We start from the raw sequence: 288358 nt of genomic DNA, 5'->3' as shown, positions 1-288358 counted from the left end.
ATAACAGCTCACTGGTTAACAATTCTTTAGGTTCTTCAAATCAATAAACTACAGGAAATTAATCAAAAGGATCAACTGCTCTGCTCTAAGTCCTTGAAGCCTGAAAACTCAATTTCAAAACTTCAAGATTCCTTCTGTCCTGGTTCTTTGTTAATAACAGTAAAAAGGCTAGGATAGCTGTCTGTGACACGGTAGGGAAAATCAGAAAGGCTGTGAAGGCAGGAGTAAAGAGAAAGATCTGTTAGATCTGCATTGTATAAATATTGTGATAAGGCCTTATGCAGAACTTAAGCTTTTAGACATTATAAATCATTACATGGAGCAATTCATCAGAGGAGCTTGGAGAACTCCTGATTTGGACCAAGCAGGGCACCAGACCTTCAGAACTTCCTTATCAAAGAACTGTTTCAGAATTTTGATCATAATATATTCAAATTCAACACCTTTGTAGAAGTGAAAAGGCCAAATAAATTTACCATAGCAACAGTGAATGTTGAAAAGAGGACTATATAAAATCAAGGAAGTTTGTTAAAAGTAAATTAAAATGAATAGCCAAAGGGGTAAATGACCTGTATTAGAATTTCTGAGCAAGTATCTATCATCTATCAAAGCCAGTAGTAAGAGGACCTCCAAAAGACTAGCACAGCTCTACATGAGAATAAAGGATAGTATTAAACACAAAAAGGCAGTCTAAAAAAAAAAATTGTGTTCAGATGAGAAAAACAGAAAATAGCAAAACCTCTGGCAAGCTAAATGTAAAGCTGTAAAAGGCAGGCCAAAAGCATCTGAAGGAAAATGTTGGTAATAGTATAAAACTTAATTGTAAAACCTCTTCCAAACACATCAGAGGCAGGAAACCTGCTCTTGTAGTCTTTGCAAGGCCAATAAACAATTGTGATTTAAAGACAAGAGGATTCAACGAAGATAATGGTAGAAAAATTATTTGCTTATGGGGATACCATGAGAGATACCTACAGGGACTCCTTCATACCACACAAACCTGTGAGAGTTTTTTGAAAGGTATGTGGAAGCAGTGAGCTTGGATGATGTCAGATTCCTTTATTTCAAAAAAACTTATTGACAAGTCATCACTAAAGTTTCTTTAAGAAATTAAGCTGCCTTGCAATAAGAGGAAAGGACCAGTACTTAGCTAAGAACTGATTTCAGATAGGAAAAAAAGGTAGAAATAAATAATGCACTTCTACAAAGAGGGAGGTTTCTACTAGAATCCCACAGGGCTGTGTGCTGGGTCTTTTTTGAATAATAAAGAAAAGAGATAATAAGATGACCCAAGTTTGCCAGTGGTACAAAATTATGCAGGAGAGTAATTAAAAAAAAAAAGAAAAAAGAAAAAAAACCAGAAGCACTAGAACCAGATTACAGGAGGGATGAAAAGGAAAATTAATGGTAAGCAAAAACTTCTATAAGAGGAAGAATGTACAGAAAACTCTAGCTTAAATGTAAATGACTAAATGAGATGACTGAAGTGAGACAGAAAATGGATATTGCCAACTTATGAAAGGCATAAAGAAGATAATTGTGGTTGTTATTGTTTCATTGGTTAATATTGATACAGTAATAATTATTCCTTATCTGCCATAAGGAAATAATTAGGTGCCATACAATGAAATTAGCAGCTAAGTGTTTTAAATGGAACAGATGAAAGCATTTTTCTATACGATGACTACTTAAACTATGCAAGTGAGAAGTATGAGTGGATTAAGAAATTTCACAGAGAAGATAATTTAAAAAAAAACATTAAAATAACCATTTAACCTGTAATGAAAAAATTACAGGTATGACCACCAGCTTGAAATCTTTTTGGTTTTGAGACAACAAATACTGAGGAACAAGGTTGTTTTATACTTTTTCTAGAGGTGATTTTGTTCACCTCTTACAGAGATTAACTGTATTCTAGTGAAGATAGAAATACTCTTTTTCATATAAATACTGACGTTTTTAAATATTAAGGAGTTTGACCATGCAATTGTATATTTAAAACAGGGCTTCTAAACCTGAAGGCTGAGAGATCGGTTTCAAGGGACAGCAGAGAACCCTAAACCCTTAGCAATATCGCTGCACAGGAAGGTGCAGCTACATAGAAAAGTGAGAGAATGTTGAGCTTAAGGAACCTAAAACCTTTGCAAAATTACACCAAAAAAAAAAATTAATGCAATGTTTTCAGTGAACAAGTAGCTAACTGTGTCTTATTTTACACTACCAACAGTGATTATTTAAAAAGCTGATTGTTCTAAATGTTTAATTCATTTACTAAATATATATAGTGTGTGTGTATATATATATATAAAAAATACTAAATAATGTAAAATGTTAAAAAAAATATTTTTTTAAAGAGAAAGATTTTAGTCCTCCTTTCTTTTAGGGTCCCAAAAAGGTTATTAATACGATGTACTCTTTCTGATTCCCCCACAATTTTTGTCACGTGCAGGAAACTTTTGCCATTTATGAAGAACAGAGTATGGACACCAAAAGTGGGAGTAAACTGAAAATTATAGTCTACTTCCAGATTGAAAGCTAGCCAAAGATCACTGAAAAAAACCATAAAATAAGGCACAGGTATAGGAGATTCAAACAACAAAGGTTAAAAGAGGATTTTCACCAGTAGGCACTGGTGAGCATAGTAAACACACCCAGGCCTGGCAGGAAGCCTAAAAGGCACTGTTTGGATAGAAATTATTTTAGCTAATAATTATGACTTAAAACCTTTGTGATTTGTGGAGCCACATTCAGGATTTGGCACCAGGGTCATCAAAGTGGCACCTCAGCGCAGCTGGTAGTGGCTGTACCAAGTACCCATGCCAGGAGAGGGCTCCACGGGCACTGTTGCATTTCCCAGGCACTGCCCTTCCCAGTGCTCCCAGTGCACGCTTACTGGGAGGATGCCGTAGCAGCATTCCCAGGGAGCTGAGGGCAGTTTGTCTGCAGCGGCGGCACAGGCAGCGCACACTCCTGCAGCTGTGCACGACATGTAACTTTTGTACGATTAGCAGCCTGAAACCGTGGATCTGTTTCTAAACCTGCATGTTTCGGTTGGCAAGGCAATACCTGATGGTACAACTAGCCTCTTAATTTTGTTCTTAAAAAATGTGATTTAAAAAAAAGTCCTTTGTGCAATACCTTTTTGCAGTAAGCCCAACCTATCTTGCTCACTGGTAATAAAGAAAAACAAAGTCCATGGTAATTGACCGTGGGCTGCTGTCAGTGGTCATATTCTGCCCATCCACAGTTCCCCTCCATTGCAACTACATGAGCAGGCTTCAGGTTTGTTATACCCGGTTCCCTCCACATCTTCCCTCAGTACGTCCCAGCATTGCCCATGTTCCTTGAGGACAGGGCCACTCTCCCTCATTTTAGAAACTTTGGTAACAGACTACCCAGCTAGCAAGTTCAAATTCGGTTTAGAAGTAACATTATCAAGACACACATGATAGCAATGACTCTGTCACAGAATGCAGCAACAGACATCGTTGCCTGTGTTATATCTTACCTCAGTTGTTTCTATTTAACAAATATTTATCATAAACTCTTAGACATCAAGCTACTGTTCTTCTGAAGATTTTTTTTTTTTTTTTTTTTTTTTTTTTTGGCTAGGATATCCTCTATCTAAAGATCCAATCCATTTCGAACATTACAAATTTCTTGGTCACATTAACTCTGTGACAATGAATCTCTAATACAGTGACTGGAAAGTATCCCCTATATATATTTTTTAATTTTCCACCATGTAAGTTAATTGATTATCCTGCTCTGAATGCCAGAACCTGACTCCTAGCACACTTTTCCAATGGTAGAAATTATCTAACTTGTGTCTGGCAGTAACCCTTTGTGCATGAGGCACTTTCCTAGAAGAACAGAAATATATTTATATAAAAGAAACTCTTACAGAAGTGGGCAAGCCTTTCAACTTCCAAATAATTGTTCTGTCCGTCTGTCCGAGGCGGTAGTGTTCACAATATGACACAGTATTAGAAGCTGCCTTCAAGTCTATAAACATGTACTTGCCAATAAAACCTATAAACTGTATATTTGGTGTCACTGAGGTCCAGATTCTTAGCCAGTGTAAGTCAGTGGAGATGCTCTGACTTCAGTGGAGTCATGCTGATTTACACAGCTGAAGACCTGGCCCTTAGCTGTTGGATCTGTGAATTTTAGCCAAAAAAAAAGAGAAAATTCAGTGAGGTTTGTTCTTTCCTTCAGTAATTCATAGCTGCCAAAAATTGTGTTATGCTACAAACCAAAAATGCAGTAAATTGTTAAAAGAAAAAATCCACAGCTGTTACATTTTAAGACAAATAAAACAGATATCCATGTTTATAGATCCATATGCAGAATAACATTAGCTTCAGTAGTGTCTAGGAAATGAAAAAGTAGTGTCTAAAAAGGTTTAGTGAAACCTTAACCATAACTTTTATTTCCCCTTCCCACCTGACTAAATCCTTGGGTAGATCAGACATCCGCGTTGTTGTACTTAGCATGTTGAATCAAGGAATCCATAGAAGCAACTTATTATTTTACTAGTAACACAGGTAAATTTTAGAAGAAAGTTTGTCGAACATATTGTGCTTTTCCAATGGAAAGTGACAGATAAGAAAAAAAGCATTTCTTGGCTATTTAGCACACAAGCAAATCACAAAGCCACAGACCTCACGGAGGAGCATATCCAAATGTGTTACGCTATCCTCTGCTTCATACCAGCTGATGCAACTGGACAGCTATTCAAAATGCACAATTCAGATCTTCTTACCCAAATTCAACCAAAGGTACACGTTTGTAGAAAGGCAGCCTGAGGTTCATGATTACTTAAACACCATTTAGTGTTGACATTTCGTCCTGACAGAAGACCAAAAGGTAATACGTTGCACATAGGCTCATTGCCCAGAGACTAACACAAGTCTTTGCAAATGTTCTAAATTCCAGTGTTACTCGATATATTCCATTCAAACAGCTTTATTCAGTCTTTCCATATAAACTTGATGAAATTTCCTAATCTCTTGTTCCAGCCTTTCAGCTGGAAATAAAATTAAGATAAACCAGCATTTGTTCTCCTATCATCCTTCCTCTTAGCCTGTGTCACAACTGGTTAGAGTGCAACTCTTCCAAACAAGAATTGTCTCTTACCATGTCTTTGCACTTTGCCTGCTAGAATGGAGCCTGTGCCTGTGCTGCAATGCAAATGAATAATAATTTATGATGATGTTGGAAGGGTGTTGACAGAAACAGAGCTAACGGCACTAGCAGGGAATAACTGCATTTATAGTGAAAATAACTACTGTCAGTCAAAAAAAGCAAACTTAATTTCCAGTGTTTAATCTTTATTAGCTGGAACTCCCAGTAGAAAGAACATGATTTTCAGTGGCAATTTTGCTAGAATAAGGGCTACAGAATTTTTCTACTGACTTCAGGAGACTGGAGCCAGCTTTAGAGAAAAAAAAAAATCCACAGAACAAGTGAAATAAATATTGTTGGCATTTTACAATAAAATGGGAGTGCATTTTATAGGTGGCTAGCAGCTTGTAATTACCCTTAGTAAAACTAATCCTTTCCCTCTGCTTATTAAAATGTTTCATGTATCAGCAAGCCATGAAAAGGACTCACTACCAATCTCTTAACTTGCACTATAACTGAGAAACGTCCACTTGAGTCATAGTTCCCAGTGCCAGTCCTGTTTCTCTGCCTGCTATTGGAATTCAAAGCCTCTGAGGGAATTAAAACTAACACATTAGTTCCTAATTAAATCCAAAAGGGATGTGAAATGTAACCAAATAACTTTATAGTATTTCTTGGGAATATGGTCTCAGGGGGTTAAGGATGGAGCAGTGGCTCTCAGTTAATGGTATTCCCTCTTCTAATACACCAAAAATGTCTGCAATATTCTATTGACCCCTTTTAATTTCTTCAAGGAGAGCATTTGACTCTTCAAGCTTCCTCCTGCAAATATATTTCTAAAAGTTGCTGCAGGATTGTAATAATTTAGTAGGGTAAAGAAGTACAGTCATTACTATTGCAGTCCTTTTTTCTTCAATTAGTATTTCTAATCACATTAGACATGTTTTCAGTATCTAGAGAGGATGCCTGATCCCTACAGCTATCGTGAACCATTAACTTTAATTAAAATTTACAAGTCAAATGTTGTTACATCTGCTAAAAGCATTAACTGCCATGTTAATTACCAAAATGTTAATGTTGCGTTAAAATATGAATGTTCTCTTTTGACAGTTCATCTGTGGTTTAATTATTTATTTTTGGTAGAATATTTCCTAAAAAAAGAAAAAGGCATAAAAGCATAAATGCTGACTGAAATAATGAGACATGATGGGAAAACTTCATCTAAATAGAAAACGTAATGCTTTAGAATACCAATTGTTAACAGAAACTCATTTGTATTCTTTGCTGCATCTGAAATAAATACATGGCACTTGTGTCATGTCTAAGATGCTATTTATAATTGCAGCACATCCTTTTGCTATTACTTTGTAAGGATATCTAATCTGGGGGGGACAGTCTCAAATCCTCGTAGCTGAGCATTGTCATTGTTTTGATCCTACAATAGATACTCGCCACAAAACAATATTTCAGGACATCACATCAAAAACTTCTATTGAATTTCTGAAGGTTTACCCATATAACTAATTTCAAAATAGATTTACAGAAACATATGCCTAGAACTGAAGTTACTGTACTCCCTATCCCAATACTACAGGATCAAAGTGTAAGACTTTTTAAATCACTACAATTAACAAAAGGTATAGAAAAGTATTTGCAGTAGTTCACCAAAAGAACACACAATTCTCTGGTTAAAGTGAAGCCGTCATTGGCTATATTTCATGGTAAGGTACTCCTCTGTCATATTATTCTTAAAGGCATTGTCATTGAAATTAATGAGAAAGTCTTGACAAACCAATCTTAAACATAATTGTTACATGTTTCTCTTGCATGGAATAATTATTTTAATGGGTGAAGTTAACAGTCTGCCAAGTAATTTCTTAACGTGGTTGTAAATAGCTACTGTTAGATTTCATGCCATAATCTATTTTTTCTAACTTACATAAGGAAACCTTAATTTTGCCTGTAGATCTTCTGTTACGTGTCGGATGCGCATTCCTCTGTACCCTGCTGAATGTTGGAAGTATGCAGCTGTTCAGTGGCAAGTGCATAATCATTTTTGTAGGGTAGGGGGAAATATATTTTTAGAGATCAGATGTGCCGCTCATAAATTCAGACACTTTTTTAGAATAAAATTTTAAATATCTACAAGTCCCAGAGTTCAGGATACAACATTTCAGATTACTGTTCCAAGCTTATTTTAGCAGTTTTTAAAGAAACTAGATCTGTAAGTTCCTTCCTGTAATCTGAAAATGACAAATTCATGTAGACTGCTGCAAGTTATCAGTAAACTGACAGCTAGCAGTACAGCACATATAGCATAACACCGCTTGCTTCCCCACAGCCTGCCCTTTTCTGATGTCTTCTATATGGTGGAATTGGGTAGTCCCACTCATAAAACAGGAGTTATCATATAACATATTTAGAGCTGTTTTTCTTAGAGGTAGGCATTGTACCATTCTAATTGGATTCTCCTAGCAGAAAAGTTGCATTCAGTTGTCTTTTCAAGTTAACATTGTAGAAAAACACTGCAATAAAGCATCATTTGTCTTCCATGGAGTTTGGAGGACTCGTCTCCATATCCACTTTCAGGGTCTTTATAAAGGACCATCAGATGAACTGGTCTGAAGCAGAGAAAATCTCTGCCATCTCCCAGGGCTTCAGAATCAAAGTTGGACTGAGAGCTCATGGAATCTGTCCCCCTCCCAAAAAGAAAAAACAAAACAACCCAAACTTTTAAGCTCAGACAGTGTAAAACCCAAGCTACAGCTGGTTATATGCTTGTAGGTTTGAGCCATACTTCATTCACATTCAATAGGACGAGCAATAAGGCTTACTCTGCTGTGCTCTGATCCCAAGGCTTTTTAAAATGCTACTTCAAACATAAAATATTTCCATTTAAAAATAATACTTTTTATTATTTTGAAGAATGTTACAAGTTGCTAAAAAATGTTTTCTAATAGTCTGCCAGAAGGCAACCTATCTCCTGGGCTTTGTTTGCTTGCATAGATTTCATTGCCTGCAGCAGTACTACTTAAAGTCAAGTTTACAGAAACTTTTGTGTCTCCTGGGGAGATGAATACCTTCCAAAGCTCATTAGTTATTTGGGAATATTCAAACACTCTAGACAAGACAAGAAAATATTTCAAATTATTCATTTGCAATTAATCTGATATCAGTTTCTGAGTTGCAGAGCTCCAATTTACGTAACCTTGCAAAGTTCTGTATTACCACTAGTCTTGGAGCATGGAATTCACCCGTCCCTTTTGTAGTCTTCCAGTTCTTACAACATGGGGAAACTACTTTACTCCTTTCTTCCTAAGGGAAAATAGAAACATGGTTTTTATTTGGTTGCTTGTGGCTGCTTGCTTGACTGTGGTTCTAAAGCAGAGTGTGAAGGAGAGTGCTGGGCCACCACCGAGACACCGAGAGCTGTGGGGTTTAACCCAGCAGGCAGCGAAACACCACCCAGCCGCTCGCTCACCCCTCCACCAGCACCCCCAGTGGGATGGCAGAAGCGAATTGGGGAGAAAAAAAAAAGTAAAATTCATGAGTTGAGATAAAGACAGCTTAAAAGGACAGAAATGGAAGGGAAAAATAATAGTAATAGCAATAACAATAATAGTAAGAGGAATTAGAATATACAAAACAAGTGATGTGCTATGGAAATGCTCACCACTCGCCATCTGATGTCCAACCAGTTCCCAAGCAGCAGCCTCTGGCAGCTTCTCCCCAGTTTCTATGCTGAGCATGGTGTCATATGGTATGGGATATCCCTCTCACAGCTGGGGCCAGCTGTCCTGGCTGTGTCCCCTCCCAGCTCCTTGTGCCCCCCGGCCTTCTCGCTGGTGGGGTGGGGTGAGAAGCTGAAAGCTCCTTGTCTTGGTGAAAACACTGCTTAGCAACACCTAGAACATCAGTGTGTCATCAACACTATTCTCATCCTACACCCAAAACCACAGCACTGCACCAGCTCCTAGGAAGAAAATTAACTCTATCCCAGCCAAAACCAGGACAACAAGCAAGAAACTTCCCTTTTCATTTCTGCAGTTACCATAACCCCTGTTATTTTCTGAAATGTAAATTAATCCCACTGTACCATGCCCACAGAGCAGCTCCAACAGAAATGGTACCTTTTCTCTGTCATTCTGATTAAGGAATGAAGGATCTTACTCAGGGATGTGTCATTAAGGAAACAACAGCACACCTGTATTCAACAGATTCTGATTTCTCACAGAATGTATACCAGAAAACCCAAAAATAATGTGTGTTTAACAGCAACAGCAGCTTTAAAATTGCCTTTCATCCTTCTCTGCCTATTTTTAATCTTTTTTTTAGTCCATATACTGTTAAATGGGAACATTAAAAGATTTGTCGCATTCCCTTCACTGAACTTTTGGGTGGAAGATGCTTGTCTGAATAGACTGTAATAGCTGGCCTTCAGCCTGGCACACTGTCCGCTGAAAAATTCCGTTACTGAACTTTGAAATAATGGAGTTTTACTAATAACAATTAATTAAAAGGCCTTTGTAAGGGCATTATTTTATTATCTCTTTCAAGATATGTTCACAACAGTTTTATCAGACAAAACATCAAAGGGCAAGCTGCATGGTTTGGCTGTGCATAACTTATATGATGAGTGACAGACTCGGCTTCAGCAGTAAACCTTTTTTTGACCTTTCTTGTGACTACACTTGCGTTCTTGAATGAATATAGTGAAAAGCGCTGCACTCTTTGAATTGAAGTGGAGGCCTCTGTGGAGGATCCACAGAATCACACAGAATCACACTGTTGTTATAAACCTAGATTTGCTTTAAAGAGAACAACATTGATCACACATACCTGGTTTTGTCCACAGAGGAGCTCCAACGCATGAGAACATAAGACCATACCAAGCATCAAGGATCTGATTTGTATGGGACTACTCACATGTTTATTTGGGCACATGATTTATGCACCTTCCAGAACAATACAGGTTTCTGGTTCATTATATGTATGTATCTGTGTGTTTACATATGTATATTTGTGTTTGTCACATACACATGTAAATATGTATTTATATAAATTATTATATGTACAGTTGTAACTAGCATCTCAGAAATAAATACAGTTAAAGTGTTATATCAGGTCAAGAAATACTGAAAACAAAGCTTTAAATTTCAAAAATAAAATCCTGGCTCATTAAAGCTAATGAAAATTTTCTTTTATTTCTCTATGATCAGGATTTCCCTTCAAAGGCTTAATTTCCACCTAACATCATGCTTTCTTCTTCTAATTACTTGTTCTTGTGAAATTACTCAAAATATTATTTTAGCAGTGGAACAAACACTGTTTATTCATCATTTAGTAGAAATCTATCAATCATTTTTCAGATCTGAAATCTATGCAATCCTATTGTAATTTTAAACTGTTGAAAATACATAACACCAACTGCATAAGGCAGTCCTTTATTGTTTTGAAAACAAATCTTTTAGACTTTTAAACAAACCCTTGTTCTTCATTTCACATCGTAAACACTGAAATCTGTATATCATCTCATGTGCTTTAAACGTACTTTCACCTTTTCTGTATCGTTTCACTGAGGGACAGTATTAACCACTCTTCTGTAAGTATCTTATGCTCAGTGTACTCAAAAATACTCTTGGTTAGCTCAGGGCTCCTTATAAGCTACTTCATTCTCAAAGTCTGTACATTTTAAAAATAACATTAATGCCTTATATTCTTTTACAATGTACATTTATATTATTTTTTGTAACTTTTTGTATAGCTGATTATATGTTTACATACTATATGATTAATTTTCAGAGTTCACAGAGCAAGTGCTCATACAAGGCCTTCTGTTAAGCACCCATGTATTAGGGTTACTACCAGATCTGAGAGGAACTCAGTGCCCTGTTTAAAATCTGGATGTTGTATCATAAATTTTGCCATCTGTTGAAATACCTGCAGCAAGATGATAATGTAACCAAGTGTCTTACGAAAACAGTGGAACGCATAATTCATATATACAGCTCGTACAAAATTTTGGTAATTGATACAGTGAAGTTTAATGATTGCATTGAAAGTGGGTGCTGTTTTACTGTCTGCAAGCTGAACTTGCAAGTGCCTCCTAGAATTCACTAATGATAGGTTTAATGTAGCATAATGCTGCAACAGCTGCAATGTTATTAGATAAACCCACACATACAAACTTATGAAAAATCAAATATTTAGTTTTAGAACATGCATGTAAAAATGTGAACATATATGCTATTATTGAATATTCTAGTATCTAGAAATGTACCATTCTTTGTTGATAAACTTCACCCCTGTGGGTGGACAAACATATCAAAGACCCATCCCTAGTACCTTAGGTTTCTTTTATCTAACGAATCTCCCTCATCTCTCTGATTTGTTCTTTTAATCCTGCCTTATGCAATGGAAAACAGGAATCTCTGCTGGGCTTTCTTTTGTGAGTGAAAATGAAATACAGCATTTTGTTCCAGATACTTCTACAAACTGCTGCTTCATCTGGCATGACACTACAGCTGAAATTTAATTTGGAGGCTTCCTGGACTGGTCTCTCCAAAAAACCACAAGAAAATATGTATGAATGGAAACTTTGCTCCAGTGTATCCAATTCACATTACATTAGAGCAAACCAACAACAATTTTCCTACTCTTGTTGCTGCTCACTTTCTGCTTTTTTCCTAGTAAAAAGTAATTTCAATTACACACAAGCTGTCAAATGAAATCTATACAGGTACACTGGCTATCCCTTGCTGTTCACTAATGTTCAAAGGATGTTGTTGTCCTTTAACTCCTTATTCCATCTGATTTCCTAAAGGTTGACAATTAAATATTCCAAAAATGTTAGGTCACCAGAGGTAATGATTGCAGCCTATTAAAGTGCTGAAATATTACTTTAAATATATGGACTGATCCTTAATTAGACAAACATCAAAGAAAAAAAATCCAAAGAAATCAAATAAGGTACATTAATTCATCCAGAAAAGACTCTCCTATTGTCTCACACAAGTAAGAACAAGTAGTTATGAATTCAGAAAAAAGAAGTTGCACTTGTTCAGTTGTTTTTTCTTATGAAAACATGACTTAGAATTAGAATTATTGTTGGTTTAACCTTTTCTATACCTGTTCAATTCCATATCATTAATTTCTAACTGTGGCCAGACTGCATTATGAAAATCTTCCTACTTCCTCCTCCCTACTGAAAACAGGCAGTTTGTAGGGAAATACATAGGTAGGATTTTGTATTTAACCCATAAACTAAACAGAAGACACCCAGTTTCCCAGCACTACATTTTGCAAAACTTAAGGCGTGCAGGGAATTCAATAGCAACATTAAAAGTGTGGAGGAACCATCCTCATATTTAGCTTTTAGGTCTTCTGCAAGAAGAGAATGAAAGAAAGATACGATTTTGGACTGAAAATCTGATAATCCTAGGTAGATCCTTATTGCCAATGAAAAGGACAGTATATAGAGCCTTTAATAAAATAACACAGTTTTATAGAAGTGAGGGATACAGAAAATACTGTTTCTTCCCTCTAATGCTCTTCTAGATTCCCTTTTCATGCAAACTTCTGTTTGCTGTTTATATTCCTCACAAGAACATACGCTATGAATTTTTGTTCTGTTGAAGTTTTACACATGCTTAATCAAAAGGGGATAAACCTCAGCAGTGTTAAATGGAAGGTGATAAACCTCAGGAATAACAAAGTCTTCTGGTACTAGCTGGAAATTCCCATTTCTTGGAAAAATCAGAGGACAATCATCTGCCTCTTGACTACAGAATGACAATGACCCAACAAAATGTGATGTAATACAAAGATATTTTAGGCAATGATTAGGATACATTGAGTGCTGCATATTCAGAGGTTGTATCAATAACATTTTACAAAGCTAATCCAATCTCAGGCGCAATATTTCAAGTAATTTCTTGTCATCCATTTTTAGGGAAGATTCATCCACACTGAATCAGATTAAGAGACAAGCAAATAACATCATTAGATGTGCATTAATTTATCAGAGTACCATAACTTCTTCTTTTCAGTTTAAAAAAAAATGGGGAAAGACTCATCCAGTTTAGTTTAGTAAGCCAGCAACAGAACTGATATGAAAAGTGGTCTATTTGAACCCTATACCAGTCACCTTAGAGTCAATAAAAACAGCCCTTCATGGTTGTAGGCTTTCCTTGCAACATATGGCAGAATTCATAGAAGTACACAAAAAATTCACTGAACTGAGAGGATGATACTGAAGACAAAGAAATATTGAGAAGGTCTATGGGCAGAAGTAGTTATTAAATCAGCTACCTTAAGCTATATAACAAAGCAAAACAGAACAACTTTCTTCCTTTTGGACTGCTGCCTCCAAACCCCTAGTCCACTGCTCTTGAACCCTTGCCACAGCCTAAATAAATTCCAGAGACCACTGGGAGCAAGGTTTGGAAACACTTCAGCAGATGAACCATTTTCTGCAAACTGAAACCTTTGTTTCCAAAGCACATGCGAACACAAGCTGACTCACAGAGGGCCTGAAGTCAGGGCCTCATTCTCTCTTTTCTGGACTCAGTCCAAGCAGAGAAAACTTGAAGAGAGAAAAAGATTATTTTAGTGATCAGGATACAAGTAAACAAAATGTGCATGAAACATTGGTATGCATCTGCACAGATAGGAGAAAAAAAAATTAGCATTCATTCAAAGCTTCTTCTACTTTCTGACAGGTAATAATGATTGTTAATGGGACTGACATTTCCACTGTACAATCAAAACATATTCTTCAAAATCTATTGCATAATTAACATTACTTACACACAATTCACATCAAATAACATCAAATTAGAAAGACTTATGGAGCAAGAGAATAGCATCCTGAAAAGCATCTTGTCCAGGTATTAAGAGTGAGCCCTGGTGACACACTCAAGGCCATGCGGGGTTGCTTCCATCAGTCACAGACATCCTCGCCGCATTCTGCCGCTGCTAACAGTAAAAGGCTGCACACACAAATACAGGACTTTCAGGGACTCATTTCCTTTCTGTACATTTTCCCAACAAGAATAATAATTGATAAGCCATACAGGAGACATGTTGCTGCACCGGGTAATCTGTGTGAAGTGGCAGGAGAGGCAGGAGCACAGTCATGCCTTTGCCCACTGATTAGTGGGACGGTGGTGCCCGAGTACCCTGAGACTAGGCCAGACAATGAAGGAGTTTAAACTCTTGATACCATTATATCCTTATCAAATCAGATACATGATGCAAAATCTATTTGTCCTCTAAATAAGCTTCTCGCATGTTCTAGAGCAGAGGTGCAGATGTTTTCAGCAGCGCTGCAGTGTGTACAAACTCCTCAGCCATGTCCTGATTGTAGGCCGGAGGAAAGACTGACGGGCGGTAACCGTCGGGCCTCTCTGCGGAACTGAGACATGAAGGCCTGCAACAGCTTCCCTGTGAAACAATCAGGCAAGAAGCCTAAATGCTTTTAACGTGGACCTCAATCATGAGCTCAAACACGAACATCACTGTATGTGCTAGTGCCTGAACAATGACCTGGAAGGTGCCTTCCAAACCTGGTCTGTGAGGTGGGGGGAGCCTTGCAGACAACCCCCCAGTCCTTTGTGGTTCTTTGCAAACTCTAAGAAGGAACCTGACATGTCTTTGGGGTTTGCGGTGGGAGAGGGAGGGGCAAGGGAGGCTGCTATCAAATACTTGTTAGAAGCATGCTAAATAAAAGGTCCAGATATTAAAAAAAAAAAAAAATAGAACTTTCTTCTACAGACTTTGATGTTTCCAAACATTGATTGTGAATTGAACAAGAAAAAAATAAAGCAAGCTGAAAACGTGCTGTCAGGATTTTTATAACACCAAGGGGTTTTTATGATTTTTTAATGCTCTGATGACAGATATATGAAAATGAGTGCAAAATGCACAGAAGAAAATAAGACCTCACCGTAGAATTTGCATAGATAAAGAAGAAAGTATAATTTTCTAGCACTGACGACAGCATAAGCACAGAGTAACTTTCAGGAGAATTATTTTTGCAAAACACCAGTATGTTTCACATGCTTTGGTTTCTAATATGTCATTGTTAAATCAAAGAGTATTTTTTTTTTTCAGGCATGTAGAAGAGTTAAAAAACATGGAACAAATGGTAATACTACCAATAAGGCTTTTTAAAAAATGAAGTAACTTGCTTATATTATTCCTGTAGATGAAGCCAGCAGATAAAATAGCTTACAGTTTTCCAGCACAGTACATAAGCATGCAAAATATGGTAATTAAATCTTGCAGGAAAGTTTTATATAAAAGTGTAATTATATCTGACATTTCAGTTTATCACTTTCTGAGGATTTATGCAGGAGATAGGTGGTAGACAAGTCATATCTTCTTATTGTATCTGAGCAGGACTAAATTTCACTCTGTTTAATCTTTGTTTACTCTTCTCATTTTGCATACAAAACATTAAGTAGCTCAAGCTAAATTTTAGGGAAATTACATAGTTAAGCTTTCTTAGACCTGAGGGTTTGTCTACAGTACTCTATTCCAGACTACCTATAGCTGTGTGATCCATGCATGGATCTCTCAAGTACAAAGACACATTATTCTGTGTTAGGAAACAATTCAGGATTTTTGCTGATTTAAAATATTGCATTCATATCACACAGAAGAACTGAACATATGGTTTTATTTGGACATCTACAATTCAACTGCAATTGAATACTGAAATTAATATCACTGATGAAGATAATCATACTGTTGCACTAATCTTCACATACATGAAATGGCTCTAAATTTTAAGTTGCATGTTATCTTGCTAGCAGTTAATCCAACATATCGTTTCTGGCTATCATTTATCCCTACAGTGTTATAAGCACTATAATAAAAACAAAAATATAGTATTCCAAGAAATAGGAATTAAATTTCTATGAAAACAATTTGGTTTCATTGAGTGAAATTGGAGAGCAGCTTAAATTAGCAAGGTACCACACCACAAGTCTAGTTCCTAAAAGCAGTTAGCAATGATCATCAATCAAGCTATTGAGTTTTCATTTTGTGTAAAATAATCTTTGCATTTGTATGTATTCTATGTCAGAGTACTTCTCTGCTATGTTCCTCGGATACCATGTTTATACAGCTCCAATATCCCAATCCCACTATATTTTACATCTTTTATTAAGTCGTACCACATCCTAGATACTTTGGGCACTTCTATGGATACAGGTATAAAATTGCATTCCATGGTCTATAGCAGCAAATTTGCCATTCTACAAGGGAGTAAAGATACTTTAACCAGTCAAGGTGTGGGTTTTTTTTAATGTTAAGAAATTAAAAGTATCTAAGCTTGTGCAAAATTTCAGCTGAAAGCATGCAAAAAGATGAGGGGTTAATGAGACTAGATCAAGAAGATGTTATTTTAAGGAGTGTTAAAAAGACACCCAGAATTAGCCAGTACTGTGTCAGTGAGCTACAGTACTTGTCCCCAAGCATCCCCTTAGCCTATAGGAAAAGGATAATTCCAGGAGCATCTCTCCCAAACAAACAGAGAAAACTAAAGTTGCATGACTCTGCTATAAAGCAGGCACAAACACTTTCAGGGCCAACACATAGCAAAGTTTAAAGTCAGAGCAGCCTTACAGTGTCCCAGCCCAAATTCTGCAGAAAAATGGCTGTTTAATGACTACCTTACAAGGCTTCTGGAGACTTCAGACACCCTGTTGTCCCAGAAGAAATATCCCATCCACCCAAGCTCAAGCTACTCCTTGCAGAAACCTGCAAGTAGTTCACAAGCATGTTGCTAAACTTCACCTCCAGGAAGTTGGGGAGGAGTAGGAATAGCCAAAGTACATTCTGAGTGTACTGCTCAAGCGTTTCTAAAATTAGAAGTAATTATATGCCAAAATGATAGCAAATAGATTAGTAATAAGACAGAAACTTTGGGAAAGAGGTTCACACTACCAAACAGAGGAACAAATAAAGCCAACTTTCTTAATATTGGTTCTTGAGTTTTAAATTTTCAAGAAAAAAAAAAATCCTGAAATCTGTGACCCAGGTTTACCTCCTCTAAACTATAATTTGGGGTGTTACACCTAAAAAACTCTTAAAACTTTAAATAATTTTGATTTTTTACTTCCTGTAAAATCCAGTCTTATAACCCTGCCAGCACCCCAGTCTAGCTGAAAACTCCAGGTGTAATAGCCCTGCCATGTCACTTCATGTCGTGACTGGGTATTTCCGAAGCAATTGAAGAGGCTAAAATGTAGCCCAGCCCAGACTGAAGCTGGCACAGCGACACCAAAGATTAATTTGGTTCAGTTTTTTTCAGTTTCATTTTTGTTCTCCTGTATTTATGCTTTTAACATGAAAATAACTTCAAGGAAAAAATCTCCTAGAATACATTTGTTGGTTGCCAAGACTGTCATTCCAAGAATTCTGTAATGAAAAGAAAAAGGATATCAATTCCAGAAACAGTTTCTTATGGTAACTTTTATAGGTTTCAGTGCAGCAAAAATAAGCTTGGAAGCAATTGGATTACATGCTGTATCTTTTTCTTTCATCACATTTCTCCTGCTTTGGGGGCCTGGATAGATGGTCCGATAGAAGTTTGCAACAGATCTCAGTGCCCATGAGAGAAAGGTCAGTCCTGTCCCCCCAGGTCCCTACAAGTCTTTATGGCCAACAGCACTGCCCACACTTCACCACAAACCAGGTAAACAGGCACTTTGCTCTTCTGTTCCCTTCTGTTCCCTTCGGTGGGACGGGAACGTTGCACCGCCCCGGGGTCCGGAGCAAGCCTGCCTGCCAGGAACCATTTTTCAAAACAGAGGCAACTCCCCATAGCTTCCCAGAAGAATACAGGCAGGCTGGAATACAGCACAGAGGTATTCAGGCAAGGCTTAAACAAGCTGGATCAGCACTGGAATCAGGAAGGTATTTAATGCAGGCTAATTTACCTGGTTTCTCAAAGGGCACTGGAAAGATTTAGCAGTTAATTCTGTGTCGAGGCAGCGTGCCCGGGGCACTGTGCTGTGACAGGAGGCAGAAGGACCAACATGTTCTCTGCTCTGGAGCTGATCTGCTTCGTAAACATGAACCACTTCACCTGCCTTTCCTCCCCTTGTTAATCTGGCTTGCTCATTAAGCGTGTCAGGTTTTTCAGGCAGGGCATGCTTTTCCGTCACAGGTGATATCCCCGATGTGTTGCAGTCAACAGTAAAACTCTGAGCTCTAAGGACTCCAGGTTTTAATTCTATGCATTCATAAACTGTGAGGGCCCTGCTTCAGTTTCCAGGTGCTACAATGCAAGCAATTCTAGCTATAAAGCATCTTTGAAATTATGATTTTAAAGCAATAGAATCTTTCACAGCTAGGAGGGTAAGTTTATTTATCCAAATATTGATCCAAATTTCAAGCCTTCCATAGAGAAGAAAGTAATTTTTTTTAATCCTAAAAGAAATACATCAATAATAGATGTAACATTTTTTCCTTATTCCCTGACTAGGCCTGCTTCACATAGATCTACACCATATATCGGGACGCAGATGATGTGAGGCGTTTGGAAGAGGGAGGAGAGGGAAGAAGGGGAAAGGTTAGGAAAAAGTTAAAAAAACAGCAGACTGCAGGTTGGAAGACCATTTGAATAGTTTGGAATTCCTTTTGAATGCTCCACTCTGAGTTGTTGAGGTATGACCAAATTTGGGCGTTTTTTTTAAATTGGCATACTCTGCTGTTACTGAGAATGCATTTAATATTTCAACTTAAAGATATCCTTTAGGGTGACATATTGCAAACATGGTTTCTGTTTTGTTTTCACATTTTCCTTTGTTGTTGGAGTTGCAATGTAAATATACACCATATTTTCCTCTGCATCTTCCTCATTATATTCATTTTTTTAAAGTCTTCTCTATGAAGTATCTTCCTCCCAGCACCATAGCATATGGGAATATATGTCAGTAGCATGACTATATTCTGCCTTTGACAATGAAATTAGTCTCAGTACTTTAACTATACAAGGCAGAAATTGCGAAGGCAGGCAACAACTACGAAACCTGTTTGCAAACATTGAAGATGACTTCCTGAGGGGGCCACAGCAAAACATGACATAAGCAAACGATCAGGGGGGCGGGGGGGCAGAGAGGAAGAGCTCCCATGTATGATGAAGGCAAAGGAAAAAAATGCACATTTATTGATGCAAAGAGGAATTTCCTTTTGCATTCCTGATGCAGCAAGGAATTACTTTTTATATCCCTCTGTTGTTCCACTGTGGCGCTGGTTCCTTCCCTGCAAGTCTCTCCCCTTTTCTCTTTTACTTTAACATGAGAATTAAGAAACTCAGGTCTCCTTAACAGCCTGTTGCTCCATTTCACTCAGCAGCTGCTGCTGTCCATTTCAACAGGTTCAGTACCGTGACACATGCTTCCAGGAAAGTTTTGCTTTCCTTATTTTTCCTGAATTCACTCTTATTTCACACAGTCAGCACCATTCTGTGCCATCCTGTTTGAAATCCTATGATGACTTTATGTTTACTACATAAGCAGGTTGGTAGCTACCAGAAGCAAAAACAGAAGGGCGCTCACTAAGAAAGGAAACCTACATTATGTTGTTGCGACATGCTTTTGAATTGTATTTTTTAAACTGCAATATCTGAGATAGCTATTATGTTACCATAGCAACTACAAGTACTTGCTGTGGACCACCGTGCAAGGGACCGTGCAGAAGAGAAATGGTCCTTGCTGTAAGTTCTAAAAATTCTAAGAGGGAGGCTACAGATGCTTGGAAGAAAAGCACAGATTATGATCCAAAAGATAGTATGTGATATCACTGTATCAGCAAACTAATAACTGGCAAATTCTATGTAGATGTCACAGTAAAGGAGAGGTTTTAGGAAGAGTGGAGACTAAGGACAAAAGAATGAGTGTTTGAATATGCTACCTGGTATCTGAACACACATGTAGGGTTGTCAGAAAAGCAGGATTTGGCCACTTCTAGTAATGATAGGATTGACAGTATTCAACACTTTCCTAAAATTCCTGACTAATACTGAAAATGTGTGTTATTTCTGTTAAGATTTATCATCAGTTGTGGACTTTTTCACTTTCATACTTTCAACAATTTTACAAAACTTTGTATCACTACGACCAAAAATAGTATCAGAAATAATTACTCTACCATACACCTTATAATTTGTACTTAGACATTACCACTGACCTTGCGTGTTGAAATTAGTTGTGGTTATTTTTGTACTAAAGCAGTTGTCATGCTTCCTGAATTTAAATTGACTATAAAAAAATCTGTCATTAAATTTTTAAACATGCTTAAATTATTAAATTTCAAAACAAAGCAAGAAGCGAATTAAGGCTTGGGGAAAAAAAAAAAAAGCATTAACTCAATCTGTCAGAATCAGAATTGTCAAATGCATCACTAAGCAGCACTGGTTTTGCCATTTTCCTGTTTGTCTTTAATACCTTTTTTGAATAATGTTTCAGCTACATTTCTGCTTTGTTTTTCTAAGAGAGCCAAACTCATCTTTCATCTTGAATTTACGGGCACAAATCAAACAAATTTCATTGTTCAGCATGGTATAGGCAGAGAGGGGTTCTCAGCATCCCGCTACTAAATTCAGGAAATGACAAGGCATCACTTTTCTCATGCTGAAATACAATTTAGATACTTGTTTCTGTATTTTCTGGCCCAATTCTACTACTATGTAGAGAGTAACCACACTTTCAGTTTCTGAAGGCTTAATTAGAATAACCGCTTTACGAATTTGTAAACTCCATGCTATTTTTAGTATCTGAGTTCATGAAGGTAAATGAGATTTGTACTGGAGACGTGTCTGTTTCAAACAATTTTCTTGAGAGATTCTTATGTGTTGATCAAGCTTACTATTTTAATTTTTTGTTCTGAAGATAGAGACGCTAATCACCCACTGCTAGGGAGTAATTCATTTTTACTTATAAAATCATTGGTTACACCCAGGACCTTTTTGTGGGATTTTTTGTTATTGTGGGTTCGGTGGGGTGTTTCCAAATATGCACATTTCAATAACTGAAAACACAAAGTTTTATCTAGATTTTGATTGTGTCTTTTATCTAGATTTTGATTGTGTCGTACTTGAGCAACTGTTCACATGCATCAGTCAGTCTTTATGAGGAAAACTGGCCAGTTCTCCCACAGTTGTCATGTATTCATCATACTGACTCCAGCTAGAAAAACTGTCAAGTTGGAACCACTGTTTAGGAGATGTGAACATCCTTTGTAGCAATGCCATTTGCAACATCAGAGTAAGTCTGGTTTCATTTTCAAATGTGAATATTAATATTTCAAAAGGAACAAGAAAGGGAAAGTAGTCTTTTGTGGAAAATTAGCCCATTCATGAGTGCAGCGAGGAATACCCGGTCTGAGTTGCAAGGTAGATCAGATCGGATTTAGATCCTGTGACAGCTTCCACACACCTTCACCAAATCACTGCTGATAGACACAGTTTTCATGAACTGTCTTACATTCATCCAAAACACTACCTAGCAAAAAGGCACAAATAGAAGTCTATGATGAAGAATTACACAGTCCAGGACAGTTTCCATATTCACTGATTACATTTTTAAAGTGGCAATTACTGCTAAAAGTCTTCCCAATACTGGTCCTTTTAAACACTCATCCTCACAGACAATGTATATAGAAAACACACAATTTGTAAGCTGTTCATGCTTCCAGCACTTAAAGTTTGGGTTTTTTCCCTAATAAGAAAAAGGATGTATTTAAGAAATAGAAGAGATAAGTTGACACAAGAATAAGATAAAATGTAATTCTCTCAAACCAGATGATACGCTGAATCATTTAAGAAGTCTGCAGCAAAATCTGCGTCTTGGCGAACTGCTTAAGCATATTTCTACTGCATTGATTTGCCTTTTTATTTCCCCCCTGGCACTTTAAGATACGGATGGTAGATTCTAGCATTTTTAACTATCTGGTAGTTGTACCCCTTCATTGTCATAATATACACGCACTAAGAAGTGTGAAATACTTGCTTGGACTATTTTCCTTCCATTTCTTAAATTCACTTTTTCACTACAAGGCATTCTAATAATATATTCTCACACCTATTTATTTATTGTCCCATCTATTCTGCACATCATTCTACCTGCCCTGTTTGAAGATTACACAAACAAAGTACAAAGTACAAAGAGCACAGCAAAACACCCAGGTACCCTAAAATATGACACTGAATAACAACCTACAGAGAAATAGAAGTTCATACATTTATTTATGTGCAATAGTAGGCTGCTTTTTCATAGAAATTAATTTCATGATCTTGTTTGAAATTGAGAACTACTCAAAGATTGATCAGTGAAGGAATGTGGAAGTAATGGAAGTACTTTGTGTATGGTGTGAGGGGAAAAAAATTAAGTCAGATGGATTTAAAGAACTGAGACATGTGAACAAAATGGGAATAAAAAGATTTAACAGCACATTGAGCAGACATAAACAAGACGGAACTGAAAGGGATATTGACACAAGTAATTTAATTATAAGTTCCAGATGTGTGAATGAATAAGAAGAGAGAAATTTCAATTACTTATGAAAAGCTATGTAATCTTTGACTATGACCAAGATGTGGGGATCACAAGGAAAGGCTAATAAAATGACTGCTGCATAAATGAGAGACAAAGGCTAATTTTGTCACAGTGATTAAGAAGGAAGAAAGGAACAAAATGTTGAAAACACTAAGGACTTTGCATTAGCCATCTTACATATGAACTAAAATTCAACTGCAAGTTCATGCCAGAATATCTGATGCTTTCGTTTGTCTGTAGGGAAACAGGTGTGAAGGTGAAAGAGTGAGAAGATGGATCTGTATGTCGTCTGCACAGCAGCAATTCTTGAAGGACAGGTTCCCTGGCTAATGGAAAGGGCTTAGAAAGCACAAAATGCAGGAGGCCAGGCACAACAAGATGTGAAGGAAGGACACCTACCACTCCCAGAAGGATGACACCACCAGCCATAAGATTTTGCTTGGATGAAGTAGAGGCTTTGGCAAAGGTGTTTCAATTATGATTGAGGCATAAAAGTGTACAGGAGAAGAACTAGGATGAAGTAGATGTTGCCATCGTCTTTTCTAAAAGGAGAGAACACTTGTATCTTTCTGTATGAGAAGCTTACCATTATCACTGACCATCTCTCAGCTTCCCTGATCCCACAGCATTATAGTGGGAGTCTGAGAAGCCAGAGACTGTGTTCAGTCATACAATTGCAGAGTGCATTTATAGTGAACACCAAAGTCTGACTCTGAATTCGTCATTATTTTCTATGCGATCTGACTGTGTACAGGTGTGACAAACCATGCCCTAAGACTTTTACTGCAGGTTTTAATTTCTAATACCATTCATGCGCTCATTCGCAGGTCTAGACCTATAATGCTTTGTTAGCTTTAACAGCTGTGTTTTTATGGCTGGACTAGATTTGAATGAAAGTTTAAAGGCTTGTGTGTGCTTATTGTATATGTCCAATTAATCTTCACTCTGCAAGGATGAGGTTTTCCCCTTCTTTTTGCTACATCACAGTTCTTATGCTTGCTTTGGACTGCAAACCTGGCTCACACTTCCAGTTAACAAGCTGAGGTACTGCCCTAATAATCCCTAACATGTTTAAACAGATGTTTATAGCTGCTGGCATACCGAAGCTCTTGTTTTAATTCATGAAGTTACTTGTTAAACCTGAGTAAGACACAGGGCTTCTGGTGATAAAGTGTAATTTTGCTATTTGATTGCTGGTATATGAATGCCAACACCTGAAACATCGCGAACTGTTTCAAAAAATGACTAATACAGGTGTATCAGGTTTAAATCTCATAGCAACACAGCAGAATAATTTTATCTTATTCATACTATAATGTCTAGAAAAGCAATCAGGACTTTGTGCTGGCTACTACATGTATTAGAAAAGGCATTTTCTTCATCAGCAGACTAAACAGAAGGCAAAACTGACATCTCCTGTCCCATTTTATAGGCAAGTAACTGAAACACGTACAGGCTAAATGGTCTGCCCAGGACCCTGCAGCAGCCCGTAACCCAGCTCTTCGGGACACTGGCAGGACCTTAGTCTAGACCAGTCTGGTTTTCTGACAGTTTGCTACAGGCTTGCCATCACCTCTGATAGTGCAATCTAGGCCAGTAAACTTTAGGGTTTAGACTCGTGTCTTCGCTGCTGCCTGCTGCTTATAGGTATTCCCATAGTATAGACTGTGGTCAAAATGGACCACTGTATGTTGGTATGTAATACCGCCAGTTACCATAACTGACATGGGACAGAAGGCTGGCAGATCAGGACTCCTGTAAACATAACTTCACATGGGTATTTTTAAAATCTTATTTCAAATATTTTGTGTGTATACATGTACTTTAAATTAGGACAAAGCATTAAAAAGGAATATATAATCTGATCAAGATTGCAACTGTGTAACAAAGGATTTTCTGATAAATTTTGATGGAGGCATATTTAAAAATCCAGTTCTGGATTTATAAAATCCATATGAACCTGCTTATTCAAAAAGGGCCAACAGAAGATTTTCGTAACTCCTCGTTTAATTCATCAGATTGCTCTGCAGATGGCATTTTTCTATTTAAAGAGTGTCTCGCTTCATCATAATCAAGGAAATACAATTTCCAACTTAACCAAAAACTTGGCAAGGAGAAAATGCTGCACTAGCACCAAGTAATCCCATATAAAAAGCCCGTCTCCCATCTTACTTGTTTTGCTGTGCCAGAAATATTTTTAAAAGACCACAAAGTAGATTTTTCATCTTTTACTGTGAAATATTCACACTCGCTTTTAAACATACATGCTCTCGAGACTCCAGCAATTGGCTCAGCCTGACTCGCACCACATGAAATAAATGTTTCCCGTCCCCACAAACAGGTCTGTGGGAAGCTAGAGCATCTCTAGGCTGCCAGGAGAGGGGCAGGGCAGCATAGCTGGCTAATTGCCTGCTCAGGCCATGTGTTGTGAAGGGGAAACACCCCGGGGGGAAACCAAGGTCTTCCAGAGCACATCCTCAAAACTTTCAGATACAGCTGTTGAATCATTTTTCCACAAAGGAGAGAAAGGGAAGGGCTTTCCCAGAAGACTGGGAAATCAGAGGATCCAAGACAAAGGAGGGGAAGATAAAAGTGGAGAAAAGCTGCATTTAGCTCCAGGAGGAGCACAGAGCCACTAGGACAACATACCCTGTTTCCAAAAAAAACTGGCAGTAGACAGCAAATCTGAGACATTTCCCTGGAGCCCTGGGACAGGAGCAGGCTGCAGATGGGGTGAAAGTCTATGCAAATGGCGTGAAAGTGTATGCAAATGGCTTTATCAGAAAGGTAAGTTCTGTATCCTACCTCACTTCCACAGTAATATTTGACTGCATTTTGCTGGAGGCTCCTCTGGGAAGAAAATGGCAAACAAGGAATACAGAGCTGACACTGGGGCTCTGCGAGTTTGCTTCTTAGCTGTGTTATCAGTGCCGGCTGTTTTACAAAGTTGTACTTCCCTTTACTTGCACTTACATGCTATTCCTGTGACAGTGAATTCAGGACAATTATCATTCAAATATTTTAGCAGAGCTGCAACTTTAACTGGAGAATTGTCATCACCTGGAGCAAAAGAGAACTACCACCACTCTTATTTGTGCAGCTCTCACTTTCCAAAACCAACTTCTATACAAACATTTTCGCAGTAAAAATTAATGACACCTGCACATGCCTTCTCAAGATTGCAGATTTGCTAGCAACCTATGAAACAAAATCTTGGAAGACTCTGAAGCATTTCTGGTGACTCTCCAAAAGAATACTTAGCCATGTTAATTCATCTGCTCAGCAGATATATTTTCCTAATCAGGTCGTTCTTGGTTTTAAATGAATAAAATTTCCTTCAGTAAACAATAGAAAACATCTCAGAAATAATTTAGCAAGTCAGTCAAAAATACAGCTACAGATATTACAAATATTTCCTCACCATCAAAAATGGCTTAAAAGTATATTTACAATTGTAATATATACAGCAGAAAATCTTTGTAGTATAGAGTTTTCTAGCTCCAAACCTGCTGCTAGGAATGAAGCCCTCAAGGTAGAACCAAGGCAGAACTTTGGGGAGCTAATGGCATGAGCACAAACTGAACTGCTGGAAGGTATAGCATGAATATGCATAACTCGGCAAATGACAAACAATAGTCTATTGTGTGCAGCTAAAATGTGTGTGTACATTTAGGTTTTCTTCAAGGTGCAAAACAATTTAACAACAAATACTCAAAGCCTTTTATTAAAGTAAGCTTCATCTTGATTTTTCATATTTATTATATTTAGATTTGAGGGATCTTTCTAGATTTTGTTGCTGCAGTGTGGCAGCATCTCCTGTACTAATGGCAATGGGACTAATAGTTTCAAAGCAAACATAAATGTACATTTTAAATGAAATTTAGTAATTTTCACCATGGTAGAGGAGGGCAGGAACCTGAAGATAGCAGCATAGCTCATAAGCTACTTCAAAATCTAATTGCTAAATAATTTTATAAAGCAAAATCTTTACTTAACCTGAACACTGAGTAATTATTTGCCAATACCTGGCAGTTATTGGCAGGGCTTCTTTTACTCAGTTGCCAATCAAAATGCAAAATGATAACCCTTAAGACAAAATCAGCATTATAGATGAAACTACTCTTTTGTTAAAAGTCTATCTAATTGTAATTCTACTTTGTTTAAAATATCTTGAGAAATATAGATGCTTATGCCTGAGGCAGCAAAGAATAACAAAACTAAACACAAGTCCTTCCTGTAAGGGTACTACTGCAGTACACCAGCTATGCTTCAGTGGGATTGTTTATCATCAAATATACATGAAAAACCAAGCCCCCTACTTGACTAGACATGACAATTTAACATTGCCTCTTCCATTGCAGTGACACAATCATAAACATATTATCAAGTCCTGCAGTGTGATCAACAACAGATGTAAAATTAAGAGTTGACAAGTTTTAGCAGGTAGCTGAGCCTTACATATCTTCTGCCACATTTAATTTTGACTTCCAAAAATCTTCCAGGAAACTCTTTTTTTAAAAGACTTCAGAAAGTACTCTTGTTTTTCTTTATTCTTGCAGTTCGTACCAGTGTTCTGAAAAGTTAGTATTCAGATGTTGTTTCTTTCAGGACAATTTGCCTTAATTTTATTATTTTGCACAGAAAAGTGGATCCAGAAAACAAGTTGCCTTTATTTTTATTCACAAAGTGAATGACAACACACTGCATGAACTAAGGCAAAAAATTAAACTAGTAAATGATGTATTGCAACCCTAACTTTTAGGAAATACGTAAGAAACAAAGACATACTCTAAGGGAACATTACAACCAAAATCCAGCAGCACAAGAAAGTGCAAAGGAAAAACCAAATATAAACATATATAGCACTAAAGACATGTCACACTAACAGTCACCAGCCAGTAAGCAGGTAGTCTAACCCAGACTCTTACCAGAGAGACAAAAATGCTGCATGAAGCTCCTGTTATCTATTTGGAGTTGTTCATTTGGTTTTACAAAACCGAATGATCAGAAAAGATGTTAGGCTACACCTGAGCATGAATTCAAACAGCCTCAAACATATGGCTGTGCAAGAAAATATGTATCCATACCACAAAAGTGCCAGCACGATCTCCCTTGGTATGACATAATACCAAGCAGATCTTAAAGGCTTGTGCATTACAGTGCATTCATTCTTCCAAATTATTCTTTCTTCACTTGTAACAGATACTCATCATACTTAACTGGGTTCTTGACACTGTGATATAAAGGTACAGCTTTGTCTCCCAGGTTTAAAAGCACTGAAGTCTGCAGTGTTGTTTGAGTATAATTCCAATTCATATCAAATAGACAAGAATCTTACGAAGTTCAACAAGGACCTGGGAAAACATAATACAGGCGTGCAGCACAGGCTGGGGTCTACCCAGCTGGGGAAGCAGCTCTGAGGAAAGGGCCCTGGGGGTCCTGGTGGACAATCACCTCAATATGAGGGAACAGCGTGCGGCTGCTGTGGCAAAGAAAGCCAACAGGATGATGAGTTGCATCAACAAGGGCATCACCAGCCAAGATAAAGTCATTACCCCACTCTACTCAGCACTTGTCAGGCCACACCTGGAATACTGCGTTCAGCTTTGGTCAAAAACAAATGTGTGGACAGGCTGCAGAGGGTCCAGAGAAGGGTCACAGTGATGATCAAAGGCCTGGGAAGCTGCCGTACAAGGAGGAGCTGAGAGACCTGGGCTTGTTCAGCCTTGAAAAAAATAAGGCAGCTTAGGGGAGATCTTATCACCATGTTCCAGGATTTAAAGGGTGGCTACAAAGAAGACGGAGACTCAGTTTTTACAAGGAGTCCCATGGAAAAGATGAGGTGCAATGGGTACACATTAATCCTGGGCAGATTCAGATTAGACAGAAGAGGAAATTTTTTTGCAATGAGAACAACCAGCCACTGGAATAATCCATCCAGGGAAATGGTGGATTCCCCAATACTGGACACTTTTAAGATTCAGCTGGACAGGGTTCTGGGCCATCTTGTCTAGACCATGGTTTTGCCAAGAAAGGTTGGACCAGATGATCCTTGAGTTCCCTTCTAACCTGGTATTCTACGATAATAATTAAGCAATAAGCCATGACAGGTAATGCACCTATTATCTGACGGTGAACTCCCATGGCTTTATAAAGCATGAGGTGCCAATGAACATGTCTGTTCCCTTTGGATATAATTATATTTCAAAAGGCATTTCCTGGAGTTGCTGGTATAGTTTCCCCTTGGCTAAGGGTTTCTCTATCTTCCATGGATTACACTGGTATTTTTCTTAACCTGTATACTATGATTGACAAGCGTTGATGTGAGGATTTAGTTGTGCTATGTCAAGTTCAAAGTTTAACGTTCAGTCTATGATATGGCTTAACTATGACAGTATTACACTGAAACATGAACACCAATCTTCTAATTTTAATCTTAAGATAAGCATCATTCATACTTAATAGTTGAAACCTAAAAATAGATGTTTCTGATCATTAATTCCTCTATTGGGAGTTCACCCCAAAACCCATGTTCATATGGTAGGAACAATGGTGCTATAATGATCGCATTCATGTGATTTATTGAAGGTCTTTAATCTATCCAGTACCACTGTAAGCTGTCTCTTTTTTTCAGTCTAAAAAAGCCAAATCGGAAGGCAGCCATCTGCAGCATGGGGAAAAGAAAGGAGAAGGCTTACTCCAAAGTGTTGGGAGTATTTAGCCTAAGACATTATTAAGGCCTAAAACACAATGGAAGAGTGAAACATGAACTGTAGTGCCTGGATCACTTAAGTTAAAATGGGTGTTTACCTTAACAAAGGAAATAAACACCTATTGTGGTTGCTGAGAAATAGCATCTTTAATTAAGTCACATTCCCTCTCAATTATACTGAACTTCCATGTCATGGTATGGCCAAGAAACCCGTAACAGAGCCATGCTGACAGTGTATGGGCGCACATCAGCCATTGGAACCCACAATAGGACATGACTTTTTTAGAGCTTTTCACAGTCTTGCTCAGATTGCCCTAATATCTTTATAGATATTTTTTTTTACTGCTCTCAATTGCAAAATTGTTTAAAATGTTTTTAACTGTGACATTTCATTTAAGTGTTCCCCTTCTTTGAAATTTCTATTTGCAACCTTGTACAAGTCACTCCTCCTGTATACAGCTTTATAAATCTGATTTTGAAACTTGAAAATACCTTGGGTTTAACTACTTGGGTTTGTAAGATGGGCTGTAAATATGAGTTCAATGAGTGTTTAGGCCATTTAAATTGAAATTTTTCAGGAGCTTGAAAAAAACCCTGAATTTCTTCATAAGGAAAAATACTTATGGTTGTGTTATAAAGTACAAGTAGTGAAGTGCTGATGCAGATCAAAAGGTTATGAAATCAACCCTTATAAAAAGATAGTGATAACTATAGGCAACTAAGAGAGAATATTGGAATGAATAGGTGATAATCCAGTTTAAGAAGCTTGGAACAAAACCTGAGAATTGCAATTAATGAATTAAACAGAATTGAGGGGAAGGGGGAAGGGATAGCCATAAAAAAAAAAAAAATCACGTAAAATGAGTTTGTCATTTCCTCTAGTGAATGATGGGGACCCAGACAAAAAATGTTAGGTTTGATCTGTTTTGCTATACTTCTTCTGAAAAACAAAAACAGAAATCCTGCTGACAGATTCAGGGCACACTTCACAGCAGTTAAAAGTGGTGATTGCTCTACTACTATTCCTTCCCATTTTGTTCTATTTGGTTATGACTTCTATGACCTCTGTCTACACCTCCCAAAAAAGGATTCCAGGACACCTAACACAGGAAAGCAGTCCTAGCTAGACTTATTATTTCCAGTTATTGAATAGTAGATTCACTACAAATATCTCAAGATTTCTTTTCTTCTTTTTCATACATTTTTATGCTATATAATTTTGCTCCTTCTTACCTTTATTTTTTTAATTAATAACTTCCAACTGCCACTGGTTTGTTTTATCCATCATTTCTAAATCTGGTCTGATACCTCAGCCATTCACTTTGATATCAGTAGGCTACAACAGAAAGCTGCCAGTAATATTCTATTATTCTGAGATACTTCACTTCTTATATTCTAAATTAAATCTTGTAAGCTTCTTCATTCATTTGAAAGATATGGTACAAGGGAAATGTACCAACATCTTCATGATACTACAACATCTCTAACCATTCAGAGGCCTGAAAGCCACTCGCCCCCAAAAAAAGGAAAACCTTACCTCTGTTTTCATTAATATTAAACTATTCTGCTCTACCAAAAAAACCCTTTAATTTTTGCCACCTTTAATTGCCAGATGTTTACTACTTAAGAACATGCAATGTTACCTAAGTGACAGATTTGTCTCAGTTCACATTTCCTCCAAAACACCAAACTCAGATATGCCCATGTTTGGGAGAAGAGTGTTACCAAATGGAATGAATCACAGATGAAAATGAAGTCAACTAATTGAGTTACTATTTTACCCTTGTTATGTTTAGGTTTTCCCAATTGGCAGCAGTTATGGAAGAGAATATACTGATCCCAGATCTCATGATCTGCCAGTTTTTATTTGTAAGCTGCATAGAGATTGAGAATTAAAGAACCAGTACATTTTGTAGCTCATCTGCACGTAAGCAGTTCTGTGCCCTGAATCGGCGTAGGTGCAGATAGGTTCTTTCAAGAAGCTTGAACACATTTACCTGAACGTTTTTCTAAACTGTAGAAAGGCATCCATATAACACTTTCACACAGATGAAACTTTTGCCAAGATTTGCACAGAACACTTCAAAGACTTTTGGAAAAAGTCCTTTTCAATACGCTGCAATAGACTCCTCATTGAAACCATCCATTTGGTTACGTATTAGGGTATCAAAAAAAGCACTCTTTTCAGAGTTGCTGTCTGGCACTACCCTGGTCAAACAATTAGTTTCCTTCTCCAGTGACAGACAGCTACCATGTGTAGGTTTTGCTCCTTTCCCTGTTTGCCATGCCACAGACAGCAGCGTTCTACCACCCTCCATTCTTTTTCATTCCCTCTCTCCCTCCCACTCATTATCATAGCCCTTGCTACCTTCCCTGCAAGATGCACATGCAGATCACTGCTTTTTATGGAAAAATAGATCATGCTATCACCATATAAAGGCAAGAGCTAGCCTTAGCGCTTCGGAAAATCCAAGGCTAAACTGCATAACAATCTAGTACCATCTCTTGTTACAAAACCCATTAGGAATCGCAAAGGGTTAATGGAATTTTAATGTTTGTGATAAGTTCTCTAAGAAAGCAAGATTTATGTCACCTGCCTGCCCCATCCTAGTAAATTTTGCATCCATTACCCAGCAAAGAAGTAGAGCTTAATCCTGGTAATAATATGTAGAGTGTTGTAAAAATAGGTTGATGAGTAGATGGCCCTTCCATGGGGAAAGGAGCCACAGCACATCAGCTCTGATTAGAAACCAGTGCAATCCATGGGGGGGGGATGTGGAGAACAAATGCTCCAGAGGTTTGGAACAGCATTTATACTTTGTTGCATGTCACAAGACAAATTCATCAGAAAACAGAACTCACTGGTACTGTTCCTTGTTAAATTAATTGCAAGGTCAAGCCACCTGTTAATAAGTTCATTCAGAGAGATTAGAGTATGGAAGTCCTGCATTATTTTTAGGTATTATTAGTATTTTTTAACCAATGCAGTAAAGATCATGCAGTGAAAGTAATATTAACATTTTACAGTTTTTTAGGATTATGTTATAATCAACATTAAACCATTTATAGTTGAATGCATTGGCAAGAAACACACTGAACGTCTAAATGGGAAGATTCAGCTCCCAGTTACGAGCTTCAGTAAGCACCGTTAGATCTGTTGTTACTTTTGCAACCCCTTAGCACCACCACTGGATGCGGCTTTATGTTTCTCCCATTTATTAGCAAGTGAACTTCAGGTTAAGATGAAAGCATTCATAAGTAAATAGCCAATATTAATAGCAGGCAGTAGAACTAAATTTTCTCTGCAAGATCTGAGCCTAATTTCACCTAAAGATAGTGCACATATGGAAAGTTTCACAGAATCACCCCAATATATGCACAAAAATTGTTAAGTCAGTCGGTACAGCTTCACCTGTAGATGGGGGCTCGTTCTAACCTCTGCCATCCTCAACGTTTTTACTGCGCCTACGTATCTGGTATTTACAGTCTGCTTATCCATATTCCTAAACGTTTTATGTCTTTTCTTCATTCATACGCAATGACAGCACAAGACTTACTCAAATGCACCAGCAACATATCATCAGTAAACAATAACATTTCAGCCATAGTGTCCTAATTAGGTGCTGATTAGGTCCTAATTTGTTTCCAACAAAAACTCAGAAATGCTCAAATACTGCAGTTATAATTTATGTAACCCATTCAATTCAAAATAATATAATAGGTTATACAATATTTAATATGTAACTTTGATTAGTTATACTGTGACATTGCACGCTATTATGGACTTCAGTAACCTTAATGCAGAATCCTTAATATTCCATATGTTCTGTAACAACAGGACTCAGACATTAAATATACATCATGTGTCAAAGCTAGTATGACTTTATTTTAGTCTGTATTGTAGAAATGCTCTTTCTACTTACACTGCAATGTCTTACAACATAATGAAGAATTTTAGGGTTTCTTTTTTCCCCAAAGTGAGCAAACAGTGGAAATAAAGCTTGACAGTCTGCAATGGTAACATTTTTCAAGTTTCAGTTCAGGTTGCACAGTAGATAATTCTCCAAGCTACCATGCAGTATAAAACCAGCTCCTTACATGTATAAGGGTATCTAAAAAAAATTTACGAAGACATACTATTGTAGTATACAATATGAAGGGAATACATTTTGAGCAAAGTGCATTTTTTCTAGAACTTTCAGTAATAGTTTGTTGGTTTTTTTTAATTTAAAAATAACACCTTTCCCACAAAAGCAGATAAATGTGCTAGATTCATGGTAGATGGGTTTCCCTCCAGAAGCTTTCCTCCTACTAAACTGTCTTATTTAAACATTTCTTCTGCCTGAACCTGAATCTGGCTGGAAAAAGAAAACAGAATGAGAACCAAAAAAAATTGTGTTACTTACAAATAAGTAAAAATAGATTTTAAACTTCCAGTTACCAGTTCATCATGTACAAACATGGTTAGCATTTGATCCATTGTCTTGCCATCTATTTCCTTCTGGCACTTCCATAAGTCAAAGCCTGACAGATTTTCAGATTGAGTTTATAAGACAATCATGATCTTTTTGATGTTATAACATGATCCAAAAATATATGATAAAGTAAAAAATAGGGTTTCAGAGTTACCCACCCACCCCCATCTTGCCTGCTTCTACTGTTTGCATTCTGCTGTCCCAGTCATTATCTTTTGCTTCCTGAGGTTTTTCCATCTCTTCTGATTCTTTAGACATTTCATAGCTGCTAGTTGGATGCTATTACTATGTGACATGTTCAACCTTTAAAACAAACAATTTACTTTGAAAGTTGAAAACTGTTAGACTGATAATTCAAATGTTTATCACAGAGTTCTTCAAGCCTAAAAACACTGTCAAACTCTAAAACATAAAACTATAATAAAATATTTTCAAGGTCCCAAAATGGATGGTAGGGTTCTTTCTGGTTCCTTGCTTAGTCCTGTGTAGCCTGCCTGGACTGGAGGTGCTATTTGCAAAATACCGTTTTCAGCTTTTGTCTGACAGCCACATTTGAAATACACACCAGACAAGCACCATGGTGCTACCTGCCATTCCCATTCATGCTTCTGTGGGAAGAGTGTCATATAGCTGAAGCTGGCAGCCAAGCCAAAACCAGAAAAAGAAGGAGCTCAGACGGTAAGAAAAGTTCCCCAAATCCCAGAGCACTGAAGTGGCACCAAAGCAACAAGCACTTCTGTTGCAAGAGAGCATGAGGAACTGCCCTGCACAGTGGAGGACGCAGAAAGAAAAATGGTGCTTAAATGGTTGTTTTCTGTCTTAGCTAGCCTGAAAAAGTGCTGCAAGAAAACATATAAACAGTTTAAGTTTAGTTACTTCTGAAGGAAGCTGCTAAAAATGCAGAAGCTTACAGTTCCACCAGCCACACCACAAGGAAGAGATGAGTTTTCGGTCAGGCCTGGGCGTGGGGAGGTTATTCCCTCTACCATAGCCTCAAAGCCCCTCCATGACTTACTCCAGGTAGGAAGAGTTCTGTTGCAGCAATGTAACAAGTCTGCTCAGGTGCAAGTAGACACCACGTAAGCCGCACAACAGTGGACCAAAAATACCCGGATTAGATCATGGGAAGAGAACAAGTCATGCCCAAATTCTCTTCTCTTGCAAGAGTCCTTCAGTAACATGGGCATTTCTAGGAATTTAACTATTGTTTGTCTATTAATCAAGTTAAACAGCACTAACACCATTTTCAGGTGTCACAGATGTGCGGTTTTTAGCTCCTGGCATTTTGATTCTAGGGAGACATAGCAGCAATGCCGTAGAAACTGAAACAAGGACCAGGCTTTTTACCTCAAGTTTTTCCTTAAAATCAAATCACGTCTTTTACATCTCAGCTGAAAAGGCCTTTCTGCTGACAGTAGTTTGAGACTGATAGTGAGTGTGATTGAATTTAATAGTAAGTTTAGTCATTTAATTTGGCATCGGGTCTGGCTCTGAGCCTTAGAAACGAGTAGGCAGTTAACATCTAATGTTGTTGCTACAATGGAAGGAGATAAAAGCTGGACAGACTTCCATTTTTGCCAACTGTAACAATTCTGTTCTACTGTCCAGAAAAAAAAATAGTTTGGGATGAATTATTGTAAAGTGTTTGGATAGCTGCATATCCTATAGAAACTGCTAAGCAGAAAGATGCTGGAGACTATGTAGAATAAGGAACTGTGCTAAATATGCCAGTGTTGTAATATGCTTTTAACACTTCATGCTTTCCATGTGATATTCAGAACAGCAAAACAATATTCTAACTTATTTTTCTGCATGATTTTTTTTGTACCTCCCAGTGAAGCTTTTGGATAGGTTTGAGGGTTAAAATTTTTTTATAGAGTTCAAAAATCTCTTCTTCTGAACTGAAGAAAGCAATCATTGCCTCCAACTGTAAACGCTCTATTACTTCTATGGTATTTAGGACACTAAAAGAAAAGAGCCCATAGAAAGGGGCCAGGGATTTTTAATGTCAGCACAAGGGAATGTCATCATTTGTTTCCTTTCAGTTAAAATCTTCAAAAAAGAAAAGAAAAAAAAGAATAGCAAGCATTCTTTGCTGTAATAACACCTTTTTATATAAAAAGGGACAATAATTCTACAGGTTTTCTGAAGTTATGTAAATAGTATACAAGAACCACAAGTAAAACAACATAAACAGCAGTGTGAGTTTTTATTTAGCATTAGCTTAATATGTTTTTAAACCCTATTTATTTCAACTAGGTTCAATGAGGACTGGTTTTATGCTTCAAGTATGCAGCCAACATAATTTGGGCATGCAGCTAAGCCTGGGCATGAAACGTTTTCAGGCCAGAAAAATGTGAAATCCTACATGTAACTTCAGACTCAACAGTTAATTTCCCTAAAATGTAAATACTGTTGATAAATACAAAGAGCTTCCAACAAAATTCTGATCATTCTGTAGCATGCAATTGTAATTCCCTAAACAAAGATTAACGCTGCACTTTATTAGCTAAACTAGAACCTCAAAATTTCACTCTAATTCTTGCCATAATTGTCTTTCATTTAAGTTGGATAAGTTACCAAAATCTCCCAGGCAATAGTTTAGAACTGTCTATAATAGTTAATATTTTCTTCTCTTTTGCTTCTCTTTTTACTACAATTTTGTTTCTTCTGTCCCCATACGTGCCCCCCTTTGTAGCTTTTTTGGTTTGGTAGTTGTTTGGCTGGGGAGTGTTTTGGGGTGGGTTTTTTTTTGGGGGGGGGGGGCTTTTGTGGTTTTTTTATACAAACTCAATATCAGAGTCTTTCTTCAGGAAAAAAGGGAAGCTTGATTTGGACCTTCAGATTGCTGAAGCAACAGCAGAGTAACAAGGCAGCAGGCATTGTCAAAACACATTTAGAGACAGAATTCTTCAGAGAGCTTTGTATGAGCAAAAAAGGAAAAAAATTATTTGATGTTACAGTACCCTGTGGGTTCTGATTTTTTGTTATGTTTTGTTTTAAATCAGGAAATACTGTTCCTGAAGTAACAGCATATTGATTTATTAAATCTCTGATTTAAGAGTAGCTTTTTAAAATTGAAATGTAAACGGTCTATTTTCTTTGTGAGTTAGGGAAGTCTTCAGAAAAAGCTATCTTCTAAGAGACTCTGCAAACATCAAAACATGACACATTTGTAAAACATTTAGTCAAGAAACATTGGACATGTTAGCAGGAATTGATGCTTTCTGCCAGGACAAGATGCATAGCCATACTAAACTACACAAAATTACTAATTTACAGTTTTGAAAGACACACCAAGGCAACCGCACCAGACCATCTTGTAGTAAGAGGAAAGAAATACTGGAAGCCAGAGAACTACAAGAAAGCAAGTAAGAAAATCTTCAATATAGATGGTGTAGATCAAAAGCAAGCAGGAAATTAGACCTTTTTACAGTTTGTTTTTTTCACTAAAAGGGGGACATTTTAAGCCAAAATTAGTTCTTTCTTGAAGAACAGTTTGATTCGGTACTTGAATCAAGATCAGAACTTACTATTTGTAACTATGCCTCCCAAGGCCCAAAAATCTGTTGTCTAGGTAGTGAGTCTTCTCCCACTGTTGTTTGTTATCACAGATTGTTCCCGTATTTCTTTGCCGCTCTGGCTTTAAGCATGTGAGTACTTGCTATGCCGATGCTATGCATCGCTCTCTCCTAAATAAATGGGAATAACCAGGTCCTGTCTGCATCTTAACTTGCATTTGTCCCCTCGGCAGGAGTGACTAAGATCTATTTGATTTGTAGTTGTCCCACCCTCTAGTGGCAGAGAGGCCTTAGTTCTCACGGATGAAGAAATGGGAGATACATTTTTATTTCTGTCCTAGTCAGCTGTGCTGCCTATTTACAGCAAGCTGACAGAGAACTCAGATTGGGGTTTTGTTGGTTTTTGGGTTTTATAAAGCTGCAGATCATGGTGCTTAATAGGTATCCATCACTTGTAATGGAGCAATGCAAAATATGCTGACCTGCAGGCACTGAAGTGATTTAAAAGGTGCTAATGAAGGGTTACTGCGTGCTCAGATGCACTCCTTCAGTTATGAGAAATGACTGCTTTTAAAACCTTCCTATGCCACCACAATTAGTAGTATTATGCTTCTGCCTGAAGACTAACAGAGATAGAAAATATTTTCCTCTAAATTCAAATGAAATAATTAAACTCCCTATTAAATATTCATTTAAAAGCAGAAGACACACTATCTTAGTTTGATCTCCAAGAAAGACTTAAAATCATAAAACAAAGGTTTTATGAAAACAGAATGCTAGCCAGATATTAGGTGAAAATTTAATACATTTCCTATACTGCTTTTGAAAAAAAAAAAAAAAGTATTGAGTAATTTTGGCTCCCACATAAATTTTTCTGGTTCTTTACAGGATTAGACCCTTTGAAACAGAATTAATTCAACCCTGAGTCATTTAAGTTGGTGATAGTCTTGTTATTGCTATTTGGTATGTGCAGTTGGACCAAAAGAGAACAGAGAAGGCTTTACTCTTTGCAAAGAAAGTATGTGACATGGCCAGTACTTACTCATAGGTAGCCATTGACTGAATAGAGAACTCTGAAGATAGTAATCAGCTAGAAATTAGTTCCAAACAAATTGTTTTATTAAGAAGAAAGACCTTTGGCCATATTTTAGAGAAGGATGTATAAAGTACAAAACCACAAGGAGCAGTAGCTTACCTGCCCATATGCTAGTACATTTGTTAAAACAGTTCTTTTTAAAAATCATAATTCTTACTTGTAAATATGCTGTTGTTAATAATTAGATCTAAATTAGATCTACAGTTCTACCATGACACATGAAGCTGTGATTTTTCGAGTGATTAATAATAAGTGTAGATTATGATGCATCATTCTAGTTGCCTACATTCACCACTATGATGTTTCCTTTACTGATGCTTTGGCCTCTTGCAATTTGGCCAGACTTTGGCCCACTGGACTTTCCTCCCATGCCAATACAAAATAAATATTAGGATAGATATTAGAAAATTAGGATACAGAAAGCTACAGTGTTTTTGCTACATCCAAACATCCTACTGACATTTAAAATGAGAAATCTTCCTAGTACAGCACAGAAAATTTTACATCTGACTAGACTTATAGGACTCTGAAACATCCATAAGAAGCATGAAGTCTTTATGGCTGCTCCAAACACCTGCATCATCAAGCAACTACATAGGAATGTGAGCAACATTAAGATTCACTGAATCCAGAAAGCCCAAATTGCAGAATTAGGGTGAAAAATTGCAGAATTAGGGTGAAAAATGGGTTTAGCAGTCCATGCAGCATACAATGCCAACACTACTATTTTAATTCCAAGCATGCAGTAGCATTTTTGCAAGAATACTGGCACACTTTTGCACTCATTGTATTGATATAGTCATCAAGAGTGTCTTTGGAAAGACTTCTGGAGAAAGCAAACCTTCAGAGAGAATAGCTGACAGTCACAGAGCCCAAGGTTTAGGCTCTGGAGGGAATCTGTCATCTTTGGCTACAAAGTCAAGGTTTAACCTATTGCCACACAACACAATGCAGTCATTGCTGGCTAAATCTGAAATTGTGCAGCCTCGCTGTTACACCATGTGATACAGGACGTAAATGCTGCCTTGGGTACAGCTAGTTCAATTAACCTACATCCCTACTTGTTGAATACTTTCTCAATTTTCTTATGTAGTTTATAAGTTTCTAATAAAAAATGTTTTACTTAATGTTTCCTCATATATAGGTCTCAAAGCATAGATAATGGGAAACAGATGACATTAGCACATATAAGCAAACTCATTTTATATACATACAGTAGCTTTCAGAAAAAAGATTGAATTCTTGTGAGTGGGATGGGTTTAATTACACCACAGACTTTGATCCTGTTCACAATTCCAGTGCAAATCTGGGCAAAACTTCACTGAAGTGATACAATTACAGGCAAAGGTAAAATAAGAAAAGTATTCCAAGATTCACAGTGCAGCAGAACATCTGAGGAAAGACGGTGCTGTTAGATAGGTGGTTAGAGCACATATGTTTTACCTGTGTACCAGCCTACCACCACTATGTACTGCAGAGTCTACATAGTGAGTATTCCAGATATGTACATAAGTCCATTAGAAAACAATAAGGCAATACTAGTGCACAGGGAACAAGCCATGTAATAGTCTAATAATAGTTTTATTTTTGTGTTACATTTGTCATCATACTGAGAAACTTTGGATTCCTGTCTCCCAGTACTGTATACTGGATTTCACTTATGCCACATTAATAACGCATGTACTGCAGCGATAGCACAGGGATACCTACATGCAGGGGAAGGTTCCTCAGGATCAGTGGGAGTGCTGCCACCACTCCTTGCTGTTAAGGGCAATACACAGACACCTGATTAATGCCTGTTGCACTCACTTTGACAGGCTGCTGATCTTGAGGGTTGCTGCAAATAGTGTTGATTAATTCCAATCATTTGCTCCATGTGTGTAATGGTAAACATCCACCTATGATCCTGTTTCCCTTTCAAGTAAGATGTAGTGCAAAATCAGGGCATGTGAATGAGGATCACAGAGACTCTGCAGTTTGGAGTCTATAGGTCTGCTTGTCTTGAAAGTTGTTCAAGTGTAATCATTGCCTAACTTGATTAAAGACAGGAGTGGCACTGGTATGTGTAAGGTCACGGTTGGCTGACATTCACCACAAAGGAATTTGCACACTGGACAGCACTATGTTCTAAGGAGCCGAACCTAAAGCTCTTCAGTTCACAACCATTGTTTGGATTTAAATGTGCAGCATGTAACACTTCCTTCTGGGGAAGACATAGCTATTCACCTGTTCAGTCTCCTATTGCTATTATTTAATATCAAAATGGAGAACAAAAGATCAAAGTTTACCTTGGATTAGGGTCAGACTAAGTCTGCAGAGTACTCAAACCACACATTCTGAATTTCACCTGTACAGGGCACAACGCAAACAGGACATTACAAAACAATAACATATATGCCCATACCCGTATTCTGCCTTCTGACATCAGTAACTGGTCAGTCATCCAAACAGTGTTACTCAGGAGGGAGAATAACAAGAGCTTTCTGGAGCGTCTGAAGAGAAACCTCTCTGAATAGGACAGCCGTTAGCACTATAGGTGAGGAACCACCCCAGGACATACCCCCCTATTAGCCAGAGGAAATGGCAGCCCCTGTTCTGACACATGTCAGCATCCGTGCTGAGCAGGGGAGCAGTGATGCAGATACCGGCACGTGTTCCCACCAATGCGTTTGCTCTCGCTGCATTTTACAGTCAGAGTCAATTAACAGTCACCACACAAGGGGATTTATGCTCTGGGCAAACTATTATCCTACTGAGGTGACCACGTGGAACTGCGTGCAGAGGGTGGAACTGGGGTTTTAAACACTGTTAGCATGGTTGTGAAGGCACTGTTGGACTCTGCTTCCCTTTCCTCTTCAGTCTTTGGGTTGCCTGCATGTTTTTACCTAAAGGGAAGGAGCATGAAACCACTTTCACTTGTGAGCAAGGAAATCAGGATCAAAAAAGCCTAGAAATATTGGCTTGAGTTTGAAACAACTTTTTTCCACAACTATCTAAGAGCTGCCCAGGCTGGTTTTTGCTTATCCTCCTCACAGCTCAGACACAAACTAAAAACCCCAGTGGTTTGTATTTATACATTGGCAGCAAAAAACAAAATCTGGGCATGTTTTATTGCTGCCTCTGTCTCTCATATAGCTACTTTTAAGTTGTGCTGAATATTAAGTATCATAATTTGGAAGCAAAGAAGAAATAACATCTGTTGTAACCTGAAATACCAAAAGTAGGTCTTTTTATTCCATGCCAATCAGCAAATTAATAACATATGTGCAGAATGTATTTCATATATGGCAGTGACATATTTGCAAAATATTAAAATTATCATTTCATCCTTTGACCATTTGGACTCTTGACCATTAATGCAACGGCTTCCATTTGTTCTAACGCTAATTTCGAAGCAAATACAAGCAACTAACAGCAAACAAGGTAAAAATCAGCAGCTATAGGGATAGTTCACTAGTGTTCTAATAACATACCTGAAAATCTTCAGAAGGAAACAGAGTTGGTATAAACTATGCACTAAACTGATTTTATTGGTTTATGCCTCCAGTTAAGTGTAGTACTGCAAATAATTCCATTTAAATACATTTCAGTGGTATCACACAGGATAAGAAAGTTAAAGACATGCATACACGTTTCCCCAACCAGGATCATAGTGTATGGATGCAAGCTGGAAGTAGGAAAAGGAGCTTAAATCAGTTTTTCTTATCAGGGTTCTGCTGCTCATTAGCATCATAGCACATTGCACGGGAGGGTGCCAGGCCAGCAGCCCTGCTGAATTCCTGCAGCAGACGTCACCAGGCAGGCTCAGCATACAGAAACATCCGGATTTTGCTTTTCACCTAACAGCTCCGAAGCCAGAACACTGTTTGCCCCAAGTGCTGGGGTAGAAGTTTCATCCCTTCCTCCACCCAAGGCTCCCAGGCCTACTACACCTTCCCCTCCCAAAAAGCGGCTTCAGGCTGCTGGAGGGCAGGATGGGCACGGGAGGGAAGGTGCCGGCAGGGCTGCCTCCCGCACAGCCCCCAGCCCCATGCCGAGGAGAGCACCACACAGGCTGACCAGCACCTTGAGGGCCAGGATCTTGTTCCAGCTTTTATTTTCTAAGCAACTTACTTAAACAGGTGTCCTTAGCACTGTCCTGGGAGGAAGGGCAGAGGAACCCCAGCTGCAAAACAGAACCATGAGGGGCGGGAAGGGGGGGGAGGGGCAGGGGGGAAGAAAAAAACCAAACCAAACCATGAAGTATTCCTTTCTTACCAAAAGCCCACCATCCTGAGTCCACAGGGATGGCACCAGGCCCTGCAGCAGCCCGGCTGGGGGCAGGCTGCAGTACAGCGCAGCTCAGGGGGGAGCAGGGCCTCAGGGTCGAGCTTCAATGGCGCCCTGGGCCACCGGCGGAGAGGGCCCAGGTGGGGCTGGTCAGGGTGCATTGGGGCCCTCTGCCCAGCAGGCCTGTGGCTGGTGCCACAGACCACAAAGGCCTGAGAATTAACAAAAGGAGTAAAAGCTCCGTGAGGGAAGCAGCCAGAAGTAAGGTATGTTCAGCCCTAGGGTTTATACCGGTGAGGGATCTCACAGACAGGCGCGCGCTGTGCCGGTAAGGCAGGCGGTGCCGTCCTGCACGGACTGGCTTTACACGGGCAAAAATGACACAAAGGAAACAAAACATTCAAAGGTACTGAAATAAAGTAGCAAAAGAAATTGGCTTGCTTGAAGTAAGGTTTTTGTAATGAAATATTATTTCATTTTATAGCAAAATGCTTCAGAGGCCGAAGAGAGGGGCCTTCAGAAAGTAGTTATTGGAGAGCATGTTTCCAAAAAATGGTTTTCCCTGTTACTTTTAGCTTCCAGAAACAAAGAAACAACAACAACAAAAAACCCTCTAGATATTTTTAGAACTGTTCTGAACTGAATCTTAGTTCTGTAAAATTGTTTTTTCACTCTTGGTATGCATTACTTCATTTTTCAGTTTTGCTAAAGACCAAAAAGTCTAATAGCCCATTAAAAGACTATTTTTCTGTGTCAGAAACAAATGAGGAAATCAAGGAAATTTAATCAAAAAGCTACAGTTTTAACCAGAATTCAACAGTCCATTCTGGAAATAGGTTGCCTTTAGACAGTTTTAATCTGTTGCCGTTATGATACAATGGGGCAAAAAGTTCTCAGGATCTGGATGTTATTTATAAAAGATCTGAGAACTCCAAGTCATATAGTCTTTTAATGATACTGATTTAGTGGTAAATTGTGATTTGGAGAGCCTCTGAATTTAGGTCCATCCACAACACAAGCAGTGGTTTAAAATTAGTGTTTTGAACCACTGATTACTATATATTTAGTGTCATGTTAGTGCTCTGTTACAGTTTAAATAGCAGAAGAAATTGATTCCCTCAGGACAGTTCTACCATTGCTGTGTGTGGAAAGCACTCTGGGCAGATAAACTATTTCTAATAGTTTGTAATGAACAGCAGCAGCTCTAGCTTCTTAATTTGCTCCAGACAGATTCACAAAAAGTGTATTTGTCCAAGGGTTTGATTATTAAGAAAAGTTTTGAGACAATGGGATAGGAAATCACTTCAGCTAATGTATTTACAGCTGTCTAGGTAACTTCATATATAAGAAGCAAGGCACCTTCAAATAAAAAAAAAAAAGCAGAAAGAAAGCAGTAGCTTCTTTAAGACTGATTTTCAGAGCCTCAGTGCAGCAGCACTTTATATCAAATGTGCTAGCAGGCACATAAAAGGCACACAATCCTATTCATGTACTTTACAGTGTCCATTTAACTTTCTTTTCTGTAGCCCACTTTTTCTTATAAAGTCAAAAAATACTCTGCTGGCCAGCCAGAAAAGAAAATGAGAGGTATTGTCTAACACTTGTGGCCACAGCCTGAACAGTGATTATGCAAGTATCTTTGCAAATAAAAATATTCACCTCTAAGCTGCCAAGTTGGTTACTTTCTAAACCTATCTTACTGTCCCTACTGGCACTACGTGCATGATTCTTTGTTGTGATGGGATATGTATTTGTTTGGTAAAGTTAATTATCCTCTACAAATTAAACAGAAATCATGAGCCTGTATATGTTTATGACTTGTGATATAACAGTAATCAGTGCTCTCAGCTTTCCTGATGTTGTATTTTATTTTACTGATTTTAGGATATTGGGCAACATTTTCTTATTTTGCTAGATAATTATTGCTGAAAAATTCTTTTTACAGATCTTTATGTATTACGTCTCGCTTGTGGGATCAAGATGCATGTGGCAAAAGAAAGCTACTTGATCATTTACTCTCAGGTAAGTCCAAATTCCTCAAGGAAAATGGTGAAATATTATTCATAGGATGATAAATAGAAAACCACCACATCTCTCCCAGTCACTGCTTATATTTGCAGTCTGATAACCATTTCTTAGCTTGTTCCTTCCCTTGTTATTTATTTGCTATATGCAGCTGTCTCACAGATTCAAAACACTGCATCTGTTCAGACTCAGAAATCTGTATCGAAGTGTGTAACTGAAGTGCAAAAGGGAAGCATTTCTAACTTTTATTTTCTAGCAGTAAAATAATTATTGGCAGTATTTTTATCTTCTGTTAAAGTCCAATTTGAAAAGCGGGCAAACTGGAAAAGAACACTGATTATTTTCAAGCTAGACCAGACCTTCAGTCTAGCCCTCTGCTCCTAGCAGTAGCAAATACCAGAAATCTCAAAGGATGCTTGCTCGCAATCCCATTTCCAGAAACAGAAGCGCATTTGAGCCAGAAATTATTGCAGCTAAAAAGCTATCATTTCTAATATTAATCATATTAGTTAATATTAGAATTGAATGTATTTTATATCATTTGTTATTATAAAATCAATTTGTAGAAGGGAATACTCCTATAGTAACATGCAAGCCGTTAATTCAATGATCGTAGTAGATTTATTTTCCTAGATAATACAGGAAAAGCTGGCAAAATAATCTGTACACTTAGATGTTTCAAGCACTACAATTTTTTTGGTCCAAAGCTATGAAAAGAAAAAAACATACAAAAGTATAAATTCATAACATAAAAACTACTCTGGAAAAATGTTTTACTGTATAGGAGTATCAAAGCAAAAATTATGACAACTGCCTTTGCTAGAAAGTGTAAGCATGGAGAATTGCTTCCTATAGGTTTGAATGACTTAAATAAATATGAAAGTACTGGTTATCTGAAGGCAAGACAAGGATATGTATATAGGTATATGCCGAGATAAGTCTGTGTCAAGTGAGAAACGCAGAAGAATTGTTCAACATTGCAGAATAACTGAATAAAGTCTCCAACACTATAGTAGCTTCTGGAAATTCCAGTAGTATAATTTGTGTCTTGTGTTTGGGTGAAGGAGGAAGAAATATTTTTAAGTCAATTTAATGCATGTGCCAGGTGCTTGGATTAGCAGCTCTGAAGAATGAAGTCCAAAGCACAGAGTGACGTGGCTGTCCTATATATCCTGTCTCATTCTGAAGGTTATGATTTCTTTAGAGACAAGAGAGTAATTTAATCTCCATGTTCACTCAGCTCCTGGCTCAAAGCCCACAGAATCAGAGAGAGAATATTCACCAGTTTCAGTGGGCTGCAGTGTCAGCCTTCTGTTGCTTGACCTGGTCCTGCAAGCCGTTTCTCTGGTAATTCTGAGTAAGATGTTCTAGGACTGCACAATTTGACTTCTTTTTCAAGACCAAGAGTGCAAAGAAATGCTGCATCTAGATGTGGATATGTATCCACCAGGAAGACCCCCAACATATTTCTCACTTGCAACAATCCTGAAAACCTACATTTGTCTTGCATTCTCTCAAATCTTGTCTGAAATCCTTTCTTTCTTTCTTATATAATGCTGTCGTTTCAATATGTTTGCTCTCTCAACGTAAGAGACAGCTCTTTATCTTTCAAAAAATTTGGATTGGCTAATGCAACTAGTCAGATCAATCAGAGCACTATGTGCAGGACTATCTCCAGACAAAGAATAGTGAGTGTTGTTGAGAAAAATCAAACCTCAATGTCTCTAACCAGACACAGAGAAATAAAATCCAGTTTTGCCTTTAATCAGTGATGATCTTGCCATTGACTTCAGTGGAGCTAGTATTCCACCAAAAGTATTTAATTAATATATTTTTCTAATTTAAATGAGGTGAAAAAAGCAGCCCATGGACAATAATGTATAATAGAAATATGCCTTTAAGTATTAAATCAGGGGGAGAAGGAATCCAACTTATTAAAGAATGCAGTGATTTACAAAAGAAAAAGCATAGTAAATAGTTTTTTTCTTGGCCATAAAAACCACCAAGTTCTTTACTGATTTGAATAATTAATGTTTGTAATATTTTCCTATGGACAACAGGGGGAAACCACATTATGGCTGTGACACAAATAATTGCTTTCCTACATTTACTTACTTTCTGCAGTAATAAACACGCATAAGGCTCAGTTTAAGAATTTCACAATAAGCTTAAATTTCTGATCAAGCTGATTTGAATTAAATCCACCATGCTAACCTTTTTCAATAGAACTTTACAACATACTATAAAACTGTTGTTTAAACAATGCTTCCCATAATTGCCACCAATAAATGATACCTTTTTATTGCCGTTAGAACACTCTTGGTTACCGGTTTCCAGAGATTGCTGCAGTAATCTGTGCATAACTTTGTGTTATGTTGTTAATAATTGTAGGGGGGGTTTTTTTAGAATTCAGAAACTGGAAAAGTTTAAGAAAACATGCAAAATGCTGAGGATACATGTAAGTGAAATATTTAATGTCCATCATTCATAAAAGTTACATTGTTTACATAGGGTTCATTAGTATATAATAAAAATGTCATCTTAATGAAAGATTTTCTGGCAAGTCTTTTATATGTTAATTTGTTTAACATACGCTTTGGCTATACAGCTAAATAGGAATAATATATTTTTAAAAAACTTTCTGCAAATAGTTGCTTAACAGTTACAAAACCTCATTATTAAGAATTGGTTATTGTTACACTTGCTTGTTGGCTTGTAAAAATCATCTGTGATTTGGACTGGGAATCTTAGGACCAACTTATTGTACCATACTTGCTCATTGCATAGTGACCATGTAAACAGCTCAGGGATCCACAAATTATATCCTTGTACTCTAAAAGTCATTGAGGATTTTACATACTGTACTGCTTATGTTTTCTTATATTGATGAATAATTTGGGGATTGTTTTATTGTTGATGCTGATGGGAAATTTTTTTAAAACATGTCATTTTTATACGAGAAGTTAAAAAATTAAAAAGTTAACACCAAAAGAAATAATTTTATGCTGTGCAACAGTATTGCTACCTCATTCTTTTTGATTTTAGATATATATAACATATTGGAACTGCACTGTACTGCTTCTTTTCAAAAATTTAAATTAGTTGGAACAATTAGCTATGTGTTTACATAAAGTTAACTATGTTTGCATCAAATAAAATGTTTATTAATGAAAGCTATTATACAAGAAACATCAAAGAGAATTTCATCATACAGAAATGTACACTATATGTGACAGATGGAAAAGTGCATGCAGATTTGTCTCATTTAAAAAAAACGAATTCAGAAACAATAGTACTAAAGTTACTGGGTTTTGATTCCTATGATCTCAAATGAGTGAAAAGTTCTCTTTGAATTTACAAAAATCCATTTAACAGATATGACTAGTACACATTAGCAAGCAAGTGGAATGAATGCACTCAGATTTTATTTTACAAGTACTTGTGCTTGACAAATGTGATTTTTTTTTAACGTAAAGTTTTCTTCGAATATGGGCTGGGTAGATTGCTGCCAGGTTGCTCTGGTTTTATACATAGTTTCTCTAAATTTGTTTTTAATACCACACAATTTGTTGAAGCTTTCAGTTCTGTTAATTAGACACCATAAAATAACATATGTTTTGTTAACATTCAGGAAATGACATCAAGTCTTTTATTTTTATTTTTTGGCTCAATAGATTTTTAAATGTATGATTATCATAACCTAATATTGTCTTTGTCTTCACTGCAGTGGATTTCCGATCAAACTTTTCCCCTTCTTTTAATACTTTAGGGAATTTTCAAACGTCGGGATGTTTGGCTGTAATGCCCCATGATTTGTTCTCCCTGAAAGAAATCATAGTGACAATTTATTAAACTACAGAGCAACCTGGCTTTTCGGGGTCTGCAATTCTATTTTGTGCTCAATATACCTAGCATTAAATCTTGATTCATTTCATCATATTATTTAGGTTATATTTGTCATGCAATTACTTTAGCTGCTAGTTTTCTGGCTTTTTTAGCAGTCTAATAGAGGGTTTCATTATCAAATCAGTGGGGCATTACTTTGCATGTTCAAAAAAGGAGGTTAAAAAGCTAAAATCTAAATTGCACCAGCAGTAGCATATACATTGAATATGAAGAAATTGAAAACCTAAGAAGGAACTATCATATTTCAAAATATTTAAAAGGCTCTGTTTCCGTGTTTAATACCAATTGTTCACAGGTACCATAAAAGCAAAGAGACGCACTGGTACATGTAGGATTTAAATTAAAAAAAAAAAAAAAAAAAAAACCAAAAAAAAATCCCACAAATAAATAAAAAAAACTGATGGGAAATAAAACTCCTTAGATTCAAAATGGTTTATTCACACAAATTTAATAGGATATATCACAATTGTTTGGTCCATAAATATTTAGGGGAAATAGTTTCTATACAATGCATTTATCAATAAACAAAGAAACATGGACAATTTTGCTAGACCACTTACTGTACTATAAACACGAAGCTCAATATATAAGATTATTGGATTTATCAACTATATCTGAAAGAGTGCACAACTGCTTTCTATGACATGTTTGTCCCCTCTAACAGGATACACCATAAAAAGAGTTTCAGAAATAAGAGGTAAAACAGTACAAAACTAGTGAGGTGTCAAAAGGGCTTAAAACAGTTAATTTAACAAACAACACATATATCCTGATTTTTCACAAACTTACTCCCAAGGTATATCATAAGGCACATAGTAGAACTGAGTTTTAATTAGTCTACTTAATAAAGTAGATCTCTAGTACCATATATTGTTCTGTCAAAGAACAAAATTTATAAGTATCAATATTTTTACCTGTAAAAGTGTATTAATAAAGATCTCAGCCTTACCAAGGTCGTTTGGTCTGGTTAGTGGTAAATGCCCATAAGGTAATAGAAATAGGAAAAGTCAAGATTTAATATCCATAGAAGATGATAACCATACTTGCTAAATATATAATGGCAAACACACCTTTCTTCTATTACAGTGTTAACATCTCTTCCATCATCTTTTTTTAAAAAATAAGCTACTTTTCTGTGCTAATTTTCTAAAAACCCTGAGCAAAAATTACAATAATGCACTTTAATGTGGGCAGTGAACTGTCAATATGTAACCACACATTTATACAGCCAGAAAGGACACCTTTAAAATATATTAAATAGCCATTTTGACCACCAAAAAAGAGATTTGATGGTGTATAAAAAGTGGGGTATATGTGCAAAGTTATTCTTAACAATCCACTAAAACAAGACATAGATCTTGACTGGTTTTTGTTCGGTTTTGTTTCTGAGACTCTCCACAATCTAATTGGTGTTCAACTACGATAAAAGGATACAGATGAACATTCACCACTGCCCAGACCATTCAGACTTTTAGCTTAAATAAAATTAAAAAAAAGAAAGATCCTACTGTAAACTAAGAAATGTATTCAGATCAGCATCCACAAGGCTTCTGAGTTTATCTGCTTTAAAATTATTTACTGCCAATTCCCATTTTTGTAAGAATTTTTGCTAACATTTTTTTTCTTTTATACAAAGTTTAAAGAGTTAAAGTCTATATTAGAGATATTAATGAACTAAAGATTTTAATTTCATGTGTTAAACAAAGTGTCTGATATAATCTCAGGAAACATCTAAAGTAAATGAAAAATAGTAATGTGTAAAACGTACTGAAATAATTTTCCTTAAACATCTTAATCAAGTATATTTTGCTTATTTCCATTTTCCCTGAAAAAAAGTATGATTTATCAAAACCTCATTTTAACACTATACATGCATACATCTTCTTGGAAATTATTTTTTGTGCTCACTAAAGTAGCTGGGCAACATCCTGTTTGCTTTAATGGTATGCCAACAAGGCCATGTAGCAAACCGCACCTATTTTTTTTAATTCCAAATCAGAGCTGCTTGACAGACAAAAATGAAAAACCCTCCCTGTGTGATATTTCAGATCAGCAGGACCCTTCATTTGTTATTCTGTTGGGTTTACTTTAATAATATTGTAATAAGTGTGAGGTAATTCTGGAGGGTCTTTTCCAGATCTTGCCTCCTTAATGTACAGGCACAAGTTTGGAGACCCACAGCCTGATCCTGCCATCCCTAACCACCAGCACTCTCGTCACGGGGTCTCTCTCTCCAAGCCCTCCATCCAGGCACAGCTTTCAGTGGTGGCTAAGGACATCCCAGCCGGGGACGAACTGGCAGAGGAGCATTTAGCTATCCCAGTGACACTCCCCGGGGCTCAGGGAGGATCAGGCTTGTGGCTAATGCATTAGGAAAAAGCACTGGCACTTCCAGTCTGACTATTTCAATTATTAGTTTAATTCAGTTTGTATTTATTTTCCAACATTTAAAAAAAAAGAAAACCAAAAACCCCACATACAAAACTTTTAGACGCATTATAAAAATAAAATGAAATTTGGGGTTCCTAAATGCTGTAAATAAACATAAAATCCTGAAGCAGCATTGTTTTGGATATAATTAAACTGATTTTTACCTGGTTATCAAGGAGGGAAAACAATCTGGTTGGGGTTTTTTTTGTGGTAGTAATATTTTTTTTCAAGATTCTGGAAATAAGTAACATACAATTTTAAGAGGCACTTACTAGAATGATTCATAACCTTCTCTTCAGTTTTTGAAGAATTTTTAAAAATTGAGTACAATTTAACAACAGCAAATGTTCATTTATTATAGCAACATATTACTTCAAACTCATTTGCCAAGTGGCTGCAGATGCTACACATCAAGCTGTTTATTTTCCCAAATATTTTGTGGGTTTGTTATTTAAAAAAAAAAAAGGCTTGAAAATAATAAAAAATTAATAATAATAATAATAATATAATAATAATAAAGAAGAAGAGTAAGAATTAAAAAAAAAAAAAAAACAAAAAAAAAACTGAACTGTTAGAAAAGGTTCGTTAAGGTAGTTTGTGAGGGGCTCCCGGATTCGTGGCTGTCCAAGTTAGAGGTCACTGATGTCACTACAGTGATAGTGGGATTGGTCAGGTCTGTTAAAGTGGTCGCAGTGCCGGGTGGAGTGAGTGCGCCGCTGTCTGCTGAGGGCGGTGCCGGAAGTGAGGTGCCATCAGCTTTATCGACACCCCCATTCTCCTGCCGCAAAAGGTTCCTTCTGAATTTGGCTCTTGCGTTTTGAAACCAAACCTGCAAACCAATCCCAATTGATTTCTTTACCGATGCTTGTTTCGCTTTGCTTATTTTTGTCTTTTGTTCTTGCTTTTATGTCATTTTTTGATGTTTGTTTTTGTGTGGCAAGTCACCTAAGTCACTCTATAGATTCATTTGCTGCTGGTGGAACCGGCTCTTTCACAGGTGGGACCCTGTGTACGAGGCCCAGTGCTACAGGTGCTCACCAGTACATTGCAGCCTGGTGTGCAGACCTCATAGAGCAGCCTTAAGAAAAATCTGCTCGGTCACTCACCCAAAGAAAGCAACTTTCTTAATGGCCATGTGGTGTATTCTTAAGTTGTGTCGGTTTGGGGTCAAGACACGTGATAAAGATCGAGGGAAGGGGTGAATGAGCAGATTTTTGCCAAGGCTGAAAGTTTGCCTTCATCATTTTAAAAGACTGAAGAAGGAGCGGTAATTACACCATCCCTATCACACAGATTGTTGATATGGGTAACCTAGTCTTTCTGTTCTGTAAGGTTCACTGAAAATGTTTTAGGTGACATGTAACATAGACAAGGAATTGCTGCTAATAGATTCTCCTACCTCGATCACTGCCCTTCTTTGGCACTCTGCATATAATACACACCTCGCTTTACCTTCATGGAGCTAGCACACATCATATAGGGATTTTTTTAAAGGTAATTCACTAGGCTGTCCTTCACAGGGAAGTGACTTTTTACTGTGTGGGCCCATTAAGGTAACAGCTGTCTGACAGGCATTGGGAAAGGGAGCCGGCTGGTTTTGGAGGATCATGTTGGTGAAATCTTGCTTCCTACACATTGGGGGATCTGCTCACTGAGGGGCCACATTAACAACTTCAGGGGAGCCCAAAGGCTTCACCCAGTGTGTATAAAATCAGTAGATTGGCTACCTCTACCCTTAATAAGGTCACCACAGAGAGACTACAGGTCCCAGGATATCTACTGGGCTGGTAGACTCTGGAGCTGGTTTCCTCACGTTGAGGCTGTCACTAATTACAAATCACATTTTAGTATTTGGCTGCCTTGGAGTGGTAGGGCATACATTCGGCACTCCTGCCATGTAATACCTTACCCCTCTGCACACCCACTAGGGACACACCTAGCAGAAGTGTTTCTACATGCATTGCTACCATTACACGTAAGGGAAATGCTATTGACTGGCAGGGGTAGGGGAACATTCTGTCAAGCCTGTGATGTGGCTTCTTACCTGCAGAACTCTCTTGGTCAGGCCTGTTTTCTGGGCAAGCTGCTTGAGGTCCTTGGCATCTGGGTTGTGGTTGATAGCAAAGTAGGACTTCATGGTACGAAGCTGGTGGTGTTTGAAGGAGGTGCGCATGCGCTTTGTCTTCTGGGATGGGGGATAAGGCTGCTGGTCTCTGTCCAGGTGATCTGCCTCATTCTCATTACAACCTGGTCAATGAACAAAATGAAACAAGGTGTTAGTGGCTATGCATTGTGTAGGATAAACAAACCAAGGCAGAAATCTTGAGTCATGTACTGTTTGGAAGGAAGGAAACAAGTGAGAAAGGAAGGAAAAAGGGAAGGGCTAAGATGGTGCAAGGATAAGTATGATGTGGTTATTAAATAAGACAAAAAAAATCCAGAAGATTACCTTTTCCTATTCTTAAAACATGCTATGTCCCCTGGGCCTGTACCTACTAAGGGCAGACTTAGAAAGTTCTCTCTCCTTTGGCATTTATTTTCAAACAAGTATTTTCCCTGTGGTGATGGTTTTGCTTTGGGCGCTGAAAGAGTCATTTGAAATCTCATTCAGATTTTGAAATCTCACTCATTGAAACACTCTTAGCTTGAGAGAAGCATAAAGGTCAAACCAGCATTTTGAAAGTTCCTGACTTTTTCCCTAAGTCACAAGCACCTATAAAAGGAGATGTACAGCAGGAAGGTTTGTTATGACAGTTCATCAAGAAAGCATGAAATCTAGTGGGTTTTTGCCAATAAAATAAATGCTTTTGGACTCTGCCTGGGAGTTTATATGAGCTGCTCAAAGACCTTCATCTGTAAACCATGTCTAGAAAGCAGTTGCATCAAGGCTTGATTCAGTCCCTCAAACTCAATCCAAATCAGCAGTAGCTCTTAGTTGGTAGTGATTTAGGACACTTCTGTGAGCAACCAGCTAGTGGCTCAAAACTTTGAGAGAATTTCCCTGCTTTCCCTGAATCAGGATTTTCAAAGTGTCTCTCAAAGATGAATTTGTTTCTGATTACACTTTTATGAGTGTGAACGTACACAAGACTTGCAGCTGTTCAGGAACCATGGCATCATTACTTTATATTGGGGAAAAAAATAACAGTATTGGCAAAAAAAAAGCAAGACAGGCATCTATATTTTTCTTTTCATCTTAAAAAAAAAGGGGGGTTACCAATTTATAGGATCTCATTTTATAGAGATAGGTCAGTCACACAAGAGAAAATGAATGATGTCATCATAGCAGGGAATATTAATTAAAGAACAGCTAATTAAAAATGTTTCAGAATGCCTGTAAACTAGACCAAGTTTCATTAGTTGCTCGTTTGCATTTTTTAACTGCTTTGCCATAGTTATTGGATTATTTACTAGGCCTAGTTGATCCCTACTTCTCAAAAAATAAAAAGGAAGGGGGAGGGAGAAGGTGAAAGAGGGGGAGCACACAATGCAGAGACTGATGCTGACAGTGCTAAAAACAGAGTCAAAGCAACTTGAAACCAGGAGAAAATAAAAAGCTTCTTGAAGGTTTTTTCTCTTTTGAATTGTAAGACAAGTCAACATGAACAGACGCCAGTAAGACAACACTTTGACAGATAATCAGGTGAATATTTAATTACAGCTAGATTCGCTTCTAGTCTTGGTAAGAAGTATCTGCACTTTCAAAGTAAGCTGACACTTCTGAAAATACCAGGGGTTGAAAATTGCCTTTAAAACAATTTCAGACCAGATTTGGATTGTATTTACTCCTTGTTTTCACAAGCAATCCCACTGCCTTCAGTCAAACTACGTGGGCCGTAACTTATGAGCTGACATAAATCAGAGTACCAGACTTCAGTCCTCAGGTTTTACTTCAGAGAGTTGCAAGCTGTTTGTTTGTGTAGTTTTCTTTGGGTCACTCAGGTTTACAGCAGCAAAGCAAACTTCCTTGGGCTCCCTCTGTCCTGCTTACTGCCTTTGTTTCTGTGATCTACTTTTCTGTCTGTGATCTACTTTATTTTGGCTTTTATTTTCAAGAGAAAACAGGAAGAGGGCTCCAAGCATCCTCAGACAATCCTAGTTTATACAGTGATTAGCTCATTCTCTGTTTTACATGAGTGAAACAGCATTATGTGGTTTGGCCACCTCACAGAGCAGAGTTTTACACTATCGCCTGGAGAACTAAGGGGAAGCAAAAAATCAGGCAAGACGTTATTGCTCATTTCTTTGCAGTGGGACTGGGGGGTTGTTTAATTTTGCTTTGGAAAGAGCTAGAACAGTTTGCTTTTTATTGCCAAGAATTCTTCAGCTGTACTCTTCGTAGTTTTTCACACACACACACATACACACGGAGACATATATAATGAAATAAGTAAACAGCTCTTTGAGTAACAGCTGCGTAAAATATTTTCCTATCTTCTTCACCATCTCATTTCTATATCCTGTGGGCTGTAAGTCAACACAGTTTCCCTCAAATTACATATTAATTCTATGATATAAGAGGTAATATAGAGAAAGCCTTGAATGTTTTAAGTACTTTTGAATAGTTTCTTCCATTTTTCACATTAATTCCAGACAGCTCACAAGTATGAATGGCTTTTACCTCATAACGTTTTGAGTTATTTATCGTTGTGTTTCCACTTTACAACCGAGGAGCCGAGAAACAGAAATTAAACTACTAAACAAAACAGAGACTAAAAAGCCTGTTGTAGACCCGGCAGCAGAATCTGATTTTCCATTCTGGCCCTGTGCTCAGCCCCCCGCAGCAGAACGCGCGCACCAGTCCGAGCCAGGTACTGCCGGGTCGCTTGCACACACAAGTGTTTACGCTCAGCGTGGTGAAGTTATTAGCTTAATCAGAGTTTCGGGTTTAAGGGTTGGGCCCGTTTCCTAGCGTGGCTTGCCATATGGGTGCGGGCACCCTGGGGCGCGGCTCCCACCGGACAGCGGGCGCAAGAGCTGGGCCGAGCCGCGGCGGGCTGGGAGGCGGAGCGCTGCCGGCCCTCGGCTCCGCTCCAGCGCGGGCAGGTGGTGCGCGGCCAGGGGCGCCTGTGCCCCACTGGACCCTCCCCGGGCCGGGGAGCCCGGAGCGGGATCGGCCCCGCGGGGGCTGCGGGAGCCCGGCCAGCCCAGCCCGCCCTGCGGGGCACCGGGCCGGAGGAGCCCGCGGAAGGGCTGCGGGGCCCCCCTGCGGGTCCCACCCGCCTCCCTTCTCCCTCGGACGGCGGCAGCTATGTATCCGACCTTTCATTTTCCGTGGACCGGTTGCCCTTTGTAAACGATTACGTGCAAGAGCAGTTACTGGATCACAGGGCACAGAATGAAAACTGCGTGCAGGAAAGCTGCTGCCAGATATTTAAAGATATTTTTTTTCTTTCGAGAAGCGTTTTCATCCACTGCAACTCATTTCGTAATTGCTAGATACTCGCTTTCCTCCCCCTGGGTCTGGAGCGCAGTGGGTTGGAGTCGTTTGCACCGGATGCACGGTTTGGCTGCAAACTGTATTTTCTCGGGACCATGTGTCAACCCTGGACATTGCTAGATAATATTTTAAAAGAAAAAAAAAAAAATCACAGCCCAAACATATCAGATTTCTCAGCCACCTAGCCCCAGCCCAAAGCATCAGCTTGAGCGTTTGTTGCTTTGGGCTTTTTTTCTCTCCGTTGCCCGGAGAATTGTGAGATCTCAATGCAGTGATCTGGATTTTCTTAATGGGTAGTGCTTTTTAATCTCATTTGGAATCAGTGGTATTTCCTTTCTGCCCCGTTGTTGTAAAGAAGGAGAGTTTTAAGACTAGCAGACAAAAACTACGATGGCGTTCGCAAACAACGTCTCTCTGGAGTCCTGACCTGGAGTTTAAGAGGTGTTCTATCATATCCACAACTTTTTTTTTTTTTTTTTCCTCGATTTCTGGTCCTAATTCTAACGATAAATTGTCCCTAGAGCTATTTCCGTTTAGGGGCCTGGGGAACGTGGTGATGGTGTGCGATCAGAGACAGCGCAGACCGAAGAGAGGGCGTAGGGGGACCCGCCGCCCGAGTCCTGGCTGCGCTACAGGTTCACTTTTCTTTAGCCGCTTTCAGCATTGATTGGAAACCGCTCCGTAGCCAGGGATTCCAATGTCATCTTCAATTAACAAGGAACAATTAGCGCAGTGATTACCCTGGCTCCAAGGTCTACGCATCAGAGGAGATGAAATAGCCTTGCACAGCTACCCAGTTCCCAGCTGAAGCCCGTTTCAGACGCAGCCCTAGAGGAGGTGCCGGGGGAGGGATGGGGGGCGGCGGGGGGCGGTGGAGGATTGCTTGTGGATCGCTTGTGGATCTCGATGGCGGCGGGCTGAACTTGGGTGGAGGGGAGAGAACTCGGGGCCGAAAGCCGTGCACTTTTACCGACCCGCGTTTGTTGGAAGGGGCGGCCCCGAGCCCTCTCCCGGCTCCCTGGCGCAGCCAGCGGTCGGCAGCTACGCGCGGTCCACGCCGGAAGCCCCCTGCCCCGGCCGGAACGGCTCTCCATGGGGAAGCCCTTTGCACCGCTCCTGCTTCCCGGACGCTTCTTTCCTCCTTACCGTCCGTGGGGAGCTTCACTTGCACTGAAATAGTTTTTGGAGTGGGTAGCTCGTTAATTCGGATTTACCCTTACTGTTTTCCTCTTCCGTCTACTGAAACGCCGCTTAAACTGCTCGACCATACCCGAAACTTTTACCTCTGGCCCCTAACACGGTGTGTTCAGACACGGTTTGGGCACTTAAGTGACTGGAGTTCGGGAAGGTAATTAAAACAGGGCAACACTTGTTTCTTTCCTACCGTTGAGATAGCAGAAGCCGTTCTCCTTAACTGCATTTGTTAGGGCTTAGTTACAGGGAACAAAATTTATTCGTTGGCCTGATGTACAGTTTGATCGTTTATGTGCCAGTAAACAGAATTATTTAGCCTGAAGAACTAATTACTGTAAACTGAATGTCTAAATCGAGTTATGTCCATACTGCGTTGGCATTGTAGGAGCTATATACCCTAACCTTTATTCTATTTCTTTTTTTCCTCGATCTGCCCGGTTCCTTCTAATTTGAGGTCTCACTGGTGAAGTGCTTTTTGCTACTAAAATACAAATAATGATAACGGTATCTCGGAGGTTCCTATTGAGAAAGGGTGCTGTGGTTTTAGGGCTGGGATTTTTTTTTCTTTTTTTTTTTCTTTACCCTGGGAAGTGGCTAAGTTTGGGTGTTTGACATTGATAGGCAAAGACAACCTTTGAGGAGGGCTGCTGTTAGCTTTCCTGCAAACGCTCCAGCCCTCAGAGGGCTGTTTGTTTGATTTTCCAGTGGTTAAGCAGGATGCCTAGCCAAGGGAGCCCGAGAACGCGTTTGCTGGAGGCGCGGGAGCGAGGGTCAGCGTGCGGTGCCCACCTGAGTTGTAGCTGACGATGTCCACTCCCAGGGCAGGGCTCTTTCGTTTCCTGGGCCTCCCCTTCTGCACTGTGCCAGTGCCGTTGAAGTAAGGCAGGGCCAGCCCTCCGCTCTTGGCAGCCAGCTCGGTGTAGCTCAGCTGAGGGGGATATTCTCCTTGCAAAAGGGACTCGAAGTGGGCCCTGCAGTAAACCAGGTTGTCCTTCATGCCAAAGTGATCGCCTGTGGTCAGAGTCTTGTTGCAGGTGGTGCAGGTGAAGCAGCTCAGGTGATAAACCGACTCCCTGGCTCTCATGACCATTTCAGAGGCTGAGATCCCAAGGTGGCAGCGGGCACATCTCTGCACGGAGAACCTTCTGAAGGAAACAGAAAAGTGGGCATCACCTAGCAAGGCAAAGGCAGCCTTGCCCCGGTGCCGCCCGCCTCCTCTCCCGGTCAGGGGCTGTCGGCGGGGCGCCGGTCCCCGCCAGGGTCGTGCCCTCCCCGGCCCCAGCACGGCCCCTGCTGCCGGCCGCGGCCCCCGGCCCGCGCCGGGACTGGCTCCGGGCCCACCACCGGCGAGCCGGCGCCGGGGTCCCGGGGCAAAGGCCGCGCACTTTCCGCCGCGCTGACCTGTCCGCTCCGCACCCTGCGCAGCGCCCTCCCGCCGCCCGGGCGCACGGAGAGCGGCGCGGCGGGGCACGCCGGTCCCCGCTCCCCGGCCCTCCGGCAAAGGCAAGCGGGGCCGCCCGCAGCTGAGCCCCGGGAAGCTGTAACGCACAGGCAGCGGGTGCCCGGTGCGGGCCCCCCGCGGGACAGCGGCGACGCTGGGCAGGGGGCGGCGGGCTCCTGCGGGCGAGGGCTCCGCCGCCCCCCCCGGGCCCGCTGCCCGGCCCGCGGGGAACCAGCAGGCTGAGGGCGGGGGGAGCTTTCGCTGGGTCTTACGCTGGTATTTACGGAGGGAAAGCGCGGAGCGGCGGGAGACCCGAGGTCTTCTCCTTCGCCTGTTTGTGCACCGCCACGCATTCCCCGTCGGCGGGTCCCCTGCTGCTCCTATCAGTTTGCAAACGTGTGAGAGTTTTGGAGGGGACACGTTTCCAGGATTAAGGACTTGCTGACTGCGGCAAGCTACCTTTGAAAGCCCACGTGAAGAAAAGAGCGTTTCGGTTCGTAATGCCTTTTGAGGGGATGCGCTTTTGAACCCGTGGGGACTGGTTGCTGTACCTGTAGTAATCCTCCTTGCAGTAAATACTGCCGTCCTTGGCAAAGCAGGTGAGTTCTGACTCCAAAGCCAGTTTACATTCACAGCACTTAAGACACCTGAGGTGCCATTGTTTGTCAACAGCCAGCAGGTAATATCTGTCTGAGATCTTCCCTCCACAACCAGCACACAAAGCAGGCTTCTCGGGGCTCATTGGGGGCATGTTCTGCAAAACAACCACACCACAAGGGGATGAGACAGGGACAGACAGGCAGGGCGGGGGACGGGGTCCTGGCAGGGCCCGGGGCTCGTACACAGGGACTGCTCCCCGGGACCCCTCTGCTCCCCGCGGGAAGCGTGAGGGGCAACCGGGACCATCCCCCCTAGGAAAGCGTTTGCCGGGGTTCAGCTTTCCCGTTTGTCCCGTTAACGGGCTCCCAGCGATCTAACGTCACTTCGGTGGGCGCAGCAGCCGCTCAGGCCTCGGCGAGCCAAGCAGAGCTGCTCTCCCCTGCGGGACCGTGGGCGAAGCCTCCAGCTCCCCCTTACATTGGGCGTTTGAATCCTGGGCGCCCCGCAGGAGCGGCATTTTAAAGTAGGCAAATAGCGTTTTGCTGCAACAAAAGTTTATGGCAGAGGGTGCAGGCTTGCGCCGATTTCCCGGTAAATTTTCACCCGTGCTTAGCCCAGCCAAAACCTCGTCTCTAACGAAAGCCAGGCCGTGTAAAACAGAAGAGAAAGGAGACAGGTGGATGGTGTAAAGACCGGTGAGCACGGACGCTTACCACCCGGCCAGGGCAGTGGACAGAAAGGTGGCACACGCTGCTTTCAGCTAAAACTAGCATCTTTTAAGCAGTAAACTTCTGCAAGTTCCCGTTAATCTCCTCCCCACGAGGAGTGTCGCTCGGGACAAAGGGAGTCGGAGGGACAGCGGAGACAAAAGCTCTGCCCTGAAACTCGGGGCAGCGTTTGCTGATAAAGTAACGGGGGAAAAAAAGCCTCTCGAACAGTTCGTTCTAAAGTCGCAATTGTTTTAAAGTGGCAACTCCGTAATCATTTTCCAATCTGAAGTTGTGCTCCTAGCCCCTCTTCCCCCCCGCCCCCCCCCCCGCCCAACAATTGAAAAGGCGAGTTGAATTTACATTGCAAATACTCATATAACAAAGCGGGAGTTTATTTAAGAGAAGGGAGGAAGGACTCCGTGGATCTCAAAGCCTGAGAGCAGTTTCCAGGCCGTTACTTTATGTGCAGAGCCTTGTGCGCGACCGGCGGAAGCCCTACAAGTCAGAGAAAGGAGCTGTGGCTCTGCAGGACGCCCAGCGTGGCACTCGGCTCCTCGCCACCCGGCAGCACGTTTCTGCAGACCCTGGGCCTTTGGCTAAGGGAAGCGGAGATGCTACTGCTCAGCAAAGGAGCCGGCGGGCAGAACGTTCGGAGGGAGCGGTGCCGCGTTGTATCGATCCCGCACCTCAGACCAAAAAGGGTTACGAAAAGTAAGCGGTGGCGGTTTGCGGTTTAATTGAGGAGCTGCCAGGGGTGCAAGGAAAGCAGAGCGCACCCCGGGAGCTCCGGCTGCAGCCCCGCACGGCCGGGGCAGAGCGGCCGCAGCCGGCCGAGCAGGGGCATCAGTGCTCCGCTAGAAGGGCTGAAAAGCAGCCCCTGTTCGCATCGAAAATATTTTACCCCCGTTACTCCAGAGAGCACACGCAACGACATTGATTAGACAACTACAGAACTGAGCCTGGCCAGCAGAGCAGCCAGCACTACGGGTGGGATTACAGGGAGCCTCGGAGGGGTTTCTACAAGCAAGGGGAGGCAGGGAAGGGGCAGGGGAGGCAGGGAAGGGGCAGGGGAGGCAGCGTCTTTCTCTTCCCCAAGGCCAGGGTCTGTCCCGCAGCGGGTCCGTGCTTGCAGGGATTCCCTCTCAAAGAGTGCCAGCTCCTTTCTTACCGTTTCTCGGCCGTTCATCTGTCCCCCTTTGGCCAGGCGGGACTCGGTCTTGGATCGCCTCTCCATCTCCTCCATGATTCCTTGGATATGGCCTCCGGAGATCCCGTGGAAAAGCATGGCTGGGGGACGGAAAGGACAAGTATTTTCTTCTGCTCTGCACCCCACTATTTCCATATACAGACCCCAGAGTCTTTAGATCATCCAAAATGTTTACACCGAGGCGCACAGCGCAGGGAGGGAGGTTGCAATAGGAGCTTCTCTTTGCACAAGCACCGAGGGCTTCCTGAAGATGTGCAGAAAACAAACAAGGGGGAGAAAATGTAATAATAATTAATTTTAAAAATAAAATAATAAAATCGAGCTAAAGGATCTGTTACTGTTCTGGAGAGCTGGGGCTCCTGACTGGAGAGGCTTGGACCTGGGGCAGTAGAATTGGTCGGGAAAGGATATAGTTTTGAATACAAAGAAAGCAAAAAGAAGTGCTATTTTCAGCAGTCCCTGGTTGCTTTAAAGTTCCCAGTGCCTGTAGGTTGGATTTGGGACTGCTGCTTTCCGGAGCTCTGTCCAATTTGTTAAGAGACTAAAGCCAGCCCATTTTTGATAATTTAGTAGGAGGAGTTCTCTCCCTTGAGCTGCCACTGATTTTTATTCAGACAACAAAGACCTGTCATACTCCTCTCAACCCCTAGTGATGGGCAAGCAGTGACAAACATTACGGTCGGGGCGGTGGGTGGGGTGGGCTTTATTACCTCCCCCAAACACAGAGTCCCGGGAGTTGGTGGCGACGGCGCCCGGCGCGGGGCAGGGTGGCCCGGGGGCCCCGCTCCCCCCGGGGCCGCGCCGCGCCGGGGAAGCTCCGTCCCGCGGCCCCTGGGGCTGGCACCGCTGTCCCCGGCTCCGCCGCGGGAAGGGGAGCGGGAAGCGGGAAGCAGGGCGCCGTGGCGGGGCAGCTGGGCGGGCGGAGCGGCCAGACCGCTCCCCGCGCCCCGGGCCCGGGCGGCAGCACAGGGGGCGGTCAGGCGGGGCGGCGGAGGGGTGCCCGGCGGCAGGAGGGCACGGCTTCTCCCCGCGTCCCGGCCGGGCCGAGCGCTCACCGGGCCCGACCTGCCCTGCCGCCGCCGGGGAGTGCCGACCCGGCGGGACCCCCGCCCGCACCCGCAGGACCTCCGCAGCCTCCGCGGGCAGCCTGCGGGGCAGCCCCGGCCGCGCACGGGGCGGGCGGGCGCGGTGCGGTGCGGTGCCGCCCCGCCGGGGCTCCCTCCCCTCGCCCGCTCCCGGCCACGGGCCGTGACCGTTCATTGTGTGCAGGGGACTGGGCGATGCATTCCTTCCCGGCTAATCTCTCGCTGTGCTCCCCCCCTCCTTTTTCCCTTTCTCCTACTTACTTTTCACACCACTCTTCCTTGCCTTTCCCTGGAACAGCTGCCGGCTGTTTCCTGACACCTCGATCCCTACTGAAGGATCTTCCTGGCGGCAGTTCTGCGCTCCCTGTTCCCTGGGGGACGCTCCACACCAAACCCGAGCGCGACTAGTGAAAGAAGTACCCCAGCCCCCACTTCCTTTCCAAGGCATCCCAGAGACATCCTGAGGGGCTCCTCGAGTCACCTCTTCCATGTAACCCAAGATTCAGGCGGCCGGTTTCCTCCCTTCTCTTTCCCCCTAAGTAGCTAAAATTAATGTTATTTGCAGATTGAATGTTGCTACATTCCTCCGGGTGCCAGAATACAGATCATAAAACTCAATTTCACACAACGATGAAGTCAATCAAGTGAAATAAACCGGGATTTTTTTTCACTGTTGGCACACTAGACCCTGGACAGCAGGGCTGCTATTTACTGTAAGTAATGTAATTAGCCCTTTTGGATGGAAATCAATGTGTTGTATATGTGTGTGTGTGTTTTAATAAGAGAGTAATAGCTATAAAACCAACGAGACTCAATGGGGTAAGGGAATCACCCTTAAAATGGGTAGATCCCTCCACAAGCCGTAGTCTCCTGCAGAGCATTCCCGGTCGGGGGGTGGGGGGTGGGAAGAAAAAAAAAAGGGGGGGGGGGGGGGGCCGGAATCTCTGTGTGGGGAAGGAGGAGGGAGATAGGCTTTCCTTGGAGAAAACGGGTCAATTAGCACAACAAGCCATCGCGACGAAATAAACAAGGTGATTCAGCCCGGGATGCAGGAGCTGTTTGCTCGGGACCCTCCTTCCCGCCGTCCCCCCCGCGGCGCCCCGGCTGCTCCGGGAGACGGGCCCAGCCACCCCGCGGCGGGACAGCGGGAGCCCACCCGCCCGGCCCGGCCCGGCGGCGGCGCCCGGGGAGGGGACGCGGCTCTGCCGCGGGGAGGCGGGGTGGGGCGGCAGCGCCCGTGGCCTCGGGGGGGGCGCCAGAGCGGGGAGGTCGGCCCCGCTGCGGGGTCGCCCCGCGCCCACGGGTGGCCGCAGGCATGCGCCTACCTGCCGTGGGCGGCCGCGGTGGCTGGTGCCGGCGGAGGTGGGACAGTCTCACCTGGAGACGAGTTCATCTCCCGCGGTTCAGTGTAACCTTCCCGCTCCGCGGGCACGTCCCGGGTCTGGGGTTTCCCCTTTCAACGAACTGTTCCCTGTTCCCGTCCCGGTACCCTCAGGGGCGATCCCCCGCCTCAGCCGCAACCGCCCGCCCCCGCGACCCGGGCCGCTCCGCGGACCCCCCTCGGCCGCGCTGCCGCTACGCGGTCCCTGCCGGGCTGAGGCGCCCGCTGGGAGGGGTGTGAGACCCCGCCGGGGTGGGGGGCGCTGCGGGTGCGGGCAGCGCTCCCTTCGGCCCCGCTCGCTGCAGGGCTGAGCCCCGCGCTGCCCGCAGGTGCAGCCGCCCCGCGCCGGGCCGCGCCGGAGACAGCGAAAATAGCCTTGTTAAAGTCCCATCTGTGCCCTAGCTCGACGGCGCCGTTAGGAATAATTGGGCGGACTCATAACAAAACTCAGAAATGACTAAACCTCCTCGGGTTGGGCACACTTAATTAATTAGAGGGTCCTTTCTTTCTGCTCCATCAGGTACGGTTAAGGATACGCTGCCAGCTACTGCTGCTCCAGTAAAGGAGGCCAGGCGTTTCCGAGACGTATCTGATTAACGTCCTAATGTTGGCAGACCGCTTCTTACCTAAAGGGACACTAAAAGTTTGTTCCCAGCATCAGACGTGACTTCTCCGTTTGCAGCAGGCCTGCCGGAGATCAAGGTGGACCTGTCCCCGTGCTCCTGGGATCGCTCCTCGCCGCAGACGAGCCGGACTGGCAGCGAGCGGCTGCCCCCGCCGCACGGGGGTCCGCACGGTTCGGCTGCTTTGCTCGGGGAGGGGAGAGAAAGGCTCACAGAGAACGCGACAGGGAACCTAGAGTCCAAATCTGCCCGTTTATCCCTCACGAATCCTCTTGCATTAGCACTTCTCCCCCGAACGCCGTTTCCCGTTGAGGGGTGCCTTTACCTCCCCTGGCCACAGCGCCTGGGGACGGAGACGTTCAGTATCCCGAGCGTTTTAGCTGGGTGCCGGGCGCTCTCGGGGGTCCCGCTCCGTGCGGCGGGCCCAGGCCCCCGCACTGCCGGGGACCGGGGGCTCCCGGCCGGGGACTGCCGCAAAGGGGGCGCCCTCGGTGCCCGGCCCGGGCGGTGGCGCTGCCGGAGCCTGCCCCGGGGGGGCTGCCCCGGGGGGCCCGGGCGCTGGCTGGAGCCGTTTCCACCATCGTAATCAGCGTGTGCCCTGGCCAGATTTCAGCGTGCGGTCACTGGGACCCGCCGTGCGGTAGAGCCCTGGCTCTTCCTGGCCACGGGCGACCGTCTAAAGCCCATTACAGCGTGAACGATCGTGCGTTTAGCTCTGAGGATTTAGGACAAGGTCTACATGCAAATTAATAATTGACCAACAATAATTAGAAGAAAGGGGAGGGTGTTCAGGCGGGGGTGGGGGTGGGGAGGAGGGGGAGTTCTTTAAGCAGAAGTGGTTTGGATTTGCTCGGTCCCGCGTCAGGCCGGTGGTGCCCGGGATCAGCCGCCCCCGCACCCGGGCGCAGCCTCCCGCCTCCTCCCCGGTACCTGCGCTCCCCAAGGCACTTCAGTCTAATCATTTCCAGAAATTTAAAGCCCGTAGTAATAACAGCAACAGGATTACCATCCTGCTGCCTGCGAGTCGGGTGGGTAAAGCCAGGTCTATTTTTAAATCCTGACGCTATTTTCTGCTCTACGAGCTTGTGGTAGAGTATAGTGCTATTAATGATCAGCCTCGCCTCCCTGTGAAGTCCGCGGCTAGTCCAAGCCATCTAGACACAAAGAAGGAAAATCTGAATAGAGTTACATCTCTCGGCGGTGGCATCAAATGTAGCGAATGTCGTTTTCAGCACTTAAACGGGTCGCGTTTTTTTGAAGAGCCCAACGTTGCTTAAAATTCCCCTTTGGTGTCAGAAACAGCATGTTTTCCCATCACCATCCCTCTCCTGCCCCGAGTCCTCCCGAGCTACCGCAGCCCAGCTCCGGGAGCACCGCGCCGGGGCAGCGGAGCCAAGCGGTGCGGGGTCGGGACGCGGCCCGAGCCCTCCCGGCCGGGCTGCCGGGGCGAGGGGCGAGGAGCAGGCACGTGGCGTCCTCACCCCCAAACATCATAGAATTAAAAAGCCCGAACCTCCAACGCGCTTTTACTCCCGGTAATCTGAAAACGTATCAATTAAACCATGTATTCATTTGCTTAAGGAGATGATATTTCGCTAACAAACAATTGGGTGCTTTGCATGGTAATCCCAGGCACATATCTCCATAGCCGAGCGCTGTGACTGACCACAAACCAGTGGTCACCCAGCCAGAAGAAGGCAGGAGAGACAGATTATTGTCTGACACGAAACTGTTCACCACCAAGGACCTCGGCATTGTTAGCTTCTTAGTTGTCTGATATTAACCGTAATCTCATTTGCACTTCGGTTGTAATTAAGCCATTGGAAATCATCATATTTTGCTGGTTTTAAAAAGGACTGCTTTACAGGCTAGGTTCACAGACAGGTGAAAGGAGCCATTCCATTACCAAAAAAAAAGAGAGAAAGAGAGACAGAGACAGAGACAGAGAGAGAAAAGATTTTTTTTTAAAGAAAGAAAAAAACCCACAGGCTTTTTTTTTTTTTTTTGCCTTTTTTATTATTTTTAGTGATCTGAATGGCTCAGTCTTCCCAGGCTGCTATTTTTCTAGATTAAACCACAGATGCACCAAATGTTGTCTGCGAATACACCTGGGGAAACGACCATTCTGTGTTGTTTTTTTTTAAAAAAACAGCACCACGCCAAAGAAACACCCCGCAAATGACAACCTTGAGGTCTAAATAGCTGCATTGCTATGGAGGCTCATGCAGGAGCTTACCTTGAGACCTTAGAAGCTTCTTCGAAAATTGTACGCTCCTTAATGAGTGATGAGGGACGGGTTTTGGATGGAGAAGAGACGCAATGATCTAGCCAGTAGATGGAGGTTGTTCCTTGTTCCTAGCAAAGGATCCCTATGTTAATTAAAATAAACAAGCTGCTTGGTGGAAAGATTCCCCCCCTTCTCTCCCTCTCTCATTTCCCCCTCTGCATAGCCTGCAATATAGAATTGACGTGAATTTCTAACCTCTGACCTCGCACCAACATACACTTATACCTGCCTTTTATTTTCTATTTGTTTCGAAATATTTTCCAAAACAAAATAAATAAATAAAGGAGAAGAATGAATGAAAGCAAAAATAAATCCCACCTCTCAATTTTGGCTGGTTTGCTGGATTTTCTTGATTAGCTGTCTCAGCTCCTCGGTAATCAGGTGAGGTGTTAATGGGGAGCTGGTTGTAAATAAAACTAATAAAGCAAAGAACATATTAGGGAATTAAAAAAAGGCGAGGACTGAGAGGCTGCTAAAAATATTGTGGAGAGCCGAGCGTTTCCCCATCATGTCGCTTTTTTCGTTCTGTGCTTATTCACAGCTGAGCAGCAAACCCCGTGTTGTTGCCATCTCTCCACATTTTTTTTTTCCCAAATCGCACTGAACCAGCCACGGACTGCCTCAACCCTTCCTACTTTCATAAAAAGCCTCTCAAATGGAGTCGCTAAACAGCAAACTTCAGCCTGATCTGATGTGATATGATATACGGATTCGCGGAGCAACCTCGCTTTGCCAAACCCGATGAAACTGTGAGTTGTCATGCAATACACGCAGTCAGACCTGGGATAATTGTGAAAGCGAACCCAATTTAACCCATTAGAATAAAATCAGATGCCAAGATGAATCGGAATCATTGCTTCTTAGGTGACAGTACTGATGACAATTGATCCACCGGCTCAAAACAATAGGAAAATAGGGGCTCGGGAGTCATTGCTCCTACGGGGAGTCCCCTGCCCGGGGGGGGCGGGGGCCGCGGCCGAGCTGCGCGGGGGCTGCGCGGGGGCTGCGGCCGCGCCGGGGGTCGCTGCAAGGGCCCTGCGGCCGGGGGCTGCTGGAGCGGGAGCGCGGGGTGACTTGCCGCTTTGCTTTGTTGGCCTGTTTCTCGTAACTCCTGTGACAGTCCCAGTTCTTCTCCCCTGCGCCATGTGACCCCCAGGTCTACGTGGCCAGCTCGGTAATCTATTAAAAAGCAAAAAAAAAAACCAAACCCAAAACAAAAGGCCAGGCAGGGACGCTGATGGTCTTCCTTGTGGTCCGCGCGGGAGCGGAGAGCGGCGGCGTGCGGGGAGGCGGCGCTGTTCCCGCCGAGGTGCGCGGCGGCGGGCGGGGTCGGGCCGGGCGGCCGGGGCAGCCCCGGAGCCGCCAGGGAGGATTTCGACGGCAGCCGGTAACGGCGCGGCGGGGGCGGCCGCTCCGCCCGCCCCGGCTTGGCCCCGGAGGGCGGGGGGAGGCCCCGCGGCCGCAGCCGCCCCGTCCCGGGGGGCCGTGGGGAGCGGCCGGCAGCGCGTCCCGCCGGGCCCCGGCTCCTCGGGGGGAGCGGGGGGTGTCGGACGGGGGGAACGCGCTTGGCGGAGGGTGTGACAGCGAGGTGTCCCCCGCGCAGGGCTGGGCCTGGCCGGGTGGCCGCCACCCCCCGGCCCGCCGGGGCCGCTCTGCCGCTGCGGGGCCTCGGAAACTGTCCAGGTGCGGGTGTCATTGGGCCCGCCGGCCCCGGGGGGCTCAGGCCGTCCCGGGAAAAGGGGGAGCAGCTCGGGCAGGGTGAGCGGCGCCCGTCCGTCGGTGCCCGCGCCGGGGGCGGCTGGCCAGGCGGGGAAGAGGTGCCTTCGTGGGACTTGCTCCGTTCTCGGTCTCCCCGAGACGGCCATCTGAGCCAGGGCACAGTAACATCAGTTATCATCACCGTAATCACCGCCATGTTATCCCCGCGGCGCGGAGGCAGGTTCCGGGGCCTTGCGGGGGCCCTGGGCGCTGGGAGAACCCCCCTGGGCGCACCCCGGCCCGGCCCGGCTGGACGGGCTCTTCTCCGCTCCTCCGCTTGCGCTCCAAAGAGCGTAAAGACATCCCCCTCCCCCCAGTTACCAGCGCTCTAATGGGGGCAGGAGGCAGAGGAGTATGCAAGGCTCGTAATCAGCCACCTGCTGCGTCGCGCCTCACTAGTGTCGCGCTGTACTTTATCGCGACTGCCGCGGAGGCGACACGGCCGGCCCTTGCCGTGCAAGCTCGCTCCGACGGCCGCAGAGGAGGCCCGCCACGCCGCCGGGGCCGCGGGGAACGGGACCGTGGGGGCCCGCGGCCGGTGCCCGGTCCCTGCCGCCGGGGTCAGCCCGCAGCCTCGGGGCACAGCTCACCGGGCGCCGGTGGCTGCCGCTGCCTGCCGCGACCCCCTCCCCACCGGGCTGCATGCAGGCGCGGAGCTGTGTAACAGCGGTAACAGCCGTCTGCGTTACGCCGCTGTGTGCCCGCGCAGCCAGTCCGGTCAGCTCGGATCTCTGGGCTCTGCCCGTTCAGTGTAGCTCCGACCTATTGACTTGCCAGACGAGATGTTCATGCGGACCCGGTTGCTAAAACGATGAAAACAGACTAGCTCTAAACTGTGCTACTCGCCCATCCGACGGATGTTAACACACAAACGAAATCCATTTGGATGTTTTTTGTTACCAGAAGGCTGCGCTGACGTTCAAATGATCTAAATCTTAGCATCTGGAAGCCTGTACAAGCATCTTTTCGGAATAGGTTTCAAGACAGTTCGTTCAACCAAAGCTGAGGAAGGATCAAAATGGGACACCAGGCAACTGACAGTAGTTTCCCGTCTAAATGAAACTGGCTGATTCATTTGAAAACACACAAATGAAAAAATGCCCTTGCGTTTGCTGCAGCCCCTCCGGGTAGCCCCACACCCTCCCATCCAGGGTCTGTCTCGGAGCTGCTGTGTGGCATTGGGATGTCCCCAAGGCCGCCGCCTGCGACCCCCCCTCCCCCGCTGGCACGGTGAGGCGCGGGGCAGGAGACCGGCTTCACCTGAGGGACACTGGCCGGGCTGGGGCTCAGGGCTCTCTGGGCGCAGCGGGTCATGGCCCGTTCGGTCTCACTGAAGACCCGCGGGCGGAGCGGCCGGGGCAGCCGGCGCGGGGGTCCGGGCAGAGCAGCTTCGGCGGGGACTTGAGGGGACGCTGGTGTTAGTGGAACAGGGATGAAAGGGCTCGTTCAGGAGCGCTCAGCACCTCCGGGCTGCTCATGAATATGCAGCGTGCTTTACACTTCATATTATGTTTGCAAACATAATTCTTTTGTCTTTCAAAGGCTTTTACAAACTTGGACACCAAACAGACCGACGTTCGGTCAAATGCAAAGAATTTACATTATTCAGGAACCCATGCGATTCTGCCGGGCCTTTCTTTCTTCCATCCCCCATCTCAGTGCCTGGGGTTTAATCCGGTGATGAGGGTGTTAGGGAGCCTCCTCGGGCCCTGCCCCACGGCAGGATCATGCCCCGGGGCCGGGACGGGGGGTGGGGCGGCGGCCACGGCCCCGCCACGGAACCGCCCGGCCCGGCCCGGCGGCGGCGGCTTCCCCCGCCTGCCCTTGGCAGGGCGGCGGAGCCGGGCTCCGGCACCCCGCGGCTCAGGGCACAAAGGCGCCGGGGCGCCCCCCGGAGCGGCCGCAGGGGACGGGCTCAGTCCCGAGGGAGGGTCCCCGCAGGAGCGCGGCCACTGCCCCGGGCACCCGCCTCCGCCCTTGGCACCAGCGCCCGGCCCCCGCGGGGCGCTCAGCACAGCACAAAGCACCCAGCACCCAGCCAGCACCCAGCCTCAGCACCCAGCACCCATCCAGCACCCAGCACCCAGCACCCATCCAGCACCCAGCCTCAGCACCCAGCATCCAGCACAGCCCCCAGCCCCCAGCCCCCGGCCAGCCCCCAGCCAGCACCCAGCCTCAGCACCCAGCACCCAGCACGCAGCACCCAGCATCCAGCACAGCCCCCAGCACCCAGCCAGCACCCAGCACCCAGCACAGCACCCAGCACAGCACCACACAGCCGTCGTCCCTCGTTCTCAACAGCCGAAACGCCTGGGCGCACCACTGTCATCAACAATTCTCGGTGCATACAAAAGTAACGCTAAATAAAACCGTGGGCTTTTAATGATTGCATATACTCGCGCTCTTCGTTCCTTTTAAAGTTAAATTAATTGTATTATTAGATTGTAACCCGTTGCTTGTAGCGCAAAAGAAAGGGAAAGGGGGATCAATAATGCGGCGTCTAAAACACACATGCACATATGGTTATGGTTCCGTTTGTGTTTTATTACAATTAAAATGCATTCACTGGGAGCCAGGATCAGGTACAGCAAATGCCAGTATTCCAGCAGCGCAAGCCACAAAGAGCTGATGGGTTTCGGTTTCGCAGCCGCTTTCGCAGAATGAAATACGTTAATATTCACACATTATTAAAAAAATAAAAATAAAAATAAAAAACCCCAAAGAGTTGAAGCGCTTCTTTCTGGACTGGTCTTTCAGGTTAACTTGCTCTCATGGACACTGCAGAAGAAATAAAACAAGTCGTCATTGCATTACTCAGTAATCAGTATGGAAAAGCCCAACCCTACTTATGGTTAACAAGAATTGTTAATGATATATAAATCATTTGATCTATTGTGCCCTCCAGACTAAAAGGAAAATAATGGCAACCCCAAGCAAATGGTCCTAATTAGTGTCCAAGAAACCACTTCCTAAATGTAGCCTTCCAAGTCATTCTAGTTTGACTGTCCAGAACAATCTTTTGTTCTTAAACTTCTTTATTTTGTGTGCAACTGCAAAAATGCTCTCCATACCGCAGCTCCGAAAATAGCTCATCTAAGGGTGCAGCACAGCACCAGGAGCAGGAGATGATCCCAGCCTCTCAGTGTCGCCTGTAAATAGGTCCCGATCGTTTGAAAGTTTTTATCCCCGAAGCCCTGCTCCTGACAACTCTCCTTAGGGAAGTACCAAAGGGGATTTCATGAAAGAAGCAGGTCCCCGCCGCCACTCAGGCGGCAGCACGAACTTTAAGAAAGGAAAGCTAGCACGGCCGGGACACACGCCGTGCCGGTTCCAGCCGTCCATCACCCGCTTTCACCTGCTCTGCCCACCGCGTTAACGCGTGACCCGTGGGTTGCACACGCCGTGGGCATACCCGGTACAGCACGCTCACCGCGGTGCCCAGGTGAGGACACAGGCACCGACGGCAGGAGCACCCAGGGCCGGGCCAGGGGGCTGCTGTGGCCTTGACCTTGCCTCCACTGCCAGCAGCAGAACCTGGGCTGCTCGCTCCCACGGGAGGCCGGTTTCTTGGGTGTACAGAATACAAACTGGTATTTCTCATTAGCTGGGACACCACGTCCCTGATGCTTCATGAAAATCACCCACCCTTCCGCCGAATCCCACATCTTGCGTCACTTCTCTGTCCCACTGCAAAATGTAATTCCTAAAGTTTCAAAGCTGGTGCTGAAAAGCTGACCTACCTTGGTGACGAACCCCATCTTGGTCCTATCACCTCGGCTTTTTTAAAAAAGGGAAAGCTTGCTGAAAACAGACTTTCTGGCACGCTGGTTCTCTTCCTAGACGTGAAGGACTTGCCAAAGGGAACAGAACTTCTATAAAACGACAGTCAATTAAGTACCTCCTGTGCAGCGCTCTTCATGCTATTTCCAAAAGATAATGCTAATGGCAAATGCTGCAATATTTTATTTTAACTTCAAGAAAATCCGTCAACGACCTTCCTTGGACTTAAAACGTCCTTGACTCGTTTGACATCACGGTAAAAGACATAGGATGGGCTGCCAACTCTCACTACCCCAGCATAAACGATTTTAAAAAGTCACGGAGACAGTGTGCAAGCTGTAGCCGAAAGGCAGGGCTTCGTACTCACACGCCTGCACGCAAAGCCACAGTGTTCACCTCTGCGAGCGGGCCCCTCCGGACAGCGCTGCGCAACGGTGCGGGGTCCGCAGCGCGCTGCTGGCCAGCCTTGCAGCACCGCCAGCCTCCCTCAGCTCTGAGGGATCTGCCGCTCTGAGAGGCTGGACATTGCAAGCGAGTTTGATGTTATCCTCTTATACGGCTTAAATGAAACGGGCTTGCCAGGCGGCTCCGTGGTTACTTACATGCGTTTATAGAGAAATGACCGCCTCTTACTCACAAAGCCTCAGCACGTAAAGAGCCGGGGGCAAGTCGGAGCGGTGAGGGCGGCGGAGCTGCCACCGCTCCAGGGCAGCCACGGCCCCGCCGTTCCCTGCCCGCCCCGCGGCGGCCCCGCCCGCAGCGGGCAGCCCCTGCGCCCTCCGTGCGGCGATGGCGGCGGCCCGAGTGGGGGGGGCGGCCGGGGCGGCCGCTGCGGGCGGGGGGGCGCTGCGGGCGGGGGGGCGCGAGGCCCGCGGGAGGCGCTCACACCCCTCGCACCTGGGACGTTCCCCTTCTTTTCACGGTTTCCGCCTCCCTTTCCAAATTCCAGCTCCTGGGATTTTACCTGCGGAACGTTCCGCGCTGTTACAGCCCTCACCTGACGCCGCCTTTCAGAGCTCCTCGCTCAAAAGCAACGCTTACCCCGCAGCCTGCACGCCACAGGGAGCCCCGCGGCTGCCAGCCCGGGGCCGCCGGCGGGGGAGCAGCAGCGGCGCCGGGCAGCGCGGGACGGCTCCGGACCCGCCGGCTCTCCCCTCCTCCCCGCGGGGCAGCCGCCAGCTACCGGGGCCGGGGGCGCCCCTCGCCCAGGGCGCGCCGGCAACGCGGCCGCCGCTCGGCACAGCGGGGCTGGCCCCCGCCCGGCGGCCGGTGCCCTTCGGCGGGGCGCTGCGGGGGCGCGGCACTGGCACCGGCACCACCACCGGCACGGGCCCTGGCCGCACCGTGCTGCGGAGCCCGCTGACCCCGTCGGCGCGCAGCTGCCGGGATTACGGGTCATTTCCCCCGTGATGCAACCAGGCGCCCGCGCCGCGCACCGAGCCCCGCACCGCCAGTGGTGCGTGCCCTGACGGCGGGCAGCAGCGAGCCGGGGCCCGGGGGCTGCGGCCCGGCTCCCCCGTGCGACCCCTGCGCCCCCTCGCCCCAGCTCCCCACGCCAAGGCCGAGGGGCTCGTTGTGGAGCTCGCCTTTGCCCCGCCGCCCCTGCTGGGCAGGGCGATAACCCCTCCCCGCGGAGCCCCCCGCTCCTCGCCGCTACCGGGGGTGGGACACAGACCCCCCGAGCTACCGACGCTCCCCCGAGCCGAGCCGAGCCGAGCCGAGCCGAGCCGAGCCGAGCCGAGCCGAGCCGAGCCGAGCCGAGCCGAGCCGAGCCGAGCCGAGCCGAGCCGAGCCGAGCCGGCTGTGTGGGACCCCCCTCCCAGCCCCACCGCCGGCGGCCCAGCGGCTCCTCCGGGGGAGGCAGAGGCCCGGGGCGAGAGCAGCGGAGCCTCAGCCCCGGACCGCCCGGGGTCTCTCGGCGCGGGGGGGTGAGGGGTGGGGGCGGTGCCCCTGTTCAGGTATCTGGGTGCCTTTTTGCCTGGGGGTGTCTAACGCAGCTGCGCTCCCCGGGACGCTGCACGCCGCACATCTGCTGTAGCCGCCGCTAGGACTCCCTAGCCGGGGTACGCAGAGATAAATACGTGTCAGCACCACCGTCATTTGTGTCTTTGTGCCTCTGCACTTCGGTACCACGTTCAATGTACAGTGACATAGTTTCTCTTCCCCTGTACCTACCTCCGACCTTACTTCCCCTGCGCACTTTCAGCACAACCTCAGGCTGCACGTGGTGCTTCCCGGGAGGCCGGTGCTGCCCTCGCAGCCTCCGCCAGCCCTCAGCCCGTCCCGCTCCTGACCACCGGGCCTGCGACCGAGCAGTTCTGGCTCCTTGCCCGGGCTTCTGGGCCCTGAGCCCACCGGGCCAGGCTGGGCACGGGCCAGTCCCTCCCAGAGGCCTGGAGCCGGCATGGAGAACCCAGGGTGCAGGCGCCTGGGCGAGCTGAGGCCTTGCTGCTGGGCCAGCTCAGTCGTGCCCTTGACCCCAACTTTCTTGCTCAATCTTTTCTGGTTGCCCACAAGGATTTTGTCCCTTTTTCTCAAGCTGTGGCCTCAAGGTGACCCAAGTGCTTTTCTGGTTCCTCTCCTGTTGCCTGTTCCAGGGTAGTGATCATCTCTTTAAGCCTTTATTTTTTTGCCTTCCCAAACATGGTGGTTCTGAGGGAGCACAGCTGCTCATCAGATGTCCCTTTATTCCTCCTCCATGCTGAGCATCAGTTCATTGCCTCAGTTGAAGCCTACGCTCTGCTCCCTCCTGCTGAAGTCCAACCCTTGCTGGTTCTGTGTGTACATCAGATGCTTTTCTCTCCCACAGGCTCTAAGGCCTGCAGGCACTGCAGACAGCACTGGAGAAAAGGCTTCTTGTCACCAGTTCCAGACCCAGAGTGCCTGGGAAGACCCCAGAACAGTCCAGAAGACAAACTGCAGATAAAGTTGTGCTTTACCCTGAATTGCCAGCGCTTCTACTGAAATGCAGTCATCAGAGAATTTAGCTGCACGTGTTCAGCAGGTATAGCAGGATATGTGGGTACTCGCCAGGCGTGGTTTTTCACTTTATGACTTGGCCAAATTAGGATACATTTTCACTTATTTGGCCAAAGGCACATTCCCAACACACAGAGCTCCTAGCACACTATCTTCCTGCCAAATGTGTTGCTGCTCCAGAGCAGGGGACAAAGTCATTGGAACTATTACATGAGCACAAAAAGATATGTTTTTCATAGCCTTACCTACTTATAAAAAACAACAACGACAAAAGGTTATATCTTTCTTGCCTAAAAATTTGCAAAATATTTACCCTAAAGCCAAGAGAAGTCTGGAAAACAGGAGCTTAATATATTAAAAACGGTGCAGTTCTAAGGAGCTGAAAACAAGGAAGATGTAGGGCAGCTTTGCAGACAGTGAGATACTGGCTCCACCTATGAATTTATGAAAAGCATATTGTTCAGCAGCAGTGAATAGCTCTAAATAATTCTCTTTAGGATTAACTGCATCAAATTGGTTTCAGGCATTTAATTTATTTATAAATTCATGTAATGTTCTGTGTGGTGCTTTGCAGTATCCAAAAATGTGTGCAAATATTGGTGCCTAATCTGGAAGCTTGTTTTCTTTCCTAAGACTGTATTTGTCTGATGTATGAATCATCATCAGTCTAGTTCATAATTCATATAAATACTCCTTCCACTGGAGGTCACATTCCATAAAATCATTTCCTTATCACTGACCTCTAGAAAAATAATCAAGGAAATCAGCAGTTAAACCAATGGTAGAATCTTAGTTCACCTGACATTTACATCTTCAGTTATAAATGACTGTGCAGGTTCCCTCCTGATATCACTGATTCTGCCTTTAAATACCCAGTGTAGTGTAAATACCACTGATGTAGATCCTGACGTGCTGCAATGGAAGAAGCGACCTGGCTCAAGCCCCACAGGAGTCTTTTGGAAATACTGCTCCAAACTTCAGCGCACACATCTAGGTCTTAATGGCCATAGAGACACAGGCCCTTAACTAACTTAAATTCTATACCTTATGTACCATATTATTGGAACTTATTTGAAAAAAAGTGGTATATTCAGGATAGGCATTGCAGCTGAGTTTGGATGACAAAGAAAAGAATGAGAAGGGATTTGGTACAGGGAGTGTAGATGGAGTGTTGAATCACAGCTACTCAGTTTTGTCCTTACAGACCAAGTTGGTGGATTAAGCAGTTTAGCAATTCTGACCATAACACAGATGATGATTTAAGAAAATCTGTATATACTAAGATGTCAAAAAGTCAAGATATGCAGGTTTCCCAGCTGAGTATTTAGGTGAGTTACATATTTCAGTTAGCTGAATGCAATAAAACGAGGCTCATTTTTGCAGATGTTGGTCCCAGCTCCGTAATCCTTGTAGGATTCAACTTCAGTAGCACCTTGACAAATTCTCATTTTTCAATGAAAAAAGCATTTTTAATGAAAAATGAGGAGCCAGTTTTATTAATTTATCTCGAACCACCAAACCGGTACTCTTAGAGAGAGTAAAAAAGGATTGGCAGGTAAGGCATGTACTGGTCCCTTTGGCCAGAAATGTCTGCAGGTGTGAGCAAATTGCTTTGTTTCAGAGAATAACCAGTAACTATGTTCTTGAGATACAGATCAGGCTTTGACCGAGCAGTGCTGCCACTGCTTGCTGCAGGCAGCAGGCCCTGACACGTGATGGCAGAACGCTCTGTCACAGGCTTGAGCTGCTCCTTCGTAAAAATCATGTGGAAGACAGTGCTTCGATAACAAGGATTTTAAGTCAGGTTCAGTGATTGAATTCAAGGTGGAGTGCCACAAAAGGATCGGAACCCTTTGTTTCAGTGGAAATATGTTGCCGAAATTTATTCTCACATGGCTGTATCTTCCATTAGGTTTGTGTGGCTGCATGTGATGAGATACTGCTTAGGGCGTTGAGCAGGGGCCCATAGAAAAGGTTGTATCAGATGCTGTATGTCTGGAGACTATCAGACGGTAAACTTTCTGTTGCAGTCTACCAAGTCCTCCAAGATGATGGGAATTTTTCAGGAGACTGTGGAATTAACTCTTCAAAAATGTTGGGCTTCCTTAGATCTGTCGCTGAATGCGCTACCTTTACAGCACACTTTGGTAGCAGTGGGAATGAGCGTCACCTGCCACGGGGAGCATCCTCTGCATTGTCTCTGTTAGGGCACGTCCATGGAAATATGTCTGCTTGCTTTGCCACTTGGTACCTCCATACACAACCCAGAAAACTGACATTTGTAAAAGCAGTAAGTCATCCCAGGAAAGGTTTAGTAAATTCTTTGGACTGGCAGCCCAGGATGCTGTCATTTCTCAGTGCTGCTGGTACGGGTTATACGGTCACTAGGTGGGCAGTGTTATGCTGTGATTAGTGCTTGTTTATGGGTTTTCTACGCATGTGCCTTCTGAGCTATAGAAGTAAACATCTTAACCTACTTTTCCTGTGGTCCAACAGCTTCCTCTTGTTTGGCAGCCCTTCCAATGCAGCAGTCCCTAAATAAGGCCATGGTGACATGTTGCACATCATTCAGCCCTCTCCTCTGGATGTTAGGAAGGTTTCAGCCCTGAGTAATAGGAGCTCTTCCTACAGATTTGCCATTTACTTAGTAAAGCCTGTTCCTTTCTAGTGGCTGGCACTGATTTCCTTCTGTTTTTTTTTCCTGTGTTCTGTGGGACATAAATCAGTATTTTTTCAAATCATAGTTACAGACAGAAAGCCATCTGTGACAGACATTTGGAGAATATGCAGTGTATCCTATTGAGCATCTTTTAATAGACTGTGCTTTTTGGTATGGACTAACATTTCTTTGAAGAGAATAAGAAGTTTTTGTAAAATTTGTTTTTTAGTGAACCTTCTCACATTCTCAGCTGTCTACACTAGATAATACAGTCAGCTGTGAGCTTAGCCATGACATGTATTTTTAAATCTAGAAAGGAAAATATCCTTTCGTTTTCTATGTGCTGATACATTAAAAAGCACATTATAATGCTAAATGGAGCATATCTACATTTGGTAAAGCGGCTGTGTTGGTGCGTGTACTACTACATGGCGTGGTGCCATTGGGACATCTGAGCACAGTAACAACAAAGTAATTAATGAGCATACAGTTGATGTATACCTTAGCTTTGTTTAAGACTGATTATCACTGCTACTATCTGACTCTGGTTTCTCTCTTGGTGTTCCTCACATCACCACTGCACTCTTAGCCAGAGAAAAAGCAGGCAATTATGCAATTATGAGAACCTGATGCCTGCTAGTGCTGCTTTACTTTATCATGATGTAAGAGAACCTTAGCAAACATGAGAATTGGGTCTTGGATATCATCTCAAGTCATCTAGCTACATAGATGTAAGTGCTCTGCATGTGTCTTCATGAAAGATAGACTGCCCAGTGCCTACAGAGCATTTGGAAGTCAAGGAAACTGGGAAAGAGGAGCAGTCTGAAACGTTCACTGGCATCTGGGAGATCTCAGGGGTCTGAGGAAATGTTGTAGTGTCAAATTCTCCTTAGCAGTAACAACCACTGCACTTTTTACAGGGAGCGAGCAAGAAAAGGAAAGAGCATGATGGGGAGACTGCCATTAAATGCATGATTACTCTCTGCTGCGCTTTTTCCCTTTCGTTATTTTTTGTTGTGTTATGTAATCTTATCTCCCTTGTCATTTAAATTAATGTACATTTATGGTACTTAACTGTTGATAGGAGAATATAATTTTTAGATCAAAGAGTAGCTAATGAATCAGAAGCACTCAACAGTTGGCGATTGCAGTAATTTGCTGTTATGTATTGCACATGCAATTGCCAACATACAAAATTATGGTATCAGTATCAACTAACTGAAATGCTCTATATGGTAGCATTTAATGTGAAAAGGCTGATTTGCTTTAGTCTGTGTTTTCCGCTATGATTCATTGCTTCTTCTCTAGCACATACAGAGGGAGTCCATTGCAAGGACTAGCACTGGCATTGTAAGGACTTGACAGTTTTGTTTGTATAAGGAATGCAGGAATGTCAAGGGCTCCCCTTGGGAAGAGTGTCTCTTTCTTCGGCAAGTTGGATGAAGATTATGTTCTCTCACAGAAAAAGAAGAGATCATAATCTTCTAAGACTATTTTTTTAAGGATTGCAAATGAATACACAAACCAAATATTTGGAAGCACTTGTAGAACATTTACAGTTATTACATAGTTTTAGCTCCAGTAAGGAAAAGATGCAGCACTTCAGAGGTTTCATGGTCTTTCCTGCAGAAAAAACCCCCACAAACCTAAGCTAATAATTTAAGTGAATAAAAAAATTAAGTTAAAATAAGCTAATTCAGTCTACTAGCATTGAACATTTTGTTTTATCTGTGACCTAAAGTAGCAGTCAGCATAAAACAGCGTTCATGTAATACGTGGGCAAATAAAGAACGATACACTTGTGTTTGTGGTATAACAGGATTCTGTCAGGACTGATTTCTGGCAAGCTGGAAAGACTTTTTAGTGGTGTGTACACCAGAGACATAATCCTTGTAATCTGGAATCTGTTGGTTGAAGCCACCCTGCCGGTGTCTGCCGAGACTGTGTACATATTTGTCCCCAGATCCCTTTCATCCGTGTGAGGTAGGAGGAGGGAATATCTTGTCACGCCTCTGGACAGAACATTTTATTACATTTCTTTTATTGTGCCCTATGGACACTGAGAAATAAATTTTCATCACTAGCACAGTTCAACGGTGATGATACTGGTGGAAGCTCCAGTGAAAAAGGGAGTCTCTATCATACTGTTTTTAACCCAAACTGATGATACAAACTACCTCACATTACTGTAGGGCAGAAACTCCCAATTATTTGGGTGAAGGCACTTACTGAGCAAGATGGTGAAGACTTTCCTACAGGAGTGAATGCAGATGGATTAGCTAATTTCAACAGTAAGAACGTGCTGGAGAAAATGCCGAGAGGGTTTTATTCTGTGTGTGCATATATGAGACATATATGCATCTTTCTCCTGAACCTGAACAAAGTAATAGAAAATGCATTTGGCAGCTGGAAGGAGAAGAAATACTTGTTCAGTCCCTGAGGGCACCAACAAGGCTTAGTGCCCTGAGCAGCTTCACCTAGACCCCCACCCTGCCCAGGGCTCTATTTAAGCTCAGCCCTGGGCTGCTTGTCCCTCTTCTAGCTGTGTGCAGGGGTGGTGGTCTTCAAAGTGCTGCTGTTGCTGTTCACCTGCTTGGCTGTGGGTCCTGCCAATCCAAACTGACCTGCTGGTGTGCTGGCTTGGCCTTGGACCTGCTCTGCCACCAAGGCCCTGCCTGGTTACAGCCTGCAGCCCACCCTGCTCCCTGCTGGGCTTGGCTCGGCTCCATCTGTGAGACCCTGCCCTGCTGCACCCAGGAGAGGACCCTCACTCCCCAAGGACCTGGTGGTGCCTTGTAGTGCCCTGCCAGGTACTGCTGGAAAGTGGGTCTGTGTTTGCTCCTGAGCTTGAAAGCAGATTATCTGTTGAATACCCCTGGCAGGGTGTTTTTTTCAGTAGGAAAGCGATGGAACCAATATTATCCTAAAGGGACCTCAATAAGATTTCATCTATGAACAGATGCTAGTGATTACTGGACTTCCTTACTTCTGATGTTGGTGGTTTTTTTATTTGGAGTAGAGTATATGTATTGGTGGTATTCTTTCAGGAGGGAAGTATTTAGGAGTGAAGTATTGTGTAACTGTATTTTAATTTCAGAAGCTACAAATTGAACTGAGAGCTGACTTATCCTGCAACAGGTAAAAGGGCAACCTACAAACGCCTCACGGCTGCTGGGTGGTTTAAGCAAAAGAAGCTGGTAAACCACAAAAGTCATTATGGCTGGTGCTTTAATCTTAGCAAAAACTTAAACCTTTTCTTTAGCTGCTGCCTCCAGTGGTAGGTTTTGATGGAGTAGCACAATTTGTGCATGTTTCTTCAACACTGTAGACAACTTTTGGTGTTGAACGCATTTCAATTGATTGCAGGGCGTTAGCTCTTTTAATGGGGTCTATGTCCCTTTCAAGACTGCCTTCCCCTTACTGTAATGCTGATGCCCTTACTCAAGATCTTAATCTCTGCTGGCACTAGGAAGGAAAAAAAATAGCTCAGATGATGTTTGAAACAGGCTGAGTCTTATGTATGAGCTGCTGCTGACTGTGGTTGGCACAAATTTCTACCAAGGTGTGGTGGGTTGACCTTGGCTGGACACCAGGTGCCCACCAAGCTGCTCTATCACTCCCCTCTTCAGCAGAATGGGGGAGGGGGGAGAAAAATAGGATGGACCCCCGCCCCCCCCTTGTGGGTCAAGATGAAGGCAGTTTAATGAAGCAATAGAAGAAGTCGCATGCATGGAAGCGAAGGAAACCAAAAGATGTTATTCTCTCCTTCATGTTTGGCCACTTCCCAGGAAGCTGGGCTTCGGTGTGCTGAGTGGTTGCTGCAGAAGACAAACATCACAAAAAACCAAATGCCCCCCCCTTTCTCCTTGGCTTTTATATGTGAGCAGATGTCATACGGTATGGAATATCCCTTTGGCCACTTTGGGTCAGCTGCCCTGGCTGTGCCCCCTCCCAAGACCTTGCCCACCCCCAGCCTGCTGGTGAGGGGAGGGGGGATGCTGGAGCGGCAGCCCTGGTGCTGGGAGCCCTGCTCTGCAGCAGCCCAACACGGGGGTGTTATCACCGCCTCACTGGCCGCAGTGCAAAGCAGAGCGCTGGGGGCTGCTGGGGGGCTTCAGGGGGTCTGAGGGACTGTGCCTTGTGCTGAGGAGGGATGGCCCACGGCATGGGGACACAGCTGCCGGCCCCCACTGAGGGCTGCATCCACCCTTGAGTAATCTCTCCCCTAATATTTCTGTGCTTTTAAAATGAGTAATTAAGAATGGCTGCCTTGACATCATTACCAGTTATTTGATTACGATATGGTGATGATGAAATGATATTTTTTTTATGTACCTCATTTTAGAGTGGGATGTCGCTCCTGAAGTCTTATGAACTAGGAAACAAATGTGGCGGCTGGGGGCTCTGCTCCCTCCGCCCTGCGCCCAGCGCCTGGCTGCGCACTGCAGACTTTTCAATGCTTTTCTTTTCAGTGCTTGTTTGTTATGACTTAGCAGAACACTGTAAACAATCATCTTCCTATGACCTAAATTGATTAGTATAAACATTAACTAATTAAGACTTCTATTGCTTGCACCTGGGAATAGTCTATTAAAGGAAAGTACAGTTGTTTGGGGTTTTTTTAAGTTTACTCAGACTGAAAGAAGAAATTTGGAGGTCTGTTTTACTTTGCTCCTCAGGGACCTAGAGCCACTGTTGGAGTGCAGAGCTGTGTCATCTACAGATCCCTTCTACTGTTTCTGCGGTAGTGCTGTTAATGCTTTCCTCTGCTCTTGTATGTAGCTTTGAGGTCTGGGATCTGAAATGTCTCTTCCCTGAATTCTACCTATGTCTGCCAACAGTTTTACAGAACAGTTAAAAAAAAATCTAATAAAAAGCTCTTGGCTGAGATAGTCAAGTGTCTTTTCTAACCTATTCAGTTTAAGTTGTGGATCCCTGTCTCCAGAGAGCTTTTCTCCCTTCCCTCATTGCCTACAGGATAAGACACCTGCCTGACTGGATCAGTGAAATTCACTTATTCTTGCTCAGAGGGATCAATATTTGCCAGTAGAGCATGGATTTCATGTGAATGCTGCCAGCCTGATACCAGACTCCTTTTTTCCTTGAGGTAGTGCTCCAGGGTAGGATGCATCATGAGCTCTCTTGCTGTGTATATGAGAAAACCCCAAACCCAGTAGTTTTATGTAGAAATAGTATTGTATAACAACAAAATAGGAAAGAAATCTTTAACTGCAAAATTAATATTGTTGTTTTCCCAAGGAGCACAAAGTCTGTCTGGCCTTTTCCCTACCTCCCCAGCTGCCTGTGCCTCTTGGTGTCTATTGAACAGAGACCTGAGGCTCTAGGGGAAAGTTTGACTGGTTACCAAGGAGCACTATTGCATTTACAACTAACTTGTAGCCTTTATGTTTTTTCTTTGGCTATAACAGAAAAGCAACAAAATCAATTTCATAGGAATAAGTCACTGTTTGTTATGCTGCAGAAGAAGAAGAAAAAAAAAAGGGTTAGGAAGATAATAGCTGTTTTTCTAGTCAATTAGAAATAAAACACCTACTACCCAGAGTGACTTCTGTAAAATTCCCCTTATAGGGTGCAGTTTCAGCTCTTCAAAGATGTCACTCTCGTTGCCTTGAGTGGGTTTGAGAGCAGCCTCGTGTGTGGGAGGACGAGGCCAGGTATGGCGCAGCAGCCTGCCGAGGCACTGAGCTGCTGCGCTGGGCTTTCAAAGATCTCGGTGTCAACTCGGGATGTGTCTTTCTCTGTCTTCTGGACCCTGCCCCTTCCGCTGTATGACAGTGCCACTTTGACATAACAACAGTTTCCAAAGAATCAGGTTTTGAAGATCCCCTTGAGTTTTCATGTACAGTTTACTTTTCAGTTGCTAAATTTTGCTGTGTGGCTGATGTTTTGATAATGCAGGTGGTGAGGTATGTCTCTTATTTCTCTTTCTCTATAGGCAATGTGCTTTAAAAATATCCCTGGAGCATTTAATAAAACAATACCCAAAATTACTTCATGTTTGGTGATAGTCCAATAGATAGCATATCAAAGCTGAGTTTGTAGTAACCCTGACTTTGCACATGACTTAAATACGCAAGAGTCTGAACTGATAGAAACCTTGGATTATGCAAGTATTTGTGTCCTCTTTGTAAAGGGTAAATATACTTTACTCTTAAGTGGGAAGTTTGACCTGCCTTACAATAGGGATCATAAATATTAGCTGGGACTGAAATGGATTATTAATTAACTGTTGCACTATCTTCCTTGATACTGTGGCTGATCCATGGCTGTAGAACAATGGCTTATTAGATGCTTTCTGGTTTGTGTGTTGCTGACTAAAGATATCTGATAAAAAAACCCCATTCTCATTGACGCTGTGGAATGTGTTACTGAATTACACTGCTCATAATGACAGGGGGAAATAATTCCCAGCAGGACCCCCCCCACCCCAATGTGTATGCAGTTCAGGAGACTGAGGACCGGAGCTTGTTGACCCCTGTCCCGTGGGGGCTCCAGCACTCCCCACAGGCAGGTGTGACAGATGAGGACACACTTCACAGCTCAGGAGACTTTGGCTCCTGCTATGCAGTGAATGGGACAAAGGCATAACAGAGCACTTCCAAAGTCAGCTCCCTGAAGTCTTGAAATGTGTATTTTGAGAGCTGGAAGTTCTTAACTAGTTCACTTGTTCCTGTGTAAGCCACAGGTCACCTCCAGCATGGAGTTCAGCCTTGTTATCTGGTGAGATGGAGTCTGTGGGTGAGTGAGGAGCATCCGACTTCCACAGACGGACAGGCGAGGCTGCAGCAGCATGTCACCCAGCCTGCTGGGAGGGCAGGGGCTTGACAGGCTTTGGTGTGACAAGACAGGAACAACGCTTTAAGGAGTCATCAATATAATATTTGCTCTGTCACAAAAGCAAACCTTTCATTTCAGATCTAAATTTCATACTCGTTTGGTTGAAGACTTGGTGCAATTCCTTCTGTATCAAATCTGCCGCAGCACCGCATGCACCAAGGGACTGACTGAGGGCTGCCCCCCGGCCCTGGGGCAGGGCTTCCAACGCTTCCCTTCATAATCTTAAATTACTGTTATTTTAACAGGTGGCAGACTGATATGTACACACAGAGATTTTTGTGTGTGCCTTCCAACTGCAGTGATCTCTGCAGTCAAAAGTGGTTGCTTAAACACCAAAAGCACAACTGAATGATTAAAGTAGTAGTCTTAGTCTCAGTTCAGCTTGGACAGCATGAGGAGTTCCAAGGGAAAAAATGACTGATTTTCAGAGGTGAAACATCTTTTGTGAAGAGAAAAGCACTGCTGGGCTCATGTTTTGTAGAAGGCAGGGGGGGAAAGGCTGATTATTTTACAATGGGTGGGAGTGGCAGAGGTGAACAAGGGCAGGAGAAACAGAAGACCCTTGGGTTTGGTTTGGTGCTTTGCTGCATATGCCAAGGATTCACGTGGAAGGGACTAACCCCCCAAAGCAACCCTTGCCCTTTCCAGGCAAAGGGGACTGTCAGGTGGGTGGACGCACTCCGAGCAATGCAGGCCAAGCCCTCCTGTACTGAGCTTTGGGTTGGAGTCAGTCATCGAGATTTCTGAGTGGATTTTAAATTCATACCAGAAAGGTACTTGAAAAATATGACAAGCTTTAAGCATCTAAAGGAGTGGGGACCACCCCATATAAAAGGCAATAATTAAAAACTTCCTAGACTTCCTTCACAAACCCAACTGTGTGCTCCACCTCTACTCAGCTCCATGAAACAAAAACTTGGACTAGGTTAGTGTTTCTTTAGGCCTGGGATTTAGAATACCTCTGCATAGATTAACACTGGCAATTACACGTGATAAACTGAACCATAAAGAAAGTGTTATTGCTCTCTGATAAAAGAATTTCAAAATCCAGTCTTGGTTTTAAAGTTTTTAGAGCTGGCAGCAAAACTACTTCATGGGCTAGAAACAGAATTGCAGCCTTTAAACTGCATTTTATCTGAACTAAAAGTAAAAATACAGTTCTTCTAGCGATTGACATCTGGCAAAGCAAGAGATATGGTCTTCATGGTTATCTCCAGGCTTAATACGTAAGGAGTGCGCTATCTACTAAGTTTTTAAGTGGGACTTTGTGGTCAGGGCAAGTGATGGTTTTTTTAAGGCATCACAGCAACTGGTTGTATTCAAGCTTGTTCCCCTCGAGTACAATGTGTGGAATTGTTCTGTATTTAGATAGGTACCTAGACCCAAGCTGCCAGTTCCTCTGTTTATAGCCGAGTCACTGTATTCTTCTCAAGTACAATGAATCTAAACCATCTGTCTTGCATTGAAGTTATTTGTGCTTTTGAAGTGCTTGCTTTTTCCTCTGTGGCTGCTAAACTGATTCTGTCGTACTTTAGGTGTGCGGTTTCGAGATCCACAGTTCAGGGAGATGCGACTGGACCCACCTTGTCCCTTCTACAGTACGCAAAGAATGCTGACAGCCTGCTAATTTAAGTGCTCCAGATGTTTCAAAATATGCTCCTTTGCTACTATAGTTATAGCTGACCATGAAAAGGAATGCACTTGCTCCCTTGTGTTACTAGGGAACTGTTTGACAGCAATGTTTCAGCTGGACACTGAGCCTTAAAATGAAAATGTAAATTATCTCAAAATAACCAACAACTCTTTAGCAGGTGACATTTTCTGCATATCAGGTTGCTTGGTTATTAGATGTTCATTGGTCTACCTTGTTAATTGTTTTTTTAATGTATCTGTAGTGTGGCAGTGGAAGTGCATTCGGAACATGGGTATAAAGCAGGAGCACCTGAGCCTGACGGATGAGCTCAGGAATGGCACGCCATCCATGAAGTGTAGGACTAGGAGCAATCTGTGGGAGAAGCACCGTAACAAACATTCAAGGCTTGCATTGTGAGGCAAGGACGAAAAGTAGGGTAGGAAGGGAGGATTCGTAATGGAAAAAGGAACATGTTAACTTGTCAAAGTTGGTTTATAGAGAGTGATTTTAAAATACAATGGCAAATACATCTGCCACGGATTCCTGACCCTGTGTGGGAGGTTTCCGTGCTATGTTGAAACACTATTTGAACTGCACGAAATTTTAGCCTGGGTGCTATGTGTGGGGAGGGCTTCCCCTAGATTGTATTGATGGGACTGATATGATATGGAGGAGGTGTATACTGATTTAAATGTATATTATTTCTGGGAGTAAGCTCCATGACTAGGACTTCAGAATGGCTTGATGATAATACAAGAGGAAGACAAACCGTGATTCAGCTCTAATTTATGCTAGTGTTACATTAGTAAGTCAGCTGACAGCAGCGGAATTAGTCTTGAATTTTTGTGATATAAGATCAGAACAGTTTGTGTGCTTGAAATTTGGGCTTCCATACTCCATCAATTTCTATCACAAAGACTACATTATTCAGGCATGAGTTGTTTCATATTTAATATCATATTACATATGTCCCTTGATGAACAAAGGACTGTAATGTAATTGGGTTCAACCGTCAGGTTAAACCCTCAAGAGAACAGAGTTCAAGCTGTTAATAAATTGCTGCAGAATCCTGACATAAAATTGAAGGTTGGGAATTCCATCTGTTGTTTTAATAGAGATGGAAAATGATTACTTAAATATTTTAGAAAGGTTTGACTGAGTAAGAACCAAAGAGATGTGGTAGGACAGTATTTACAAGCCTCTGACCTACTGACTCACTGTGATGGCATGATAAGACAACAGGGAAATACTTAAGACAAACCTTTGGTTTTCCTTTTCTCAGTCTCCTTTCAAGCTTCCCCAAAAATTCTTTGCCCTTGAATGAGACACAGCATTAAAAATTGTGAAGCTGACGTGGCCTCAACTTCCTTGATGAAGGCATTCTCGCTGTGATGGTGTGAGGTCAGGCCCCGAGCTGAGTGCCTCTCGCCTGAAACCCCGTGCTCTGACGAGTCACCCCGTGTGGTTCTGTTGGGTGCTGGTGGGGTTGTTGGTGAAGGAATGAAGAAAACAAGCGATGACTGGCTGCTTTGGAGCTGAGTGTAGGAACTGGATAGAGAAGGGAGGAATAATTGGGTAAGTGAGCAGAAGAACTTATGGAATAAGAGAAAAGGAAATACTGTTCATTAGAGGATATTTCATTTGGGCATTTTTCTTATTCTTAGAATGAATGGAAGACTAAATTTGTGCTCAATTAAGTTCTTAAAAAGAATATAGAACTGCTTAAATATGCAATATGGAAACTAGAGATGCTGCATATAGAGTTGTAGGTTGGGTGAGGATGTGGAGATGTTCTTTTCCCCAAGACTTTTTTTTTGTTGGACGCTGTCAGGGAAGCGCTTGGAGCACTGCCGAGGTGGTGGTGGATGCTGACCCCTTCCTTCCCGTTGAGCTCTCCCTCTTGGTGACGGCCCCAGCTGCTCAGCAGCACAGCCTGGAGGCGGAAGGAATGGCTGGGATGGTGGAAAGCAGTTTATCTTTCTATCTTCAACCAGAGCACCTTTCCTTACTGCTGGCTGGGAACTCAGGCAGGCAGCCAGGGGTATGGCCATCAGGACTGTGAATGCTGGCTTCGTTAAGAAATATAACCCTGCTTCCTAGGTGAGAGGGTGTCAAGATTTCTTTCAATTAAAATCAAATTCATGTTTCTGTGCCAGGATGTACAACATTTTTGCATAACAGAAGGCTTCTTTATTGAAATATATTCAAAGACTTAACAGTGTGAGGTTTAAAAATACATCATATTGAATTTTTTAAAACCATCACATTTTTGTAACTGGGTCATCTATCCATTAGTTCATATCCCTTATTGCTGAGGTATTAATATAGATATTTTTTCATAGCATTAATCTCCTGTAATATGAATCTTTTTGTTTCTAAAATGAAACTCATTAAGCATTTGTTGGTTCATACAAAAGTACAATTATCTGATAGCCTGATCAGATTTTATATAATCTGATAATGGTGCACCAGTGGCTGGGGGAAAGACTTTTAAATAAACATGGAAGAATTGCTCTATTAAATAACAATTAATTTACCCTCTTGAATCTATCGTTAAACAGACCTCCCACTTCCTTGGCAGCATTTTTAGGAACAGATTAATGAAATCTGGGGAATAATTTGCATATGCAAATTATACATGCAATTACTTTTTTGTAGTCACAGCAGACATAGGTGACGATACAACTGCCTTCGAGTTTTTGCCAAAATGTAAATGGATGTTGTTGGTAAGTTAATGCACAAGTATTCAGCTCCTCACACCCAGAGGGAATGAGCAAGAATGGCAAGGAACTTGAGGACGGAGGCGGCGGCGTTGGTTGAGGATGGAGGCCGTGGTGTTGGTGGAGGATGGAGGCAGCGGTGTTGGGGACTGTGGTCCCTGTGCAGACTCCCCCTGCCTCGGCCGGTCAGGCTGTGAGCACAGGACCTCTCCCCTGACGTGCTTATGGAGGTGCTGACGCACCCGAACTCCACCTCTGAGTCCCAGCAGCCTGTAAACATGGACCAAAAAGAAACAGAAAAAACCTGCCATCAGTCCCGGTTACGTACTGGCTTAGGAAGAGGAAGGCTGGGGAAGAGATGGGGAATGGAGCAGCAGGGGCTGTGGTGGTGCAGGGCTGGCATGGGTGTCATGTGCCGCAGGGGGACATTACTTGCAGCAGCACGGAAGGTCTCAAGGAGAAGTGTTACAGCTTTTTTTGCTGTGCTGGAGAAGTGATCCTAGGACAGGAGCTCTACAATGTGTCAGGGCAGTTTTTGGTTAGAGCTGTAACGTGCAGTCCTTGCAGGGAGGAGCTGGTGCTGTGGATGAGTGAGCTGGGGTTGGTATTTGTCCCCATGGGTGGTACTGTTCCTGTCATAAAGTTGTTGGTGAATTTTTTTCACAAGGCGCCAGGTTTTCTGCAGAAAGCAGAGCCTATACGTCTGCATGCAGTGCCGTGCTTTCACAGGGTCCTTTGCTGGGACCCGCAATGCCCGGAACTGCAGCGTGCACATCCTGTGCTGCATCTGCAGTACGTTGGATTTGCTTCAGTGGAGTTGCTCCAATTTATGCCTGAGCAGAATTAGGCCTTCTATGTGGTTTGGATTCAAATTACTGCTTGTCACAGCCACTGTGTAAAGTAATCTGATGTTAATTCATTGGAGTACTATGGATTGTCTATGCTCTCATCTTGTCCTTTACTGTCAAAGAAATATCCTAAACTGAAATGTATCCAGTGCTCATGCACAGCAGCTCCAGTCTCCTTTTCCTGCAACTCAGAGAAAAGGAAAAATCTCTTGTAGTACATACAGTGACCAGAAACTAGGTTATAAATGGGATATGAACTATAAGGATGTTAAAATAATTCTGTGCCAAAGAAACAGCTTATAAATGCTCCTTGTGAGTGTTATGCACACAACCAGTTAGCAGTAATTACTGGGTTTTAGGCAGCTGGAAAGCATTTGTATATATTAAATGTTTTCAATTGATTAAGTGCAGCCTGTCTGTAAATATCGCTTCTTACCTTGCTTGCTGCTGTACTGTTACTTGTTACACTATGCTATGAACTCTTCTTGCTCTTTGTCTGGTTCCATTTTTCTTTCCCGCAGTCACTTGTGGGTGACTAAAAGTCTTGGAAAATGATAATGGACTGCTACTTGTTTTACAAATCTGCAAGAGCTTTCTATAGAAGGTAAGATGGGACCTGGAAAAGGGTCTGAGTTTGGGGATTGTGGATCCTGTATGTGACCCTTTGAATACATAGGTGAATCTCATTCAGTATGAGAAAAATGTGATTTTATGCTTTATTACTATATACCTTAAATAGTTTTTTCTAAAAAGTGAAGAACAACTAAATTGAAAAGATGGTTTAAAGCCAAATAGTTAGATACATCTTTGCAGTTATAAGCTCATGCTTTTAAAATTTTAAAAATTCAAGAGAGTTTTTGTATGTGTCTTTTCAGACCTTGCTGCTTTTTGCGTTATCATTCACATGCCCCTGGCATGCTTTAAGGGACAGTTGCTTGAATCCCATAAGAATAAAATAATTTTAAATGGCAAAAGGCATGTAAAAAAAATATTTTCCTATTTCATGATGGAATTAGTCTGATTCGTGCAGGAATGAAAAATGATTTACTAGAATACGTTGGTAGCTAATAAAAAAGGTAAGTTTTTTGTATTATCTCAGTAAAAATATATGTTATTCTGATCCAACAGTTTCAGTATGCTTTTCTCAGACAAGGACAAGAAAATGGGTATTTCGGATAGCTTTCTTGTGCCCTTTTTGACCTTTATTTCAGCAATGGGGTCTTGTGGCTTGAGCAGGTAACTAAACCATGTCATTAATGTAACCTAGACTAGTGATGAATTGATTGGCCGTTGGAAAGTAATTTTTAAAAAATAACATTTTTTGTCTCTGAAAGTTATCTGCATGCCTGGAGTTGGAGCTTTGTGAAGGCCAATCAGTTTTTGTAAAGAGCTTTCAGGTTCCTCAGTATAGCAGACTTCAGATGCCTAGTGTTCAGCAGACAGCTCGCAAAATGCAGGGTGTGATAACCTAGACACGATACTCTAAAAATGCTGACTTTGTCGTTACACGTGCCGTGGAGAAAACACCGGTGGGATCATTCATGGGATGAACCTCTGTTTTACCTACTGCATTTAAAACTTCTTTTAAAGATGTTGGCTGGTAGATCCTATATGTCTAAAAGCACTAGTGAATGTGATCCGGTATTTCGGGAGTCAATGCTTATTTACGTCTTGCATTAGTCCTCGCCCCACTGACCCTCACAAGCCACTCTGTCACCGATCTCCAGGATCTCGCAGAGCAGTTGGTCGTTCAGAATGACCTGGCTCTGGTTTGCTGTAGGCTGAGGTAGGGGTGCTGTTGGATGTACCAGGTTTCTCAAGCTCTCGCTGAATTGCACGCAGAAGCATTGCGGCTGTTGGAAAAAGTGAATCGAGAGGCAAAGCTCCAGCTCATTTTTTGCAGGCCTCTGTAGCAGTTTGCTTTCTTCAGTAGACACTGCATGTTAAGGACTGTAGTAATTGTTTGAAATTATTGAATGTTTCAAGATTTGGATTATTTTGTCTGGTGGAATTCAAGAGTTGCAGCTGGAGTTGAACTGGAGACTCATGCCAGAAATATTCAAATGTAGGGCAAATTTTGCTGCAGTAAGAAAATCTTGGCCTAGGTGATCTTCCCCCAAAGATGAGGATGAAGGAAAAGAGTGCTTCCAAAAGTACCCATGCCTCTGTTTCTGTGTTTTCTAGAAGCGGTGAGCAATTACCTGTGTGTGCAGGCAGCCAAGTGCCTCAACCAAATGCTGCGTGCCTGCCTGTGCTTTCATTGTCCATCTGTATAATGAAAATAACCTAGTACTGTCAAATATCTGAAAGCTTGACAAAAGCTGTTCAGCAGGCCGGGAACTGATGAGCTCTTAAGCTTTTTGAAGCATCTAAACTAACTTTAAGCTACCAGGTGGAGGAGGGCTGTCCCTCAAGAGATGGGAGAGAACAGGGAGCTGTGTCTTCTAGGTGGGTATTATAGGGCTGGGTTGTTTTGGTCAGGAGAAGTAAATAAGGTTCAGACACCAGTATTCATTTAAAAGGTGATGTTGGCATATCGTCTGGATTTAATACATGCTACAGAATGATTCATAAAACGGCACGGAAATGATGTATGTTTATCCAATACCTTTGGCTCTCAGTGCTATTCATAAAACTGTAAGTGCTCTGCTTCCTTTGAAATGGAGCCTTGACAGCACATAGGCTTCCCTGCTTCTTGTTAGCATCTCATCTAAGCTACGTGTGGACAGGGAACCTTTTCATTTCTCCAGTGTCCCAGGGGAAGGACAGACCAGTCAACCTCCCCATTATCCTGCCTACCAGTGGTCCTAGCTATGAAGTTATAAACAACAGTGTTTTTTCTGCAAAAAACCTGATCTTGGATGGGTTGAGGATCTACTATGCAAAGCAGTTCAGTACTTGCTCTATAGAAATCTAAACCACCAGCACTTGAATTCTCCCCCCGACTGTTGTTCAGCCCTTTAAAACCACAACAAATGTTACTGAAACAAGCAACCCCCAAACAAACCCAACATTTTAAGGTAAAACAAGCCCTGGGCAAAACTAAGTAGAGCCTCAGCATTCATTATACATTACAGGATGTTTATTCCTATAGCTGCAGGTGATCTAGGTACTCCATAGCAACAACCTTGAAGCATTTTTATTAAATATTGTATCATTAAAAGGTAATAATTATAGGGACCCTTCAAACATAATTTTAATATTTGACAGATTACTAGAATTTTGGAAACTGAACTTTATTTTTATAGTTACTCTCATGACAAAGATTTTAAACAGAAAACTTTTGCCCTAAAAAAACCCAGCAAACCATTTCCCAAGTGAACATGTGGGGTTTCTTACAACGCCTTTCCGTGCAAGTCCCATCCCAGGTTGAACAGCTACACTGTACTGGAGGCAGCTTTGGGATGGGGCAGCCAAGCCCTTCACGGCAGGGGGAGGTGGCTGCACCGTGTGTTGATGCGCTCAGGCCCTGACAGAAGAGCTGAACGAGAACCTAAGCAAAGCTTGTCTGAATTAAGAATTTATATGGGAACCCCTACTAACATCAGCAACCTGGTGACAGAGTATCTTGGAAAAATCTTTACTTGTCTTACTGTCAAATTAAAAAACACTTCATAGGACCAGTTAGGTTCAGAATTCAAGTTAAGTGGTATTGACCACCCTTATTGATAGTCCCAGTGAAACAGAAATGGGAGGTTAGTCTAGTGTTTGCATTCAAGACCCAAAGATGCAAAGTCACATGCAGCCTGATGTGACAGTTTTCTGGTAGCCAGTGACAATCCAGAAACTGCCCTCGGGGCAGCTCTGTGATCCTGAGTGGTTTGGTCAGTCATCTGGGATGCAAGAAACTGACTGCGACATTTCTGTAGTGGAACAAAAATAAATGGAGGAACTTCAGATCCTCTCATGAAATAGACTTATTTTCTGCTTTGCTGTGTTACCTGCTAAACTTGTCCTCCTCCATTTGGAAGGCATGGATTGCTCTGCAGCTGGGGATTGAACTGAACGTGGCATGGGGCCATGCTGGAGGAGCACTGCATCCATCCTGTTAGCTGTGACAAGCACTCCTCCTTGTGAATTAATCTAGACTCAGGAGACTAATTTGGAGACTCAGTGTGAGTAGTTGTGCATATGCAGAACAGCAACCCTGTGGGTGGCTTGTTGCATTAGCACATGTTTGGTTTTAGTATATGTAAAGTGATGCCAAAGCAAGTCTACATACCTCCAAGGCCAGAAATAAGATCCTGGTGCTGGGATGTAAGGTGGCCTCACGTAACGGTGATATTAGTGAGGTGATGGAAGGTTTTTCTCCCCCAAATCTAGAAGTCTGGGAAGCAACTGCTGGAGCCGTGTTGCTTCTGAACATGGTGGGAGCCCCTCGGTGGTGCTGGTACTGGCTGAGGGCTGCCTCTGCCTTCCTCTGAAGAGAAGCGGCTCAGGTGAGTGGGGAAAACTCACATTTTGAGGGTGGTTTCTGTGATGGAGGAAATGGGGTCACCTTCCTTTCTGACTTAACTATTGCTCTGTTCATGTCACTTCTTGTCCTATTTCGGCACTAGTGTGCTGGGCAGCTGGCAGAGACGTGAGCACAGATCTAAAGGCTATTGGGTATGTACAGGACAGAGCAGCAGCAGCTGCAGCGAGCAGTGCCCAGAGCCCAGGCCACCCAGCAGTTTCCCAGAGCATCTGCTCAGTGCCTCCCCTGAGAGCTGGTGCTGCGTGGCTGCAGCACCGTGGTGTTGGGAACAAATGGCCCTTCTCATTGCCCGAGGGGCTGGTGCTTCCAGAAAGCGTTGCCTGGCCTCAGGGACTGAAGTGACCCAGTATAGGTCTGAAAGGGGATGTTTGTGCCAGTATCTGATCCCTCTCCTTGCGCCGTGCTGGCTTGCTCGTGGGCAGAGGCTCTCCCTGTGCTCACGCACCCTGCTTTGGAAACTGTAATTTGATGTCTGTGGGGCAAAAGCAAAGGTCTGAGAGCATCGGGTGAGAATGGCTGTGGCTCTTCCGCAGGCTGAGCCCACCGCATGGACCCAGCCTCTAACAGACCATTTTAGTAGAAAACAAAATAAGGTGCTCTGTAAAGAGAAGTTCAACTGGCTGCATCAGACAAATTTTAATTTAAATGTCTTATAAAGAAATCTCCATCTACTGTGCCGTTACTCATGAGTCCGCAGTTCTCAGCAGCTGAGTTATGGTCCTCTTAGCTCCTCTGGAAAAGTCTCTCCCACCTCAGAGGTGGAGCTGCTGGAGCGGCCCCTGGCCAGGGGTGATCCTGCTCCCCCTCTGCCGCCTCTGGAAATGGCCTCACCATCTGTGGGGCTGGTTCAGACCACTGAACTGGCAGAAAACTAACTTGGGAAACTTTTTAGGCTTCTTCCAGATGAGCAAGTTCATTGACTGGTAGGAAGGGTGTGATTTCCCTGTCCCTCAGGGGTGTTGCCTGCCTGGGAGGCAGGTGGCAGCACGAGGTGAACAGGCAAAGGAGAAGATGCCAAGGTTCAACAGTGTCATCCCCTTTCCAAAACAAGATGGGACTCCTTACTGAAGCAGTATATAGGGATGCTGGGCTGTGATGTATGTGTTGGTATAATAAAACTCCTTGAGAATGAGAGATGAGGGAGAAATGAGAGGGCATCTTTAAAATCAATGGGAGAATCTGCTGAATGCGACGAAGGTCTTTCACCATAAAAACTAGAGGTGTCAATTAAACCATCAGGCTATTGATACCTTGAGTCCATATGAATCAACAGCAATTTTCTGGTGTAAATTTTTAATTTATTTTTTCTGGTGGCCTGGAGAAATACCAAGCTGCATATGCTAGTTGGTGCCTTTTTTCTTTTAACTGATGAGAAAGCAAATGCTGAAATATGCTTTCCTTGCCCAACAACACAAGAAAGTGTGCTCTCAGCCAGGGCTGCTTTAAAAGAGAAAGTAGATCAAGGCTTAAAGAGAAAGATTAAGAGCATGCAGTTATCAAATGATGCAGAAATCTGCATCTCTTAGTTGTCATAAACCCTGGTGCTCTTGCAAACTAAAGCTGCTTTTCCCAAAGTCAGAGGACAGCCTGTCCCTTGTTCTTCTGTTAGACCATGGGTTAAGACTGCTTATCCACATGAGTTTTCTATTTATTTGCCTATGTTGCATCTTGGTGCCATCTAGAAAATGTGATCACAGTTTCTAGTATTTTGAGCCTAAAATTTAAAGCTGCATTCTTCCAGCTGGATCAGCTGGAGTGCTGTAGAACTGAAGGCACTCTAGTCTCAGCTTTGTGGAGCCTGTGGTGACAATACAAATGCAAAAACCTTTTGCAGGGTTTGAAATGTTGATTATATTGGTATTATATAGGACATTGGGGACATAAGAGTCATTTGGCATTGACTTCATGCTGGCATATTTATATTCGCGTTTTTCTATTTATGATTGTTTAGGAATAGGATCAGGAAATGGATATTGAAACATTACTTGCCAAAAGCAAAGATGACTGAAACAGATGACATGATTCTTTAGAGCAATTTTGTACAATCAGGGAAAGAAAGGAGTAAAGGAGAAAACCAGTTTACATGTCAGTTCTGTGAACTTTGGGATAGAAAGTCCAGAAAGTAGTGAGAAACAATCTGAAACAGTCAGCAGCATTACTTTATTGTGAGAAGTGATGATGATAAACTTGGCTACAAAGATGATGAGAAATTCTGTGGTGTAAAAGATCACAGTCCAGAGTTACCAGGTTCACTGGACTGAAATCAGAACTTAAAATGGATGCCAGCAGAATCAGACACTTTGGCTCCACAGAAGAAAACTGGGCAAGAATAAAGATTTTTTCATCCAAATGCCATGGCTTCAGTCCCTGGCTCTGGGAAAAACATGCACAAGAGCTCAGTTATTGTTTTCCCTGAAGATGTATTGTACAACTTGATAAAGCACAAGAAATTGCTTTAATTATTAGGGTATTCAGAACAGGGCAAAACACTAGGCTAAAGATAGAAGCATGGGCTGTAGGTCTGGAATGACCTTTTCAGTCACTGTTTTCTGCCCTGACCTGAGAAGCTACGCTGTCATAATCTTTTTGTAATTTACTGTAAAACTAGTTAGGTTTTCCCTTGTTCTGCCCTATTAAGTAGGCTGTTTCAAAACTTTTCTGAGAAGAAACCTTATTTCCTCTTTAAACCTCCATGAAGAGTAATTTTTCAGCCCAGTTCCTTGTGCTGGCTTTTAGATCTCAGGCTAATAACTTTCGGTAGTAGCAACTTCAAGGATAGTTAGGATACTTGATAACTGCTCTCACAGCCTTTGTTTTCCTCAACTAGATGAACCACTTGCTGCTTCCTACTGGAAATACCTCACCTGGTGTGAGACACCTTTTTTACCCACTTCTACGATGGCCTTACAGGTTTGTGCCACCTTCTGGGCTTACTCCTGAGGCGCCTTAGGAAATGGTTGTCATCCGACCACTGCTGAAGTCCTTTCCCTACAGTTTTCCCCACTTACCAGTTCTAGATAGTTTTAGCACATTTTGTTTAAGGAAATTCCAAAGCCCTTTAGCATTCATATTCTTGCCTTCAGGAAAGTTTACTTCTCTCAGTTTCCCTTCCTTAGTTTGCCCTTTTGAAATGAAAACCATAGTTATAGACCACCATTTGTTTCTTTTTCCATGTAACTAAACTGGAAGCAAGTTCTGATTACTTAATTCAAATTTATTTTGCACGTGCAACTCTCCTATAACATAGTTTCTAGAAGTCTAAAATAGTCTTGTTTGTTGGTTTGATAATTATTTCATAAAGAAATCTGTCAGCTTCCATGTTCAGGAATAACTTTGTCAAATCATTAGTAGAAAACACCGGTTCGTATAAGCAAAATTAAAATTGCTTATTACAGAATTCCTGTTAGTGTTCTGCTCTCTAATAAGAGCGTAGGTTTCAACAGTACTTTATTGGGGTGGCCTCTCTAGAACCTCTCCTCATGCTTCTTCCGTATTTCAAACAAAACTTCCTATCTTTATCTGTTCTTGCTTATTTCATTATAAATTATTACATCATTGATAAATAATTCTAGGTCCCTGTAATATTTTCCTTGAACACCTTTTCTTTCTTAAGCGGTAGCCGTAAGTACCTGTATTTGGGTTTGGTTTTAAGTATCTGTATAATATCTGTGTTCACGCACATTAGCAAGTTCCTCTCTTCATTTTTCTGTTCAAGTTTCTTACGTTATACAAATGACAGCAAGGGCAGGCATGCATTTTAAAGTACACAGAAGTTTCGCATATAAACTTCAATATTTAACATCTGTTGAGCAGTTAAGCCTGGCTGCCGTGATTCCAGGACTTTATACACTTGTGCGGGTAAGTCAAATGCATCGTCTCACTGGTGCAAAGTGCTTATGCACGTAGGACAACTTATCTATGCAAGTGAAGTAGTTAGATCAGCTAGCACCTCTGGCTAGCACTATTAACCTTGTAGTATGATCTGAGGTGCCCTTAACATGAATAAATCTATCTGTAGTAATTAACTATTTTATAATACTGACCTTGCGGAAAAGCCCATTAAACAACTAAGAGGCTGCAGAAGGATGGTTTGCTGCCTAAGTGCTGTTGAGCTGGAGGAAGCTGTTTTTCAGACAAAAGAAGCAATCGTTCACGCTAGCGTTTGACACTGATCTGCAGTACCAGGGCAGAAGGGGCACGGACGTGGTCTGCAGTTGCCAATATCTTGCTCAGTGCCGTGCAGTGGGTTGTTCAATCTTCCAGTTTTTAGGTATTTGCCTGGGAAACAGAGAATAATGTTTAGCTTTCTCATGATGGTAGCATGTTGGGATTAGTTTCTATAGGCTGCTGAATTCAGTAGATCAGGAGCTTCATAAATCAGGCAATCTTGATGTGAATTGCAATCTGGACTCCTCCTTTGGGACTCCTCTGGAAGGCAAGTACGTTGAGGCATTTTCTCTTGGATTATTGTACAGCAAACCTGCTGTACAAATATTAGCCCACTTAACTTTTTTTAGCATTTTCAATATGTCTTGTCTCTTACAGAGCCTGTTATTCCTGACAAAGCTGATAAAAAAGTTGGGGTCTGAAATACAGGCTGTTTGTTCCTCGTTACAGTTCTTGGGGGCTTGTCCTGGGTTGTTCACATGGCTGTGTACCCCGAGCCCAGCTGCAGGTTGAAAGTGGAGCTGCTGTGCAGTGGTAGGAGTCTCTTGGAAAATATCTGATGTATTAGTTTATATCAAACCATGAAGACTGTTATTCATGCTGTTCCTGGTCTTCATCATCGTGGCTGTCAGCTTGATATCCTTTCTAATCAGCTCGGTAGAAAGGGTTTAAAGCCTCAGGCATACATACATGTGAAGCGGAGAAAGAAGCACTCTGAGCCTGCCTGGTGAGAGTAGCCCTCTCTGTTGGGGGGAGCGAGAGTGAAGGATAGAGATCGCATTGAGGTTTTTTATTTTGTTGGGGTTTTTTTCTTGTGGAAGGGGGGAAGAAAGGCAGTGGCGTAGCCTTTCCCTACGTTCCATTTTGCTCAACAAAGCTTTGCAAACCTGTAACGCACTTTCTTGTCCTAAACTCTAACGGCAAATTGAGGTGGCCCTAAGCTTGCCCCTGTGGACTGTTTTGTGTCTGACTGTTATCACCTAGGTCCACTTCTTAGAAGCAGTTTTAATAAGTCTGACTAATTGGAGCCAACTTCTTGACGATCTAAGCTAGCGGGTTCTTTTTAGCAAATTCTGTCGACCACAAGAATCTGCCAGCCACCACAAAAGCACATGGAGTGCTTTCAAAGAGAAAAATGTCAGTCAGTTGCTAAAGGTAAGTTCTTAAATGTGTATTCAGATAAATGGGAATACTGGAAGTATTCCTCAAAATACTTACGCATATACTTAACCTTAAGCATATAAATAATTCCATTAACTTCAGTGGGACTATATATATTTCTAAAGTGAACCACCTGCATGTTTGAGAAGACCAAGCTGTTAGGCTTCTCTGCAAGCAGAACTTTATCCTGTGACTAAGTCTTTGTGTATCACACTGTAAATTTACCCTGAAGCTTGCCATAAAGTCAGTGCTTTTAAAGAGCATATTTGAAGAGCTCCAGTAGAGTCTCAAGGCAGTTGTAATAGTGTGTATTTGATTTATGGCATGCCATTGAATTAGGAGGGTATTTGAAAGGGGATTTATGTTAAAATAATGTAGACAGTGATTTAGAGCATGGATTGTGGCCACAGTATGGGCAAAACAGAAGAGTGTGTTGCAGCAAACAGCTCATTGCCTTCTGCGGAAAAAACACAGAAGTAGAAAATTTGGAGATTGTCATCTTGGCTAAGTACATCTGTCAACTAAAAATACTGGTCAACACATGGCTTTTCAAAGTAAAGATGACTTTCAACAACATTGTGTGTAACCAGCGCTGAGTAGAATCATCAATGAGCTGGAACAGCAATTTGGAAAGGAGAACCATGAAATCAATAAACCAGCTGGGACAATGAGTCCAAGAAATACACATTTCTTGGAAAATGACAGAGCATTCTGGCAATAAGCGCTATAAACGAGAGTAGATCTGAGAATTTTGCCAAATTCTTCAACAATACTGTGATGGCTCCCGAATAGACACATGCCTTGACCTGATGAGTAAACATTTGGGTTTTAGACAAAAATGCAGAAATGAAATCTTAAAATAATAATTCCAGAGCTTTTTTTATAACTCCCTAGATCACTCTTAGTATTGTTTTCATAATTTCTTATTGGAAACTTAAAATGCGAAACATCAGCTGGTATGAATTACCTGACTTTTGGGAAAATGGACTGATGGTAATGATATGGGGCATAATCTGTCTCCTTCAACATGCCTATTCCCTGTCTTCAAGCACAGCCCGTTATGTGGATTTAAAAAAAACCACGAGGCTGTTCTGAAAAATGGAAACATATTATCAACATAACATTGAACTTTACAAATGGACGTCAAAAATATTCATGTATGCAAAGGGAAAAAGCCAAAAATAAACTCGTGTGGGGAGAGAGATGCAGTGACTCATCTGGTAACAAAGTGCATCTAAACGAGCACAAAACGAGCTCACTGGTGCTGCACAAAGGAGCACGCTGCTGGGCCTGGAGGTGCACAGATGGAAATGGCATAACTGCGTATAACTTTTTCATTTGCATTACTCCATATAATTCTGTTACAAACAGCTGATCTGGGGGTTGCCAAACTTATCCATTGACTTCTTAGTGTTTGTTTTCTTTCTTTTTTTTTTTTTTTTAATATTAACTATTGGAAAAACAAAGCAGTAGTGATCCCCAATGTGAGCTTGGGTTGCTGTTCCCTGCTGATGGAATCTGATCAGACAGCTTCACTCATGAAAAGATCATACATTCATTTTTACATTCTGAAGTCCCAGTGTAAAACTTTCCTGGATTCACTGGGAAAGGCAGCCCTGCTTTCAGTAACAGCAGCCTCCCGAGTGCAGTTACTTGCTCCCTGGGACTGTAAGGTTACAGTGGATAAAACTGATGTGGGACAAACGGCGAGGACAGCGAGGCATATGCAGTGAAATGATGCATGAAATATTAAGGGGGCGGGTGTTTGGCAGCTTCATTAGGAGGCCAGGGGAAGCATTCTGCACACCAAGAAAGGATGAAGGCAACTGTGTCTTGGAAACTTGACAAAGAGACCTTTGTGTTCTCCTCCCTTGTTTGGTTTAGCATCGTCACACTCCTCTCGCTTCCCGAAAAATGCCCTCAGACACAGCAGAGGACCCTGTGTTTCTGTTTGGGTGGATGTGCAGGTCTCCTTCAGTCCCCTACCCCGGACACACTGAATCAGTCTCCTGCTGGATCCACATGGATTCACACAAACTATAGGAGTGGATGGAGGCAGCTCTCCTGCTCTTCTTTCAGGCAGGCTGTATGTTCAGCCAGACATTTCCAGATCAATTATTCTCAAATCTGAATTTACGTACAAGTTAGGGAGTGAAAGATTTTGAAAAACTGAGTGAAAGATTATTTTCTTAAAACACAACTTTATTCCAGTGCTCAAGGCTTTATCTGATATCTGTGCCTTGATCCAACAGGGAGAGAGTTGAGGGTAAGAGCACAGAAGATGGAACTGATAAATAAATGGCAAGAGAACTGCACAGAGCGCTGGAAATGGAAAACAAGGAATTACCTGCAAAAAGAAAGAGTCTGACAACTCAGGAATGTGGAAGCAAAAACATGCCAAGGAACATGATTTTGACAATATTGGGGAAAATATCAGAACAGACAAGTTTGAACTGAATGCAGTCAGATCGAGATTCGTTTTTTGGACATGAAGATTGCAAAAAAGGTTTAGTAATACAAACTTTTTACCCCAAAAAAGATTGCAGAGGACATCAAGAAACTGTTCTTTGAAACACAAAATGCTAGTTAACATTCTCAAGGTAATTTATTAGCATCACAGACAGAAAGAACATTTACAAATTGTATTTCATAGATACAAATAGGCAGTAAAATCTAAAGAAAGGCCAAGGACAGAGAAAAACATTTTTTTAAGGTAAATGAATCATGTTGCATTGAAGATATTTTTCTGCTTCTGTGTATATATAACCACTGTTGCTGCTTGCCATATGAAAGCATGCAGTCTCATGCAGAAAAAAAGAAAGTGCAACTTTTTTGCCAGAGGGCTTTGAGAAATTTTCCACCACTAGTACACACCCTTTAGGGCTCTCTTTTTCCCAAGCACCAGATAGCTCCGTGATGTTTCTGCAGAGGTAAATCCCCTACATTAGCTGAAGACAGTAGCAGAGGAAACTCCCTTGCAGGCCACAGGTCAGCCAGCACTTGCCCCGGGTTTTGAGGGTCTTATTTACTCTGCAGTCCAGCTGCAGGACATGTGTTTGCAATACAGCTTCTTCCAAAGCTTTGAGGAGATTGTAAATTTTGGTTTTAAGGTATCAAGAAAAAGATTCTCTGTTAGCACATATTTCCATGGCCTGGTTCTGCAAATGCTTCCCCTTAGATGCTTAACTGTGAACACAGTCGCTAGGAAATAGTGGAGGAATTGCCCGAGTACCCTTGCTCGTCTGTAGTTAATTCACTTGGTTTTAGTATAGGTGGTTATGTTAATTGCAGGATGGGTTTAGCTAAAGAGCAGCTACAGTAGCAGAACCCTGCACTGCCGTACTTCACTGGTTATTTCCAGTTACGCGTATTTCGTGTGCGTGGACTATGGCAAATGGGCTGAGCGATGCTGATTTGTTGCATTCATTACAGGGTAGTTTCACCAATTCTTTGGTTGCAGGGAGTGAAAACTTGAAAATATTTGGTTTGAGAAATGCAGAGAAGGTGCTCTCCTTGTTTCTGAATGGGCCCAAACCAAAATAGGTTAGATAAATATCTTTATGTTTACTGGCAGTGGATGACTGTGTTCCTCTGCTGTATAACTGTGTGATTAAAGAAGACTCACTGTGGATAATGCCCAGACTTGTTGAAAATACTGTTTGACTTCTTCAGCAGGCCAGAAATCATCTTACAATAAAGTATAACATGTTATTACTTTAGTAAATTATTTCTCTGGGTTATGGCTGTTGCAAGTTGATAACCACATGATGAGAAATATAAATTTTTCAGTGATAACATTTAACGGAGGCAGTCTCATGGAAACAGCAGAGGGAATCACAAGCATTTGAGTAAGTTCATGGGTGCTACATTTAGAGTATTTCAAGCACCTTTTACCATGTCCATTATAAAAACAACTTCTATGACATAAGTAGATGGATAGCACAATTTGTACAGTACATAATTTTAATACATGCTGTAGATTATAAAACTGAAAATAAGTCACATCACACCAGAATTGCAGTCTCCAGGCTAAACTAGGAGATTGTTAGAGGTCCTACAGTTACAAACAGGTTTTATTCACTTAACTAGTGCCTGAAAATATCCTATAGATTTACTCTGGAAAACAGATCAAGGAATTTTTTCTTCTCTTTCTTTTTTAATTAACTGTATTGAATTATGGATTAGACCTATTTGTCATCCCAAGCTTATAAATTGAAGCAAGAAATGTCTTTTGCAAGATTCTGCCTGTATTTTGTAACACATGTGAAGAACTCTCATATGGATTAGATCTCCTGAGTTTGCTAGTGGCTGATGTATGTCCTGTGAAAAAGAAAAATGACACATTGTTTTGTAAAACTATTCCCTGTGCCCTCCCACTTGCCAAGCATACTATGCATTATTTGAGGGGAAAAAATTGTTGTGCAAAATATTCTGTAATTTAGTAGGAAAAGTGGAACAAATGATTGCAAAATTGATTGTGTCAGTAATGGACATACTTATATTAAGTGTAAACGCTGGTACCAGGAATATTTGTTAAGCTCTCCAGAATATTTTCACTTGGCATGTTTCAGATTTGACTGGTTTGTACTCTATGGAACAGGCCCAGCCCTGATTAACATACATAAATTGAATGTTAATAATCAATACCAGATGAGATGAGCAAACTGTGAAGAGCTGAACGATAACAGCTTTCACAACTCTTTTTGAAATGCACATCAGTAATGCTTCACCATAGAAGCCTGGAAACAAAATACCATGTTTAACAGCTGGCGTCAAAGAAACTTAGGAGATTATAGAGCAGAAGGAACATGCCCTTGAACTATCTGATATAGTGCAATTACATGCTAGTGTGCAAAAGGTCCATGAATGATATTTTTAGTTTGTTTTTCAGGAAATTGTAACAGAAATAAAGAAGTTGATCCTTGGAAATGAGGATTTCAAGACTATTATATTTCAGTATAGTCCATCAGATCTCATGTGTTGCTAATGCCAGTATTCGGATAGAAACATTTAGACATTAACTGCTTCAGGAGGTGGTAGTGATGAGGAGGTAGTGATCCCTACTTCTTCAGGGTCAACATCAAATTCAGGACTTAGAATGATGCTCTCCTGTTTGATATCTCAAGCTCTTGTCTTGGAGGCTGTGTCTCATCATGTCAATCTATGTTGTCCTGTCAACTGCAGCTGCACCATAGCTCTAGCTGTGTTTCCTGCTCACACTACAGTGTGCATGATGAGGTTTCTCTTTCGTATCGCATAACATGTTTGCAGGGATATTTGGGGTCTAAACATGTGTGCACAAAGTTTAATTTTTGTTTCATTCTGTTCTATTTGAGTGCCTCTTTATCACAGATAAAGTTTGGCATTCATAGAGAACTTCAAACACCCTGATTGCTGCTAGAATGGTAACAGGGCTGTGCACAACCAACCCTGGAGGTTTCTGGAGCGTACTGAAGGTATTTTCTTGAAGCAGGTGATCAATGAACTGATTACTGGATGTGTTACTTGCAGACAAGGAAGAACTGGCTGAAAAGGTGATCATCAAGAGCAGCCTTGGCTGCAGTGATCGTGAGACTTGGCAAGTTTCCATGGCAGACAGACTTGGAGGGAAAAGGGGCCCAGGAGAGCAGGTCAACCTTCAAGGACAAACTCCTTAGAGCATAAGAGTAGTCCACTGCAATACGCAGAAAGGAAAGCAAGCACGGCAGAATGCCAGCATGGAGGAAGAGGGTGCTCCTGCCCGAGCTCAGATGCAGAAAGGAAGCACAGGGGAGGAGGGAACAGTGGCGGCTGCCCAGGAGGCGCACAGAGACCCTGCCTGAATGTGCGGAGAAGGAATTGCAAAACATAAAGCTCAGCTGAGATGAAATTAGCAAAGGATGCGAAGGGCAACAAGAAGGGCTTCTGGTGCATATGCCTGGAAACTGTGAGGAGTGTCAGCCTCAGTCCAGTGACACTCAGCAAGTCTTGTGATGAGGCAGGTTCAAGGTCAAGCTAGGAAACCAGTTCGGCGGGCCAGGGCCAGGGCCAGGATCGGGGGTATGAGACCTGGCACACTGACACAGCTGCGGCACAGCTGCGTGGGGCTCAGGCAGGGAGCAAGCACAAGAGCCTCAGCTTGAAAGCAGCTCCCAAGGGATGGAGGGGCAGGCAGGCCCTTGCTCAGGCTGCCTCTAGCTTTCCTCCCAACAAACAGCTCAGATCAGCAAAAAGGCTGACCTTGAACTCCATCGACTAACTCCTGAACCAACTAAAATCCTGGAAGGGGGCGTTTGCTCAAGGCCCCGATGCGATACAGGCTGGGGATCCACTGGCCAGAAAGCAGTGCTGCAGAACAAAACTGGGGGGACCTGGTGAAAAACAAGTTGAATGTGATTCAGCAAGATGCCCTCGCGGCAAAAGAAGGCTGACTGAACTCCAGGCTCTATCAGCAAAAGGACAGCAGCTGCTGAAGGGAGGCCATTAGTCCCTCTGCTCACTCTGCCCAGTGTTGGGCACCCTGTCACAAGGAAGACACTGACGTACTGAAGCAAGTCCAGGAGGGTTAGCGAGGTGGTGTGTGGCTGGAGCTCGTGGTGAAGGAGGAGAGGCTGGGAGAACAGGGCTTGTCCAGCCCTAGGGAGAGGCAGCCTCAGGGGGAAGCCCCTTGTACGCAGCTACTGAGGGGAGGGGGCAGAGAAGGCGGAGACAGGCTTTTCTCCAGGTGCACAGTGGGAGGACAAGAGGCAGTGAAGATGAGATGGAACATGAGAAATTCCGACTTGCTATAGTAATTGAATTTTTTGCTGTGAGAGTGCTCAAACACTGGAGTGAGCAGGTTGCCCAGGGAGGCTGCAGTACCCTCCTCCCCTGGGGATGCTCAGCACCAGCCTGCTCTGAGCAGGGGCTGGGCAAGGTGGCCTCTGGAGGGCCCTTCCCACCTGCCTGATTGCCTGTGGCATGAGGTGCTTTGGTGCAGCGTCAGAGCGCAAGGTGCTAGGACAGCACAGGGAGGTTTGCACTCAGCAACGCTTCTGATCCCAAGGAACACGTACACGTTGCTCTTCTCCAACACCTCTTAATAACATAGCGGAGTATGGAACAAACCCACTTTCTAATGGAACTATTGAGAAGAGCAACAGATGGGGAATTCTGTGCCAAATATCAGTGTGATTTGATTTCTGTGTTTGCCTGAGACTCTGAGAACAAAATGGCCTGATCCTGTGGCAGACTTAGAGTGACATTTGAGAACAGCCGAGTACCCTACGCCCCCTTTTACACCCGTGAGGAGTGAATTACACCAGTGAGGTGGCTGCACAGGGTAGCTGCTGCCGTCTTTCTGAACCCTCTGAAATGCCGGAGAGTAGTGTGTCCTACCGTCCTGTGCTACAGTGGCTCTGCAGCCGTGGTGGCTGGGGTAGGCAGTGAGACCAGCTGCAGCAATGGAAGCCGCCGGCTGCGTGGTGCTGAGTGGTGCTGAGCGGAGCAGGGCCGTACTCTCCCACAGACAGCCCACTGGCCTTGCTCCTCCTCAGCCGCTGCTGCCTTCCAGTTTCATTCTGGTCAGATATTAAACTCAGTAATTTCTTCAGTAAGCATGCCAGTAATCATGAGCTAATTACTGCAGATTACGCTCACATCTGTTGTGCTTCAAATCTCTCAGTCAGTTTTGTGCCTTCGGTATCTGACCCAGTGGTGAGTCAACATCGGCAAAAAATACAGGAACCCAGAACCATTTATCTGAACTGTTTGTAGTTATTTAGCACTAAGACAACAGGGTCAGTCACCCTGACTCCTCTGAATGAAGAAACCTGCAGATGTGTCCAACGTTTCAGTGATTTACCTGGAATCCAATTGCAGCAACAGAAGTGTAGGAAGTCTTCCTCAAAAAACTTGCTCTATACCTCCATCAGGATTCATACATTGCACAGGGATATAGTTTTTCCTTTATAGAAAAAAATATTAATCCACTTTATATTAGAAGAAATTTGCCTTTTCCTAAGAAGAAAGGTTGGCATTACTGAATTATCTGATGCAACTAATTATGAGCAAAGCACCCACAACAAAACATGAAGGCAAACCTCTGGCCAAGGAGGCTGGCGCTGTGGGCTCCCCGTTATGTCAGCCACAATGTTAGAAGGGGATTAGGGATATTCTGCAGGATATTCTGATAGGGGAAACTGTACGGTGCTTTGTAATCTTTTTATGCAAGTAAATTAAAAACCACACCGTCTCTATTGGCTATTTATAGATTAAATACTGTTTGTAGAGCTGAGAAACTGACTTTTTTATTAACCAGTTTCCATAAAAAACATCTGTTAGTATATACTCTTTCGTAAGAGTATATGCCAGTGCATACAGAGGGCCTTAATCCATGGCAAATAAACAGCTGGAAACTGTTCTTTTAATATTTAGTATCACTTGATCTACTGTTTAGATTTTTTTTTTGGTAGACACAGCAGATGGTTTCCAAAACAGTTTACAGACTTCTAACACATCCTCATTTTAACGAAGTTAAATTCCTAATTTTATGTATGTTTGGCCTTACCGCACAAAGTCCACATTCAGAAGACTACCATAGTATGAAATTTTATGACTGATAACAAAAATCAGTTTCTTGCTGCTTTGAATAGAACTTTTAAAAAAAATAAATTTCAAATATGGAAAAAAAAATCTTGCACCATGGTAATTTTAATGAGTATCAGATTCATCAGGTAGCCTACAACCTGCAGCATTTAAAATATACATTTGAGAAGTGTGAGTATATCCTTGCCTAAACAGAACTGAATTTATTCAGCAAGAAAGTGTTCAATCGGGTATGAAACTTTGACTTGCAAATGACTTGAATGAGTGATTTCCTTCTACTGAATACATGCATATCGAAAGATACTGCCTGACCCTGCTGCTAAAAAATTAATCCTTGAGAAAACTATCTGCTGGGCTGAAAAAAAAAATCTCCACAATAATCACTAACTGTGTGAAAGAATTGGGCATATTCCCTTGGTGTTGCCATCTCAACCTTTCTTGGAGGGATTTTTTTTATGCAAAGAAGAGAACACTTTCTTTCTTCAGTCTTTTGTTTCTTTGAACTTCCTAACAGGGAGGCCAGTTGCAAGGTGTCCGACTTGCATCTAAACTGAAGCTGGGCAAAGACCACCACTTGTTTTCAAACACTCCTATGAATAACTAACATCCTCCAGAAAGCATGTGGTGTTTGCAGGCTGAAGGCTGGATTTGGGCAGCAGAACTGAAAGGTGGCTTATTCTACTGTTGGATTCTGCCAGCTGTCATGTCTGAATAAATTAGAAATCCACCCAAATAATATTCTGAATTGTCTACAAATGGAGGATAGTATACATGGAAATATTACTTATCTTTTATTTCTAAATTTACATCCAAACCACTGGTAAGACATTAGGACTGCATAGGTAAGGCAAATGTCTCGGTAAACCTTAAAAAAGCTTTTAAATACTTACTTAGGTACATAACATCTTCCGTAGATCCTGGTGCAAATCTAGCTAACAAAAGGTATTGTGGATCAGACTGTGAGGATTTGCAAATACTACCAGTAAACCAAGTGCTGAGCTAACACAGCCATATTGTAAACATTTAAACTTTTGAGTGTCTTAACTCTTAAAACTCTGTAGTCTGAATTGATATTCATAGAAGTTCCTCTAGCTTCTTTGTTAAACTTGCAATTAAAGCTGACCTGATTAAGCAGACCTGCTTTCTCAGTCTTGCTGGTACGCCGCATTGATTGGAAAGCCTGGGAATCCTCATTCCTATCCAAGCAGTGATGTCTCCCTGGGAGTTCACGGATTAATTAATGAGTGTGCTTACCTGTGTGTTTGGGCAGATTAGCCTTTGCGTATATCATGACTGAAGAGACGAGAACAGCTACTGGCATGCTGCACCCCATGTAGCATAGCATACATAACCTTCACACAGGAGTCCTACCAGCCACATCTACACCTTTTCAGAGTTTCACCTTTGCTCGTGTTTTCCTTAAATCATCATCTGTTCTTAAGCAGGAAAACTTAAGCTTCTTACCTTGTTTTTTTGAATTAATAGCATTGAAAGATGAAAAAAGATGTTTGGATGCATTATGCAAGGAGTCAATGAATATGTACAATATTTGTAGGCATGTATTTACTATATACATTTAGGTAATAAACTTCACAGGCTTCTTGAAAGAGACCTATTTTAAATCAGTGACTATGTTTAAAGAAGCTGAATTATGAAATGACCTGAAGCAGGTACCCAGTGTTTCTTAAAGGTAAAAGTATTTTTTCTTTTCAATATTCTCTTATGATGTTTTTATGGCTAAGAAGTCTAACGGGGAAATTGATGCTTGTGAATTTGCGGGGTTGGAGAACTTTGCATAGGTAGGTTACATTGTTACTTATCTATAATTTGAGACGAGTACGTGTAACGTTCAAACAAATAGATAAAATAACCTCAAATCCCATTAAAAGGAACGGCAAACTCTCAGTGAGGTCGGTATTCCATTCTGCTTTCCAAGCCTGTGAGGTCTGACAGGGTGATCATGTAGTAGGAGATGTACTGATAGCCACTGACTTGACAGTATATAAAAAAACTGTAACTTGTTGGAAAGAATGAGGACTAGAAGTGATCCCAGTACAAACAGACTCAGTGGCAAATGAAGAAGCAATTCTTGGTACAAGGTATAAATTGCTGATCATATGAACATCTTCCAAGATATTTTGCTATAACCATACAATGGGAAATTGCACAGTTTTTGATTTTGCCATTTTTGACAAACCCATTGCTGTTCTCAGGGGAGAATATCTTTTTCAGCAAGCTCTGCTAACAATGTCCTGAAGGAAATCCCTTTACGGGTTTCAGCAGCATTTAAGAGGAAGACTACTTTTATTGGTAGTATGTTTTGCTATTAAATGAAATGTACCTGGCCAAGAAGGACTTCTGTAATACTTAAGATACCTTAATTCACAATATGTGTGCTCCAGCTTATGGAGGTGATGGGAGCTCTCTTCTACCTCAGAACAGGATAGCAAAGGAAAAAAAAAAGCCTTGCTGGAGTTGCTTGGAGCGGGAAATGTAGACCTGTACAGAGTCAGATTCAGTCAGTGATCCCTAACCCCCCTGTTATTTCATAGGGTTGCCTCGGAGGGCAAATTCTGTTCCCTGTGCTCCCTGTGAATCTCTGCACAAAGCATGCAGGCTTGCAGTTTGCGTTGGGAGGACTCAGTTTCCCCCATACGCTTAACAGAGTCCTCCTTGTCTTCAGAGGCTTTGTGCCCTGCCCTTCCCTCTTTCCCTTTCACCTTCTCTCTGCCAAAGGAAAATCAATAAATGGGTGTACGTAATGGTTTCAACTTTAAAAAAGTAATTGGATTCTCAGGGAACTTCTCTCCCTTGCTTCACCATTTGCAAGCAACATTATGTGTGGTCATTTCTTGTCTGTTTCTCATATCCCTTTTGGAGATCCTAACCATGCTTTGCATCACTTTTATAGACCCAAACCCACATGGTTTTGATTTGGCAGAGAATGGCAGACTGCTCCATAGTAGGAATGATGTGTATGCTTGTTTTTGGATCTTGTTTGGTGTTTTTCAACTACATCTCCCATTGTTTCCATATTGAATTTGGTTGTAAACTAAAAAGTATGCTACACATTCTGTTATGTCGATCCTTGAGATAAAGCTGCCCTGATGGCACTTTCATCCTCCTCTTATCTGATTCAGATGAAGTAGAATTTTGGGCATTTTCAATCCAGCCTCTTACTGCAAAGCACTAATCATTTTGGGAGAAAATCGAGACTTGTAGGTCGAATTCAGTTTACATTGAGACCTCTTTTACTGACAGCACGTAAGCGCTGAATAGTGTCTGTAAATATCTGTATCAGTGTTCAGATTCCTTTACAATATTACAGTACTACAAAGATAACTAGTGAGTATTCACCACTGACAAACTATGATTAAGACTAAGAATCTTCATCTTTAAATTACCTGTTTTTCAGTTGCTCGTATTTATGAAGTAAGTGTTTATCACCTCCATATCCTGCAAGCCCTTTTTATATCATTCCCTATGCTTTTTTATAGGATATTTAGGCAGAGTTCAGCCATTTTCATGTTATGCAAAGCATAAAGAAAAGGGCTTTGTGTCTTCTGGGTTACCTGGTAGAACAGTTGACTTTGAAAAGCCCAAATATCATTTACTTCATGTTTCTAATTTGGAAAGGAAAACCAAAGAGTAAAGAAAAGGCAAACTAGACTTTTCAGACTTCAGAATATACTAAAGTATATTAGGTTTTTCTTTCAAATTCTTCGGCCTCAACCCTTTCCCAGTGAAGGGCTGAAAACCAGGCAGCAGCAAGCGGTGGTTTTGAATAGCAGCCCCTTTCCTAAAACACGATCTTCCACTAAAAGGTGCTGTGGTTGCAAAACAGTTTTGAAAACATGAACTAAGTGTCACCTGGGCATAGATGTCTGCTTAAGTTTTCACAGAGTCAGAAATAATAGCTCTGAGAGATGTGAGTCTCATCTCAACAGGGTTTGCTCTCGTATGCGTTCTATTTTATATGTGAACTTTCTCTACTCCTTCTGTTCTTCCAGGCAGGAGAGGTTTAATCCAGTCAATATACTCTACTGACAAGGCACGTATTTACTTTGGGAAAGAAACCCTACCTATTTTTTCTCCAATTATGATAAAATAAATTCCAAGGGACCTGGTGGTCATATCTGCCAAGACAGACACCAAGCCAAGAGACCGACTGGAATCGCCCAGTAGATCAGCCTGATGGGCCGCCAGATTACTCTTCTGTCTGTAAAAGTGGCAAGCATCAGCAGCTTAAGAGAAGAGAGAAACAAACTCACAGTAGGCTTATTAAATATTTAGTATAATCCAAAACAAAGATTTACTGAAATTCTGAAACACAGCATTATTTTTTTCACTTTCTGGTACACTTCAAATGGATTTTTTCCACAAACAAACCACCTCAATATTTGGATGATCATTCAGTCTTGCTAAAATACTGGCCATTTTTTTCAGCAAAGACTTTCAAATTCTGTGTGCTTTACAGTATGTACACGGGGAGAGGTGAAGGGCGGAAGGGAGGCAGAGAGGCAGACATACAAAGACTGTGACTGTCCCCTCCTCCCCACAGGTGCTTTCTCTGTAGCCAGCTTCAGTTGCTGAAGCCCCTTTGGTTCTGCAGCCCCCCTGTGTGCAGGATGCAGCCCGCCTGCCACGGGCACCGCAGCGGAGCAGCTTGGGGCTGCAGCAGGAAGGTCCCTGCCTCGCTCTTGCCATTGCGCAGGTGGAGCAGGGCCAGGCATTTCTCCCCTCTCTCCTGGCCCTTTGGTTCAGATGGATCCTATCAAAGAAGTTAAATTTAACAGCGGGCGAGGTAAAGCTGCCTGCTTCAAGGGCCTCGCATGGTATACAAAAATACACATTTGACGATTTTTTCTAAACCCCCCCTGAGCTATATGAACTGCATTAAGGATATAAACCCCCAAACAATTCCATTTACTTCAGTGGGAGCTGCAAATACTGGCTGTTAAAACAAGCCAAGAATTATTGTAAAATGAAGGCTGGGAAAGTAAGTACTTGAAAACCACGAAAATCCCAGAGCTAAGGTTTCTGCTGCAACATTCAGTCATTTTCGCTGCACATCTATACATTTTATTATTATTTAATATATATTCTGTGAGGTGTGTAGGATGTGTAATGAAGCCAAAACGATATTGCTTTGGAAACGCTAGTATCTGTAATTTCCTGACTTTTGAATATTTGAATTTTCGGCCTCAGTAATGTACTAATGCTGTTTTATGTGTTTCATATATAATTGGCTTGAATTTTTTTCTTCTTTTTAACTGGCGATACGATGATTAGTTTCTGGAGTAAGAGCGAAAAGAACGATGTGTTTTCTTTGGCCCAGTACCGCAGAATCTAGTTTATGCATTTTCTCATTGCGATGATACTATACTGGTGAGGGAAGCTTGGTGTAGGTGGGAACTTGGCTGCTCGGTGCCTCGCTGATGACTGGGACTTGGAAGCCTCTCAAGGATGGTGTTACCTTTTCTTCCTCTCCAGCCTTGCTGGAAACACTCGAGGGTACGAAGCTTTTCATGTGTGTCTATGGGACAGTGTGTTTACTCCAGCGCCATCCCCCCCACCGCCTCTCCAGCAGTTTGGGAGGCCTGTTTAGCACTTGATAAAAATAAAAACTAAGCAGATTACTGCAGGTTAAATTAACATGTACGACCTAGCACAGAAAGCTCCACTTCCCTGCTGCACATAGAGAACGTCCGAAGTACGTTAAGATGCTGACATTAACGCGCTTGCCAGACCCATCTGAGGAGCCTCTTTGGCAGCAGGTGACGGTGTCCGTGAGGGACAAGGCGGCCGCCGCCGGTGCGGCCGTACCAGTGCGCTGCCCGAGACACACGGCCGAGGGGCCTCCGCCCCGACCGGGCCCACCCCGGCGAGGGGCTGCCGCCGCCGCGGCCCGGCCGGGCGCACCCGGCTCCCCGCGCACCTGCCGCGCCGCGCAGGCCCCGCACGCCGCCCCCCGGGGCCCCCGCCGCCGCCCGCTCGGCCCTGGCCCTCCCCCGCCGGGCTCAGGTGACACCGGCCCCGGCGGCTCCCCGGGCCGCCGCGGAGCTTCCTGGTTCCCAGAAGGTGCCGGAGCGACCGCAACAGGAACTGAGAGACGGGGGGAGGAGGCGGTGCCGCCGCTCCGCTGCAGTCGCGGCCCGAGCCGGGGGAGCGGAGCAGCCATGGGCCGGCGCCCACCGCCGCGGCGCTGAGCCGCCCCCGCCGCCCGAGGCAGAGGGGCCGGCGCTGCCCCCTCGCCCTTGCCGGGCGGGGCGCTTGTCCCCGAGGGGCGCTGGAGCAGCCGCCGGGGGCCCGCGATGTGACCATGGACAGCAGGTTCAAGTGAGTGGGGGGGCGGCGACGGGCCGCGGCGGGGCCGGCGCGGGCGGGGCGGGGGCCGCGGCGGGGCTGTCAGGCGGGCCGGGCCGAGCCCAGCCCAGCTCGGCGGCGGGCGGGCAGCGAGTAGGCCCCGCAGCAGCCCCGGCCTGCCGGGCCCGCCAGGCGGCGGCGAGGGAGGGGAGGAGGGAGGGGAGGCGGGGGAGCCCACCCGGCGGGAGCGTGCGAGGGGCCGGGCGCGCCGCGGCCGCTGAGTGACTGACAGGCAGCGCGGCGGGCGGCGGGCCGGGAGCGGGCGCTGCGCGCCGGGCCGGGGCGCGGGGGGAGAGGGGCGCGCACAGCGGCGGCGGCGCCCCCCGCCCGGCCCGCAGCGGGGAGGAGGTGGCCGCGGGGCCGGCCGCCCCCCGCCTCTCGCCGCCGCAGCGCCGGCCCTGCAGCGCCCGCCCGCAGCTGCAGCAGGAGGGCGGCCCTGCGGCCCGCCGGCCTCGCCGGGCCGGGGCAGCGCGGCCGGGGAGCGGGGCCGGCCCGGGCGGGCCGTGCCGGTGAACGGGGCTCGTGCGGCGGTGGCCTGTCGCTCCCCGGGCGCCCCCGGCCTGGCGCCCCGGCCCGGCCGCCAGCGCCCCGCCAGGCCCGGGCCGCGCCGCCCCCGCAGGGACCCTGCGGCAGCCGCGGGGGCTGAGGCTGGTGGCATTAACCGCTCCGGTAGTTACAGACCTTCCTTTTGCCGTTATGGCGTGGCAGGTGCCAAAGAGAATTTTAGGTGTTGGGAAGCACGGACCCACCCGGAGCGGCCGCCTGGTCCTGCTGAGCTGGGAAGCTGCCGAGATGTCAAACAGCGGTGGCAGGAATTGACAAAAACCCCCGTGTAAATACCGGGTGAAGAGGCAGGCTGCCACCGGGTAGCTGTAAAGGAAACGGGAGACAGTCTGACAATTCTCAGACTAGTTTTACACATTTTTGACACTTCTAAGCGCAGTGGGATGTGAAGAGTAAACTTAGAAGCATTTTTCTGCAAAAGCAGATTTAGAGTGGTATGGTGAAAGACGGAAGGCAGTGGTATTTCAAAGAGCTCATTTCATGAGAGTAACTCGGCCAAGAGTTGAGCTAGAAGCACTTATTCGATGTTTGTGATGCTTGAACCGATTCACGCTAAAACCCCAGCACTGCGTGGCCTGGTTGGGAAGCAGAGGAAGGGCCGAAGCAAAGGTGGCCTGAGAGCATAAACTTAGAGTCTGAGCTGGACTGGTGCCGTGGGGAGATGTCGCTTCTTTTAAAGGAAGGATTTTTGTCAGTGGCTCATCTAGAGGTGGCTCGGTGGAGCCAAGCGTTATCAGTTTCATTCTGAACCCGCTCACCAGCCAGAGGAAGAATGGACGGACTTTAATATCAGAGTAAATCTCTAATATCCTGGATTTAGGCTGTTGCAACTCAGAGCGAATTTGATCTCCTACACACAGGATCAATAGATACAGGATTTTCCCAACTAAATGCTTTAAAATAAGATGCAAGGAAAGATTGTGATACGGGTGGGCTGTGTCTTCATAACCTGTATTAGACTATAATTGTATATCTCAGTTGATGATGTGCTGAGGTCAGTGAAAGCATGTACTGAATCAATTAATTCATGACAGCTGAAATTTTCCCCAGCTCAGCCTTTGGATTTCATTCAAAACTTTCTTTAAAGAATCAACCGTGTGTTAATTTGCTTACATGCTTTATTTTAAAGCATTCTAGAAACCTGGAACCAAGTGTTGGATTTTTTTATTTGCCTAAAACTCCAGCTGACTTCAGTGGGAGTGTTACCTAAGAAGGGATTTCAAGTGTGAGCCTTTGATGTGGTTGAACAGATAATTGATATAGGTGTGGTTATGCCACTTGTTTTTAATATAAATAGCAGTGAGCTTGGTAGGCAGAGAGAGGTGGGTGGTATTGTAATGGCATTCAGGGCTGTTTTAATAAATATTTAGTTTGGGATTAGGTTGTGTGTTAATTGCTGTTAGCTTATGCAGTTCACTGTTAGGAGGTGTGTAGTTACTGGGCAGGTGGAAGAGGCATTGGCCCTCACCAGAGCTGACCGTGATGGCTGCTGCAGATACGGAGGCTCCATCTTCCTGGCTGGCTGGGGATTGCGTCTGTCCTTAGTTAATTGCATTAATGTTTTCTCACTCACTGAATCATGCCCGAGATTCAGCCTTCAAAGTCAAAGATGACGATCAATATCTTGTGAACGAGGAAGCTAAGTGATTCTCAGCCTTATGGTGATAATCCTATGCATTTAAAGGGTAGTGGCTAGATTTGTGGAATTAAAATGGATGTCTAATGATGGGCTATTTCTGTTAAGTAGAAATAAAATGTAGCTTTAGAAAAGGCTACCCATGACTCCATTAATATGTTTCAGATTGGTTGATAAGCATTTTAGTAGTGCTTTTTTTCCAGCTGTTAGGCGTGATTTGATGGTGTGACTTAAAAGCTATTTGATGCATAGGGCAGTGACAGTGTTTAGCTTGTTTATCTTCCTTATTCTTTCTTTAAGGCTGTACAGGGAAATGTGACTTTTTGGTTCTTCTTTAGAACTAATCTGGTTTCTAATGTTAATTTAATAAAACTTTAATTTATTTTAATTTTATTCTGTACAAATAGAATGGAAAAGAGAGAACATGGTAGAAACAAACATATATATTTGATTAATCAATTGTGTTTGCTTCTTCTAGGGAAAATCCAGAACGTACCTTTGATTTGGTACTGAAAGTAAAATGCCAAGCATCTGAAAACAAAGGTAATATTCTGTGCCTATTGGTATTTATTTGTAGAAATGAGAAGTGGAAAGAAAAATAGTTGGCATCCTGATCTAATGTCGTCTTATGCTTTTAATTGCTGTTGGATTGGGATTGTATTAAAAGCCACTATGGTTATTTTATTGCCTTTTAAAATCTATTGTGTTAATTCATAGTTGTCAGGGTTTTTTTTTGTTAGTTTTTCATTTGGCTATTGTAAAAATATTTTTGTTCTGAGAGAGTTACTTGCAAAGCTTGGACTTGAAATGCATCTTCTACAATTCTTAAGTCTTAGAATGTTGATTTTGTGTAAGATTTCATTTTAGGAGAACAATTGACTTCTGTTTCTACCAGTGGAATGTTAATTTTGATGAGCGTGATAGGGAGAAAGTAAGTTTCTGAACAACAGGAAGAGACCTTCTTTCTAGCTCATGTTTGGCAGCTGCTTTGGTTTGATACATGATATAAACAGCAATGAGTGCTGTCTTGAGCTTGTACTAGCCATCAGTTTCATGTCTCTGTAAAAACATGGTAAAAGACATGTGGTAGCACAAGAGTTATTCGAGAGAGGCTTTTTTCCTCTTGGTAAAAAGAGGATGAGGTTTCCAGTGCTGAAATTAAAATGCCCCCCTAGAAAGTCCATTGGGGAAACTCAGTTCATGTTCTTATCTGAGGTTGTTGGCCGCCTAAAAACACAGGGAGAGAAGTCGTCTTGTTGGGGTTGCGTTGTAGTCATGTCTGTGACAGCTGTGTCTTAATCACGACTGTAAAACCATTAAACTACATCTTAAAATTGAGTACATTTCTTATCCTGCTGTGCTAATAGGTGCTGTTTCCAGAGTTTACTACTCTGACAAGTTAGAAGCCTATAGAAGTTTATAGCCCCAAAGTATTCCTTTTTTTTAATTTTGGCTAACATTTCTGTTAGTGATGTCAGGGGTATGTGCCTAATATGTTTACCAAAACATTTTTTTTGAAACTAAACAATTGTATTTCTTTAGGTCTTCTCCTGACAATCCCAACAGACTTTTCTGTGCCTGTTGTATTATATATTATCCATTATTGATATCTCAGGTTCATCAGATTTTTATTTTTTTTCCTTTTCTCCTCCTCTTCATAAGGTCGCTATTTAGTTGTGGAATGACATCTTGGTCCTGGTTCAGTCTGGGTATTTTCACTTTTTTTGTGACCAGCCAGCATCCTTCAGTTCATTGCCTGCTTTTTTGATTTGTTGCTGGTACGGTGATGGTTGGGGGTAATCGATCAGATGAGCTTTCGTATCTCTGATCATTGTGATTTGCATCATGGCACATTTTACTCTGTTCTCTTGTTTGTAGTTTTTACCATAGTAATTTCATAGATGATGTCTGTGAACCCCACTTAGCTACTTGACTCCTGATCTGTTCCTCCTTGCATTGTGCATTTAGTCTCTGCCTCCACCTGACAGCCCTTCCTGGGGGCCTGTTCACATCCCAGCCCAGGCCAAGCTTCAGCCTGCAGACTTTATTCCCTTTCTTCTTTACCTCCCAAGAGCTAGGCTGTTGATAATCCTTTTAGGTCTTCATCTTGAAATCCTGAAAAGTGTGAGTTTTTTTCTTCTGTGATCAGAACATGGATCTATATCCTTTAAATTCCTTTTATGTCCCTTTTGACTTGTGATTTTGCATCTTTCTGCCTCTGCTGCTGTAAGAAATTGCTTCTCTGTACCTGCAGCTCTGTGCATGATTGCCTGCACTTTGGTGCTGGTCATAGGCACTTCCCCTGCCCCGCTCACCGGGCGTTTCATGTTGTTCATCTGTTGTTCTCTGTGGAGAGTGGTGTCTTCAAGAAATCTCTGTATCTACTTGAACTGTGACTTGAGTTAATGTAGAGACAGTATGTGTGACTGTTGTGGGTGCACCCTCTTCCATTCCACTTCTTGCTATCGGTACCCCTCATGGGCTCAGTTGCTGTTTGTCCATGGGGCAGCCAAAGGCAGAAAGGAGTTCTGATACTGGTAGCGATGGAGTCTGCAGTGTGTGGCCAGTGAGGGATTTAGGGGTGTTTCAGCTGGCCTGGAGGTTGTATTGATTCTTGCATGAGTCCGTAGATCAGCACAAAAGTACAGTACCCTTTTAATAATCAGATTGTGCTGGCTGAATGTTCCAGTTACCATCCTGCTGTACTTGGTGACCCATCTGGGATTCATTTTAATTTCTTTCATATTATGTCTAATTCAGATAACAAACTCACTCCAGTGAGGGCTTGACATCATATTTACATATGGTATTATGAGCACAGTGATGTATCAAATTAATATATCTGAATGTTAAAGTTATTTAAAGGAAGTTCACAAGGGACAAAAGTGTATTGTCTTCACCGCCACTTTAGAAGTGGAGCACAAGGCTTGTCATGCGAAACAGGGAGCTTTAAAGGTTGGTTTATTATAAAGCCTAACAAATTTGACAGTTACCCTGTATTGTAGGTCTTGCCTTTAAATAGATTTTCATGCTAGGATAATCTTTTGAATATATCATACTTGAAAACGTGATCCATTCACCTGTTTCTTTGCTCATGCCTCTTTCTTTCTTATGAAAGAGATTTGTGTTTAAATGGGGGCTTTCTCCCTCGCATCCCATCTGCTCCTTGTACTTGATCCTGAAGCTATGTCAGGGCTGAATTTGTGACATCACTGTCACAGTGTTGCCGTGGAAATATCACAGCCACAAAATTATGATCTCTCTGTGTGAGTGAGCAGCAGGAGAAGCCGACTTTGGGGAGAGGAAGAGCTTAATGTCACCCATGTATCTTTAAGCTTTTTCTTTTCAAGCTTTGCTGTAGTGAGCATTCTCCTGCATTTTAATTTCCCTGTGCCAGTGTGTAACTATTCTAATAAATAAAAATTGAGGTAGCCCTACTGCACGTGTAGCTATTAATAAGATGATGTTTTTACGAGGATGCTATATACCTGGAATAACGTGACATGATGAAAAATTTTGCTGTTAAAATTATGCTTTTGGAAAAATGTTTTTAGATAACTGCTGAATTACAGCATAGCTCTCAAGGAATGTTAATATTTTGGATCAGACAATGTCCTAGGGCTCTTCCAGCTGTAAAGGATCATACATACATGCAATGCAGCAAGGTTTATATGTATTATGAAATTTCTTCTGAAGTCATTCCACTAATTATTTGCAACGTTGTTTTCTATTCAACATTAACACCTACAAAGTTTCACGTAGGTTATTATGAATTTATCACTTCATGTGTGGTAGTAACTCCTGAATTGGTTACAGGCTTAGCTGTGCTAGCAAGTCTTTAGTTAGAGCTGGATCAAAATTTTGTTTTCCCATTGGATACCTGTTTTTTGTGATTTTAAGAGTAGCTTGCATACTTGAATATTTATTTCTCAATATGGTGTTCTTGATGGAGTAGACAATCCTTTTGGGCTGCTCTTTCTCTCTTAAACTGCAGGTGTCCACAATAATGTTGCTAGAATAGTGATCTGCCAAACTTTTTCTCATTTTCAGGGCAGGAGAGAAAAAAAGGGTACTTTTTACATAAATAGTCTTATAAGTGAGCACTCTATTTTTTACTGTTGCTGACAAGCTTTTTTTATTCGTCACTCGGGTTCTGTTACACCACCCCCTCCCCCTTCTGTTTATTAGAGGGGGTTAATGCCTACTCTTAGAACAAAACAGGCTATGATTCCCTCAACTATTTAGAATATATTGCTTACTATATTTTCAGAGTAAATGATGCTTTTGATACCATATTCTACCTAAGACTACCTTGAAAGCTGCATTTCAGCTGTACTTACTTGGACAGTTGAGGCATGTATTCCAAAGAGGAGAAAACCTTTAGGACCCAATTCAGATCGTAGCCCAAGTCACAACTTCCAGCCCTTTGCAGCACAGTCAAGATGGTAAGCATCAATTAACATGATATGTTGAAACATAGTAATTCAGCGTGACAGACTTTTTATTGGGAAAATTCATAACTTGATTCTCACAAAACATTGGGATTAATTAAATTCTGTTCACTGGAGTTTTCTGAGTGACTGGGAGATGAGTGCTTAGCTATTCTAGCAGACCAGTATTTGTTGTGAATTTGGCCTGCAGTATCAGTAGCACCTTATAGCAAAAGGTTTTACATTGTCTCCCAGGCAGTTGCAGATTTTCATAATTCTTTCCTGTGTTACTCCTTAATGAACAAGCAAACAAATGAAATGTCAAAATAGGCACACATCTTGACATCATCAGTTGACCTTCTGCGTAAAATTTTCACTTACAGACCCAGAGGGCAACTTGATAACAGATACTATCAACACCATTGTGTTATTTCAAGGGCAAGTATTGCTCTTCAGCTTTAGGGTAAAAAGATGCAAGTTTTTTGCCCTTTGGACTGAGTCACCCTTTGGAGGTATCAGGAGTAATGCAGTGTTGCAGTTGTCCTGAGTCCATAGTTTTATATGAAGCTGTTGGTTCCAGATTGTACAACAGCTGCACTTGGGGTGACTTTACTGTTCTCCTGGCAACTTGTCTCCTGAAAGTTATACTGACCTGGCACTGTAAGATCTGCCTGAGCCTAGAAATTGGTTAACCAAAGCAATCTGCAGCTTTTCCCCTCCCCCCACCCCCCTTTTTCTTTTTTCTGTCTAGGTCCTTCCATCATGAAAGTAAATGGAATTTCTGGAAAGTTGATGTTTCTGAACTGTTCCAGAGAACATGTCGAAAATATTAGTGCCAGTGTAATCTTCATGAAGAGTGCATATTTATTTATGCATACAAAACATATACAGTTTGTGCATATACACATATTTGTCTGAACTTTTGATTTTGGTTAAATGTGCAAAGATATAGAATCAGTTAAATTACCAACTTTAAACTGTACATCCTATATTGATTTTATTAAAATTGGATTGCAGAGTCCAGACACAAAAGGCAATGCAAATATAGCAGCTAGCAGTAGAAAGGCAATGTGCAACAACTTCTGCGAAGATGAGGTCTTCAGCGTTTCTGTCCACAGTTTCCCAAGAAGAAGATGACTCAGATTGGTTTCTGTTTGTGTGGTGAAGAGTGCTGTTTGCTACACCTCACTTTTTTTTTTTTTTTTTAAAGTTATTCCACATATGAAAAGCAACAAAAAGGCTCCATGGAGTGTGCAGGTAGATCCAGGAAATGCAACCACTGAATGTCATAGTTTGGGTCTAGGAATGCTTTGGTCCTGACAGTTCAAGTTTTACTTGAAAACCCCTTTGAAATAGCAGTTAATTTTCTGTTCAAGCAAAGAGTAATTGCTTGAGCAAGGCTTGGAATTTGATTGCTTTGTCTCTGTTGCCTCTTTAAATGCTGGGAAGTCTAGAGCTCTAGATCTAGATACGTGCTTTTCAGAGAAGGTGTTTAATAGGTTGTGTTGAATTGTGTGAATATCTTCTGTAGTTTATCTTCCCTATGCCAGAAGGATAATAAACCTTAGTGATGCATTATCTCTAAATTATTTTTCTTTCAAGGGTCTTCTTTTCATTAAATTTTCAAGGAAAAGCCATGAAAACCATTTTAGTTGTGTGTTGGTAGAGTTAAGAGCTATATGAATTAAATTCAGGTATTAGTCCAGAAATGCAAAATTCTTTGTATGCAGTTTGATTGTGGTCTGTAAGGTACTAATAAGATACAGCTATAAGTTACCTTATATATATAAGGTACTAATAAAATACAGGTGTAAGATACTAAGTTCCAGGAAGGTCCCAATTCTGAAGAAGTTTAATGCAGTTGGTAGTTGTGTCCATGGGTAACCTGTCTAGCTTTGGTAAAGTTTTGATTAAACATCTTCCAAAGCTGCTTTCAGAATTGTGGCCGGAGCAAGCACTATTTTTTCTTCTCTCTCTCTCTCTCTCTCTTTTTTTTTTAGATTTACTGTAGAGAGCTGTTTATTAACCACAGATTCTGAGCCTGTGGGTGTAACGTGCTGATCAGATAACTTTTCCTCTGCTGTACATTTTTTTGCAGAGCATCACTTGAACATGATTAAAAAGATAATTCTATCGTTGTAATACATGAAGTCTGCAGGATTTTTTTTTTAAAGAGTAATTAAAACTTTTGATATAACCTTTATGTACTGCCAACCTTTTTCACTGTTGGTTTTAATTGGAAGGATACTAAGTAAGTACTGGCCTACAGAAAATTAGGTTTCTCTGACTTTTGAAAGTACACTGTGTTCTTCAGATGAGTATGGAGAGCAACTATATATTGCTATGAACTAGATGAACTTTCTTGTAAGTCTCATATTTATTGGCAGATTTGTAGTCTCAAATATTGTGTTACCATATTAGAATTTATTTTACACCAATAAAAAGTTAAAGATGCTTTTTCAGTTTGTACAATGCCATTTCAGAACATGGGCTATCTGATTGTAGTCTTAGATGCAGTTTTTGTATATAAAAAATGAAGATTTCTTTCAATACGCCTCCACCCCAACTCATTAACTCATATATTGTTATTTAGATTAGTGCTACTTCCCTGTAACCGTTTCTTGTTTTTTTTCTGTTGGAATTTTCAAATGGTTGTACCTAAAAAGCTGGAAGTGGACATTTAATCTAGGCTGGTTTCTCTACAAGATTATTGATTGATTAGGAGCGGAATATCTCACAGTCCTTTGTTGAGTATTATGTAAATGTTTTGAGGGCAAAAGCAGGTAGTGCCTGTGATTGTGCATCACTTTTGTCCTTTTGGGCAAAACAAAGGAATATAAGCCAGAGTTTGACTGGTTGGGCAAAACCAAGGCGTCTAAGCCAGAATTTGACTGAAGCTCTCACGTACAAGCACCAAGCATACCTGTAAGTCCTTAATAAATTATAATATTTTGTATAACTTAAAACCTTCTAGTTGTATCTAAATTGATGTTTTCATTATATTCAAATTTCTTTCATTTAATTGGAAAGGTCCTCAGGGTATGAACTATGTCTTCTCTGTGTTTGGACTGTCATTAGCAAAGAGTGGGTGTTGGAGAATTATGAACAACAAAAACAATTACAGCAACTGCGGTTTTGCATCTAAGACAAAGATTGACATTTTGACGTTTCTTACCTTTTATTTTTCATTCTCCAGAGGCTGATAAATGGAGGGTAGTCACTCCAGCTTTCAGCTTCTCTGCACAGATGCTAAAATGTGGAGGAAAATGCTGCATTTCAGTGCCTCGTTTCCTACAGTTGTGTTTTTTTTCCACCAACCTACTGAGATTCTTGGATGTATGTGTAATTTGGAGGTGGGTGCAGATATGTGTGTGTAGGAGGGGGAAGGGTGAGAGCTGCTGGAGAAATAGGTCAAGGAAGCCCTTTCTCCTATCTCCCCTGCATTCTTCACTGGGGAGAAAAAAGCTCATTGGGGAGGGATGACCCTACTCCCCAGCAGCCAGAGGACGGTCCTGGCAGGAGCGGCAGGCTCTGCTCTACTCCAGAGATTCCAGCTGTAGTAATGTGGGGGCAGGTGCTGTGGTATCAGTGCTGGTAGAGAGCAGTTATTCCCCTGCAGGCATTTGCCTGACTGTGTCATTTTTTCATGTGATGCCATATGCCATGTTCAGCAGTGTGACTGGGTTTTGGGCAGTGAAATGAAAAGGGAAAAACTTGATGAGTTAAGTAATACAAATATTAACATGCTGTAAAAAGAATTTTGTATAAAATTCAGTAGAATGAGCGTACTAGTACTAATACAACTAAGTGTAAGCTGAAAACAGTAATGTAGTCAATCAGTATGAAAGTTGACGTTCCTGTGCTTTTTTTCAATTTTAAATTTAGTTTCGTTTTAGTCCTTAACTATTTGAGATGGCTGCCTGGGGGATAGTTTGTGATCTTTTAAATTGCTTGCATTCAAAAGTGTTAAGAGTTTGCGTATTTTTCTAAGCTAATGTCAGCATGTTTCTGCCCTCCCACACACTGAGCAGTCCATCATACAGAGAGGTTTATCGTACTTTAAGGAGGTATGTTACACTGCTAGCTCTTCATATATAGTTTAATGGCTTGTCTTTCATGTGCAGAAGATTTAAAATCTGCTTAGAAAGCTTTGAAAACTGGTTAAACTTTCGAAGTTTTAAATGCTTTTTGCAAAGCTGTGAGACAGTTCTCTCTAGCACTGACTTGAAGAGGCTGAAGTGTAGGGTTTCCTGTCTGGTTCACAGAAACAATCTCTTTTAATTCTTTTACCTTTGCCATTGGTGGTACTATCTGGGGATGTAGATACATGTAGATGCATGTGCTTAACGTATAACTATTGGCATAGATATTTCTAGTTGTAAATAAAACAAAGCATGATCAGGACTACAAAGGGGAGAGGTATGTAACTGTTCATGAAGAGCTTAAACCCCTCGGAAGCCAAAATAAGTTTTCTCAGTAAAGTGCTATTGTTATTCCTCAAAATAATGTTGTCTAGTAAGAGCAGTTTGAGCATAGCACCGCTTTGCAACTCATGTGTTAAGAATCTGTATTTTTCTTGGTAGGCCGATGAGTGACGACTCCAAGATACGGGTAAAAATATGATACTTATAGGCATGTACTTAGGATGGAGGATAGTACGAGATTGACAGATAAAAGTACTGAAATGCTGAAACCATTAACTTCTTAGACATGCCTTTGACATTTTTCCATGTATCTTAGAACTCGAGTCTATGTTTAGAACTGAATAATTTGGATGGGCAAAGACTTCTTACATTTTGTGATTCTGGTTTAGGAGACAAGATTAAAACCTAATACTCAACTTTATATGGAAAAGAGAAGAGAAAAAGCAGAAGCGGCGAGAGAAAAAAAAGGCCCAAACGCGATTTTGGGTGTGGTATCTCTGCTTCCTGAGCTGGGAAAGCCAAGGCAGCAGTTTACAGTCATACTGCCTTCCTTTGCAGAAATTTTAATCTTTGTTTGGAAAGTACTGTCCAAGTATTAAATCCTTAATTGGAAGTAAGGCTTGAATAATGCCCTTAGATTATGTTTCCCAGAGTTTGAATCTGGATCTAGTTTCTCTACATATTTGAGTGGGCATTCAGATGTACATTAAAACCTAGCTAAAATTACAAACCTGTGTCTGAAAAGAGCATATTATTTAGGGTTTCTGTGTTTACTTTAGGACGTATTTTACAAACTATATTAGTTAATGCCACGTTTAATCATCATAGAGGCATAACTGTCATATCCAAGGTATTTTGCCGTAGCTGGTTTACTGTTTCCTTTTTCCTTAAACTCAGAATGGGGAAGTGTGACACAAAGAATGATTAATACTTCGGTTTAGCTTCTAATTGAGAACAAGAAATTCCTAATCATCTGACCTGAGATGGTGCTCATGTCAAAGGTTTTATTTGTTGTACCAGTTGAACCTGTTTTAGACCACAGCTAAATATTGTGAAGTTATGGTGCCATTGTGTAGACAGAGTCAAATGTTTGCCTTTGGGAGGAGGCAGCTGTCTTGCTCTGTTACGGGACAAGCTAAATGCAAAAATCTGTTGTGTTTGTATTTAAATACTGGATGCTAAGTGTTGACTTTTAACTGTGTGGCAAGGGTTGCACTTGACCCAGAGAAGCTGTGCTAATAATGGTTATAAGGCACAGCATCATTTCCCTCAGAAGCTGCAAAGGAGAGCTTAACGTTTTAGGGCAGCTGTTCCCAGGAATGGGGTAGCATTATTGAAGAATAGATGATAATTTTTATATCCTTGGGTTAAGATGCAACATAAAAAAGCAAATGTAAAAGAGTGTTTTGTCTTTACAGTGAATGTGTTTCTGTTCAGTTTAAATGCAAAATAAGAAAAAGTAGCAGTGTAGAGGTAAAAGGCAAGGATTGTGTGAGAGTTGTAAACTTGCCTGGAGGTCTGTAAAGAGTTTGTAATACTGGAGGGAAACCACTGTGTGTTTAGAGTGACACGGTGACTAGAGGGAAACAGTTATTGTAACTTAGTCTTGCTAGCAAGAGCTGATCATTCATGCATCCTTTTTCTGTGCTTTGGCTCTTAAACTGTGTGTTTGCAGTTTGTGTTTTCTTCAAACAGCTAGCACTGCTAGAAGCAGCGTGCGAGGTCAGCATCCTTCCTGCCTCTGGTGGCACCTGGCAGGCTTGCTTTGTGGGTATGCTCACGTTACTGCTGGGGCTGCTGCTGGAGCTGCAGGAAACGGTTGTCATGCAGGTCAGATAGGGAGGAGCTAGTGGGATTTTCATGCCATACAGTGTAACCTAGGCTGTTTTCTCATATCTGAGCATGCATTCCAGGTTTTTTGGGTTTGTTAAAATAAATGTGTTGTCAGTTCAGGAAACTGAAGAAAACTGGGGATGCCCTTACCGTCTCCTGCCATCTTCCTGATGGCTTTTGTGCTTCTAGGGTACCCTGTTGGAATTGTCAGGGTTATGTTAAACTCCTGTCCCTTTTTTTGAGAAAATGGGGTCAACAACTTCGCTGGTGCCTTCTAGTTTTCTGCTCACATAGTAAAAGTGAGCTCTTAAAGGAAAACACCAAATACTCAAAGTTAGAACCCTGTCACTCATGGTCACTTCAAGGCATTGCATATTTGGTGATAGATTAAATTTTTTTGTCTAAACAAAATTCTGTCTAAAGAGCACAGTTTTGCTAGGTTGATATTGTGCAGTAGTTCATAGAACTGAAAATTGTTACCGGTATCATGATACAACATAGGAAATTCTGAAAAACTTTGTGTCCTGGAAAGAGTTTTGCTGGTGTTCATATTCCAGGTATTTTCAAGACTATTGCCAGATAAAAAAGGACTGTAGTTTCCTGGTGGCAGATGAATTGCTTGCTACTTTAGCTGAAATGAATGAACTTTTCCTGTCATGTCACAGGTAGTTGTGATGACAGTGATTGTGTGCCAGGACAGGTAAAGCTTGCTGACACTGGAAACTTAAGTTACGTGAGGTTCTGAGCATTCAGTTGCAGTTTCAATCAGGCATTTTTAATTGATGCATCTGAGTAAATCCATTTTAGTTTGTAGGAATGAGCGTGTCCCGTGCAGTGTAAGTACATGTTTACATCTGCTTTTGCTTGAGGTCAGAGCCCTGTAGCATCTTGCAAGGTCTAGTCTAAAAATACTTATACAAGTGTCAGCCAGGGGAAAAAAAGTGAGGTCAAACTAGCATGTGTAATTAAAGAGTAACCAATTTAAAAAGAGAATTCTCTTTCTCAGTCTTGATGTAATATGCTGTGTTTTACAAAGAATAATTTGAAATGTATTCTTTTGCATTTTGGTTGTGGTGTAGAAATCAATGCTGTGGAACATGACAAAAAACCCCCCAAAAACTTTAGATAACCACCTCTGAAGTGTTTGGTTAAAAACATTTTTCATTGTCAATAAAAACCGCAATAAATTAAAGCTTGCCTTAAATTCTCTGGCAACTAGTGGTGGTGACTATCATCTTTTAAAATAAACAATTTTCTGTGATATTGCTGGATGCTGACAGATCTAGCAAACTATTTTGTCGTTGAGAATACTTGTCAGGCCTCGCAATCCTTGGAGGGAATTTGCATTGTGTTTTCAACAGTGAACAAACCAGAAATCATTTCAGCTCCTGCTGTTGGAGAAAATGATGAAGGAGACAGGATAAACCAAATCAGACAATAAGAAAAATAAATTAATCTTCCAGATCTTTCAGTGGAAGTGCAATAGGATGAAGGTTGCACATAGCAAGGCAGGTGAATTTGTGTTGGCTGTGGACAGCAGAGCTCTTGAGGCCACTACATCCATGAGGATAGGCCAGGCCTGAGCCTTGCTCTGTAAGTGGCTGGGGAACACAAACTTGATCTGCTCTTATATGATCTGCTTTGTGCATTTGAAATCTGAAACTGCAGTGTGGTTTGAAGCTCTAGGAAGAGAAAAAGTGCTTTGCTTCCAGCTCTAAATTACTTCAGTTCAATCTGTAGGCTTGCCCGACTCACCTAACATGGGAGTGAAGGTATATCAGCTCTGAAACACTGCTTTTCTCTGCATTCACAGAAGACTTCTGTGAGAGAAAATGCTGTTACCAAGAACTCATCTGTATGGCTTCTCCTACAGGGGCGTTTGGTTGGTGGTGCTTTCTGTGATGGCTTGACTCTGGTAAACTGAAAAATACTTTGTGTGGGAATCTGTGTGAAAATGAAGATACCCTGTTATAAGATGTTTTCTGCAAAGGGAGTACCCAGTAGAAGTTTGGGCTTTCTGGTGAATAGTGGTGATACTCTGTACACTGTCCAATTTTTGAAATGCTCCATAGCCCGTCTGAAGGGAGACAGAAGTATTCAGGATAAAAATTTGGCTCTGTATGCAGTCAGTTCAGTAAGTTGTGGCTTGGGATTGCAGAATTATCTGTGCACTCACCAGTTAACATGATCATTAATGACTAGTAAAAGAGAGTCTGAAATTAATTCAATTTAGGACAATTGCAGAGGCACTCATTACTGTTGTATTTTAATGTGGATATGGAATCAATCTGTTTAAAGTAAATATATGTGTATGCGGTTCTTCTGGATTACTGCCAGGAACATAACTGGGCTGTGTATGGAGCCAAATGAGAATCCATCTCATTGTGTCTTAAAAACATAATGGGATTTTATAATCTAGTAAAAGTGCATTGTTTGCTTCATGTCTCATCGTGTACACTCCTCCTTATATCTTAACAGGGGAACGTGATCCTGATGTATGCTGCTAGGGTACTTCTGCTACTGGAGTTCTGCTCCTGTCTATTTTAGCACTAGAAATTATTCATCTAAGCATGACCAGTATGTTTTAATTGTCAGCACATATTGAAATATTCATCTTTCAGTGAGCAAGATAAAAAGTCTTGCTAGGACAGAAAGTGCCAGAACAGCATAAACAATAGTTGCAAACAAAGTAATGTTTTGAAGTCGTTTGGATAAAATGAGACCAAAGTGATTTTGGTGTGTATTTTTGCTTGTGGGCTTCTTCTTTTTTTTTTTCCTTTTTTTTTTTTTTTCTTTTTTTGACCTGTATTTAGTTCATGTTGCTTTGGATATGTAGAACAGTATGTATTACTTAGCATAGCAGTTAATGTAGTAGTTTTGTGCTTGTTGGTCAGAACACAGTGCGAATCATGAAACAGGTACAAATTGCCTAAACCAGTTAATTGTTACAGAAAGCGAGAAAGTGCCTTTCTATTGATGTTCCTGAAACTCAATTTTTTTTCTTTTTACGTCCCAGTAGTATATATTCAATTTATTTCATGGGAATATTAGAAGTCATTTCAATATCACAAACAAAAAATAAATGATAGTGTATGCTATGTGTTATCTTAAATTAATATTCCTGTAACAGAGTGACACTAATCTGTTATAAGAAAATAGTACATCTTAGAAACAAAAGAAACCACATTTGATATAAATCAATAGCTCTAAAGTTTAATTACCCCATCACAGTCATACTTTGTTCATCAACATTTCAGGAGGATTTTGTTTAACTCTGCGGTGTATCAACTAGATATACAGTAATGATGTATTGCAAATATGCAGGGATAGGCAGAGAGCTGGATTTTATTCTCAGATCTAATTTTAACACCAATGGCTGAGAGAGATGAATTTAAAATCAATATTTTCAGCTTCATTAGGTTCTTCTTGAAATATTTACTATATAGCAGCAATAGAAAATTATAGTTTCTGGAGGTATGCTAATTGACTCCTGAAATCTGAAACTCTCAGACATTATAATATAATCTTTAATTATCTTCAAATAAAGTATGTGAATAGTGAAACAAGAATGCTTTTTTATATGTGGCCATATTAGAAGTTATGGGTATTGATAGAATGCAGAGGTGTGTGGATGAAATCTGCTTTGTGTATGATGAACTGCAGTCCTGCCCTCTAGAAATTCCTGGGCCCAGAAAACTGATCATGTAAGCAAAGATACGGTGGTACAAAACACAGCATCACACAGATTCCCCGCCAGGTCTGGTTTTGGGTGTTAGTAGGTCAACAAAGAAATGCATTTTATAATCAATAGATGAGAGATCTTTCTAACTTATGGCTAGGTGGCTCAGTAGTTATTAATAGGATACAAAATCTTTCAGCTCTGGAATATGTTTACAGGGCTAGCTCTGATTTAGCTCTGATTCCCCCCCCCCCCTTTTTTTTTTTAAGTGTCCTGTTATTGTCTAGGCTTCCTCCTTTGCATGTGAGAGGTTTATGATTTCATGTGGCTTAGCAGCACTAGGGGAAAAGGATGAACGCCCCCCCCCCCCCGCCCCGCCGCCTTGTAGGGACCAGATATAATCCTAGATTCCTGTTGGACTTTGCTGATGTTTGCTGATGTTGAGCTTCAGCCAAACTGGGGAATAAACACGGTTCCACAAAGGTAAAACACATACTCTGTGTCAGCAGGAACTGCAAGCAGCAGTCACCCCTGGAGGGGAGCAAAGAAAGCCAGGATTGCACCACTGAAAGCCGGAGTGATGCATTACTGTGGGTCACATCAATGAGCTTTACTGGTAATAAGCATCCATTAGGGCAGTTTTGCAAAAAAAGCTAAGTCTTTGAATAACATTTTCCAGGAAAAAAGACTCCTCGCGTTTGAAATGAATGGCTAATACTGAGTACAGTGCATTTCTTGGTAATAGTTTTCTGGTGTTACTGTCTTCTGTTCTACAACCTATCCTTCTGTGGACAGCTAGGAGAAAGCAAAAAAGTTACTGTGTGGCTGCACAGAAATTGTGTCAGTGTGACTGAAGTAATAGTGAGGGGGATGAGTGTTCTTGAAACTGCCATGAAGAAAACGACATATGCTGGTTCTTTATTGCTAGGAATCAGGATAAAAGTGCATTATAGAGAAATTACATAATTTTCTTAAGTGTTAGCTTTTCCTGTCCCTGAAGTAAATTTTTTTTTCTAAATATCATTATAATATCAGAAAATGACCTGAGTTTTTGTTCATGGGTGACTAAACCTTAATTAGGTATGTATTTGGCTGTAATTAAAGCACCTTTATGAGCTCCCCTTCAAGCAGGAGCCAGTAGGGGTAAAGTCTATGGTTAAACAGCACTTTCACTTCAAATAATCTGAGTTTGGTGGGTAAGACAACAGAGCAAATTTACTGTATAACCTTTTAAACATATTTCAGAAGTACAAAGCATTAAAATAAAAAAAGCACACACACACCCTGCCCCCCCCCGCCTCTTTATAAGCTATTGTATCATGAAATATGAGGGGACTGTGACCTCCTTGAAGTGCTGTAATATCTACTATTGAGAAGATTAAACAAGACTATGTGTTGTTATTACCTTTGCACCACAGCAGCACTTCAGTAGCAAATCTATGTGGAAGTTATAACTTCCCGCTGACCTGTAACTTCAAAAGGAAAATTGTTCTAGGCTTGATTCAAGTAGGAAACTTACCAAAAGCTTCATTAAAACATTGTTTGTGTTGTCTGATGCAACGGCATATTTGCAAGCTGTTGTTTCAAGATACTCATAATCCAGGGAAATCAGTAAATTAATAGTTTAAAAACTACATACGCATAGCTCATCAAACACATCCTTAGTTACTTACTACCTTGTCACTCTTCAAGGAATAGAGGTTGTGAGAATGGTAACCACTCTGCTTTCGTTTCTTTACTGTTGAGGGCTTGGATGCCTTCCCAAGAGTGAGGTGCGATGTGTCACTTCTCTCTTTTGATCCCCTTTGCAGCAGGGGAAGCTGAAAGGACTCTTGTCACCTCGTACTACAGTCCCAGTGTTCCTTTGCTTCTCTACACTTGTCCTGCATAAGAAAGCTGGCCAAGAAAAACTCGTAGGTTTCTGTGACTGTTAATGGGTGAATGGCTCCCCGTGGCAATAAGAAAAGAGCTAGGAAACACAGAAAGAAAATCCTATGAGCAATGACTGATTTGAGAGGGAGCAGATTAGCATTGCACTGTTGTATAGCATCACTTTTCATGTCTTTGTTTTGAGAGGCGAGAATATTGCTGAACTCTGTTCTTGGAGTTCAAGGTACCACACAAATGTGTTACATTTAAGGTGACAGAGTTTATTTGATTTCTTTCTTTTTATTCAATAGAAGCTAGGTTAATGTGCAAAGAGTAGTGAAATAGACAATGAGGTCTTGTTAATTCAGGCTGAAACTTTTGCCGTGTTCATAATGTGTTTTTAGCATCTGAAAATTGCTTCTGTTAATACCAGATCAGCATTACTTTCTATGAAAAAGACAGGATTTGAAAGTAGATAATGTTTTAAAGAACTATATAAATGGATGAATCTGCTGTACTTTACAGGAAGGTTTTGATAACAAAAATATATTTAGCAAAGAAATAACAAACCCTGAGTGCAGCTTTTTTTAAAATTGCTGTAGAGTTTCATTCCAAAAACAAAACAAGTAAGTCACATATTCGCTTACTTACCCTTTATTAGAATCTTTTTTTTGGGAAAAAAATAACAGTTTGTGGTCAGAAATAGTTTTCAAGGATTATATTCAGTAACCTTTCTCTTTAAATTTAGCTGCAGGGCTTTGTGGTACTTGACTCCTGTGTCATACCACAGCTTAAAAACTTAGCCCTTTGTATGTGTAGAACTGTAACTCCCGTTTTTTGAATCAGTTTTAGTAACTGATTTAGATTAAATGATTAAAGAGCCTGAAAGTGATGGCAGATGAGCAATTCTTTTGTGTATCTGTATGTGTTAAGAAGGGTTTTAGATGTACGTTTCTGTAGTTTACTTTCTTATATGTAGTGCTTCTAGGATGGTGCATATTGCATAATTGTTTAGATGCTAATTTGATTATAAACTTGTAGATCAGGAGGGAAAAACAATTTTAAGTAATTTTGTCTCTAAGAATGAATAAGATGGTAAACAATGGCATATAGATGAAGAGGACAAAGCAGGTCAATCAAATGATCTGTGCAGGGTGGTTCTTAAATACATTTTGTGTGTTTGGTTTCTAATTGTCTATAAAATAAATTTTTCTTAGCATGTCAGAAATGAGATTTTAGTATCTTGCTCAGTAGCTTAATGGAGTATCCCTTTACAGTGCAGTTGACTCCTCATTTTGCTGTCTTCTCGTTTTTGGTTTTAATTTTGGCTGCAAGTATATGTGGGAGGAAGTTGTGTTAAGTTAGACTTCTGTGTTTGAAAATTTATCTTTCAGCAGTTTTGTGCAAAAGAAAGGTATTGCTTCTCATCGCCAGGACAAGTAAAGATTCTGGGTTTCCTTCATTGCAGTTGAGTTATCTGTGCATTCCTTGTTTAATGTGTACGTGATTTCTGTATGAAGGCACGTGTCCCCTTTTGCATAACTGTTAAAACACTGGTTAATAAAAGCAGCTGAAGTTAGCCACAGCAGGTGCTGCAGTTCAGTGCTTTGGTGGTACTGGGCAGCATGACCTGAATCAGGCAGAAATGTCCAGAAAATTTATTCTGAGATGTGGTAACCTCTGCTTTCCAGATCTGGCAGCTTAAAATAGGTTTGATGCTGCTGCGAGGAGCTCAGCATGCAGTCTTTGAAAACAAGCCTGCCTGCTTGGAACAAAAATACCCCAGTCTAAAACACGAATCCTTTCCTGCACTGGATACAGCTTTTCCCGTGTGAATCCAAACCAAAACCATTATGCATTCGTAGTGGTCTCCAAAAGCATCAGGCGGCCCTTTTGCCTGTGTGAGAAGTGCTCTGTCCTTCCTGGCCGCGGGTGAAAGGGGACCGGCCTTGCTGGGGAGGCTGTGGGGGGCTGCCCCTGGGACCTGCTTCTTGTGGTCACCTGCCTGGTGCAACTCCATTCTGGTATTTCTAACTGAAAGAAAAATGGAAAATGCGTCAAAATACAGATTCTAGCTGTCTAAGCAGAGAAGAGAGTCCGGGGCAGGTTTTGAAGGCGTTCGTTCCTCTGCCTGTGTGGTGGCTGGTGGTTGGTGCTGGGTGCAGGCACAGCATGCCTGGTGTCACAGCCCAGAAGCTGCCTTGGTGGATGTCAGCAGCCTTTCTCCAGCATGCATACCTGTGGTCAGCTGCTTAGGTTTGTAAATTAATGAAAACTGGTATTTTCTCTCACAACCAAATGTGGGCCTGTCTTGTGCAAGCACGCTTGGTTTTGAGCCCCCTTTATACCCTTGGCCTCTGCAGTGTCCTGGCACAGCCTTGGCTGTGGCTGTGGTACTGAGTTTGTGAGCTGTTTCCTTCAGTTTGTTTTAGAAAATGCTACTCATAATTCACTTGGATTATAGGTTTTGTAATACAAGAAATAGGGACCATTTATTTCTTTTTCACCTCTACTGGCACTGTGGGTGATCTTTTATCCCACTGCAGCAGCCTCTCTAACCTGAAAGTCCTGAAAGTGTAATTTGTTGAACCTGATGATTAGGTGCTTTTCCATACCTATCATATATCCTTTCCTAGTCTTCTCTCACTCTCTTTTTGTTTTTGAGGAGAAGGTGGTCAGAACTGTGTGAAACTTTCAAGGTGTTGTTGTGTTACAGATTTCTATAGCAGCAAGTGATGATTCATCCCCCCCCCCGTGCCTGGAAAGCACTTTTACCCCTGGTGGAGAATTTGCTGTTCATTGCTACTGCTCCTTCTCATAAGATTATAAATACATATTGCTGTATAAACAAACATCATTGCCCCCCAAAACACAACTGTTTGAGTTCTGTGTCTGTTTCTAAAGCTTCAAATCATAGGTCATATTATCTCATGTAATACAGTTTTTCAGAGTATTTTTTTCTTGATGCTGTGGTGCTAAACATGGGGTCAGAGAAGAAAATATAAAAATGGCCCAAAATGTATTTTCAGTAGCGGAGGAAGAATTTTTGATTTTTATTTCTAGCCACAGGGAGAATTTCAAAGTGTTCTGATTTATAAGTCTCCCATGTTAATAGTTTTTTTCTTTTTTTTTGATTCTCAGCTACCTTGTTTAGAACTAAAACCAATAATGAATCATAAGAAAAGAAATCAATTCCTATTATTATACTCTTGAGTTAATTCTTTGGATTTGCTTCTTCTCAGACTACATTTCTTCTCAGATGTTTTATCTGTCTGAAATCAGTTTACATAAAACCTCTCAGGCAGGCCTGCATATGACAATGTGCATCTTGTTCAATCACACTCAAGGTGAGTATCTATAAATAAGTTTTTTGGTACCATGAGCAGGATTATAGTATTAGGTCTTCTGTGGCAGCTGTGTCATTTTGGGGAGCTCACTTAGGTTCCTGTGTAGCACTACTCAGCTTCAGAGAAAAATGGTTATTTTATAGTTCTGAATTTTAGTTCCCTTGAGTTCTCATTTGAGAAGTATCTCTTGTAGTTACTGATTTGTCCAACCTATTTAAAAATAAATTGAATGTTGGTATAGCAAGTTGAGCATCCCTTGCTGTCTGGCACTGAGAAGACCTTGTCTGTGAAGAAGGTAAAGTGGAATGGATGTGGAGCAATCTGATCAGCAGTGTAGGAGGACACCATTTTCCTCTCCAATGTAATTATGATAAATGCCTCTTTATTAGTATTTCTTTGTATCACTTCTGGAGATTAGTGATAATGTGGTGGGCTCTGTGTATGACAGCCTCCAGTGGAAGTCGTTCAGCACAAGCCAGTGGGTGTTTGTAGCAGCGCTGCTGCCTGCAGTACGTGTCTGCTGGGGAAGCAGGCCGTGCTCCGGCTGGGGAAAGGCCACAGGGCCTGAAACATATCACAGCCTGGCTTGAGTATTTTTATGGCCAAAGATACCAACACCTAGCAGTCTCTAGATACGACAGCAGCTGTGCAGTGTGGGATTTATTTTATTTTTAAAGGGCATTACAAGGAGTATTAAAATACTCCGGCTTCCTAAACATGACTGTCCTTTGTGGCAGAGGGAGGCAGCGGTGTGTACCTGATGTCCAATATTCCATGAAGACAGAGCAGGTTTTCTCCTGTTCCCTGCCTCCTTTGCAAATCCAGCCTTTGCAGCCTGTTGAGAGAAGTGAGGTTGCTGTTATTCCCGTCCAGGGGAGTTGCGGTTACGGTTGTGTTTGTTTCCAGGCTCTTGAGTCCTGTTGCTTTCCTCGTACTGCTGCTGTGACCAGGCCCTGTGCGGTAGCTGGGAAGGAGTAAATGCAGGGGGTTTTTGTTTTTCCTGTTATGACAAAGATGATTTCACACTTTGCTTGTTTTGGGGTTTTTTGTTTGTTTTTTAAAGTGTATTTTGTGCTGAAACAAGAAACACCCTCGTGTTACCTCAGTCAATCAAGCTATGACAAACAGCAATTCCTTTGCTTTGTGTTTTGAGTCACTCTGGCTCTCTTTCAAAACACATTGGTGAAATTGGTGAGAGATGCATTTCCTCAGCTGTGGCTGATTCTCTGAGCAAAACCCTGGGAATTATTTCCAAAATACACACTCAAGAGAGGCCATAAGAACTCTGCAAAGATGCAAACATCAATTTGTCTGCAACAATGAATTCTTTTCAGTGATTCACAATATATCATATGCTTATTCAAACATTAAAATATTGCTCAGATGTAGGGTTTTTTGGAGGTTTTTTTGGCCTGCTTGTGATTTTTTTTTTTCTTAATGTGAAAGAATGTATTTTTATTAATGTTAGTCCACTTCAGTAAACTTTGTTGCCACTATGCATTATTTATGCTATAGGAATGGAAGTGTTACAAAGAAACAAGATACAAGTCATTGCCTTGGGTTTATTTTGTTTGGTGGTTTTTTGTTTTTGTTTTTCACCCTGGAAAAACCCATGGTTTATTTACACTCTGTAGATACGCTTTCTTGCCCAGAGTTCTCCTTTTTTGAAGACGAGTGATGGTGAGCACTTGTGTGTCTTGTTCCATACAGCAAAACGTAAAATATTTCTGTTGCCATACTTTGTTATTTTAATTGCTGAAGATAACTGGGACAGTGGAAAATACTGATGCTATGCTTTCAATTAGTTCTGGAATATACACTTCTCTGATGTCTTGAGCTTTACCTTAGTGTATCCTTAGTGAGTATAAAGTTAGATTCTATAGACATATCTGGATTCCTAAGCACTCGAGTATAATTTAATAATGTGTGTATTATTTTAAAGACACACATAAGCAATAGCTGCTTGCTAATAAAATGCATTTACTGACCCATGAGTGAATTGATCCCTATGACTAAAGCTTAGGGCTCTGAAAGTTTTTCTCTTATCTTTATGTTAAACAATGGAAAGTTTTACCATATGTTCAAATAACGTCTTCATCAGGTTCACAACAGGATACCATAGTTAATTTTCAGTTGACTGCTTTACAGGATTTTCTTTTTGCTGGCTGGTTGGGTGAAAGTCTAGACACTGAGAGACGAGGCGTTAGAGGGGCCTCACAATATAGTTATTGTGAATGTTAAGTAGGGGCAGCTTCCTCTGATGTACGGACTCCATGCACAAACCAGTAGTACAAAGGCATAGCTTTTGTTCAAGGGGATAGGGGCTAATCCGAATGCTGCACACTGTGAAAAACCTTTTATGGAAGGGGGAAAAACTTGCCTTGAAGGTGAGAGGTCAGCAGTTTAACCTCTGACCATAAAACAAGAGACTAGTGAAGAATGGGATGAACAAGGGGGAAAAATACTTCAAGTACTTCATTCTTTGTTTATCAAAAATGGGTCAAGCAAATGAGTGTCAGGAATGGTTACAGGCGTTCTGGTGGGATGCAAGGGAGTCTGAAGATGTGCTGTGGCTTAGCAGTGCATTGCTACAGAGTTTGGAGCTTGCATAGCTCTCTGTTCTCAAATGCTTGATAAGGAGATCCTGAAATGAAAATCTAATCTTTCAGCAACCCTTAAAAGAGCACAGTTTCTCTGCTTTCCTCCTCCCCAGTCCAGACCAAGTCCTTTTAAAATTATGTTCATATATTCTAATCTTCCTTTGCATAGACTAACATCATTTAGCATTTGGCCTTTCAACTGTTTCTGGGCTGTGTTTTGAAGTTCATAACGAAGCATTGTGATAATAACCTCCTCAAATGCATCAACAGGCAGTGAGATGGGTCTCTTTTAGTTAAAGCTGTGGATCTTTGGGTGGTCAATGTTATTGTACGACAGCAGGGGAGAGCTGTTTCCAATGCTTGTGCAAAAGGAGTATAGAGGCTTTTCCCTCTGATCTCATTTTGGGTATTATCGGTGCTGGGAATTTAGTAGCAATCCAATTAGAAATGATGGCAGTTATGTTAACTAATAGTTAAGCCTCCCATATTCTCAGGTCCACCCATTTGGACTAATTTGTTGCGCTACTCTTGACTCAGGCTGGCAGAAGATACCAACAGTGAGTAATATACTTGGTGCATTACAGCTCAGCTCCCTGCCTGGCATACAACCATTTCTTGTGCTTCATTAGATTCAGCCCATGAGAAGCATTACTCTTCTCCCTCCTGGTCTCTCCCAGCATGCAAAAAAGCAAAGACATCATGCTTTGCTTGTGCACCTCTGGAAGTTTTATGCTTCATTGGACATAGATGTATTTTATATATGAGGTAAATTCCTCTTCCTGCTTTGCACAAAGGGATTAAAGCTAGGCTTTGTTGTTGTCCCTCTTCACATGTCATATCTTCAAATATTTGTTTATGACCTGGACAGCTTTAGGCCCCTTGCATTAAGAGAAGTGATCAGTAACCACCAGCCAGTGGCAGGGCTTCCAGAACTCAGGGAAATAGATTTTGGTACATGCTTGATTTTATTTGTGCTTGGAAATGGCACAGCCTCAGACTTTGTGGTTTCTCTCACCCTTTGCTGAGCTTAATCCTCTGTTTCTCAGTTTCATAGACATCTATCTTTTCTTTTTAAGTATATTCGGGGTAAATTCCTCAGAAAAGTGGTACTTAAGTGTACTTATATGTGACACATGTTCAGATTAGAAAAAAGACTCTTCATTCTTTTTACCTTCCTTAGAAATTCTTTTGGGTTCACTGATTTCAAAATACAGTGTTTTAGTGGACAGCTTGTCAAATATGCAGAGTTGTTTAATAAATAAATTTTAAATTAAATGTATAGGATTGTGGCTGTTGCTAGACATACCTGTGCAGGTGATTCCTTTAGCTGTCAATTGAAATTAGAATGAATAATCCATTATACTCTGTTTGCCTTGCTGTCAATGTGTTAGTTTTGTAAGTTTTTCAGTGGGCAGCCTAAAATATGAATTGTGATCTTCTAGGCTTTTTGAATTTCATGGGATAAAACTGTGTTCTGAAGCAAAATGACTGACATTTTTGCCCCTGGGGAAGCACCAGAAGTTAAAAGGTTTATGTGTGCTAGAGTAGGTGACCTTCTAGGATCTTGTATTTGAATTTGGAAAATAAGAGAGCCAGATTTTTTTCCCATAATAATTTCTTCTGGAATCTTTAAAGGCAATCTAAGCCTCTTTCATACCTTATGAAAGATGGCTGATGTTATTGTGTTCTGGAATAGCATCTCATGCAATATGCCCATATTTCAGGAAAAAACTGGGCTAAAACTACTGCTGTAAGATAAGATGTAGTTTTACCTCCTTGCCAAGTTCTCTTTTATGCCGCTCCCCCCCCCCCCCCCCCTTGCTACAATGGGAGAAAACTTTGTCATAAAAATACTATGTGTGTCCAAAGTAAACAAAGTAAAGTTTTAAGTCATGCGTATCTTGAGGTGGTATATTGACCCTGGGAGAGCAAATGGCAAGCAAGCATGGAGTTGAGTTAGAACAGTGTTTTATTTCTGGAATCTTAACTTGCCCTTTTCATAGAATCCCTTAAGTTGGAAAAGACCTTCAAGATGACCGAGTCCAACCGTCACCCAACACTGCCGAGTCCACCACTACACCATCCCCCTAAGCGCCACATCTACAAAGTCTTTCAATACCTCCGGGGCGGGGGGTGGCTCCACCACCTCCCTGGGCAGCCTGTTCCAACGCTTGGCAACCCTTTTGGTGAAGAAATGTTTTCTACTATCCAGTCTAAACCTCCCCTGGTGCAACTGGAGGCCATTTTGTCTTGTCCTATTGCTTGTTGCTTGGGAGAAGAGACCGACACCTACCTTGCTACAACCTTCTCTCAGGCAGTTGCAGAGCAGGATAAGGTCTCCCCTCAGCCGCCTTTTCCTCCAGACTAAACGCCCCCAGTTCCCTCAGCTGCTCCTCACAGACCTTGTGCTCCAGCCCCTTCCCCAGCCTCGTTGCCCATCTCTGGACACGCTCCAGCCCCTCAGTGTCCCTCCTGCAGTGAGGGGCCCAGAACCAGCCACAGGATTCCAGGTGCGGCCTCACCAGTGCTGCGTACTGGGGGACTATCGCTTCCCCAGCCCTGCTGGCCACACTGTGTCTGGTACAAGCCAGGGTGCTGTCGGGCTGCTTGGCCACCTGGGCACACTGCTGGCTCCTGTTCAGGTGGCTGTTGATCAACAAGCTCAGGTCCTTTTTGGCCAGGCAGCTTTCCAGCCGCCCCTCCCCCCGCCTGTAGCGTTGTGTGGGGCTGTTGTGCCCCAAGTGCAGGACCCAGCAATGTTCCTTGTTGAACCTCATACAGCTGGCCTCAGCCCATCAGTCCAACCCCCCTGCAGAGCCAGCCTGCCCAGACCCCCCTGCAGAGCCAGCCTGACCTCCAGCAGATCAGCACTCCCCCCCAGCTTGGTGTCCTCTGCAAACTCACTGAGGGTGCACTCGGTCCCCTCATCCAGACCATCCATAAAGATACTGAACGGAACTTCCCATGAAGAAAGGAGGTATACTTCACAGTTTTAAGCAGAATGTTATTCCGTGGATTTCACCTACCCTGAAAAGAAATCCTCTGTGGGCATGTGGGGCTTCAGGCTCCAGTTCTGCCCTGGACATGCTTTTCAGCGTATACGGACAAGGCACCCAGCTCACAGGTCTCCTGTTTTGTCTAGGGCAGGTTAGTCCCCTTGATAGGAATGAAGAATTTAAGTAATGTCACCTGGGATAACTTGTTAAAATTAAGATACGCTATTTGCACATCCATAAATCTTAAAATCTGTTTTAGTGTTTTTAGTTTTCAGAAAGGAGTGGATTTTCCCTGCTCTGACGAATGTGCTGATTTGGGTTATGAGAGTGATGGAAGTCTCTCGATAAGAGAGGAGTTATCTGCAGGCTTTTTGAGAGATTGTATGTCTTTCTACTTGAAAGGTACAGCAATATTTTTGTACCCTGTGTATTTTCTTACTAATTATCAAAACAATTAATTAAAAAGGTGCTATAAGGAGATATCATTTTTATACAGACATAATTTAGAAATACATCATATCCGATTGATGATGAAATTGTCAGCATGGGTGATTATGGTTAGACTTAATTATTAAAAAATGGAAATAGTTATCTTACAGCAAAGCAACTTCTCTTAGGTAGTTACACATTGAACTGTTCTTGAAGTGCACATGCATGATTAATGTTCGGTTTCTGCTGCAGCATAGTGTATTTTATCACAAAAATTTGCTTGTCTGAAAACATTGTAATACTTCCTCTGACAATTCTTTTTTATGCCTTATAAAGATCCCTTGGCACCTGTGATTAGTTCTTAATATACTTAGCTTTTTTGTTGTCCTGGTAAGTGACCAACAAGACAATGGTACTGTTTTCTTGGGGCCCATCTGGTCATGACTTTGTGTTTGGATCAGAAATTATTAGTCTTTAGCATTGATTTGACCTGTAAACCATTGCTGGTTTGCTTCACATATGTTCATAGATCTCAACTGTTTCTCCTAGAAGTGAATTTCCTTTTTATTCTTCTTTTGTTTCTGAAAACAAAAGGAAAGCTCCAGGTCGTTACCAAATTGTTACCAAACCGTACTGATCATTCTTTTAAGACTTCCTGTGGTGGACGTGCAGCCGTGGCAGTAGTGCTGTTACTGATGGAGACCGAGAACATGCAGGAGAGCAGAGCATGGGTGTGAAATGACTGGAAGTGGTTAGTGACGGGGCTTGTAGATAACCTAAGGTTTGTGTATTGATCTGCTCAAGAAAGAATTTGGAGAAAAAGATACAGAATGGATGCTAGAATCACACAGCCCTTTCAAGATGTGAAAGACATTGTAGCAGCTAATCCTTTAATACAAACACTGCATACAAAAATTGTGCAATGAGACAAGGGCAGTGGTTGAGAGGAGGCCTTTTAATGAAAAATTTCTTACAGATTAATATAATACTTAATATTATGTGCAGTGTCATATATTTCAGCTCCTTGTGCATTCTGTGTGTTGATGGCTGTTATTGTGTAGGTTTATAGGTGCATTCTGAAGTATTAGCATCAGATTTATTTGGTAAATCCATGGTTTTAGATGAGACATAACCTTAATTTATGATGTTGATTTATTAATAAGTCATTCCTTGTTCTTTCACATTAATAATGATAGTATATTTTTTTCCGTTGTTGATATTTTTGACTGCTGTATATCTGGTGCATACATGTTGCTCACAGTCTCCCTGTCCTTATCTTGCTCCTTTCTGCTGTAATGCTCTTCAGAAAGTCAAATTAAGACCTTCATTACTTAAGAGGCAGAAATACTCAGTTTAAACATGTGGACGGCCTGTCTTTCTATAATCCTGTCTTCCTTCCTGTAGTCCTTATCTACCCATCCCCAAACACCCCATCGCTCTTCTGAGCGTGTGCAAGTCTGTTATCTCTCTTCTTTCTACTCTCAGTGGCAATAACGACTCTCTGGGCCACTTCTTCACCTCTGTGAGCAGCCGACCGACCAGCTGGAGCCTGCAGACAGCTGATGTACCCTGGTATTCTAATCGGCAAGGTGGCTGGTCTGGGTGAGGCTCCCACCCCGCAGTGTAGCTGCATACCTTGCAGGGTGCTTCATTGAAGGCACTGCTTCTGACACATGTTCTTGTACCTTTAGACAGCTAGTCTGAATGCAGACTGATGAAATGGGAGAAGGTGGCTTCTGACTGCCTTCTGGAAATGCTCAGTTTACAAGCATGTGTTGAGTTCTGACCTCACACGGGCTATGCAAGTGCAGCATGTTATTTTGAACTTTAGATTTTCTATCAGAGTGAAATATATTGTCTGCTATTCTCACACTGTTAAATTGATTTTCACTATTTTGGACACGATTTATTTGGATTCCACTGGATGAAGCAGGCATTGGACATGGAGATTTCATAAAATAACATAGTTCTGCATGCTAACCACATCACAGTTACTTTGTAATGGGATGTAAATTGAAATCATGCATCTACATCACCCTCCTACTTTGCTGTTTTGCATAAATAGTACTTTAGAAATCAGTAGAGAAGTGTAACTTCTGTTTTATAGCTGTATCTATCAATATATCTCTGTATATTGATCTGTATATACAATCTATGTATATATCAAGAAATGTCTTGGAGAGTTTCCTAGTTACTTGCATGTGCTTTAGGATTAGTAACTCATAGAGACTGGAACGCAGATCTGCCTCCAGGGCAGCAAGACACCATACCATTCTGGTTACAGCCCCTCTATGTATATTGGGATGCTGTTTACATCCCCTGTTGTGCTGACCCCACTCTGGCATGTAATTAGGAATTTTGACCTGTGTGACTGTAAACACCTATGGGAAAACTCTTTGACTTGCTTTGACTTAAGTATGTGTGGCCTGTGCTTTAGAATTACTAAAAACATGGGCTTGTGTGGAAATGTCCCTTTTTATGCCTGTAAATGTTGTTCTGAATGAAAAAGAATTAATTTTCCCAGACCTCATGATATCTGGGAACCTGAAATGACTGACTTGAGGTAATGCAGCAGGTAACTGGCAGGACTGAAAATCAGAGTGTGCATCTTCTAACCCCCAGCATGTTGCGCTGCTGGCTGGGCCCATGTTCTAGCTCTGCTGAAGCAGGGGGACAAATACTGTTAATGAAGCTGAACAGGAAAGAATATCACATTTTTTTTCTCACTGCCCTCTATAACTACTTTGTGACTCTTCAGAGTTTGGAGGCAGTGGGAGAGAGGCATGTAGAGGTGCTGTGGCATCAGTTTGTTTTACTAAAAGATCCATACATTTTTCAGTAAGAAAATGCTGAAGAAATAAATAGCATTAGCCTTCTGCCATGTGTCTTGTTCTCCTTTGAAAGGCTTAGTGAGGGAAGAGTGCCTGGTTTAGTAGCCTCCCTGGGAGGGATGTGCTGTGGAGCCTGTGCTCCTGTCCTGGGAGGTCCTTGGTGGGGATCAAAGAGGTCTCTGTTCCCTGGGACGTCAGGTGCTAAAGCCATGGTGCCTCTACAGGGTCAGCCTGAGCCTCTTGCTCTCAGCGTGCATTGTGTGCGGTCACTGGCTTGGAAACTTCTGGGAGACCCTTTCGTAATGTTTTCTTTGTTTTCTGTGGAAAAAACCCAAGGTTTGAGGATTCTGTGTAGGGGGTTTGGTAAGTGACTGTAGTATCTTCATTAGGTGCACAGACTAATGCTAGAGGGAACTTGTAACATAAATGCTAGTGTAAAGGTTGTTTTCTATACTTTTGGTTTTTTTCCCCTACTCTGAACATGGCTATTGGGTACTAAAACATGAGTGCTTCATGACAGAGGGAAATTCTTAGCTATTAGAGGTTTATTAGCTGTTGGAGTAACACTGATCTTTCTGTAAGCAACTTCTTAACCTGCTTTTTGTGTTTGGTTCTTATCAAAAGTTTAGTGTTGACTTTTAAGGATTGGTATGTGAAAAACGTCAAAACATTGATTTTTCAACTGCATGCTCTCTGCCATAGACAGGTCGGGGCTGAACGCATGTGTGCCAGCCTCTAAAATTTTTTGTTGTTGATTCTTGCTCACATGGAGGGCCCTTGGGACAGATGGCCCCTCGCTGTTGATGGTTCGATTACAGTGATCACCCACAGCTTCCAGGGAGTGTGAAGAAAAGAAATTGCTTTCTTTGTCAAGGTGTTTTCAATTCAATTCTCACCCATTAGCCCTGTTTGGTTAAGTTTTGAATTACTCCATCAGGTGACTGATGAGTTTATTTCCTGCCCCCCCCCCCCCCCCCCCTCCTTTCCCCCCCAATAGTATTAAAATGGATTTGGTATAAGATGGAAAGCAAAGGCAAAAAAAGATTTGTGCTTATTGATCTGTGCTGTTTCATCTTTATTCTGTATCATGAACAACCAAGATAAAAATGAACACTGAATCAGAATAGGCTAGAAGATATATGTTTTTAAAAGATACTTTAATTATTTGAAATCTGTGAACTGTTTACACATACAGTAAACTATATACATAGGCTATGGCTAATCAATGTGGTTGTTATGGTTTTAAAGCTTTGTGTAAATAAGAATGTTTTAATTTGAAGCAGATTGATAGGTATATAAAATTATGAAACATAGTCTGTTATAATTAAAGCTTTCATAGTCAGGTGTGTTTCAGTTGTGGTGCTGTAGATGTTCTGAGGAGTAGGAAACAGCCAAGCCAGATCCTGGTTATCAGTGTTGCTCTACTTCCACCGCTTTCCACCACAGCCAGTAAGCAAGATCTGAAACGTTTGAATTTCACATGGACAATGTTAATTGTAATGGGAGAATGAAAATAGGGTAAAGATAGAGAATTTGAAAGTATGTTTTTGTAATGTTCAATTACTTTCACATGTAAGCTGAGTGTCAGTACACAATCCACAGTTTCATTTCACAGCGTAATCATAGAGATGGGGTGAATATATGATACAGTAGTATCTGCATTAATTAATTAAAGTTTCATAAATAATCTAGAATTAAAATACAGAGAATCTAACCCCTTCTCCCTGTAGCTGTTCTTGGTTGCAGCAACAGTGTCGGTGGGGTTGGCTCTGCAGAGCCCACCGAGCCCCAGGGCGGCAGGCTGGAGATGGCAGAGGGGAAGAAGCAGGCTGAGGGCTGGACAAGAAGTCCTCTTGGTTTGGGTTTTCTTAGGTGTATTTTTATAAAGATCTCCTGTCTTAGTACAGGTGGATGCTAGACTAGTGTGCACCAGGGTAGATGAAAACCTCATAATTTCTACATGTATTTTGCATTCAGTAGATGTTGATGGTAGTCTGTATCACGATACAAGAAGAATGCTGGATCATGGATGATGCTCAGTGATACCGGCAGTGGTGCTTTCACTGCTGCTGGAAACTCCCTCAATAGCAGAGATGGCATGTTTCAAGAACGATAGTCTCCCTCCTGCTACAAATGAGAAGTGCTCGAATGTGACATCAGTATCTAAGGCAGTAGTTTTCATACCTTTAAGCTTATCGCTGCCCTCGATTCCAGTGCCTGTGAAGAGCTGCTTTTTGAGTTTACCTTCCTTCTCCCCTGAGCCTGGGGAAGGCAGGGCCTCTGGGAAGAGGATATGAAGCACAGGCCAGCCTGTGATGCCTGAAGAGTTGCCATGTTGCCAACTCCGGTTTCAGCTTTGCTCACGGTAGCTTCATGGGAAAGGAGGAGGTGTGCTGGAGTGGGGGACAGCCCCATCCCACAGCCTGGTCACTGCTGCGTGTGCTGTGTCTCAGCTCAGTGACAGCCGGGGTCTTTGCCAGGTGCTGAAGGAAAGCGTTCCTCTTCCATATGTCTGCTAAATAGAGAACACGTAGGAGTAGGGTAGGAAGCAAGGACGCAGGGAAGGAAATGCAGAAGACAACTGAATATTTTTCCACCCTCGTGCTTTCCACATTATAAACTTCATATACTTAAGTTCTGGGGATATTTTCCATGTTTGGGCACTGTTTATCTAAAGCTTTTGGCTGGGGACAATGTTATTGGAGGATGTTTGGAAGTGGCATTTGTTTACTGGTGTACTAAATATATATCATAGAATCATACAATGGTTTGGGCTGGAAGGGACCTTTAAAGGTCCTCTGGCGCAACCCCCCTGCCATGAGCAGGGACATCTTCAACAAGATCAGGTTGCTCAGAGCCCCGTCTGACCTGACCTTGCATGTTTCCAGGGATGGAGCATCTCCATCTCTCTGGGCAACCTGTGCCAGTGTTTCACAACCCTCACCGGAAAACAGTCTTCCTTGTATGTAGTCTTATCTATGTGGTGCCCTTTCCTTTACAATTTGGATAATGATATTCTGTATTCCGTGGTAATGTTATGTATTCCATTGTTCCTATATATTATGTATTCCAGTATTGCTTTGGCCTGAAAATCCTGTTAGTTACTGAATCAACGCATTTTACTGCTTGTGTTAGTTGGTGTTTAAGGCAAGGGGCATAACTTACAGGGAGATCCTGCCCTCAAGTACTAACAGTTGGGCTGTGTCCAGGATATGGTCCTCACTGGTGGAAGGAATGTTACTGCAGTGTTCAGGCAAAAAGTGATGTAAATAGGTGATAATTTTATCTTCTGTGGTCAAGAGGGAGTTTCCCTACAACATTCTTTTTTTTTTCTCGAAGAAGCAAGAGAATTGGACTTACTTGGGCATTGAAAAAAAATATAGCTAATTAAAAAAAAATTAACAAAAAAAATCAAAATTTAAATCTTTGGTTAAGTTTTTTACTTAATTTCATTTTTTTAGGCGTGTGAACTATAATGTAAGATTTCTTTTTGAGCAATGTCAAAAGTGGATTTTTTGACACAAACACAAAAAAATTTCTGTGTTTCCTGCAACCAGGCAGTTTGCTTTACAGGGTCACATATATTCCTGGTTTCATGTCCAAGCTGATACCAAATTTCTGTTTCTTGAAGGGAATTAGGAAGCAGTAACTCAGGCATCCATGAGATATTGAGATGTAGTCTTAGTCACGTGCCAAAAGATTTTTGATTTTTTTATATGCAGTCTGTATGGGTTCCACAAAGCAAATATAATATTGGACCTGGTGAGATAAAATGTTTTTCTCTGTCTCTGGTCAGACATCACTGATGTGGGAGAGCCAAGTGTCGGGTCATCTCCAGTATGTTTGGCTGTGCAGGATTCTTCCTAGTTTACTTAATATATGTTGCTTGGTAGTAATGTACTTGAACTTTTCTAGATCTTTCTCAAAATCGATCTTGCAGCACTAATGTAGGAAAACGTCATGTAGCCCACAATATTTTTAAAGAACTTTGTATACCTTCATTTAAAACAAACAAAATGCTGCACATGCAATGTGTCTGTGCAAGGGCGTGTAGTGAGTTAGTTTTTCATCCTGATAGGGTGGGATGTAAAACTCTTATTGGTATACAAAGGTAAGTGACCTTAGTCTTACTGTTTTCAATTATTGTTCATTTCATTAGATCACTGCACAGCTTGTCTCATTTAAACTGCTTTGAACAAGAGACCCGGTGACAGCTGTAGTATTTTGTTTTGTAAACCTTCCTCAGACATTAGCAATGACTTAAGGCATAGATATGCTCACTTGCTTGTACTTTTGCTACCTTAGTTCTTAGATCCTCATTTCCATGAGCTGTAATTCACTCATGATTACAAGTTCAAAGTAGGAAAATTAAAGATAACACTGTGGCTCCAAAAGGCATAGAGTTGTTGCCACACTTTACAAGCTCATTCTCAAGACTTAGCAGGTAAAAGAAATTCCTGCTTATCTTGCAAAGAGACCAAATGAAGGCTGAACATATTCATTTTGTCTGTGCACTGTCTGTGAAGTGAACTCTCACCCTGATTAAGGTTTTATCCTGAAGCATGGCTAATAGCATTGCAGCCAAAAGGACCCTTTCTTTCTATCCCTAGTTAGCTGAAATGACTTACTGCTCTGTCCTTCAGTGGTAACAAATTCTTGGGCAAAAAGGGATTGACCTGCGGCTCCGACAGAGAAGGCAAATTGTGGCTTGAAGTTTCAACTATCTGCTTGCTCATAAGAGGGAAAAAAGTACTTATTTCCTAGTTTGAGCACGTTACAGATGGGGAAATTTGAAAGATCAGAGGAACTGTCAGGTCCAGACCCTGTATTGCTGTCAGACAAAGCCCCGCACCTCTATAGATGCATGGATTGTATCTTTGTTTTCCCACATATTAGAAACAAAATTCTACATTTCCACAGGTGCGGTGTGAGCACTGGTATCCTGAAACTATTTAGTAAGTTAGATGTCTGTGAAAAGATGCAGTTACATTCTGAGCCGCTTAGTAAGTCCATGAGTGATTTGGGTTACTTAGTTTTATGGGCATTTTTCAAGCATAAGTGCTACAGAAATAATTTTAAACTGTGGTAGAGTTTCCAGCATACTTGAAAGCCTGACCAGCTTGATGTTCAGCTACAATTAAAAGCAGTTTCCTTAGGTAAAGCTTCCTTGTGGGAGGAAGATGTTTTCATCATACCTGTGAGGAGTCAGTCTTTGTAATAATGTTTCTGAACCTGACTGAAAAGTCACTGATATAAAAATCACATTTCTTATTTGCAAGTGTGCAGCTACAAAGACTTATAGACGACAGTTGCTGTGACTGTAACTGAGGCAGGCTACTAAAATGTTGTTTTCCATTTCCCCTTCATTAAAGGGCAGTATTTAGTCTATGTTTGTGACACTGTTGTTTAGTTCATGCTTTGTATGAGGGAAGTTAAAAGGAAAAATGTCAAAATCACATACTCCAAATACCTCCTTCGATACCAGTGTGAGTCAGGTAACTTTACTGCCTAAATAATTTTTTAAAATAGGGTATAAGCTTTGCAATCGCGTGAAGGCAAGGCAGAGGCCACTGGTGTGGGGAAGGGAAAGCGGACAGGAGACAGCCGGGCTCCTGTGTTGTGGCCAAATTGTGGTTTATTTTGAAAGGCAAGTCCAGGTTCAGCACCTTGATCAAATGTGTTGCTGAGGTTCATGTGTCAGCACCTAGAGACCCAGAAAAATCTCAGTGTGTTAATATACAGCAGGAAAAGGTGGAAAATGTAATTCCTGAAACTCGTTAACCTTTTTCTGTAACTGACGTGGTTGTGAAGTGTCAGTATTTAACTCTTAAAATTGTCAGTGGTCAAGCACTCCGTATTCCTGGTCTTTGGTTGAAAGCAGTCATCGTTCCAGGGGAGCTGACTTGCTTCAGCACAGCGTTTTTGTGCCGTGTGTTTCTTTGCTATTTGCTGAAGTAGCAACTGTTAGAAACTGGTGGCAGTTTAGGAATGCACATTAGTGGGTAAACTGTGAGTAAAGAAGTCGAAGGTACTGGATTGCTAAGATTTGATATAATTTTGTAAATATGCTTTCTGTTGCTTTCATGAAAAGACCAAGAGTGTGGTTGCATTCTGCTGTAAGCTTCCTGGGGAATACTTGGAGTGAGAACAGACTTAGCAGTCCTGTAGAAGTTTCTTTCGGTATTCCTTTGATGAACAAAAAAATAGGTGGACTACCTGATTTGCATAAAAGTGTACTTTCAAGTATTTTCTACAGTGGCACCCTCATTTGCATATTGTCTTTAATCTGACAGGTTTTAAGTGCCAGAGAAGTTAGCAAGTGTTTCTTAGTTTCACTTTTTTTATGAAGTTGCTTCAATGTATTTTGTCCTTGTTCTGTCTTTTGATTACTGATGCTTGGAAAGTACTGCAACTCCCTTCTTCCCCCCTTCTCTGTGGCATCTTGCTCTTCCTCCAGCTACTGGCGGGTGCTATGCTTTGATCCCCCAAACCTGGGAGCTGAGGACCACTGTCACACTCAGATCTTCCTGACAGCAGTGCCTTCTGTTCCTACTGCACCTCTGGCACTTCATGTATGAAACTGTTAACAAGCAGATTTTAATATGATGTACAGAAGTCTTTTTTTTTCTTCCTTTTTTTTTTTTTCTCCCCAAGAAGTAATCTTTTTATGTGAATGCTGTTTTTTTCATGAGATGATTTCATCTGTGAAAACTCTTGGTTTGCATATTATGGTTGATCTCTTACTTTGTTTCTGAATCACTGTTGTGGTAATAAAATACTATATTGATACAAATGCATCATTATAATTAATGGTACGAGTTTCTGTCAAATTGTTTTAAGTATGTAGAAGATTTTTGCCTTTGAACAATGGCAGTGTTAGAAACTTGGTAACTTGCTTTAAAGAACTAGGTTTTTTTATTACTGATAACTACTTCTAACAAAATCAGTTCTGCTTATTGCTTAAATATGTGTTTATAAATCTGTTCCGTGAGATAATGATGTATCATTTCAGCTTTATTAATTGCTTTTTCTTGTTCACATAAGAAAAACAATCTGGAAATTCTTTCCCTCCCCCCAGACAAGAAATAAAAACTGTCTGTAATAAGCTTTGCTTTTCTGCCTTCCTTTTCCTCACTGTGTTTCTTCCCCACCCTTGTAACTCCTGGCCCCAGTCTCTTCTTTCCCCTCTGCACTGACAGCTTTTTTCCAATGAATATCTTTATGGCATCAGAGAAAATATAGCTGGAGGGATATTGAGCAGTCATCTAGTCCATTCCTCTGTCCCAAGACATGACCAACTCTGCTTGGCAGTCTTTTTGTATATCCTGCTCCGTCAAACCCACAGGGATGAAGATTCCTTCTCTCCAGGCAGAATGTTGAGCTACTTAATTAACCCGTTTCATTTTACTTTAGCTGTGTTTTTCTGTCTGAAATTATTCTCTGTTGCCATCAATAGAATTACCAGAGGTGATGTTTCTCAGCATGTGTTGTAATTTCTGTTCCATTACCAAATTCAATGTGTGCTAATTATCTTATCCTGTTGCATTTTTGGGTGACGATTGTAATCAGCAAGCTTTATGATTGTGAAAGGGTATTTTTAACTACAGAATTTTTTGGAAAGTTACCACTCAGAAAGCTTTTTTTTTTTTTTTTTTTTTGGTAGTTCTCTGCTTCTCTAATCTGCTCTGTCATGAGAAATAGTACTTTCTAATATTTTCTTAGATTTATTACAGAAGCTAAAATGTGTTGGAAGTTGTTTTCCTAAAAATATGGATGACACGCTTTATGAAGTTACCTCTGTGGGAATAGATTTTTGGAGACGAATTACCTTGAGGGTATGCTTATGTTTTCCTCTTCTCTTAGCATGTGTCATAGTTGCCTGCATTTTTTTTGTGGAGTAGTTCTAGATTGCAACATTTTGAATACTTTTGTTTTTAAGCATTAAGTGTGACTCACTTTTCCTCTTTGTATCAAGTATACTGTACTCTGAGTCTTGGTCCCTCAACAAACTTTTCCATGCTTGTCTCTTCTGACTTGCACCAAGAGTTGCATCTGCTTCTAATTGCGATCCTCAGGGATTTAGCTGGTTCTTTCTGAATCTTATTATAGAAAGATTTCTTCTAAAATATGTATAGACAGACTTAGGTGATCAGAAACGATACAAAAGTAGTCAAATCAGTCAGATGTCACAAGTTAAGTCTAGCAAGGTGTACATGAGCTGTAGCCTCACAGCGGTGTGAAATTCACACCTAGACGATAAACTTTCCCATGCTGTAGGATATTTAGCAGAGGAATTTTCAAGTGTTACTGGCATGTACTAAGATGAATGTTTATAAGAAATGTCTGTCCTGGATGCTGTAGGCATAGGAAGAAGTGATGCTTGTACATGCATATATCTATTTACACATGCAATGATCTATATATTTGCACATGCTATGCACAAACTATTCTTTGTGTGCACTTAACAATTTCCTCTTAACTACTACATTTACTTAGAACTGCTGCAAAGTCTTTGTCCCAGAAATGGCTGTTAGAAAAAGAAAACGAGGCGAAACTCAGTAATTCCTCAGCCACAGCTATTTCTGAGTGATTCTCATCCTCTCACCCATAAAATCAGCATAAAATTGACCTAACATTGTCAGATCAGATGGGGTATCTGGAAAGTAATCCTCAGGAAAAAGAAATTCAGTCTTTGTAAATCCAAAGATAAAGTGCGTAAAGTTGTAGAATTGGATTATACTTTCTCTTTTTATTTCTAAATCAGTATCCTTTTGTTTGTTCCTTCACAGCACTTGTGAGAAGTTGCCACAAAGATGTGTCAGATGCTGCCTGAGCCTAGCTCCAAAAGCAGAAACAAACATAATCTTTTGAAAAAAGCCCAATCCCTGACTTGGATAATTATCATAAAATCCCAAGGCTTATTACAGGTGTTAGGGTTTGGTTTCAGGGAGCAAAGGCATAAAAAGTGTGTAGTAACCTTTCTTTTTGAAGCACAAGTCGCATCAGATTTTCTTACTTAATACATGTATTGCAAGTACCTACTAAAATAACCAGTTAAAAGCCAGTAATAACAACAGGCAAACCTAGCTCAAAGCAGTTGGACAAATCTTGGAGGCATGTAATTTTTGCTGAAAGTAGCACTGAATGTTTTTCTTGAATTGAGTTAGGAATATTTTTTTAAATGTTGGCTCTTTTTTGTTTTCATGGAGGAGTACTAAGAGTATTATTCTGCCTGTTTAGATCACATGAATTTAAGTATCCTTTCATTACATAAATATCCTTTCATGTTATGAAAATAAATGTTGTTATACCTGTAGTTGAGTGAACTGGAATTTACTTTAGAGTTGTTTTTATCATTGCAAGTGAGACCACAGTAGTATGAGAGTGCCCTAATATGAAGTAAAGATAGCAAGCTGAGCAGGACACTAAATTATAGTTGGAAGTTTTATGTGTTAACTTATTTTGGTACCCTGATATGCTATCGGAGGTTTTGGTCTTGTTGCCAGTAGGTAAAGAAGGGTGCTCCTGTGAAATGCTGTTCAGCTCCATTGGTGCCTCACTCAGGTGTGAATTTTACCCGTTTTTTGACCCCAAACCCCAAGTTACTTAGAGCCAAGTCTTGTTTAATTCTGAGGTTGTGCTTTGCTCCTGATTGTGATCTTTTAAAAACACACTTGGTGGCTTTGCTGTTGTGATCCGCTTCCTTTTTTGAAGCAGGGCAGTTACACTTCCACTAAGGACAGTGAAAGAAAGAAATTAAGTTTCTTTCTGATTTTGAAGTTACACCTTAAACATTTTACAAAGTATCCGAAAACCTTATGATTTTGTTACTGTGTTGCTAAAGCATTCAATGTACTAAATGTTTCTCGTGTAACTGTACTTCACATCTGCCAAAACGATCTGCCTGGTTCCCTTGCGGTGAGACGGGAGCTCGCCGAGCCGCTCTCCGGGGTGATGCTCCGCCAGCCTGCCTTACGGCAGAACAGCCAGGGCGCAGGCGCAGGCAACAGCTCTCGAGTTTTGCAAGAGAAGCCGCTATAAATGGTACAAGACTTGAGAAGTTCTGGGAAAAAAATGGGTGATAAGAAAGGGAACTAGAGGCAGCTGGTAACCAGCTTATGTTTCATGAGGTCTAGCAAATGCTTAAGGCTGGATTGCTGCTGGGTGAAGCAGTCCCACGTTCTTCTCACCACAACTCCCCATTCCCCAATTTTTCTTCCTTTCTTCTGGCACAAACCCAGTGTTTCTGGGGAACTGATCTAGTTGACACTGACCTGAAAAATTCGACAGTTGGTTTGATCTTGCTCAGTTCCCTTGCCTGGTGCAGTGTGTAGCCGTGGAAGAGTCTGCAGCAGCAGGAGAGAGCTGGTGGTGTGGGACCACCAGCAAGTAGCTGGCAGTGGGAGTGCAGTGAGATTGCTTGTGTCCAGAGATGTTTATGCTTGAAATGTTTGTGGACATATGGCCTTAGATTTGCAAGCTCTTTTAAAATATATTTTGCATTCTGTACAATTTCCAGTGGTTTTTAGCGATTTATGAATTACTTAACATGGAGTATTTGATATCCATTACCATGCTTGCTGTGCCTTGAATTTATCAGAGATTGCAGTTGATATACAATGACTTTATTTTTCATGGTACTAAACTGGAATAAAAACAAGAGATCCCTTTCAGTTCAGGCACTGAGATATTCAAACTCCTTTTGTATCTGGTCATTACACAGATGTGTTTGTGATTGGAATACAAACAAAACAGATGGGGCGGAAAAGGTATCTTTTAAGTGGCTGTATGTATTTGCTCTCCTATTTTTATAAATGTAGCATCTTGTCTCATTTCATATATGCTTCCAGAAGTTCTTGCTTCTGCTAGATGGAGGAAGATTCCTTGTGCAAAATACATACATTTCCATAAATAATAGTTGCAGAACCCTCCCTGGGAGCAAAAATGTGCTTGTCCAATAAGAAGAGTCAAATAGCCACATTTTTATCTAAAATCTCAATTAGATTTGAATTAGATGAAAATTTGTCTAAATTAGGTTGAGTTGATTGACAGGTTGAATTTCGCAACACTTCCAAACTGCATGTTCCCCTGTTGGTTACCAGCTGGCCTGGGGTGAAGGAGGAATGCTGGCGTCGGGCTCCAGCTCCCTGTGAGTGGGCCAGCGGAAAACACGGGTGCAGCAGCTGCGTGTTGGATAGCGGGATCTGAAATCAGCAGCTGGGAATGGAAATACCATCAAGGGTGTTCCCTGTCCATTAAAGCTTCAATTTGCAGCAGCAAACATACGTGGGAGGATGAAGAAAAGTAGAAACCTCTGTAATCTGCCAAAAGTGGAGAACGCTCTGGTTCTGACATAAAATGTACCAGTAAGAAGGAAGTTTCTGATTTATCGGATGGTGCTAGTGCTAGAGAGTGAAGTGGAAATCCGAATATGCTTCCCAGATCTTGGCTGCTGGGAAGACAGGAATCCCAGCAGCTCCCAAGGTAGCCGGGAGGTTGCAGCTCTCATCAGGCAGTGTCCCTCGGTGCCTGCTGGCAGGTTTCTCCATAGCCTTGCAGCCTGCTGCCCCCGCGGGGTCTCCCCCTGGCCTGGGCTTTGGTGCTGACCTGGGTCTCCCTTGCCCGAGGCCGGGTAGTTTTGCCTTAGCACGTGGAGGAACGCTGCTGTTAATGTGTTGGGTGGAAGTACCGTGAAGCCTCATGGGTGCCTGTGGCACAGTTTTACAGTAGCATCTCGGGAAGGCTTTGTGTCACAGGAGATTAAAAGCTTTGGGGGGATGAAGAGCATAATTAGTTTTTTGTTGAAAGGTTACGGTTCGGGTCGTTGTGTTACATGATGCCTTCAAAGTAGTGTTGATTGTAGACTTATAGATAGCCTAAGTAATACTGATAGTTTTGATAATTAACAGTTTATAATAGGTTAATGAAAACTTGCAAGAGATTTTTGAAATGCTGATCTTAAATGGCTCTGAATAGAAAATATTTGAGCATGCTAGTTCTTCTAAACTTTTCCTTGAGTGTGCTGGTTACATTGGTACTGTCTTTAAAATCACAAATTACACTGTTCTGTTCCTCAGAGAGATCTTTGTTTTCCCCTTCTTACCAATTTAGATCATTTTTCCCTTGGAAGTAAAGAGGTTTTATAGCATTTTATTTCTTCATTGAGTTAAAATGTGAAAATTGAACCTGCTTAAAAAATGAAGTACTCAAAGGTTAATGAGAAAGATTTGAATATGAAAATACCATAATCTAGTATGTTATAACCTACTGCTGTATGTAAAGCAATAGACGTATAGAATCATAAATATGACATGTCTTTTTAATAATCCAGTATATTCCTTAGATTTTAGATACATTTTTACACTTGCCTCAGAGCTTGATGCTAAGCTGACCCTCTTTTTAATATTAAAATGTACTCTGACTGTAATACTCTGTTCCTTTGCCTCTGATTAATGCTGTCTGTCAATTATTTACAGATCCAGTGGTACTGTGGAAGTTCCCAGAGGACTTTGGAGACCAGGTTGGAAACATGAGATTGAACTTTTATTTTAAGTTTAGAATAATAATAAAAAAGCTCTCCTATTCAGCTGTGGAGAGGCAGATGCTAATGATAGCAGGAAGGAAGCCTTCACCCAACTGGTGGCTTGGTGATTAAAATGCCTTTGTGACAGGAATGTGCAGTAGCAGTTGTAGAGCACTGTAGATCATACTAATTCTTTGTGTCACCTTACTTTTGATACAGAGTATTTTATAAGCTGTTTCAGTTGTAAGTGTTGGGTTTTTATCTGTTGTAGGACTGAAAATGTGGAAAATTTATCAACAAAACTTTTCCAAACATTGATGTTTTAAACTGTGTTAACAAAAAAGTTGAAGGAGCTGCACATGTATGTCCCTTTAACGTCAGAACCTGTGTGTCCCATTCCTTTAATACTTTACAGTGCAAAATCTTATATATTTATTTAATAATATTTCAGAGATGCCCTAGTTATTTGCTTGGGAAAAAAAAAATATCTGCAGACCTTATAAGAGGCAATGATCTAAATGTACTGATTTTGAAAACATGAAAATTCTAGTTTCTATCTATAATTAGTCTATAATTAGGAAGGCTTATGCGTACAGGATTGATGGATTATTTCACTGTTTGAGGTGGTGGCAAAGCTATTAAGTAGTGTGTTGGGTTTTTTTTCTTTCTCTTGGGCTATTTTATTAAAGTTATTAATATTAAAATTTAACAAAACTATTACATTTTATGATTTCAGCAACTTTTAGATGAGTTTCTTCCATGGAAATATGTTTATTTTCATGAACACAAATACATAAAACCACTGAATGAAATAAATATCTCTGACTCAGTATCTCTCTTTGCTCTTCTTTTTAGACTGATACCGTCAAACATTCTTTATTGGTAATATCACTAAAATGGATGATCTGGAAATATTTTGTGCAGTAGATCTTGATAAATAGTTGATATTTTTTTAAAAAAATCAGTAATACAAGATTCTATAAAGACAGCTGTAAGGTGATTCATGATGAAAGGGATAAATATACAAACATAGAAGGTAGGATGTCTGGTTAGGGAATAGCATCAGTCAGAAACATGTGCAATTTATGAGATAGTGATAAATGGTACATGAGCAAAGTGTACTGGTAGATGTTCTTAGCTAGACATCCAGCAAGTTTTGATAATTTTCTTGGCTGCAGAATGATCATCTTTATTGTAATTTAAATTCTTTTTTTCTAGTTTTTGTTCTTTTTCTTTTGCCTAAGAAAGACTTGATCTTAAAAAAGAAAAAAAAAAGAGAAATTATGTATGAAGAAAAATGGGAGCTTATTCAGTAAGTCGAAGGTTATTCAAAGAACAGCTGGTGTAGAAAAATGATTAGAAGATGAAGCCCACTAAAGACTGGAGGGGAATCGTACAAAGACGCAATAGACGTACCTAATCTATAAAAACTAGAGGCCTCAGGCAGCTGTCTGCCTTTGGGGTCTGAAAAACGTGCATCTGCACCTTGTGTCTCAGCAGCGTAGATAATGTAGTGTTTCAGGTAAATTGATTGTGTTCCTGGAAAACAGTATGTTTTAATCCTCATCCTTGCAAGGGAAACTTTCCTGTTAGAACCACTGGACGTAGAATATGTAGCAGCTTCTGTAGCAAACCCTGAGCCAAGTAGTCAAGTGAAATCAGCAGAAGCCTTCTGTGCGTGTGTGTGCGTATTGAACTTGGTAGGTTTGTATTGGAGACCTGAATATCCACTGGATTTAACTTTTTACAAAAATGAAATTTCATTAAAGCTATCAAGGCCAATTTCAATGACGTTTTGTGGGGAGAATATTAAAAAAAAAACACCACCCAAACCCACCACTACCAATGATAAAAAAACAACAGAAAAAGAATATTCTTCATTCTATTTCCCAGTCATTTCTATTTTAAATGTAAAATGTGTGAGTTAGTTTTTGGATGTATCCCAAAGAATCATCTTTCCTAAAATCTAAGGGCTGTCTGTTTGCACAGTGATATGATAACAGTGGGCAAAATATTTTGCTCTCTTCCTGAATTTTTCTACAGTTTATCATGTCACCTTTTTGTTGCTTTCATAATGCAATGAAAACTTGTCTAAGCCATTTTGATAGATTCCTTCTCTCTCTCTCACATTCGTCCTCTCAGTGTGCCTGAACTTTCCAATGCTTACTTGTGCCTAATCCTCTCTCTTAGTCCTGTGGCCTGCCATTTTCTTTTATGCTGGCAGTATTCTTCTTTGGGTCTCTTTTTTTTCCTTAAAGTTGACTTTCCAAAATCTTGTTTTGCAAAATGGCACTTCTGTTTTAGATGTGATGCAGAAACTACAGATGATCAGGAAAAAGAAGACATGAGTGACTTGCATAATCACATACTCACAGGTGGTCCATTAAGTAAAGGAAATATTAAGGCGCAGTTTTGGTACCACAAAAGAATTTGCAAGATTCGTTATTGATTTCTTTATCTGCCAAGACTGCAGGGAAGCCACATATTTTCTATCTGGTACTTCTTCAGATGGCAGAATAAGAAGGAGAAGGGAAGAAACATAGACGAGGGAAAATGGGGAAAGAAAAAAAGTAATGCTTCAAGGCAGGAAATGAAAAATAATTCTCTTTGCCACGAGTATTTCAGGAAGTGCTGTGTTGGTGTTGTTGCTTTTTGTATTTTTTTTTATATATTTTATGGTGGGAGTTATTAACCTTTTAGTGACTTTCAAGACTATCAATTCAATAATGAACTCGTGTTGTGGAGAATTCTAAGTAAAAAGAACCACACTACCATTTCAAAGAAAATCTTTATTAATAAAGTACCCCAAAAGCTGAAAGAAGTAATATGTTTGAGACGACATAGAGTTACAATTTACTGTTGTACTGGCATTAATGCTGTAAACCTAAGTTTGACAGTGTTGAAAAAGTTCCGAATAACCTCAACACTGTAGAAAAAATTAGAAGATTCCTCATTTGAGCATATAAAGTGCTTTTGTGGTTATCCTCACAAGCTAACATTTGGATGAGGAATGGGTTCTAGCCATTTAATGGAACGTTTTTTTTAAATTTAAAATACGTTTTGAATATATATGCCTACAGGCATACTACTGTCTTGTAGTATGTTCAGTACTCCCCTTGTGCTCAATTGATTTTTTATGATAAAAGATGTGTATGTTTTTAATCTTGAAATTCCTATTTTGTTTATCAGACTGGTTGGACTAGAGTTTAAGTTCAGCCTTGCAAGCTCATTTGCAAATGGAAGTCTGTAAAAAGAAAATATTAATGCTATGGTAGCTGGAAAAAAGATCTGGTAGTTTTAGAAAATGAAGTATTCTTTAAGTGCTTTAGAGAAGCAATCCAAATAAACCAAACAACTTTGTTTCCAAAAATGAAATACTTCATAACTGTTGAAAAAGTAGTTGTGTGTCTCTGCCAAAATTCATGTCACCCAGCACAACGGAGATCTGCTGACTCCGGCTGTCTTGTCGTGGCAGCGGAGTCGGTGGCAAAGCCCTGTTGATGTCAGATGTGCCTGGATGCCTCCAGTATGCCTCTCCTCGTAGCTGTTCTGGAAATAAACACACTCAAGCTCCCAGTAACTTCATTGGGTTGAAACATTCCTGGGAAGAGGAGTAGTGTTGGCACAAGGAAGGGCGAGAGCACAGTGCCGACAGCACCAGCAGGTACCAGTGGCTCAGCCAGGGGCAGTGCTGCTTTCTGTGTTGTCTTAACCTTCGAAGCATGTGAAGTCTAACATTTCTTACAAAGTTAGTACTTACAACTATTTTAGATGGTATTTTTAGCTGTGTAAGAATTCAGTTGCTTTTAAATCTGACTGCTTATTGGTCCAAAGTGATTTCCATCTGCAGTAGGTCCCAGTGTATAGAAAAACGGATCCATTGAATAGCTCTTATTCTTCTCCTTTCTAATCACATAATAATTTCTTTCTTTGTCTGCCACTTCTCTGCTGGTGAAAAACATCTCACCAGAAGGATGAGACAAATGGCTAATACGGCAGGAGATTATCTTGCCACTTTAGTCGTATCAAGTATGACAAGGGGTTGTTGACTGAAGGTGTGGGTTGAGAAGGAATTGAGATTGTGCATTAGAACATTGGTAGTGTTGCAGATTTCATCTGATCTTCTCTCGCTCTCTGCTTTCTAAGGCAAGCAGACCAAACCTGCTTCTTCATGTCAGACTTTTCCCAAACGCTGCAGATGAGTAAACGGTGAGGGATGTGGCATCCCATGTGAGGAATCTCTACTATTTGTTATAAAGTTACTGTAACACCCTTTGTGTTATTATCTCATATTTTATAATTCATGTTTTATAACATCTGGGTTCTATTTTTTAATGTATCACATTATGCAAAAGTGACCATATGTGAGCAATAACCTTACTCCTTATCCTGTAGTGACCTAAGTACTAAAGCCTGATATTATACATGTCAATCGGATTCATGTGAAAGTACTTGTATATATAAAATATATAGATATACATGTGCGCATGTAAACATCAGTTGTTTAAGGTATAAATCCTCTGAAGTACTAATATGTAATATGCTAGCCTTCCCTCAGCATACACTTACTGTACAGTCAAAACAGTAATTGTACATTTTCGATGTATGTATTAACTATTAAAAGTTAAGCCTGGCTTAAATGAATGTCTGATTGGAGTCAAAGTGTGCTCAGTTTCTTGCAGGATGGAATATTTAATTGCATGGATTGTGGCAGCAATTATATAAATGAGGCCAATATGAAAGAGATTATATTATTTTTTGAAAAGATTTAAATAATAGTACAAGTTTTATAAAAAAAAATATAAATATATATACCTCCAGAAGCAAGCTAAAATCTGCTGTCTGAGTCAAAATAACGTGTGGAAGGCAGTTGTGCTGTTTTTTTGTTCCTCTGTGCACTCCTAAGAGAGCGGCAGGAACCCAGGAGGTACGAGACTGTTTACACTCTTTCAAGGCTGCAGGCGTGCTGTTAGGGGATGCATCTCACTGGCTTTCCGCATTGGATGGCTTTGTTCTTTTATACTGATGAGGCGTTAAATACATGTTTCAAATGTTTATGCTAACTAGGTAGGTGCTTGCTTTGTTTTTGTCAGTAAATCTTGAAAAGGGTTTTGGGACTTTGTTGCATGTGTATTAATAGGTTTGATTAGTATTTGGGTACATTGGTATGAGAAGGGAGGAATCTAATGAGATTACTAATTTTCAAAAGTATTTTTTTCTGAATGTTACACACCATTGTTTAGTTTTAAGGATATTTTGGAACTCTGATCCCTGTGTAACTTTGAGGAAAACAATTAACCCAGCTGAGATGATGGCAACTTTGTGCATTGCAAGTAAGCTTTGTCAGGGTAAGATAGTTTGTTGTAATTTCCTGACAATTCATGTTTGAAATACGTATTGCTCTTACTGAAGAATACTGGGTGTGTGAGGCAGCAGTGACTGCTGTCTATGCAAATCACAGCTGATAGAGAATTGGCAGGAAAACACGGAGGTGTATTTATAGTGACCAACCGCCCTGCATGAACAGAAAAGATCTATCTGATCTTGATAAACATTCTGTGAAATATCTGCCCACCTAGACATGCTGGGAATGCCCAGGATCGACAAGACCCTTGTACCATTCAAGATGTGAATATCCCAAGATGCAGTCTCAGGGTTTTTTTTAATTCATCCTAACAGAGACAGAATAAATCTTTGAGACTTTTATTTATAAAATCATAAAAGCCCACTACTGAAAACATTGAACTTTCTTGAAGTTGTGAGGACAGGTGGCAATATCAGGCATGCTTGTTTTCAGGCTTGTGGCAGTTTTGTTTTACAGAGCTTTTAAGTTAAAAATGTTGAACTTGATCAGCATATGGTACTGGCTATCCTCATCTCTACCAGCTCTTTTGTTATCTTGTTATTGTTATAGGTCTTAATGACAGTTGTAAGCCATAGTTCTGGATGCAGGGGTTAGTCCACCCTGGGGAGGAGAGGGAGAAACAGCAGTGTGGATTATGGAAATATGAATTGATCTAAAAAGCAGCTCTCTCGTAACAGAATGGGACTCAAAGAAAGACTGGGGAGAAGCTGGTGAAAAGACGATGGAATATGATGTGAAAATGATCATTTGAATGCTTTCCTTTTCATTCCCAGCTGCTGTGTTCTGGTGAAAAGGCATGCATTTGTATATCTTAAGGCTGGGTGAAAAAGGGCCAGATGAATGGAATTACTTGTTAGATATGTTTTCGTTTTGAGTCAAATAAATTATGTACATTTTAATAGACTGTATGCATATGTTAGCCATTTCTTTTTAATTATACAGCCGTGATATTGGGGGACTACATTTTGTAAAATGTTCTTTTCTCTGTTTGCTCAAATAAGTACAGTATTTATATTTGACTGTCCTTCAGATATTCTGTATCATCCTATCAAAAATATCTGTTAGTGATTTGGCTTTTCCTACAGCCTTCAGCGATGTGCCAAAACAAAGAAGAAGAAATTAACTGATGGCTGAAATGGTGATGACAATCATTTGGAATGTCTTCCAGAAAGACTGCCAAATTGTCATGTGTGGTGGTGTTGACTGCCCTCGACTGCCCTCAGAATATTCCAGTCGTGTCACTTAATTCCTTATTCCATGCTACAATACACTTCCTCACCTACTTGCTTAGCACCCTCCGTCCACTTTAGTCTTCAGTATGTTGCCTCTTCTTCTACTTTCAGCGTTGCTGTTCTCTCAAGCTTACTGCTGGATTTTTTGAGGACTATCCTAATTGGCTCAGCTCTTTTTATGTTTGGTACTGTGTGGTTCCTGAAGCCTGTATTTGGTTCCTGAACTTGTATTCCTGAACACTCTGTTTGGTTCTTGGCTGTTGCTCTGCCTTTCCTGATGATAGTTTTCTGCAGAACTGGGAGAGTATCTGAGGTTCACTGTTACTGCTACAGGTATTTGAAGTGCCACTTCAAGTAACTTGTTTGTATTTTGTTAAATAAAATAACTTCCTTTTACTTATGTTAGGAAATGGTCTCAGATCAAATGCCATAGTTCAGTTATGATGATTGGAACCCCAGGGCAATCTGGTGCCAAAGAATGAGGCTTGATGGGACCGAGATGAGGAAGTGGAGCAGCAGAGGACTTTGCCAGCAGCAAGAGCAAGGCAGGGGTGGTTAGTGGTCTGCAGCTACAGGGGTCCAGACTACATGGTTTGGAGTCTTGGATGAGGAGTAAGTGAAAGTGAAGCAGCTCCAGACAGGTGATCAGGAAGGGAAATACATTAATCCATTGAATATAATTATTTCTGGTACTCATTACTTCTGTATAAGTTTTCAAGGCATTGTGAACTACTTGGCTGGTATACTGTTTGCTTCTTCCCTAAGCAGAGGCGTTGAGTTTCTGTGTTTTGTGTGTCAGTTTCTGTCTGCAGTCATTAATAAAAGTACCATCAGTAACAAAAGGTCCACATCTGAGAAGTAACCTGCCGGAGGTTACAGTGCATGCTTCTCTCTGTCCCTTGTCCTTCACTAGGTGTTAGTAGCCACTATTAGAGAAGACATGCTGGGCCAGTGCAGACTCGGTGCATCAATTCTTGAGTTTTAGACTAAAGTTGGGAAGAGGGAAGACCTCTTTCACTTTAGAGAGAAATCCTGCTGTAGGGACAGGATTTTTATTGATTTTCAGTAAGTGCGGTGAATACTCGGGTTACATTTGTGAGTGTCTTCCCTGGGCATGGGCAGTTTCATTCTTCTGGATCAAAGTAAAGCAGCTGAAAATCTTCCTGGCTGTTACCACTTGTGCTGCCTGGCTCGCTGGTGGAAGCTGCCATCCCCTCCTCTTAGCTCTTCAAAGTTGGCTTATGCTTTATTGGAGGTCTAAACGAAGCTGACTGGCTTTGTGCTGAAGTGGCTGATGGATGCTTCCATGCAGAAACGCCAACCTGAAATTGTTTCAAAGTCATCTCCAGCAATGGTGCCATAGCAGGGAGCCAGAGGGCTGGGCAGGAGCAGCCATAGGTGAAGTGAATGTACAGTGTCTATCTCCTTGGGAAAAAATATATCTAATCATATGTCCATTGTGTATTTTCTTTGTGTGTGTGTGTGATGGTCATCTGTCTTGTCATCTGTCTGCATCTGGAAACACAAGGATTATATTAGGGCTTTACAGTTATGCTTGTTTGTTTCTTCCCTGTCCTTCTTTGGTCGTGGAGTTCTTTCATCTCTCTTCCATTTTTCAACACTGTTGATAAAGTCCGAGTTTAGTATTGAAAAACTATTACTGCAAGTGATTCCTGTTGAGCTGTATTATGGTCAGGCTTAGAATTTGACCTATGCTGCCTGTAAAACAAGAAATAACAGTTTCTTGTATAAAAATAGCATTGTAATGTAAAAATAATTGTAATTATGAAACGATAATCCTAGCAGGTTCCTTAGAAGCTGATTTCCTTTCTCAGTTCCTTTTCTTTTCGTTATAGATCCTTCTAGCTCAAGAAACTCAGCCCACACATGTAATGGGTTTCACTACCCTGTACAACATAATGTACTTCCCCTACTGCTGATGCAGCCGCGCGAGCTGGCGCGCTTCTGCGTGGGGCTACATGTGTAAAGGTGGACGAGCCAGTCAAGGGTTTAGCTTTTGGACTGTCTCACCTTATTTGTCTACATAAGTCACTCTCCATCTACTACAGATATTTACTCTTGGCATGGCACCCAAGTTGTTAATTAACTTATGCGATACTTCATTCATTAACTACTTCTAATTTCTGAGTTGCCAGAAAAATCAGGATTTCATCATGGCATATGCTGTACAGTCATTTTATTAAAAAAAAAAAAAAAAAATCAGTGGAAAGTTCTGATTCTGGAAGAGCATCACCCGGCACCTTAACAACAGTTGCGCTCCCCAGCCTCAGCAGGCCAGTTTTTGCATGTAAGTGATCTGCAGAGCTGGGGCTGACCTTTCTGTGTACATCAGTACTGGGTATACTGGGTATTTACTGGGCAAACCAATTGTTCAGTAGAAGCTTTCTAGGCAAGGAACGACATCCTGCTGTTTACAGACAGTCTCTGTTTCAGGACATGTCTTTTAGGTAACCAGTGCAGTACTTCTTATTTATACTTAGGACTTAGTTCAGAAAAAGGAGCAATTCTGTCACGCTCAGGCTGCTGTACCCAGTTTGGCTGCTGTAGGCATAATGTTTGCTTGCTTCTGCTTCTGAAATATGCCTGGGTGAAAGCATAATGGGTAGAAAACTGAGGGAGTTGGAAAATGTAAAGTGCTATTTCAAATAAGGTGAGGATTTTTTTTGTTTGTTTTTTTTTGTTTTTCCTCCCTTTTTAACCTGCCAGCCTGGAAAACTTTGGAAATTTTTGGAAATTTCCAATTTGGAAATTGGAAAAATTGGAAAAATTTTGGAAAAATCCAGACTTTTTACTGATGATGCTAAGAGTAGGCTTGAAAGAACGGCAATAGTTGTCAGAACTGTTTGCTGGTTGTATATCCAAAAGCCTGGCAACCTCTGATCACCAGTATTGAAAAGATAACATGGTGCCATGTGCAGGTAGAAACCATTATCTAATTTATAAAGTAAATCCATTTAGCTGGTTTCTCCCTTCTGCCTCAAAAATGATCTTCTCCTTTTCTTGCCTCTGACCTTTCATTCTGGTTGTCTGATGTTGTCTGCATGTTGTGGGTCTTCTGCATTGGTTACTTCCATCAAAACTGCAGTTGCTCTTTTTTTTTGTTTCTCTCTTTTATAATTAGTACTATGCATAGTTTGAAGTCTCTGGTGAAACGCTAGGATTTATGGAGGAAGAAGTATTTGGAATATGGAAAATATTATGCTTGGAGTTGAATCTGAAATACATCAAGTGTCATCAAGAGTGGAATTTGCATGCTTGACATTTTATGACTTTTTCAGTACATTTTATTTTTATGGAAATAAAATACTTAATTTTCCTTTTAAAAATTTCTTTCCTTGGTGATTGGTAAGTAAATTTTGCAAATGGGAGCCTTTTGACTTGAGTGTCAACTATGGTCTACTAGAGATATTTCTTGATACTGTTCTGCAGGCGTTTCCGGACTCGCAAACGGCACTTTAAAGCAGTCTGTTGAACAGGTGGACTTGGGTATGTTGCAAGTAGGCTCATTTCTGTTCTGAGCTATCAGAGGTATTCCAAGGTGGAGTGAAAAAACTTAACAGGTAAAAAAAATAAATAAGAACTGGTTTTAATATGTGTGTGGTTGTGGTTTTTTTTTGTGTGGTTATTTTTTTTTTGCTACTGGAGAAACAGCATCCAAACAGAACGTGCAGGAGATTCTCAGTGTTGCTGCCAAGGATGCACCTTAACTGGTGGTGTAAGCAGTGGGAAATCTTAAGACGTCTTGAATGAAGTGAGTATGCCTGCCCTCAGCTGTGCAGGGTGACACATGGGTTTTAACCTGGCCTTCAAAGGTTTACGTATTTGGATTTTGAAAGTGATGTCTACCTTACCCCTAGTTTAAGGCAATTTCTCTTGAGTTTCTAGATAATGTTAAGAGTTGCTGTCATTGAAAGTGTGTATTAATAAAAAGTAACTTTTTCCCTCCTGCATGATGATAGAAATTTGTGTCATACGCTGGTGTCTTTTTTTGTACAAAATATAATGAACTTTCTTAAAGGCAATAAATACTGCCTTAAAAGTTAAATATTGCCCACATAGTAATCTTAAGACTGGAGACCGAAGAGCATTTTCCTGTTTTTCCCAGCTCTCCCATGCCGACTGGGGTATAACGGTCTCCCTGACACCAGTCCGGGAAGTAAGGGGAAACTACTTATTGGTGCGTGGGATACAAATGTTACATGTTTTCTAGAGCAGTATGGCAAAGTTTTACTTATTTTTGTTTGCCTTGCCAGTAATAGGGATAGATAGTAACATGTCAATCTACACTTACTCTAATGGAAGCTTTCTTTGGGGAGAAGAGCCTTGTCAATTTTTATTTTTTATTATGAGTTCCAGGAAAGGTGAGGGTTTTTTAAAGCAGGTAAATTAAGCTGTGCTGAACTTCACGTTGTTTTAACTGTTCTGCTATTTGTAACTGAGCTTGTTATTTTAAAGTGAACTTTGGGTCCCTGTGTGTTATGCTGGAAACAGCTATGGCTGAAATATGCTTTATTTTTAACTGGTTACATGATGAAATTTAGGAACAATAAGACAAATAGAGACTCCCAACATCTTATAAAAATCTCTGAATTTGTAAGCAGTCTCCTCCTCATTTGCAGCTATTGAGCTCCTCATTTTAGACAATGAACGCATCTCTGAATAAGCTTTAGAATTATGAAACCATGACACTTCTTAGAGAGCAGATCTTCCTCTAAAAAGCTTGGTGTTTGGGTGTTATGATTCTGAAAGTCCCAGGCTGTAGGGCCTCTCCAGCTGTACTTTACCTGGGAGCCAACTAAATGAGGAGCAACAGTTGTTCTCAGCAGTGGAGTGGAATTTGTGTTCTGTGGGTGAAAAGAATCTGTTATTGTAGGAATGTACGCACAGCTCAGCACAGTGGAGTTTTCATCCTTCTTGAATCCACTAGTGACAGATTCTGCTGGGTGTTCCAGAATTACCTTCCCCTTCGTGTGTTTGTCAGGAACTTGTATGTGTCAGCTGTATTGGGATAGAATCAGGTGTCAGGAAACACAGCGCTATCTGAAACTGATCCTGAGAATTCTGAGGTGACAAGAGCAGGTCTATCCTGAGGGAGCTGTGATGGCACAGATCTTCTTTTTTCTCTTGTGGGAAGAGAAGTATTGCAACAGGTAGAGCTTAGGGGGCACATCTGTGGGCCTGCGGTTTGCCACCCACGCAGCACTGAAACTCTGGTGTCACAGTTTTGTTAGCCCACTATTTCATGTCATGGCTGCATTCATCCTGTGCTGCAAATGAAATGGTGCGGTGTGCACATGACTTTCGTGGGTCTACTCCATAAATGTGATTAGCAAGCCAATTAATAATTGCTATTATATATTAATATTTCTCTGAAACAATTTCAGAGAATTCTTCATAATTTGATCTAGAGGAAAATCTGAAATATCCAAAGGTGAAAATGCAAAAAAAAAAAAAACCAACTACTGATTGTATTTCTTTCCATGTACAAAGTGGGACTCACTGGTAAGTCTGGAAAAGTTTTATATTCCAAATGATTCATAAAGGTTGGAGAATAGCGTTGCTTGTGTTGCAGAGAGCTTGTTAGAGTCACGTAGTTGTACACTTCTGATGTCCAGTCTCTTCTTCACAAGTGACTTTGAACTCCTGAAAATTCTAAATCGTATGTACACTTTAATTGACAAATATGGAAATGATAGCTAAAATATTTAAAACTTGACATTTCTGGCTTTAAAAAAAGTAAAATAAAAAGCTGATTTAGTGGTTTATTCTTTCAACACTGAAGTTCTGTAGCTTTAAGGTACATCTTTATTTATTTTTAAAAAGTTTTGCATCTCTACCCTAAGCCATTTGCATTCGATTTCTGTATTCTTTGCTTTAAATGTTCAGAAAGCAGGTGGTAGTTTTTTTTTCTTTTTGGTACCATACAGAACTACTAGATAATCACTGAATGATGCCCTTTGGAGAGGCACTTAGAGGTTAAAAATAGTTACAGAGGCCTAATAATGACTTCCGTACTTTAGACCTTTGAATTTCCATGAACATAATCCAAGATTAAACTTTTTTGTTGTTCAAACCATTTGGGCCTGCCTTTATTGTAGCTACAATTTCATGATTAGATTTTTAGCAGAGGTAAGAGCTAAGTCTTTGAAATATAACTGCTGCTGCTGGCTTCACATGGGTCCCCTGCCATGGGTGTGCGCAGCTTCAGAGGGAGGAGAAGGAAGAGTCAGTGGTGAGGACAGAGCTTGCCTTTTCATCGGCTGTTTTATGTGGCAGCATTAGAATTTCACCTTTGATAAACCGTAATGATGAAGGGCTCAATGCTGCAAGATGCTAAACAGCCTGGCTTTGATTTAAGAATGAACCTAAATTTGTGCTTAACTTTAAGCATTTAAATATTCCCACTGAAGTTACTGGTTTGAGTCAGAAGTACCTGTCATGGTAGGCTTCAATCTCAAGTAGATCTCGTTTGTGTGTTTGGACTGGTACAGGGTGACTGAAAACTGTGGTGAGGTATGGTGAAACAGAGTCCCCTCCGAGAAAAGAAGAGAGAGCAAGTTGGGTTAAGAGCGAAGAGAAGACATTGGAGTTGGAGATGGAGATTTGAGTAGGGAAAACTATTAAGAAGAACCACAAGAGAGCCCTTGCAGTCAGGTGTTTCAAGAGAACACATTTCTGGAGAGGTTAGTAGGGAGAGGAAGTTCTAGCAGGAAGAAAATAAGAGTTTTGCAGGACAGTTAGATGAAATACTGAAATAGAACAGCAAGTAGCTTTTGTCAACAAGGGGAAAAAAAAGGAGACTGCTTAATAAAGTAGATATGACAAAGATAAGACTGACAAAAAAAGAGAATGTCCCCTTTCAGTAAGAGGGGTGGGAGAAAAGGGCTTCACAAAAATAAAATAGAGAAATAAGAGAAAACAAAAGCTAGAAAAAGATTGTTACTGAGAAAGAAAACAGTTGAAGAAGTAAGGATAATGGGAGGAGGGAAGTGTTTTGTAAATAAGTGGGTGACCATTTATTTGTGCTCCTATAATTGATGTTTCTTTGGCTATCTCTGCCTCGAAACAGCATAAAGAGATGAGGAAAGATAGATCGATAGCTATTTGAGCGCTGGTTTATATTTTTATATTATGATTTTGGTAACCTGGTCTGGATTATGTAATGAAATAATTCAAATGGTCTTGGTTACTATCTCTTTTACTTAAGCCATTTCTTCCCTGGGTATCCTGATGTGTCTCTGGAATGGACACAGTGTAACTGCGTCTCGGTGTAAGGCTGAACCCTTCCATCTCCAGAGATGTCTTTGTATGTGTAGCGTGCACCTGGGGGAGAACCCACCTGCTTGGTTGAGGAGCAGCCTTACACTGCAGATAAACACAGAAACAGCTGGAAGGTAACAAGGCTCTCTTAAAAAATGGTGCCTAAACACTCTTTTAAGAAGTGGTTCAACGTTCTGGGTACCTTACAGTATTCCTACTGGGGAAGATTTTTAATCATTTCACAGGAATGCACTTAGTCAGGTTCTTTTCCCTCCTCACCTAGATACAAATGCAGAATATGTTTTAGTAAGAAAATAAAAATGCTGGGCTGAATAGTTTCCACATTCTTCTAACCTCAGAAATTAATCAGGTTATGCTTCAATACTTAACTTCATCATTTAATGTTATACTACTGAAATATTTAATTTTTGTTGGTTCATCAAGTCATCAGCCCTTGTCTCCATAGACAAATGTAACTGGTAGAAATGCAGAAGACAAAGTAAAAAACCACACTCATGCCTGTGTAGAGATACATTAATAAGCTGATTATGTTATACATATCAAATCTGGTGCAATTTTCTTAATAGAAGCAGCTCCCCTACCACCTTCTGGCTGTAGTGAGATCACATCGTGTCTTGATCGAGTGGAAAAAGAAACAAGTACCCTCCCAAATCACCATGCTCTGCAATGTATACTAAACAGCTGTGAAGGTTTCATATGCTTGTATCAACTGACTGTGATATTATATTTATATATATAAATCCTATCTTTTCTAGTTAGTAAAGTATATGGTATCGATCTTATATCTAACCAAAATGACTAACGAGTAATTTCAGTTCAGAACAAGACTGTGAGTTATCAGGAGCTTTTCTCCAGAAAGCTGGTGTGGTGAGTTCAGAAGCATCTTCTAACAGCTTTTACGTTGCTTTATAAAATGATGATACATAGAATTAGCTGTACGGGTATCAAAATAAGCAAGGAACACTAAATAATTCTTTTTAGCTTCTGTTATATCATCTCAATATAGAGCCAGTGAGCATGACCAGGCCAGGCTGGAGTTGTGCACTGCAATTGATGAAAGGGAATTAATAAAACTGCTGGACCATGAGCCTGTGAGAATGCAAGTTTTTGCTGCTGTGCTATAGGCATAAAGGAAATATTTCCTTAAATACTGTTTCCATTTTTGTTTAAGCTTTTTGTGAGGGAAGCAGCTGATATAGTTCACATGACACTAATTTTATGATTTTCTTCTTTCTTTTGGAGCTTGTGTAAGGAATGAGATAGAGGATAACTTAGCAATTAAACTCAATTGTGTATGCAACTGTAGATGTTTGTTTGGTGTTTGAAAGCAAATAGGTAAACTTTTACTTGGTTTTTTTTACAATATTGTTACAGTGTTCCCCCTGTATGCAATTTCTTGCCTTTATGATACAGTGACCGTTTCTGAAAGCACTAATAGTGTGAGAACCGGAGGAGGAAATAATCATGGGACATGCAAATTAAGGATATTTTGCTTTCTGAAGACTTGTACAAGCTTTTGTCTTCACAAATAAAGGCATGCTTTTATGAAGGTACAAAATAAATTACACTAAATAAGTTACTCTTTTTCTGAGAGTGTGTATGTTGCCTCGAGAAGAGGTCCTGGTGGAGTTACGGATCCTTGAAAATGATGACCCATTAGGAGACAGAGCTCAAAGTTTATTCATAGAGAGGTTACTAAAAGTATCAACTGCAGTTGTACATGAATAGTGACTGTGAATGTGCATATAATGTCATTTGCATTTGAAATTTGTCTAGGAGCATCCTGAGGGCGTATTATTTTCCTCCATTTAAAAAACCTGAATAGTACCTGTAATTAAGGGAGAAAACTGAGCCCTGGAAGCTAGGTAGGACTTCCATCTATTGATCTGTGTAAACCCAGCTTATGCTGTCAGGGGAGCAGCAGTCAACTGCTGAGCTGCTTTGTCACTGACATAAGCTGAGAGGATTTTTTTTTTTTTTTTGTCTATACTGTTTATACACCAGTCTATAGACCTGCTGGCTGGTTGAATTTTAAAGAGTGCGGAGGTTTAAAGACTTGTCCCCTGAGGGATGCTCCTGCCAGTTGGGAAGCGAGCGAGGCTGCTCTGCAGAAGTTACGTGCACGTGTGCTGGCTGGGGGGGACGGAGTGGGTCTGGGGGACGCTGTCCTGCCGCTCAGCCTGGAAAATGCTGCAAAACAGACCCATAATTTTCAGGTTATTTAGTCAAAATATTGAGCTAATACCTTTGTTTTTTTCATTTTGTTTTTGTTTTCCTTTTCATGTGTGATAATTTATTCTGAGAGAATACAATGGAGAACATAAATGAATACATTTCCATACCAAATTCTGAGTTGGTGCTAAGCTCGCCAGGCAGCAATTAAAATCCTTGGTAGCGAGGAGAAAATTACTTCTTACAGCGTGAGGATAGGTGCAGATTTGGAAAGAGAATTTAAGTAGAGTATAGAATACTTTCTTTGGAAGAGGAAAAACAAGCTTTATGAGCCTGAAGTGAAGAGACTGTTTGGAAATGTTTAGGAAATTTCTGAGTTAAAAGTTTTGATTAGCCTGTTCTGCTTGCTTGCTTTTGTTAAGAGTTTGTTATTACTGCTCCCAGCACCGTGTATGCTTGTTTCCTGCCCACAGAAATTCAAATGTTTACCTGCCCTGTTTGCATTTTGCTCCTCACTGTTCTGCAGTGGCCACTCACAGCAGGCAGGGTGGCGCTTGTGCAGTTTCTCTTAGAGAATGTTATATGTACTGCTATTTATAATTAAGTTAATAACTTTTCCCAAAACACAACATGTGACTTTCATACCCTTCTTTATCTGTGCTGACAAAGTGAAAGTTCAAAAGATTTCTTGAACTCTCTTGTATGACTTAGAAATTCTGGAAAATTTGACTTTTCCATTTTCTCCTGCACGATGGTTTACTGGGGCACATCATATACCTTTAGAACGTTGCAACTAATATATGCATCCAGTACTCAGAGGCATCTTTTTCCTGGACTGTTCATCCCCTTGCTGATTAACTTGCATGGGTTCTTCATGTTTTACGCTATCCACTGAGCCAGACAAATGTTTGAAGTAAATAATCATTGTGGTGTGTAGGAATTTAAATACATAATTTCCCCTAATGGGAGTTGACTGTTCAACATGCAATAAACAGAATTCAGGCTGGAGAGTGCTAACATCTTAGGTCAAGTTCCTAAACCCCTGTGTGCAGCTCTGGAAATTTGCAGTTAATGTGCATTTTTCTGAAAGTGCACACCTTGTGGATAACTCGTGTGTTCAGCAGTATGAGATGTCTGTTGGTCTGCTACAAAAAGGGAATCCTGTAGCTTTGGCCAACGATGTTGACGTTGACTGCCTCTTCTTAGCTTGAGCATTTCAGGGAGGGTTCGTTTTCCCATTTGGGAGCAAGGAAATAAAACTTGTTTTTCTGGGATCTTGTAAAGTCATTGTTTAATATTTGCTGCTAACTGATCTCGTAATTAACTTTTATTTTTTTTAAAGAAAAATGTTGACTTGTTTGAGAGCATTTTTATATTTTAATTAACACATTTAATTTGCCACTGAACAGCTTCTTAAATAAAATTCTGCAAAAAAGAGTGACATTATCCTTTCAGATTATGGTATGAATGTAGATCTGGTGGATTCCCCCCACCCCCTTCCCTTTATTAATAGCAAGTCTTGCTTGTGAAACACAAAGGGTTAATCATATAAATTTCTACTTTGGACCAGCAGACGATTTCCATAATTTTCAGCATTTGACTATGGAACATGTATAGAGTTGTTATACCTCTCTGTAATTCATTCTGCTGCCAACTTCATTCCCTTTTCTCTGCCTGCATTTTAATTGAAACAACATTTGTATTTTTGAGCCAGGATCTGTCAGAAGTCCCTGTGGCTAGTCTGTGGTACAAGTAGCAGCAGACGTGGCTTACCCATATGGTGTGGTGCTTCTTGTAAAATCCATATGGCCTTGTTGAAGGGAATCCCAGCGGGGATGTGAAGGGTGTTAATACCCTTCAGGCCAGGCCTTTGCCTCCTGGGGCTTCTGTGGCATTGTCTTTGCAATCTGCCAAAGCACAAACTTAATTCCTTTTTAATAATCAATTATTTCAGTCCAGGAACGTGTGCTGTATCTTCTGCAATCATATATTCCTTGAACTTATTATTTGTTATGAGTATTTTTAGATATTTTTTAAAAGCAAGCTGTAGGGTAGTTGTTAACAACTGCCCTGAAAGCCTTTCAAAAGCCTTTTAAAAAAATCCTAACTTTATTTCTTTGACTTGTATTTACAGGAAGTGCTGAACAGCGTTCCGAAGTTCTGCTTTCCTTTTGACATTGAAAGGTATGTGGTACAGTTATCGTGTATTTAAAAATATTGCAGGTAGGCTAAATATCATTTTCTATGAAAGGGAAGATACAAAGAAAAGGAAAACATACTGCACTTCCTAAACTTGCACCTGCAGATGAGAAGAACACCACATCCTTTGTTCCTAAAGTAACTATGAAATCACTAGTAGGAAAGTACCACAGTAAGATGCAACATTTACAGAGATATAGGGATATCTTTTCCAAGGTGGAGCTACATTCCAGCTCCCAGTTTTTGTCCATTATAACTGTAAACATAATCTGTGTAAATATAAGGAAATAACAGTTTCCTTCAAATGGCGAGCATCGTAAAAAAACAACCAAGCAAAAAACCAAACCGAAAACTTATGTTGCACCAGGATGTAAAAGCTCACCCAGCAGTACTGAAAAACATGTTGTTTGAGTTCAAAGAAATGAAGACTTTAATTGCGTGGAAGTAACTGAATATGCAATTGATTTTTCTCAGAGATTAGCTCTTACCTTTCTGGTGGTGTGGCTTCCATGTAATGCTGCCAGTCATATAAATTGTTCATATAAAACATTTTTATAATTAAAATATTTATTTAAGCTTGTCAAAATGATTTATGGCAATTAATTTAATAAATTATACTCAGTTTGGAAAACTCATACTGTACTAATCAGCAAAGATTGAATTAGAAGTTTAATTTGCATAATTCATGAAAGATACACCCAGGTAGCATGCAGGCTGAGCTGGATTCAGAACAACATAGGCGTCAGTTGTAGATGGAGTCTCAAAGATGAGGAGCATCTATCAGATGCAAGGAGCTGCTCTCAGTGGACTAAAAGATGGTTTGTGTGTAGAGGAAAGAAGAGAGGCTTTGCAGGAAAAACACACTGGCAAAATAAAGATCTTCATAAACACAACTTCCCTGAAATAAACTACGTTCATTTAGTCTTTTGTAGTTGAATTTAATTAAGTTGTTTGGGTTTTGAACTGGTTAATCTCACTGTCCTTTAAGCTGTTTTAATGACTTAACTAATACGGTTGTCAGTGTTGGCTTTAAAGCATTGAAGTCTGTAATGTGCTTAAGATATGTACAGAATTCTGTTTAAAATTGGTAATGAAGATGAATAATGGAAATAAAATTTGAGGATAACAGAAAAAGGTGAGGTTCTGTTGCTGCCATCCAGTGGCAAGAAGATAATCAGTGGCAGCAAATAATTATTTTCAGATAACTCGTCTTGCATTAACTATTTCTGTTGAACCATTCAGAAGACAGTTGCTCATATGAGATGAATAAGCTTAATCAATACAGTGTTGGGAAAACATAAATTTATAGCATAGCTAGCTATGTTTTTTAGCTGAGTATCTGAGGGAAGGAAAAGAAAAAAGAAAAAAAGACAAAGTTATGTAATGTTTATTGTTTGTCTGTTAATACCCGCCCATGCTCCCTCCGCAGACACACTTTTTGACTCTTGGCCTCATACTCGACTGTAAAGCAGTGCTCTCAAAGGTGCAGGATTTCTAAAAATTTCATAAAAATTGGCAGTTGAACAGAAGGAGGAGCAGTCCTTGGAAGCTGAAATATACTGGGGAGGGGAACAAGCCGGCTGTGTTTGGCCTGGCCTGCTGCCTGCTTGGGCAGCGCTGTGAGATCTCCACAACCGGCCACCGCGCTTGTGGCTTCTAGCGCAGCTGGGAGCTGAGTTTTAGGAGGTTTGTGGGAGAACCAAAGGCAGTGTGGGATCATGAGAGTATGAAAGAGCATGGACGAGGGGGAGGGGCAGAGCTATTGTGGGGGAAAAGGACAGAAATACTGGAAGCTCATTAAAGAAAGCAGGCGACTGGCGAGCTATTTGTATGAACAACTTGCTGGCTGTGTGGTGTTTTTACCATTCACTATTCCGTTCAGGCATTTTCTGTAATGTAGACGTACATTACTACTTTTTTTTTTTTTTTTTTTTTTTTTGAGAAAACTAGTGGTCTTCTGCTTTCTCAGTTTTACTTTTTATTTTGAAATTTGGACTTACAAAAAATTGAGGAAAAACAGTGCTATAGCTCCTTTTTATATGGCTTTTTTCCAATGGACATTTGAAATGTGACAAGAATTTTAGTTTTCATCTAGCCATAAATGTGCTTTCACTTGTCTGGTGGGGAAAAAAATAATAATATTTTTTCTTGTGTACAGATTAGTAATAGACTGTACGTCTAATACCCCCAGGTGTTTTACAGGCAGTTTCAATGTTTATTTCGGTACAGAAAGCTTTGATTGAAGTGAAGCACAAAGTATCTGTTTCATTGATTGAGCACATCGTACTTTAGAGAGTGTAGTTTCTCAGCCTGTGTTATATACACGTAAACCACTTCAAGCAATATCTGGTCCTGGTAAGAGCTAGAAATTACCAATGAAATTTCCGCTGATGCTGCTGATCAAGGTACCTAGAACAAAAAATGTGACTGTTCCATAGATTGCTTCTGGGTTCTTACTATACAGCAGTTGAAGGCAATGGAGTGTCATTTCTGCTAATTACCTACATAAAACTCATTAAATTAGGTAATCTATATTATTCAGGTTATGGGAGTGGGAAAGTTAAAGCACCATTAAAGCAGAGTGCTAAGTTCATTATCACCTGTTTTCTTCCAAATGTATTAGAGAATGATTTGAAAAGTGAATGAAATGAGAACACATATTTTAATTTGCTTTATTCACTGTATGACAGTGATTGTAGACAGAGATCCAGATTTAGTTCTCACTGTTTGATGCTTACATCATCTCACCAGATGTACTTACTTTATCTTATATGCAGATGTTATAAATAACTGTACACTACTCGTTCTAATTATCGAAAGTACATGCTGTGAATGGTGATTAAAAATCTAGAGGTAACTCCCATTAAATTTAAACTGAAAGTCAAGCCAAAAAAGGCACAATGGTGTAATGTTTTGACCATGACTTTAAGTTTTATATAATTTTTTTTATTGAAAGTAAGCACATAATTTCATTACTGCTGGTTATGGCTTACATTTTATTTTGAAGGGGTTAAGAAATGAATTGTGTCATAGAAGTTCTTGAGTGTTTTCTCCAAAAACCTGTCTTTTTTTTTCGTATGAATAAATTATTTTCGGCTTCATAAATGGCACAATTGTATAACATTCTAAGGGTTTACTTGTAGGTATTTATGACTAAGTTCCCTTTTCTCTGCAACAGAATTCCTTTCTCCATTTCTTTTCATACAGAATAGGTTTTAACATTTGAGAACATCAAGATCTTAATTTCCTTTTAATGTTTGCTAAGCTAATATTAATACATCAGAAAAAGCGCTATGTTCTTTGTCTTGTGCCTTGAATCCTTTACACAAATTCTGCATGGTTTTCTTCATTTTTCTTTCTCCAGCAGTCTTGCGTATTTTCACTCTTAACCCAAAACTCGGACCTTTGCAGAGAGCCTGCACCTCGATCTCTACATCCATCAGTTACTTAGCTGGATGGCGATTAGTGAGCATGCAACTTCTCCTCTTGTTCCTTTTGGGCCCATTACAAATTCAGTCTGAAGTTGCACTATGTCATTGCTTGACCCCTCAATCTTATCTATGCTTTGAATCTCTGTCATTTGTCTCTGCCATAAATATTTCCCCTCTCTCCTTCCTTTTCTCTATCTTTCCCCTTTCAGAATGCATTTCTTCTGCTGAATGTGTAACACGCGTGCCTTTTTAGCTAAGACACTTTGGAAAATGCCTGTGTAGGATCAGCATGGAGACAATGATGTGTACCTCATTAATTTCCCCTACCAGCACCCACCAGATTGCAGGGAAATGTTACATTTTGGAGCGTAAGAAGTGTTTCTGCTGCTGTAGAAGATTTCTCATTAGCAGTAGAATATTGCTCAAGTTTGGAAATTACTGTGCATATTATTTAGCTCATAATCTGTTAGGGTCAATGAGTAATGATGGCAGGAATGACATCACCTTCCATCTCCCGTTCCTGGCTAATGTTGGGTTTGTTGGTATTTCTGGTAAAAATCTGTGTGCAGAAACACAGTTATAATAAAGACAAACGTGAAACAGTGGCTGTAGAGATCGTTGGGTTTGTGAACCCAACTCTTGTGAAAGGCAATTATACCTTACACCAATATTTTTGCCTTCGAGGTAAATAGTTAAGAACGAAAAGTAAAAAATTGAGAACATATTTAAGCTGTACAGGAGAAGATAAACAAATTATAGCATTTCCTGCATGCTTCAGTCATTCCAGTCAGTTTGCAGAATAGGTTGTGAACTGAAATGCACAGCAGCAGTTTTATACAGCTGAGTCCTTTCCATCCTTTCCCTCATTGTATCATGGTACGTATGTGTAAGAGAGAAGTCTTTGTCAGGAAGGTTACGGCGTGCACTGTGGAAGAGTGTAACTATTCGTTTTGAGTGCGGGTTGTGTGGATGCCGTGTGTGTGCAGAAGTGGACCCATCTGAGAGGAGACCTGGGCACACCGAGGGACCTCTGATAGACCCTGGGCAGGTACGATGGCCAGGGCCCCTGGCCAGAGCAGGCTGCTCTTGCAACTGGAATACACCCAGTGAGACTCTTTACTAAGTAGTAGTGTGGTGCTAACTAGTAGTGTGGTGTCTTTTAATGCTTCTAGTGTTTGAAGACATAACCCCAGTTACAAGTTGACTGTCCTTTTTATTTGTGGGGATTTTCTTACTTGGTGGTAGCTTTGTATGTTTTTATATCTTATGCAGTTTTCTTCCTGTTCCTTTTCTTTCTGATGTGTAAAGATGTTCTTTCTGATGTTTCTTCCTGGGGTTTATGAGAAGCAGATCTCAAGTCAGCTCAGTTGGAGCAGAGGAGCCCTTCACACAGGGAGCCTGAGCTGTGGGCTCATGGATCATGGAGTGGGTTTGGAAATGGAGAAAAATAGTTCCTGAAGCTGAGTTTTGGGGATAGCAATTAGTTGAAGGAGATGGCCCAACCTAGGGTGACTGTCTCCCCAGTCTCTGCATCAGCTTGTACCACTACCCTAATATCTGGTTTTCAAATTTCTCCTTGAAATGGTTTCTAATCCATTCTCTGATCAGGGGAGAATTAGGTTGAATGACTGGCGGGGTTTGATTCTCAGTGTCAGACTGGGAGATTAAATACATTTGAAATTTTCAAGTTTAGGTAGCAGCCACCAAAGCTTTCATCAGAACTGTGTACTTCAGTTACATTGGTCAAGTATGTGTACATGACACCTTGTAATTAACAATACCAGTAACATTGTTTTCTTCTAAAAATAAGTCATCAAAATCTGTATTCCCATGCATAATAATTTTCTGGAACTCACTGAAAAAATGAATTTTTTCTGAATCTGAATCTGAAAAATCTGAAATTCAAAACCCTTCAAAGATGTCTAAAATTTGAAGAAGAAAAAAATAATTTCAAACATCTTCTGTATCCTAAACAGATTAACTTGGAAGAAGAGCAATTCTTACTGAGAACAAGGGATAAAGTCAATAATTAGACATGCTGGTTTTGGTTTGTAGAAGAGATTTAATTCCTGCCTTAATTAGTTTTCTCAAGGCAGCCTTAAAATGAGTCCTGAACAATGACTATAGTGTAAACAAAAATCTTTAAAATGACTCTTTACCTACTGCATACCCAAAGAGCCTTTTCTGCATTGTGTAGATATGTACTTAGAAAATTTTAAAAACTACTTCTATTCTACAGTGAACTGTAATAACCTTGAAAGAGCCCATTGTAGTCTGCAGGGTTACTAAGTATTTACGTACATTCTTTGCTATTAGTGATTTATTATTGTTAAACTAAGATTAAAAGTAAGCATGCAGGGCAAGAGTTGAAAGCAAGTCAAGAGCAAGGCAGAGGAGTGAGTGAGAAGGTCAGTGAAGGCTGGGAACAACTTGTGCCTGCTCTCCCCACACAGGTGAGTGGATCGTGCTCTCTTCAAGCAGCCAGCTCGGCCACCATTTTGCAGAAATTTTTTGAAGCTCAGCCAGTTGATCCTGCACTCCGATAGAAAGTCTAGGTAACATTTTGTGTAGGGAACTCTGGTACATAATTACGCTTTACCTGGGTTGATTTTCACGTTAAGGAGAACTTTGAGAGGCGTCATTTGTGGTGGTTCAGTAGCAGTGCTGGGAGCTGCTACCTGCCTCTGGAGGTGAGAGTTGACTTCTGAACAACCTGAATGGGCTGCAGTGAAACAGAGGCATGAACCCCGCGTCACATAGCTAGCATTTGTCCATGAGGGTATATGCAATATATATCTTAAAATTGTAGTGCTACCACTTCTTAAATGTTTTACGGGCCTGGTTTATACATGGTGGTTATCTATCAATGCATACAAATCCCCAATCATAATTTGTTTCTGTAAGGCTTATGTATAGTCAGTGTTAATTCTGTTGAAGAGGAGTAAAAAACCTGACATCCTTGCTGCCCTTGGATCTTAAGTGGAGTTCTCAAATTAGAAATCCAGGATTAACTCAGTATTTTAAACTGATCGCAAAACGCGGTCCAGATGGGTGGTCACTGGCTGCTATTAGCTGTTCCTTTGAAGCAACTGGGACCAAATGTAAACTTATGGGTTCTTTGTGGAGGCTCAGTATTAACCTTGGAGTTTTTCTTAGTTTGAAAATCTGCAACATGCTGCTTACACCTCCTTCTAAACTGTGTGGGAAGCAGTTTTCAAGCTGGGCCACTTTTACATTTACTGTTGAAACATGGATTTGTCTGTCTTAAAGAAGCAAAAGGAAGACATGGAGTTGGAGGTGGTGAGATGGTGTTGGAATTGGTGAACTCGTAACTTGACTGGGCTATTTTTAATAAGGAATATCAGAATTTAAATCTCATGCTTTAAAGTGGTCTTGTGTCGTGACATTTTTACGTATGCTTTAATTGCAATACTGGTTGTTTTCCACTGTCGTCTTCAGGTTTTGGGAAGGGAAGAGACAAGTACCTGAAAGCAAGAGATCCTTGCTGATACGAGTTTTTCGGGGCTAAGGAATTGTTGTCAAGCAGTAATAGAGTTACCATTTGCTTGACATACATGTACACCATACATTAAAAACAACGCCTGCATAGATGAGTGTGTATTAACAATTGCTTGTGAATTATCAATGATCTCTATGGGTCTTGACCGATGGTAGATGGGTAGATAGGCACCCGACTACAGAACTGTGCCAGGGGTTCTGTGACATAAGAAAAAGCTGGTTGTGGCTGTGGAAAACTCCACACCTGATGGTGGGATGCAGCAGAGCAGGGAGGGGTGGGAGCAGGAGGCAGCGGAGATCGCTGTGTGGTGCATTACCGGTGCTGCTGACTGCCCAGCTCCTGCTGAACTGTTGTGTAAGCCCCTGGGCAGTGTGTGTGTGGTACTGAAACCATACTGCAGGTTTCGGTGGCAGTCTGGTGTCAGGAATAAAGCAGAAAATGCAGAGATGTGAGATAGCAAATTGCATCATTGGCAGGGGAGTAATAACCCTGTGTTATTGATAGCTCTGTGTTGTATGGGGTGTAATACACAGGCACTGTGCTCGCTATACAGAACCTGAAAAATGAAGGACTAAGTGAAAGCCACTGAGCGTTTACTGTGTTTAAAGAGCACACCAAGTTGTTCCAGTCTATCGAAGACAAGTGAGGAGAATGCTTGTTTTAATCATTTGAGTTTAATTACCTGACCAAAAAAATAGGCCATTAATTAGCGTGGGTTTCCAGGGATTATATTGGATTAAATGTGTCTTGTAGTGTCATATATGCTCAGCACAGCCTTTTGTTTCAGCCTGGTCACTGTATGCTCACGAGGGACTAGACCAAACTGAAATGAGTGGGGGCACTACGGTCTGGGTAGTGGTATCACTTAGCTAATCTTTAAGCTGTTGTCATGCACACGTTAAGCATTGTAACATAAATTTGTACATTGTAACTTCTCTCGCTCTTTGATCCTCTGCTGCTTTCTTCTTTCCTAGGGGAAAATTTTTGGTTTTTTTTTTGATGGAGGTTTAAAAACAAAACACAAACAAAACACAAAAAAGCCACAATAATAAAACCCCCAAACATATTGCAGGGGATAAATAAAAAAAATATTTTGTGCTCTTAGATTGGAAGACTGAGATCTGTGATGGTTTTCAGCTTCTCTAGGAATTCATTTTCAGCTTGGCATCTAAGATCGAACCACACGTGACGCACGCTAATCATAGTGCTTACTAGCAGGTGCTTAGGTATTCTGCTGTAGAAGATCATGGAAGAGTGGAAAAAGAACAGCAGACAATAGAATTACAGGGAGAAATGCTGCATTTTATGTTTGCAAATCTCCATGTGTTCCCCATTATAACTTTGTTTTCATTTGGCTTTAATTAAATCTTTAAAGATCACTTCCAACCCAAACCACTCTGTGCTGCATTCTGTGCTACACATTACCTCTCCTGGCTGAAAAAGCCAAGCTTACCTAAAGCTGCTTTTCTTTGGGAGATTTTGGAAAAGTGCAATATGTGTTTCTGTGAGTGAACTTCAGATACAGTCGTTTGATTGCAAAATGCATTCAATGTAAGCGTTTTAGAACATTTCTATGAAGATCACTGAAGTTTGGCCACACTGAAAAGCAGGTCTGTCCCATGTTCTCAGTGATCTCTTGTCTGACGCTGACAAATGGCACAGGAGAGAAAGGTGCCTGGCTTGAGACCATGAAGGAGATAAGAGACATGTCATGGCAGTGAAGATGCCATTTCTTCTTAAAAAGAAATTGGGAAAAGGTTCATACTGTCAAGCAGAAAGTGGAGAGGCCAGGAATGGAGCTTGGTACTGGGACCTGGAGACAAGTATGAGGAGTCAGAGGTGACACTGGAGCGGGAGGCAGAAACCGAGAACAAAATGCGTTGGGCTGCGCTGCTGAGGGAATGCTGGCAGGGCAGAGCTTGGGGGTAAAAGGAGCTGGAGCATCAGGCAGGGAAATTTTCTGTCAACTTTCAAGGCAGAGTAAGGCTCGAGTCGGTGCATGTTTTGATATAGTCTTGAAGATACTATTGTTTTAGCTCTTATGCTGTTAGTTCTTGATTATTTACTGGTTTTTGCATATTTTTTTTTGCACTGGAAAATGAATTCAGCAACAAGTTCTTTGTTGGGCAACGTGTAGTGCAAAAAAAGGGAGGAAGATGTGTGGGTGCATAGGAAGGCTACAGGTTTAACCAAGGGAGCTATTCTGAAGGGAAAAAGAAAAAGAAAAAAAAAAGGCGCAAAAAAGAAGTCAGTTTTCTAATGGATGCCTTAAACCAGGCCTGTAGGATGCCCGTTTAATTAATTATTTGTAGAATTGTAAACCTTGTTTCTGGGTACCGTTTTCCACTGTTGAGGTGTCCTCAAAGCCGACAGGCTGTGGCAGGCTTGTGCTGGCTCTGCCTGGGCCTTAGGTAGTGAGGGGCTGTGTGCCACACCGTGCCGCTGTGCCTGTTGCGGCCCGAGCTGTGTGACACACCGAGGGACCTGGGCTCCTCTGTGCTGATGAGACGGGGCGGGGGGCAGGGGGCACCTGGGTGCTGGGGAGGGAGGGAGGGGTAGTGAGGCTTGAGACCAAGGACTTAAATGCTCGCGTTTGATGTGATTTAGTGGTTTTATGCTCTGTATCTAATTTTTCAGGGGGTCCCAAAACCAAGTAGGACAGCATTTTACCTTTGTGCTCACCGACATTGAAAGTAAGCAAAGGTTTGGATTTTGCCGTTTGACGACAGGAGGCAGGGTCTGTCTCTGTATTCTAAGGTAAGTCAGCCCAAGTAAAGTTGAGTCAGGGAGTGAATGTAAGAAAAATACACGAAAAAGTATCTGCTAATGTGTTTTATTTATCTATCAGGATATAATTTTTCTACAAGTGTTAACACTGATTTCATTTCAAAAGTGGACCCAAGCCCTATGTGATGATATCCTTGTGTGAGGCTAAATAATTCTATTTAAATAACATGAAATCTTTGCTTAAAAGCAGAGTGCAATATGCTGCAGCTTTAGAGGCTTTGAATGTTATGTATTTTTACTTTTTAATGAGATCTTTGTCAAGTATCCAGTCAATTTAACAATAAAGTGCATTATTATGTATTCCTGTCCTTGGAAATATGATTTTTGGATGTATCTTCCATGTTTATTTAGCCAGACCGTATTTAATCTAAGAAATGCTTAGAGCCAGATAATTCTCAATAAAGAGCATGCTGCTTGATTGCAGAAGAGATATTGGTGATTACGAAGTTGACCCCAGTGAAATACTTTGTTTCTCCCTCTGCTTTTTCTTTCTTCTCCTGTAAGACAATTGTTTTGGTAATGAAAAAAAAAAGACTTGTTTAGCTGTCCTAACCCCCTTTCAATTAAATTAATTCAAAGCCAGTGTGCTTTAATTAAAAGGCAAATTTGCAACTTCACTTAAGAGCCTAGCGGCCTCTGATGCCCACAGAGGAAATGAGAACTTCCAGTTCAGCAACACATGAGAACAACAGGACTGAAGTGAAGTGTAATTACCTTCAAAGTGAGAATCCCCGAACACAAGGTGAAAGAGGCGCCACGTGCTGCCAAAGAGCCAAACCCACTGGCGGCAGAGGGGCAACATGGATAATGCTGGAGAGTAAGCTAGGAAGCTTGTGAAGAAAAGCAGATTATCTGGTATTTGAACAACATGGAAATCGGGCAGTCGCAGAAGGTGTCCTTAGGATAGACCACATGAGTTAGGGAGACAAACCCAACAGCAACTTGTATGAGAATTTCAGTAATAGACCATGTGCAGGGGCAAAAAACCTCCACATAATATAGAAACTTACAGAGCAGTGCTTAAAACTACTGGAGATATCCCATGAAGATTTTTGTGAGCTTTTAAACAGATTCTAAACTTAATGTTGAAAGCCAATACACTGGACATTTTTGGTCAAGTAATTTTAATAATAAGTATTTGCTCTAAATATTGCATAAAATAATAATTATGGCCATATAATGAAAATAACAAAAGGAAAAGACTATATTCTGGGAATTAATTGACTTTCTATGATCCTGACAATACTTCTTTAATAATACTGCAGAAAGATTTGATTTGTAGGATTTGGGAGCGTATGATGTTTAACACGTTTCTCTGTGATACCTTTTGTTAGTATACCTTGTTAAGGCCTGGAGTGAGAATGTATGTGCATGCTTTTAGCTCTTTATCTGAATTAACCTTTTATTCCCTCATCAAGTGAGAAACAAAATTTTTTACTTGTACTAACATTGTCTGGCTGGCTTCTAATGCTGTAATAACAAATGTTTAATCAGTTACGCAAGCTCAGGTATGCACATTTAAATACTATTTGTAGTGCTACAAAGCAAAGGATGGAAATTCTCAGCTGGGGTAAACTTGGGCATTTATTTTATTTTTCCACAGACATACATCAGCTAAAGATTAGTCAACGGTCTGTTACTTGGTAGAAATAACAAGGAAAATGAAAAGTGGCAAGCTATAATTTTTCACCGAACTGTAATCAAAGCATTGCCTTCATTGCTTTTATTGTGACAGTTTCAAATTTACAACACATAGCTGAATGCATAACAGCACTAGCTTCACAGCATTGTACTTCTAGCTTGGTAGTCCATTTCTCTCCAATTTGTGTGTTGTGCTCAGACAGAAAGAATGCATCAGTATTTCCATCTGATGTCTTCTAGTATCCAGTCTGGTTTCTGCTCTGCATCCAAGATCCATTAGAAGTGGCCAAGTGAAAGGGATGCAGTAGCAGATTTCTTTTGACATTTTATGTGGCTTTCCTTTGTACATGCTTGCTGATCTTAAATTAACCAAAATCAAAGAAATCTTAATAAATTAAGGCTGTCTTTATATACAAAGAGTGTGTATGCATGTTCACACTTGTTCTCTTCCATATATCAAAATAACATAAATTTGTATTCAGTGTGTGAATGTAATTACTCTGCTGTGTGAGCAGTTCAAACTACTTGTCTTACACAATAGTCATAGACTTTTATATAAACACACAAATGCAGGTCTATATAAATACCATGTCTAACTATTTACATCTGCATATGCACATACATGTATATTGCCTCAAACAAGAGGAACATATTAAGATTGCTGACTTGGGCTTTAACAAAGACAACTAGGGGTAGTAAAATACTGAAAAATTTACTAAGTGAAATGGTCATAAATAACTAAAATCTAAGTAAAAATCTCCGAAAAGAAGAGCAGGAACAAGCCAGTCAAAGTGATGAGAAGGAAATACTATAGACATTTGGATAGGCTGATGAGTGGGGAACAGGACACAGCTTTTCTCTTGTGGATGTCCCTTGTGAATGGTACCAGGCCAGGCGTTAACCCGTGCCAGGGCTGCTAGGAGCCAGGGCTTGAGCTGCTGAATGGCGTTCTGAACTGAAAACTGAAGGAAAGGCTGCTTGTCCTCAGGTTTTACACCAGCAGTCTAAAGCTGCTTGATTTATGGGACTTCTCTCTATGATTTGTTCTTCATCTGAAACACTAATTAAAGGAAATCATCTCTGAATTTGCAGCCACATGGTCCTGCTTTAAACTGGATAGTTTGAAACAGAAAATCTACATCTAAAACTCTAGCTTAAGTTTTATGGGTTTTCTTATGTTTTAGAAACATGTGTGTATGAATTGTGTAAACAGAATTTTCTCCCAAATCAGAATGTTTTGTTCAAGTTGTCTGTGTATTTATACAGTGAAGTAAAAATCCCCTAAGGTAGCTGTCTCGGGCATTTTTGTTTGAAGAACATAATTGTGACACAATATTGTCTGAAACGATCATGCAGGGCTGGACTACAGTTGCCAAATTCAAAGCGCCAGTAAGTGCAAACCCATATTAAGATAAGAGGATGCTTCTTGGGTTATTCTCCAGAAGTTTTGTGTGATTCCTTTGCCAAGTTTTGTTTTGTTGTTTTTTGGGTTTTTTTTTCTTGCTTTAAACTGCGCGGCTGCTTTGTGAAGCTGTCGGTGTGACTCCTGCTGGGTCACCTTCTCTCTGTCCACAGACTGTTGAGCGAATGCAGCCCTGTAAAAACAAGGGGTACCACAACAGGAATAACATATAAGAGTAACATACCTTGTTGTGCTCATATACTATACTGTATCTTTTCTTCTAGTCTTACTTTTTATGTCTTAATTGAAATAATAATTTTGCCAGTTGTGAAGTGGCACAGTAGAAATTTCAGTGTTCTCTTTTGAATAATAGGAGGAGACTTAATTCTTCTGAGTATTGTTTCTAAATATCACTGCTGTTTGCAGTAGGAATAATACTTGGGTTTACATGCAATTGTGTTTGAATTACCTGAACGATTTTAGTAGAAAGTGCAAATAATTTGACTGAAATTTGTTTTGTTAAAAGTCTTGAAACTGTTGGTGGACTCCGAGAGTGACCTTATGTATCCATAGGAACGCAAAATGCATCATTAAAGTGCTCAGTCTTAGATTTCATTAATTTTATGACTGTAAAATTGTCACCTATGTTTCCAAATGAAATGCTCTAATAAGGAGGACAGGTTTATGTGGTAAGCCTTTGTAGTTCTTCAGTTCAGACCATGCTTGAAGTGCTTGAAGCTTTCTCTCTCTTCCTTTAGGCAAATCCCTTAGAAGCAGAATGTTTCAATTTTACACATTTTGTGTCAATTTTCCAGACAGAAAAGTAGCCCCTAGACATTAGACATTTAGCTACGGAAAGGCAGTTTCCTTAGTTTTATTTGATTACTAGAAGTTAGATTCCTGCTGATAGTTCAGGACTGTTAGTGGTTACCTGACTATTTGACAGAAAACATTTCCTCTCCTTTATTTAACCTTTGACTCATGAATGTAAAAGTTTTATCAGAGCTATAGTAGAGGCACCAGTGAGGTGGAAGTCTACTTACAGCAACAAGGGTTATGAGTGACTTTGAATAAAAGTCTGAGCTCCTGCCTTGTGGCTCATTTGGATTAAAAGAAAATGCAAAGTACGTTTTTAATTAACCATGAAATATCTTGGGTTTTTGCTTTTGTGACAGGCAGTGGCTGTACTTCTAAATAAAGACCACTGTATTCTCAATCAGGGAATAGATATGTATTAAAAAAATATTGCATGTGTTTTAGTATTTTTCTTTATTATGGGGGAAAAGTTTTGTGGCAACTTTGGAGACATTGCTGTATGTTGCTGGAAGTTGTATGTTTGTTTCTCAAATAGTTATTGATAGTGACATGATGAATGCAAAGACAATGTGTACAAGTAGAGAAAAATAAACAAGAAGCCGATGATGGTTTAATAGTTTAAGAACCTAAATTATTTTTATTTGAGGTTTAGGCTTCTAAATGCATTAAAATTGAAAATGAAAGCCCTGTTATTCCTCGGTTTTATCTACTGTGAAGGGGGTTCATTGATAACCTTTTGACAATTTTGTAGAATAGCTAATTAATTATGAAATACACTGCTCATAAATAATTCAATGAATACAAGTATGATGTCTAGTAATGGATTTTAATTTTGATTTTATCTGTTGTTAAGGTATGTATGAATGTGAGGATTTTGAGCTAGGAGTAACGTATTACAGGTTTCCTTCGTTAAATTCAGCCATTTCAAAACTATTTTTTGCAGAGGATGCATTTCTGTACTGAATTAAAAAAAAATATTACCTAGCCTAACAGATGTCGATGGACATTTGTGCGCTTGATGACTTTTCCGTACACAGACTAGTTGTCTGTGCTAAACAAAGTTTAAATTTTGCAAGATTTGCTAACAGAACAAACTAAGAAGATTCTTTCACCTGTAGTGCTTCTGGTTTTTAGCTATTAGACGCAGAAGTGCCATGCAAGCCAACAAGGCCCAGTGCTGGGTCCTGCACTTGGGGCACAACAGCCCCACACAACGCTACAGGCGGGGGGAGGGGCGGCTGGAAAGCTGCCTGGCCAAAAAGGACCTGAGCTTGTTGATCCAACAGCCACCTGAACAGGAGCCAGCAGTGTGCCCAGGTGGCCAAGCAGCCCGACAGCACCCTGGCTTGTACCAGACACAGTGTGGCCAGCAGGGCTGGGGAAGCGATAGTCCCCCAGTACGCAGCACTGGTGAGGCCGCACCTGGAATCCTGTGGCTGGTTCTGGGCCCCTCACTGCAGGAGGGACACTGAGGGGCTGGAGCGTGTCCAGAGATGGGCAACGAGGCTGGGGAAGGGGCTGGAGCACAAGGTCTGTGAGGAGCAGCTGAGGGAACTGGGGGCGTTTAGTCTGGAGGAAAAGGCGGCTGAGGGGAGACCTTATCCTGCTCTGCAACTGCCTGAGAGAAGGTTGTAGCAAGGTAGGTGTCGGTCTCTTCTCCCAAGCAACAAGCAATAGGACAAGACAAAATGGCCTCCAGTTGCACCAGGGGAGGTTTAGACTGGATAGTAGAAAACATTTCTTCACCAAAAGGGTTGCCAAGCGTTGGAACAGGCTGCCCAGGGAGGTGGTGGAGCCACCCCCCGCCCCGGAGGTATTGAAAGACGTTGTAGATGTGGCGCTTAGGGGGATGGTGTAGTGGTGGACTCGGCAGTGTTGGGTGACGGTTGGACTCGGTCATCTTGAAGGTCTTTTCCAACTTAAGGGATTCTGTGATTTTAAAATTCTATACACAGTGCTTTATCCAATACGGTCTCTGGATAAAGATGTAAAGCCTATTTCATGGGAATGTTCATCTAGAGTAGTCCAAATAAATTAATAGGATTATTAACACAGGTGCTTGCAAAATCAGGCTGTGGTACAAGAGGATAAAAATATGCTTGACAGCCTTTAGGATGTTACAAAATAAAAGAGCTTATACTTACTCTTTGAATTGAGAATCTAAAATACCACCTGATACCTGTCTTACCAACAAACACAACCTGTGTTTATATTTACTTTTGAATGCAGAGATACATTGTATATGCAGACACAAAGGCACTGTTTATGAAAACAACAAATATAAGAATTCTTTATTATACTGAATTAATAGCATTTGGCAAATACATAGAAGAAAGATATAAAGGGAACTTCTATGCTCTCCAATAGATCTTTGTAATATTTTGTTGCACTAAGAACAGTACAATTAAAAATATCGACAACAACTTTTGCAATTAATCTCCTTTAGAAGAACTGAAGATTGTGTGAAAAAGAGAGGACAGGTCTTGGTGGCCTTTGGTTTCATACCGTATAATGTAATGGAGTACTTGTTTTGATTGCCTTAATTTTTCAGGTTTAAGAGGCATGTTGAAATTATTTTAAACGTGTCTGTGGTTATGAGGCTTAAGGCAGTTCTTTTTCCAGTCTTTCAGCTCAGAAAGGAAACTGGCATTTTTAAACTGTGTGCAAATAGTCTGTTTTTACAGTGTTTTTCTTTGTGGTTTTGTTACATGAAGACATGGAAGTATATCGTCAACCTGATTTTGCTATGGCAAGAAATTCTTGTACGGGTGCTCTGGTCAGCATGACTTGCGTATGAAAGAAAAGTCTCCCTTGGTTTTCTGCTAGCGTTCATTAATGTCAAATAATGAATTCGACCTTTTTATGCATTATTTAAAAATTACTTCTAACTTTTATTTTCACAGTAAAAGGGGAGTTAAGATCATGGATACAAGAAATATGGTTAATATTTTATTGAAGTAGGAGCATTTATTTTTACAGAATGCTAATCAAATGTTCATTATGAAAAATGAATGATTAGATAATTTTTAGAGTATTCTACAGCAAAATATGCTGGGGTGATGTACACTATTAATGCAGAGGTGTTAACAAAAGACTGGAAAACTTTTAGATCATCTAACCCATTTGCATGTCTAGTGTTGTAAAAATACTTTGTGATTTATACCTACCTTGTACCTTGGCTTGCGCAGGACGCTGGAACCTGCCGTAGACGAGGCTGGTAAAACTGTCCAGTAGCTCTGACTTTTGCAGGTACTCTTGACTGCTGTGGTGAAAATTTTTGTTTGCCTCTCTATGCTGCGTTTCAGCGACATGTAAAACCAGGTTAACGTGATTACAGAAGAGAATAGAATGGGAGTGCCAGGTGGAACAGGACTCAGGGATCAGGTCTTTTAGCTGCTGTATGATGGGTGCTGTATGAGGGCATGCAGCGTTCATGCCTGTAAGCAGGGAGTGGCCTTACAGGTGCAATGAAGTAAAGTTTATGATTATATAAGAATATATTGGAAAGCAAATGCAATAACGTCACACCTTTACTGTCAACGAGAGCAAGCATTAAGAAGTTTATGTAGGTTTGATTAATAGCCAGTGTGCTGTATGATCAATTGTGATAAAGATTTTAATACAGTGGCTTTAAAAGAAATCATTGCCTCTGTGTCTTTTTGGCTTGGCAGGTGTAAATTCATGTGCTTTTTTAGTTGTATGTGGGGGTTTTTTTTGTTTGTTTTTTTTTTTTAAGCAGCAGGCAAGCATTTATAAGGATGGCAAAGATTGCTAGAAAATACATAACTATAACTATGTTCAGATTTCTGCTGCTCTCTTTTTTTCGCCCTGAGAATTTGGCACTGTTTCTAATGTCTTGCCAGCTGTGTACTGAGAACAGAGGTGTTACGAAGAAAACATAACCCTTCACTGGACTCCTTGCACACAACTAGATGTGGCTTCTCTTCAGCCATGGTTTTTCCCTAACAGATTTCCTTTTCCTATCAGGGAAAACATTTAGGTACTTCATACTGGTCTTTTTCAGTTGCAGTTAGCACGTTTCCGGAAATATATAGATTTGAAATTTTAAGGTTTATCCACAGCACACACAAAAGCATTGAAAGTGTGTCTGTGGATTTTACTGCACTGAGTAACAAAGTGTGTAGTATTATTAATATGGGTATGAAATGTAATAAAAGCATTTCAGGCTTTATTTCCTTCCCAGCCCCCTTCTGATCTCAAGCAACTAATATTAACCATACCATTTTAGTAATGTTCTTTGTGATAAAATTCTAACAGATATGAGAAGGTGTGTAATTTTTAAATAAGGAGGAATTTATACTGGTACTGTTTAGTTTACCAGACCTGTAACATCTGTATTGTAGGCTTAAATAGTGATTATGGGAAGTTCTGTAGCAATCACTCACTGATGATGTCAGTGTTAAAGGTGACCAAAAAAAAAAGAAACTGATGTTCCGGTGTTTGAGTTTTTCTCATGGTCTTTATTTATGTCTTACTTATCTTAGGTTCTGTTTAACTCACTGAGAGTATTGCGTGCATATGGACTGCAGACTTGTTTTAGAAGTCTATTAAGTATTCATGTATTGATGTACTGTGTATTTACAATATTGGTGAATGCTCTCATTTTTTAGAAGTTAAATCTATCTATAGAGATTACTTTATAGGGAGAACAATATTCTTACATATAGTGTGACATCTATGCTATCGCATGGCATTGCACTACTTGTCAAATACGGGGGTCCTGATCTGCCCAGGTAAAATTGTCTGTTGTTCTCCAGGGAAGCAGCAGTTCTGGCAGTCCACCAGGTACAACAGGATGTAGAATTTTAAAATTGCAAATAACACAAATGCTGAAAGACATAACAAAAGTGGAAATGTGATTTAGCAATGTTTAAAATGATCTTTTGGTGCCTTTAAAATAATGGGAAGTGAAAGTAGTATGAGCTAATATACGCTTAATGGAACTTCAAACAGGTGTCCAGCATAAAGAAATGTAGCTTTGCTACTATCAGTGATGTACCATTACATTTGCAGGGAAAAGTTTTATATGCATTGTATTTATATGTAGAAATATTATGAAATATACAATTGAGATTAATTGTAGTGGTATTCTGTAAGCACTGGAAAAAAATACATTGAAATGTTACTAAAATTCTTTTTCCCCTCCTGTTTTAGTTACCTACCGTGGTTTGAGGTATATTACAAGCTCCTAAATACCCTGGCAGATTATTTGGCTAAAGAACAGGTAATTGTGTAAAATATTTTCCTTGAAATAATGGTCACCATTTGAAGTGCTGTAAATTGATTGTGTACTGTTTTAAAATTTAAAATTTTAGTGGAATTTAGAAGCAAGTTTTTACATTGATTTTCATATTGAAATTCAAAGAATCTGAACATACAGCTGCCTCTGTCACTTGAATCCCACATTAATCTTAAAAAGCTGCTGAGAATATACCTTTATAAAGTGTCAGTCTTAGGATAAACAAGTCCTGGGTGAAGTGTGAGCAAAGTGTCACATCACTGGAGATCTGTATGACGTATTGATTGTAAACTGTAGATCTCTGGAACTATCTGATTATCAGTTACAAACACTTTTTTTTCAGAACTGCATAAAATATGATGTACTGTTTCACCCTTCATATTAACTAAAAACTACCTCTCGTAATTCTGTCATCTCAACTACAAGACAAAATTACTTGCAGCATTTGGTGGAAAATCGTGATAGTTTAGTTTGCATATTCATGAGCAATTAGACATATTCTAGGATTACACAGGAAAGGAAATACTGGCATCTGTTTTTACTGAGAACATTAAAGCTATACCTTTCTGCTTTAACTATATTAGTATACTAGCTTCTAATTAAAAAAAAAAAAAAGGAAAGCCATCAATAGTCAACCATATGCTGTAGACTGGAAAAGCTGACATTTCAAGAATATATGAACTATAGAATAAGCAGTTAGTGTCCATTATAGTAAATGGACTATAGAGAATGATGATATTTTATGTAAAAAGAAAATGCAGTCAGAAAGTTTGGTGTTAGCTGTGTTTAAACGAAGTGTGGAATACATTTAAGTCTTGTAATTGGTATAATGCGACTTTCGTTTTTGCCCTGACTTCACTATAGTAGTAAAAATTGTTACTAAGGTTGTATGTGGCAGAAGGAGGCTAGGGATTTTCTTCTGTGTTTTTTATCAGTGGTTCTGGCATTGCAGCTATTACTGCCACGAATTTAAGTTGCTGAGTTATACGTTTGTTGTCCTCTGTGCTGAAAAAACCTTTGATGGCTGAGAAAGTTTTTTGTTGCATTGCCTGGCCCCATGCCTGTTGCTGAGGATGCTGTTAGAGGGCATTGCTCCCTCCTGGCCCAGGAACCATTCATCTGACCAAGAGCTAGACCCAAAGTCTTGTTTACTAGTGTGAGATCCAGTGTCATCATCACTGTTGCAGGGAGACGGAAGCTCCCTGCAGACTCAGACATGTTTAAAAGCTGGCCCCCTCGTCACTGATATTTTTGGTTTTACTTTGACAACAAAAATAACTTTGTTTCCACAAACAAAACCCTAAACTGAATGAAAACTCTAAACCAAACTGCTTGTCTTTCCCAAGTAAATGTGTCTTTTAGAGATCAAGATGGGGGATCCTAGTTAAATCCGGTAGCTGCATGTACTTTTTAGTAAACCTTATTAACTGTTCTGTGTGCTCTGATGAATTATTTTTAATGTATACAATATAGCTGTGTAGCTGCATGTTTAGTAAAACTTAGCATAGACAAATATCATGGCTAAAAGTTTTGGGAAAATGATGTCCAAGATGCACAGACCAGCTAGACATGTTAACATGATTTTCAGTTGCAAATAATGCCATTCATGTAAGGAGTATATGGGGAGATATGTAAGAGAGAGACTTAACTTGCAGATACAGTAATTTTCTGATGTACAAAGCTGGCCTCAATTTAATATTTAAATACTTCATGGCAAATTGCAATTGCCTTTCTCATTAAATTATATATCTCTCTTTGTCAATATATAGTTTGATGTGTAGTAAATAGCAATTAGTTTTTATATAATAATTAACTACCTTTAAAAAATATTCCCTGTAGGAAAATGACTCAAATGATTTGTTAAAATCATTGTATAGCCATCCTGTGCCAAAGGCGAACGCTTTAGTCAGTTTAAGTGTGGTAAGTATTCTCTGTTTAACTCCTATTACTGACTATAAAATAGTAGGTCAGGCTGAAACAAAAATAAAACAAAACCAAAATCAAAGCAAAAAACCTTTGTAAAGAGTAAACTTATGTTGCTTCCCATCATTAACTGGCTTGGAGAACCCCCCCCTGCAGAATAGACTTTGTCTCTGTCTCATGTTCTCTTAAAGTAATAAAGAAGTAGAAATTTGACTTTTGCTGTATGGATGAAAAAGTAAACTGCAGTGGGATCTGGCAGTGCTAGAACTACTTTTTTGTTTTTCCTGCCATTTCATGTAGATAATTTCAGTTTCTCCTGCTGTGAATCAGGAGACACTAACTCTGTTTTATTGCCTCTTATGTCTGAGTAGGTAGACTTGCAGGATTGGGCAAAAGTCTGTGTAAGCTGGCTTCTTTCCCGTCTTCCTAGTTTTGCTTGATCACGTAAAAATGCTGTAGGAAAGGTGGTAGGAGAAGTGTACTGTTACGTGAAACTAGGGGACAGAATATGTCTATGCCTACCTTGCTTTTCTGCTCTGACTTTTCATGGTGTGGGGCTGGACATGGAGAGCCTGGCAAGGAGATGTTACCTCAGAAGCATCAATAAGTGAGCCCGTCACTGTTACGGTTCCTGAAGTTTTCAACAGAAACAGCATATGGATGCATGTTCAAATACATTTGTAAAGCCTGCATGAAATGTAAAGCCAACACAGAGCCTCTGCTGTCTCCAAGACATTGTTTGTGTTCACAGCATCTATGCAATTACTGCATGCATAAGTAACTGTGCACAGATAACTGTTTCTTGATGGAACTGTCAGAGTTTGCAGGGCACAGAAAAAAGGGGTTTTGTAAAGGTTTCCCTTATGTGCATACAGAAAATCGTTACATTATTTATCTTGACCTTAATTGTGTCATTTCACGTTACATTTAACTTGTTTATTTTAGAATTGAGCCCAATACTTTGAGTAAAGCAAGCACAGACTCTAGGAAATCCTTTGGCCCTATTACAAAGGCATACAGAAATGGAGAGTCTACCATATCTGTTGCAGAACTCGCCCTTCCTGCTTAACATAACGCTGCCTTTATTTTATTTTAATTTGCCATATTTCACATTCCCTCCCTTGTCATGCTTTTTTCACTAGGCTATAAAGGCCTAATATTTCCCCCGCTACAACCGTGCTAATCCACTGTATTTTGAAGTCCTTCCAGTCTTGTGTGTTGTTTTTCACCAGAACAACGTACTGCTTTTTGAGGCTGCATTTAGAATAGTTTCTGTTGCTGTTTTTTCTTTCTGTTGTCTGTGTAATATTTTCAGGTTATTTTTCAGTTCATAGTACCTTTGCCAAGAATACTTCTGTATATCAAAATATATTTTGCTATTTTTAATTGCAGAATTTTAACCAATTCTAATATGGCAACCTTAAAATGTTTTACGTTGTTGTTTAAAAATCCTACTGTATGTCAGAGTGACACAGAGAAGTTTTAAAGATATTTTTACTTGCATTTCTTTCGAAGTGTTACTGCTTGTTGCTGTCAGTGTTGCAGTTCATCTTGCATAGAACTTGCCTGCCTCAAAATGAACGTTGTGATGAACCTGGAAATGGATGTTGTGGTGAATACAACTGGCAACGCTGGGATGACAAATTGCTTGCAATAAAGTTGATGCCTGCTGGTTTTATTGCAATATTATCTGACTTTTTTGAAATTATTTTTTTTTCTCATGTCTTGTTCCCAGTAGCTTGTTACATCAAAGATTTTTGTAATCTTTTTAGCTGAACAGTGATTATCTAAATGCAGGCCTCTTACCAAATGCCTGGCTGCAGGCACAGTAGAGCAAATACTGGTTTCAGACAGGGCAGAGCAGGAAGGAATATGTTAGCCTGAATCAGAATGTTTGTTGGATCTGCAAGTATCTCTGTTTTTGTAATGCTCAGTGCTGCAGGGAGCAGGGAAATGTTTATGGCCACTTCCAGCTCTAACTTTGTGTGCCTAGTCTTTTATATTGATGTTCCTTTCTTGCTTCTTGTATATTGTAAATAAGCTAGACTGGAACCCTCAGTAGTAATAGACTTAAAAAGAAGTTACAGTGAAAAATAATTGTAGAAATGCCATGATGGGGTGGCTTTTCATGGTGGCAGGGTAAGTTGAGTTCAGATTTCATGATGCAGAATTAAAAAGGTCCCTCCACCCACTTACTCAGGTATGCTGTAGGGTAGGGCTTATAGACCCTGAAGCAGGGTCTAGTTGGCACCACAATGGAACTTAGTATTGCATGTATATAATCATGCATAAATTACACCCAGTATGTGGTGTGTCCCAGTAATCATTGGTCAGGAGGACACCAAATTGCCTTGCTCTAGTTAGGATCCAAGTTCTACTCTCACCTATTGGTTCCAGCAGCTGAAATTTGAGGGGTGATCATTTGTTCTCTGAAATTTGAGCTTAAATATAGTTTGGGTCACTTTTATTTTACTCATAGAGGGCTAAAAATTTATTTTTCTTTTTTTATTCCTTCTTTTTTTTTCTTTCTTTTTTTCTGTTGGAAAGCCTAGCTAAGTTAAGTTTGAGTTCAAATGGGGGAGGATTACAAAGAATAAAATGGGTTTTTTTCAGCCAGTATTTAAAACAAGGAATATTACAAGCATTAGAGTCAGCTTTGGCCTTTTTGTTGGAAAACTAAAAAGTCAATTGTTCAATCTTTCTCTCATCTTGCCTAAGAGCCAAGAGATGATTATTGCAAGTGAGCAAGTTTTGAAAAAACAGCCTTGTCTTGTATCGGTGAGTTCAAAAGGCACAGAGTATCCAAAGCCTGTTGTAATTAAAGAAATAATTACTTGCTATAGGATATCTCTTTTGATTTCAGGCTTATTTATACCTGTCCTTTGGGAAATTCTTCTGCTGTCTTTAGCCTAAAAGAGCAGTCTAACAGTAATATACCTATTCTGTTTAAATCAATCTGACTTCAGAGCTTTGTGTTTGTGCGTCATAATCCTTTCCTAAAAACCGCAACCAAAATCAACCCCTTTAAAATGATGAACAAAACTTGTGTTTTCTGGTGTCGTTTTTGGAGAAAACTTCATACAGGGCAGCACCTGGTAATTTAGTATTTCTTCTAAGGTCATACATCTTCCTAAGGGAGTTCACAAAGATGTGCAAGGACTCCATACCACATGATTTTTGCTGCTTTATGACTCTTAATGACTGCAGTAATGGGTCTTTGCTTCTCATAGTTCTGACTTCCTTTTCTGTTTAACGAGTGAAATATTATTACTTTGTTAATTATAAATAATTACTTCTCCAAGTTATTAACTTCATTACTCAGAAATCTTTTGATAAATATTCTGTGACCTTATTACATATAGGAAATAATTTTCTGTTCTCACTATACTTCTGAAGGATGTAGGCATTTCATTAGTCTGAATATTGTCCTGTTCTTGACTAGAGAAAAATTCTTAACTTTTTTCTCTGTTGATGCAAGACAATAATCTGAGGTATTTATTGTGCAAGTGCTATGACGTTTATGGGATGCCTTTTTTAAGCCAATTTTTTTTCTTAAATTTTTAACTATTGTGATATGACCTGATTTGTGGGGAAGATTTTCTATTAAATGTATCAAGCTGGTTTAATAAGTCTCCTACACAGAGTTAATAGTATTAATGAATGTATTTTTTTTGTTGTTGAACACAAGACACATTCAATATCTTACAGACTTCCTTTTTGTATTGGTGTATCTTTTTCAAGTTTAATTTGAAAATAAACTGTGTCTTTGTGGTATTAATTATAATTTTAAAATATACTATAAAAACAAAGTCTATGAAAAATGTCAGAAATCCATTAAGAAGAAATAAAATCTAAGAAGTCATTAATTATCAAATTTACTTAGTATGCACTTAAGGTTTTCTGTCCTTTAAGATTTAGACTAATATGCAAAAATGCCTTAAAATTATTGAGTTAAGTCCATGCCTGATAACCATTAAAAGCATTGGATTAATGAGAATAATTTATATTACATCTGGTTTTAGTTTAATCTATTTTATATTTACATCCTAGATGGCCTCAAACTAAGATGCATAAAATTGTTCATGTATTTCATAAATGATAGCGGAATCTCAGGCTGTCAGACCTTGCATTTCTGTTAGCACATTTTTGATTCAAAGATGTTTGGAAAGGGAAGAGAATGCCTATCAAGTAATAATATTTCTATTCTAATTAATTTTCTCATGTGAATGATTTTTCCTTTTCCATTCTAAATTTACATTTTGTTCTTTAACATTTTTTTTGTTGTTGTAATTTTTTAAATCAATGCTACTTTCAGGCTCGTGACAGCATTTAAAGCTGGCTTAATTTCAGCGTTACTTCAGAACTGCAGCCCAGCGTTTTTTTCCCCCTTGGTTTGTGTGCTGTGCTTGAACCAGAGCTTGTCATTTCATGTTGTGATCTGCTTAATTCTTTGTCTAGTAGTGATAAGAATGCTATTGAAAAATGGCTATTTGTTTTAAGAAAGATGGGGTTGGAAATCCTAAATGCTGGATTTTTTAAAAAAGAGTTTTTGGTTTCTGTGTACATAAATTATTAATTATTTTTCCCATCGATTAGCACTCGTATTTCATTACTCCTGATATAACTGGATTGCCAACAATCCCTGAAAGCGTAAGTATGCAGTTTCTTTTTTAAATATTTAGTAAAGTATCAACATCATTCTGTGGGTACAGCTGAACTCTGCTTTTGTCAATAGGAGATGTTTTTTTTCCAAGGCTGTTTTTAGAATATGATTGATATCTATTATTACAACCTTTAGCTACTGTTGCATTCATCGTTTACACATTTTAAAGCATTAACAAGGCATGTTTGACCACTGCTGTATCCACCCTTTGTTCATAATTACTTGTCTTGTTTGCCTTTATTTGGATTATTTATGTAAAATGTGTTCTACTTCTGCACCTCGTGTGATTTGAATACCTGCCCTTTCAACACTGCATTGTTGAGCTGCAAGTTTGGCTATCAAGACACGTAGTTATTTTTGGTGTACGAAGGCATTTTCAGGCTTTTTGAGAACACGCTGTGCCTGCCTGTGCTCGGGTGTTAACCATGCACCAGGAATGGGGGCTATTTTTTTTTTTTTTAGTGAAGCCTTGCTTTCTGTAGATGCTGAATCTTTGAAGGTGCTGTGGGTAGACTGTGAGTGTGAAGTCTCCGATCATGCTCTCTATGATGTGTTTAGCTGGGTAAGATCCAGTGTAAGAGCTTCAAGACTTTCAGCTTTTCATCCCTGCATTTCAGCCTGGAGTTGAATACGGGTGTAGGGACGTGCTTTTTTGCACTTTCGCGTAGTACAGTCTGTCTGGAAGTGACGCTGGGCGAGGGTTCCCGCAGTACAGAAGTCCGGCGGTGCCACAGAAGGGCTTGTGGGCAGCTGTGGTGGTGCCTGTGCTGGAGGCGTGATAGAAGCGCGGTGCCTGTCTTCTGCGGCCTGGCGGCCCGCTGCTGTCCTCTGTGCCGCTCCAAGGGCAGGCTGTGGCTTCCACCGCGGGGTGGGCGAGGAGGGACGTGGAGCTGGGGCAGCCTTCCGTGGGGGAAGGGAGCCTGGGCCAGGGGCCAGAGATGGCACAGCCTTGTCGCAACCCAGAAAACTGTGGGAAGTTGCTGGACAGAGGAGTAAGAGAGAGCACTCTGTTGCAAGGGCTCTTTGGGCAGGATGGGGCTTAGTTTTAAAAAGTTTATTTTCATCTGTTTTACCCTGTGGGTTGAATTCCTCTATTTTAAAGAATTCCGTTCTTCTAGCTAATTATTTGGGGTTCTAATGAAACATAGCTTTGGAGGTTAGAAGGTGTGTTGTGCTCAATTTGAAGAAAATGGGGGAAGCTTCAATCTGGGTCTCTAGCTGATGGAGGGTCTTGCGGTAGTGCTGCTGTGGTTTTATTTTTCTGATTCTGTGGGAGAAAGGAAAACTAAATTATAAGGTGCCTTTCTAGAATTATTTTTTACTTCATTTATAAAACTCCCATCCTTCCAGTATGACTCAAAATAGTATGGTACTCGTGGAGAATTAGAACATGCAGGGAGTGAAGAGGTGGAGTAATTAAGGTAAATTAGCAATAAAAAGAATTTTCTCATTCTTTGCTGTAAGATTCACATATTTCAGGGACAATAACTTTTCTACTGTAATGCAGAAATAACTGTGTCTCCCAAAGATATGTTGGTCTGTGCACGATTACACACTTTGTACGACAGCATTTGCAGCACAGAATCGGCATACCTCTCTCAACTGCAGTGTTAGAGGGTGTCCGAGATAAATTGGACTCAAATTATGATGGTGCTTCAACCTTTGACAACCGGTTAAAAATAGCACTTGGAAGACCAGAATTTCTTTCTAAACAGAGTGTTTGTAGCCTTAAAGCTCTTGATTTTATCTCTTCAAAAGTTTTATGTGTTATGGGCCAAGAATAACTTTATACTCTGTGTCTTCAAATTAATAAATCCATGAAACTGGATTGCCATGGGATCTTTGTTTGCCTTTCAATATTTTTTTAGTCAATATTGCAATATATCCAAAAAAGAGGTCAGCCTTCAGATCATCGTCACTTCAAAGCTAGCTTTTCATATAGTGGAGTCCGTAAGGAGACAAACTAGCCGGTGGTGAGCAGTGCTGTGCCCCACGCTGTGCTCCCTGATCGCGGGGGGCCAGGAGCCCGAGGCCTGCAGTGTCCCGGCCCCTGCATGGGGGTGCCGGAAGTCAGGGGGTCACCCCGCGCTGAAGCCTTGACCACTGGGCTTGCCCTTGCTGTTTTTTCAGGGGTGCCGTGTTTTGGCCACATCCACTGCTGAGGTTTCTGTCCTTGGCTTGGGGTGTATAAATGCTAGACCTCCTCCATTAACGTTCAGTAATACCTTGTTCCTGACAAGAGAGAAGTAAGACTTCTGGTTGCAGCTACGATAATGAATGTATGAAATTAAATGTTTTGTACATTGTGGGGTGTATTAGGTACATGGTCATACATACTCTCCAACATTTACAAAAAATTGCTGTTTCCCTAGGTGTTTTTGCTGGTAGCAAGGGAGAACCTCCTATCTACCTTCATCCCCCACTGCCTCTCTCTTTTCCCCCCACTTTTGTGTTGTCTGAAATATAAATAAAAGGTGTTGGTGATTTTGCTTTTCGTTAAACCCCGTGGTGGGGATGGCAGTGGGGCTCTAATAGAGGCAAAAAGTGTGGCTGTGGGAAGGACCCAGTACCTTCTACTGGTGCTGCTGGATGTTTGATGTCCCGGTGCATACAGCTCAAGCGAAAACTTGGTGTTTTTCAACAAGGTGGTTTGCTGTATTTGAAGTAGGGTAAAATGAATGTGTTGACTTTGGGAGAGCCTGGCAAAATAGCACAGTTTTATTATTGCAACTATGACCAAACAGTTATTGCGGTGGTGGAAGGTCTGTTCCTGGGTTGTAAGTAATGTTTACCTTAATAGCATATGGTGCTATTGATATAATACAGAATTTCAGATTTTTTTCAAATTTGTAAAAAAAAAAGGTCTAAATTCACAAGCATAATCAAATGAGTAAAGTATTAGTAACTTACACCAAAGTTAGATTTTCATTGGCTTTAAAACCCACCCATTATTTTTAAAGCATACAGATATTAATTAAAAGGGATTTCTTTCATAGGCATGGGTTGGTTTTTTTCTCCCCCACTTACTAATTGGACAAAAATTTTGTAAGCAATATATAAAATGTTCCACTTAGCTACTACTGTTGCTATATTGTTAACATCTTATTTATTTAAACAGAGAAACCTCACTGAATATTTTGTTGCTGTGGATGTGAACAACATGCTGCAACTTTATGCCAGTATGTTGCATGAGAGACGAATCATTATTACCTCTAGCAAACTAAGCACTGTAAGTACTTCACACATCTCCTTTTAAGTAGAATATATTGAACATTTCACAAAATGACCTGCAGACCTTTGTGGTTTTAGATATGTTCCATGTACTTAGAAGACAATATCTACATACTCTTCTGATATATGGTTTTAGTCTGGCTCTTGAAGTACAAAAGTCTGATTTATATAAGACCTACTCAGATACATTAAGTCAGGTTAATTATTTTTCTTATCAGGACATGAGAGTTCTTTAACTCTCCTGAGTTCATTTCTGTGCCTTCTAACCTAAAAAGAATTCTTAAGGGCTATTATAAGATCTTTATTATTCACTTGTGGCTTATTCCATTGGAGCTACTTGAAAGAAATCAAGGGTCCCTAATAATAGCTGCTATCCTAACCTGGTAATAGGTAGATTCGTCTTTGTTAGAGTGGTTTGGGAGTGCATACTGTAATAGCTCTGATTTGGAGCAGCTCTTCAGACTGATAATAATGTACAACTCAAAATAGCCTTTTTTTTTATTAACGGTTTTAGGCTACTGCCCACATCAAGATGTTCCCCGCTCCACTCCCCCCACCCCCCTCTTATGCCTGCTTAAACTACTTAATGAAAGAATGTTGTGTTTCATTTTGAAAGTATACCTAAATATTCAGATGTTGTTTTTTTTTTTACTCTTCACAGAATTTTAGGAATCTTTAAAATATTCTATATTTTGAAAATAGTTCCAAGACTAATTTTAAATTAGTACAAAACTTTCACTTTATAACCCACTTTATAACCAACAGAGTATTTTTGTTATGCAAAATCTTTAGCCTACTAAGCACAGTCATTGAAAAGACTTTTTTTAATAGTGTGGCATAAACGAGCTTGTTTAATATGCTTTCTGTGGTAGAAAAACAACTTCATGTTCCTGAACACTGCTAATTGTACTGCCAAATAAATGAACAGTTATTTTCAGCACATAGGTATAAGGTTGGATATAGCACTAAAAATCAGTATTTTCAAAAACGTGGAGCTGCCAGTTTCTAGTCCATACATGTGCATTTAAGGAGTGAGAATTTTTGGATTATAAATAGTGAATAAAACCCCTCTAAATTCTTTTGAGTCAAAAGTAAATTGAAGATGAAGAAGATTCAGAATCACCATAAAAGGCTGACAGGTTTTACAATTCTAGGTGGTAGTAGCAATTATAGAACTGCCTTATTTTTTGGGGTTTTATTTTGAAAGACCACATTGTTGGGTCCCTGAATCTGCAGTCACTGTTGCAGTTAGGGGAATGCACAAAGACAGCACTTACCCAGTGGTTTGCAGAATACGGAGCTAAGTCAGTCCATACTGACTGGAGAGTAAAGGCAACATGGGGTCATATAAGCAAAGGCCACATGAGCAACTGAAAACCAAAAAAATAAATAGTGAATGAATATAAACAATTTTCAAATTACTAGTCAATGATACATTTTTTTAACCACCAAAGATTTTTACTTTATCTTAGAGAGTTTCCATATTTTATTAAGACCACCCAGATGGGTGAAGAGAAGTCAAAGGAAAAGCCTTTTTTCTCTATTCAAAGAACCTGGCTTGGTGGAAGTTCACACGATGTAGCAAAAGTGTGGAATCAGGTGGGGTTTTTTTTCCCTTTTTCAGTTTGTCAGTCTGGGACTGAGCTTGCTGTAAAAAATACCCACCATTAAAGAACCTCAGCTCCAGTGATCCCCCAGTCAAACCTCTTTTGCTGCTCCAGTAGAAAGGAGACAAGAGTCATGACAGCAGCTCTGTGCCCATGGAAGATTCTTTCTGCAGGGTGGGCACATGTCCATTTGCTTGAGATGATTTGGAATCATACCTTCAGCCTACGTTTGGATCCTCTTAAGACTTGTTTTTGTTAGGCTGAACATCTCAGCTGATCTCTGTTGCTATAACATGACAAGAGAAGAGGAGCTATCAGAATCACACTGCACTGATCTAGACCAGATTCCAGGCTCTTTAGAACTAGTCATTACAGCAGAACAGGTATAATATGCTGGTTGTGAGAAACTTTTAACTTTTCTCAAAATTCAGCTGTTTATCCCAAGCCTTCTCATGAAGTAGTAGTCACCCTGATGGTGTCCTCGCTTGAAAATAATGAATATCACTCTCTTGGTCAAGGATAGGTAGCAATAGCAGTCATTTGTAGTGGCATTTGGATGCCCTGAAGAATGTCCCCAAGCTGTGAATGTAAACAGTAGGTTGCAGGTCAAGCCCCAAAAGAGATAGCACATCGGTTTCACTTTCTTCTGATTATTTTTTTCAGTCTACTGGCATTACTGAAGTCATAGCTAAATGAAATTACTGCTGCATCATGTCACATCCACTGTTGATATAGGACTGGGTTAATTTTCACTTGCACTAGTGAGTTCTGATAAAACAGAAAAATAGGCCTGGCTTATCAGGAACTACAGTGAGATCTGCTACCTGCTAATCTCTTTCATAAACAGAAAGGACTGATGTGAGGCTTGCTTCTTTATGGAGTAATACAGTTTAGAAAGTAAATTAAACACTTCTCAGCATCTCCTCTAAGAATTTAACTGAATTGCCAAGAATGATTAAATGAGGTTTTGGCATAAGGTATTTCTTCTTTAAGATGTTGGATTGCTTACTATGAAACAAGTAAAACTGTGAAGTAAGTAAATGAAGTGTATTTGGACATTGACAGTTGCTAGCTTTGTGCTGTTTTACTATTGTTTACAAAACACAGCAGACTGGTGCTTTGTGTTGCAAAGGTCGTGTTTTAATATTCCTAAATTACACCTTGATACTTGAAAGATTATTTTTTTCAAAAATAGTGCTATCAAGTACAACTCTCTCTGTTAAGGGAGTTGTGCCTTATCTTTGGGGTTAACTGAATATCAAGTATTTATGTCAGTTCATGAGGACTGGGTTGTGATGTCACCTTAGAGTTATCAGCTCTGTTTCAGTTCACTATCTCAGGGTAGTGACTGATAACAAAAGGCAGGATTCAAGACCTTGGCTCACTTTCTCCTTGCCCTTCTTGTGGGAGGCCAGGAATGGAAAACTGCACTTATGTACAGGAATTCTTTGTCTAACATTTCTGCCCTATAATTTCATGCTTTTTTTATACTCAAGTAAAGGATCAGTCCTGTTATAGATAAAGGAGGGAAAAATGATGGTATATTTAAAAAGAAGGTTTACTCTGGAAGAAAAAAAAGGCAGAGAAAAGAAGGTTGCCTCATTTAAGCTTTTGAGTAGTGGTGTTTTTTTTCTTTTTTCTTTTTTTTTTTATTAAAAAGAGAGATAAGTACCATTTTATCCTGAGGGTATGTTTCAGTAGTCAGTTTATATTTTATTTCAGCCAAGCAGGCTTTGTTTTACAGGCATCTTCTGATTTTTTCAATTGTTATGTATTCAGTGCATTTTTCTTTTAATTGATTTTTGGTGGTTTTACCCCTTTTAAAAACTCCTTTGGTGGAGACCTTTGTCTACTTGCCCTACCAATTACTACCAAGATATAAGTGGAAACTTCCCACCACTCCTTTCTGTCATAGCTTCTGGGTCATTATTTGCCCTAACTGTTGATTCTTTTATTAGCTTGACTTTCCAACCACTTAATAATGTGATTATCACCGACCTCACAGCTTGCTTCAGGCTTAGTGTTAGAGTGAGCTGGATTCAGCTAGCCTGAGGATTATGCTCTGTAAGATCTGTTTGTAGCAAAAATTACCATTTCTGGCTTTTGAACAGGAAACTGAAACAGAAACAAATTATATGGTTTTGGGTTAAATGGAAGGGTGAGTGAAACAAAGGAATTTATCTATTCATGGAGCTGGCTGTTAGTTGTTTCACTTGTAGCTGTAAAAGGAAGACCTTTCCTAAATGTCATGCTGCATGTTCTTGCATAAGCACCGTTTTCTCACATGTCACCGCATCTGCATGTATTCTTATTAGAATAGAGCTGCGTGGAGCTGTATGAGCTTCAGTACAAATAATTTTGTAATTCAGTCTTTCTATAAATTATTAAGCTGCTGGGGATGGCTCTTCCAGGAAGACTGAACTACAGCATTGATTTTATGCATGCTGGAGGCAGGCCCTAGATGTTTCAGCCCCGAGTGCACCTGCTGTGGTAGTCTACCAGAACATCATACCACACTCTCATGTATTCAAAGCAAAGGAATAAATCATGATTTTACAACAGCGCATCAGTTGACTTATTGCTGTTTTGTGACCGGAGGTAGGAAGGATTGCTGTTTAAAGCCATGTCATCGGTTCTCAAGTCACTCAAGCATGAAAGCTTGTCATATGCCTCTGTAATTGTACCTCACCAGTCTTTCCCTAACTAGTCAGCTGGGGCTGTGCATTTTGTCTCAAACACCCGGCTGGCCAGTGTCTGACAGGAGCTTTCTCATCATCCTGTCAGTAATATGCTAACTAGAGTGTATCTTCTGCGGCCTACGCTGGCAGGTGGAAAGGATGCTACACTTTTAAAGCAAATGTCTAGACGTTATCTCCATTTTGACCAGTATTTGTTTCAGGTAATACAAGTCTGATGTGTCTCAGAGCACGGTGGTTACAAAGTTCTGCTTTGCACTGGCTGTAGGTTTCTTTAGTGATCCCTATAAAAACAACTGTATAAGTCAATAAAAGATACAGTTTTGGTTGGTTTTTTTTTTGTCATGAAGGAGCACTGACTATACATTTAGACACAAAGACACATGTATGGAATCACTTCTGCTGTTGCTTAAATGCAAAGAGAGCTTTCTGCAGTTGCCCTCAGTCACCATAGTGAGTTGGACTGAGTGGTAGCTTCATGTTCCTTGTGTCGTTAGTCTTGTTCAGGTGTGGTGACACTATCCATGGTTACTCAGGCACTGGGAAGATGCAGAGACTCCTTGGAGAACATAATACCAGCTGCTAGAGAAAGCAAAACACTCCTTAACTCTAAACATGTCTTTGTGAATCGCTTTGCTCCTCCTGCATTCAACCCTAAATCCGAGATTCTTGAGTTTATTCCAAAATCCATATGCCCCAAGGCAGTAGTATCGTCAGCTGAGTCAGAAAACAACTGTGGTGGTTGTCTCTTTCTCTTCACTTAAATCTCTCTACAGTTTACATGTTGGAGATTCATGGATATGGTTAAAGAAACTGCCAAGCAGCGCTTTGTGACTAGGCTCGATTGCTGGGATGTGGTTTTGGAGCACAGTGCACGTTCGCGTGGAGCCTGGAAAGACAGAAAACTCCTCTTTCCTATTTTTGTCTTTCTGAGTTCAAAGCTGGCTATTTACGGGGCTACTTCCCAGATGCAAACTAAGGATCCAAGACAGTGGAACAATTGGCCTTCCATGTTGGAGAAAACAGTGGCACTGGGAGCTCTCATAGAGCCTAGCGATGCCCTCACATTGCCTTATGCTAGGGGTGATGCTCTGAATTCTGATTAAATGAACTATAGAGTCTAATTTATTTTAATTGGGCACTGTAGTGCAGTCAAAACTTAAAAATGTATTTATGAAGTGTGTGACAGATCCATTGTAAATAATACTATTCTAATAACAAAAAATTAGAGATTTAAAACTTAATTCATAGCTCAAATTCTTGTGATGTAGTACATAGTGGGTGGAAATGTGCAAGGGCTAAATTTAGTTCTTGGAAAGCAAGAAAGGGATGGGAATTTATCATTAACTTGCCAGGCAGAACAGATACTCTGCTGATACCCACTGAGTTACTGAAAGCATAATTAGAATTCATTTTGGAATATTAGGTCAATTAGACCATTTGATCTGGGAGTCGATGAGGAGTGGTGTTTAATATTTTTTTTAATAGTTCAGGTGTAAGCAGTCTAAGATAAACTGGTCAGAGGTGTTGGTTGTGGGTGCTGTTAAGATCCCATTGGGACACCTGTAGGGAGTGTACTTCTAGCAGTGAAGCTGTGGGATGTAAATAGGGCATTGAAATTATAGGTTATTGTGTTTAGGTTGTAGAGGTTATACAGCCAGACCTGGAAAGCTCTTCCAGTCTAGAAGTTTAGAATAGTTTTCCCATTAGCACAGGTTAATACTATGAGAAGTTTGTGAAAAGAAATTGAAATCTGTGGTCAGCAAATTATTAAAATCCTTTTTCCTTTAATGAGGGGACACACACACACACTAAAAAGTTGTGGATTGCTATTACCTGCCATCCATGTAAAACATGAAGATCTGTATTATGGGGTTTTATTAAAAAAAACCCCAAACCTAAACTGCAAACAAACAAAACCCCAAAACCATACTGTAAAAAAAAGCATGTAGACAGAAAGACAGATCTACAAGTTCATTTCAAAATTAAATTTTTCACTTACTAGCACTTCCAGGAAAAAGAACAAAGCCAAGATTAAGATAATCTGGGTCGAGAGCTCTTTCATTTTTCCAATCTGTATAATCTTTGGCAATTCAGTAAAACCTGATGGAACAAAATGCTGTGTAGAGCCAGTTCAGGCGCTGCTGTGGGCATATGCAATCTGAGAAGCCTTCAAGTACTGAGTCCTTTGTGGTTGGGCTGTATGAGAACTGAAAGTGAAAGAACCCATATTGTCTTGATCAGAACTGTCTCACTCCCTAAAATAAGTACCACTGAAGTAATTGGTGGTCGTGTGAAGCGTGAGATGTGAAGACGAGTTACTGAAGGGTGTGCAAGTGTAATACCAGCTGTCTGTTCTGGTGTGCCATTATGGCAAGAGTATCCCTTTTTTGTGCCCACTGAGGCTTGATCTCTCTTACCCCCCATCTAAAATTCACCAATGAAGAGATGAACTATAACATAGTCGGTGGTTATCTTTAGTCTTGTGCACGGTAAATAAGTTGTCTGTCAGCTATTCACAAGGAAGCTGTTCCCTGCTGCTTTTTAATTAGTGTATGGCAGAAGAACATACCATGGAGTTGCTCTGGGGGAGGAAATGTTAATAAAAATTGTTTTCCTGGAAACTCTCCTTTCAGAAGCAAGAAACATTTGCAGAACTCCCTTGTTTTATGGGAGGGTAGCTCTTCTTCCATGGAGACAGGTCATAAAATGAATGAGGGAGGAAAGGGGGAGTCAGGAGATGGTCAGAAAGAGGTACAAAAAGATGTATACATTTGTGGTGTTCTGTGTTTTTTTGTGAGAGAGGAAGAGGTAAAGAAGTTAAGACGTGAATGTCGAAATGAACAAAATTACCAAGAATGTACAGAGATGAAATGAAGATATAGGAGGAAACAGAAATTATTGAACAAATCATATAAAGAACATAGTTTATTATAGGTTATAACAAATATCAGAAGAGACCTGTTAGTTAACCTGATCTGTAACATGTTAGGGACAAAAGCTGATGACTAACTTCCAGAAGGTTCTTTTTCATCCTGTGAAAAATACTAAAAGCTTTTGTGGGATGAAAAAATTGAGTAACTGAGTCATGTTACATGGCTTTTTCTGTGCCACCCACACCTACTTTCTTATATGGATCTCTCTGTTTATCTATAAAAGTGCACGTAGGTCCTTAGTATAGGCACAGTATGCCAGTGGTATTCCTCATTGAGCGCTGACCTGTCGACTACCACTTCAATTTTATTTTCTGCTCAGCTTCCATTATTGGGAAACATCGTACTCCTGGAGCCATAGGCAAGGAACAAGCAGTGTCTGCAGTCTTTTCCCTTCCAAACTAACGCACAAGAACGATGCCATAATGCAGCTTTGTGAATCAAGAGTTGAAAAAAAAAAAAAAATTAAAAAATATTGTATTTGAAGTACTGTCAAATTCATGTACTTTCCTTCCTCCAGAAATAATGCTAAAAGGAAGTGAATAACAAAAAACCCCCACCAAACCCAGGAGACAATAATTTTTTTTATATTAGTGTTTTCTTTTTCACATTTAATTTTCGAATGGAAAAAGTTAAAATTTTTGTCTGTGGACTGGAAGTAAATTTCCCCTTCCCTTTTCTCCCTTCTGTGAGAGAGGAGAGCTGGGGGTCTCATCTTGCCAACAGGAGGAAAATGTGTTATGGCTCGTATGAGATCCTCCCTCTTTTTCTCCTTAAAGATTACAGGGATGGCAGATGAGAAACGGTTAGCCAGGAGCTAAATTAAAGAAATGCTTAAGAAGTGGCTTTGGGTGTCGTGGCTTGCACAGTATATTCTGTTCTCTTTTGTTGGTAATTTTTTTTCATCAGTGACTTCTGACACTTCTCACCAATGCCAGCAGAATGTACTCAGTTTGTGTTTTTGTTTGACTGTTTATTCTTTACAGCTGGGAAGAGATTTACATTCTGTTGTAAACTGGTGAAAGCAAGGGCTCCCTTCCCTCCTTTGCTCCCTAGCAGTCTTCCCCCACCCATTTAAGAAGCAGATGGGAAGGTTGGTTTCAGCAACCGTTAAGTATCTCTTATGGGTTTGGGGCCTGATCTCATTCCTGAACAAACAAGGTTTAGATATGGACGCCCCTCCAACAAAGCTGGTAGTCTTGGGAGTTGTAATAATGTTGAAGAGAGGTTTCCTTTCACCTGTACGACTGACTGTTCCCCGTTTGGGAAATGGGTGGTGGTTTCACAGTAATTCTCATGAACTGGGAGTATCGGGGTAACAACAGTAAGAGTTGGTCTGTGTTGAAGTAGCTGCTGGAATTGTGGTAAAACAGTGACCCTTGCCCTATGATTTGTTGCTATAGGTATTAATAAGTAGACGAGATAACTAAATAGGATCTTTGGCATCTTTCAACTTGTGTGTGGTCAAGGCAGAGGGAGGGAAGCGGTTCTTTGGCCCGGTGGGACTGCAAGGGGAGAGGGAGAGAGCACACCCTACCCGTATCTGGACACGGTGTTGATAGGGACTGACAGTGTTTGAGGGTTTTTCAGGCAATGGTTTTATCACAGTCATTCTCCAGTTGCTTGCAGTAGATTGTGAAAGGTTGTGCGGTATCACAGGTTAATTTTACTTCAGCATTCTGTCTAACTTGGTTTTTTTGGATTTCTGTCAAGATTCTGCTAATCAGTTTCTGCCTTTCTAGTTTGTGTGTCACAGCATGTGCAAATCTTGCCACTTATGCTCTGCCTTTCTCTTTACCTTTGGTTATAGAAAAGGCTTTGAATAAAATAATTTATATAGATTGAAAGTAACTGCCAGGTAAGTTTTGTGCAGGATGCAGAATGATTATTTTAGTGTTACTCACTGAAATTATGGGAATAATAGGTATCAAATAAGCACGTGCCAGTCTGGGGAAAATCTTTCAGCCAGAGTGGTATGGCTCTAGATGTGTTGTACTGTTTTAGCAAAAACTTAATCGGGGGGGGGGAAGAAAAAGGGACCAATCCCTTTGAAATTCAGAGTAGAAAGGTTAATTGATAGAAGTGAGCTTTAAGGTAGCAGATACACATCAGAATTACTGCATCCATGTGAGGGATAGGGAGGAGCTGCATTCTTCATGTTCCCGGGAGCAGGTAAACCTGCGTTGATCAAATCTTGAACTAAAACTTTTCCTGACTGTTCCTGTTCAGTAGTGTGTAGATTTTGAACAACTGTCTTCCCAAGTGGCTGCTTATTGCCATAAGGTGGAAACTAGCACATTGTTCTCTAGAATTTGTGCATTATTTCAGTCTTATGGGGATTTTACCATCACCCAATAATGAGTTTTGCTAACAAATGTTTTAATGTGGTCTCCCACTATTTAAAGAGACTATATTATGCCTAGGCATATAGTTCCAGCATTTTTTATTTATTTATTTATTTTTCAAGAGACAAAGATAAAATTACTGTGCCAGAATCACTACAAAACTCTGGAGGAAACACCACATACTTTCCTTGCAGGGCTGGGAAAGCTTATATGGTGATGCTGGCTGCAATGTCTTATAAGAAGAGGCTGGAAACAGACTGAAACTTTCAGTGGTACTCAGCAATGTTATTAAATTAATTACTGCTAGAATGGGACAGGAAACTTTGTCCAATGCAAATGCTAGGGATTTAAAATTAAATTTGTCTGTTAGAGGGTTGAACACTGACATTTTTTGTTAAAACTTGTTCAGGTCAACTGACTTGTGCTGTTTGTAATTGAAAGCATTCATTGGAGAAAACCAGTCTAAAAGATCAAAATTGTTGGAAACAGAAATATTAGAAGTTCTGTTCAATATTGACAAACAGGTTTCAACAGGTGAAAACTTTACTTAAAAGCTATCTGCCCATTTTATTATGGATAGAAACACAGCTCTGGTAGGTCTTTTCCAGTGCAGTGTATAGGAGGATGTCTCAACAAAATTTTTTGGCTCAAAATATGTAACAAACTGTCAGATTTGCAGTAACTTGGTTCCACAGTACTGTTCTGCCATAATTTAAGATTTTTTTAGCAGGGTGCAGAGTTGAGCAATGATACGTGGGTATATATACATAAATATACAGCAAAGTCTGTTGGACAGATGCTTTCACCTTACATATACCAGCTGATCTGTAAAGGGCATCACAGTTCACAGTTGATATAATCTCCAGTTGTCACTGGCAAAATGGGTAAGGTTGCAAACAGCCTTGAAGATGATTTCAAGATAATTTTGGATAACAACTGCCTGTCTTGAAAAAGATTTTTCTGATCTATGATGCTTGTCTTCTTACAAATTAATTTTTTTAAAAAGGTGGATCTTGATAATTCCTTTTGGAATAGATAGCAGTCAACTGACAGGCTCCATACAAATGCATTTTCCCCTAAACAGCGTAAAGAATTGTTTTGTGCAAGAGATCTCACCACTTGGTCAAGCAACCGATGCTCATTTCTGCACCTAGGAGCTTGTGCTGTGCTCTCTGCCTTATCCATCCCCTCCATCAGTGTTCCGCAGGGTACCTGCCAGGGGGCTGCTCCCCAGCACAGATGCTACTGGACACCCCCCAAATACAGTGTTGCCTTTATAGACCTCTGAATTCTGATGTGAGCAGTTGGGCTCTACCTGGCCCCTGAAGGCTTTTCAGATCTCTTGAACTGTCTGGTTACTTAAGACATGCAGCGTTATTCCAGGATATGCAGTAGTCCCCATTCTATTTCAAATTTATTTAAATAGCTAATGCATTTGAGAAATGCAGTCACTGTTGAAACAGTAAAAAAGGCAAAAAAGAGAATTTGCCAGAAAGTGTGCAATTTTTTAGTATGAAATCTGTAATTATCTTATCAGTATTTGCTTAAAGTCAGAGTTGGCACAGTATTAAAATGTCACACAGTTTGAAGAGCAGCAGAATCCCATAGCTGCTTGTATTACAGGCTGTGTACAACAGGAAACTGTAAAACATATTCATGCCATACTAAAATGTTTGGAAACCTACTGCAGCAGCATAGATGAAAATGTTTAAATAAGCTGTTACATTAAGATGTTATTAAATAGAAAAGCAAAGAATGGTACAATGCAACCTTGTTGTGCAAGTAATCAAGTCTTTACCTTTCCTGCTATAAATGCTACAATTTAGTAAGCTTTTTAAATTAAAAATACAAAATAGATGCCAGTCTGAGTGCTACGTAAAAATATAGATTGTAAAACAAGAGAGTTAATAAAACTTCAAGTGTTTTTAAGGAATTATCCACTTTCCTGTTAAAGTGAGAACTAGAATATAACATAGACATACTCATAAGATAGGAAAATATTTCTTCATGCAAATAATGTAGTCATCCTAATTCATAATTTAAGAATGCCTATTAATATGAGGGGGAGGCAACTGTATACATCAGGGGATATCCTGTATAACTGTATGCTTGGCTTTATTTCAGTCTATGACTGAAATATATGAAATGCTAATTTTATATAGGTAGTTGCGATTTGAAATTCATATACTATCTGCAATAGTATGTGGATATACTAATTAGTAATCCCATATCCATTTTGAATAAAAGACTAAAGAACGTGATGCTGAGCTTGACTGTGCTATCAGTAGTTAGCTAAACTGCAGAGAGAGACAACATGGAAATAAAACTCATAATCCCACTGTGCAGAAGAGGGGTAAGAAACTGATATATTTCTTCCCCCAAATCAATTAATTCTTAGTAACAACACAGTAATTATTAAAATAGCCATTATTATACGTCTAAAATGAGAGTAATTGTGGAGGTTTGATGTAAAGCTAAGAAAGGAGGTGTTAATCTGAAGCAAAGAGTTTAAATGCAGAATTATGATATACTTGGCTTTCTGTAGCGTAGCTGTCAGGCTCGGGCGGTTTGCTGGTCAATAGTGACATTCTGTGTGTCAGTGAACAGAGTCTCCTGATACCTTAACCTGCAGTTCACACATTACTGAAGCTCCAACTGTCGAACATTCAGGTCCCTTGGTACTGCTGCAGCTTCCAGACTCTCCTGACTGGCTCATGTTTCATTCTTTGGCAATTTGCCCTAATGATATCCCTCAGGAGCTTTCAGACCCGCTTCTTTTCCATACTTAATCGTGTTATATTAATCTGAGTGCTGAGCAAACTGTGCTGCACAAATTGTAATTGTCTCTGATTTCTGCTGCAATTGTCTTATGATTACTTTTTCTCATTTTTAGTGTAAAAATACATGTAAAAAAATGCAGTATAATTTTTATTTACAAGTCTAAATGTCTGAGACAGCCAGGGTGTGAAAGCTTTAACTGCTGACTGATCTGTTCCACAAAGAGGTTCCCCCCCCACCCCCCCGTAACATCCATAATGTTTTACCACTTGCTGTATGGACAGGATTTACATTTTAATTTTAGCTCTTCCTTTTGTTACTGTAAAAGTACATGTCTAATAAACAGTGCTATTATCAAGTTAACCTCAGATAGTAATTTTTTTGTGATATAAAACATTAGGACAGTCTTCTTTTTTTCCATAAGCTTGGCATCTTCTACGTGGGACATTCCTTTTTTTCTTTTTTTTCTTTTTTTCTTTTTTTTTTTTTAATGAGGTTTATAGTGTTTCATGTGCTAGATACAGGCTACCTGATTTTGGACACAGTCTTGATGTTTTCTCATTCTGTTGTAACTCTGTGGCTGCATAATAAAATAAATAAATTTGAGTGACTCCCTGATAGCAAAGTGGTGTTTGATAGATCAAATTTGAATTCTTCAGGTATTGCAGGTTATCTTGTTCATTTGAGGAGTGAATTCCTAATCAATGGACCAAATTCCTAATCAATTCCATAGATTATTTTTTTTTCTTTTGGGTGGTGGTGATGGTGGGGTTTTTGTGTGTATGTGTTTTTTTGTTTGTTTGCTTGTTTTAGAAAAACAGGGGTGTCCATTTTGAATGGTCAGCAGGTTGTTAATGTCTCCTTTCTTGGTCAAGGAGTCGTTTATTTTTTGAGGATGCTAGTGCCAGATTTGCCAGGCTCTGCTTTGGGGAGGGACTTTTGGAAAATTGTAATAGTTGCTTTGCTGTCACAGGGAATAGTCACTTCAGACTTTTTTTTTTAAAGGTCGTTTGGAACCAAGATAGTGACACAAACAGGAGTTAATCCTGCATCTGAGTTTAGTGCTCTTCTGTGGGTTCACGCAGGTTCAGATAAATTCCAGTTGTTGCAAATAGCAGAAATGTGAACCAAAAAACCTCCCCTGAGTCTTTCCTGCTCAGCGAAGCTCAGTGCAGCTGGGGTGCACTCAAGTTCCATTTGTTCATGGTAGTACTTGCGTTTGACCATGATAAACAAGCAGTGCATGTTTATTTTCTTTTTTTCAAGGAAATATCTGAGCAGGGCTAACTTTTAGTTGGCTTGTTAGCCTGACTTCTTGCAAATGTTGTGTATGTATATCAGAGTTCTTCATAGATGCATTTAAGCAATTAAATGTAATTAAAAAATGCTATAATATGTGTTTTGGGGAAGTTAAGATTCTTGTGTGTCCAAAGGTTAATTTAAGATTTTGTATTTTCTTTTTATTCATATTTTTTATTGCCAATTCTGTGTGTGCATTTTTACTTTTAGTTAACTGCTTGTGTTCATGCGTCAGCTGCATTATTGTACCCAATGTATTGGCAACATATTTACATCCCAGTGCTTCCTCCACATCTTCTGGACTACTGCTGGTAAGACAGCTAACCTGTTATCCCTGTTTCTGAGATTCTTACCTGTCTTGTAATTCTAAGTAACTGATGAAAACACTTAATTACTTAGTGACTATATATATATATATGTATATATATGATCTGGTTTATGAAGGCACTTAAGCCAGTGCTGAAGTGATGAATAGAGATATTCCAGCATGCCTTTACATGATGTTTGAATTGGTACCTTGATTTACACTGCTGATTAATATCGATGCACCATTTAGAATCCTGTTTATAATAACTGTTCTTGCTTTATTGTTAGAAAATGCATTCAATAGTTTAAATGAGACTGTGTTGTGGTTTTCTTTTTTTTTGGTATTTATTTTAACTTGAGGCAAATGATACTGATATAAGCATTCAGAGAAGAACTGATCGGTTTTTCCAGAATCAGATGTTAGTAGGCATCAGTGTTTCCCTTAGGTCTGTACGATCATGTAATATTTGTATTTTAGACTCAGTCAGCTTCAGGATCCTGTCCAGCACCTTCGCGAAAAAGCTTAAAATCTCCATTTTGTACTTCCAAAAATTTTGTTACAAGAATTCCGCTTCTCCGATGTGTTTCTGTTCACATGACAGACTTCGTGGTTTCAGCAGATTTTTAAGTTGAACAAGAAAAGAGTCATTTTTTGAGTCACTTCTGGCCCTTCAAGGGATGATGTTTCTACATGCTTGTGTTTCAAGATTTCAGGCTAAGAAGATACCTACTTTCTCTTACTTGTAGTAGTGCCAGAGATATAAAAATGAGCGTTTCCATTAAAGCACCTAAAACAGGAGTGTCCATCCCTGTAGACTTTCACTTTAACTAGACCCAATAGATCTGTGGTGGAAAAATGAAAGCCATTTAAAGCCATTTTACAGATCAGGAATTATTATATACAAAAAATAAGTCCAAGTCAGATGCCTACCAATGTTTTTCTTCACAGAAGTATATTATACTTGCATGTTTGATGAGCTTTATGTTTTGGTTTTTTTTTCCGTGGAACGTATAAATATTGATGTTCTACTGAGCTCCACCCAGTCTATTGAACTTGTTTTCAAAGAAATTCTCATTATGTTTCCTTAAGTCTTTTTGATAATTTTTCCTCAAGTTTACAATATTTGTCCATGGTGTATCTTTTTCTGTGGTAGTTCCTGTACTTCACATGTGTATTATTTATTGTTTTTAAAAAGAAATCAAATGTTCTTCTCCCACTCCTCCCTTTACTTTCAACTATAGCTAAGCCTTTCATCTTTAATGATAGTTTTCTTTTGATGAAACTCTGTCCTAATTGTTTTTCCTCCTAGCTTTGATAAAATGCACCAAGATGGGGGTAGAGCTTGGATGTATTTGTTTAGTTTTTGTATTACTTGAGCTTAGCCAGAAGCTTTGTAATTTCATTCTCCTTTGTAATTTCTATCATCCATAAATGCTGTTCTCAGAAGGTAGATCAACACTTTTATTCAAGCTGTACCCTGCAGAGTGCATCCTGAATACTAGAAGTTTTTTTTATTTCCTCTCCTAAGCACAGATAGTGTTTCCAGAAATAATAATGCTAGATGCTGTACACAGCTTCCTGTGATAATGATAATGGTTGAGATTCTAGGTCATTATGGCATGACCTGAGAAATTTTTTTACTCATTAAAAAGAAGCATGGAGTTTCTTAAACTTGTAAAACTCATTTATTTCCCTTTTTCTTCTTCACAGTAGTACAATAGAGTGGGGGAAAAAAAGTTTCCCTTTTTTAGAGATGTTTGAATGGAAACATAATGTTCATGAAAGGAAATGCACAATTGATGAATTTACTACAGTAACTATAATTCAGACCTTTTAAGTCAGATTTTCATGCATTTACATTTCTCTGTTTGATCGTGTCCAGTTGGAATGGTTCTTTTGTGAGACAGCTTGGAATAGTGTAACAAAAGCACATAGAATACTGAGCGTTCCTTACGCTTTTCATATTAACAGTAAATACATGTTTTCCTCTCAGGTATATAATATATCAACCTAGAAAACCTTGATGAATTCGTAAGGTCAAAGTTTATGCTAGGACAGACTTAGTTTGCAGTCCAAGAGGATCATGTCAATTTAAAATTGTTAAAATAATCTTCTAGTTCTTTTTTATATTTTCTTTCTTTTTTTTTTAATTTTGATTGCATTTTGGTGGAGCAAAGTTCTTTCTATAAAAACCACCTTTTTTCATACCTAGAAACTACCTTGTCATTGCTTTACTTGGACTTCTTTGGGATGTCTCCCATGACCTCTCATTTTCTTAGTGGTGTTCTGAAATGGTACTCAAATATGTGTAGTAGGGGATTATGAGTGTGATAACTTTGTCTGGGAATAAGGCTGTTTTTAAACAAAGATAAAATACATTTCAATCTACTGGCTTAAATATAGGCTCTCATCCTGCAACTTTTTTTTGCATGTTATAATCCAAGATATTTTGAGAGAAATCCACAATTATTTTTTTATGAGTTGGACTATATATATCTTCAAATCTTCATGAAGATAAATGATATAATTCTGTGGGGGTTAGTATTTGATAAATTACATAAACTGCCTAGCTGGTACATTTTGTGAGCATGAAAAAAGAAGGATGTATCTTTGAGTGAAACAGTTAGATCTATATTAAAAAATTATTTTAAGTTCTTCCACTTGCCTTAGTTTGAAAAACCTCCTAGGTTCTGTCAGGCAACCTCATATACAGGCTGGTTTTAGGCATAAGGTAACAGATGTTCTTAAAGTAGCCAAACCCACGGGTGCTGAGCATCAGTGTGGACTGCAGAGCCATGGGGACTGGCCAGGTTACGAGTACATGCAAGGTGCGGTGTGTGACCATACTGTGGATTTATTTACTTCAGGATGTTTTTTTCCCCCACGTAGCTTATCTCAGCCTTGAATTCTGTTATGAGAACTCCAATGTGAGAATTCAAACAACCATCCAAAAAGAGAAGAGATAATATGTTTCTTTTCCTAAAAGATAGCAAAATATTAGGCAGTGAAAGTGATTTTCGTTCTAGCTGTAGAGGAAGAAGACCCAGCGGAGTTACTAAAAAACTTGGGGGTTTTGAAATTTTTTAAGAATTGTTTTCTACATTTAAGTAAGCCAAAAAGATACTGTTGCACTCAGCCTTATAGGTGGCTAGCATTCAAGAAAGCTTTTTGAAAAATCAAGTTTACGCATTGAGATAGTGATTCTAGTTGAATAAAATTAACTTTCGTAAAGGAGAAGGCTAACTTCATCAGATTTCTGTGTAATTTCTTGGCAAACTAAGGCACTGATATAAAAATGTATGACAGTTTTGTCTGTGGATGATAAAGCATCTGTTCTACTGATGCTCTGTTAAGAATATAATGCAAATAGAAAATTCAAGTTACAATTGCAACATGTCTTTTTATGAGATTTGGTCTCTTCAGAATTGGGATAAATGCATGCCTGGTTTTTTGAGAATGGGAAAATTATTTTCTAATTAACTTGCATGTTTTGCATAACACAGTAATTATTTTAGGCAATGGTGCTGTAGATTAAGAACATTTGTGGTAATAACATATATAAGCAAGAAAGAAACTATATAGCAGCTCCCAGTAGTATCACAGTAAGCAATTTCATGTACATATTACAAACCTCTGCTGTTAAGGCCTCAGAATCTAGTAATAATAAAAGTCATTCTTTGCTGAAAATGATCAAATTGACTTTCCACACCTACAATTTTTATTTCATGCATTTCCAAGATATATTTATCTAATTAACTTTGTACCTTTATTCTGTTAACTTCTCAAAATTGAAATGATGTAGCTGTTGCTTGTTCTGTAGAAAAGAGCTACACGCTACCCTTTTTAATGATAGATTTATTAATGGAGCAAATCATCAGCTATTTTAAATCAATGCAAGCCTGGTGAAGCTGCTAGAACAGTGTCGGTGTAAAAGGAAACAAGTGTGCATAAAATGCATTCATGATACAGCACTTGTTTCCACTCTAGTTTCTCCAGTTTGCGTTATTTGTAGTGCTGAGATACTCAGATGTGATGAACCTGAGGATCTGTTCTGCTGCATACTCAGCAGAAGAATCCTCGGTTACGTGTCGGTCACAGTCATGCTCATTGGCTTAGTTAAATGTGTTATGTAGCATCAAACGTTCTTAAAATTAGAGTGTTTTAAAGCTGCCTTATTCCGCTCTGAATATAAAGGTGTGTCTGCTCTGGAGCGACACCCATTTGTGATTCTATGGGATTTGTGTTTAGTCCACAAAGGCAGAAGGCCTTAGCCTGAATGAAGGCATCAGGAGGTACTAAAATTTTTTGGTATTGGTTGAAGACATGGGGATCACAGGGGTCTCCGTTTCCCTTTTTGGAAGCCCTATTGCCTAGAAACCTTCGTGACAGTTTGCAGTATCGCCAAACCTTTATTTCCATAGTATAAACATGATGAAAGCTTGTTTTGGCCTCAGTCAGTCTGGGTTTTGTTCGTCTTTTTTGGTGGTGGTTGGTTGGTGGTTTTTTGTTGGTTTTTCTTTTGTTTGTTTGAGGGCTTTTTTTTTTAATTATTATTATTTTTTCTTAATTGTTCCTCTCCTGTGGGACATTGTTCATGAAAGCAATTGGCTAATCCATACTGTGAACAGATTTTTCTAAAACTGGCTGCAGCTGCAGGCAGGTGAGAATTGCTACTTTTGCTCCCAGAGCTGGGACCAGTTTGATGGGGCCATGTGAAGTGACGCAGGGAGCCCCTCCTCGGGCCTCAGTGAGGCAGTCGCCAGTCAGTGGGTGCTCGTGGCTCAGAGCTGTGATTGAATTAATGCAATGGGAGAAATTACTGTATGTCAGCTATCTGTGTAGTTTTGTGTAGGTGATCTTACCTTCCATTTATTTTTCATAGTTTATTTTTTATTTCTGGGTTTTTTTTTTCGCTCTAGTATTTCATTTCCCACCAAGTTGCTTAAACTAGCCTATCTATTGCTGGCTTCTCTGGAGTGAGTAGTTTTAGTAGTCTCACAGTACCCAGAAGTGTGATGACGATTGTTGAATGTTTTTTCCCTTCAGCGCTGGATACTGAGTATATTCTTGGTTAGATGTTGCCAGATACATTCACTAGAGGAAGAAACAGAAGATCATAGGGAACTGTGATAAATTAGCTTGACAAATTCAGTTTCTTGCTTTTGTACGGCAGGAGGTCTCACTCCAGAGGCTTTGTGTGGATATTTGTTTTATTTTGACAATATAGTTCCTTGTCTTATTCGAATTAGAAATGAGTAGTTTAATATCTTGAGTTAAATAGGGTATTATGCAGCTTCCAAACACCCCCCAAGGAAGGGTTTCGAAAGCAAATGCAGAACCAAAACTGGCGTTAGTGATATTTGCGTAGCTGTGTGGTGATGTTAACTGGTACCATATTCTCCAGAAAGGCGTTTTAAACCCACTGTAGTTCTAGACAGAACACTTTTGAAACAGGCACTGTTAGCTCTGCCATACAGTATGGTTGGTTAGTGAAAGTAGGTATGGCACGCCGCTTAGCGAGCTGGGCATGCCTTCCTGCTCATACTTTATTTAGGAACAGTGTCCTTTATTTTGTGGTCGTCATTACTGCAGAGTTAAAATAAAAAAAAAGTATCCCTGTGTAGTAAAAATTTCAGTGGCAACTGTGTTCATTTAATACAGGCTTCAACAGAAAATGTTAACTAGTTAACTGTATGCATTTAGGTATTTTTTTTGTTCCACAAATGTTGTGGTAGTTGGTATTTAAAACTTGATCTCTTCCACTTTTTTTAATTCAGTGCACCGATGCCTTATCTAATTGGTGTCCACTTAAGCTTAATAGAGGTAAGTTTACTAAACACTTCTGTGTACTGATAAGCATGAGGGGTGTGTGTGTGCGCGCCATAAATGGTAACTTTAATGGAAATGCTTCAGAAATGATCCCTGGTTTTTAGCATACAGAATTACAAAATTTAAGCTTCAGATACTTTACAAAGTGAAAAAATGTCACTCTCTGAAATCTTACTTTTGAAGTGTTTTATGGAGAGATGTGGGTTCTACATCATGATTTGTTTCTGTGTCTATTTAATAGCACAATGATAGTTTTTTTTCCTACCTTTTTTAGTGGTTCAGCAACAGATTTTTCCCAATAATAAGAACAGTTAAAATTTATTTTGGAGTCACCATCAATCAGAATTCAACATCATTCCAGTCTGCCAGATAATTTATGTTCCTGTCCCTCTGGAAATCTGAGTCTAACATTCATGCCATAACGTTCAGCACTACTAATTTAGAAATGACTGGTTTTTTGCCAAAAAAACCAAGAGGTAGCCATTCCAGATTTGGACATACAACAAAACAATAGAACTCTCCTGAGTGGTAAGTAATAGCTGGGTCATAAGTAGCTTTGCCTCTCTCTGTGACTGTTTGATGACACCACTAAGCCTATGTGTGTAGTCTGATTATCATGCAGAGTAGATAATTGATTTGGGAACTTTATTTGATTTTACACTTCTGCTGAAGCAGTTTCTAGGGATCAGTTCACATTTGTTAAACTGATGAGGTAGGTTCTCCCCCCGTCTGAGCCACTAGCACTTAGTTTCTGAAGCCTCCTGTCATGTATACTTCTTAATGCCAGGCATAGCCTTCTGTTATCTCAAATCAGGTTCATATAACCTGCATACATTGATTGTAATATCTCGACTAGGATCTTTTTCCTTATTCTATCAGAAAATCATTGAACAGAAAGGCTTGCTTTGCAAAAGAAGTCACTCAATTCCTTCTGGAATTATTTCCTCGACTGTCCTATTAAGTATTATTGTAGGAACATAGAGAAAAAGGGTTCGATCATTTTTTCCTGAAAGGAACAAGTTGTTTAATTCTTAGCTACTGGTCAAGTCCATTGATGAAAGATTGTTTCATCCATTCTGCTATAATGCTAGTAGACATCACATGCCTGGGACTTACATAAATCTGCAAATACTTTCTTAGTTTTCTCTGGTTTTCATCTGATTATATGATTAACATGCTATCTGATTTTCACAAATGTGAGGGAATGAAATGTTGTTATAAGATATGCATAATTCCAATATATTTAATTAAGTTTTGTGTGAATCTTACTTTTCAAGAGTTCATTTCTTGAATATATATGCTTGTATTTCAGAGATTACTAATATAAGCTTACTGTTTGATGAAGAGGAAGTGTTTTTAAAAGCCAGTCTGAATCTGGCATCTAATTTACAAATCCTACATCTAAAGCTCAAAATGTTGCCTTGCCATTACTGTCTTTTGTAATATCATCTTTTGTAATCTAGCACATTATAATATAAATGTGCTTCAGGAGGATACTATAGTAAAATGCTTTTCCACTAATTTTTTTCCCCTCTTAAGAGAGTAAAAAATAGATCACTGGAGGATGTGGTTTTGCTGAATGTTGACACAAACACTCTAGAAACCCCTTTTAATGACCTGAACAACCTACCTGGTGAAGTGGTAAGTCTTACAGATATTTCGTTCTTTCTTTCTTATATAAATGCGTGAATTACTAGTAGTTATTTTGCCTGGTTTTGCTAACTGTTATAAAAGGAATAAGGGGGTGAAGAGCACCAAGTGTAGACCCCTATATTTGAGATTTTTACCTTTTTGACAGTTGAGGAGATGTTGAATGGAACATCATATCTCTTATTGTAAAAGTAGGATCATAATTATAAAGCTAGCTGCATTCATTAGGCATAGCCGCTCTAAACGCAAGAGTCTCTTCATCTCATCTTAATCATTATATTACAAAGTAGGCATTTCTGTCTGCCTAGTGGCATGTCTTGCAAAAGAACGAGAGAGTTTTTGAAGGCAAAAAGAAGAAGGGGGCCAATTACCGGCTTCTGCTTCCCTGCCACCTGCCAGCGCTTTCCTTTTAATTAATGATCTGATGGCACTGGTCAATATAATAAGAAATGCTTGTACAGTTGGGGTCAGAAAATTCAGGCTTTGATCTTCTTCAACTTTCTGAAACATTTATTTGTTTTCTCTAAATTATTTCAGTTTTATTTTAATCTCTTCTATCCTGCTGAGGGCTGCGTGAATGAAAACCTATACTGTTTGTCATTTGCTTTGGCAGAGCAAAGACTGCTTACTTAGAATTCTATTTGTAAATTAAACTGCAAACCCAGTTTGTCATAAAAGACGTCTGATCCTTTTGAAATGACGAAAACTGTCTTTTGTCTGTAAAGGATGATAAATTAAGTGCCAGTTCTTTCTGGACTTTGATCTTGCAAAGGGTGTCCCACCCCTCCTCCCCTCCCCCCCCCCCCCTTTTTTTTTTCCTTCTTATTGCCTATAGGGGAACATACTCTATATCATTTTAAATAGTCACAAAATTCATTTACCTTGTTCTTCCCAATAGAGCTCTAAAAGAATATAATTGTGAAACCACTGTTCTGGTTGTTTAGTGATAGAAGCTCAAGCTATCACAAATGGTTGCCAGAACAAAGAGTTTTACATCAAAATGTGAAATAAAGTTACATTTTCTGAAATGATAAATCATGATAACAAATTGTCTTAAAGTAAGGCACTGTAGTGACATGCTACGTCTTTTGGTTTTGTTGGTAGTTTGTATGTATTTGGTACAATAGAAGTCAAACTCTTGATGATTATATTAATGTTGATTCCCTTTGATTTTAATGATGCTAAAATCTACACTTCTTATAAATCATCTGCTCAGTGTTTCTTTTGACTCAGTATTAACTATAGTTCAGAAATGCAAAAGACTATATAACAACTATTCTGACATTTTGTGATTTTATGTTGGTGTATGAAAATGTATATACACACATATATGCAGTTATATACAATAATTTTGACTGTGTTGTTCAAGTGTATAACAAGGTAATAAAAACTGAGTATTTTTCTGGTGTGTCAGTAATTTTAACTGACCTTGCATTCAGTGAATAAGGTTGAGGTTATAATGTCGTGGAGATATATACCTCTTGTCAAATAATAGCTAGATGTAGAATTGAGAATTAGGTGTCATCTTCCATAAGATACTGGAGTTGTAGCTGGAGGTCCTTTGAACAGTAAAAATGGGTATTTGTGCAATGAGAGGGACTTCTATATTTTTACAGATGCATATCAAAATGATCTCTAAATGAGTAGGCTAACGTGAAGAAAATAGGGATACAGATCTTCATACTTTCAGAAGTATATTCTCCCCCAGGATATATGCGTGTTACTATTATTAATGTCAATGAAGGTTATCCAAGTGTACAGACTATGTGGTAGACTTAAAATGTTTCGTTCTGTATCTAATACAGAACAAACCCCCCAACAGACTGTGTTCTATGCAATATACACTTGCAGAATTTGAGGATTTTATAATGAAACTTTATTTGTATATTCCCATTTCTTTCTCTACTTCAATCTGTAAAACACCTTTTAATTAACACAATTTAATGGAAAACATACACAGTTGTAGTTGGAAAACCTGGAAACAAACATCCATGTTTGCTTCATGAAATGACAAAATGTTTGTTCTTTTGCGTTCATAAGGGGCAGTGCAACTGCTAACATCTTGGTTAAAAAGTATAAGATGTAGGAGTGTAGAGTCAAAATGGTAAGTTGACTTAAAACATTATCAAATGTCAAAGATACATATGTGAAGCATTTTAACGTACATAAATAAACCTCATAAGCATACATACAAAGGTATTAAAATTTCTGATGAAAAAAATATAATGACTACCTCTGAAAGGTGTTAAAATAGGATGAAGAAATGAAAATACTGAAGAAGCTCTAGTCTTACTATCCCTTTCAGAAATTGATTCCAGGTTGGTTAACAGCCTAACAAAATAAATGCAGTATTTTCAAAGCGTTTTCTAAAACTGTTTCTTGTGTCCAAAAGGAAATTGAGTAATTATTTTCTTGATCAATAAGCCTGATGATGTCCTCACAGCACAGGTATTTAATAGTTTACTCATGTATAAGTAGTATGCCTATTAAAATGCTCTGATTGTGAATTTTTTAATGATAAATTTAAGCTTGAAAAAACATTATTATATGGCATTGTCTAATAAACTGTATAATAAATTAACTGAGATTTAAAGGCATTTTAAACTCATTCACTTAAGCATTTAAATTATAGTTACAGGCTAGATGACTTTCTATGCATGTGAACTCTATTATTCTGTCAGACTGACCAGTGGTCTTGACTGTGCAAAGGTCAGTGGTCACAGTTGTCCTGAATTACCAGTCCTTTTTTCATGTGGACCCTCTGCTGCGTTGCATGCTGTAATCTTCTTAATGGCTTCATTCCAATATTCACACATAATATTTTAGATTTATTGACTGTTAGAAATACTACCATGCCAGTAGCAGTTCCGCTACTCCTAAGGTATTCAAAATTGGAAAAATAAATCAGTGCAAGACTTTCAGGAATCCTTTGTTTTCTTAGAGGGGGGAAAATCCCTCTTTTTCCTGTCTTCTGACAAGAACACTTGTTTTTAAATTTCATCATTTCACTGTGAATTTGTCTATTATTTTTTAATTAAAAAAAAAAAAAGAAAGGGAAAATAAGTAGCTACTTCTGTGGAAGTAAATGTCCTAATACAATAATACTCAATCACCACTTTAATAATGTAAAATGTTAGAAAAAGAATATTTGTGGCGTATATAAATTAGCGGAGACCATAGGCACAAATTTGTAAACTTTGGGCTTGATCCTACCATACCCATTTGCAGTTAACTGACAAAAAGGCTACTCCTCTGCTCAAATCTGAATGCTTTCAGAAAAAGCTTGGAGAACTGAGGGCATCACTTTCAGCAACCCAGTCTTACTGACTTCTCCATAGACTAGACCAGAACTTTTATAAATATGATCTTCAGAAAACAAGAGGCTTTATGAGTTTTGAGCATTTTCTGTGGTTGTTAAATACTGTTAACTATAAAATCTACAGAGCTGTTGAAAGATGCGTGGCTTTGGTAGCATGTCGTGCCTACGCACTATGATGCAATGCGGAATCTAAATGGGTTTTTAAAGTTTTAGTTTTAGATTCCTAAAGTCACAGGATTTTAGCACTGTAAACTTGAGCGTATGAACATTACTGTTCTAAAAGTAATATTTGAAAAGTAGGCTGTCATTCATGTAGAAAATTAAAATTACTTTATAAAGCAATTACTGAGTGTGCAAAGTATTTCTGAAAATACAATGGTTAATAGTATAAAGCAGTTATGGTCAACATGTAACAGTGCAACTAAAAAGATTTTTTGTAAAATTTAACTATCATAATTTACTATGTTTTCCCATCAGAAAATAACCAAAAATATTACTAATGTATTTTTAGAAACTCAGAGCAGTCCACAGTGTTTGCAGTGTTATGAGGCAGCTATTTATTTTGAATAAATCCTTAGAGTTGAGATTCTGTTGAACCTTGATATAGTTTTAGAAGCTAGAATGTGAGGTTGAAAACTACAACTAGTTTTGAAAACATTTGCATTTAAGTAGTTGTCTTTGTCTAAATGAGTATTTGTGATTAAATGCTGGAGGGCTATCTGAGATGCCCAAATCCTCTGTGTGTAGATAATATGTGTAAGCCTGTTCAATAACAGTATTGATTTAATTCATATCAGATTCCATTTTGTTGTGAGGTTTTTGTTTTATGTCTCTTCTCTGCTATATTCTTTCACTTTCTTGCTGTTGACAGTGGGCTTGCTTTTATAGTGACAACATCTGATGGGGAGCACGAAAAAATGGTTGAAAGTATAACAACTGTCACTGATAGCAGAGAAATACCTGCATATTTTTATTTTTCAGAGATCTGATTGTCATTGGGAACCCCAGTGCACCGTTCTGCATTTCTCAGGCAACAAATATTTTGAATACTTCTATATGTGCTCAAATTTATATGTGTGCTTAAGATTTTGAGGAGCAAAGGCTTTGATTAATAGTTACATGATATTATAAATTTATTTTTTAACGTGATATGCAGTTCTATTTTTCTGCCTACACAGACATTGAAGCTATATTAGTCATGCTTTTTTTCGGATCAGATAGTTTTATTTTAGGAATCTTAGAAAGGACATAGGCTGACTGTTTTAAAAAAGTGACACTTAGCTTTAATGACCAACACAATATGTTTCTACATTTTAGATACTTGATTACCTATGAAAGCAAAATTACATATCACTGTCATGACTTTCTAAATCCCTGAAAAACAATTCTGTTGATTTAAACCTTCTTAAAGCTCTGATTGCTCTTCACTGGTAATGTTTAGCAATCCAATGAAGTCACCTTCCTATGAGAAGCTGTTGCTAGGAAAAGATAAAACAGTTTGCTTCTAATATAAATTAATCATACCATTTCTGAAATGGATCACTCGAGTCTTCCAGAAATAAATGTTAACAACATTCTGAACCCTGTGGTTTGTTTGTTTGCAGTTCTTTATTTTTAAACTTTGTAAAAGGCAATTTCTGCTTAAGACATGGAAAGAAGTGGAGAGAAGGTTTGGCATTTTTATCATACATGGGTGGATGGATAAAAGCACACATAAGGAAAAGATTTTGATAAACGTGCTGCTTTTTTTTTTTTTTTTTTTTTTTTTGGCTTGATGCCAAAACTGTATATTTTCTTTGAAATTTTAAGATCTATTAATCATGTTACCCAAAGAGGTCTCACAGTTCCTTGGTTTTGGATTCATGGATCTAAGCAATCACAGTCCTGCTGTGCACCAAGTCCTTCTGAGCAGTCAAAAAAACCCAAAACCCAATGCAATCCTCCCCCCTCAACAAAACAAAAAACCAAAAAGCCTCAAAACAAAAAAACCCAAAACCAAGAGATTCATTTATTTTTTCAACCTTGAACTGCTTAACTGATTTTTGTGCTCAGACTTGTACTTTTTTTTTCTTTTCTTTTGAGGTATAAGGAAGAAACATAAATGAGCCTTGGTGTATGCTTTCCATGGGCTAAACGAATCAGGCGCTAAACTTTTATCTAGATCTATGGAGCTTGAATATAAATTGAAAAGATCACAGCTATGGGGAAAAGACCTATACTGTAAAGGCCTTTCTGCATAGATTATGAACATCATAACTCAATAATTTTTTTTTCCAAAACTATAGTTATAATTGGACCCAATGGGGGTCTCTCTCTTTGATCAGATCACAGTAACTGTGACTTTACACTGGAAAATGTCACTACTGTGAAGGTTTATCACCTGTAGAGCTGGTCTTTTCTCTGATGCCATGTTCAGTTCTCATTAGCATTATTCAAAGTTTAGTTGTTAATTAGGGTGACACTTCAATTACAATCATCATCTACCAGAGCAGTCAGGACTGCTTGCATAAAGAAAAAGATATTAATTCTTGCATATATTTCAAAAATGAATGAAAGCTGTTTTGGTGATGGGTTGTGTTTATAATGTTCTGTTTAAAGAGTAACTCTGAATGTTACTTTGTATAGTATTTAGTGATTTAAATATTGCTTTATTGGGTGGTTTGCAATACAAAGGGATGCAGAAACATGTATTCTGTGTGATTGCAGTTGACTGACTTCTCCAGATGACTGTCAAGATGAGAATTAGGAGATTATAGACTATAATAGGGTGTAATTCCACACATCTTTAAAGAATACTGTAATAATTCCAGAATTATATGATTTTTTTCTCCAAAGTATCTCCAAGTAAGGATCATCACAATTAAGAGTTCTCGCTTTCCAGGTTCTATATAAACACTGATTGCCATTTCCACATAAAAAAAAGACAAAACTCCTTAAAAAAATGGTTGAGCACTAAAACATGAATGGTGTGGGTTTTGGGTTTTTTTGTTGTTTGTTTGGTTTTTTTTTAATTACAGATGCCTCCTAAGTATTCTTATTTTTTCCCTTTCACATGTTGTATTTTCAAGGACAGTTCTAAAGGCAATGTAGCACTGAATTTACATGGACTTTTCTCAGCTGTTTGACAGTGGTAGCAGGTATTCCCATGGTGCATGAGAAATGATGTAAGATAGTAATTTGACTTAAAAATCCCTAAAACTGAATAGTAAGTGACCATTAAGAATCCTTAAAAATCAACCTTCGTAGCATAAATAAAAAGATATCTAACTGTCTTAATTCAAAACAAGTAGGTACATGTTATGATTGAAAAAAAAATCTGCAGAAAAGTGGCTCACATGCATTTTGCTGTAAAATAATTAAGCTTATTTATGTCAAGAGGCCTTGGGAAAAAAAAGAGAGCATAAACCAATTTACATTAGCACTCTACCATCATCCCCTGCTTTCATTTCAATTAACAGACCAGCAGGTGCCCTTTGCAGTTAAAAAGATAAGCTATCAAGGAGGAGGATGAATTTTTGGCTGACCTGTAGACACCATGGTTTGCCTGCTGATTGGGTTCATACCTCACTCTACCAATTTCTGAGGTGTTAATTTAACTGTTCCTTTCTGTCATGCAGGTCTCGGCCTTGAAAAATAAACTGAAAAAACAGTCTACAGCTACGGGTGATGGAGTAGCCAAGGCCTTTCTTCGGGCACAGGCAGCACTGTTTGGATCCTACAGGGATGCACTAAGATACAAACCAGTAAGGCTCCTTCTTTAATACTTTTTTTCTTTAATTTCTAAGAGCGCGGTCTCATTCTTTGCAAGGAAAATATGAAATGTTTTATCCCAGTCTGAAACATTTCAAAGAAAATGTTCTAAATCTTATTCTGTCCAAAGGTACGTGGGCAGTTTAGAAGACACTTATGGCTTTGAGTTGTACTGAAAAATAAATGCTCATTCAAAGTCAGCTATTTTCTTGTTTCTAGCACTCTTATAATCTGTTTTGTACAAAATCAGGTTGTATTAATGAAACTAATTACACACAGTTCTCCTGGTTTAATGTGATGAGGAACTGAAGAGTGTGTGCCTTCCAGTCTCCATCATTTTTCACTGTACCAGTCTGGAGACTTTACTGTGTTTGAGGCCAGAAGCTTTTTATTTCCTAGCAGAAGCCAGATGAGCGTCAAACATGCATCTCTTCTATTACACACTTATCTTGATTCCGCTGAGAAGTTAGGAGAAATGAAAACCCATTTCATCCCATCAGTACTTCAGAATTTGTTTTTCTGATGTTTTGCTGGTACTCCGTGGATTGATGCATTATGGGCTTTCATCCTTCCTGGTTTATGAGGGTGGTACATATTGAGCCTATTAGAGATAAAATAATTTATCAGAAACAACTGGGAGATTCATTCATCTGTCAGTCCAGATCCTTTTCCTGTGATATTTGTAAACTACTGATAGTTCCATTTGATCAAATGCATTGAGATGACATTGGCTGAATCAGATTCTGAGGATAGTGTTTGGTGGTCTGATGGATTCAGATAAATATTGAGATTTGATAGGAGAAATGCATCCTCGCTTGAGGTGCCAAGTATGTAAAACTGGTGGGTGTGTGGGTGCATGGGTGGATTTTGGGGGCAAGGAGGGGGTGCGTTCTGTTGTTGGGTAAGGAACTATGTGGTATTTCTTGATGGAAATGGATAGGATGGTTATTAATTCCAGAAGAAGCCTTTTCCTGGAGGAAACATTAAAATACAGTATGGCACAGTCTTCCTTCTATCCAAGCGGTTTTCTCACAGGTATTCTATTTTGCCGTGAACATTTTACACATGAGTTGTCTGTGCTACTGGTGGCCATTGTTACTGGGATGAAAAGTTACACATGCAGAGATGAAGTAATATTTAAGGGTTTAGTTGAAGTATTTGTGTTTAGCGATGATTATAGTTTTCTTGTGGTATGGAAAGTGAATTTGTGTACTATATTTAAATGACTATACCTGTTTTCAAAGTTGCTAGAGTTCAACACAGTACTAGCTTCGTTAAAACAAGTATTTCAACAATACAGTTGTCATTTGTTCCATAGTGGCATTACCTGACACTGCTTCAGGAGGAGTCACCTAATTTGTCCCTTAGTCTAAAGGTGGACACACTGGTCCGTGTCAACTCATGGCAGCTTGCAGTAAGAGCGTTAAGTCAAAAAATGTCTTAATCTACATTCGATACATGCAAACAGAATGATGTCAGTCTGGTTCGTGTCCTTACCTCTGTCTGATGAGAAGTAGGCTCCAGTCAGCCTTTGGTTTGGTAGGTTTGTTGAACTGAATGTGCAAGTTCTATAGCATTCTGGTTAGCTCATTTCTGTTGAAATGAGCTCTCCTTTTAACTGATTTCTGTTTTATTTCAGTTTATCTGTTGGCATGACTGAAAGATCTACATTTGCACTGTATTGGAAGTAGTGCCCCATGCATCATTTCAACTGGCAAACATTTGTCAAAGTGACCTTTGCAGTCTTCCTTTCTGCATTATTTTATTTGCCTCTTTTTTTTTTTTTTTTTTTTGGCTCCAGTGCCTGCATATAAGAGAGGGTATTTATGAAACCATTGTGGCCTGATGGTTTGTTTTTTTAAAGACACGTTATTTCAGAATATCTTAACAGACAGAAGTCTGCTGGCAAATACTAGTATATCTTGGATTTGCATCAACTTGTCCAAAGACAAAGCATATTTAAAAGAAGTGTAACTGTTATTTTTGAGCTATGCTCACATAATTTTATCTAACTTAGTGTTTTACAGATTTTTTTCTGTGATAGAGAATATTATTAGAGGCTGAATTTGCTCTGGATTGGTAGAAGCTAAGAGGAGTTGTTCCATGATTTTTCAGCTCATTTTACATGTGCCTTTTGAACTCATTTTAATGCATTGTGAATTGGGAAGTTAAAAAAATCAAATCACATTTGACTCTATTAGGACCATTTGTCAGGAGTCTCAAAACTTGTGAGCTGTTATTGCAAAGGAAATAATGACCCTTTGTTTTGGAATCTGTGGCGATAGATATAATAAGGAAATGTAAACCATAAATATGGACTTTATATGCATTCTTTCAGGAGCTCAAGCAGTATTCATGTAGAAAATTTGTAGGGGGTATACTTAAATGAGAATATTTTCTACATAGATTTGAAATACTTGTGCTATAAATAAGCTTGTCATATTTTCAGAATCAAGAACTGAGTGGTTTTGGGGTACCATTTTTAGGATCGCAAACATCCTGATGAAAAATAATATAATGTATTTGGATAGTTATTGCTTGCTTGTATATTGAAAATATGTTTAAGTGAACTATTTTCCTTGCAACAGTGTGTTCTGTATGATTTTAACTTGAAACATGAAACAACTGTCATTAATATTCACTTTGAGTAAAGAACAGCTTTAATAGTGTCTGTACTCATCCAACACTTCTCTTCACTCCAAACGCTGTTCATCACACCAAACACTCATTCTGTACAACTGTTTGTTTTCAGCATAGGACAGATTCTCCTCAGTGTAGCAATATGTCTTGAACAAACGCCTAGCAATTATTGAAAAAAAATGATTGGTGAAAGGGAGAATAGGAAGCTTCAGGGGTCTTGAAAGCAGTTCACAGGACTCCAAGAGACCATATGGAAAATTTGACTACTCTAATACAGGCAGGAAATATGACATGTAATAGATTAAGGTGATCAGATTTTTTTGTGTAGTACTTGATAATAAAAAACTTAATCCAGTAAAACTTTCCAAGAAAAGTGGAAATAGTTGTTTTTCCTGATTCAATCATAATGCTGAATTAAAGAAATACGTCAGATTGATATAACTGTCAAAATTATTTTTGTAATATCCTACACTTTACATTAGCAAATACTGCATAATAGCAGTGGATCAGCAGAGTGAAATGGGACAGTTGGTGCTGAGGACCTGACATCCACGCAGTGGGCATATCTAGCTTTATTATGGTTCTTATTTTAGTCTGGTATTGAATGCTGAACACCCATCACTAGTAGGAGCTCATTTTCTGCTTTAGTTTAATCCAGAAGGAATCCAGTTCATGCATGGTAGGTGGGGATGATTGAAATAATTGTGTCGGTGTCATTTGATAAGTGACGGAAAAATAATTCAGAACAAAATATCATCAGTGGAACTGTGAATTATAATGTTTTTCTATATCATTCACATAGAGGACTGCAGTCCGTTTTGAGAAGCTGGGTGAGATGCTCTGACAGGGGAATGTGCACAGACTTTGCGCGGGGTTCTCCAGCAGTGGCAGTGAGGCCGTTCAAACCGTTTTGCTATAAGGAGCCCTGGAATATAGGAAGGCAAGTGGTCAGGGCACGGTTGTACGCACCTAGCCAGCAGCTGCAGTGTGAGCCGTTGCGCGATCTGCAACATCAGTGATCACACATAGTGCTGATCACAAGGGTCTAACCCTGCTAAGGCACTGCAGCGATCAGGGTGCTCTGAGATAAATGCTTCTAGCATCATGTAAATGCCTATACCAATCCAAATTGTGTTTACTTTGGATGGTCATAACTTAGCCTTGAACCTTTTGTTGCTCCTATTTTCTTTAGATAGTCTAGCATTTGGGAATTTGTCAGGTTCTGTGTTACAGAATTGCATTCATAGTGGGGAGTTAGATACAAAGATTAAATTGTGCAGTTTGTGTCATTTACTTTACACATTCTTCATGGGTAATTTTTAGGCATCTTCCCTTATATGAGAAAAGAACTATGCCAGTCAAATGTTTTAATAACTCTGTGATGTCTAGGGAAAATGGGCCTTACACGTGTACTTGTGCAAACCTTGCAGATGAAATCAAAGACTAGTAGATTTTTTTCCATTAATCCTATACAGTATGGTCAGTTAATAAAACACTATATGATGTAAAGAATTCTTAGAAGGCCATATTCCCAGTCTATGTCCTGCGAGGGAGAGGTAGATAACAGAACAAGGAAGGAGCAGAAAATTAAGGAATATAAAAGTATTCACTATGATAGAGATTAATTTTGATGTCATCAGGAAAATAAAGCAGAGAAGAAAAAGTTATTTGGTCCTAAGCAGCAAACATCAGGAGGCATTACAGCTGTGATATTTGTATGTTTTATTTTTCAAAAACAAAAAAAGTAATTCATCATGGCAGGACACATACATTTCAAATTTAAATGTATTTCAAATAAATTCTCACACTTTTTGACATCTGTTAAATGATTATGGAATATAAGTCACAGTAACTTATTTTCTGCCTTTGAAAAATTGGTTTTTCTTTAAGCATTAGCTAACAAAAGATTAAGTCATCGGAAAAAAAATCACCTCTTTTGGGGAAAAAGTCTTCAAAGCTCTTGATGTTAAAACAAAAGAAATAAACCCAAGATAGCTTTGTTTTAAATTATGGTGGTTGTAACATCACTCATTAGAAATTAAGAAATGAAGAGCAAAGGCTAATGGCTTGTTCTGGAATGCTGAGCAGTAGGAGTTCATGGTCTCATCAGTACACCAGGGATGCTGAGATAACTTCCAGCTTGAAGATAGCACAACCTGTCAGACCCCGCTCTAATTGAAGGCTAGCTGGAGTGCTTTGGGCCAATGTTGACACTGTTTTAAGTAGTGACGTCTGCTCTCCAACAGATGCAGGTACTGTATTCAATATGTGATAAAACAAAATAATACAATTAAATATTATATTAGGGAAAAGAAAGATATTTTAAGATTCAGAATGCACTTCAGTTACTTGAGAATGTGTAAGTAATGTTTGCTTATAACTGAGTTTCAAAAATGAAACCTTTTGGGGACAGGTATCTCTTGAAAAGGGCATTGACTTGTTTACCTTTTGCCCCTAAAAATTACAGGAGATTACAGAAACAGAGAAGGAGTAATGAAATGCCAGAACATCATTTGTGTTTTAATCCAGAACTACCCTGTGTAATATTTGTTAAGACTATTTATTATGACTTCCATAAGAAATTTGTTTCCATGGTGAAAACCATATTGTTTAATTTGTCTTAAGGACCGTAGTAGTCCTTTATTGAGTATAGATGTTGTATTAATAGGAGTTGTTGTAGGGTTTAATTCTGACTGTAAGAAATATCAGCGCATCTGAATCTTTGGGTGGATTGCAAGAAACTTGCAAATTTTACAGAAATTCATTTGTCATTTTAAATAGCACCTTCCTGAGTAGAATCAGGCCATTCAGTTATTCCCTGGCCTTTATCTCTGAATGTCAGGACAACATGAAATTTCAGCCTGGGCATTCTTGATTTTTAAGCAGAAGAATTTTAATATCAAGACCAAAATGGTGTTTAGAATTTTGTTGTTTTTTTAAAAAAAAAGTAAATTATACAAGACCAAAGAAGCTATGGCTATACCTACCTACGTGTCATTCCTCATGTGATAAGTGAGAGCTACCGTATGAAATGTTATTAATTATAGTAATAGTACAAATAGTTGGTATGAGTCATCTCCTGCTAGAGCAATATGAATGTTTTCTGAAATAAAGAATTAAAGTGTTTGTGCTTCTTGTTCAAGTTAAATATCACTAGATTTAGAAAGCACAAACATACCTTCTAATTGAGATTTTTTTTCTTTTTAAAATGTTCACGCTGCTTTAGCTCACTGTTTTTATATTCCATTGAGGCCTGTATAAATAGCTTGCTTAAAATGTGAATGTAGTTTAGAGTAAGAAATTCCTGCTGTGTGTGGCAAGCCATGAAAGAGGAAGAAAATTCTGTAGCAACTGTTGTTAAAAGGCCAGATAGAATGTTTGGGCATAGGTTGTTTGGTCTGGGTATTAGCTGTCTCCTCTTCAGTATAGAGTCCCCACTGGGTTTTGATCGAACTTGTTTTGAAAGTACATTGTAGATCAATACAACAGGTGCCATTTGATGGTCTAGTAGTTAAATATCAGCGGAGCATTCCTCCAAAACTCACTTTCTAAAGGTACCTGGTTGTATTTGCAGAAATGAGAATGTAACAGGCTTTATGTACGAAAACTTCTAGAGATATTTTTGTTTCTATTGATCCAGTAATTTATTTTTTAGATAGCACTTCAAAAGGCTTTGTGTTTACAGTAGTAATTTTGAAGATTTGTAGAAGTTTTATTTGGAAAACAATTCTGTTGTTCAGAGCCTTGAACAAATGAAAGAGCTAGGAGTTAAGTGTATTATTTAATGTAATTTCAGTAAAGTCAGAGCAGATACCCTGAGAAAACTTCAGTGTGGAATTTCCACAGGTTTCAACAGATTTTTCTCATTTTCATGTGCTGAACAGGTAGGAGCTTTAAACCTCCTCAGATTTTTAAAGCAACGTTGCTCTCAGTGGTTCAAATAACAGAGGTGACTTTTGGATGTGAACTCTGTATAGATCTAAATAAATTTTCAGCTAAGGAATAGGTTCAGTTATTCTGTCTCTAAACCGTGCTGATAAGGGAACAGATGCACCAATGCATGAGTGCTTACTTAGTATCTGAAGCATCCAGTGATTAGAGGAAAGCATTTGGGAAAATATTACAGCCATGTGCTAAAAATGTGTGTTGAACTACCATTTCCTGGCGTTCTGTTACAGGCAGAAGTGCCATCAAGTAAAACTATCTGACTGCTCTCTTCCCAGGCTGATGCGGAAGGGAGAGCAAGCATGCCTGTTTTCTCGTCTGCCGGGAAATTACCTCTCATTTTTCATCTTTCCCAAGACAATTGGGAAAGTGGTAGTGGAGGCATAGCTTAGTTTTTATTTTTCTAAATAGTATATTTTGAAAATACAATTTTCTCTCTTTGATCCTAAATTTAATGTTTCATAGCATGTCATGTGCCATCATCTAGTCCATTCTGTACTCCCACAAAGCCTCTGTATTTCCAGAAATCATTTTGTTGTGTAGTAACAACAAAAAATATATACATATATTTAAAAAAATGTATTATATGCATGTGTGTGTATATATATGTGTGTGTGTGTATATATAATAAAAGGGGTTGTTATAATTTGCTGCCTTGACATTTTCTGGAAGAATGACAGAACTGAGAAGAGCTTGCCCTCAGTGTGCTGGTTTTGGCTGGAGTTAATTTCTCTTGTACCCCCATGTCTCACTGGAGACTGTTCCATTTGGTTTGACGCACTTTGATTTGCTAAGTAGCTTCGGTTCATCACGTTCAGACAAGAGCCTTTGAGAGCTCTGCGATAGCTAAGGCAGCATGGGTCAGGGAGGCGCTGCTGTCTGAGGTACCACAAACATTCTGAGCTGTCTGCCAGGTCCCACATGTCTTCCATGTGGACTGTGTCCACCGGTTATCTCGGGATGAGCAGCAGGTGCAGTAACTTGGGTGCTTCTCCTGGAGGCTTGATCAACACGGCACTGCATACGGTACCAAGGTGGCTTCGCGTACCGCAGGGTTCCAGCTGCCCTGTGAAGGGTTGCGGTAGGCAGACATATAGCTCCTAGCTACTGCAGTGAGAATTCTTTTCTAAAATCAGAAGTTCCATAAAGAAGAAAGGATGTAAAAACTTAAAAACAAGTTAAACATGAACTTAAGTACTTTGCTGAGTGGGATTGGACCTCTTAAAAGAGACTTAAAAGGAGGGAAACTTTTGATAACTTAAGAATAGGATTTTAAAATGACGTTACCTTGGTTTTACTGCAACATTTCCTTGGATCATATTTGAACCATTTAAAAGCAGTGCAAGAAGTAAAGAGCAGTTGAAAAGGATTTAGATCTACTCCACCAGACTCACTTAGGTGACATGCAGAAAGCACTTTGTGATGCTCTGGAAGCGCATAGCTGCACAGAAAGCCAGAATGGGAGGAACACGTGTGGAGGAGCATATGCGCTTAAACAGGGTGAGGAGCGGAAGGCATGAATAAATTTGTCTTTAAAGTGGCTAACGAAGCTATTGTGAAGATTGGTATAACAGTTGTCTTTGATCTTTTGAATGGCTGAAGTGTCTTCTGTTCTGGGACTGCACTGTACGTGTAGCTTTTGGGTAGTAAAACATTCTAGGGTAGATTTAAGTGTGGCATTTTATTGGATTCCAAATTGTCTGTCATTGAGACCTTTGGTAATTGTTTCTAACCTGGTAGTTATTTTGGGTTTATAAACTTGGGGGAGGCACCTTTTGGCTTTATGATGCAATCAGTTCCCGTACCCTGATCCCTGCGCAACCTTTGTAATGTACCTATTGTTTACCCCGTTACACTGAACAGTTTCACCTATTTATCACAAAGTGTTGGCAAGATGACAGAATTTGAGAGAATACTCATCAGCAATGTCCACTGGTCTGTGCACACTGAAGATAGCAAATTTTAAATGAAATTAAGGAATAACATAGGAGTCAATTTGCTTGTTTATAGATGATCTTACTGCATCTTTTATTTTTAAAATGAGTGCTGCTTTCAGTAATAAGTTTTTCAACAAACGTCATTTTCAATGAATATTTGTTTATCTTCTTTCATCATCAAAGTGTTTTGGTGTAGGGTTTTTGGTAGTTATAGGTGATGTGCTTTTCTCATGTTGGGGAAATACATTTTATTGTATTAAATGTTAATGTCATCTGTTCAGACTTCCTCCGTAACAGTGTTCAAAAAAATCTGTAGCTTTCGTTTTGTGTAAAAATAAAACAGACGTGTATTTCAACATTTTCCCGTTAAATCAGCAGTATATTTATTGATCTGCTCATGTTTCGGTAGAATAAATATAAAAATAATTTGGTGCAGATACATATTTTTGGACTGAATTAGAGTTTTGGTTTACTAGTATCGCTGGTTTGGCATGCAGAGTAGTGCTGAACAATAATGCACATTCAATTATTTGAAGCGGTGGACCTGCTGTTCCTCAAAATTTGTACTGCTTCCTTGAAATTTTTAATTAAGAGTGCCATAAAGGTAACATGAACCAAATGTGAACCACTTTTTCCTTGCAATGAGTATTTTGTAGAGTTGACTTCATAAACCAGACGTTCAATTGCAACATGTATTTTGAGAACTATTTAAATACTTTATGAAGATTTTGAGCTTTTTTTGTTGTTGTCTAATTGGCTGTTTAATTGGATGCATATTTATTAAGATTGCTTGAAAGGGAATTTTGTAAGTACTGACTATTAAGATGTAAATTTATAACAGAGATTTTTAAAATAAATCAGCATATTTGTATGCTCTAGTTACCATCTAACTTCTCCTGTTTAATTTTTTTAGGGAGAGCCTATAACTTTCTGTGAGGATAGTTTTGTGAAACATCGTTCCAGTACTACTAAGCAATTCCTGGAAACTGCTGTTAATCTTCAACTGTTCAAACAGGTATGAGAGGGTAAATGAGACGTGCTTAATGATTTTCTTTTCAAATGTATCCCTATTTAAATACATTTTGTCAGCTTATGAAACTCTGGGATCAAATAAAAGTACAAATACTTTGTGTACAGTCAGTTATCCCAGTTTTGTGTATTTTTAAATCTTCAGTTATAGTTAAAAAGAGTGGCGGGGGGGGGAAACAACAAAAAAATAACCCCAGGGTGCAGAGCCAGTTGCGGCATCTCTTCAGAGCCAGTCAGCAACTCATCTAAACAAGAAAAATCATGGATCCCCCAGCTTGATTTTTGAACTTCATTTTCAGCTCTCTTGGCTCATGACCAAAGAACCTAAACAACATAATGCTTACTTAAATTGGACTTCAATGGCGTTTTATTTAAAAACTGGATTCATACTGTAATTGCAGTTCTCATTGTTAGGCTTTTTGAAGTATGCACACAGAGAATGTTCTGAACCCGAGCCATAGGGGTGGCCTGAAGAATATTCTAGCTGATCTGTTAATGCAGATTTTGAACTAATAGAGAACAAATTGTCTAAAGTCTGGCACAGCTCAGCAATAGTTTTATTACAGTCTTTGAAATGGATTTTTTCTTTGATTTTATTCTATAACTTTTTTTCTGCCTTTTCATCACATGACCCCATTGCATCAAAAGGGTGTTAAGAAACTTATTACTAGATTTTTAGGAAAATCAAGGAAAATCTCAATGAAATAAGAAGACTCATAAAAGTATATATTTGCCTGCAAATATCTGGAATGATTGAGGCATGGGAATTTATATTTATCTGGTGGACTTCTTTGAAGAACCACTACTGTGATAGATAAGGGAGATTAATTATATGTAGAATCTTCTAATTTTCAAAAAAACATTTGGTGTTAATTCAGAGGCTAGTGTCTAAAGATTTATACAAGGATGATAGCTTGTAGAAGTCCTGTGAAAATATGTTTCTCCTAATTGCATGAAAGTTAAGGAAACACTGATCATAGAATTGGGCTCCTTTAGTTTTGCTGTGTTTTGTTTTATACAATGATGACATGTAAATACAAATGTAAAATAATAAAGAAGAAAGGTGAAACCTTTTGAAGTATCCAGCACATATGATTGAAATGAAGTAATGAGTAAACAGTGTTGTTTACATTTTGCATATCTCAGTGCAATAAGCTGGCATGAAACTTTCTGAATAGGAAGCTGCCTACAAGCAGTGTTTCTAAAATGATGCCACACTCCTCCTACTAAGTGAGATCTTCAGCTGTAAGAAAAAGGTTTAACTCCACTGCAATGAATGGGCTTGTCAGTGTGGCTCTGTACTTACTGTAACGTTAATTAAACAGAATCAGTTTACAGTTTGTTTATAGATTGTTTGAATTTTATTTCAACTAAAAGAAATAATATATTTTAGAGGATTAGAAAATAGTAATTTTTATGATGTGTGTGGTTTAATAGTAGCAGTAGGGTTTTTTTATTCCTCTGGTTTCTGTTGCAAAGGTTACTCCTACTTTTTCAAGCTAATCCTCAAACCAGCTGCATCTTCTCCAGTTTTTCCCACTGACAAATGAGCTGTTTTCAAAGTTGTTTGTGGTCAAAAAGTCTACACTGAATTTTATTGTTCTGAAAAATCTTTTAAGCAGAAAATATTTCTTAGGAGCAGCCTCAAACCTAGACCAAATAGAAAATAGGTACTTGAAATGCGCCCTTTTTGTCAAAACTGTCAAGTAAGCTTTATTTGTGCCATTTTAAAAAATTCTTCTTCTGTTCTTTTTTCTTTGTAGGTTTTTAATCTTTTCCCCCTCTCTTCTACATTAAAACATGTTCATTCCTCCAATTTAACCACTTAAATTTTGGAAGTTGTAGTATCTTTTCATCAAAGTACCAGGAAATCACTGTTGGGATAAATAATAGAATTAATTATTTGTTTTACTCCAATTCAGATTATTTTAATTTTCATCATCATCTGTTTTTAATTTGTATTGCATTTTGATGTGCTTTCTATTAATAATATCCCCAAATCTATTAGCACATGCCAGTCTTTTGTACCAAAACCATTAACTAACCCGTAACTAGGATCAGTCCCAACACTTGCCCTTAAACACCATCCCAGTGACGCTTCCAGCCTAACATTTTTCCTTCCAAGTTGTTATCTCCTTTTCAGACCAGTCCTCATCCAGCCAAAAGTTCCAGTGTTCTGTTCGAGTAGTTTGCTTTTATCTCATCTAAACTAGTATTCTGAGGCAATGCAAGAGGCTTTTCTGTGGTATAGAGAAATCACATTTCCCTTATCTAGCAAATTAATTGTTAAAGAATCTGAGAATCAGTGCTTTGATAGTGCATACGTTACATCTTCCCATTTACTCATTTGCCATTTCTTCCCTCCAAAATGTATTTGTAAGCCTCATCGAATTAAGGGCAAACTGACAGACCAGCACTTACTGCAACATTTTTTTTTAACTTTTTCTAAGCACTTCAGCTGTGTTTCCTTTACCTTGATGGACTCATAAATATTTTTTTACTTCCAGATGTATATGCTGTTTTCCTTAGAATTGTGTAGCAGAGGTGAATCTGATTGGTTTTTTTTTTACTTGAGTTTTATTCCTCAGGTATTATAATGTCTATTTCTGTATCTCATTTTCATGAACACTTGTATTTTTGTTCTCTTATTCATCATCATTGTCTTTAATGAGAATTGAGATAGGATATTTTTGGCAGGGACAATGCCTAGATAATCTTTTATCCTCAAACCATTTTCTTGGACTTACAAATTACAGAGATGTCTTTTACATCATGTTGATGACTTCACATTTTTGGAAGTGGAAAGGACTGTTTATGTTGCTCTGAAACAGAATACACCAAACTGTTTATGCAAAACATACGTTTTCCAGGAATTCATAGAAGTGATTTATGGTAAATACCCTGATACAGATCACAACTATAGGGACATGTGAAGTTCAATTTGCTGCAATTTGCTTTTTTCTAACTGCAATTTTGCAGTTTTCTAAAGCTGTCTTCTGCCCTGAATAGATTTAATTTAAAAAACCCTGGTTACCATTATTCCTAAACTATTAGGATACTTAATCGTATAAAATACTTCCTTAAAAATAAAATAACTATTATTTATATATTAAATACTATGTATATGACAGTTTCACTTTGATTAAATGTTGGTTCTTTTAAACTACATACTTATGTTACTTCTTTTCTCAGTGTTCTTTTTTCTACATCTTTGATATTTGTACTATTATGTATGCTATCTATTTGTTAGTTTTTTCTGAGCCTTAGAAAGGCTTCCCTTTAATTAGGGTAACATGGAAGGTAGGTAATCTTTACTTGAAGTTGCAAACATTAGCAATTAATAATTACGTCTTACATGTCAAATAGTTTTGATGAGTGTCCAGGGAAAATACTCATTCAGTCTTCAAACTAGCAAGAAGCCTAATGCTGGACAATCTCATTAAATAAATGTAATTGTCTAAGTAATGTAATCTGCAACATTTATTGGGATTTGTTCCTGAAATGGTAGAAAGTTTGAAGTAGAAAAATAAGTAGTGAATGTAGAATTAGGATTAGAAGAATCATAAGTCTTTGAAAATTAGCAGTAATTTCAAATTTCATTTACAAGCTTTGAGTTGAGCTTTCTTCTTGCAAGTGTTATTATTGTGTGGAAATCACATTTATGTGTTCTTTGCTTCTATCAACTTTTTGTTTTTAATAATGGGTGAATTGACGTGAAATTTTTGCTCCTACCTAAGTAAATGATTGGGTTTAGCTAACAAACATCATCTCTCCTCTCCCACCCCCCACACTTATCACCTGTGCAACAAGATCTTGCACAGTGGATATGATCTATATTTCATTTTCAGAATTCAAAATTACTTAAGGATTATTGTAGTTATGTCTCTAGTCAGCTTAAAATCCCGGAGTAGCGCTGGAATGGCTGGTTTTCCATTGAAAGCAGTAGTCAGCCAGGGGCTCTTTGGATCTCAAAGCGAATGCAGTTCTTGAAGCAGCAGGGCCAGGCGCTTGGAGAGAGTATGAGTTTGAAAAACAGGAGGAAAAAACTATGAAGTGTGTGTGTAATTCCACGCACTATTCTTTCCATGTAGCAATGTAAGTGCAACCATTAACGGTAAGTTACTCAAAAGTAATAGCTACTACTACCACTACTAACACTTATCGTTTCCTTTAAATAATGTCTCTGATATCTTTTTTCCAGCAGTTGTGCTTGTCAGTATTTACATTAAGTACGCAGTTGGAGTGATCCTCTAAAATTCAGTCAGTGCCCCAGCCTTCTGTTGACAGGATTTTACCAAATGATGAGTATGTCCATAAATCTTATGTTAGTTTATGGTATGGAATGAATTCATAACTTTCCCCAAAGAGATAATGTCTTACAGTTCAAAGGCTGGGGAGGTGGGGAGTGTTGTTTTGTTGTTTTTGTTTTTTTTTTCTTTTTCCCTCACAGCACTAGCTAAAGATGCTCTTATCTCTCTTTCTTACTGTGAAATAATTCAGTGATCCCATAGTGGTCTGACCATGAACCAACCTATTTGGAAAAAAGCCAGCTTGGAGTAAAATGGAAAAATGAAAAGGAATTTAGACAAGAAGAAGAAATGGTTATCTTTGTGCTTGCCTTATTCTTGCTGCTGGAATTTTTGTACTCTGAGAAAGTGATTTGTTTTATGGCACTAGTCTGTTCGTGGACAAGCATCAGATTGTCACTGACACTGTTTGGATAATCTGTGGTAAAATATGATATAGCCAAATAATTAATTTTGGTTAGTTCCTATGTACTGTTTTGTACCAGTGAATAACTCATAATTCTTGCTAGGAGATGAACTGTGTATAATTAGAAAAATGCTTTCTCACTTTATCACTGAGACTTGAGTTAGCCTTTTCAAAACAAAAAAGGGAGGAGTTGCTTCTTGAAAGAATTTTAAACCTTTAAGAATGTGCTCATTGTACTACTGTGAAGCCCAGTAATTCTTGAAAACTAGAGGTTCATTCCTTCTGAGAGGTTTAATTGTTAATTATCTTATTTTGGCTTTTTCTGATGTATTTGCATAATTTTGGTCTTTGTGTATACACTTATATGTAGATGCAAATCCACGTGTTCATGCAGCTGTAACCTCTGGGTAAGGACAACTGTTGCAATATGCATCTGTGGATGCACCTAAATAAGTATTAGCGGTTAAAAAAAAAAAAAAAAAGGGCAAGCAGATGTGTTAGGGCATAAAAATACAGTGGTGTGAACCCTGAACTGTGCTCGCTTGTGTGGAGAGGGTCTTAGGGGTCTGCCTTGGCATTATGCTTCACATTGCTTTGGGACTGTGTGTCACATTTCTCTACAGTTAAATGAAATGTCCTTCGAGTCAGCTTGTGCACGCCGGTCCGATCCAGCCTGCTGCCTCCGCTGTTTCTGAAGCCAAGCACAGCCTTCCTTTGTGTTTCACTGGATGCTTCTACAATTTCTGCCCCCCCTACTGACCTTACAGGGTCCTTTTTCATGTGGGACACATATGCTTTTAACGGACCTTAGGTAGAAGTGGTAGCCTGTTATTTCTTTGAACTGGGTGTGGTGAAATATTTCTAGTTGCTCTAAAGATTCTTTTTGTGTACAGCAAGTTCTGCTTTGGACACATTGATGCATGTACCCAGAAAGAGATACCACGGGGAGGTTAGGTTAATTTTGTTGTTGATGATACGAAGTAAACTTACAACTTCACAACAGAATGTCAGGGAACGTCTCAGTGACCTTTATGTGATGACAAATCCAAAGTTACCATTTTTAAGGAAATAATATATTTTCATGCCATTAGAAAAGCAAGAAAAGCTTGAAAACCATTTAAAATATTTCTGAACAAAAATTTGTAAACAAAGTAATACAGATAATTTACTTGATCTATATAAAATACTCTGACATTTCTGCTGCTCATAGTTGCAACTGCTCTTGCAAAATCCATCGAAAAACAGTGTATTATCCTGAAGCTGTATGTTGTCTTGAACACACACATTATAATGTACACACGTAAAACTGTAACACTGTAAAGCAATAGAAAGGACAACAAAGTATGACTTTCTTTACTTTTTTTCTCCCCAGTTTATTGATGGTCGGCTATCAAAATTAAATGCAGGAAGAGGATTCTCTGATGTGTTTGAAGAAGAAATCACAGCAGGAGGCTTTTGTGGAGGTACAGAATTAATTTAAGTGTACTCATTGACGCTTCTTCTCCGGGAGCTGTTCAACATGATGATGTCCTCGTGATGTCCTGTAAATTTTAAAAGTCATTAATCTTGTTACTGCTTTATTGTTTCCATTAATTTTTGGAAAGGTTTTAGCCTTTAATAAGTCACTGCTGGGACACACCCTATTATGTATCTAGTCATATCAGTACATTCGATGAAGATATGTTGGTTTAATCCAGTAAAAGAATACTTGGATTTCAGTATGTGATGAAATATTGCTATATTATTTACATTTTTAACTGCACATTTATATAATATGATGCATTGTGTGTAAACTGTATTTTAAAAATAATTTTGAAATTTGTGCTGCTGAACTTTTTCTGGATAGTTATGTTTTTCATAAACACTTCTACTTTTTTCCTGCAGTGCAGAAATCAGAGTGATTTTTGGAATTTTTAGAGAAATTTGCTTTCTCCAGCAAATTTGTTACACTAAAAAAGAGAGGAGTTTTTTAACGTTTATATATAATCTGAGAAGGTGAAATGGAAGTTTACCTTCTTCATAAACCAAAAATATGATTCCTTGTGTTGTTTCCCTCAGTTACATTCACTGATGGTTGTTATAATGCTTTTGGCCTTAGCTGGCTTACAAAGATAACCCATATAGAACAGGGAATGCTGAATCCATTCCTGATTAATACAGGTTTATTGAATGATTTCCACTGAAACATTTAGTTACAGCTCTGTTGTTATTTGACATATTACAGATGCTGACAAAATACTGGATCAAAATATGCATGACACAGCACAAATACTATGTTATGGTCGGTCTTGAAAGTAGTGTAGCAGCTTCTGCAGTAAATGGGGGTTACGTGATCTGAGCAAATCCACTGAGTTGCTGTAGGATAACTTTAGATGGTCTTCCTTTGCAAGACAGTCCTGAAGTGGGCATGTGTGGAGGAGAGGACTTGGCCCCCACAGAAAATCATCAAGTGCTGCAGAGCCATTGTCACCTTTGCAAAATAGTTTTTTATACTTGGAGTACATAAACCCTTTTGTTCAAGAGTTTCATTGCTGTCTCCTGCCCTCTATGTCTTGTGCTGTGATCTAGCACATAATTTGTGGGTGTTTTTTCTTGATTCCAATGTGGTTAGTTATACAGAGATTTACTTCTTTGCTGCCTTTTAGGTAACTTACGCTGCTCTGTAAACAGATTGTAGGCATTGAGCATCCATTATTCAGATAGGTGGTGTCAGTATTCAGAGTTCGTTTGCTGACTGCAGTTAGGGGGTCAAGAGGCTGCAATAAAACTGCAATGGAAGTGAGATAAAGCTTGTTTCTCGGCTGCGCTCTGGCAGCCTGTGCACCACATCTCACCTGCCTCGGCTCAGGGGGGAATGCTCAGCCTCGCTAGTAGTTCTCCATTCGATTGCGCTGCGTGTGTGCTTTTCAAGTCAGACAGCTGTATATTGCCAGGCTGTGGACAAATTGCTTAGGGCACATATTCAGTATTTACATAACTGCTGTCTCATTATCGTTATGAAGTGCAGGGCTAACAATATGTATAGAATTGAAGGTGACATTTTGTGACACTAATGGGGTAGAACTGTGATCTCTTTGCAGAGTTAACTCCCATCAACTTTATCAGGAAGCCCAAGGTTGTAAAGAAGCAGGTGAAACCCAGCCTTCAGAAAAGTCACAGAAAGTTAGTGTAAGCTACGAGCTGTTAAAAGGACAGGTGAACATATTCTTAGCTATAGAGAGTATAGTTTAAAAATTACTGAACCAAATGGGAAGTGTTTCTTTAAGTAATCTCTTCTAATTTGCATTTTTTCCACATATGTGTTACTAAACCAGTGCAGAAAATTCAACTGGAAATTGGAGAATAGAACTTAGATTGCAATTTTTGTATGATTTTTTTTTCCATCCAGTAATGTGGTCAAAACTTAGTTCTCTGTTGACTATATGTGGAAAGAAATATCAGCCATCTTCATTACAGTTTGCACTTTATACTTAAAATTTGATTTTCTGTTACATGTATTACTCTGTGGAGGTATTGGTTTGCAAGAATTTCATGTAACTTTCAATACACTATTTGGCCTTAGCACTTGGTTTTCTTGTAGAATATATACGTAAAGTAATTTGGAATCACATGAATTTTACTACAGCAGTCGATTTTTTTGAGTTGGTCTATTATCAGTGGTGGTTATGAGGAAAACTGGAAAAGTGATAACTTTTGAACCTCCTTTAATAATAATTTAGTTTAAGGTGTCAGCACTAGAGTTTCAGGAGGTTCGGCTCTAGCTGAGGGTAGTGTATAGTGGCCTTTTCTGTAGATGAGTATTTATCTGTTTTCTTCATTGCTTTCCCTAAAGTCTCTGTACACAGCAAGACAACAGTTTTTGGTTGTTTTGGTTGATAGAAAGACAAAACTTTTTGGTGGTTTTCTGAGATCTCATTTACTGTCTTTAGAAATTGCTTAAGTCATAGGCTGTGGCAGAGAAAGCTCAGATGTGGGAAGGGTCACTCTCAGGATACCACAAGCCAGATGATACACGAACGTTGTTGAAAATAGAATTTGAACTTACGAAATGTTGTGTTAGAGAAGGCACTTATGGTTCATTGAGATGTCATTAACACACTAGCAGTGGTTAAATTTCACCTTACTACATATTATTTCTGTGCTGCCTTCTTTGGTAGTTCCAGGGAACCAGACTGAGGAAGTGAAAAATGAGTAATTTTTGCTTTAGGTTGCTCTTTGATGTTCTTACTGGAGATAGGATCATAAAGATCATCAGGATCTCTCCTTTCTAAGTGAGCATTGCTTTCACTTGTGCCAGCATTCCTGAGAGTTTGGCTCTCAAAATTGCTTGTGAAGAACTTAATGAAATGAGTGAAAGTGCCTGATGTGAGTATAAACAGCTTAGGTTTTTCACCTCATTGAGAAACTTGGGAATACCTTTTAACAATGATCCAGTTAGTTCTCAGCCATGTCCTAGGAGAATATTTTGGCTTTCCATTAGCCAATGCAATAATTCTACCCAGGCCTTAGTTAATTGATTATTGCAAAGCTTAAGCATTTTTGAGAACTCCTATTAAAAGTCTGTAATGTCAAGGATGTACCAGTATAGTCCTTCCAAAATGGATAAACTTTCTGTTTTGAACTTCAGTGTTCTTATCAACGTGAATGTCTAGTCTAGGGTTAGTAGCAACTCACAGTACAGGAGTATTCAAGTGACTGATGTACTCAAACTTTCTCAGGGGTCAGAGACTCAATCTTTGGTGTTCAGCTGAAGCACCTTTGGGAAATAGTATTCTTCTTCTCATCAGCGGCTTGGTAGAATTTAATCCTGTCTGTGGCAAGCTTAGTGGCGCGGTAGTCCTCGGTACTCCTACAGAACCCAGAAGACACTCTCACTTACATTTTAGAGGTTTTCCTTTGGACAGAAGGTAGATACAGTTAGGATTACAGTTAATAGCTATAGTTGTATATATATATAGGAGTATATAGTTGTGCCATAATCCTTACACTTTTCTCCAGTTGTTTTTCCTTGGGATGCAATCCGTGTCATTTTTGGACTTGGAAGTTTGCCCAGTGGGATCATTACGCTTGATTGCAGTTCATTATATATTATTCTTTCCTTTGAGCTGGTGGTTTTCTTTTTAGACTTTGTATCTGTATGTTACCTTATTGTAGTTTTAATTTATCTTTCTACCTCAGTTAGAATTAAAAACTTTGTGTGGTGAAAAGCTATGCTTTTACGAAGAAAACAGAAAATGTGAAAGAAGAGATACCTAGATTTTTTTGTTAGTGTACACATATTCTTATCTTCACATTCCTTGTCTGTCTGGGAGGAATGAAATTAATGAATAATCCTCTAAGGGAATTTTTTATGCAGATTGTGAAGAGGGTTGAAGCATTTAAAATGTTGAACATTTGTTTGATTGTGTTACATCTTACATTTATATTTCAGGAAATTCAAGATCTTACCAGCAGTGGATGCATACAGTGAAGGTATAAACTTGGTTAAGTAATTATACTGGCCATGCTGTTCTTTAAATTTTTGTCCTTTTCCTTACGTATATATGTAATGGTAAAAGTTCACTCACTTGCAAGGAAAATGTAAGTATATTCTATAATAAATAACATGTCTATGGTATATGCAATAATTTTGTGGAATTTTTCTTTAATATGTAGAAAGAAGTAGTCTCATACACAAAACAAATGCCAAAACACGCAAGGTTTTTCTGTCTGTATAGTCAGGGATTTCACCGCTTTCTGTACCATGTTACATTCCATAACTGTGAATTAGGTGCGACAGTACAATTTGATAGGAAGTTTATCGCTTCTAGTAAATTGCAGTTTTGTGGATATGGATTTGTGCAGTCTGGCTGGCAGAAGACCCTTGGTATAACCTTGTTATTCCACAGGATTAATACAATATATTATTTTAGATTAAGAGAATTCTTGTGTGATTTAAATGTGATAGTTCTTTCTGTCAGGTCAAAGTATTTTGAAGTTGCATAATAAATATGATAGGAACACATGAAAAATAGCTGTAACTTCTGAATTGATTTTGAAACAGTAACAATGAATGAAGAATGAAAATACATCATTCTGTTAGAATGCATTGATAAATGTGTCAGCTCTGATAATGATGTACTGTAACCCTTGTGTAGCTGCAGACAGGAGGTTGGGGAGGAAACACAGCTGTGGTTATTCTTACCAATTTTAAAGGAAGATTGTTATTTCTTTACAGCACACTCTTTATTTTCCCTTGCTCTTGTCTTAAGGTTTGGCTTGGGTTAAAATGTTACTAAAATATATTTTTTGTGTATTTCAGAAAGGTGGTGCGCTAATCAACACAGCAATGACCAAAGCTACTCCGGCTGTGAAAACCGCATATAAATTTGTAAGATCATTTATTTCAAATAAATAAAAATACTGCAACTTCCTACAACCTCTCCTTCTTCCTGAATACTTTAAAGCCTAAGCATTTGATAAATGTATTGCACAATACAGTCAGCCTGCAGAAAGTTTTTAGCTTTGTTTCCTCATATAGCACTCAGATTTTAGAGTTGTTTCTGTCTTCCAGATAGCCTGCACATAACAATAGACATTTTCAAAGCATCACTGTACTGGTTTTGTTTCAGGCATCATACATACTAGAAGCTTATTTAAATATCATTTAAATATTTGATACACAGCTCTAAACTCTTCCTGATTGGTGACAACACAATTAAAATATGGACTCTGAAAACAGAAATTCTCATTTACACTAAGGTCCCGTAACACAACACAGGCATTGCAAAGTTAATGTGAGCATAAAACATTTTGTAAATGTTACGTTAATGTGAAATATAAATATAGTGTTACAGTATGCAGTTACATAGTATATCGTGTTAGCGTGATGTAGAGCGCTCTGTTCAGAAGAGCCAGGGTTTGTGCTGGACAAATGGAGCCCTGGCTCCCAGTCACTTTGGCACTAAGTGCTGCACTGTTGAAAACGTGGTAAAGCATCAGTAATGGGTGCAGCCAGTCTTTTCTATCATCTGCTCTTATCAGGAAGATACTAGAATGCTCACACTGAACTGAATTTAAGGCTTATACTTTTGAGCTTAAGAGATCTTCTTTTCAAAGGCTGCCTGACCAATAAAGCATGTGAAATTATATGGTATTATGCAGTATGGAAAAATGGCAGTGGTGTAGTGAAGCAGGAAGTATTTTAATGAAGCAGGAAGTATTTTAAGGTTGCATTTTTAATATATGGGAAAAGACTTTTGGCTTCCTTTTTGCTTTTCCAAATGTTTCACTAGTTGGATGCATAATAACTAGTCCTGAATAAATCGGGACATCAGTCTAAGCAAGTGTATTTTAAATAAAATTTTAAAACAGAATTTTTAATTTTACATCAGTTGAAAAACTCAGCAGTCATGGAGAAAAACAGGTAAATAAAATAAATATACTTCATATTCATGGGCTCATTTATAATTTTAAAAATGGTTTATTAACAGGTTATCTGCAAATTGTTCTTCTTCAGTTTGCACTAGCTTAGACTGTGGTTACATCATCTTGTCCCAGCATTCAGTTTTGATAATTGTGTCCTTGATAGTAAAGGTTCTTCAAAGTGAACTTCTATGTATGCCAGGAAACGCTGGTAAACTGTGAGGATCTGTGTGTATCAGGTATTCATATTTATACCCCATTTAATTTCTTAGGCTGTTGCCCTTTATGGAGCCGGCTACTAGGGAAGTGGAATATGCATTTCTTAATTGCTAGACAACTGATCGGTAGCCTTGAGTAATGTGCTTGGTACCATCCCTCAGAGTTAGAACAAAGCCCTCCAAAATTCATCCAAATGCTGTCAGCATGATCTGGAAAGTTTGAAGTGGCTCTCAGGTTAGCATCTGCTACATGGCACCCTGTTGTGCTGTTATTGAGCATGTAGATGTATGATTTAAGGATCAAAAAAGACTCTCTGACCTCTTGATTTAAGAAAATGATTTCGTTTTCTGAATTTCCATTTATAGAAAACCATAGAAAAATAGGTGGTTTCCACATATTTATGCACTTAACTATATTTTAGAGTCCTGTTTTCAAACCAACCTTGAAAACTTGCATAGGTTTTTTTCCTATATTCTTCCAAGAAAGATACTTTTTCTTCTGTGAGGGTTAGGGTTTTGGTGTCGTCCCTTGCCTTGTATCTTTTCTTTCTTCCTGCTCCCCCAGTTCTCTCTCTCTTTCTCTTCTAATGGCTTTTAGCATAAGTAGTACATGGCATTCTGTATTGATAATTCATTTATTTATTGAAGAATATTCTTGGCTGTTTTCTATGCAACAATGATCCTTGGCTGCCTATTTTAATACATACCGAATCCTCCCCTAAATAGCAGCGCTATGCTGTTCAGCAGCACTGGGCAAAATCTCCATCTGCATATGAAATCACTTCATTTCTCTTAAGATTGATGTTGCCCTGCAAATTGCCAGACTGGAACACTGTAGCAGTCATCTCGAAAATCTTAACATTTTTCCAACATGCCTTACTGATAAAATACCCTTTCAAATTTAAAGGACCATTTCAAATAAAGGAGTGATGCATACAGCCATTTTTAGCCTGTCCTTAGTAACGTTGAATTTTTGAGTACATATGTTTTCACAGCACTGGCATGCACATATGAAAAAAATCTTTTACGTTCATGCTTTATCTATATATTTAAATATTTAATGACATTGCATGTATGAAATTTGTGATAAAGGTTATTGTTCTCCTTTATATCACCGTATTACCTTTTAAAAAAAAAGGTAAAATAAGTATGACATCTGAAGCATGTTCCATGACTACAGCCAGTGTCTTGCAGAGCTACTTAAGCCCTTTTATTTTTCTAGGCAAAAAATCAGGCAAGGCAAGGAATAAAAGAAGTGAAGAACAAGTTAAAGCACAAGGTACGTAGCACACTTTTTGCTTTCTTACATTGCTTCCTGTATCAGTTTGAAGCTTATACTTTACAAATCACATGAGATTTGTGTTTTTAATGACTTTTGAAATATGCTTAGCCCTTTGTTCAACAAAACATTTTTCATAACGAGCCCTCTGGCAACTATCTGTCATTCTATGCATCCACTGAATAATCTCTTTATTGTTTGCATATTTTATCGTAGAACAACAGAGGTCTTCAAAGATACATTAACAGGATGTATGTTTTCATAAAGTTGATTGCTTTGATATCACAATCGAAGCCTTTGCTTCAAGCTGAGAATTTGAGATGGGAGAGTCTTGTAGCACAATGTATTTCAGAAGGTGCAGTTGTCCATTTTGGTTTCCTAAGATGTGTGCACAATGGCAATGTTTGAATGAAGGAAGTTTCATTTTGCAAGAGCAACACTGCAGAAATAGCAGAAAAGATTTTTTAGGCATTTTGCAGGTGCTTTTCCCATTGAAAATTTCGTTTCCATGTAAGGTTTTTTATAGGGAGGAGGAACAGCTTTTAGATGTGTTTTATGCTATTTTAAGAAAACTTTGAAAAATATTTCCTAGACATTTGAACAATTAATCTTTTAAATGCCAATGTTGATAACTTCAGCTTCTTGAAAAGCTAAATTTGATTTTCTTACTACAGATGGTATTTTCATGACAGTAATAGATTGTGGCAAGATAATTTTGAATGCATTCTGCATGCATAATATGGGGGCTACGTTTGCAGATAATGATTATAAATAAAGGAATTTAAATGTGTTTTCTTGTGTAGGAGAGTGAGGAAGAGTATGGAACTTGCAGTGCTGGTGCAGTACAGACTGCTCCCGTCTACATGTTGCATTATGAGAAAAGAGGAAGCTCAGAAAAAAGAAGACTGGCACAGGTAAGACACCTGAAACTCCTGTCCTTATTCACATACATATGAGGAAAATATTTTGCCACTTACAGTGGCAAACGCATCAGTGAATCTGTTTCAAGATTATTTTACTGTCTGGGTTTGGATAGTGTGACTAAAAGGCTATGTTTATAGAAATACTGCTATACTGCTTAAAGGGGGAAAAAATGTTACTCGTATTTCATCCTTGTTGAGAGATGAAAAAACAGGAGATTTGTAAGTATGGATCTGAGATTTAATTCTTAAGTACTGTTTTTGATAATGGCTTCTCATAACAAATACTTTCTGATCTGTTCACTGATCTGTGTTAAGCTTTTTTTTTTTTTTTTTTAGTTCCCTATAGCAGTGCACATTAATTTTCTATTTCTAATACATTGATTTGGCAGTTACATAGCCTTTAACCTTGCTTGGATAGTTATGACTTATTATTTTATTATTAAGTCAGCTAGTTAATACGGTGCCAATCTCTTCTCCTTTTGTTCCCTAACCCTTTCTAGTCTTGATTTGAAGTAACAGGTGTAGTATCTCAACTTTGGCAAGTGTTGTAACGTCTTTGGATTCATTTTGACAGTTTTATTTCCAAGATATCAATAAAATAGTTTTTGTAGCACTTTTTTTTTCCTGGACATAAAGACATACATATGTACATATTTTAACATGTAGGTTATTTTTATATTATATTGTTATTGCATGTTTTTAATACATGTAATTATTGTTTATATATGTATTTCTAATGCATATATATTTCTTATAAGGGAATTAAGTATAGAAATTCAGTCCTGCTGAACTAACAGCGTTTGGCGTTTTACTTCAGACATTGCAATGACAAAAAACTGAGTTGTCTAATTGATTTAAAATTTGTTTTTATCAATAATAAATACAGTGTTTGTGAAATTTAACATAGAACTGATGCAGATTATTGCTAAATGATGCTGAGATTGTATGCTAGTATTAAGACATTATTTTTAGTAGGTTTATAAATAATCCAGAGACTTTCTGCTTTATCTATTTAGGCAGCTTTTATTTTGTACATGTTTTTATGGTCTCTTAAAGCCAGTGATAAAATTCTAAACTATGTGCCCTCAGTATATTTTTATGTACAGGCAGCTGCGGTGCCTGCGTTCTTTCAGGAACTTGTGCACAGTAGGTTTTCTTCACTGGGTATCAGAGGAGAAGATCCACACTTCTAAATGTGTGAGTGTAGAGCTCTAATGTTAGTAACGTGAATGGTTCTTAAAATATTTCTTCTCATAGATAACTGTCATTTTAATATATTGCAGTGTTCCCCACCACCAAAATAATTTGATAATGTGAGATACTAAAAAGGTTTTAATGCATTATAAGCCAACGCACACAGATTAGTGTAGGTGAATCTACAATTGTATGTATCTGTGTAAATACATAACACAAATATACCCTTGTAGCCAGTGAACTTTTATAGACTGCTTTTATTAAAAAATCTGCAGTAATTTACTGATATGGCAGTACTGCCTCCTGTTACGTACAGGAGTCTAGGGATACAAAGGAATATAATTTACCTTAGTATGATAAAACATTTCTTTTGAAGGCCTGTGTTTGACCAGAACAATTTAACTTCTGTATGTTTTTGTGTTTGTACAGCTGTGTGCTGCTAAATCCCATAATACCATTGTTGCTGTTTCTACCAGTCTCTTTTAGTTTTGAAAACAAGGCAGGAGTGCATATCCATCCATAGTGTGGTTTACATATGCACATATACACGTGTGTTTGTGTATACACATGTACATGTATAGGGTTTATTTACTATCAAAGCCTGCAACTAATGGCCCCGCAGTTTTGCCCTGCTGCAAACTGACGGTCCTGCGTTTTCTCTCCCGCTCTTGTCCCAAATGCCACGTGAGCCCCCTGGGCAGGATGGAGCAGATGGGGGGGAGGGCAGGTGGTTGCTCCCCCAGAACTCTGCTCTTGCACCGTTTCCATCACTGCTCACTCACACTGTTCCTACTTTTCCTCCTCCCCAAAAGCAAAGAAACTAACATATTTCTAAAAACCAATAGTCCATTGTGGCTGCTCTTTTTTTTTTATTCTTACTCTTGGTAAGTATTTGAACAAGATAACGTAAGTGCAAGTTCTTTATGAATAAGTGGTGTGATTTTAAGCTTTACATTCAAATAAACGTTTGTATTCTAAGTGCACATGTATGAGAGAGACTGTGTTTGGTCCAGTGCTGAATCAGTGTTTAAAAAGTGAATTTCACAGATTGCTATTATTGTCAGGTTTAATCCTTTTTTCTGTAACTCTTTATCCTGTGAACGAACGCCTCCACCCAGATTTCTAAAATGGTGCCATGCGTGTCTGCAGGGGTGTAAGGGTGGTGCTGAAGGGCAGTCTGCGCACTCTGATGTGTGTTTAAAGTAAGGACCAGCTATCGATTAAGTTGCAATGTCAGTGTATTTGAATATCCCCCCTAAACAAACAACAACAAAAAGAGAGCAATTGCTTTTAATGGTCATCTTGCTTCCAAACCAGGGGCAGTTCTGCACTTATATTACTGTCTCTTCCATACTGAAACATTTAGAAACTTGTAAATATAAAGAATTTGTTGTTGTATTTTATGTCGTGTTAGATGCATGCATTGAGCTTTTAATTTTCCACTTCTTGGAAACAGCTAAACATAAATACTAATAGTTAGCTGAGATGCTGTAAAACAGATTTACTTCAAAACATTATGTATGATATGAAAGTAAAAGTAAAAAACTTTACTGTGAAAGTTTGTTTTAATAATTAGTTTGTAACAGGCTTTTGGGGTTTGGGAGAATGTTTCCTTTACAATAGGAAGTGAATCTGCCTTTACCCCAACAAACAGTATTTTGTATGTGAGTCTGCTAATTAGTATGGTTATTTCCTGTTTTGTTGATGAGGCTTTAATAAATGTCAAGGGTACAGCCATGAAGATCTCCCAATTAGGCTTTGCGTTTGTAAAACCCAACCCCTTTGCTTTTGTGTGAAGATGACGGTTCCAACTGCAGCCTCAGCCTAACAGGGCTCAGGGGAAAGGATACTTCTCTGGCTTTATTGAGAACAAGGCCAGTTTGGCCCAGGGAGAATACCAGCACTGGTCACAGTGCAGAGCCATTTTTAACAAAGAATATTTACTAAGCTTTACCACTGCTGTCATAGTGGTTTTATTGTTGGTTTGGGTTTTTTCCAAATCAGCAATAGACTTTTAAAAAATTAACAGTAAATCAATATAAATTATAGCATGTAAAATAGGTGTCAAAACCTAATCACAGGGTAAATAATTAAATGTGTTTCTGCAAACTGTAGTGATCAGCTTGCCCTCCTAGAATTTGCATTTTGAAAGTCTTTCCTAAAAAAAATAACAACAGGAGTGCACTCATACGTGCCTGTGTGCATGCGCGTGCACGCAGGCACAATTAATCTTTGCTTAAGATGAATTGTTCTATCTCTGTAATATTCATTTGAGCTTACTCTTGCTTAGGTTAGCTCTTCTAGGCTTTTTATACGTATGCGAGCTTAACTATATTGCAAGTCAACATTAACAGATGGATTGCCCTAAGCAAGGGAAAACCACAACAAAATCTAGTGAAAGTGGAGGATTGAAGCTTTTTATTGTTAAGCCTTATTAAAACCTTGGCATGTGCACTGCCTTTAACTGTTTCATGCCGAGATCTAATAATATGTCTCTGGTACGTTTTATCTCCTACATTAATTAGGTGTGTAGAAGATAGACAAAATCACCAGCTAAAATTTTTGAAATAAAAATTAATACAGGCATTGGATTGCTTCAGCTCTGTTTGCAGTGTCTTGCCAACGATATCGCAGAGTTCCTTTAACTATTGATGAGCAGGGTACGGCACTGCATGTGTTAGACTGCTCTGTGTTCAGGTTTTGCATAATCTATTTTAATTCTGTTTCATTATGTGCTCCCAGGTAATGCAGATTTCTGGGTAGACAGGGGCGTAAATGCAGTAAGAGCTCTATAAAATTGTTCCAGATTAATACATAATTGAAAAGAGAGTGTGTTTATTATGAGCTTGCATAAAATGCCAGGAAGATCTGTTTGATTTCATGAATATGATCTTTGTAATTTTGCTGTTACATCAGGTGGCAGGGTAGCTTATTAAAAATGGAGCATTTCAGGATGTCAATAGTCCTAATGTATTTAGTGCCTAATTATACATTCCGGAAGATTTGCAGAATACCAAATAAGAACTACCAGTTCACTTTATAATTAGTAAGTTAGCAATGCCCCCTTGTCTCTAAGGAAATATATGTAATACTGTACCTTCAGGCTGTGCTACCTTGCAGCTGTAATGGAAACAGGCATTTGGATTCTAAGTGTGGATTTACCAGGAATCCCTGTGTGTCAGCGCTACTTTAAATGTTCGTCCATTGAAGAAACCAAGTGAACTACTTCCCATGACTTTGCAGGATCTAGATATAGTGTCTAAGAAGGTTTTAAAACCACTTTTGCATAAGGTAATAAAAGCCAAGTTAGACTAAACCCTTTTCTTGGTATTCTTGAACAGCAGAGAATTACCATTTTTTATTCTTTTTTTGAAAGCCTATCACGAGTGTAGCTTTTACACTTTTATTGAAGCATATCCTCATAACTAGACAATGTGTAATTCAGCTTGCAGTAGGTATACTTGGCTTCTGTTCGACAAAGATAGCAAGTGTCAGGAAGATGTGTTCAGAATAACCTTACCTTCAGGAGCGCCCCATTTATCAATACCCCTACAACGGCCTGTAAAATAAATGACATAATCATTAGCTACAAAGGGCTTCCAGTAACTGATTATCCTCCTAACCTGAAAAAGGTGGTGAGAGTGGGCTATTCTGAAGACTTTTTTTTTTTTTTTTTCTTCTGGGAACATGAAAGAGGAGAGTAAATGCTTGTAATAATGCAGCGCTGAATATACATATTCTGTATAAGGTGACTGAACCCTTTAAGAAAAAAGGGGGGGTTGGTAAATATCCTGTGGAAAACCTCATAATAATTTCAGAAGCATAAAAGCTCCAGTTAAAGGCATTTACCTGTGTTTGGATTCAGGTAGTGTGCTTGAGATCACATCTATGCCTAGCATCCACAGATAACACAGGTTATATAGCTGGAGGTACCTTATACTCTCATTGACTAAAATACTAGAAATTGACAGATGCCATAGACACTAAGAGGTAGTTTTTAAAGTAAATCATGTTTTGTTTCTGTAAAACATGGTTTTGAAGTAAGCTTTGGTTGATTAGTAAATGCTGTTAGCTAATGCGGTGTAATTTGAAAATATTGTAGATCTCATTAGCTTCCTCTAATTTGGAGAAAAATCTTTTGTCTTGGTCTGTCAAGTAAGATCTCTTCATTCTGGAAAACAGTCAGATTTCCTTTTAATTAAAAATGAAAAAGCTAGGCAGCAAGAATTCAAATTGCAGATTACAAGAGTGCCCTCTCGTGGCTCTGCTCCCTTCCCGAGGCGGTCCGGGCACAGCGTGTCCTTTGCCTTAAAGAAACCTGGCTTCTTACAGCAGAAGACCTCTTAGAAATAGAGCAATACTTTTTTTTTTTTTTTTTTTTTAAACTGGAAGATTATCTGGATTTTGTGCAACTTAAACATTTAGATGCTTTAATGTATCATGCACAGTATTATTTTCAGGAATATACGCTATCAATTTAGAGAAATCATTACAAGATTGCTCACCACATTTACACCCCACGCCCCACCAGAAGATAGTAGATACAGGCTCTAAACAGTGACGGTGACTGATGTGAATTTAGGCAGTGAACACATTTAAAGAAAAAAGAAGCAGTATAAGTTTATAAAGGTTTTCTGATTTTTTTTTTAATTTCAGGTGTTTTTTTGTTAGTGTGAGCTCTCCTATTCTCTGCCCAGATCTCTTCTCACCATGGTGGTTTTAAGCAAAGGACTGTTGCAAGCCTCTGTAGCGGAGTTCTAACGTTTGTTTTGCACCTGTATTGCAGTAAACATCACTTGCAAAATCTCTTCACTACTTACCATGATTCCAATTAAAAAAAAAAAAAGGAAAGATAGGGCAATGGTCAAGAAATTGCTCTGCAATTTTTTGTTAACCTGTGGGCATTTAGTGGAATGCTTGGGTTTTCAGGGCAAAGACATCAACACATCTACTCTGTTTAAATCTGTATAATTCTCTGATTTATCCTACTAAGAGACATTTAGACAAGCAAAAAGTTTGCAGATGCTTTTTTTGGCTGTTATTGTCACCTATTTGAGTTTTTTCCTGAATTGAAAGGCAGCCTTTCTGAGGGTCTTTCTACTACAAACAAATGAACCATTCTGGCATGTCTACCGAGGTTTCTTTTCTCGGAAGGATATGAAAGAAAAATGCTATTTCACAAAGTATCTTCAAAACTGGATGAACCTTTCTGTCCTTAGTGAGTTGAAATAACCAAATTATTTTTTTTTCATCAGAATTTATTGACATCTTAATCTAACAGTGGTATCTTCTGCTTTGAATTGCTGTGTGTCTTCTGCCTTCCATGGGGCAGGTTTTGGCTACACCTAGCCAAAGCAGGGAGCCAGAACTGCAGCTGACGGCTGGGACCTGCCTCCCAACTTCATGTTGCTTTTGCCTTCTGGCCTGAAAGTTTGGAGCGCACAACCTTATGTCTAAAACTTCAGTTCTGATACTGTCTGTTCTCCAACCTTTTCTTCCTCTCTCTGGTCCTGTACCTAAGAGTGATTAAAAAAAAAATATGTTCAATTAAAGACTATAGTTTGGCTGGGAGCAAAAGGAGGGAGAAGTAGAAATAACAGGAAAAATAAATTAAAAAAAAAACCACCTTTCCTGAGAGGTCTGGGTGACTGAACGTGAAAGCCCGGGTTCATTCACCCCATCCCGTTTTAGACAGTACTGAAATGCTGATGTCAGCCCAGTTCTACCCTGGGCTCTGTCCACAGTGCGTGGGGAGAGAGTGGGGCATGACCAAGGGCACCCCAGCTGACCCAGAACCTAGATTGCATCCTGATGCTGCCTCTGTCCTGCTATTTATTGTCAAATCTAGGAGGCAAAGTACCTGAAATTAGTGAATAGCATCGGAATCTGAATGCCGTCCATGTTTCCCAGCACCTTGCAGAGAAAGACCTGCTTTTTTGAGCAGAAGAATCCTACTGATGTCAAACAGGAGGAAGGACTCCTCCTTGCTAATTTTGTCTGGAAGCTTTATACAGAAATGTGCTTGGAGTCAATATTTCCATTTCTAAGGCACAATCTTTTTTTTATTTCCTTGCAAATGTGATTGCTGTTTTCAAGCTTCATACAGAGCTTCCCTCAGACAGGTTCTTCCACTGCCTGTAGGTCTGATGGACAGAGTTCAGTGCTGCTCAGGTTTTTCTGTCTGGAGTTTTGTGACATTTGGAGTTTTCTTGAAGCCTCAAAGTATATGATGTCTGTGTTTAGGATCACATCCACATTGTACATTTTCACTTCAGTGTTTTTGCTAGTGTTTCCTTTTCTTTGAAAAAGTCACACGTGATCTGCAAACACCGCTTCCAGCAGTGTTTTTATCATGTGATTGTTCAGCTGGTGTAAGGGAGTGATGTACATTTTAATGGAAAGATCAATTTAACCAGTTATCTCTGTTTTGACTGCTTAGGAATTGTATCAGATAGGTAGCACCTTCCAGCCAGATGAACGGGGTTTACAGCTCTTCGGTGTCACTAAAGTCACACCCTGCACGCCCGAGTTACTTCCAGGTCTCTTGACTTTCCTGTTACTTCCAAAACATGTTCCCTTTTCTGCCTGTGCATATGGGCACTGATTAGTTTTTTGTTTCTGATGTGCATTCCTCTTTTATCTTTTTGCTCCTCTCTCCACAGTGACCCCCTCAACCCTCTATTCTGTCATTTCCTTTTCCTGCAATCATGGAGTAAAGCTAGGGCATTAAGGACCATCAGAAAGGGAAAATAAGTGATATTTTTCTTAGTTTTTGTAACTGGAAATTCTGCTTGGTGAATCTGATTCTTAAAATCATCCACCAAAAAAAAAAAAAAAATACATAAAGAATACTTGTTTATAAAAGAGCCACTTGCGTTAGTTGTTGCAAACAGCACTGAAAATTTCCACATCCTATTTTGAGAGACGAGCACCCCTGGCTGTGCCGATTGCAGTGAGGCCAGGCTGCCCACGGCTGGTGCACTCATGCAGCTGGACTGGTGTTGTGGCAGGGTGCACAGCGTGTCGGCTGCGCGGCTGCTTCGCTAAGAACAGCCCCTGTGTTGCTGAGGAGCGAGCTGTGGTGGTCCGGGGGGCAGCTGGGGGGGCTCGCTTCAAGTCCGGGGGCCTGGAGATAACCGTGCAGGCTTCCTGAGGGAAAAGCGGTCTGCAGTTCTTCAGAGAACATGGGAGTTGATTTGTTGTTTTGGAGAAAAAAAAAAAACCAAACTGCTTCTGAAAAATGTTTATAGAAGCATGATTAATCCTGAAAAATCAAAAGCAGTGTTAGAGAGTTCTCCAGTATTATCTATGGTCAGGAGCGTAGCATGCATAGAAGGTAGGAAGCTTAGAGTTTGTTAATTTTTCACCACAGTAATTCAGAACATAAATAATTACAATGTGCTGTCCGTGACTAGGTATCTCAGCAGATGTATCATCCTTCCTTACAATAAATCCTCCCTCAGCACAGTTATTAATGTTTCCTTTAGCTTTACAGAAGTCAGTGGAGATCTCTGGTGCATTGCAGTTTGCTTGTCATTTCAAAGTGCTGTGCTCCTGTTCTTACCTAGACATTCTGGTTGTCCGTGTCTCTAAACGGATTTTGGGGGATTTCCTGCCCTTGCAGGCTTTTTAGTGTCATGGGAAAGGATTTCTTTCTGTCGTTGGGAACCTACTTTTTGTGTGTCTCTTTCCCTATCATTTTAATTAACAGGATCTCAGAACTGATGAAGCTTTTGTTTCCAACCACTTCATGTTCTTTCAAATGCATCATCTATTTGTCTGAATCTGTTGAAGCAGACAAGGTTTCTGTCCCAGGAAGGATGAAGGTGTTTTTATTTACCATTAGTAGTTTTTAAATTATCCATGAGCCCCGTGTTATAATAATAATTTAAAAAATTAAAAAGCGAATACGGTGTTCTCAGATAATATCTATTTAATTTATATAGAGGACAACGTTTCTGATACCAGAGCATTATTTTTGTGAGGCATCACTACTTTGTTACTTTCTGTGAGTCTAAAGCACACAAGTAATTCTTTGAAGGGATTGTTTCTTGAAATTAATCTAGAATTATTGCTCACACCTATCCTGGTCTGGTGTCCACGTAGCTACTTGGTATCCCCAGCACTACTTTAAGTGGTTGGTTGTACCGTGTCCCAGAAGAAGGGCATTGAAGAAGAGAAAGTTTAAAAGCTGTACTTCTTTTTTAAATCTCTTTTCTTTCCTTCTGTCCCCCTCAGTCTCAGCTCTTGTGGAGTGTAATGTGAAGTACTTTCCTTTTCATTATCCATTTCTTTATCCATTTTTGACCATTTTTAATGAAAAAAAGTGATTTCATTATCCATTGCTTTAGGTCACAGTCTTTGAGTGCAAGGGAGGGCAATGGGTTGTGCTTAACTAGAAGGTTTAATTGAGAGATCTTTTGCTTCCCTGCTGGAGGGAGCTACAATTACGCCTGTGATTGGGTTATAGAGAAGGGTAGGTAATATAAAATACTGAATCATAAATAATAGTGGACTTGTATTTATTTTGCTTTCTCATCCTGAATGAATAATCTTTAATTTTTTAAGAAAAAAGGAAACAGTACTTCATAGATTTAAATCATAGTAGGTATTTTTCTTTTCTTGCAACTTTATGCGTGTTGATGTATCAAGTAGTTGGTAAATGTGAAATTATATGTGTGCTGCCATTTATCAAAAGCTTATTTGCTTCTCACTTTGAGGACAATTAATAGCAGCAGCCTTGTTTGACTTCCTGCCCCAGGATCGATCGGTAAGCACGCATTCTGGAAAGCTGTGCTTCTGAAAGGTCTAGCATTAGGTAAAAAGCTGACATTTCAAAGATTGACTTTCATGCCCAATCAAGAATGTAACCATCTTACATTTAAATCCTTTAGCATTCATGCATTTTGTCTACATTTTTATGCCAAAGTAGTACGTTTTGTGAGGCTGCTAGCAAACAGAAGAGAACAGTTTAAGGACCTATTCTCGCTTTGTTTGATTCTACCCATATTTATACTGTCAGCACCTTCTTTTTCTCGTTTTGGTGATCAGCATTTACCACAACTGTATAGGCAGCAGAGCACTTGAAGAATGAGGTTTTCAAGTGGGGCAGAAACCAAAGAGGATGTACACCATGTGTACCAAAAGGCCATACGTCCTCACGCCAGGTGCGGTTGTTCCTTTGCTGTGCTTCACGCCCAGGCTTGTGGGTTCAGCTGGGGCTTGTGGAGAGTGTGAGCTCATTGTCTTGTAAGTATGTTGAACTCTTATATCCTGAGAAAGAGGAGAGATGGGTTCTTGCAGTGCAGTGTGCCTGAAAATGAGAAAAAATTGAAATAGCAAAAGTTAAATAGCTGTTCATGTTTTGATATAAAGTAGATACATTAAATAATAGAGTTATTATGTAAACAGAACTAGCTGGTAGAAGCAAAACAATTGAGTACTTTAAAGAAGTTTGTTGCTTTATTTTATAGAAAAAAACATGACAGCAGTCTATTAAGATTTTATAAAGTTCTGGTGCAGCAAGGAAGGAGTGTTACCATATCATTTCTTGTGGTAATAAATTTAAATGGTCTGGTTGTTATTAGGATGCTGATCAGGAAGGAAACAGAAGTCTGTCCTTTTTTCATAAAAAGGTATAAAAAAGGTTACACACTTCAAAATGCAGAAAAGACAGAAATTAAAAGCTTAAATAACTGCAAACAGCGGGGTACGTCAGTAATGGAAGGACTTCTTAAATGACTTTGACAGCTTTTGCAGGTGCCCGTACCATGTCACTTTACCTAGTGGAGCACTGAAAAAGATTTATGATTCTCCTTTTGGAATTTATTAAGAGTTTCTTTCTTTCTTTTTTTATTTCTTTGCAAAGTTGTCTGGGCATACCTCTCCCTTGCAGTCGTTTCTATTACAGCTCCTAAAGGAAAGTCACCTATTTAAAAACATGTGTTGCTTGTTGTCTCTGTGGCTAGCTCACAGAGCTCTAAACTCTGGAGAATGTTGTTATTTACAGCCAGATATTTCCCTTTCCTTCCCCTATTGCCTTTTTTTCTTTGTATGTAAATCCCATTTTATTTGGTTTAGTTCTTGAAAGTCTTGCTGTATAATTTTGTGCCCCTAAACATTTAAATTGATAACAACATTTTTTTTTCAAAGAACAAGTCTGACCATCAGGAACTAGAATTTATTTTTTTATTCTTTTTGGGTTTATCAACATATGCTTTGTTATAGTCCTTTAATAGGAGTTATTCCTGCTTTCGCTGACACACTCGCATAATACTGTTTGTAGATGCTCTGAGGAGCTGCTGCTATGCCTGTGGTTTGCTGATTCTAATTAATTTTATTCAGTTCCTGTTTCTCAAAGACACAACCCTTTTCTAAATTTTCTTTTTAAAATTTATTTATTAAAACTTGCATCCAAGCTCTTTGAAACATGATTTGTTTTGACAAATCAGTGAGTGTTATCTTGTGGGATTTTATTCCATTGACAGAATTAATCCATCTACAGATGGACAAGTGTCAGTTTAGTTTTGTTTTCTGAAATTTTTCAACATTTTTAAAGAACCTTCTTTTCTGCAAAATCTTGTCTTTACATTAGTAGAAGTAAACGTGATGGCAGCATCTAATACTGACGCAAATTCCAAGCAAGCAAGACAGAGAAGGGGTTTTGCACTCCAAGAATCAGTTCCAGAATTAGAGCTTTAATTGCAATGAATGTGATGTCAGAATTTTCATGGGGAAGTAGTGAATTACCAGTGCTATAGAAGCAAAGTATTTTAATTGTCCCAGTGAATATAAATACTTAAAGCATCAACTTTTAAACTGAAAACAGTGACTGTAGTTGTGGCAGTAATCAGTAAGGTAACCAATTAACAGTATCAATTAAGTTAGTGGTTAACCTCCTTTTAGTTAAAAGCAGGGATATGATTGATGGCAACACTGACGGGAGTGACACACCTCACAAAACTGGGAAAGAGTTAGAAATACCAAGTTTGTTTCACTGCATTCCATCCTATAACTATTGCTCAGTATGAAGCTTAGTTTGGGTTCTTTTAATAGTTTTTAATACTCTAATAATTCTTTCATATTCTGTCGACTGTTACTTTAACACATTAAGAACCATGTTTCCTCTTTGTGGATGAAGTTATCAAATTAAATGTATTATATAGAAACAAGTTTGTATTTTATCTAACTATATGTAAAATTTTACACATTATATAATGTGTAAAATAAAAAAATACAAAAAAATGTGGATGAAAGTGTTATCAAAACTTGCTGCTTTAGTTAAATCCTCTCTTGTTGAACCAGAACAAATGTGTTGGTCTGTAAAGACTAAACATTGAGATGTTCCTGACGGTAATGGTGGGGGTGGGGGGAAGTTACAGGCAATGTCCTGGTACATGTAGGACACTGACAACATCTGTAATAGGTGATATACTGAAATCTTCACAGCACAGACTTCCAGGCTCCTTGTAGCCTGAAATGAAGGCTGTATTTCTTCCCTGTCCGGGTTGGTTGCAGGTTTAGGCATGCAAGATGAGATGTGGGCAGTGGCACTTCTTTTTACTTGTGTATGATTTTCTTTCAAGTTGGCTAACGCCATTTTCCCTTTGCACAAATTCTATTCATATGTCTTTAAATTATGACCAGTTTTCCAAGGTTCTGAATCTCTTCATTGGATTGCTTGCTTGCATAGTTAATTTTGCAGGTTTTTGATACAAAGCAAGTATAATAGATGATAATACTGACCTTAAGACAGTCAGTTGTGAAGCACAAGTGACTAAAATTCCTGACTTAAACATTCTGGTCAAGATAGAGACTTTCATCTGTTGTAGAAATCATTAGCCTGGTTCTGTTTGCTAAATAGTAAGGTGCTATCAGAGATCGAGGAGTACTCGGTATGGTAGTGTGTGAATGTACAGCACACCAGCTACTCTAGGCAAGCTCCCCGTGGGATGCTCTGAATGTATGCTAACTTGGAGTTAACTGTAATTTACAGTAAATTATCCTGCACAGAGGCATTCCTAGTGCACAGTTTTCAAGCTGGCATACTACTTTGCAGTTCTGTTTAACACCCTAACATAAGTATAGCTATGTAAAGAGACTCCTGACTTCTTTTTTATTTGTTACTTCAAAAATCCATTTTTCCTCACGCTCAGTAGACCACATCAACTAAAACTTGGTGAATAATTCTATCAGGAAGTACTAAACCACAGTGCTTTTTGGGGTAGATTTGCAAGAAAGGGTAGTTAGTAGGCTTGAGTGATGCTTTTCCTCCAATAGCCAGTCTTCTGCTAATCAAGGCTTTGCATAAATAATAAGGCCTCCCATAGGCCATGAAAGAAATGGTTCTCTTGCTTTTTAATTGGTGATGCTTGAAGACTTCACGTCCTCTTACAATGACCTTTAGAAGACTTGATCAATATGTGGTTTCCTCATCAAGTACTCAGGAAGTCTTAATGAGTAATGTGACAGCTAGTCTCCAAAAAAAGTAGTGATGAAATAGAAAAAATAAACAAAAATTAGAATGTTGATTTTCTGTCCTCCAGACTCGTTTCAACCAATGTCTCAGTAACCAGGATTTTGCCTTGGATGAAGATGATGATGATGAAATGGAGAGAACAAGCAAGTAAGACGCCTGTTTGGATGTGTGTCTATGCATGGGAGAAAGGGTAACTAGTGTTATTCAGCAAAGCTGAGTTCAAATGACATATTTTTCTCCTGTCTGGGCTGCTGCCTTGATTCTTGCTCTAGATGATGTCAAGTAGTTTGGGATTAAATCTGCTTTTAAAAGGAGGGACAGGCTATTATATCTTTTAAATATTATAGTGCCTAGAATAACTTGACATAATCCTCAGTCTTCACAGACTCAAGATAAAATGATAGACTGCATGCAGAAAGAAGCAGAAAAATAATATTCATCAACATGGTGGACAGTGACCTCAGCTAATTTATTCTTCCAGTCTTGTGTTGTAGTCATGACAATGGAAAGTCTTCTGAAGGGTTTGAAAGAGAAATATTGCCATGTGAGTTTTATACCAAGGTCTTCCTATGTGTGAATTAAAGGGAAATCATAAGTTGAGGCCTAAGCTGTGTTGAGGCATTCTCTCATTGAATTCAGGAGCTAATTTTTGATAACATGGATATAAACCATGAGGAACCTTGAAAGCAAAGTCAAGCAGCTTCAACCATGATGCAGTAGGGAGGCGGGAGCTGCTGATGTGTTCAAAGAATATCATCAAAACAGTGAGCCATGGAAAAATCCTTTGCAGTAGTGTTCTTGATAGACACAGATAGGGAAGGTATGTATTTATGTAGTATGAGGGTCGGAGGTAAGGGTATTGCAATGAATGAAAGAGAAAATAAAGAGACAGAAGCACCAGTTCTCCTTGCAGATAGGCAGTACTCTGGTAAATCTGGTCATACAGCAGAAGAAGAGTTGCAGTATGAGAGTCCTGCAACTGGAACATAATATGTGTCTAGGTCAACTGGAGAGGTGACTCTAAATATTAGGTGTAGACAAGGGAAAAGAGGAACCAGTTTTGGAATAACTGTAAAATTTGGAGGGAAAATTTGGGAAGTCATATTGAGGGTGATTTAACAGTTACAGTGGTGGGGGAAAAGCCAGGAGACAGGAAAACCAGCTAATGTTAACTGCATCTCCATAGATACCCTACATCTATGTTTAGGAAAAGTCTTGAGTAGATAGAAAGGAAGTCCAGTTTTATGCTCCCTTTCAACTTCTTGGAATGCTTTCTCCTACTTACTCTTGGAAGTGGGTGTAATGAAGTGGCTTTTATGTTCCTAGCTGATGGAAAAGTTTTTTTTTCAGGTTATCATCAGAAGACAGTGAAGAAGCTTCTGCTTACTTTTATGATAGTGATGATTCTGGTGAAACTGGAATAACTCCTCAGCATCAAGGAGAAATGGACTTGCTTGGGGAGATTTTGGACACGCTGAGCACGCACAGTTCAGATCAAGGGAAACTCTCAGGAGCAAAGAGCCTGGATTTCTTTAGGTCAATGGATGACATCAATTACAAGATTGCGGTTAGTCTTCTGCTTTCATTTGAAAAACAACTCCAGTCCCTTTACAGCAGAATCCTGCACTTGTGGAATCAACAATGTGCAGCTCAGACACTGCAGCATAGTCCTCAGAATTGCTAACATGTCTTCCTAGGGATACAGAACAGTACGCCCATGCTGGCCGCTGCATTATGGTTTTTTGCCAGCCAAAAGATTGGTTACACATTTGTCCAGTTTACCCAGTCATCTTGGAACAGTATTTTTCCCTTGTAACATGTAGAGCTGTGAATAATAATTTATGTAATCAAATATTTTAATATTATGTTTAACTGTTCAATCAGGTATTCCCAGAGCTGGTTCTAGTCTTTCTTAATGTGGTTTAGAAGGTATTTATTTCCATTTTCACCTTGCATCTTTAAACTAGCCATAGTGATAGGGAGATATTTCCATCTTGATTAAGTCATGGGGTCCATGTGGTAATTACATCTGAAACACTGCTAGAATAGTACTCCAGAGCTTACTAAGAGGGCTTCTTGATCCTTTTTTAGGTGGAGTTGAATAGGACCTGTAGTGTCAACCGACTTCTTGCCTACAACTTTAAAACCTTCACTAAGCCACTGCTGTGTTGTTAGCCAAATAAAAAAAAGTTAGTTTGTTTGAATTCCAGCTTATATCAGTTGTCCAAGATTTGCTGAAAGGGATCCTATAGTAGAAGATTCGTTACTGCATCAGCAAATTCTAATGCAAATATTTAAAAAGCTTGTAAAATTTTGTATTATGAGTGTCACACAGGGGACATGTTAGTAAAATGCCCGTTTTTGTTTGCTTGGCCAAAAAAAATTAATATTGAAAGTTGGTATGGTTAATTACTGAAGCAAAGAGGAAATGCCATCTGGTTTTAGTTTTAGTCCAGCTCCTTCTCATGTTATGGGTACAAACCATCAAAGTGTGTCTTTGTTTGCTGTTGAAACTGCTTGTGCAAAGGCTGAATGGACAGGGGACACAGAAATCCTTCCTGTGTACAAAAAGTGATCCCGTATAAGGGGCAGAGTGTTCTAGCGAGGATGTATACAACCACTTGATCTTACATTGCTTCTCGGATTGTTGTTTTGTAACATTGAACCCCAAGGGAGATCCATGATTTGGGAACACACAAAATCCATTACAGTGTTTTTGTTTCGAAAGTGCCGGTGTAGAGATGTTTCTTGTGACATTAACTATAAACGCATGTTCTTTCTTTCAGAACAAGTCGAATGCACCTAGTGAGAGCAACCTTACCCTGCTCTGCAGCAGTGCTAGTGAGCAAGTGGAGTGGAACCTTGGTCAGGATGACAGTGCCCTCCATGGGAAGCAGCTCCCTCCATCGCCAAGGAAACAAGTTTCTTCTGGTGGCCATAGAGAATCTCTCTTAAGGTTGGAAGAAGAAAGTAGTGACAAAACCTTTATTACTGACAAGATGGACACCACTAGTATGACATCCCCATCTCCAGTACGATCAAGTGGCCAGTTTGCTTCTCTAGAAAGTTTTAAAGCAGGCTATTCTTCCTATAAATATGCCAAGCAGAATGAAACACTAAGCAATACCTCAGATCAGCTTCCAACAAGTCTTGCTCAACATCCATCCGTTCTGGTCCCTTGGGAGAAAGATGGGGAGGAAGGAAATGAAACTCCAGAAGAGGGTGGGCTGCTTCAGGAAGTTGTGTCATTATGTAAACTGAGTTCTGCTTTTCACTATGGTTTAAATATTTCAAAGGATAGCTTGTCCGGCAGTAGCAGTGGAAATAAAACGTAAGAAAACTATGGGAAGAGAAACTTGACTCCCATCACAAGTTAAAGGGAGATTACTCAGGACTCCATATAACTCCATATAACATTCTAACCAAAAGGTAAAAAGGAATAAGAGATCTTCGATTACAAAAAATAGTTGTCTTCAACTGAGTATGCATTTTCTACCATTGGGACATCCACTTCTATGTTTACCCAGTTCGTTTGTTGGTTAGGTCCACAAAATGGAGCTAGATATATGAATGCACTCTTAAATCAGGTACTAGTTAGTTTCTGTGTTAAAAATACAGCAAGTGCATGGTGCTTCCTGGCATTTGCTTCCTCTAAGCAGTAGGAAAGGTATCACCTAACGGGTAACCAGGTTTTGAAGGTACTATATTAATCCCATTAAGCATGAAATGAACTGAGCAATCTGATTTGTCTGAAATGTACAAATGTTAATGTTTGTAATGAATAATAATTGCCTTAATCTTTAGAGAAGAGGTTTAACTATCTTAGAAGACGAATGCAAACCTACAAAACAGCAATAATGATTTTCCATAGCAAGAATTTGCTTCAGCTAAGTGCAGGGCGGGGGGGGGGGAGAAAACTTTTTTTAGATTAAGGAATTTGTCGTGAATATAACTTGGAACTTAATCCAAACTAAAACTGTGGCCCTGTCTTCCAGATTTCAAAAAGGTAACGCATAATTTTCTCTCCTCTGTAAAGTACATGAAGTGCTGAATTATAATGTGACATTTATTAACTTTTGTTTACAACTATGACACTTTAAAGACATATTATCTGGTTTCCCTAGATAGAGTATTTCACCTACAAATTTTCAGAAAGGAAAGTGTAAGTGGAATTGATAGATTTATATTATTTTTTATTTTCTACATTTTAATAGTGTTTGAAAACTAATTTGTGCCTCTTCTAAACTATTTTCTGTCCATTTTTAGTAGCTAACTTCTTTGAAAGGCGATTGAATTACTGTTACTTAGAAGTCATATTTAGTTAAATTATTAGTCGTGACTGAAAATTACTTGTAACACTAGAAAATTAAAATTACAGTTTTAGCTTGAGACTGCCTATATCCAACTCTCATTTTAGCCAAGTTGAGCAATGAAAAATATCTTTCTAAATTCAATGAAGGAGAATAAATTGACTTGATGTGTATTGTATTCAGAACAAGCATTTGTCCTCTTTTGGCAGTATTCCTGATGAATATTTGGTTATTTAAAGTTTGAAAATTCTTGCTGCTGTGTGGAGCAGCTCTTTCCTTATTTTACATTTCTTTCATTCTTCTCCTCTTTTCTTTTTCCACCTCTCCACCTTACCATACATACACCGTCCTCCATGATAGCTCCAGACAGGAAAGGCATGAAGCAAACTTCAGCAGATTGGAATTGTCAGCTTTGAAGGTTATTTATGATGCAGTTGACAGAAGTAGTACATGGATATACAATGACCTCTGCTTGAGAAGAATGCTCTCCTGCTCTTCTAAACTCATTTCAGAAACCACCTCTCTTTCCCTTTTTGGCTGGAATGGTTAGTCTTAATCTCAGTATAGGCCCAAGTGACCACGTTCACAAGGTCAATATTTGGATCAGATTGCACTTTAATATCTTAAGAGTAGTTCATAGCAGAATTTATTATCAGTTGCCACATTGAGATTTATGAATGAATTTTCCTTCTAGTTGACGCAAATGATAAGGGGGTTTTTGGCTGCTTCGTTATGAGGCAGCTGACCCAAGGGAATGGAACCACATCATTGCAGAGGTGGTGTCTGAAGCTTTAGCAAGGAGGGGCCGCAGAGTGAGACCTTGGCTTTGTTAATGTAAATGTTTCACCTTGTTCCAGAATGAGAAGGGCTGGGCCAGTACTTCTCATTGAGGATGAGCCTCCGGAATTTATTTTTTTTTTAAGTCAGTGCAATGAAGGTGAAAGATTGTAAAAGTGCAAATTTTACAGAAATATCTGTGTCTGATTAGAGCCTGAACATTCCTGAGGGCATCTGCAGGCTGCATTGCTGCAGAATCTCAGTGTTCCAGAGTTAGAGGTTGTATGTGCAGAGGTCTGTACTCCAAAGTATTTATCCTTTGGTTTCCTCTGGTGTATCAACATGGTATGTAGTGGATTCTTTTAAGACATAAAAATGTTATTTGGCAAAATATTTTGTGCTGCAAATGATCAAAAATATAATAAAAATTCTGTAAAATCTTTGCTCTAAACTTTCCAGGTGGGTCAGACCAGGTGGCTCAGGTGCTGTTCAGATGAGAAAGTTGCAGAGCAACCTCATGGATACTTGTTTAGAGGTGATATTAATGATTCTGTAGAGGACATTCTTCTCCTTTGCTGGTACTAAACATTACCCAAACATAGTGCTGCCAGGTGTGCCTAAGAGAAGACCAGCAATGCAGAGGCTTTTGTTCTTTCAGCGCTTCTCTCTCGTTCTCATCCATGTCCTTGCATTTTGTTGACAAGAATGTCAAGATCCACTTTTTCTTTTTTTCTGCATCTGACATGATGTTTCTGTCCACAGTTCCATCTAAGATGATGTTTTGTTTTCTTCATTTGTTAAAGATAATAACAGTATTAATGTTGTAAGGAGAAAAATAGAAAAAATTCAGAAATTACGGCCATCATTACTTTCAAAGCCATCACACACCTAAGTCCAGGAATGCTGCCAGAAAATGGTTTTCAAAAATGCCTCTCTGATACAATAAATCTTACTGGCTTTACATGAGAGTTTGGCACTGAACTCCTGTTATCACATAGATTGTCCCATTCTCATCTTTGTGGAAAAACTATGGAAGCCGCATGAAGCTGCTAATATTCTTATAGTTGTTATAAGGATCACAAAATTGGAAGATTGATAGTGGAATCTTTCAAAATCAAGGCATTGTAGTAATAATTCGCTGTTTCATTGAGTGAAAATGCAGGCTGAAAAGAAGGAAACAGGTAAACTAAAAGGTGGAAGGTAAATTCACCTTAGAATTATTTTTATTTCAGTAAAAATTTCGTTTCTGTGCTTATGCCATGTTGTTTCCTTACTATTTATAAAGCCCATAGAGTGTTTACAGTCATTAAATAGTATGTCTTTTTTTGGTTTTGAACATTGTATGGGTTCAGAAATAACTCGGTCTTATATCTTATGTTGAATTTAACTGTAGGCACATTTTTAACTCTGTAATATTACAGAATCTTTTCCACTTACTATCATTGATCTTTTAAAAAGGCTAGTATTTGTGCCTTATTTAAACAGAATCGCCAGTTACCAAATAGATAAGATTCTAAACTGATATTTCCAGTTTAACACTGTTGTTCTTTGTCCTTGTGATAATGTAAAACTGTTTATTGGCTACATATACAGTATTTTTCTTACCACATTGGGTTCTATATTCAGATAAATTGTCCGGGTCCAGTACTTTTTACAAGTTTTATACTTGTATGCTTTTTGTTTGTGGAAATCCTTCTAATGTCTTTGAAAAATCATCAACATTCAGCACCAGCAGCTGGTGAGAACTGTTCTGCTCAGTCGGGGCTTCTGTGGTGGTCTTCAGAGGCATCTCTTTTCTTCAGGATCTCAAAAATCTTCTCATTTCTCCTGTTTAAGGGAGCTATCAGGTTATTTGATTAAGCTTTGTAATCTGTTACTTAGACGTAGGAACAAATTTCTGGTGTAGAAAGTTAAACTAGGACTTGAATTTAATATCTTCGAGTTTGTTTTGCATAGATGTCTGCCTGAAATGAGCCGTATCACTCATCCAGTTTGGGAGGAAAAAAGTAAGGGCATAAGACAGAGAAAGGGATTCCTGGGTTGTTCTGGTGGGATGTGGGGAAGCAGAACCTGGGGGTCCTCAGGAGGGATAATAACTTTGAGGAAATACAGATTTCAGGATATTGTTTAATGTTCTAGCTCAGTTGCAGTGATTCCAACCCAGCCACACAGGCAAAAGTAATATTGCCTATGGAATTAAAACCCGTGGGATTTGCAGAATGGATAATACGTTGTCCCAGTCAAAGCCTTCCCGTCTGTGTGTATGGAGGTGCAACATGTGAAAAACAGTGCCAGGTATTCAGGGAAGGACAGTACTGTGGATGCAGAGGTGATCCCTGGCTGCCCCCTATGCATGCAGAGGGCAGTCCGTGTAGAGTAGACAGTGGTTTGCGCTTCCATCCTGTGTATTTGGGTGTCACGTAGCTCCAAAAAATAGACTTGTTCTGAAGGAAAAATGTAGTTGTAGAAGTTGTGATAGAACTTGTTGACTGAACCCTTCATTGTCATTTAGCATTTCAGTGTTTTCAGTGCTGCTGCTGCTGTTGGGGTGGGGTCACCAGGAGCCCCCACGCTGGCTGCAGTCCCCTCGGGCCCTGTGACACAGGCTGCAGCCAGAGTTCTAGACACATGCTGGGTGCTTTTGAGAATCCCACCCGATCTATTAGAGGAGTGGTTTAGATCTCAAAATTCTGTTTTGGATGTCTTTTCAGGTTTTAGAATGAGCTAATTTGCAGCCTCATGTTCTTGTAACTGATGTAGAGTCCAGGCAAAAGAACAGTTAAGCCAGGTTTTTAAAATGGCTTCTATTTCTTCACCTACAATCAATCGTATTCAGTCCCGCAGAACAATCTTTCATTGGTGCAGCTGCCTGATGGAATTGCTAGGAGCATCTAAAATCTTTTTTCTATGTGTGTAATTAATTGAAGAAACATTTCATGCAATAATTGAAGTGCCAGCATGAGGCCCTTTTGCAAACACGCCCCCGTGTAATGCCAGCTGCGGTGCCCTGTCCTGCAGGAACGAGCTCCGTAGCCACTGACCATCCTGGCTCCGCAGGGAGAGGCCCAGGGTGGCCCTGATTTCCAGGGGGGTTAGCATCTTCTCCCTGGGCACCAGGCCCTAGCCCAGGTGCTGTGAGACTCCAGCCAGTGTGTTCCCACCAACCTGAAGTTTCAGGCTAAACAAATGTGGCTAGTAAAATGACACCCGAGGCAAGCAGCTTCCTTATTGCAAAGCTCAGGGTGGTGAAGGCTGGCTGTTCGCGTTTGGAGAATGAATGTAGAAATAAATGCGCCAGCAAAACCAGTATGAATGGTGATGTGACTGGTCTGCGGTAACTTCTTTGCTACTATTAGATGTGTATGCCTTTGCCAAGCGTTGTTTGCCTGTCAACAGAATGTGGACTGAATAGAGTGTCCTCATCTTCACCCCAAGAGCACGGACCACAGCTGGTCTAGAATTCATGTTCTTCGGAGTGGTTGAAAGTAAAGGGATGGGGTTTTTTTGTTTGCTTGTGGGTGGCTGGTTTGTTGGGGGTTTTTGTGCAAAATGTTCCTTGTTTTGCTTTGCAATGTCTGTTTTACAGTTTTAGTTAGTGGCCAGTTGAAAGGACTTGGTAGGTCTTTCCTGGAATATGCTGAACTTCTAAGCAGAGTTGCCTGACGAGTCCACAGCCACGTTAGCCTAGAGGGCCGTCCACCCTCTGCGTAGTTGGCAGGGCCGTTGCCATTTTCCGCTGGGTGGGCGTATGAGGTGGGTAACACAGTTGGAAGTTACTCCAAGGTTTACTGTAATAAAAGGTACTCAAATTAATTTGTACTATTACTTAGGTCAATACTAACGGCATTGGTATTTAGAGTCCAGTAACAGTATTAGCATTTGAAAAATAAGTTGAGTTCAAGTATGTTGACGTTTGTTATGATTCTGTGCAAATTGACATTCTCTTTCTGTTAAAAATAAGGGAGCTACTTGGTTGGGGGCGGGGAATGTGTTGACTTTCAAATCTTCAGTGATTTTTGTGCAATATTTCTCCTTGTTTCAAAGTAATTTAGTATTGCACATCTGCTTTTCAAGCAGATCCTTGGAGTGGTATTTTTCAAAAATGTGTAAAAAGACATGAAGCTTTGAAATACGGTTGTATGATAAAAACATGAAGAATATATTCTAATGAGGCAAATGTTTATTTCCAATGAATGGGAATGATTATGGATGTCACATTCTATGGAAATAATAAGGCCTAAGCCAATATTCGCCTACCGGTAGTTCTAGGTAGTTATTAAAGCTATGACCCGGTTAAATTGAAGTAAGGTTAAATATTAGAATTTATGAGGTTTAATTTATCATTTGATCATTTGTTTGTCATTGGTGAAAAAATTAGGAGTTAAGCATTGATTTTTAGTACTGCCAATTAGGTGAGAGTTCATGGTGATGACCAAATGTATTAAGAATGTAGTTTGTGACATCCCTAATTATCGTCATTACTTAAAATATCTACTAATGTTGCCAGTATCCTTTTAACTTTTTGTAAATTAATTTCTTTGTATATTGATGTACATTTTGTTTTAACCTTTGGTTTTTCCTTAAGAACTTTAATACACTTGAATGAGGCAATAAAGCACTGTGGAACAGCTAGTCTTGGGGCAGCTTACACACAGGCTGCAAACATGACGTCTGTTACTTCATGATTTTTGAGGAGGAAGAGAAATTTAAAACGCTCACATATTTACCCAACTCACAATTTATGTTCGTTATTTTTATATCTGTGTCTGATACATTGAGGAATGCCTCAACTTGGAACAAAGCAACGTTATGTATCCCGGTGCTTCTAATTCTTTTTCAGAATGTGTTTTTAGTGACCTTTGAAAACCATTCCTGATAACGTCCTTATTGTGAGCCTTTAACACTTGTAGGAAAGGCATGGCATACAGGGCATTTTGAGGTTTTATTGATAATTTTAATAATTTTGGAGATTTAAAAACCCCCAAACAACAAAAAAAAACCAACCAACCAGCATTGTCCTAACAGTTTTAAAAATTCAGTTAGTTACTGACTTTTATTAAAACTAGAACCAAATCTAAGAGTTTACTCCATGCTTTTACATCCTCTGGACTACTGTTCAAAGTCATCTCAAGAACTGTAACTCAGACCTTAGACTACTGTCAGTAGTGCACTGTCTAGATGTAGTAAATGAGCTGTGATGTGCGGTGTGTTTTGTTTTCTTCTTTTTCCTTCCAAGTTTGTGGCGTCAGTAGAAGTTTTTGGTGAACTCCACATTACCATAAAGTGCCCAACACTGTACTATAAAATAAAATTTAACAATATCAAAATTCCTTGGGTGGTGCAGGTTCTTGCTTGATGGATTGATCTGAATACATTTGCATTCTTATCAGACATAAAGGTTAAAACAATACAGTGGTACTGTATTATATTGGAAATTTTTCTCCATTGAATGACCATTTCAGTTTCTTAGATACAAAGTTGATTGTGTTTTCTTATTAATTACTGTTTTATACAGTACAAAAGTTAAATGCTGATGTTCTTTGTAATTCCAATGACAGAAACAATCTTAGTTAATGCCTGTTTGTTAAACAGCATTTTTTGATCTATAGATCTTCAAGTTCTTACCAAAAAGCTAGGTATATTATCTCATTTTATAGGTTGAGAAGTAGAGATATTAAGGAGAAACTGCATGCAGAAGGTACAGTAGCAATACCTGATGGGTGCTATGGTTTAAACCTTTGAACATTGGATATTAAAACAATGATAATTATGATACCACCAAGTATTTTTGTACTGTTAAGCCAAGTATTACAAGTGTCAGAGAAGTCTTGAGGACACTGCTAGTGAGGGAAGAGGGATGCCCGACCTCCTGTAATACCTGTAATGGGATCTGCCTGAAGGGTCAGGCTGCTGACCTGAGAGCAGCTGGGACCTCACCTTCTCAACCCCAGCGGGCAAGCCTGGCCTGGACACCCCTGCTCCCCTTCCTGGCACCCTGACTGCAGCCCCTGCTGCGCCTGGTGGCACTGCTGGGCTGCGTGGCTCTGTCGGCCGCTGGCGGGGTGGTGACCAGCCTTCATTCCCCATGGCTGCTGGCAGGGACTGGAGAGCCAGGCGCCTCTTGACTTCAGTGGTCATCAGGAATGAAGGTGCAGATGTGGTTTATTCGTGCGTTAGGGCAGGCTAAATAATGTGTTGACCCCGGCTGGGTGCCCGGTGCCCACCACAGCCACCCTGTCACTGTCACTCCCCTCCTCAGCTGGGCAGGGGGGAGAGAGTGTGATGGAAGGCTGGTGGCTTGAGATGAGAACAGGGAGGGAGAGATCATTACTGTCACAGGCAAAACAGACTCGACCTGGGGAAACAGCAGTTTAATTTATTGCCAATGAAATCAGAGTAGGATAATGAGAAATAAAACCAAATCTTAAAAAACACCTTCCCCCCACCCCTCCCTTCTTCTTCGTCCCAGGCTTAACTTAATTCCCGATTTCTCTCGCTCCCCCCCAGCGGCACAGGGGGACGGGGAATGGGGGCTGCGGTCAGTTCATCAGACATTGTCTCCGCCGCTCCTTCCTCCCCAGGGGAGGCTCCTCACACTCCTCCCCTGCTCCAGCGTGGGGTCGCCCCACGGGAGACAGCTCTCCATGAACTGCTCCAAGGTGAGTCCTTCCCACGGGCTGCAGCTCCTCACACCCTGCTCCAGCGTGGGTCCCCCGCGGGGTCACAGGTCCCTGCAGGAGCCTGCTCCAGCCTGGGCTGCCCACAGGTCACAGCCTCCTTTGGGCATCCCCCTGCCCCGGTGTGGGGTCTCCCACGGGCTGCAGGTGGGATCTGCTCCACGTTAACCCCCACGGGCTGGGGGCACAGCCGGCCTCGCCGTGGGCTTCAGCACGGGCTGGGGGGGAATCTCTGCTCCGGCGCCTGGAGCCCCTCCTGCCCCTCCTGCAGTGACCAGGGGGCTGCAGGCTCGTTGCTCTCGCACAGCCTCATTCTGTTTTCTCTGGCTGCAATTGCTGTTGCACAGGGGTTTTTTCCCCTTCTTAAATATGTTGTCCCCGATGCGCTGCCACCGTCACTGCTGGGCTCGGCCTCGGCCAGCGGCGGGTCTGTCTTGGTGGCCGTTGGCATTGGGTCCGTGGACATGGGGAAATCTTCTATCAGAAGCCACCCCTGTAGCCCCCTGCTACCAAAACCTTGCCCCACAAACCCAGTACAAACGTAAGACAATAACATTAAATCATCAGATACGGCTCCTTTTTAATGCGGTTGCTCTGCTGAGTCATTTTATGCAAGTGTATAACTATAATTCAGTTACAATTTTACATTAAATGACTATGCACTATGATCTGTAATTCATTCTTCTCAATTAAAAGCATTTTGATATGCAGGCAAACCATAGAGGCTGTGTTTTCGATACTGATATACTTAATCCACAACTGATGAAAAAATTACAAATTATGTTCACAGAAAAGACGGAGGGTATGATTTTAATGCTTGCTATTAGGCTTCTACTAGCTTACAAGAGATAGAAGCTGTGCAGACCGGTAGCACAAGGATCTTCACTGCTGGGTTAATCATTGCACATCTTGGTCACCTCTTCGTTTTACCAGTAGATGCGCCCGCATTTATCCAGCTATTAAAAAGACAGCTGTGACAATGAACTTCTTGTCATAGGTACACATTATGAGCCAATGGAGGAAGTTATAAAAATGTAGAAGCCTTTAGGTTTTGCAGAAGGAGCGAGAAAGTATGAAGATCAAGTCTTTCAGGTTCTGTTTGCCTCCTTCCCGCAGTTTCTTATCTCAGGGCCCTGGGAGCGTGGTTGCAACGGGTTTTCTGCAGATGTTGCAGTTCGGTAAGTTCTTTCAAACCATGGGAAAGGATTGAAAAAAAAATAGAGCCAATTAGACAAGTTGGTCTAAGTTGGGTTGGCAAATTTTACATAGATGGTACAGCAGGACTCGGTTCATGTCGATACAACTATACCAAGTGTCTGTGAAGAATGATTTTGGAGGAGTTTGGTGTACCAGTCGTGTGGTGGCACCCCGAGTCTGAAAACTGGCACATGTATTGAGAGTTGTGGCGTTTGAGGGGAAAAATGCAACTCCAAGCAGTGTCTTGTTGGGGGCTTGTTTAGCAGGAAAAATCATAAATGCTCCTATTCATTAGTAGCTTCTGAGTTGTTTGCACTTCAAGAGCGGCTGAGACTATTGCTTTTGCGAGGTACTTTTACACAGTGCAACTGCAGCCGTACCTGAATGATGGACAAACCATTTCATTTTCTTTCCAGAGCTCACTGTGTGTTAACCTCACATTCACAAAATGAAAAGTAACTTTATGAAATTCATGGATTTAGATTTTTATTTGATGTGACAAGCAATAACAACAATAACAACAACAAAACCCCTAAGCAATGCCTGAAGTGCTGTTGTGGGTTTGCTGGTATCCAGATAGAGCAGAGTATGTCTGCAGATTTTCATCAGTCAGAAAAAATGCTAGCAGCTTCTTAAGCTTCAAAACCTTGGAGGCTGTCAATCCTGTTACAAATTCTGTATGAAACATAAACAAGTACTAGTTCTAAAAGCAGAGTCTGGGAAGCACATTTGGAATATGCGATGGGCCGTATATAATTTCCTTTCTGTGGCTGCATAGTCCGCACTCCTCCACAAAGTTGAAGGGCCAGGTTCCTGATGGTGTACTGCTCCGCTAATTTTCTTTTTTCAGCTCTACTTCCCTCAAATAATTGTCACTGAAATATGGGGAACAAAACAGCAACGAAACCCATCACACAACACTGAAGAAGAAAGGTACAACATGGGCTACAAAGAAACTATCAGACTTGCTTGCAGACCTTTTCCTTTGCGATTTGTTAAATCCTGCAAAATACTCAGTATTGTGGATGAGAGACTGTAAAGACGTACTCTGCCATGCAGAGCTTACACAAGATCCATTTGCCTACCGAGGCTTGTTTTCAGGTACGTGTAGTTCTACGACTATCCCAACTATACATGCCAAGGTGAGTGGTTTTTATCCTGGTATGAAATCGCTTCATTTGATTTATCTTAAGACACTTCTTAAATGATTAAGAGGAATACTTCTGTGTGTTCAAGATGGGCAGAGGTGTTTTTTCTCAGCCTGGACCATTCAAAATACAAATATTAAACTCCATGTTTGACTCCCAGGTTTTAGCCTTGACGTGCTCATCTTAAAACTTATGGAGTCCAGTTTTTTAAAAGAGTGGTTTAGCATTGGTGACTCTAAATTGTGGTGGATGACTTCTGAGGCTCTGGGTCCCAGCGCCTTGAAATGTGCTTTAGAAGTCGTAGATACAGCAGAAAGTCGTGGCTACCTGCTCCCCCCATCCTCCCTGCAGACCTTTGTTCCATTCCGTACTAGCCCTGCCTCGGCATCCAGTAATATGTCATTTCGTAGTATCAGCAGTTTTCTATTCACTGTTCCTTTTAAGAAAATAATGTGTTAATATAATACCACCTGTTTAGCAATGAGAAGGATTATGTACTTAAAATGTTCAGCTGAATAATACATACAAACATCTGACATTTGGCCTGCTCTGAGAATAAGCGACATGCTTTTTTAACGGTTTTGAAAATGTTAAAATGGTGAGGTAGAAATTAAAATGTCACTTTAAAATATTTGTATTTAACTTATCTGATTCAGTCCTTTTCTACATTTCCCCTTGGCATATTCGAACTGGGGGTCACGGTAGCAGTCTGACACTGCGGTTACTTTGAACGATATACTGAACATTGTTGGCATTTCAGCCTAATTAGTTGCATCCTGTTTTGTGATTTGTCTTTGGTCCTTTGGGTTGCTGGCCCAGGATTTTTTTAACCTTTTTTTATGCTCATCATTGTCTCATTTTAAATGTCAACAGACCACTACTTGTGTAATTGGTTTTTCCCCCTTCTTTTCTCCCCAATGTCAGAAAACTTGACAAACGATTTCTACATCTTGGGCAGGCTACACGAGAAAAATAGATCCCAAGACTGAGTGACAAACATGGGCTGATCTAGTCCGTGCAGGTCTTCAGCACAGCTGCATATTTTCTGGCCAGTGGTTGCTGTTACCCCCAGTTTTGAACTGGAACGGCCTTTTCTTGGGCTGGTTTAATGCTTGTGCCAGCGCTGGGCCACCCCCGAGAGGTTGATCTGCACCTTCTCTATCAGGCTCCCCTCACGTGAAAACCGGCCAAGGCCTCCTGCTCCTGGGCAGTGGGATCATGGTGCCTGCGCTGCTGCCACGGACCCTCCGACCGGGATCACGCGGGTGCTGGGCGCGTTCTGCCGGGTGCTGGCGTTCTGTCCGTTTAAGAAGTGTCACCTGGCTGGTTTACTCTCAACAAGCCTCACTCGATGTCACGGTGTGCCCAAGGGTGTACCTGCATCTCTGGAGGTGCTGGGGTCCCTGAGGCGAGGGGGAGAGAGCGGCCCCGCTCCGCTGGGACGCTGCTGTGCTCTGCCGCTGGGCCGGAGCCAGTGAGCCCTTCGGCGGATCCCTTGGTCGCTGCTTCCAAGGCCTGGAACAGTGTTCGCGGGCAGCCGGAAAGGGCAGCCTTGTGCTTCTTACTCCAGAATAGGGCCTGGGCTCCTGGCTGGCCTCGGGGCAGCTGTGGCACAGCCAGGGTGCCCTGTCACCACCAGATGCGCATAGCATGTTGCTTGGGCATCCCCTGCCTGCTTGCTCAGGGGACTCTTAGGAGCAGCTAGAGCTGCGTTTAATTGTTCAGGCTGTTTCACACTTGGAGCAAAAACAGGTGGAAACACCCCACACATCTTCCCTGCAGGCTTATGCTTTTCTCATCTGCCTAAAGATTGTGAAATTACTCAGGGCCAGCACCTGACATTCTGTTAATACCTTGCACTAGCTGCGTGGGAGACAGAGTTATTTATTCGGTGGGGCAGAGAGCACCAATTGAAGCCAAGGCTGCCCTACACGGACACTACTTGCACGCCGTGAGCGTGCTGCGGTACCGGTGACAGGGCTGGCAGCCCACATGGTCACAGCTGATTCAGACGGGCACGCCGAGCCGGCCCTCTCAGTTCCCTCTCGCTGCGCCGGTGCCCACGCTGCTGTCGCTGTTTAGGAATTTCTACTGCCAAGTAAAGTTCAGTGCAGGTGCCAAATGAAACGAAGTGGGTTTAAATTGGAAACACACATTTTTGTCGTCGCTGGTTATTACAATACATGCCAATGAAAATTGCGCTTGTGCTGAAACTGCAGGTGAAATCTGAAAGGTCATACGCAATATGGAGCTGAAAAAAATGTCAGGCTTTAAGCAGTGCCAGGAAGACCATGAAACCAGATGAAGGCCTGTGTAGCTTTTCTCTGATCAAAAAAGAGGATTTTAAGTCATGGTTTGGACACATCAGTCTTGCCGGCGTTTGACAACATTAGATTAATTGCTGGTAAATGTAATTGCTTTGCCAAATGATTTTGTGGAAAGAAAAATTGCAGCCTGATAAAACCAGAAATTAAAAGTGACTTTTGTGAAACTGAATCAAAATATAACAAAGCTGCTTAAATCAGTTACAATATAAAATCTTCAATACATTTTCATCCCATAAATGTCACTTGAAGGAACCTAAACTAGAAAAAACACCGCTGAACTGAGAACTCTCTTTTGCCTTCAGGACTCCACCTGTGCCTTGATTCATAATTTATACTCTGGCTTTTCGATGTGCAAGAGGTTTCTGCACCTCGTGGCATGCATTATAGATGGAGGAGTTTAGGTTAAAACATGCTTTTACTGTGAGGCATAGGGTATCGCCCGCTCTCCACATCAAATTCATGTGTGCAATTTAAACG

The 288358-nt window shown here is 40.3% G+C and overlaps 2 protein-coding genes and 1 long non-coding RNA gene across 6 annotated transcripts; 1 reads left to right on the top strand and 2 right to left on the bottom strand.

Annotated features, from left to right (window-relative positions):
• Positions 1–47245: 47245 nt before the first annotated feature.
• On the bottom strand, positions 47246–63295 carry LHX9 (LIM homeobox 9). 2 transcript variants are annotated; one of them, XM_037404826.1, is made up of 7 exons: positions 63067–63295; positions 61896–61964; positions 61682–61800; positions 59755–59957; positions 58552–58907; positions 53173–53375; positions 47246–51957 (listed from the first exon to the last, which is right to left on the bottom strand). In XM_037404826.1, exons 1-7 carry the CDS (start codon positions 63293–63295, stop codon positions 51700–51702), a joined length of 1437 nt encoding a protein of 478 aa, XP_037260723.1. In that variant the 3' UTR covers positions 47246–51699. The 2 variants fall into 2 exon arrangements, with proteins under 2 accessions (XP_037260723.1, XP_037260722.1); XM_037404825.1 differs by lacking the exon at positions 63067–63295 and having other exon boundaries at positions 47246–48614; positions 61682–62240.
• Positions 63296–71377: 8082 nt separating this feature from the next.
• Positions 71378–73930, bottom strand: LOC119155516. Its single transcript, XR_005106742.1, has 2 exons — positions 72595–73930; positions 71378–71632 (listed from the first exon to the last, which is right to left on the bottom strand). It is a non-coding gene; the product is annotated as an uncharacterized LOC119155516 (long non-coding RNA).
• Positions 73931–114725: 40795 nt separating this feature from the next.
• Positions 114726–281859, top strand: DENND1B (DENN domain containing 1B). Of its 3 annotated transcripts, XM_037403962.1 has the most exons (23): positions 114726–115040; positions 117746–117810; positions 158182–158225; positions 176434–176483; positions 186087–186206; positions 195271–195340; positions 197195–197275; positions 199997–200056; positions 201875–201928; positions 205060–205170; positions 219041–219141; positions 224915–224960; positions 226506–226607; positions 233553–233678; positions 243121–243222; positions 249322–249412; positions 253381–253421; positions 254251–254319; positions 256794–256850; positions 257654–257764; positions 271513–271592; positions 272796–273012; positions 274232–281859. In XM_037403962.1, exons 1-23 carry the CDS (start codon positions 115024–115026, stop codon positions 274778–274780), a joined length of 2364 nt encoding a protein of 787 aa, XP_037259859.1. In that variant the 5' UTR covers positions 114726–115023; the 3' UTR covers positions 274781–281859. The 3 variants fall into 3 exon arrangements, with proteins under 3 accessions (XP_037259859.1, XP_037259861.1, XP_037259860.1); XM_037403964.1 differs by lacking the exon at positions 186087–186206; XM_037403963.1 differs by lacking the exon at positions 199997–200056.
• Positions 281860–288358: the final 6499 nt, after the last annotated feature.

This window comes from Falco rusticolus, chromosome 11, assembly GCF_015220075.1.
Source record: "Falco rusticolus isolate bFalRus1 chromosome 11, bFalRus1.pri, whole genome shotgun sequence".
NCBI classification, from domain to species: Eukaryota; Metazoa; Chordata; class Aves; order Falconiformes; family Falconidae; genus Falco; species Falco rusticolus.
Note: the sequence above shows the minus strand (reverse complement) of the source record. Positions and strands in the feature narration are given on the sequence as shown.

Excerpts from the sequence above, each read along its gene's own strand:
- LHX9 (XM_037404826.1), bottom strand. The coding sequence starts at position 63,295 with ATGGAAGAGGTGACTCGAGGAGCCCCTCAGGATGTCTCTGGGATGCCT. Across the intron at positions 59,958-61,681 it reads AGATGAACGGCCGAGAAACG|AACATGCCCCCAATGAGCCC; the intron begins GTAAGAAAGGAG and ends GTTGTTTTGCAG. Across the intron at positions 51,958-53,172 it reads TGACCAAGAGAGTTCTGCAG|GTTTGGTTTCAAAACGCAAG; the intron begins GTAAGAAGCCAC and ends ATTGGTTTGCAG.
- DENND1B (XM_037403962.1), top strand. Across the intron at positions 158,226-176,433 it reads CAGAGGACTTTGGAGACCAG|GAAGTGCTGAACAGCGTTCC; the intron begins GTTGGAAACATG and ends TTGTATTTACAG. Across the intron at positions 256,851-257,653 it reads AGAACAAGTTAAAGCACAAG|GAGAGTGAGGAAGAGTATGG; the intron begins GTACGTAGCACA and ends TTTCTTGTGTAG.